Source organism: Aquarana catesbeiana, linkage group LG01, assembly GCF_042186555.1.
Source record: "Aquarana catesbeiana isolate 2022-GZ linkage group LG01, ASM4218655v1, whole genome shotgun sequence".
Lineage (NCBI taxonomy): Eukaryota > Metazoa > Chordata > Amphibia > Anura > Ranidae > Aquarana > Aquarana catesbeiana.
Window position 1 is genome coordinate 559,419,459 of NC_133324.1, and position 288,358 is coordinate 559,707,816.

Below are 288,358 nucleotides of genomic sequence, written 5' to 3' on the forward strand. Positions count from 1 at the left end.
ACCGTGCGACCTAATCGCTGGGGCTTTCCCCAGTGGCTTGTAGATTCCAGTCTTAGGCTGGGGGAGAGAGCCTGCTTCAAGTGTAATAACTTGCTCGCTATGAAGTGGAGGGATAATAAGAATGTTTTCGTTCTTACCTCTCTTCATGCAGACACGATGGTCCAAATTACTACGGCGACTGGTGTTGTGGAGAAACCCCTCTGTGTCCACAAATATAACCAAAATATGGGATGGGTGGACCTCAACGTCCAGTAGTTGGCGCCGTACCTAATTGCCCGTAAGGCCAGTCGCTGGTACAAGAAAGTGTCTATTTCAATTGGCTTTGCTGAACGCTCATGTGCTATACAGAGCTTCAGGACGGACTGGATCCTTCCTTAAATTCCAGGAAGAGATCGTCAGAGCCCTTCTGTTTCCAGACGGTGCTCCACCTCACCTTCCCCAACCAAATGCAGTAAGCCGGCTGCATGAGAGGCATTTTCCTTATGTCCTCCCGAGTACCCCTACCCAACGAGTCCCTCAAAGAAAATGTCGTGTCTGCAGAAAGCGTGTGACACCCGGTATTATTGTCCCTCCTGTCCTGACAATCCTGGTCTTTGCATTGGTGAATGTTTTGAACGCTGCCATACACTAGTTGAGTTTTAGCATAGGGTACAGCACTGCACAGACTAGGACACACTTTCACAGGGTCTCCCAAGATGCCATCGCATTTTGAGAGACCCGAACCTGGAAACAGTTACAGTTATAAAAGTTACAAAAAAAAGTGTAAAAAAACAAAACAAAAATAGTTGTCGTTTATTGTTCTCTCTATTCTGCTCTTTTTTACTGTATTCTATTCTGCAATGTGTTATTATGTTTTTATCATGTTTGCTTTATAGGTATGCAATTTTTTTTATACTTTACGGTTTACTGTGTTTTATTGTTAACCATTTTTTTGTTTTCAGGTATGCCATTCAGCTGCAGAGCGGATTTATTTATCTTGACGGCAACAGCGTTTGCTCCCACAATACATAAAGCCGTGACTCCAGCGCTGTCGGAGGTGATTTCACCACCACAGTTACATACTTCAGCATATTTGCCGAAGCGTGGTGGCAGCAGTGGGCAGAGGAGCGATTTGCTCCTACCTTTTGCGGGAGGATGCCCCCATGCTTCGGCATATATAAACGGTGCATGTATGCCCATCATTAGAAGTGGCTGTATGAAGGGAGGTATTCTAATGGTGGGCATATCCACCGATCAATCTCTTTTTTTCGTTCATCCCACAGGCTGCATGAAAAAAAAGTTTACAATATATGCCCAAGAAGACCAGCAACGTACTGGTATGTTGCTGGACTTTGAGTGGTTATACCAGAATGATGCCTGCAGGTTTAGGTATCATCTTGGTATCATTCTTTTCAGCCAGCGGTCGGCTTTCATGTAAAAGCAATCCTAGCCGCTAATTAGCCTCTAGACTGCTTTTACAAGCATTGGGAGGGAATGCCCCCCCCCCCCCCCCCCACCGTCTTCCATGTTTTTCTCAACAGGGAACCTGAGAATGCAGCCGGTGATTCAGCTGGCCATAGAGCTGATTAAAGACCAGAATGGCTCCAAACATCTCTATGGCCTAAGAAACCGGAAGCTACGAGCATTTCATGATTTCGCCGGATGTAAACAGCGCCATTGGGAAAGCATTTTATCACACCGATCTTGGTGTGGTCAGATGCTTTAAGGGCAGAGGGGAGATCTAGGGTCTAATAGACCCCATTTTTTTTTTTTTTTTGAAAAAATTAGAGTACCTGTCACTACCTATTGCTATCATAGGGGATATTTACATTCCCTGAGATAATAAAAATGATAAAAAAAAAAAAAAAAAAATGAAAGGAACAGTTTAAAAATAAGAAAAAAGCAAAAAAAAAAAAAAGCGCACCCCTGTCCCCCCCTGCTCTCGCGCAACGTCGAACGCAAGCGTCGGTCTGGCGTCAAATGTAAACAGCAATTGCACCATGCATGTGAGGTATCGCCGCGAAGGTCAGATCGAGGGCAGTAGTTTTAGCAGTAGACCTCCTCTGTAAATCTAAAGTGGTAGCCTGTAAAGGCTTTTAAAAATGTATTTAGTTTGTCGCCACGGCACGTTTGTGCACAATTTTAAAGCATGTCATGTTTGGTATCCATGTACTCTGCCTAAGATCATCATTTTTATTTCATCAAACATTTGGGCAATATAGTGTTTTTTAGTGCATTCAAATTTAAAAAAAAGTGTGTTTTTTCCCAAAAATATGCGTTTGAAAAATCGCTGCGCAAATACTGTGTGAAAAAAAAAAATGAAACACCCACCATTTTAATCTGTAGGGCATTTGCTTTAAAAAAAATATATAATGTTTGGGGGTTCAAAGTAATTTTCTTGCAAAAAAATGTTTTTTCATGTAAACAAAAAGTGTCAGAAAGGGCTTTGTCTTCAAGTGGTTAGAAGAGTGGGTGATGTGTGACATAAGCTTCTAAATGTTGTGCATAAAATGCCAGGACAGTTCAAACCCCCCCCCAAATGACCCCATTTTGGAAAGTAGACACCCCAAGCTATTTGCTGAGAGGCATGTCGGGTCCATGGAATATTTTATATTGTGACACAAGTTGCGGGAAAGAGACAAATTATTTTTTTTTTTTGCACAAAGTTGTCACTAAATGATATATTGCTCAAACATGCCATGGGAATATGTGAAATTACACCCCAAAATACATTCTGTTGCTTCTCCTGAGTACGGGGATACCACGTGTGAGACTTTTTGGGAGCCTAGCCGCGTACGGGACCCCGAAAACCAAGCACTGCCTTCAGGCTTTCTAAGGGCGTAAATTTATGATTTCACTCCTCATTGCCTATCAGAGTTTCGGAGGCCATGGAATGCTCAGGTGGCACAACCCCCCCCCCCCAAATGACCCTATTTTGGAAAGTAGACACCCCAACCTATTTGCTGAGAGGCATAGTGAGTATTTTGCAGACCTCACTTTTTGCCACAAAGTTTTGAAAATTGAAAAATGTCTTTCTTCATTTTCAAAAACAAATGAGAGCTGCAAAATACTCACCATGCCTCTCAGCAAATAGCTTGGGGTGTCTACTTTCCAAAATGGGGTCATTTGGGAGGGGGGGGTGCTATCTTGGCATTCGAAACTGTGATAGGTAGTGAGGAGTGAATCAAAAATTTACGCCCTTAGAAATCCTGAAGGTGGTGATTGGTTTTCGGGGCCCCGTATGCGGCTAGGCTCCCAAAAAGTCCCACATATGTGGTATCCCTGTACTCAGGAGAAGCAGCAGAATGTATTTTGGAGTGTAATTCCACATATGCCCATGGCATGTTTGAGCAATATATCATTTAGTGACAACTTTTTGTAAATTTTTTTTTTTTTTTTGTCATTATTCAATCACTTGGGACAAAAAAAATAATATTCAATGGGCTCAACATGCCTCTCAGCAATTTCTTTGGGGGTGTCTACTTTCCAAAATGGGGTCATTTGGGGGGGGGGGGGGGTTTACTGCCCTGCCATTTTAGCACCTCAAGAAATGAGATAGGCAGTCAAACTAAAAGCTGTGTAAATTCCAGAAAATGTACCCTAGTTTGTAGACGCTATAACTTTTGCGCAAACCAATAAATATACGCTTATTGACATTTTTTTTTAGCAAGGACATGTGGCCAAATCCATTTTGGCCTAAATGTATGACTAAAATTGAGTTTATTGGATTTTTTTTAAAACAAAAATAGAAAATATTTTTTTTCAAAATTTTCGGCCTTTTTCCGTTTATAGCGCAAAAAATAAAAACCGCAGAGGTGATCAAATACCATCAAAAGAAAGCTCTAATTGTGGGAAGAAAAGGACGCAAATTTAGTTTGGGTACAGCATTGCATGACTGCGCAATTAGCAGTCAAAGCGACGCAGTGCCAAATTGTAAAAAGTGCTCTGGTCAGGACGGGGGTAAATCCTTCCGGGGCTGAAGTGGTTAAGACACAAACATAAAATTGAAGCATGCTGGGTAAAGGAGCTGGTTTACAAATGTAGCCGTCAGTGTGCCCAACCCCTGTAAGCTGAGGTAGGTGGACTGTTTTTGAAATCCTGTGTCCCTCAATAGATGAAGTAAAAACTAATACCCAAGGACTGGGAAAGCTAATATATACAATTTATTTTTTTAAGTTGGGGGAAAGGGGTTTATGATTCGCTTCAGTAGAAACTAAACTTGGGATAAATATTTGATTAAATTCACAATTCGCCAAAGACTAGGTCTAGCTTTTAACAGAAAAAAAATTCACAGACATGGGTGCAAGGACTGTTTATTGATCATTTTATTAATGACAAACATGTTTAAAACAAATCAAAGGGAGAGGAAAACAAAACAAAAGAAAAAAAAAGACACTGTGCTAGCACAAGCATTCCTGGGTACTTAAAATCCTGAATAACTGCTACAGGAAAACAGAAATCTAGCTAGCTGATGCTGTTAAGTCAGTGAAAGAGTGAGATCATGTTAAACATTCACCAATATACTGGACTTCTATGCAGGAAATTTTTCTAGATAAACACCTATTTAAACTACTTAGAATGCAGTGCAGGGTAAGGGAAAAAAAAATAAAATTAAAAAGAGCCCTTCGGCAACATTTAGAAAATAAAAGAGTCCATATCTTGCAGGAAGGAAGGTGGCCAGAGTCATGTTTAGCGTGCACGAAGAATGCAACGACAACAGCCTGATTTGATCAGTGATTACAACGGTTCAGAATTGGCACACCAATGAAATATTACCTAACAGTGTATAAACTGAAAAGGTTTATATTGTATATCAGCCAAACTGAACCAAACAAATTCAGTAGAACCTATATGGTTTAAGACAAACTCCTAAAATGTTTAGGGGAAAAAAAATTGTAAACCGGGTTTGCTAGGAGGAAAAATAGTAATAGTGGGTTTGCAAAATAACTGCAAGTTTTTTGTTTTTACACAGGCTTTTAGTGCCAGTGAAAGCAAGGTCAAATAACTGTAGCCAACCTCATTTTATAAATCCTTAAACTAAATTCTATGTATGGAATTCTACAGCGCCAAACAAATTTGGATTGTTTTGCTCTCTTAAAACATCTTGTTGTGTGCACTGGAGCTGAATGGACAGAGGGCGAGCCTGGCCTGTGCTGACCCAAGGCCAAGTCCATTTACACACCATCTCACTTAAAGCACCAGATGTGCTTCCAGCCATACAGTGACTGTAGACCACCTTCCACACTGCCTGCATTCCTTTTTACTTTTCAACCAGTTTCAAAATCTATTGCAAAGAACTTGACTTTCAAACCTATATAATCCCCAGTTTCCACTACTAGATCCATTTCTGGGAGGGGAAGTTGTAGCAGGCTAGCTTGTCTTTCCTTGACAGGTGGGTGCCGAAGGGCAGAGGAAACCCGTCCCTTTTTCAAAGCATACATTTTGCCTAAACAATGATTTATTTTATTGTTTGGAGTAGAGTCCAGACAGTAGCCAATCAAAGCATACAGAAAACACTGAAAAAACCCCTCTCCTTATGGGAGTTTGTATACTCCTTTGCTCTACTACACTGCTTTAGGAAAGAGAGGCTAGTCATCAAGTCATTTACTGCATCTTAAATCTGAAAGTCCTTGTTTGTGGCAACATTTCTAACTAGCCACAACATTGACCACAATGTCGTGCAGTACTCAGGTCCACCGCAACCAGCAGTTAAAAAAAAAAAAATATCCAGCACTTATTTTCTCTAGAAGTTTTGTTAAAACCATCTAAGAGATCTAGAACCTTCAGGTAGAGGGGAATGGTGGAGTCCATCAGTTTCCCAGTCAAAGCCGGTTTGAAAATCAAACCTACATCTCAAAAGTTGACCTTGTTAGCTGGTAATACTGCATTATGTTCTGATTAATCTAGAAGAAATGCTGTTTACACTTAAAACAGACTTGCATGAGCATGTTAAAAAAAAAAAAACAACTCTGAGATAAGGAACTGTTTTCTGCCAGCTTTGATAAGTTGGTTCTCAAGGAACACATGAACGAGCTGGAAAAAGTAAAAGCTAATTTCTCCAGCCCGTGACCAAGTTATGGTGGGCTAGAGAGGTCTAGATTGCTGTTCCAATGTGAGTAGCGGCATCTTGATGGCAATGGTTCCTCCCATTAACTACCTATTTCGTTGAGTGTATGTGGCTCCTCTGATGTTCAGCCACTTCTCCTATCGTTCTCCTCGCCTCAGTGTGCTTGCAGTGGTCTCGCTTGCTTTCGCTCTCTCGATTTTTTTGTATTTAATCCCTCTCGTTCCTCTCTCTCCTGTTGCTCTCACAGTGGTGCTTCAGTTTTAGCAGTGGAAAACAGGTATCCGTTTTATTTTTTTATTACTCAGAATAAAATGTGGATGAACTAAGTTCCACACAGGCTTAGCTCTTCTTCAACCTGCATAGTGAGCAAAACAAAAAAATCCTCATTAAAAAACAAACAAAAAAAACCACACACACTAAAATATTGGTTATTAATTTTTGCATTGACAAAATAAAACCGTTGCTGATCCAATAAGGTGCTAACTGCATTTTTTGCTGACCCCTGTGACTATTATTTTGAGTATCTGAGGTGGAATAAGTACTAAGGTCAGCAGTTTTGATTTCCGGCATGCTTGTCTTGGGACAGCAATTGAGAAATCTGGAAGCCAGATGCATTTAGGCACCTAGTAGAGTTCTATCTCCACATAGCAGCCAACTTCTGTGGGAATCCCTGATTTAGAGCTTAAAGCCCAACTTCAACTTGGCCATCACTTTAAATAATTCACTTAGACCAAGCTAGCCCAAACAAACTTTTTCCTTTAGTGTTGTGTTCTGGCAGTGGTTCAGGGACTTTCCGTGGGGATGAGCGTTGCTCAGCCATCTGTAGGAAGCTTTGTATTTTATCAATGAATACAAAGTTTTCTCTGGATAGCAGAGGTTGGAATTGTGATGTCATCTACTTGCCGCTCCACCTCAGCCATTCAGAGGAAGACGAGTACTTAAAGTGGTTAAGCCACTTTCACATCTTCACACCATCCCCTGGGTGTGAGTGATTTATATAAAAAAAAAAGCCTGCTATACCTCATTTCAGAGCTTTTCTCAGCGATCACACGATCGTCTGGCTTTCTTCTCTCCCCGTCTGATAGATGCAGCAGGCTGGGCCGAAATTTCCCCACTGACATCACTCGGGAGAGGAGAAAGAGAGGAGAGAGAGAGCCAGCCGATCATGTGATCGCTGAGAAGAGCTGTGAAATGAGGTATAGCAGACTTTTTTTTTTTTTATATAAATCACTCACACGGGCACACAGGATTAGAACACAGAAGGGATGGTATGAAGATGTGTGTTATTTGAGCAGCAGGAATTGTGGAGGCAGGCACTGCCACAAGCTGACAGGCAGAGAGGTGGAGAGGGAGAGAGCACAGAGGAGATAGATAGCAGGCTGCAGATGTAGGAGGCACGTACGGATGACTCTGGTGTCAGGGCTCAGCAGCCCGATATATCGGAGTCAGTGTACAGGGGGGAGGGTATAGCCAGGCAGGATCAGCCAGGTGTTACAGGGTGCCAAATGACACCGCACAAGCACTGTGCTGTATAAAATGCTTTAAAGAAACAGGATTTTTGGGGTTAACGCTTTAATGATAAAATATTAGGCTTCCTATGAATGGCTGAGCAGTGTTCAGCCCAACATGCTTTTTTCCAGGAAAAAAAAAAAAAAATGGGAAGTCCATGTATCGCTGCCAGAACACATCACTGTGTACTGTATGTAGCGGATTCTACATAGAATTTACACAGTTCAGACAATGGGTGCTAGTTTGGACTAGCTTGGCCCAAATGAGCAACGTGATCGTAAAGCTGGAGTTAGGTTCCATTTTGGATAGAGTAAGAGGGGAAAAAAAAAAAAAAAAAAAACTAAAAACTATCAGTTACTTTTAGGCCACCCATTTCCCATTAGGGAGATTTAACTTCACTTCCTGTCCCATAGCCAAAACAGGAAGGGAGAATCCCTGGATCTCCCCCTCTATTTCAAAAAGGACAAGTGGAGAAGGTGTATCTCCCCAACAGGGACCTGACAGGAATACCCACTCACAACAGATACCATCATTGGGTAGATGCAACTATTGAGCAAATTAACGAATGTCATAACTTTTACAAATACTTACACATTAGTACTGTGACAGCCCAGTCACACCTCCATGTTGATATGCACGTTCACCCTGGTAAGTAGAATCCTGCGATAACGCAACATCAATTTGTGACTTAAATTCATCACCAAGGTAGCTATCCTAAAGCAGGAACAGAAAAACATGCATGTTACCATTAGCTTCTCACAACAGCACCTCTAATAGGCGAGCAGGATCTAAATACTTTTCTTGAAATACATATCTTTATTGTATGCAAGATTGGAAGGTTTTCTATGTTTTTACTTTTACAAAGAATAACATTAACTCCCGCCTGCCCCAGCATCCCTCTAAACGGTTCTGCGTGTCGAGGCATGTTGTTGGGGGGGGGGGGCTGGCGAATGAGCAAAAAGATCAGAATTTGTGAGCGAGGTTGCATCGATACAACTTTAAGACCGAGTACAAGTAACGATACTTTTTTTAATGTTGCCACAGCGGCACTAATATGCAGCACTGATGAGACGTGGACTGTGTCTGGTTTTTGTTACTTTACTATTTAACCTTTAAATATGTATTATAATTTTTTTATTTTATCGGGGGGGGGGGGGGGGGGTTGCGGCAGCCCTTCAGCTGTTGCTAAACTACAAGTCCCATGAGGCATTGCAAGGCTGACAGTTACAAACATGACTCCCACAAGCAGAGACATGATGGGACTTTTAGTTTCGCAACAGCTGGAGGGCCGCCGGTTTGAGACCCCTGGTCTAAACAGACCCGACACCTCCCTTTTGAGACAGGGAAAGGGACTGAGGACAGATTCCCCATTCCCTTTCTCTGCAGCCTCAGCTGCACTGAAGATTAACAGAGGCTCCTGTTCATTCATAAACTGAAGCACAATTTACGATGCTCAGTTATGAATGGACAGTCAGTGACCACTGATTCTGTTCATTCAGAAAAGGAAGAGGCCAGTAAATTATATATACCGGCTTCTTCCTCCGCTCTCCATCCTGACAGATCCAGGATGGGGGTGGGGGGGTACCGGAAGAAGATTGGGGGGGGGGGGGGGACACGACCGGAAGAGGACGGCGAGAGGGGACCGGAAGAGGACAGGGGATAGTCGGGGTGAATGGTGCAGCGGTGGGGGCAGTTACAAGCACCGATCTCCCTGTATAGCTTTCAATAAAGCAGCTGACAGCCACGGGAGGGAGAGGAGGAGAAGCGGCTGTCAGTTGCTTTATTGAAAGCTATACAGGGAAAAGAAAAAAAAATATTGGCGCTTGTACCTGCCCCCACCGCTGCACCGATCATCTGTGAGGCTGCCCAGCCCCCCCCCCCCCCCCCCCGATACGCTGAGCACGCCGGCCTGGTACAACAGGTTTTTGATTACGCATCAGAGCATTTGCATGAGTACAAGTATCAGCACTGATACCGATACTAGTACCGGTGCAGCCCCATTTGTGACCACTGTCACCGTTTAGTCCAAACCGAGAGCTGACTGTCTTTGTGCTGGCACCACTATCTTGAATATTCTTTGGAGCCCCAAAATCCAGTGGACTCTATAATGCCAACTCCAACCTAAGCTTTTCAGATTTTCCTTTGGGTCACTGAGGCCACCCACCACATTAAAGCAGAAATAAACCCTGATGGGTTTTACTTCCTTCCTTTGTCTCTGCAAAGTAAAAGCATAATGTGCTAGTATGCATCAAATACAAGCACATTATGTGACACTTACCTGCAAACGAAGCCCGCGTCATCCCGCATTCATGTTCGCCCCTTTTCCTTCCAGGGCCGCGGACTCCGGCTCTGTTACACTACTCTCTGTGGAAGTTGTACCTATAGGTAAGCCTAAAATAAGGCTTACCTATAGGTACAGCTTCCACAGAGAGGTTTACAACCTCTTTAAGCAGCCCACAGGGAGCAATGGTAGCCGATTAGCGCACCAAATAAGTTCAGGTCAGATAATGCATAATAGAATGGCCCAAGTTTTAAAGCTACTGGGGCACTTTGGCACATAAAAATGCTGCTATAGTGTCCAGAGACAGTTTGACAAATTTGCCACAAATAACCTGAGTTGCAGTGAAGATCATGAGGTGGATAAAAAGACATCAGCTGGACAAATTCTGAGGGGGATCTTGCTTAAAGAGATGGGTAAGTTGCTTGTCTTGCCGCAAGCAAACCCTCAAATTGGTGATGCATGGCTCTTGCATTATGGATTACAAACTTGGAGTAGTTTCCTATGTGTATGGTCTTATACAGCTATGCATCTGAATGTAACACTATGCATTTTAGCAAATGAGATACCTTCTCCTTTATTAATCTACAGGACTTTTTTTTATTTCACTAGATGCGAACGTGGTGGATGCTGTATATTATAAATCTATGTGTACTCTCAGTTCATGCAGTATGTTTTAGAACTGTCAACATTTGTTACATGGTAGTTTAGCAGCATAAGGAGGCTGCAGATTAAAGTCCAATAGCACAATGACAATCACATGAGAACAAGTTCCAGCCAAGGATGGAACCAAGCATAGGTGTTGGTAAAACATACCAGACAAAATATAAATATGGAAGCTGCACTGCTCACCTTTTCTTCTAAAAACATGTTGCCTGGTAGGCATGCCCATTACTTGTCTGATACTCTGAAGCACTGTCCAGGAACAATTACAGGAGATACAAAATTCTAACTTATCTCCAACATTTGCAGCACACTTGTTCCAGGTCTGTGGCTTGAGTATTGAAGCCAGAGGTAGTCAGGCAAATAGCCTGTTCAGAGTTAGCAATGGCAACTGTTTCAGTCCTTGATATGCTAGATATTACTACTTCTATACACACACACACAAAACCTACATGAACTAAAGAGTCAAAGCTTGCCTAACCAGGTTGCAACTAGGTTGTAGCTGTGATTTTATCCAAGTGTGTAAAAGCAATACATGGTGGGTTGATAATGGCAACATCTTTAAGTGAGGTTTAAAAATAGGATTTTTACGTTATACTTACCTGTAAATTCCTTTTCTTTGAGTACATCAAGGGACACAGAGTCAGGCTAATATTAATTACCTGCTGGGTTATACTCCATCTCCAGGTGAAGGGACACTGGTAGACCAAAGGTCTTCAGACAGGAAGTGATCCCCTATATAACCCCTCCCATACAGGAAATACTTTAGTTTTCTAGAAAGCACTAAATCCTCAAAAAAAAGGGGAGGGATCTCTGTGTCCCATGATGCACGCAAAGAAAAGGATTTTACAGGCAAGTATGACATTAAAATCCTATTTTCTTTTTCATACATCATGAGACACAGAGTCAGGCTAATACTCATTAACTGCTGGGACATCCCAGAGCAATAGCCTTGAGGGGAGTGAGATACCCTGCCAAACAATAGCCATCATAACTTATACGGCAGCCCGCAGTACACTGTGGCTGAAAGCCAAATCCTCGGCTGCTCGACATCCACTTGATAACATTTTGTAAACGTATGCACTGAAGGCCAGGTAGGAGCCTTACAAATCTGAGCCACAGATACCTGATGGCAAAAAGCCCAGGAGGTTCCTACACCCCTGGTAGAATGAGCTCTCACCCTAAAGGGAGGAGCTTTATGTTTCAGACCGTAGGCCTGAATGACCAATTGACGGACCCAATTGGCAATGGAAGCTGCCTGCACCCTTATTGGGTCCATTTGGTGAAATAAAAAGTCTGATCCTCGGATCGCCGCAGATCTAGACATATACTGCCCAAGCAACGTCAATGAAACCACCAAATCCTCCACCACTGGAGCACGGGGGAGCGCCATCGTGCTCCAGTGGTGAATTATCCTTTGGCATCATCACGTCCAATGCAGACCTATGGTCTTGAGGTCCTAGTGCGGAGGATTTGGTGGTTTCATGAGAATCTGACCCGACATTCAGCAGAAGCTCTTTTGCTTACCAATGGACAGGATGGCAGTTATCTGTTGGGGAAAAGTGACTCCAAGGCCAACGTGTACTCATTGTTAGTAAGGGCCAAGGAATTCTCATCTATAAAAGAATTTATTCAACATTTTGCAAACCAACCTCTGAACGGAAGTGAATCAGGATTCCTGTCTGCCCCTCTCTGTGAGGAAATCCAATGTGTTGTCCCCTATTGAGTGGATATTCTATACAAGCTGTTGTATAGCTTGCCTCTGGTAAGCGTTCATTCTTACAGGTGGTGGATTCCTCACTGGGTGTGTGTCGATGATATTTTGAATAATCACCGTGTGAACATTGATTTCGCTTCAGGGATCTTTGTCTTTTCAATCATCATTTTTTATTTTACACAGTTTTATGTCATTCATTGTTTTTTGTTATTTTTCACTTACCAACGATTTGGTTTTGGGCCTTTTTACTTTGACATTATCACATAATTTCTAAGCTTAATTTTTAATATTTTCATTTTCACTGTATTTTGTTTTGGTCTTACTTTTAGTAGTTTAACAATTCAATCTTGAGCGCAGTTCCTTTGATTATTTTTGGGTTTGTTTCTGTAACACAGATAGCACCAAGTTCAAGTCCCAAGGACACATAGGTGACCTAATGGGGGGGAAGCAAGTTGCCACTTGCATAAAGGTTCGGATCAGTGAATGGGAGGCTAAAGGCATTTGGAAGAATATGGACAGGGCCAAAACCGGACCTCTGATTCTACTCAAAGCCAATTTGATTTCCACAGCTGATTGTAGAAAAGAGAATTCTCCCAATCACATATTTCCGAGGATGCCATTTTCTGGCGTCACACCAAGCAATACAAGTCTTCCAGACCTTATGAAAAACCTTCCTAGTGACAGCTTTTCTAGCATTCACTAGAGTAGACACCACTGGTCCTGAGATGTCACGGTCCTTTAACACCCTGGCTTCAATAGCCATGCCGTCAAATTTGGAGACTGTAAATTGGGGTTGAATATTAGACCTTAAGACAGTAGATCAGGGCGACTTGGAAGCGTCCATAGCCTGTCTATTGTCAATCTCACAATCTCCGGCAACCAGGGCCTTCTGAGCCAGGCTGGTGCCACCAGAATGACTGGAGCACCCTCTCTCTGAATCCTGCACAACAAATGTGGAAGGAGAGGGATCGGAGGGAAAGCATAAACCAGGGAATACTGGCTCTATGGAACTATCAGAGCATCTGCTCCAATTGCCAGAGGATCTCTTGTTCGAGACACAAACTGCTGTAGCTTGTTGTTGAACCTGGATGCCAATAGGTGCGACCTCTGGCCATCCCCAACGTTGGCAAATTTCCTGGAACACCTCTGGGTGTAGGGACCATTCCCCCAGGCAGATCTGCTGGCAGCTGAGATAATCTGCCTTCCAGTTCTCTACACCTGGGATATGGACTGCCGATATCAGTGGCACATGTCCCTCTGCCCAGGCTAGTATGTAGTTCACCTCCTTCAGAGCTGAACAACTCCTGGTTCTGCCTTGGTGGTTTGTATAGGCCACTGCCATGGCATTGGTGGGACTGAACCCTGATGGGGCAGTCCTGAAGGTCCACTGTCCAGGACCACAGGGCCAGACTTACTGCCCGTAATTCTAGGACGTTGATTGGCAGGGTCTGCTCTGTCCCTGACCATTTCCCCTGAGCTGTGAGCCCGTCTAGGATCGCTCCCCAGCCTGAGAGACTGGCATCTGTAGTCAGTACTCTCCAAGTTACTGGGAGAAAGAATTTTCCCTTTGGTAGGTTCTGATCCTACAACCACCAGTTTATGCTTAAGCATGACTGAGGAGATAAGCACATTGGATAATCCAGGGCTTTTCTTCCTCCGTTACAAGCCGACAAGATGTCTTGCTGTAAAGGCCTAGAATGGAACTGGGCACATGGCACTGCCAAGGAGGATACCATCCTCCCTAGAAGACTCATACAGAGCTTAATGGAGGGTTGTCTGGTGCCCCTTATCTGACGCACCTGATCCTTCAGGGTACAGATCCTTACGGGTGGCAAGAATACTCTTGCTTGGACCGTGTTTAAAATCAGACCTAAATATCTTAGACTGAGCTGGTCTCAAGGCTGACTTTTCAGTATTTATGATCTAGCCTAAGCTTTTCAAATACCTCACTGTGTATGTTATGCTCTGTTCTAGAGCCTGTACCGAGTGATCTCTGAGCAGGTCGTCGTCCAGATACCCGAGTACCAGGATCCCTTGGGCCCTTAAAAGACCCAGTACTGGTGCTAGGACCTTTGCAAACACCTGGGGAGCTGTAGCAAGCCCGAAGGGTAGAGCCACAAACTGAAAGTGACGTTCCTCTACTGCAAAATGTAGGATCCTCTGATGAGGCTGAAAGATAGGTACGTGTAAGTACGCGTCCTTTATATTGATGGAGGTTAAAAAGTCTCCCCTCAGAGTCAAGTTACTACTGATCGGACAGACTCCATCCGAAAAGGACTGTATCAATAGATACTTGTTCAGTGACCTTAGGTCCAAAATAGGCTTTGTGTCCCCGTTTGGTTTCTGAACCGTAAGCAGGTTTGAGTAAAACCCTGTGCCCCTTTCGAATACAGGAACCTCTACAATCACTCCTTGATGCACTAGATGTAGTGCCTGAAGCAATAAGTTTCTTTTTGGAAGGATCCGAGGGAACACTGGATCTTAGAAACCTCTGAGAGGGAACCCCCCCTGTAACTCCAGCTTGTAACCGCGAGAATTGAGGTGACCCACTCGTTCTGAATTGTTGTTTTCCAAATGTCTGCAAAGTGCAGCAGCCTTCCCCCCCCACCCGATAGAGTGGGGGCGTCCCCTCAAAAAGAGGGCTTGGTGCTGGGTTTAGAAGAATTTTGGACCCAGGGCCTTTTCTTGCCCTGGCCTTGCGGCTTGCCCATGGCCCTAGCTCCCTGTTGGTGGTGGAACAGCCCTGACGCTGAGACATTTGAGGAAGCAGTCCCTGGGTTTTTAAACGAGGGATGTTTGGTGCTTTTCTTCACAGGAAGTAGAGAGCTCTTCCCTCCGAAAATCTTTTGGATATATTTGTTCAAGAATAAACGTTCCCCATGAAACGGGAAAGCTGCCAATAACTTTTTACAAGGAAGCTCAGCTGACCAGTTCTTAAGCCATAAAAGTCTGCGCATATGTACAGATAAGAGCCAGACGAGAAACCTGCTGTATTGAATCCTTTAAAGCGTCAACAGCTAAACACAGCGCTCAAGGAATATCTGTCTTACTTTCAGGCAGATCATCCTCCTGGTTAGGCCTATCCGGCCGTTTGACCTGATCCTTTACAGACTGGCAAATACCAATTGCTGCAACAGCTGGCTGAATAGCTGAACTGGCCAAAGAAAAGGAAGCCTTTAAAAAGAACTCCAATTTCTCGTCAATAGGGTCTTTCAAGCCCTGTGCGTTATCTACCGGACAAGTTAAGTTCTTGCTTAAAGTGGATGTAAACCCGATTTTTTTTTTTTTATGTCATAATGTAGAGTATAAGATTTCCTATCATTTGAGCCCAGTCTCCACACAGAGTTAATCCAGCTCTGAGCAATCCTCTTATTGTTCAGTGAGATAAATCTTGACAAACAGAGAGAAACTTTGTCAAATCCTCCCCCTTGCTGTGAGTGACAGGTGATTTACATTTCTCGTGCACTAGCCTAAGACATGCATTGTTTTTTAATTCCCACCCCACTCCTTTCTTCAGCAGCTCTGCAAGGATTGGCTGTTCCACACCTCAGCATGATTTGGCATGCTGAAGTCATGTGGTTAATTTCCTGTCTTTTCACTGGATGTTAGAGATCATAGCAGAAGTTCAGTGTAAGAAATATACACAGGAGAAAATGCATATTGACAAGGGGAGTGCAGAGGTGGGCGGGGAGTCTGACATCACGACTCCACCCACCGAGCTCCAGACAACAGACCCACCCACAGAATCTGCAGTTTTTCAGCTCTCATAACAGAGGGGAGACATTTGACAGGTAAAGATACATGCAAGAGGCATGTATATTCTTATAGATAACTCCTATCGCAGTAGTTTAGAAAGGATGACATTGGGTTCACATCCACTTTAAGGAAGAGGCTGCTGCATCTACAGCTGGCATGCTCCATTTTTTAACAAACTTTTCATCCATGGGATATAAAAGGCAAAACCTTTTAGGAGTCAGAAAAGTTCCAACAGGGGTGTAGCAGGAAAGTCTGTGCATCCCGAAAAGGTCTCAGAGATCCTAAAGTCACCTCTGCAAGAGGCAACCTAAAGGCAGAACAAACCATTTCGGTCAGTCAGGATCAAAAGCCAATGCAACTGAGAGGCAGACATCGACTGGATATCTTCTTGTCCAGATTTCTAGGAAACAGACTCATCTGCTGGGCACTCCACCGAATCCTGAGCTTTCAGCTCTTCCCCATCCTCAACCCATTTCTGCTCCAGACTAGGAGACTCCGGGGAGGGGGATCTGTCAAGCCCCCTGCCACCCTGTGGGATGGAGGCAATCATGCCGGCAATCCTGTGCTCTAACCAGCTAGGGCTGAGGACAGTTTATCCTTAGTGATAAAGGTTGAAGCAGCAGCGTTGACTGTAGGCTAGAGCTGCACAATTAATCGTTAAAAAAATTGTGATCTCGATTCACCTCCCCTGACATCTCTCCTGCAGAGGCTGTGGAGAGACTATCTGCTCACTCAGCTGTCAGGGCATTCTGCCAAGTCTTTTAACTTTAAACATTGTAACTAAGCTTCATTCTTAGATCAAAGGGAAAGAACTTCTGTGCAAATAAATAATCCTGGTAGTCTGCCAAGTTTTCAACAATGTGTAAATGCATGAAGTTTAACCACTTAAAGTCTAAATCTTTTTTCTTAAGTTAAAATCAATATTTTTTGCTAGAAAATTATTTGGAACCCCCAAACATTATATATATTTTAGCAGAGACCCTAGGGAATAAAATGGCAATTGCTGCAATATTTTATGTCACGTTGTATTTGCCCAGCGGTCTTTCAAATGCAATTATTTTTTGGGAAAAAATACACTTCAATGATTTAAAAAAAAAAAAAAAAAAAACAGTAAAGTTAGCCCAATTTTTTTTTGTTTTAATGTGAAAGATGATGTTACGCCGCGAGAATCGTGATCTATCTTCTAAGCAAAAAAATTAGAGTTACGTACCGGTAACGTCTTTTCCAGTAGTCTTTCAGGACAGCCACCATGAGAGATAGTCTCCTCCTCTTCCTCTTAGGAAACACTGCGCCAGCCCATAAATTCTCACTTCCCCCTGCCAGACCTCAGTATATTCCGAGATTACCTCCGGTCAGCTGGGGAGACACAAGAACACATTAATAACATACTATTCCATAACATTATCATGCTGCGTTCTGGTCTTTTGTAAGACCCCCCCAAAAATTTCGGGTGGGTAACTAGGGCTGTCCTGAAAGACTACTGGAAAAGACGTTACCGGTACGTAACTCTAATTTTCCCCTTTCGTCTTTCAGGACAGCCACCATGAGAGGATAAACGAGCACTTACCAGTTTAGGGTGGGACTACCGCTTGCAATACCTTTCGCCCAAAGGCTTGCTCACTAGCCGACACCAGGTCCACTCTGTAGTGCTTTACAAAAGTGGAGTAGCTGGACCATGTTGCAGCCCTGCATATTTGCTCTGGCGTTGCTCCAGCCCTTTCTGCCTGCGAAGCTGCCATAGCTCTAGTAGAGTGTGCTCTTATACCCATTGGGATTTCTTTCCCTGCCAATGTATAGGCCTGGCCAATGGCTACTCTGAGCCATCTGGCAATAGTGCGTCGAGACGCTTTGCATCCTTTTCTGGCCCCAGAAAACAAAACAAATAAGGAGTCTGACCTTCTAAACATCTTGGTCAGCTCTAGGTATCTAAGGATACATCTCCTTACATCCAAAGAATGAAATTTTAATTCCCTTTCCCCCGAGGGGTTGGGACAAAATGAGGGTAAAACTACCTCCTGACTTCTGTGGAAACCAGAAGCAACCTTAGGTAAAAATGCTGGATCGGTCTTAAAGATGATCCGATCTGGAAAAATAACGCAAAAAGGAGGTCTAACAGATAAGGCCTCAATCTCGCTGACTCTCCTGGCAGTTGTCACTGCTACCAAAAAAACTGTTTTTAACGTAAGATCCTTTAGTAGACATTCCTCTAAAGGTTCAAAGGGGATTCCCGTCAGGCCCTGCAAAACTAACGATAGGTCCCACTTGGGAAAGGGAGGACCTTGAACCGGTCTTTGTCTAGACAGAGCCTTAAAGAATCTGACCACCCAGGGGTTGGTGGCCAGATGTTTCTCTAAATAAGCACTAAGTGCTGACACCTGACCTTTAAGGGTACTTATGGATAAACCCCTGTCTGCCCCGCACTGAAGGAATTCCAACACAGCTGTGGGACTATGTACCGCAAGGGAGCCTTCTGCACACCATTTATTGAAACGTACCCAGATTTTTTTATATATCTGGCGTGTTTCCTTCTTCCTGCTATTGAGGAGGGTGGAGATTAATTTCTCAGAAAAACCCCTAGCTCTCAGCATACCCTCCTCAGTAGCCAGGCCGCTAACTGCCATTGGTGAACCTGTGGACAGAGGACTGGGCCCTGTGAGAGGAGATCCTCTCGAGGTGGCAGGAATAAGGGAGGTTCGACCGCTAGCTGCTTGAGTACTGAGAACCAAGCCCTCTTTGGCCAATGTGGTGCTACCAGAATCAGGGACGTGTTTTCCATCTGAAACTTCCTGAGAACTGCTGGTAATAACGCTGGGGGCGGGAAGGCATAGCAGATTCTGAAATGCCAGTCCTGGATCAACGCGTCGACCCCTCGTGCTCCCTCCCCTCTGTTTAGGGAGAAAAAACAAGGGGTTTTCGCGTTGCTTCTTGACGCGAACAGATCTACCTCTGGAGGACCCCACTTCTCTGAGATGAGATTGAAAACCTCCTGGTTGAGGATCCAGTCGCCCTCTCTCAGCCTGGTTCGGCTGAGAAAGTCTGCTATCACATTCTTTTCTCCTCTCAGGTAGACTGCTGAGAGTGAGAGAGTGTGAGTCTCGGCCCAGCTCAGAATGTCTGATGCCAATGCCAGCAGTACTCCGCTCCTTGTGCCTCCCTGCTTGTTCACATAAGCTACGGCGGACGAGTTGTCCGACTGCACCTGTACATGGTGGCCCTGTAGCTCCTTTTTGAAGAACCTGAGTGCTAGCCCGATTGCCTTCAGCTCCTTCCAATTGGACGACCTTCTGAGTTCGTTTCCCTCCCAGGTGTCCTGTGCTACAAGGGAACCCAGATGCGCCCCCCAACCTCTGCCGCTTGCGTCTGTGGTTACCACCTGAGAGACTGGGATGAACCACAGACGACCCTGCGACAAGTTTGAGACCCTCCTCCACCACCAGAGGGATCTCTTTACTTGGGATGGGACCTGAACCAAGGCATCCAGACTTCTCTGGCTGTGATCCCACACCCTTAGGACAAAGGACTGTAAGGGACGAAAGTGCAGACCTGCCCATTGCACTGCTGGGAGGGTCGCGGTCAAAAGACCCAGGGCCGACATCAGAACTCTTATGGAGACCCGACTGCTGCACTGGAGACCAGCCACTGCCCTGTCCAGCTTTAGTATTTTTTCTCTTGGAAGAAACACTTTCAGTAGTGTTGAGTCCAACTGGTAGCCCAAGTAGGTAATGCGCTGGGAGGGAATCAAACTGGATTTCTCCAAGTTCATTAGCCACCCTAGACCTGTAAGAACTCTTCTTGTAAGGTCTAGATCCCTGACTAACTGCAGTGGACACGCTGCAAACAGGAGCAGGTCGTCCAGGTATGCTATCACTGATATTCCCTGGAGCCGAAGAAAGGCCATCACCTCCGCCAAGACCTTGGTGAAGATGCGGGGCGAGGAGGATAGCCCGAAAGGCAGCGCCTGAAACTGTAGATGTACCGTTGTTCCACCTAGATCTACCGCTAGCCGGAGAAACCTCTGTGAGGCTTCTGCTATGGGAACGTGTAGATACGCGTCCTTTAGGTCCAGGGATACCATAAAGCAGTTGCGGGGCAACAGTGTTCTCACCGTGAAAATTGTTTCCATACGGAATCTCCTGTATGTCACTGACTTGTTCAGGGGCTTTAGATTCAGAATCAGTCTGAATTTCCCTGTGGGTTTCTTCACTACGAAGATGTGTGAATAAAACCCCTCTCCCTCCTCGGCTTTTGGAACTTTTAGAACCACATTCTGATCTACCAGATCTCTTAATGCTTCCAACAGAGCCTCGGCTTTTGCCGTACACCTGGGTAGGTGCGTGACCAAAAATCTCCGAGGAGGAAGATTTGTGAAATCGATATGGTACCCCCTTCTTATAATCCCTAGGATAAAGCGATTGGGGGATATTGCCTCCCACTGTGGGAGGAAGGCCCCCAATCTTCCCCCCACCATGGTTGGGGAGTCATTGACTTTTACGGGGCTGTTCAGGAGGGCGAAAAATCGCCCCTCCTCTGCCCTTGCCTTTCTGACCCCAGAACTTCCTTAGCCCTTCCGGCTTTGGAGTCTCTTTACGCTTTTGCGGACGAAACCCCTTCTTTGTAGGTGCAGGGGTTTTCCGCTTAACCGGGAAGGATTTCTTCCTGTCTGCTGTGCGGTCTAAGACAGTCTCTAAGCCTGGGCCGAAGAGAAGGTCTCCCGTTAACGGTATGCCGCACAATTTGACTTTAGAGGCGCTATCGCCCGGCCAGGTTTTTAGCCAGAGGGCTCTCCTGGCCGAATTGGCCAGAGCCGCTGATCTGGCCGTCATACGTACTGACTCTGCCGAGGCATCAGCTATGTAGGCGATACCCCGCAGAATCGTAGGGAAAGAAGACAGAATGGTTTCTTTTGCCGTTCCAGCCTCAATATGCTCTTGAATCTTAGAGAGCCAGTGCTCCAGATTGCGAGCCACTACTGTGACAGCCAACTCAGGTTTCAAGTTACCAATTGTTGAATCCCACGTCTTTTTAAGGAGAGAGTCTATTCTCTTATCCATGACATCCACCAGGGCCCCCATGTCCTCAAAAGCCAGGTCAGTGTGTCTGGAAACCTGGGAGAAAGCAGCATCTAACTTGGGATTTTTATTCCAGATAGATGTAGGATCATCCGAAAACGGAAATCTCCTCTTTAAGGATCTAGAAAAAAAGGATTTCCTTTCGGGATCCTGCCACTCCTTTTTGATAGTTTCAACCAGTACTTCATGAACTGGAAAAACCTTTCTCTTTTGTTCCCCCAAGCCTCTGTACATCTGGTCATGAAGGGTCAGGGGTTTCCTGTCCTCCTGAATACCGAGGGTTGTATAAATAGCCCCTAAGAGGTCCTCTACCTCCTCTAGGGATAATTTATATCTGGAGGATCTCCTGGACTCCCCGTCCTGGTCCTCCCCCTCTGAACCATCCTGGGAATCGGAGGAGGAACTATCTGGCTGTCTTAGTTCCACTCCGGAAGGCCCTGGAGCTTCCTCTGCCCTAACTGAAGTTGCAGGTTGGGCAGGAGCAGAGCCCTGCGCCTGAGGCGGGGTTGTATCCTGGGGAGCTGGACTAATGGGAGGTTGAAACCTTTCAAATAAGGCCTTAAATGAAGAAAAGGTGGACGAGAGCTCCTTAACTGAAGCTGCAAGTCCTGACTCCTGTTCAGAGTCCCTCTCCTTAACAAGGGAGTCTATGCACTCCCTACACAAGACCTTTGTCCATGCCTCCCCTAATGTGTCCCTGCAAGAGGCACACCTCCTCTTAGAGCTATGGGTAGACTTAGATTTTTCTGTAGCTTTCTGAAATACAAGAAAGGAAAAACAAACATTTTTGTCACTTTTTTTTTTTTTTTTTTTTTAAAAACAAGGATACAACCCTGGGAGTGCACTAGACCCTCCTTCATCTATGGGGATCTGAGCCTCCCTCCCCTGACCACCCAGGGTATCTGCCCCCCCATGACAGGAACCATACATGGAGGGACAATCCTAGGTAAAGAGTACTTTTCCCCAAGGCACTCTTACCTTAGGAAGGCTGGAGGTAGTGTCCGTTGGTTGAGCATCTGCTTCCGACATGACTTGCAGGTGGTTGCTACTACCGAGTCCAACGCTGCCTGTGCGCGTCCCAGACTCGTCTCCAGCCTGTGCCTGGCTTCCCTATCAGCCCTGCGACCCGGAACCGGAAGCCGCGGGTCAAAGGCAAGCCCCCGCCCTTCCGCCGGAAATGACGTCGCCCGTCGTCCGGCCCGCCTAGTTCCAAAAAGAGAGCGGCCTGTAAAGTATACAGGAAGGGCGGACGCCAGCCTGCTGCAGCCCTGTGACCGCGATAGGGAACCCCCACAGCCTGAAGCTGCGCTCAGCTAGGAAGTGGTGGCCACCGAATCGAGGGGTAAGTCCCCCCCATGCCCATAGGAAGCCCCTGCTCCCATTACAGGCTCAAAAAAAAAACAAACAACAGCCACAGTCCTCTGACTGAAAAGCCTGGTTCCTTGCACAGTGTCTCCCCACCGGAGGAAACACTAATACTGAGGTCTGGCAGGGGGAAGTGAGAATTTATGGGCTGGCGCAGTGTTTCCTAAGAGGAAGAGGAGGAGACTATCTCTCATGGTGGCTGTCCTGAAAGACGAAAGGGGAAAAACATGATTCTCATTTTAGCCAGAATCGTGCAGCTCTAGTGTAGGCACAATGGCTCAGATTGCCCAGAAACCTCTGGTCTTTCAAGGGATACAACACTAGGGATATGACTGGGTTCATCAGGAACTACTGATGACATAGGTGTGCCCTTCCCTATGGTGTTAGTCCCACTCCTCTTTTTGGAAGACGTTCAATGCCACAAAGAGTTCTTGGGTGTAGTTAAAACACCTCAGAAAGGAGACCCTTTAATAGGGCTCACCAAGCCCCTATGCAACAATCCTGCGAAGCACCTTTAGCCTGCCAAGCAACACCTGGTGACTCACGTGACCCGGGTAAGAAAAAAATTAACCACTGCGAGTGTCTGTTCAAAGCCCGTGTCCCACAGCTGCCTTCTGGAAGCACCACATGCCTGGCCTGCACAGCTTAAATAAGCTAGGTGTGCACCGGAACGTTCTATGCGTGTGTGCACACGCATGTGCGCGGTCCCGGAAAGCGGGCGTGACTAATCGCGTACGACGCAAATCTTCGTGCATGGCGCGAATCTTCGTGCATGGCGCGAATCTTCGTGCGCCCAGATAAAGGCTACAGCGCACGTGCGGCGAAGCCATGTGTGTCATGGCAGCCAAACTGCTCATCCCAGCGGCGCTCTTGCATACGCACGTTCGCCATGGCGAACCAAGGCGAAATGGTGCACCTTTGTGCGCCATCATACAGGTAAAAAACAGCCAGACAAGCAAAAAAGGTACACTTTTGAAGCACCCCCGTATGGTCACCGCACACAGGTGTCAAGCCTTTAGCTAGCTTGACTGATTGTTACAATCACTGGGACACCCCACAATATTAAAATAAAGGGGTTTCAGATACCCGTCCAGGTGTAGGGCCACTTAGAAGCTAAGGGCCCAATGTTCACCCTTCCCGGTGGGTTCCTGTCACTTGGAACTTCAAGGACTGGGTACCCTTTCATGTTTGGGGTCCACTCCCTTGTCTGTACAGCACCCTGCATGAAATGCGCTGTAATGTCCAGGATTTCCACTCCGCAGGGTCCAGCGCCCGGAGGCCACGTTACAGGCAAAACCTTGCATGATCTTGAGTCTTGTTTGCGAGGCTCGGGTACCATTTATCTAAGCAGAAAAGCCTGTGTGAAATGGATCCGATCGGTCAATCCCTTGAATCATTTTTGGAACCGTTTGTGGGACTAGAGACCTGGAGCTCAGAGAGCTCAAACAAACCATGCCATCCACCTTGCAGACACTAGTAAAAAACTAAAGTACTTTCTGTATGGGAGGGGTTATATAGGGGATAACTTCCTGTCTGAAGACCTTTGGTCTACCAGTGTCCATTCACAAGGAGATGGAGTATAACCCAGCAGGTAATGAATATTAGCCTGACTCTGTGTCCCATGATGTACTCAAAGAAAAGGATTTTACAGGTAAGTATTACGTAAAAATCCTATTTTTAAACCTCACTGAAAGATGTTGCCATTATCAACCCACCATGTATTGCTTTTACACATTTGGATAAAATCACAGCTACAACCTGGTTAGGCAAGCTTTGACTCTTTAGTTCATGTAGGTTTTGTTTGTGTGTGTGTGTGTGTATAGAAGTAGTAATATCTAGCATATCACCTAATGATGGAGTATAACCCAGCAGGTAATGAATATTAGCCTGACTCTGTATCCCATGATGTATGAAAAAGAAATATAAGTTCACCTTTTCCAGAAAGAAGCCTGTGCAGAGTCCCAGCAGATATTTAAAAAAAAAATGACCAGTTACCAGTAAGTGTAACTGGTCATTTTTTAAAAATATCTGCTGGGACTCCTTGAGTGCACAGGCCTCTTTCTAGAAAAGGTGAACTTATAGTTTAAACCTCACTGAAAGATGTTGCCATTATCAACACACCATGCATTTGCTTTTATACATTTGGATAAAATCACAGCTACAACCTGGTTGTTTTAGGCAAGCTTTGACTTTAGTTCATGTAGGGTGTGTGTGTGTGGGTGTATAGAAGTAGTATTATCTAGCATATCAAGGGAAGTCTTCCAGGACGGCACCCTGAGAGAGATGACTGGTCCCACCTGACAGAAAACACAAATCAAGTGTGGAATTGACCCACACCAGTGCAAGAGAGTGAAGACACCTCAAATGTTCATCTACCAACACAAAATGGGTGGGAAGTAGGCCTGCCGTCCTGGAAGACTTCCCAGAAACTCCATTACCAGTAAGTGTAACTGGTCATTTTCTCGAGTCGTCTTCCAGGATGGCACCCTGAGAGAAGAGCAAGTAGCTCAGGCCTATTAGGGCGGGACAACAGCCTGTAGGACTTTTCTACCAAAGGCCAGATCCTGAGGTGACAGCAGCTCCACCCTGTAATACCTCAGAAACGTGTTGACTTGCCCACGTTGCTGCTCTGCAGATCTGCTCTACTGACGCTCCGGCCCTTTCTGCCCAAAAGGTCGCCAGAGACCATGTAGAATGTGCCTTGAGACTAGCAGGGACTGTTCTACCTGCTTGTTCATAGGCTATGGCAATGCTTTGTCCAATCCATCTTGCTAAAGTTGTTCTTGATGCCTGTTTACCTCTCTTTGGGTCACAAAAACTAAGATTGGATTTTCTGAATTTCTTTACTCTGTCTAAATAAAGTAGCAGACACCGTCTGACACCTAAAAAATGAAAAGATCTTTCCTTCTCGTTCTGAGGATTAACACAAAAGGAAGGAAGAACAATCTCCCGTGACCTATGAAAACGTGAGGCCACTTTAGGAAGGTAAAGGGGATCCTGCCTGAGAACGACCCTGTCCTCAAATAGAAAAAACAGCTCTTTCATTGACAGAGCCTGTAGATCGCCTACGCTCCTGGCTGTAGTAATGACCAGAAGAAAGTCAGTCTTAAGAGAAAGCAACTTAAATGAAACCTGAGCCAACGTATCGAAATGTGCCCTGGTTAGGGCCTCCAAGACTTGGGACAGGTCCCATGGTGGAAATTTACTCATTTGAACCGGGGACATCCTCTCCCTAGCTGTCAAAAATCCTTTGATCAAGGGGTCCAGAGCCAGTTTTCTGTCTAAAAAGCTGGACAGGGCTGCCTCCTGGACCCCAAGACCCCTTTCAAACTGCCAGCGCTTTTCAGGCACTACAGCGCTAAAAATAGCACCTGTATAGCGCCTGAAAAAAGTGGCTCCTTTCACTCCAGTGTGAAAGCAGCGTTGCGCTGGCAGGGCGTCACAGAAAGTCCTGCCAGCAGCTTCTTTGGTGCGGTGAAATCACCGCTCCTCCACACTGAAATCAATGGGGCAGCGCTACGATACCGGCGGCATTTTGCGGGTGGATTTAACCCCTTTCCAGACCTTGGGGGGTGGGATAAAACCGCCCCGCTAGCGGCCGAATAGCATCGCTAAAAATAGCGCCGCTTTACCGCTGATGCCCCCCGCGGCTCGGTGTGAAAGGGCTCTAAGGGTCTTAGTTGCCAGGCCTTCATCCACTCCCTCCAGTAGGAAGTCCAGGATCGTAGGGATATCCTGTTGGGAGGTCCACTTCATTTGGCACCGAGAGAAGACCCCCCAGACCCTGGCATAAATGCATCTGGTAATCGGCTTCCTGCTTAATAAAAGGGTCTCTATCACTTTCTGGGAACACCCTTTCTGCTGCAGACTCTCCCGTTCAAGAGCCAAGCTGTCAGCTTGAAAAAGCCGGGGTTCGGGTCGTAAAGTGGACCCTGAAGGAGAAGGTCCTGGCGTTCCCGGGAGGCACTGTGGTGGTGCCACCGACCAATTTCCCAGGGTAGGGAATCGGGTCCTCTAGGGCCACCAGGGAGCGACCAAGATCGGACTGCCGTTGGATCAACTCAGCTTCTGCACTATTATCAGGATCAGGGCTAAGGGGGGAAAGGCATAGGCCAGTCTTGAGCCAATGCGTCCACCCCCTCCTCTCTGGACAGAACCTTCTGACCCTTCTGTTCCCTCTGGGGGCAAAGAGGTCCATCTCTGGCGTGCCGAAACATGAGAGTGAATACCTCGGGATTTAGCTCCCATTCCCCCTGGTGAATAGGCTGCCGACTGAGGTAGTCCGCTTCTATGTGGTAGACCCCCCTTATATGCACTGCCGAGCTTGAGGAAATTTTCTGCTCTGCCCACTCCAAGAGTTCCTGCATTAAGCCCATAAGCGTGCAAGACCTGGTACCTCCCTGGTGACTCAGGAAGGCAAAAGTCATTGACTTGTCGGATGCTCTTAGAGCTTCTCCGACTGCCAGGAGTTCCCTGAAGTTGGAGGAAGAGAACCTCTAAACCCGGTTCCAGATGCCCTGGGCCCGTAGTTTCTCTAGATGAGCACCCCAACCCCAGGCGCTCGCATCAGTCGTCAACCTGAGAGGCTGAAGCTAGGTCCAAAGGTGCCCTCCCCCAACCTCTGAGGGTTGAGCCACCAACAAAGAGACTTCTTAACCACTCCTGGAATGGAAACCCGTCTAATGTTTCTTAGAACTGCCAATGCTGGGGTGCCCTGGTCTGTGCAAATTGCAAAGCGTAGAAGGACCTGGTGCTCTGGAAAATAGGGGACGTGCAGGTAAGCATCTTTTAGGTCTATGGTGACCAGGGCTTTTTTTCTCAAACAATAGGTGCTGGAACTGAACCACGACCCCCCAAAACTTATCCACCCAAACACACCCTTCAAATCACATCAAATAGTGGGTGTGGTCAGGCAAATTTCACAAACAGTAGGAGGGTCCAAAAGGGGCATTAAGTACCAAGATTGAATTACATACAGAGGGCAGAGTTCAGGGTGGTTACAGAGTGCAGAGCTGTCACTTGTAAACACAGAAGTCCGGTTTCTGTGTTTACAAGTGATTGTGGCCAACAGCCCCCCCCATTACCCTTGCCAGATGGGTAGGACTCACCCCCTGTGGTCTTCTCAATTGCTGTGGCTGTTCCCGGCCCCTCCTCTCACTCCATGGCTGGGTGCTCTGGCACTGGCGAGAGCGGATGCCTGCTCCCTGCCAATCGGTCTCCCCTGGAGTGAGCACCAGCGCCGTTCTGAGTGGTCCGCCGCCATTTTCTTGAAGCCGTCGGAACCAGAAGTGCTCTGCCCTCAGAACGCTGGCAATATGGCACCAAAGCCACACAGGCGCCGCTCTCCTCACAGGCCACCCGCGCAAGTGGGGGCTCGCCGACACCAGTGTGCCCCCCAGGGAGATCACTCAGACCGGCAGCCACCCGTACCCTGACAACTCCGTCAGGTAAAGAAGGGGAAGCAGGAGGGTATGGTCCCTGAAGTTCTGGGAACCTCCACTGGGCCCAGGGTCCTTCAGTTCTCAGGGGAGCTCTTCCAGCTGCCGCCCCGCCCCCCGAGAAATGAGGAGAAAAAAAAACCCAGGAAGGTCAAACCCTACCAGACCCAGAGGCTTCCCAAGCCTGTGGTCTGGCTCCCAGGGGGAGACCTCCAGCTCTCAGCTTTGGGTCCAGAAAAAATAAACCGTTTCGCTGTGGGGAAACGCAAACAAAAACTGAGGAGCACAGGGAGGGACTTGGTTTTTAACCTCTATCTTGATTGTGTTTCCTGTCAGGTGGGACCAGTCATCTCTCAGAGTTTCGTCCTGGAAGATGACTCGAGAATTTTTTTTTTTTTTTTTTAAAGTTCATTCATTCATTTTGTCATACCTGTATGCCATTTTGGTTCCCCAAGCTTGGATGAAAAACTCCCACTTAGCAATCCACACATCCTGCCTTATTGTTATGACATGAAAACTGGATGCTTACTCACAGGCACTGTAGGACCGAAAACCAATGGTATGACAAAGCTGCACAGTTAAATATCTACATAAGCCATTTTCTGGAAAAGGTGAACTTAGCCTTAAACTATATTATTTAAATATATTAGACTGTAAAGGGGGAGGAAAATTTACCTGCGATAATTCTGGCTGGGAGAGTCCTGGCTGACTCATTTGTGAAGGCTGGCTCATGGATATATAACCCTGTGTTAGAGGGCCTTGAGAGAACGGCTGAGATACAACATCCTGACTGGCTTGGCTGTTGGGCATGTTTCCCTGGCTCATGCCCTGAAGCCCTATGCCTCTCTGTTTCTGGCGCCCACCACGGGTTGCCTTTCCTTTAGGCATACCCCGACCTGAAAGGAGAGGGGATAGGAAGGAATAAAGTGCTACAGATAAATATATAAAACATCAGGCACATGAAAACATTTAAAACTCAAGCGGCTATACACTATAGACATTCTTCTGATTTAACTGGAAGTGAAATACAGTGTATTAAAATATGACAGATCATTTTTGCACTTCCTGAAAAATCATTTTCTGAACAAAATACTGTAATTTGGAAATATAAACTGTCCAGATAATTTTTAACTCTGTTTAGATGTTCCTGCTTTGAAGCAGGTCTAGCCATTTTTAGTCACGTTTACATGTGTTAAGCCATGTCTAGTGTGTCTAATATCCTGGTCTCACAGAAGTCTCTTTTCTTTAAACACAGCTAAACTGAATGCACCTAAACGCAGACAAATGCACAGAAAGTCACCACCAATGAAAAAAAAAAAAAAAAATTACATGCATTTTTATAGTCAGAAATGTCCTTGAAACACATATAAAAAACACACATTTTGACTGTGCCAGTGTCAATAAGGACCAAGTGGAAAGAGGGACACATGATTCAGAAACGGTGGCGGTATACTACCATCTACAGGAGGTTGTTACACTGGTAAACAAAAAACATAAGGCAGCACAACTCCTATACCTAGCATGCCTTAGTTTTGTGAGAAAGCCATACCAAAAGGCAAGAACACAAAGGGGTGGGGATCTATGTTCCTCAATTAACTCATACATTCTAGGTTAAAGTACAAATACATTTTTTTTTATCCACTGCCAACCAGCCGCCGTCATTATACGGCGGCAGGTCGGCACGATCCTGTGAGCCGTCGTAGCTATACGTCGGCTCGCGGGATCGGGATAGCAGGCGCGCACCGCCAGAGGCACGCGTCCGCTGCACTGCGGGGGTGCGGATACTCGTGGCTGACGGTCATGATGACTGCCGGCCACGAGCGATCGCAGGCACGAGAGGCAGGACAGGGAAGTGTGTGTGTAAACACACAAATCCCTGTTCTGTGAGGAGTGACAGATCGTGAGTTCCTAATAGCTAGGAACCACGATCTGTCATTTTCTCTAGGTCAGTTCCCTCCCCCTACAGTTAGAAACACACTAGGGAACACAGTTAACCCCTTGATCGCCCCCTAGTGTTAACCCCTTGCCTGCCAGTGACATTTTTACAGTAATCAGTGCATTTTTATAGCACTGATCGCTGTATAAATGCCAATGGTCCCAAAAATGTGTCAAAAGCGTCCAATGTGTCCGCCATGTCGCAGTACCGATAAAAATAGCAGATCGCTGCCATTACTAGTAAAAAAAAAATTAATAAAAATGCTATAAATCTATCCCCTATTTTGTAGACGCTATAACTTTTGCGCAAACTAATCAATATACGCTTATTGGAATTTTTTTTAACAAAAATATGTAGAAGAATACATATTGGCCTAAAAACTGAGAACATTTTTTTTTTTTTAAGAATGGAGATATTTATTATAGCACAAAGTACAAAATATTGTGTTTTTTTCAAAATTGTCGCTTTTTTTTGTTCATAGCGCAAAAAATAAAAACCGCAGAAGCGATCAAATACCACCAAAAGAAAGCTCTATTTGTGGGAAGAAAAAGGATGTTAATTTTGTTTGGGTGCAGTGTCGCACGACCGCGCAATTGTCAGTTAAAGCGACACAGTGCTGAATCGCAAAAAATGGTCTGGTCATTCAGCAGCCAAATTTTCCGGGGCAGAGGTGGTTAAGTTCCGCATGTTGTGAGAGAAGGTGTTACATTATATACACTGTATGAGTCACCTGCAGTTAAGGATCTTGAAGGGACATTTCATAACATTTTCAATTAGTGGCTGAGCCTTTGATCATTGGAAGACTTGTCTTAGGACAAGAATGATTTTATATATATATATATATATATATACACATACACACACACACACATACACACACACGTACACATCTATATAAAAAAAAATAAGAGGAATTACAACTAAGCACAAAGTGAGGCAAGGCTTCAGGTACTGAACAAACCCAGGCAACTTGTGCTGATGAGGGTTTAGACAACCAGAAGTGGCTAAGTCACTGTAGATCGGTAGCGGAACAGACCAGAGATCCACACGATGCTTCAAAACCAGGAGCAGCAGAGATACCGTTTCCTCCAGGCTGAGGGGTGGGAAAAAGTATGTGCAGCACTCCACCCAATAGATGTCAGTGCTCAATCACTCAGCCTCAACTCTTACTGTGGTAAAGCAGTGCTAGGTGGGACTTTTTAAACTGTGCCCAACGGTGGAGCACTGAGGCAGCCTTTAGTACTTCAGCCCAAACAGCCAGTTTCACTAAAAGACAAGGTCACAACCTAGGGATGTGCCACAGCTCTGGACTCGGAAAGCACTTTGTGGCTAAAAGTACACGGTGGTCCGGAAAGCTAAAACAAATTCCAGTGCCCAAAAGGTCATGCTATAGGTTAGCTCATGTAAAATCCAGTAGAGTACAAACCACTAAGCTAGTGTTGAGGAGCTACTAATCTGAGTAGCTGCCGCGCAGAGGCCAGATCAAGCAGTGGTGTAGCAAGAAAACTTTATTAAATTTGCATGGGAAAAAATACTAACAACGTAGCAAGGATCTTGATTAAAGTCACCAAGAAAAAACAAAGTTAAAAGTCTAGCAGGAATTAGGCCTCTTTCACACGGATGATCCGTATGTCCGTTTTTCATCCATCCGTTTTCGGATGAAAAACGGACATACAGTCATCCCTATGGAGCGTCGGATGTCAGCGGTGACATGTCCGCTGACATCCGACCCCGCTCCGATCCGAAAAGTGTAACGGAGGAAAAACCTACTTTTCCCTCCGTTTTCGGATCGGATGACGACGGACACTACGGACCGTCATCATCCGATCCCCCCATAGGGGAGAGCGGCGCTCTGACAGGTCCGTCGCTGCACAGCGTGCAGCGATGCACCTGTCATCTTCCTGCTCAGCGGGGATCGGCGGAGCGATCCCCGCTGAGCCAGCGTGTGTTCACGGGGCGGATCATGACTGATCTGCCCCGTGTGAAAGAGGCCTTAAACTATTTCAGGAGAGCTGAAGAAAAGACATCCAACCTCCTTAGAAACTAGCAAGAAATTGAGACATGCTGGGCTCAGGAGGGGTTTGTACGTGGGCTGGCTTACATTTTGTTTGCCAGTGTCCCAAACTCCTGTAGAGTTAGTTAAGCCAGATTGTTTCTGTCCATAAAAATGGAAGATAAAACATTCATCGAGACAACCTATTATTGAACATAGTCTACAACCAAGACATACCTGCAGTTGGTCCATTGGCTTGACCAAAGTAGCCCGGTGGAGGCATTGGAGGCATGACCAGATTGAACGGTATAGGAATGTTCATGGCAGGTACATGGCTGGGTCCCGAACTGATCATGCCTATCTGATCATGTGTTTGAAAATACATGTTTGAGGGTCGAGCTTGAAGAAAAAAATAAAATAAAAGTCATTAGTCAGCTATATCATCATCTAGCTTAGTGGTTCTCAACTCCTGCCCTCAGGACCCACTAACAGGCCAGATTTAAGTATTCCCTTGGAGAGATGTAGACTAGAATACTGCAATCACTGAGCAGCAAATTATATCACCTGTGATTTATTTCAGTTACCTTGCAAACCTGGCCTGTTAGTGGGTCCTGAGGACAGGAGTTGAGAACCATTGATCTTGCTCTATTCATATGCTTGACACTGGATCTTTGTGCCATAGTATTGCAACAGAGAAAGAAACCCTAAAATGAACAAAGTAAAATGTGCACAAGGTACCTGGTCCAAAACAGAGTAAAGGCCCGTACACACGATCTGACTTTTTGACAACAAACATGCAAATTAGCTATTTTGGAGCAACATCCGACCGTGTGTACACTCCAATCGGACAAACTTTTTCTGTTTCCATCGGACCTTTGTTGGCTGTGCGAACGCACAAACTTTCCGGCAACAAAAGTCCGATGGAGCAAAGTCTGATCGTGTGTACACAAAACCATTGGACTTTTGCACAAACTACAGTACGCAGTCGCGAGAAGTTTCTCGGCGACAGGGTACTGTACATCTCGCATAAAAAACTAAAGTTGCGCTAAATTGCAAATAAGTGTGATTAATCTGGTGAGAAATCATAAATTGAAAAAATTCCCCCTCATAAAACCACAAATCAACCTAAGTTGCATATATAAGGTGTGAAAACAATAAATGATCTGAAAAGTCATAAACAAACATAAGGTCCATCAATCACCAAAAGTGCATCAATAAGCCAGAACGAATGTCCTTAGTGTAACGCAAATACAACGTGAGCAGATAGATGCAAATGGATGTATATTGACAGGAGAGGTTCAGCGTTCCCTATCTTCACCTCCCCGGATCATAGATAGTGGAGAGACGGATCACCCCTGGAGGCAGGACTCTGTGTATGAAAACCCTTACCAGAGGGTTACATCCATCTTTGCATCTATCTGCTCACGTTGTATTTGCGTTACACTAAGGACATTCGTTCTGGCTTATGTTTGTTTATTAATTTTCACATCATTTATTGTTTTGTCACTCCTTATATATGCAACTTAGGTTGATTTGTGGTTTTATGGGGGGGAATTTTTTCAATTTAGGATTTCTCACCGGATTAATCACACTTATTTGCAATTTAGCGCAACTTTCGTTTTTTATGTTTTTATATCATAGAGATATTAGACGGTTTTGTTGCTGCTTTCTATTTATTTTTTTTAGGGCGGTATTTTTTCCATTTACACTGTACATCTCGCGCTGGCTGCAATAGGAATAACACATTTTCCTATTGCGGTGAGCGTGAGAGGGAATTCCCCTCTAGGGGCATACCAGGCCCTTAGGTCTGGTATGGATCTTAAGAGGAACCCCCTAAGCCGAAAAAACTGCGTGGGGGGCCCCCCCCAGAATCCATGCCAGACCCTTATCCGAGCACGCAGCCAGGCCGGTCAGGAAAAGGGCTGGGAACGAGCGAGCGCCCCCTCCTGAACCGTACAAGGCCGCATGCCCTCAACATGGGGGGTGGGTGCTTTGGGGGAGGGGGGCGCCCTGCGGGCACCCCCACCCCAAAGCACCTTGCCCCCATGTTGATGAGGACAAGGGCCTCTTCCCGACAACCCTGGCCGTTGGTTGTCGGGGTCCGCGGGTGGGGGGGCTTATCGAAATCCGGGAGCCCCCTTTAATAAGGGGGCCCCCAGATCCCCCTACCCTATGTGAATGAGTATGGGGTACATCGTAAACCCTACCCATTCACCTAGGGAAAAAAAAGTGTCAAAAAAAAAAAAAAACAACACACACTACACAGGTTTTTAAAGTAATTTATTAGGCAGCTTCGGGGGTCTTCTTCCGACTTTGGGGCTCTCTCCGGCCTCTACTCCCGCTCTCCAGTTCTTCTGCCGGGCTCCTCCGCTATCTTCTGCAACACAGAAGACCGGGTCACCACTAGCAAAAGAGCAGAAGATAGCAGAGGAGCCCGGCAGAAGAACCGGAGAGCGGGAGAAGAGGAGATAAGATAAGGAGATAAGAGCGGAGAGACCACTGAAGTCGGAAGAAGACCCCCGGAGCTGCCTAATTACGTTAAAAACCTGTGTAGTGTGTTTTTTTTATGACACTTTTTTCCCCTAGGTGAATGGGTTGGGGTACGATGTACCCCATACTCATTCACATAGGGTGGGGGGCTGGGATCTAGGGGGCCCTTATTAAAGGGGGCTCCAAGATTCCGATAAGCCCCCCGCCCGCAGATCCCGACAACCAACGGCCAGGGTTGTCGGAAAGAGGCCCTTGTCCTCATCAACATGGGGACAAGGTGCTTTGGGGGGGGGCCCCGCAGGGAGCCCCCCTCCCCCAAAGCACCCACCCCCCATGTTGAGGGCACGCAGTGAGGTTCGGGGGGGCGCTCGCCCCCAACCCCTTTCCGGGCCGGCCGGGCTGCGTGCTCGGATAAGGGTCTGGTATGGATTTTGGGGGGGACCCCCACGCAGTTTTTCGGCATAGGGGGTTCCCCTTAAGATCCATACCAGGCCTAAGGGCTTGGTATGCCCCTGGAGGGGAACCCATGCCGTTTTTTTATTTAAAATTTGGCGTGGAGTTCCCCCTCATGATTCATACCAAACATAGTGCCTGGCATTGGCGGGGATCCAAGTCGGATCCCCGCACCAGTGTGAACCCGGCTCGCAAGGTGTCAATCTCGCCGATAAAAGTGGCAAGATTGACACAATATCAGACAATACAGAAGTTGACCAAAGGGTGGTGGTAAAGAGCTGAAAAACCACGTGATTTGGTGAAAGTTGGCTGAAAAAGTTCTGCCGTGTGTATATAATACAAACTTATGGCCAACGCCCTTTGTACAAAAATCCATGGGAAAGTTTGTACAAAGTCCTATCGTGTGTATGAGGCTTTAGAGGGCATGTGGCCTGGAATGGTTCAGTGGCCACTCGCTCCCCCCCTTTCTTGACCTGCCAGGCTGCATGCTCAGATAAGGATCTGGTATGGATTTTGGGCGTGCGGTTCCCCTTAAAATCCATACCAGACCTGATGGGTCTGGTATGCATTTTGCGGGAGTGGGGGGATACTCACGCCGTTTTCGTCATAATTTTTAATTGTCTTTTTTCCAGCTGTCAGTGGGGAACCGGCTGACAACTGATGAGTCATCCGTTCCCGGCCCGCACTTTAGAAACCAGTTCAATACGGTAATTACTGCTAAATCTGACTAGTACCGCATTCGGTATTTAACGCAAAATTCTTAATGAATTGAACACTGGCACAATTGTTACCGCATACGGTACTTTACAGCTTTTTAGCCGGTATTTAACCCTTAGTGAATTGACCCCTGTATCCTTTTCTTGGCGTACATCACAGAACACAAGCCACATCATATTTTCGGGTTATGCTGCCACCGCCAGGTGAACACTGGGCAAAAAAAAATAACACCTGGTGAAGTCACGTGGTTAGTGACGATACGCGTGAGAGGAGTGAGGTGATGTCACGGATGAGCTGCGAGGAGTAACCACAAGTCTTTGTTCAGTTTGTCCTGGATCCTATTTTGGAATACTTTTTTACAAGTGTTTTTATTGTGAGCATAATACATAGTTTTAATAAAATTTTTGGAGGTTTTACATAGTACACTATGGTAGTTTGAGATTATAAGCCCTGTCTAGAGATTACCACGGGGATATCCATAAAACTAACCGGGTAAGGAGAGAGGAGATACCGAACTGCGTCTGAGTGGTCTAAGGGACATCTGTTTTCCCCCGACATTGGAGAACAGGCGTTTCTAGACCAATAACATAGGTCTAGGTAACAGGTACGAGGCCACACTCATATTTTTACTGTAGCTGGTGGAGCACAGGAGAAGCTGCAGCAAGCACTTACAGCACTGGGATTTGGGTTTTAAACACCAGTAGAATATTTTATGTAGAATATCACAGGTGAAGGCTATCCCAAATGGTGGAATTCACACATAAAAAGGAGACACAGCGAGTGGAATATTTCACTGTTTGAACACTTATAATACACCATTACCAAATAGTGTTGTCTGGACTTTAAACACTGGACATTCATTAATTAAGGATCACTGAATAGGATTATAAGTACTCTAGAAAGTACATTTTTATTCACTTCTTTGATGCATTTAGAGTATTTTTCATTGTACACATTGGCACATCACAGCAGCGCAACACTTATCTATATACAAGCCCAATCTTCACCCCTCACAGTGGACATGCCCACAAGGCCTTCAGGGACCTGACTCTGCCAGACGGAATTATGATTCTGGGCCTGTATAGCCCCCTGCCAGCAAGTCACTGGATACCAAGTACCTCCCCCAGGGAATGCTGCCCGCACAATCCAGTGCCAAATGACACCCTTATAGATTGGTCATGCTCTTGCATGCAGGGTCCAGGTACCTCTTGGCTCCAGGGTCATAGGCAATCAAGCCAGATAAAAGTAGGACTAAAGGCAAAACTTTTTTTCCCCATTTTGGAGTAAGGCAGTCCATTTTATTCACTTCACTCCCTGTCCCATCACAAAAAGGAAGCGAGAAGAAATCTCTCTAAAGTGAGGGGAATACCTGGTTGTCACCAGAAATCATGTCTATACTGGAAGATTGCTGTTCTATTCCTTTTCTGGTGACAACACAAAATTTTAGCTTTTTTAGTTAAGGCATAATGGTAAGAGGGTGAACTGAACACAGGCAGCACTAAAACCTACAGGTGTTCTTAAATATGTAAACCGAACAGTTCAGATTCCTAATGTGTGTCTGCTGTACCATGTATTTGTATGAAAAAGTATCCCGTTTTCTTTGTATTTCTTCCTGTGTGTGAAATGCCTGGTGTTCCTGCTAGTCCCCCTGCTTTCTTAAAAAAAAAACTGACCACACGAAGCAGGAGAGCACATCATGGTCAGTTCTCTAGCTGTGCTGGGAACTCAGCCTGCTCTACAATGATCAGACTTCTGACAGCCACCCCCTCCCCCCACACAGCCTTTCACTAGGAAGATCAGTGTGCTGCTGTTTATCCACCCCTAGCTCTTATGCAGGTGAGAACATAGATTATGTGATGACTTATAAAAATGGGGGAAAATTATTTTCCCATATCTATACACAAATGTTTTCCCTTTCACTTTTATTTTAAACTGAATGGGTTGTTTTACAAGGTGAGGGTTTGCAATCACTCCACTCTTTTGTACAAATTAAAAGAGGTTTTAATTTTAGTTATACTTTAAAGCCGCTCTCTTCCCCAGCAGAAGAGACCTTGAAACCAGGAGCTAATGTCCACAGAGAAAATTTTCATAGACTTCACAGGCACATCTATTACCCAAGGTCACTAGAAATTACAGCTTAGCTGAGCTGGAAGATTTATGAATGTGCATTAAATACTGGCCATTTACCTGAAGGTGGCAGCATAACCCAAATAGTAGGGTTGCACAAATACCGATATTAAGCATTTGCAAGAGTATTGGTACTCGTGCAAATGCACCGATACCTGAAACCGATACCTTTAGGTTCGGCTCGTTCATCTGTCAGCGGGATTCCCCCGCTGACAGACGAAATGTAGACAAAAGAATGCAGGTAATCATAGGTTGTTAAGGAGCGGGGCCGCCGCGTCCTTAACAACCGATGACGTTTCAGCTGTCAGTGGGTTTTCCCTTCCCTGCAGTGGACCCGTCCCCTCAGCTCTGTATTGTGTCCTCCGGGCAATGTGCTTCTCCTTGGGCTCCTCTGCAGGCGGCTGCTGGGAGACAGATCTGCCTGGTGAGTAGTGTGTCCTACACTGAGCCAGGCTTTGCTTCCCACCACCTCTGATGATTTTCCCTAAGTGTCTAAGCTGCTGCAGAACTTCTTGGAAGGGGAGGGCAGGTCTGCTGGGTGTTGTAGTGCAGTGATTGGCAGTGTGTGGGTTCCCAAATGCTCCCCTTCCCCTCCCTTCATATACAAACAACCTCCCTGCCCACCTCTCCACCCTAAACAATAACCTCCCTGCCCATCTCTCCACCCTAAACAATAACCTCCCTGCCCACCTCTCCACCCTAAACAATAACCTCCCTGCCCACCTCTCCACCCTAAACAATAACCTCCCTGCCCTCCTCTCCACCCTAAATAACCTCCCTGCTCGCGTCTCCACCCTAAACAATAACCTCACGCTCCGCCTCACCACCCTAAACAATAATGCCCCTCCCCACCCTAAAAAATAACCCCCTCCCCACAAAAAAAAAAAAAAAAGTTAAAGCTATAATAAAAGGGGGAAAAAAATTAAAATAAATAAATCGGTATCAGCGAGTACTTGAGGAAAAGTATCAGTACCCGGTCTTAAAAACCTGGTATCGTTGCAACCCTACCAAATAGTCACAAGTATGATTTTTAGTAGTCACCATAAAATAATTTTCTCTGAGGTTCACTGAAGGACGCAGCTAGATCTTAGGATTTTGAACGATACATTATAGTACCACCTGCAGGAATATAGAGCATTCCAAGCTGCGTTTGACCTTTTTCTCTCAGTGCTCTAGATGTAGTGCATGGATGGCGCAGTGGCAAAGTCATTAATAATAGTGTATATTAACCTCACATCATCTGCTCCTTTTTTAAAGTGTTTTTTTGTAGTTTTAGATAAAATGGTGAGGAATTAGAACACCTGTCAGTTTTTATTGCCAACTGTGTCCCTGTTAGAGAGATTCACCCAATTTATTCTGTTTACCATTATTGAAAATTAAAGTAAAATAAAAATTAACAAATTTTGGGTTAACACTGGACAGTAAGATGGGAAATACTCCACTTGGAACACTAGTTTTGGTAACCCTGGTGACATCCAGAGATGCCCTCAACTTTGGAGGGATTTCCTCTTTACCGTTTGGGCTACGGGACAGGAAGTGAAATCTCCCCAAAGGGACACAGATGATTAAATAAAACTGACAGGGGTTATAGCCCTCCTTTACTCAATCCAATATAAAAAAATTAAAAATAAAAAAATAAAAGGTTTTGCCTTTAGTTCTACTTTAAGTATTTCCACTTTTGCGGTCAAATTTGAGAAAAACCTGACTGTTACGTGTTCCCATTCACAGAGCATACTTTAAAAATAAATTGGAATTTTGACAAACCTGTAAATGCCATATCTTGGAGTACAGTACAGGACAGGACACAGGAATAAATTCAGAGGCGATGGGTTTTATGGCACTAACTTCAAGTGATTGGACACTGACAAAAAAGCTTTACTGGGACCACTTCACAGGGTACCCATATAGCCTTAGCCCGCTCCGTGAGGCTCTAGTTTTTTCAGCAAATCAGAGAAAAAGAGCCCTGTACTGTACGCCAAGATGATTGGATTTTTTTTAACTCACCGTGAAATCCTTTTCTCTGAGTTCAATGAAAGACGCAGCCACAGATGGATTTGAAGTAATCATCTCCTCTGAAGGTGTCAGTCTACTTTTTGATGGTGTGTACCATAAAAAGGAATATATATATTGGACTTGTGGCATTCTATAGTCTCACTACATTGGTGTTTTTGCATGCATTAGACAGTTGTAACTTATGCAGTTGCGTAGCTGTCTGGTTGTTCTTCCAACATACTGTTGACGGCATGTGATATAGGAGAGAACATATACGATGCTTCTCGTTTGGCAATTCAGTAATTGTCTGATTTTGAAGGAATTGCCATTGGAACTAGACAATGGTTTGGAGATATCCCAAAAAGGGCACAGCTTGAGCAGCATGAGGCACTGCGCCTGTACTGCTCATCCGAGATGTCATCTAATTGTGGCTGCTTTCCCAGCCACAAATCTGGAACCCTTGGGCAACCCATTATCTGGATTTCACTGTAAACCAGGTATGTTTGTATGAACAATTTGCTTGACTTCATTGCTAATAGATTCAGTTCCACGCTAAATTTGTTTTTTGTTTTTTAACTCCCCCTACCCCCCTCACAAGAACAGATCCAGTTCAAATTCACTTATTTTAGAATACTGTTTTTTTTTGTCACTGAAAGAGCCAATACAGAGCTCTGAAATATCACTGTATCCTTGTGACCATCCAAAGCATATCACTACAGCACTCAGAGAAAAAAGGTCAAGTGCACCATATGGTCCTGCATCCACTACTTCAGATAGAATCTTTACCAACGCTTTATAGTACTTAGATCTAGCCATGTTCTTCAAGGAACACAGAAAAAGGATTTTGCTGCAAATACAAAAATCAGATTTTCTTTTCTGTTCATTTAACAGTAGTGTTAGATCTTAGGATCCTGACCGATGTGATGTCCCAAAGCAGTACAAAGGACAGGGCGGGCCCAAAAGGAAGGAAACAAAAGTCAAAGAAACACACATTAAAAACACCAACAGAAAAACCTAGGTTTTAACTTCTTGAGGCTATTCAAAAAAAAAAAAAAAAAAAAAAAAAAAGAAGAAGAGCTGTGTCACCTACTGTTGCAGGTGGCACTATAAGCCATTGGTCAGGGTCCAAAGATCTAGCTGTGTTGCCTTCAATGAACAATATTTTAAAACAGATGCATCAGTTAAAAGTACAAGAAGTTACCTTGACTGCTTCGATCATAAACAGACCCAGGAATTATAGCTTCTCGAGCATCATACATGGCAGTTGTCATAAAGCGTGCACCCTGCAAATAAGTTAAATAACTTAATGAAGCTACAAAAAGGTAACATTGAGATTTATGACTCCAGCTATCAGCAAAATATAAAAATAGGCCAAATAATTGGTTTTGATCTAAACAGGACTGAACTGATTTTTTTTTTCACATCTCACTGCTCCATGACTAAGGAGGGCAATACTGGCAAGTAGATTAAAAAACCAAACATACATACTAGCCTAGATGACTGCAGCTGTCCACCACCGGCTCTATAACCGAGAACTGAGCGATCAAAACAGCTGATCGCTCAGCTCCACTCTGAGTAAAGAGCAGTGACTGTTTGTCACCACTCTGTGCCCTGCCTTCCTGTGGAGGTGGCAGGAGCAGCTGACACATTCTCAGTGGTGTGCTATAATGCTTAGACACCTGCTGGTCAGGAGTCGGAGTTGATCCTGTCGGGATCCCTGCAGACCCTGGACTGGCTCCAGGACATTAGCCGACAGCTCACTGAAGCCCGCTCCTGGCTGAATCAGCGTCACACGAGTGCAGAAATAAGTGCACTTCCGTGATCCACAGAAGTAGTATGGCCAAAAAAGCTTTGGTCATACTTATCCTTAAATGACACATTTTGACCAGCAATAGTTTACAAAAAAAAAAAAAAAAAGATTTACCGTCAACTATCAAGACACAGTTACTTCATGTGAATCAGCCTACAAACAAGTGATGTGCAACCAGCAAGATACAAGACCCTGCCTCCTTTAAAAAAGTATTCCTTAAAGCGGACCTTCACCCCAAATTACATCTTGGGCTGCCCAGCATCCTACTCTTCTTTTTTTACAATACACTTTATGCTGCAAAGTAGAACTTCCACTTCTCACCTAGGCGAGACATTCTCTACGGCCCCGTGGGTGTGCAGATGTGCCTTAAGCTCAGATACAGAGAGACTCCTGCGGAACATATGCGACAGGTTCCCTGTCTGTGCATACACAGATGGACCCCAAAGGCCGGGCACAAACCTGTGGGCTCATCTGTGCATGCACAAGAATGGCCGCATGCCATATTTAAAATCTATGTAAACTCAAATGCTGTTAAAAAGCTCCTTTTTGCTTTGTAAATGTAGCTCTACAAGACTTTTATGCTGGCATGAGTAAATGCATTTTTATCCTGCAAGTTTCTGCTCTGTTTCTTTAACCGAGTGACCAACTCCCAATTGAGCAGTGTGGTGGTCTCCCTATGCTTTGATGCAATCTCCTGCAGTAAATACCTCCTGCTGGTTGACTGACTGCTGCTCCTACCATTTAGCAGCCAAGACAGGGGCTTCTCTAAACGTAACTGCCCATTTTGCTGAACAGCTTGGCCTAAAACAGCTAAAAAAAAATACAAAGGGATCTACTGGTACAATCAACAGGTAACACCACAAGGTTATTGGCACTGCTGTGTTGATACAAGAGACAAACTGCATCATATAAGATTTTTGTACTTTAACTTGGACTTAAATTAGGGAAAGAGAAATTAAACAGTTAGGTCATACTGCCAACTATAAGAGATTGGGACATTGGCAAAAAGAGGAAATATAAGCTTTCCACTGTAAAAACCCTCACAGCATGATATTCTGCCAGCCAAACTACCCGAGAAAAAATAACCTCAAGGGGACCCCTCCCTAATTACCATAATCAGAGAGAGACTAAAGCAGGAAAAGGGCACAGTCATCTGCACAAGTGTAGTCAAAGAAAAAATATACAGCAACTCGCACTGGTGTACGCGATACCAAAAGACCTTCGGATGAGCATGACGCATCCACCTAAACACCCATGTATGTCTGAGGAACGCTGCAACCCTGCCTAACCATGTAGCAGGAAAAAAAAAAAAAAAGTCTCTAAAAAGGGTCTGGCCCACACTAATCCAGCATAACATTCCTCAGCCGAGGAAGTAAAAACAGGAATCTTAGCTGCGCTAAGAAGGGCTACCTGATTAGGATGATTAGGTCCAGGAATGAGGAAAGAATCTTGGCAGCACATCAGCCATGAATGAAATTGTCCAGTTTGTTGTAAAACCTAGAAGCCAGGAGATCCAAGTCTGCACCCCCATAGTTCTGTGATGTCTGGACTGTCCACATCACATTGTCAAAATCTGACAACAGGGGATTGTTCAGGTATCATATATTCCTATAGGAATGTCCTGAGTGTGTAGTAACACCAGTACTGGAGCCAGTGCTTCGGTGAACTCTGGGGGGGGAGGGGGGCAGACCAAATGGAAGAGCTGCAAACTGGTACTGTTGTGTGCCCATATGAAAGTGCAGATAGCATTGGTACACTGGAAAGATGGGGACATCCTCTGAGGTTACAAAATCTTCCTGGTGGAGGAATGCTATGACAGACCTGGTGGATTCCATGCAAACTTTAAACGTAACTGAAGACAAAGGTTTTACGATTCAAGATGAAGCAAATGTTCTCTTGGTTTGGGAACTGTGAAAAGGTGAGTAAAATCCTTGAAACCTGCCCCCCTCTGAAACAGTGTGAATGACTCCCTGATTGAAGCCATCTTGTAGAGCATGGAGTTTTGCAAGCCTGGCTGAAGACACAGGTAATGTTAGATGAAGCAAGGAGGTGAAACTCTAGTTTGTAGCCCCTTTACACCAAGTCTTTTACACATGCATTCAGGACCTGACCAGGTGTTCTCAAAGGCTTTTGAACGGAGGGTAGTCCCCTCTTTTCAAATAGGACTTGTCTGCAAATTTGGGAAAATTTGGGAGCCCAGGGCTTGCAGTCAAACTGGCTTAGGTCTGGCTTTGGAATTGGAGACTTGGGAGAAGCTTAAGAATTCTTCCTGACTTCAGAAGTGAAAGGTGTTCCAAGTTTGGGGCCTACACTTCTTTTTATGAGGTAAACAAAATACTGTTACTACCAGTGATACCTTTAGCCTAGGTTTCCACTATTGCGACCTGAAAGATGCACGATTTTGCCGCGATTGTGATGCGAATTGAAGCAATCCCTTTGTATTCTTGAAGTCTATGGACCTCAAGTCCATGCGAGTGGATGGCGCTGATCGGCTCTCCTCGCCACACACTCTGTCTCCGTGTTTACATGGACACAGCCGATCACATGGTTAAAGAGCCCCGGCTCTTTACAGAGATCGGGGTCGCGCCGTGTACGAGAGCCGCACTGCCCCTCCATCATTTGATGGTGGGAGGGTGTGGCAAGCGGTTAAACAGCGAGCGGTCCACTTTAACATAAAAGTGGTCTCAGAGGCGGATTTTCTGCAAGATCCCTTTTATGGGCGGCGGGAGAGGTGCGACCCCCCCTCTTCCCGAAGCAGTTAGTAGTGGCGGAAACTATCCGATCTCCGGGATAGATGTCAGGAAGTCAAGTGAGGGCAAAATAACCCCCACTCCACTATGCAATGTCAAACGTCACTTCCACTCTGCGGCCTTAAAGGGCACTTTTTTTTCCTTCAATTAAAAATAAGACTTTTTTGCTGTTCAGTGTAAATGTGAGATCAGAGGTTTTTTTGACCCCAGATCTCACATTAAAGAGGCCCTGTCCTGCTTATTTCTATTACAAGGAATGTTTACATTCCTTGTAATAGGAATAAAAGTGATCAAGAAAAAAGGTTTCCTTTTTTTAAGGGACAGTGTAAAAAACAAAAGATAAAAGTGAAATAAATAATAAAATTCAAAGTGCCCCGTCCCTCCGAGCTCGCGCGAAGCGAACGCATACGCAAGTTGCGCCCACATAAGTAAACGGTGTTCAAACCACACGTGACGTACCGCCACGATTGGTAAGAGCAATAATTTTAGCCCAATATCTCCTCCAACTCAAAACTGGTAACCTGAAGACATTCTTAAATGCTGCCTATGGAGATTTTTAAACACCAAAGTTTGTCGTCATTCCAGGAGCAGGCGCAGTTTTGAAGCATGCCAACTTAGGTATCAATTTACTCAGGGTAACATTATCTTTCACATTATAGAAAAAAAATTAGGCTAACTTCACTGTTTTCTTCTTTAATTGGAAAAAGTGAAAATTTTTCCAAAAAAATTGTGTTTGTAAGAACTCTGCGCAAATACGGTGTGAAAAAACACTGCAACGATATCCATTTTATTCTCTAGGGTCTCTGCTAACCTGTTCAATTGCTTGGCAACACAAGTCAGCCAATCAAATTGCAGCAATTCAATGCATTCAGGTATCTAGACGTGGTGAAGACGACTTGAAGTTCAAACCGAGCATCAGAATGGGGAAGAAAGGGGATTTAAGTGACTTTGAACGTGGCATAGTTGTTGATGCCAGACGGGCTGGTCTGAGTAGTTAAAAAAACTGCTGATCTAGGGGGATTTTCACGTACAATCTCTAGGGCAGTGATGGCGAACCTTGGCACCCCAGATGTTTTGGAACTACATTTCGCATGATGCACACGCACTCTGCAGTTTAGTTGAGCATCATGGGAAATGTAGTTCCAAAACATCTGGGGTGCCAAGGTTAGCAATCACTGCTCTAGGGTTTACAGAGAATGGTACGAAAAAGAAAAAAAATATCCAGTGAGCCGCAGTTGTGTGGATGAAAATGCCTTGTCAGAGGTCAGGAGAAAGTGCAAACTGGTTTGAGGTGATAGAAAGGCAACATATTGAAGTGGGTGGACTACAGCAGCAGAAGACCACAACGTCCGCCACTACTGTCAGCCAAAAACAAGAAACTGAGGCTACAATTTGCACAGGCTCACCAAAATTGGAAATGGGAAAATTGGAAAAACGTTGCCTGGTCTGAGGAGTCGCGATTTCAGCTGCGACATTTAGATGTTAGGGTCAGAATTTGGCGTAAACATGAAAGCATGGATCCATCCTGTCTTGTATCAACAGTTCAGGCTGGTGGTGGTGTAATGGTGTGGGGAATATTTTCTTGGCACACTTTGGGCCCCCCAAGTACCAATTGAGCATCGTTTAAATGCCAGGCCTACCTGAGTATTGTTGCTTCATCCCTTTATGACTACAGTGTACCCATCTTCTGATGGTTACTTCCAACAGGATAATGCACCATGTCACAAGGCTCAAATTATCTCAAACTGGTTTCTTGAACAGGACAACGAGTACTCTGTACTCCAAGGGGTCAGCAACCTTTTTCCACTTAAGGGATGGATTTAATGTATGAAAATGCATGGAGGGCCACATTCACCTGCTAATAAATGAAGATAATAATCTGGACCCCTTTACATTACACAGCCTCCCCCCATGTTGTGCTTTAAAATTGTGCACATTCGTGGAATAGCGTTTTATAATTTTCTACAGGTTACCAGTTTATAAATACAGAGGAGGTCTTGTACTAGAATTATTGCTCTCGTTCTAACGATCGTGGCGATACCTCACATGTGTGGTTTGAAACGATTTACATTTGCAGGCACGACTTACGTATGCGTTCGCTTCTGCGCGCGAGCACGGAGAGATGGGGCACTTTAAAACGTTTTTTCTCTTTTTTATTTTTACACTGTCCTTCTAAAAAAATTCTAATCACTTTTGTTGCTGTCAGGAGTGTAAACATCTTTTGTGACAGTAATAGGCAGTAACAGGTTCTCCTTATGGAGGGATCGGGGTCTATAAGACTCCAAATCCCTCCTTTGCACTTAAAAGCATTCAAAACACCAAGTTTGTTTTATATACTGCCATTTTTTAAAATTTGGCGTCTTTAAGTCTCCAGTAAACAGGAAGTGATGTCATGACATTGCTTCCAGGTTACTAGATCCGAAACCCGATTCTGGCTTCATTTGGGTCTCCGGCCAGCCGACCAGGGGCCCAGTTATCTCATGAAAGCCAACCAGGGGGTTAAAATGTCTGCATGCTGGGTGCACATGAATTCATCATATGCACTGACGGGCCGGACATTTAGCAGCGGCGGGCCATAGGTTGCTGACCCCTGCTGTACTCCAATGGCCCCCAAAGTCACCAGATCTCAATCCAATAGAGCACCTTTGGGGATGTGGTGGAATAGAAGATTTGTATGGAGAAGTCTGGCCAAAAGTGGTCTTCATGGGAGAATTGCAGCCAAAAAGCCATATCTCCGACATGGAAACAAGGCTAAGTGACTCAGCTATGCAAAAAAGAAAGGAGTGATGGAAATCGTTCTGTGGGTGTCCAATTCCTCCAGTGGGCAGCAGTATAACCGAGCTGCCTCTGTTTTACTCCTGATCCTGTGTCCCTTTAACTACTTGGGACCAGAAGCTTTTAACCCCTTAATAACCAGGCCATTTTTTGCAATACAGCTCTATGCTACTTTAACTGAAAAAAAAATATGCACTGACTGTATAAATGACACGGGGGGGGGTGGACCACTGCATGGACACAGTAATCAGTGTTCCTGAATAGCAGGAACACAAGATCAGTGTCCACGCCTGACAGAATGGCGGTCTGCCTTGTTTACATTAGCAGACCGCGGCTCTCTGGGGAACGATCGGCGGGTGCCCCACTGATTAGCTCCCCCTGTGGCCAATGGAAACGCGCACACCACCCAGTGGCTATTGTACAGAATGAAGTACAGGTACGTCTTTTCGTGCAGCCGTGTCACCTTGCCGCAGTACAACATTGGCGGGTAGTTGGCAAGTGGTTAATGAATAATAAAGAAATAATGGGATTTTTGATTTACTTGTAAAATCCTTTTTTTTTGAGTATATCACAGGATACAAGGTACAGTTGTGCTCATAAGGTTACATACCCTGGCATAATTTATGATTTCTTGGCCATTTTTCAGAGAATATGAACAAAAACATTTTCCACTCATGGTTAGTGTTTGGCTGAAGCCATTATCAAATCAACTGTTTACTCCTTTTACATCATAATGGCAACCGAATCTACCCAAATGACCCTAATCAAAAGTTTACATACCCTGGTGATGCTGGCCTGATAACACGCACACAAGTTGACACAAAGTGTTTTGAATGGCTATTAAAAGGTAACCATCCTCACCTGTGATCCGTTTGCTTGTAATTAGTGTGAGTGTATAAAAGGTCAATGTGTTTCTGGACTGACAGACCCTTGCTTCTTTCATCCAGTGCTGCACTGACGTTTCTGGATTCTGAGTCATGGGGAAAGCAAAAGAATTGTCACAGGATCTGTGGGAAAAGGTGGTTGAACTGTATAAAACAGGAAAGGGATATAAAAAGGATATCCAAGTAATTGAGAATGACAATCAGCAGTGTTCAAACTCTAATCAAGAAGTGGAAAATGAGGGGGTTCTGTTGAAACCAAACCACGGTCAGGTAGACCAACTAAAATTTCAGCCACAACTGCCATGAATATGGTTCGGGATGCAAAGAAAAACCCACAAATAACTTCAGGTGAAAAATAGGACTCTCTGAAAACGTGGTGTGGCTGTTTCAAGATGCACAATAAGGAGGCACTTGAAAAAAAAAGATGGTCTGCATGGTAAAGTCGGCAGAAGAAAGCCATTACTACGCAAATGCCACAAAGTATCCCGCTTACAATATGCCAAAACAGCACAGACAAGCCTCAAACCTTCTGGCACAAAGTCATTTGGAGTGATGAGACCAAAATTTTGCTTTTTGGCCACAACCATAAACGCTACATTTGGAGAGGAGTCAACAAAGCCTATGATGAAAGGCACACACTTCCTACTGTGAATCACGGAGGTGGATCACTGATGTTTTGGAGATGTGGGAGCTATAAAAAGGCACAGGAAATTTGTTCAAAATTGACGGCAAGATGAATGCAGTATGTTAATAAAAAATACTGGAGGAACATTTGCATTCATCAGCCAGGAAGCTTTGCATGGGACGTTCTTGGACATTCCAATATGACAATGATCCAAAACACAAGGCCAATTCGACCTGTCATTGACTACAGCAGAATAAAGTGAAGGTTCTGGAGTGGCCATCTCAGTCTCCTGACCTCAATATCATTGAGTCACTCTGGGGAGATCTCAAAACGTGCAGTTCATGCAAGACCGCCCAAAAATTTACAACAACCGGAGGCTTTTTGCCAAGAGGAATGGGCAGCTTTACCATCTGAGAAGATAAAGAGCCTCATCCTCAAATACCTCAAAAGACTTCACAAGCTGTCACTGATGTTAAAGGGGGCAATACACTATTAAGAACTGGGGTATGTAAATTTTTGATCAGTGTCATTTGGGTAGTTTCTGTTGCCATTACGATTTAAATACAGTTGATTGACAATACACGGCTTCAGCCAAACAGTAACCATGAGTGAAAGAAAAGTGTGCGTCATCATTCATATTCTCTGAAAAATGGCTAAGAAATCAAATTCTGCCAGGGTATTTTAACCTTTGAGCACAACTGTATTTTCATATCCATTAAAATAGATTTACAGTGCCTTGAAAAAGTATTCATACTCCTTGAAATTTTTTACATTTTGTCATGTTACAACCAAAAATGTAAAATGTATTTTATTGGGATTTTATTTGATAGACCAACACAAAGTGGCACATAATTGTGAAGTGGAAGGAAAATGATAAAATTGGTTTCAACATTATTTACAAATAAATATCTGAAAAGTGTGGCGTGCATTTGTATTCATCCCCCAAGTCAATACTTTGTAGAACCACCTTTTGCTGCAATTACAGCTGCAAGTCTTTTTGGGTATGTCTCTACCAGCTTTGCACAACTAGAGTGACATTTTTGCCCATCATTCTTTGCAAAATAGCTCAAGCTCTGTGAGACTGGACGGAGAGCATCTGAACAGCAATTTTCAAGTCTTGCCACAGATTCTCAATTGGATTTGGGTCTGGACTTTGGGCCATTCTAAAACATGAATATGCTTTGATCAAACCATTCCATTTCTGGCTGTATGTTTAGGGTCTTTGTCCTGCTGGAAGGTGAACCTCCGCCCCAGTCTCAAGTCTTTTGCAGACTAACAGGCTTCCTTCTAAGATTGCCCTGTACAGTATTTGGATCCATCCATCTTGCCATCAACTCTGACCAGCTTCCCTGTTCCTTCTGAAGAAAAGCATCGCCACAGCATTATGCTGCCACCATGTTTCACGGTGGGGATGGTATGTTCAGGGTGATGTGCAGTGTTGGTTTTCCACCACACATAGCATTTTGCTTTTAGGTCAAAAAGTAAAATTCTGGTCTCATCTAACCAGAGTACCTGCTTCCACATTTGCTGTGTCCCCCACATGGCTTCTTGCAAACAGGACTTCTTATGGCTTTCTTTCAACAATGGCTTTCTTCTTGCCACTCTTTCATAAAGGCCAGATTTGTAGAGTGCACGATTAAATAGTTGTCCTGTGGACGGATTCTCCCACCTGAGCTGTGGATCTCTGCAGCTCCTCCAGAGTTGCCATGGGCCTCGTAGCTGCTTTTCCGATTAATGCTCTCCTGGCCTGTCGGTTTAGGTAGGCGGCCATGTCTTGGTAGGTTTGCCGTTGTGCCACTCTTTCCGTTTTCAGATGATTGATTGAACAGTGCTCTGTGAGATGTTCAAAGCTTGGGATTATATATATATATATATATATATATATATATATATATATATATATATATATATATATATATATATATATATATATATTTTTTTTTTATAACCTAACCATGCTTTAAAGCGGGAGTCCGGCGAAAATTTGTTTTTTTTTTTTTAGATGTCAGTAACTGCAAATACTGCAGTTGCTGACTTTTAAAATAAGGTCACTCACCTGTCCCGGGGTCCAGCAATGTCGGCACCCGAGATCGAACCGTCCCTCGATCCTCAGGTGCTGCCGCCGCCATTCTGAGTGAGGGAATCAGGAAGTGAAGCGTTGCGGCTTCACTTCCCGGTTCCTTACTGCGCATGCGCGAGTAGCGCTGCGCGTTCTCAATGGTCCCCGCTATCTCCTGGGACCTGTCTCTTTCCCAGGAGACAGCGGGGGAGTGCGGGAGGGGGCGTGACTCCCATGGGAGTCTATTCCCAGAAGTGGGTGCAGATACCTGTATTATACAGGTATCTGCACCCCCCTCCCCCCTGAAAGGTGCCAATTGTGACACCGGAGGGGGGGGGGGGGGGGGGGTTGGGGATCCGATGAGCGGAAGTTCCACTTTTGGGTGGAACTCCGCTTTAAACGTCTCCACAACTTTATACCTCACCTGTCTGGTGTGTTCCTTGGCCTTCATGATGCTATTTGTTCACTAAGGTTCTCTAAAAACCTGAGGGCTTCACAGAACAGCTGTATTTATACTGAAATAAAATTTCACACAGGTGAAAACAACAATTAGGTGACTTGTGAAGGAAATAGGTTCCACTAGATTTTAGTTAGCGGTATCAGATTAAAGGGGAGTGAATACAATTTCATGCCACACTTTTCAGATATTTTTAAAAAATGTTGAAAACCATTTAATCATCTTTCTTCCACTTCACAATTATGTGCCACTTTGCTTTGGTCTAGCACATAAAATCCCAATAAAATACATTTACGTTTTTCACTGCAACATGACAAAATGTGGAAAATTTTGAGAGGTATGAATACTGTTTCAAGGCACTGCATTGTGCCAGCTTTAGATTGGACACTGAAAAAAAAAGAAGCCATGAACAAAAGAAGAGGGGGTTAGGGGGTGGGATCCCTGTATCCAGTGAAGTACTTCAAGGAGGGGGAAAAAAAAAAAAAAAAAAAAAGAAAATTTTACTTCATTTGTATTCATTGTTTTGAGACCCCCCATGGTGTATAATGCCGGTGTCCTGTCCTGATAAAGATGAGAGGAATGGACTTGATTGTAAATCTCATATTTTTGAATACAATATAGGTCACAGACACATTATTCATACACCATAGGATTTAGGTTTGCACCTTCAGGTGTTTGGACACTGGCATGTTTTTGGGCACACCCCCACCGACACCGATGACGGGGCTTTATTCCATCTACGTTTATACTATACTATTATCATTCTACTACTATATATATACCAATTGGACTATACCAATCAACTATGATTACAATCATCTACCATGGAGACACACTTCAGTGAATTTGGCTATCTACATTATGTATGGCATGAACCAATTAGGTTGTTTTACTATAGGATTGTGAGCCAACACTTGCCCCCCTTTGTTTATAGTTGCATCAGTTTTTACCTTTATTCCTATTCTACATTTAATTGGATTTTACTTACCAACTAAGATTACAAAGGATTGTTATGGAGACCTGCTGTTTATGAAACTGTTTTCTACAATGTTTACAGTATAAACTAATTATGTTATTACACTGTATTTCTGTTACATTGTATGTATAATGTAAGACTTGGTTTTCATAGATCTGGGTTTCTATAGTACCAGTATGGATCATGTTACAATTTGTACTTTTGTTACAATTTTACACTATTAAACCATTTAATGCCAATCGATGTCATGTGATGCTTCTACTCAACGTTTTTGGTTCTGCTCTATTCTTGGGTACCTGCCATGTTCATGGTTGTGTTGTCTCCTGGAGTGCATGTTTCATTTAAAGTCCCACTTTTTTGCTCCTTTTCCTTGTCCAAATTATCGGGGATGGAGGCGCGTGGCTCTACACACCTCGCGCCTCATTTAAAGTCCCACCTTCCTGTTCAGTTTTTTAAGTTTAAAGTTGAATAAAGCCCTTGCTATAGGTGTAGACCATTTACATACCTTATAAACCTGACTGGAATACTCCCAGGACGTTGCTAGTCATCACTGCTCACCTCCATCATCACAGGAATGGGCTCTCAAATGCTGAGCTCAGAGCTACAGTGTCAGGGGAGAGAAAGTATGTGGTAGGGTTTGAATCAGAGAAGGAGCTCACTCCTGTGATGGTGGAAGTGAGCAGTAACGACTAGGCCTCACTTAGCAACGTCCTGGGGGTATTCCAAGGTATTCATAAGGTATGCAAATGGACTACACGTATAGCAAGGGTATTATTTAGCTTTAGGCAGAGCTGCAAAGTTTGTTTTAACCCTTTCATGACTAAGCCTATTTTTGAAATTTGGTGTTTACAAGTTAAAATCCGTATTTTTTGCTAGAAAATTACTTAGAACCCCCAAACATTATATATATTTTTTTAGAAGAGAGTCTAGAGAATAAAATGGCGATTGTTGCAATATTTTTTATCACACGGTATTTGTGCAGCGGTGTTTTAAACGCAAATTTTTGGAAAAGTGACACTTTCATGAATTTTAAAAAATCCAAACAGTAAAGTTACCCCAATTTTTTTGTATAATGTGAAAGATGATGTTACGCCGAGTAAATAGATACCAAACATGTCACCCTTTATAATTGCACGCACTCGTGGAATGGCAACGAACTACGGTACCTATGAATTTCCATAGGCAACGCTTTAAAAAATTTTTTACGGTTACCAGGTTTGAGCTACAGAGGAGGTCTAGGGCTAGAATTATTGCTCTCGCTCTGACGATCGCGGTGATACCTCACATGTGTGGTTTGAACACAGTTTACATATGCGGGCGCGACTTCCGTATGCGTTTTCTTCGCTGCGCGAGCTCGCGGGGACGGGGGCACTTTAAAAAATTTTTTTTTTTTTTTTTATTTTATTTATTTTTGTACTTTTATAAATTGTGTTTAAAAATTTTTTTTTTTTACTTTTATTGCTGTCACAAGCAATGTAAACATCCCTTGTGACAGTAATAGGTGGTGACAGGTACTCTTTATGGAGGGATGGGGGGTCTAAAAGACCCCCCATCCCTCCTTTACACTTCAAAGTATTCAGATCGCCGAAAACGGCGATTCTGAATACTGTATACTTTTTTAAATTCGGCGCCATTGGCAGGCGAGTAAACGGGAAGTGACGTCATGACGTCGCTTCCGCGTTTACAATTAGTAGGCTGGAACGAAGCCGCTCACAGCTTCGTTCCAGCCCGCCCCCAGCCGCCGAAGATTCCCGATTGGACACCGGGCCTCCCGATCGCATGGGAGGCCCGGTAACAGCGGCGGGAGGCGGCGGGAGGGGGGGGGGGGTGTCCCCTCCCGCTCCTCCGGTATAACAGCCGAGCGGCTTTTAGCCGCATCGGTTGTTATACTCGGGTAGCCGATCGCCCGCTGAAAACAACGGTACCGGGATGATGCCTGCAGCTGCGGGCATCATCCCGGTATAACCCCGGAAAGCCGAGTACGCATATGTGCGTACAGTCGGCGGGAAGGGGTTAATCTACAAACATCCCTTACCTGCATAGGCAGTTTTTTTGTAAAAGTGAACTATCCTTTTAAGGTCCCGAAGGAGCACGGGGTCCTGCAAAGGGGACCTGTGACAATAATACCTGGAATAAAGGTTTTTCATGAAGGAACGCAAAGCTAGAGACCTTTGTAAAAGGATGGGTAAGGTCACAATGTGCCCCTTTTAGGTTACTGAGCGCTAGATGCTGGTCAGAACCTGTTTGTAGGAAGGCCAAAATGCAAGATACAGCAATTTCTGGGAGTTGACTGTGCTCACTTCTGGCAGAGTAAGGTGCCATAATAAATCTTTCTGAATAGTGATTTGTCTTCATCAAGGTAGCAAGAAGTCTGAGTAGGTCTGTGTACCAGGTTCTTCTGGGCCAGTTTGGTGCCAGAAGAATCACTGTCTTCCCGTTTCGCTCTATTTTGTGGAACAGGCGAGGTAGCCGACTCAGTGGAGAAATAGCATGAATCAGGACCAGGGGATAACGCGGGTATCCAAGGCTAGAACAAGAGGATCCCTGAGTACAAACAGGTATTTTGTTCTAGTATCTGGAGGATAGGATGACCACATCTGGATGGAGAGACCATTCCCCTTGGTCCAAGAGGTAGCAGCTGAGATAATTCTGTAAATCAAACAAATCACTGGACAGTGAGCTTTCGTCCACGAGAGAATCTGGTTTGTTGCCTTCGAGGCAGCCAGGCTCCTCCTGCCCTATTGATGGTTGATCTATAGTGGGCAACTTATTTGATCCCCTGCAGATTTTGTAAGTTTGCCCACTTACAAAGAAATGAAGGGTCTATAACTTTTCATAGATGTATTTTAAATGATAGAGACAGAATATCAACAAAAAATTCAGACATGACTTAGTACTTGGTGGAGAAACCCTTCTTTGCAAACACAAAAGGTAAGAAGTTTCTTGTACAGTAGTTGGTTACCAGGTTTGTACACATCTCAGGAGGGGAGTTTGGTCCACTCTTCTTTACAGATCTTCTCTAAGTCCTTAAAGTTCCTTGGCTGTCGTTTGGCAACGTGAAGTTTCAGCTCCCTCCATAAATGTATTCTATGATTAAGGTCTGGAGACTGGCTAGGCCACTCCATGACCTTAATGTGCTTCTTCTTGAGCCACTCTTGTTGTCTTGGCGGTATGATTTGAGTCATTGTCATGCTGGAAGACCAGTCTTCAGTGTTCTGGCTCAGGGAAGAAGGAAGGTTCTCATCCAAGATTTTACAATACATGGACCTGTCCATTGGCCCCTCAATGTGGCAAAGTCGGCCTGTACCATTAGCAGAGAAACAGGCCCAAAGCTTGTGTCCACCTCCGTGCTTGACTGCAGATATGGTGTTCTTAGGGTCATAGTTAGCATTTTTCTTCCTCCAAACACGGAGAGTCGAGTTAATGCCGAAGAGCTTAATTTTGGTGTCTTCCGACAACAGCACCAACAGTTGTCGCCTTCTCACCACACTTCTTGATGATCTTGTAGCCCATTCCAGCTTTGTGCAAGTCTACAATCTTGTCCCTGACTTCCTTTGACAGCTCTTTGGTCTTGACCATGATGGGGAGGTTTGAATGGAAGAAAGATTCTGTGGACAGGTGTCTTTTATACACATGAGTTGTCACTAGGAGCACCTACTTAAATTGACAGGACTAATCTACGTACCACATGAGCACATACTGTGACCAGTCTGTGGGAGCTAGAATTGTTGGTTGGTAGAGGATCAAGTACTTATTTTACCCACTGAACTGATACTCAATTTATAACATTTGTATCATGTGTGTTTCTGGATTTTTGGTTGAGTTTTTGTCCCTATCATTTAAAATACACCTATATAGACCCTTCATTTCTTTGTAAGTGGGCAAACTTACAAAATCTGCAGGGGATCAAATAATTATTTGACACTGTATGGCATTGTCAGACTGCACCCAAATTGGGTGTTCCTTGAGAAGGGAGTTCCAGTGCTGGAGAGACAGCCCGACAGCTCCGAGCGCCAAGAAGCTGAGAGTTTTGCCTCCTCCCTTGACAATGTTCCTTGAACTGTCAGGGAGTGGAAGACCTTCTCCCCAGCCTGACACACTTATGTCTATTGTAAGAATTTACCACAGAGATGAAGTGGTAATCTACCAGGACAAGGATGTTCTTGTTTGGGAGAATAGAAGCATGGATAGATCCAGGGAAAGAGCCTGACATTTCCATCCTGGTACAATGCTTAGTTATCCAATCACTGGCTATATCCTGCCGCCTTAACCTCCGCAACATCTCCAGAATTCGACCCTTCCTGACTAATGACACCACAAAGCAACTTATTCACTCCTTGATTATTTCCCGCCTCGACTACTGCAACTCTCTCCTTAATGGCCTACCCTTAAGCAGGCTATCACCTCTTCAGTCTATTATGAATGCTGCTGCTAGACTAATACACCTCACTAATCGATCCGTGACTGCTGCTCCTCTCTGCCAATCCCTTCACTGGCTTCCCCTACCCCACCGTGTAAAATTCAAAATGCTAACCATAACATACAAGGCCATTCACAACATCGCCTGCATCCTCACCAACCTCATCTGCAGATATTGCCCAAATCGCCCCCTCCGCTACTCCCAGGACCTCCTGCTCTCTAGCTCGCTTGTTACCTCCTCCCATGCTCGCCTTCAGGACTTCTCCAGAGCCTCTCCCATCCTCTGGAATTCCCTGCCCCATTATGTCCGATCAGCCCCTACCCTGTCCACCTTTAGGGGATCCCTGAAAACTCATTTATTCAGGGAAGCTTATCCCACACCCACATAACTGTCCCTGAGCCACCACCATCAAATCATTCTTTGCAGCTATTACCTTTTGTACCACCACCCCCTCCCTTTAGAATGTAAGCTCTACGAGCAGGGCCCTCCTGTACCTTTTGTATTGAACTGTACTGTAATTGTGTTGTCCCCCTTACATTGTAAAGTGCTGCGTAAACTGTTGGCGCTATATAAATCTCGTATAATAATAATAATAATAATAGTTGGAGAGTTTTTACTTTCAAAAGTTTATTTCAATAGTTTTGGAGAGTTTTTGAATGGAATTGGGCAAGGGATATTGCCTCAAAAAATGCAACTATTAGACCCAGAACTCTCAGAGAATCTCACTGTGAAAGGTCACACTGTATGCATTTATTGAGCTGTAAATTAAATATATAGTTCCAAACAAATGCAGCCTATGTCAACACAAAAAAAAAAATAGCACATGGGAGTCATGTCCTAACATTTCAGGTAGATTTTAACTCTTAGCAAAAAAGTCAATTTAGACAAATACTTACAGGATTAATGGTGTTTACAAGTTTGCGTGGTTTACTGAACTGCATTAGACTCTCCCGGAGATTGTTCAGAGGTCCCTCCACTAGGACTTTCTGCTCTTTGTAATAATTTAATAGATGATTCCATAGAGGCTGCTTTGATAATGCTTTTGGGTTGCCCACAATAATTACACCATACCTGGAAAAATTAAACAAGTGTGTTTAAACGTCTTAAAAGTATTAGTTTTCCAGACACCAACAGTGTGTATAGCCAGTGGCACTGAATGTTCAGAATCCGACTGGGTGGTTAATAGACATGTGCACACTGAAATATTTTGTTTCGGAATTTCGTTTTCGTCCGAAAAATAAATTTATGTAGTAACTCCCGAAATTCGTTTTTATTTATTTAGTTTTAAGTTAAAAATTGCATTAGTCCAAAAATCCAAATTAGGGTCGAATCTGTCATTGAAGGCTTATGGTGTCTGTCGAATGTTCAAAGAAGATTCGACGGAGCAGCTAAACAGTATGACGCCGTATAGTTTACCTGCACCGTCAAATCTTCTTAGAACTTTCAACAGACACCATAAATCAAAGTAGGTGTGTACTTAGTTCTAACTATTTTACTGCTCCTCCTCTTTGGTTACAATCAGCCAATAACATTCATCATCATCATCATCATTTTTATTTATCTTTTCTCCCTACGTCGAATCTTTCTCCCCTACGTCAAATCTTTTCTCTCTATGTAGAATAATCTTAGACTAATAGAGTTAAGGTTAGGCACATTCAACAACAGGTTTGATGGACACAGATTGTTATTGTCATCATCATGTCGAATCTCCTATCTATATCGAACTGTTGTAGCAACGAAAACAAAAATAAAGCATTTGTTTATGTCGGATCTTTCGTTTTTCGTACTCTGCACTTTAGTTATCGTTTGTGAAAATGATAACGAAAATACCTGAAATTCGAACAAAAATGCATTCGGACAAAAACGAATGCACATGTCTAGTGGTTAATAGATCCACTTCTGTACAACCAGGGTTCTAATACAAGGACTGAAATTCAGGCGGTCCCTGTTGAACCGGACAAATTTCGATCCATGTATAGCCAGCTTTATGACGTACAGATAATGTCAAAACTAAACTCAAAATGGATAATGCCCAACCGCTACCTATGTATAATGAGTTAAATATATTGTGGTATTCTACTATTGGATCTATATAGTCAAGTGTGTCTCCACACAAAAAGGGATAAAACCGAGAGAGCTAGAGATATGAGCGTGAAAGTTCTCCCATTCACATACAAAATCGACCTTTATTGCAAAACATATTAAAATCACATATCACAAGACATTTTAAAAAACCACGTTCCAGCCAACCTGCTTCTTTTGATTGGGCCTTGGATGTCACACTATGACTCAAACTCTATAGGCGTGTTAGAACAACATTGGTAGCTAATATGTATTAATCACGTATCATTCTTACTGCAATGGCTTGCTGCCCATCTGACATATCTTGAACATATTGGCAGTCCATCAAACAGCTATAGGATTGTAATCCACCGCATTATGTAAAGAAAAACAAATTTGCTTTGAAAGTTCATATCTAATTATGCATATGATCCTTGCTGAACAAGTGTGTTCCTTTCAAACAGTTTGTTGTAAGAGTATATCTATAAAGAGAGGGATATAGTTTTGGGCAGTGTACTATCCCCCACTCGCATACAAATAGTTTTCTGTCATATGTGGGGAATATAAATGTGGTTGTAGTTACTAATGTGGGCAAATAGAACAAGTAGTCATGTATTTATTAGGGAATGTTTAAGCCCTGGTGACATCCAGTGGAGAATTATTTTGAAATTACAGCCCCCTGAATGGTTGATGCCCAGAGTTTACCTATATGATTCAAATACACAGGATGGCGGCTATGGCTTAGGCACTTCCTGAATATAAAACAGGAAGTGTCCACTTCTTTGAATGCAATAGCCTCTGAAGTAGCCAGGACACCCAGCGATGACTGACACAGGAGGTCATCTACTGCATGACTGATAAGTACTGTTCGAGAGACTTGCCTTTACAAAGCACCTGTATATATGGGAAATATCTATTAAGTGCCAACATAACGTATAGAGCATTGCCTTCTATTCAACTGGGCTGATGTTGTGCATGTTTAAGGAAGTTTATAGCTATGCTGAGTCCTTGAAGAGCTTCAATAATGTGGAAATTATGCGTTGATGGGCTACTCTGCATTTATCTTACATAAGTTCCTGTGAGGGAAGGACATCACTCTGATGTGAGAATCTATTACCAAATGAATGCAACCTCATCTGGACCAGAAACTGTTTTGTCTACACACTTGTGTGAGGGAGGCGAGGAGCTGCATTTGTCAAGCAGGTGCTATATATACTTGGGGTCACCCTTTTAGTATTCAAGTATCTGAGATGTATGCCCTTTCGGATCCGGAGAAACTTCCAGCGTTGTTTGATTCTTGAGCAGGATCATATTTTTATTCCAAACTGGCTTGAAGATTAGTCACAGCTTTACAACGTGGAAGTACTAGATCTTGACCTGGGTTGCAAGATGCTGATAATGGGTCCAGTTAATCAGAATTATTGGACACAGGAAGACTGTTTAAAAAGGGGCCATTTTTTTTTCAAAAGAAGGGAAGAAAGGAAATAGAGAAAAGAAAAGAAAAAAATCAAAATATACGCTGATAGTTGGTTTTCTCCTGAAATTTTTTTTTTTTGGTGATATATTATGGTTTATTTTGAGATCAATATGGGGTTATGATATTTATCTATCTTTGGGGGGAGGAGGAAATAAAAGAAAAAGGGAATTTCATTTCTTTTAAATGTGGTATGTACATCCCTCATTTCACCATACTTCTCCCCCCTCCACCCCCCCCCTTTTTTTTGGGGGGGGGGGAGCGCTTAACTAGGGAATAATTTGTTACACGTTCTTGGATTGGGGTCTAGTATTTTCTTTAATCTGCCCGGTCATAGGGCTGATGGTTTATATATTGCACGCTAGCTAGCTGTTGTAAACAATTTAAGAATTAACTGGGCATATTTTTGAATGACGTTGTTTTGTCTGCTATGCTGTGGGGAACACATCATGTTTTCTGTTGCCCATGGTTTCTGTTACATATGCAAAACCTTTCTCAAACAAAAACGAACAGCCCATCTATATATGGCACTAGAAGAAACCATTTCAATTAGTGCTGCACTAGTTTTGATAAGAAAATTAAACAAAAGAGCTCTAAGAGGTCACCCTTTGAAAACCTTACACCTTCTCAGGATATGAAGCTAGCATATTTTCCAGACAATATGGTAATGAAGTAGATGATGTTAATAGGGCATGTTACTAAATAGAACTCTTGAACGTATATCATGTATTCTGATTGCATGGAAAACCCAGTGTCTAGAGTGTTGAAGAGCATGTGCAGATGTCCCAACCGATACGATGTGGACACAAGGAAATAGAATTACAAACTCAAAGCAAAACTGCATGGTTTTTGCTCAGCATGGTTACGTCTGCCACATCTGGCTTGTACTTTACACTTTTCACAAGAATGGAAGTGACTTGGTGATTCTTGCCAATTACCAGCCAAGCATCAATACTTACACAAAAGATAAGATTTTAGTTACCTTGCTCTGGTCAAAGCCACATTCAGACGACGGGGATCATTTAAAAATCCAATGCCCTGGTGCTCGTTAGCTCTTACACAGGACAGAATGATAAAGTCCTTCTCTCGACCTTGAAATGCATCAACACTGGCAATTTCCACTTCCTGGGGGATAGAACAATTGCTTTTACACTGTGATATGCAAATCTAATTGTATACAGTATGCAGTGTAACAATGCACAGGATTAGTTTTGTACCTGATATAGTTTAGTATGCAAGGATCCACTGAACTGCATGTACTGCACTAAGTAGGACCTCTGGCCTTCATAAGGAGTAATTATCCCTATCTGATCCGGCTTGGCCCCCGCCTTCAGAAGTTTTGTGGTGATTTTCTCCACATTAGCAGCTTCAGTCCTGAAAGAGAAAATACAATGATGCATGTGAAACTCATCTCTTCAACTGAAAGGCGAGTTGTCTTCTACTGTGAAGCAGAATACGTTACTGATAATGTGTATGTATCTGTATTGTGACAGCCGCGTTGTAGCATAGCAGTCTCGTGTAACCTGACAGCTCTCTTGAATCACTACAGATTCTCCTGACATATCAATAGCAAAAGTATATTTCTGTAAAGGCTGCAAGTATAGTTTAAGCTGGTTAGGCTGTGGTATAACAAAGGCACAAACCCATGTGGGTCTCAAACATTCAGCTCTAATATCATCCAGAAGGAAACATTTCTTAAAATTAACCTCAGAAAATTGCACTTTATGGGCAATTGAAAAAAAAAAAATATATAGAAAACTTCACATCTAGAAAATGTAATTATAGAAAATTTTTTTAAAAAGTCTCATAATAATACAAAACATTGTAGAAAACAGCACTATTAACATTGCACATTGCATAAATGATGTTTGCAAACATTGCACATTTGGCTGTTTAGCCATAAAGTGGTAATCCCCATCTACTTGCTGTTCCCTTGAATCATGGCTTTGCACAAGGAATACTGCAGAGGGGGATTTCCAATGCGTTTCAAAAATATTGTTCTAAATGTTCTTCAGAGAATACTACCACTTCTGAAAAAACAGCTTAAATTAGTAAAACATTGATACAAATTCACATGTGAGTATGCATATAAATTATCACCGACATGCACTTACAAAGAATGTGTAAGTTTAGCAGAAGCACTCCTTCCCGGATGTTTGTTTCCAAGGGACCGGATGCAGCGTGGTGTTGGCGTAGGTCACGTCTTTTGACGTGTATTGCGTCGCTTCCACACACGCAGCACCCATTCTCGTTGCGCGGAAGTGATAGTGACGCGATTGCGTGATATGACGCGCATCGCGTTACTTCCTCCTGCACATGCGCACTATATCTCAGGGACGCCATCTGCGTCCCTCAGCACCATTCCTCCGTGGTTCGCCATTGTGGAGCCATGCTGTCTCCTTCTCCTTGACTGCCGACCTTGTGAACTTTGTTTTCCTGGTAACCTGACATCTCAATATGGGACTTTTGGACTACGCTGGTTTGATCTAAGGACATCGTAAGTAAGCAATTTATTTATTAGGTACTGGGACAGCCTTATGGGGAATAACACCACAGGCTGAGCTTTTATCCCCTGGAATTGAGACTTATGTTCTTCCTGGGGATTTATCGTGTTTTTTGCTTTTTTTTTCCCCAGCCCATAGTGCCCCTTTCATGCCATTCAGGGTAGTGATATCTGGCAGTTTTTGGACGTGGACAGCGGGCATCCACCCAGGCTAGGCCTTCAATGGGCGATATATGGCATCTATGTCTTTTGGAGGAGTGCTTCTGCTAAACATACACATTCTTTGTAAGTGCATGTCAGTGATAATTTAGATGCATACTCGCATGTGAATTGGTATCAATGTTTTACTAATTTAAGCTGTTTTTTCAGAAGTGGTAGTACTCTCTGAAGATGTATAACAATATTTTTGAAACACGTTGGATCTCCCCCCTTTGCGGTATTCCTTGTCCAAATCCATGATTCAAGGGAAAAGCAAGTAGCTGGGGATTACCACTTTATGGCTAAACAGCCAAATGTGCAATGTTGACAAATATTTATGCAATGTTGATCGTTGCAATGTCAATAGTGCTATTTTCTACAATGTTTTGTATTAATATGAGACTTTTTAAAACAATTTTTCTATAATAAATTACATTTTCTATATATGAAGTTTTCTATATATTTTTTTTCAATTGCCCATAAATCCCATTTTCTGAGGTTTATTTTATGTATCATCAAGGGATGGTGGCAATTTACATGTGTGGTCTGGTGAATCACTTAATTATTGAAGGAAACATTTCTTGCCTGATGAGCAAGTAGTATGGCTTGTAGTCAACAGTAATGAAAAAAGTATGTAAAGCTCTTTCTGGTTATGGGCCATGTTCAACCAGAATTGTCTGCAAAGAAAAGCAAAACAAGCCATTCAAATCTGAATGCAGCAAAACTCCCCTGAACATTTTCTAGAGTAATCACTGTAAAAATCTATCACAGGAAATCACAGCAATCATGTAATAGAGTCCTGTCCTCCCAGCTTTCGATCCTTCTTAGGAGTGTCAGGGCTGTTGGTGATGGCTTATGCTGCGTGCTGGCATTGTGCTATTAAGGGCACGTTTCCAGTGCAAACATATGCCTCAAATATGCAGTTCCACAGAAGGTGGCCCACCTCTGAAGCGGCATCAATGGTTTAATGAAAGCAAAGTGTGTTCTGGCTCGAAAAAGGTTTCACATTTTAGCAACTCAAATGCAAAGCCCTCGTTTATCCACGTTTACCTATTCAAATAGGAAGTGCCTGAACTTGCAATTTCTTCCTGTCCCTGAGTTACATAAAAAAACATGGGCTTGTCCGGCTGCGGCCATTGGAAGTCAAAACCTTTCTTCACACGGTCCGCTGCAAAGAAAAATTAAACAAAATCAATAAGAAGTCACATGAACATAAATTGTAGTAGTGAGCGTACAGTTGCATTACCTGCAGTGACGCCATTCTGGAGGGAGCCTTCATAGAAGATGTTTGATGGAAAAGCACTCAGTGCAGGGTGCATTCGATACTGAACCTGCAGGCGAATTGGTCTGATTCCCAGGACCACAAGTCTCTCAAACAAAGACTGGGACAGGCCAGCCTTAGCAGCTTTTTTACACATCACAACAGGTCCAAGCTGACAATGATCTCCCACCAAAATTAGCTGCAATGTAACAATAGATATTAAACAAGGTTCTAAAAACAATTCACATAATTATCACTTCTTTTAAATATGTGCCATTAAAGAGCCAGGCTGGGTGGTACCGGTCATAGCCAAGGCAACGACGCAACGCATCATTGCCCTACTTCTGAAAGGTGGTGAAACTAGCTCCAAGTCAATGCATGTACAGCACAAATTCCAGTCCCACACAAACTAATTTCTATTCTCCTCATGGCAGGGTTAACTTCTCAAAGGTCCGCTGTCCTACCCAATGAACTAAAAAATAAATGGTTGTCCATAGCCCTAAGTGTGACCCTTAGGCCACTTTCACATGGGTGCTCCGATCAGGTCCACCTGTCAGTTTTTCAGGCGGACCCGACTGGAGCCTCCATGCACTCCTATGGGGCAGAAGATGTCAGCTGTGACATGTCCGCTGACACCCGCTGCTATCCGATCCTGTCTGCCAAAACCAGATGGATGGTGATCCTATTTTCTATCCATCTGGAGGATCGGATATGAGCAGATGACAATGGACATGCAGTCCATTGTGATCCGATCTCCCCATAGAGGAGAGCGGGACACCGGCAGTCTCCGCACAGTGAGCAAGCGGATGACACAAAAATGGAGGCGCCATGTAAAAGGACCCCTAGGTTGACTAACATATCCTGGCAGGAAATATTTTAAAGTCTAAACACTCTAAGCTAAGCAACTAATACAGTTCCTTTACCTTTTCACTGCCAGTGCCATTTTTTTGCACATGTTACAATACTTAAAAACCCCAAAACACAATTTCTGAAAGCAGAGATCATCAAACCTAGATTTTCAGGAAAAAAAAAAAACTTTTAGTACACACACAATCCCTAACTTGTCTGAAGATTAGACGAGATAAACCACTTCAGCTCCAAAAAAGGTTTTATCCCATCATGATCAGACCATTTTTTGCCATTTAGCACTGCACTATAACTGTTAAGTAATGCAACGCTGTACCCAAGCAAAACTTGTATCACACAAAGCTTTTTTTTGTTGGCATTTGATGAACGCTGGGTTTTTTTACTTATTAAATAAAAGAAAAAATTTTGAAAAAAAAAAATTTTTTTTTTTTTAACTTTCTGCCATAAAACATATCCAATTAAAAAAAAAAAAAAAATAGGCTAAAGTGTATTCTGCTGAATGCCTTTGGTAAAAAAGAAAAAAAACCTAATAAGTGTATATTGATTGATTTGAGTGAAAGTTATAGAGTCTACAAACTGGCGTATATACTGGAATTTGTATTTTTTTTTTTTAAGTAGATATCAAATATGTCAAGATTCAAAACTTAAGGCATCTGTGACACAGCAACAAACTAGGATACCCAAAGGTGTCCACCAGCAGCTCTTTAAAGGATAAGTTCACCTATGGTAACATGTTACACCCATATTTAGGGTGTGACATGTTACTAAAGAGCATTTGGCTGCAACTTTCCATTTCCCCGCTGTGAGACAGTGGGTGGGGGATCTTCTCCCCACACCTGCTGTCACAAATTAAAAAAAAGCATGGCCCTGCTCACATGGCCGCGCCATTCATTCATAGAGTTCTGTGAATGAACGACAACTGTTGTCTGTCATTGCGGCAATTGGCTTGTAGTTCTCAAAGAACTGTGAGGGCGCTGGTGAGCACTCTCGCAGTTCACTGACATTGCACCCATGATCTGCTGGTTATGTTGCACAAGCAACCCGTACACGGTTCCCTTTAAGAGCTGCCAGAGGGAACGCGCACGTCCGCTGTAAAGCCAGGGACCCGATGCACGTGGCCGGCGGTCGCGAACGCGTGCACAAGGATTTGTGTGTGTAAACACACAAATCCCTGTGCTGTCAGAGGAGAGGAGACATGTTGTTTGTTCCTAGTAAGTAGGAACAATGATAGGTCTCCTCTCCTACTCAGTCCTATCCCCAGTTAGAAAACACTGAGGGAACACACATTTAACCCCTTGATCACCCCCTAGTGTTAACCCCTTCCCTACCAGTGACATTTACACAGTAATCAGTGCATTTTTATAGCACTGATCGCTGTATTATTGTCAATGGTCCCAAAAATGTGTCAAAGTGTCTGATCTGTCCGTCTCAATGTCGCAATACCGCTAAAAATCGCAGATCACCTCCATTACTAGAAAGAAAAATATGGCATAAATCCTTCTCATAGTTTGTAGTTGCTACAACTTTTGCGCAAACCAATCACTATATGCTTATTACGATTTTTTTTACCAAAAATATGTAGAATACGTATATCGGCCTAAACTGATGAAGAAATTTGTTTAAAAACATTTTCTCTTAACGTCTTCCAGGACAGCCTCTGAGACATAGGGCTCCTCCCTCCGGGACAGGAAACACATTCACCCAAATGGTTAAAAGGAGGTCCTCCAGGCCTTCCCCTTCAGTTTTTTGTGTTTCCTGCCGGACGGGAAGGAAGCATGAGGAACCTGGGGAGCTCTATGTCCCAGGACTGTCCTGGATGAGTTTCTGGTATACCTTCTCGTCTGCCCAAAGCGCCCCTCTGTCTACAAACAGTGAAGAGAGGGCTGCTAGCACAACGCTGCTTAAAGATTCGGAGAGAGTCGGACCCCTGAAGAGCGGCGGGTCCCTACCTCTGTTTCGCCGCACATATCCTGCCCTCTGTCCTCCTGTGATCTGGTGGGCGGACCCCTGCACTGTGGATGCAGCGTTCGTTACAGGCAGCGTCCATTGCAGGGGGGCATGTTACCCATCTCTTCTGGGTATATGAACGTGCTTGCGTGCGTCTGAGGAGGGGCGTCTGCGTTCCAATGAACGGAAGTGACATGGCTTCCGGCAGGGCCGCGTCATCAGGGGGCACCATGAGACGAAGGTTCCGGTCTCCAGACGCAGCGTGTGGCTTGTTGGGCGTCCGGAGCCTGTGTGGATCCTGCAGAGGCTGTGACAACACCGAAGAGCCATGGAGAGCACTGCAGCAGTTCAGGTGGTCGACTCCGGTTCTTCTGGCACCTCTCAGGTAAGCGTGGTGAGGGCAGACCATAGCTTACTCTGGGAGGGGGTTAGGCTTCCTTGTGGCTAGAGTCCTTCCCTGGGTGGGGAACCACAGGTGAAGGGCTGGGCACTTCTCTCCTTCCCCCTGTACACAGTGGTGGTGGGGTTTGGGACAGACTCTCATGGGATGTTTTCTGTCTTTTCTTTAGTTTTCAGGGTAAAACACAAGATAGGTCCCAGATGCAGCCTCCCAGGAGAAAGTGTGCCATTTGTGGGACAAAACTAGGCTCCAATTGGGAGAAACCTCTTTGTCCAGAATGTGTCAGCAGTTTAATTAAGGATGATTCTACGACGGAGTATCATAAAATGCTTACGTCTGTGAAAGACGAAATTGCATCCACTTTCAAATCATTTCCACTTCCATCTCTGCTATGCCTTCCCCCCCAGTAAGGCTAGTTGCGGCGGTCCTTCAAAAATTTCTGACCCAGGAAACGGATCTCATTTTGATAGCCCCATTTTGGCCAAGGAGGGCCTGGTTTGCAGTCCTAAAGAGATTGGCCATATATCCTCCGATTTCTCTTCCAATGAGGGAGGATCTGGTCACACAGGGTCCTATCTGGCATCCTCAGATAGAGACCCTCAAGCTTACAGCATGGTATCTGAGGAACAGCTGTTACGGGCTCAAGGGTTTTCAGAAAGAGTCATTAAGACCCTCTTGCAATGTCGTAAACCAGTAACCAGGGCCATCTACGCCAAGGTCTGGAAGAGGTTCAATTCCTGGTTAGCGGAACAGGGGCAGGAAGAAGGAATTCCAGCAGTGTTGGACTTTTTTTCCAGGCAGGAGTGGAATTAGGTCTCATCAGTACCCTGAAGGTACAGGCAGCCGCCTTGAGTGTATTTCTCCAGGTCTCCCTGCAGCAAGATCGTTTTGTTAAGAGTTTCTTTAAAGCCATCTCCAAGTCCAGGCCAGTGAAGGTCAGAGCCTGTCCCACCTGGGATTTATACTTAGTACTCAACGCCCTTAGAAAGTATCCCTCCAAACCTCTGGAAAAATCTGACGTTAAGTGGGTGGTTCTAAAGACAGCTTTTCTTATTGCAATCACCTCAGCCAGAAGAGTGAGTTTCAGGCGCTCTCGATCTGAGAGCCATTTTTGTTGATTTTGGAGGAGGATAGGGTTGTGCTTAAAACAGATCCTAGTTTCCTCCCCAAAGTGTCTTCTACTTTTCAAAGAACTCAGGACATTATCCTGCCAACATTTTACTCTTCCTCAGAAGTTTATGAGGAAGGAGAATTCAGTTTAGTTGACGTCAGGCGTAGCCTTTTAGTTTATATGGATATCAGCAAATACTTCAGGAAGACAGAATCTTTGTTTGTGAATTTTGCGGGATCACGCAAAGGATTTAAAGCATGAAAATCCACCATCGCTAGATAGATAAGGATGACAGTTTAAGAGGCATACAGGTTGGCAGGGAAACAAGGGCCTCTAGTTAAGGCACATTCAACTAGGGCGGTTTGAACTTTGTGGGCAGAGAAAGCCGGTGCCACTCTGGAGGAGATCTGCAGAGCAACGACGTGGTCAAGCTACTCCACGTTCGCAAAGCATTACCACTTGGACCTGGTTGCTGATAAAGAAAAGGCATTTGGACGAAAGGTCCTCCAGGCAGTGGTCCCGCCCTAACAGAGTAAGTTTCTTGCTTATCTCAGAGGCTGTCCTGGAAGACGATAAGAGAAAACCGGAGTTAGACTTACCAGTAACTCTTTTTCTAGGAGTCTTCCAGGACAGCCTGGCTTCCCAACCAGAGTTTATAGCTGGTGCAAAGGGGATATAATAATGTTATGCCAGTGTGTGGTGTCTTTCAGAGCCTTTCCGGCGGTTCTTGTGGAAACTGAAGGGGAAGGCCTGGAAGACCTCCTTTTAACCATTTGGGTGAATGTGTTTCCTGACCCAGAGGGAGGAGCCCTATGTCTCAGAGGCTGTCCTGGAAGACTCCTAGAAAGAGTTACCGGTAAGTCTAACTCCGGTTTTTGTGGATATTTATTAAAGCAAAAAGTAAAATATATATTTTTTTTTTAAATTGTCGCTCTTTTTTGTTTATAGCGCAAAAAATAAAAACCACAGAGGTGATCAAATAGCACCAAAAGAAGACTATTTGTGGGAAAAAAGGACTCAAATTTCGTTTGGGTACAGCATTGCATGACCGCGCAATTACCATTTAAAGTGACGCAGTGCCAAATTGTAAAAAGTGCTCTGGTCAGGAAGTGGGTAAAACCTTTTGGGGCTGAAGTGGTTTAACACGCATTTGTTATCACAAGATTTATCTGACCTTTATGGAGACATCAGGGTTTTTTTTAGACCCCCCATGCATCCACTGCACTCAGGAAACTAAGCAAACATCCCTGTTCAGTCATTTCAGCTAGCTGTCATATCTAGGAACAGAAGACTCTGAACCTGGAAGGGCTCAGAGCTGAGCACTTTGGCATTTACAGTGGGGCAAAAAAGTAGTCAGCCACCAACTGTGCAAGTCTTCCCACATGAGAGGCCTGTAATTGTCATCATAGGTCAGTGTTTCTCAACTCCAGTCCTCAAGGCGCCCCAACAGGTCACGTTTTAAGGCTTTCCATTATTTTGCACAGGTGATTTGATCAGTTTCACTGCCTTAGTAATTACCACGTCCATTTCATTTGAGGGAAATCCTGAAAACATGACCTGTTGAGGCGCCTTGAGGACTGGAGTTGAGAAACACTGTCATAGGTATACCTCAACTATGAGAGACAAAATGTGGAAACAAATCCAGACAATCACATTGTCTGATTTGGAAAGAATTTATTTGCAAATTATGGTGAAAATGAGTATTTTGTCAATATCAAAAGTTCATCTCAATACTTTGTTATATATCCATTGTTGGCAATGACAGAGGTCAAACGTTTTCTCTAAGTCTTCACAAGGTTGTCACACACTGTTGCTGGTATGTTGGCCCATTCCTCCATGCAGATCTCGTCTAGAGCAATGATGTTTTGGGGCTGTCGCTGGGCAACACGGATTTTCAACTCCCTTCAAAAGTTTTCTATGGGATTGAGATCTGGAGACTGGCTAGGCCACTCCAGGACCTTGAAATGCTTCTTACGAAGCCACTCCTTCGTTGCCCGGGCACTGTGTTTGGGATCATTGTCATGCTGAAAGACCCAGCCACGTTTCATCTTCAATGACCTTGTTGATGGAGGAGGTTTGCACTCAAAATCTCACGATACATGGCCCCATTCATTCTTTCATGTACACGGATCAGTCGTCCTGTTCCCTTTGAAGAGAAACAGCCCCAAAGCATGATGTTGCCACCCCCATGCTTCACAGTAGGTATGGTGTTCTTTGGTTGTAACTCAGCATTCTCTCTCCTCCAAACACGAGTTGTGTTACTACCAAACAGTTCTACTTTGGTTTCATCTGACCATATAACATACTCCCAATCTCTATTGGATCATCCAAATGCTCTCTAGCAAACCTCAGACGGGCCTGGATATGTACTGGCTTAAGCAGGGGGACACGTCTGGCACTGAAGGATCTGAGTCCCTGGCGGGGTAGTGTGTTACTAATGGTAGCCTTTGTTACGTTGATCCCAGCTCTCTGCAGGTCATTAACTAGGTCCCCCCGTGTGGTTCTGGGATTTTTGTTAACCGTTCCTGTGATCATTTTGACCCCGGGGGGGGGGGGGGGGGGGGATCTTGCGTGGAGCCCGAGATCGAGGAAGATTATCAGTGGTCTTGTATGTCTTCCATTTTCTAATTATTGCTCCCACAGTTGATTTCTTCACACCAAGCTGCTTGCCTATTGCAGATTCAGTCTTCCCATCCTGGTGCAGGTCTACAATTTTGTTTCTGGTGTCCTTCGACAGCTCTTTGGTCTCCACCATAGTGGAGTTTGGAGTGTGACTGTTTGAGGTTGTGGACAGGTGTCTTTTATACTGATAAGTTCAAACAGGTGCCATTAATACAGGTAATGAGTGGAGGACAGAGGAGCCTCTTAAAGAAGAAGATACAGGTCTGCGAGAGCCAGAAATCTTTGTAGGTGACCAAATACTTATTTTCCACCATAATTTGCAAATAAATTCTTTCAAAAATCAGACAATGTGATTGTCTGGATTTATTTCCACATTTTGTTTCTCATAGTTGAGGTATACCTATGATGACAATTACAGGCCTCTCATCTTTTTAAGTGGGAGAACTTGCACAATTGGTGGCTGACTAAATACTTTTTTGCCCCACTGTACACTTCACAGGGGAGATAGATGTACAACATTTCTCCATTACTCCCTGCTCACCATCCTGATGCGTCTTCCCGTAGCCTTTTAAAACCAGCACAAACAATGCACTGAGTATCCACTACACTGTCACTGCATTTTGAAAATCATATTGCTTCAAAAAAAAAAAAAAAAAAAATTAAAAAAAAGGGGGGCATTCTCAAGTGAACAATCCACTTGCTAGAAGTATTTAACCACTTGAGATCCGCGCTTTAAAGGAATGACGGCTACAGCGCAGACCTGCTTTGCCGGGACTATGTCTATTGACGTCACCCCGTGCCCGAGCGGCCTGCACACCTCCTGCAGGGCGCGCACAGCATGCTCTGTGATCAGCGAGTCTGAGAGACTCGCTGGATCACAGATCGGAGTAAGGGGTCGATCCCGACCCCTTACTACGTGATCAGCTGTCAGCCAATGACAGCTGATCATGTGAGGTCAACAGAGCCAGTAATCGGCTATTTTTTCTTGTCGCGCTGACAGCGTGGAGAAGGAAAAAAAAAAAAAAAAAAAAGACGATCACCGGCGGCCGTGAGAGGGACATCAGTCCTGATCACAGAGATCGGCCACCAGATCACCAGTGCCCACTGCCAGTGCCACCTAGCAATAGGCAACAGTGCTGCCTACCAGCGCCACCCATCAGTGCCCACAATCAGTGCTGGCCACCAGTGCCGCCTCATCTGTGGCCACCAGTGCCGCCTCATCTGTGGCCACCAGTGCCGCCTCATCTGTGGCCACCAGTGCCGCCTCATCTGTGGCCACCAGTGCCGCCTCATCTGTGGCCACCAGTGCCGCCTCATCTGTGGCCACCAGTGCCGCCTCATCTGTGGCCACCAGTGCCGCCTCATCTGTGGCCACCAGTGCCGCCTCATCTGTGGCCACCAGTGCCGCCTCATCAGTGCAGCCTCATCAGTGCCCACCAGTGCAGCCTCAACGCATATCAATGAAGGAGAAAAATTACCTGTTTGCAAAATTTTATAACAAACTATTAAACATGATTTTTTTTTAATTTTCCATCTTTTTTTGTATGTGTAGCAAAAAATAAAAATCCCAGCTGTGATTAAATGCCACCAAAAGAAAGCTCTATTTGTGGGGGAAAAATGATAAAAATTTCATTTGGGTACAGTGCTGTATGATCGGGCAATTGTCATCCAAAGTGTGACAGCGCTGAAAGCTGAAAATTGGTCTGGGCAGGAGGGGGGTTTAAGTGCCCAGTAAGCAAGCAGTTAAATACAGTGTTCACTTCTAAAATGTAGAACATAAAAAAAAAGTTAATTGAAATTATACCTGCTTTGCTCCAAGAACAACTGGCACCATGCATTCTGGCTCTGTGGCTTGAGTACTTTCATCAATTAGAATTGAACGGAACTGCATTTTTGCAAGCCTAGGATCACCGGCACCCACACAGGTACAGCAAATCACATCCGCATTCTGTAAAACAAAAGTAAATGGAGAATATTAGAACTTGAATCCTCCCATTAACAAAACCCAGTTATATGAAGATGAGCACCATTTGTTGAATTCTTTCAGACCATTTCTAAACATGGACTTATAAATACACAATCTTTTATACTTAGCCATCGTATACCTCTGCTGTAACAATTTTATTTTATTAGTAAAGAAAAAGGCAGCAAAAAGGTTTCCATGTAGAGCATTTAGTTCCAATAAAATGGAAATGGCGGAAACATTTAACCTTTGCTCCTACCATAAGCAGCTCTCTTTCAGCTGTTCTTTTAAGGGCTCGGTATCGTTTCTCATCAGCGGAAGAAAGTTCCCCAGTCTCATCTTTAAGCTGCTGCAACTTTTGTAGCTCTGGCATGCTGAAAGGAAAAAAAAAAAAAAGTCAAAAGAGATCTAAATTGCGATGGGATTAAAACCACTAAATGTAAGAAAAGCTTTGAACATACCTCTAAATGTATGCTTACTCTAATGATTTCTCATTTCTTTCCAGGGCTACAAAAACAGGATACACAGGAGCTGCTAAAAACATTTGTGGGTGAAATGTGTAGCATGATTTTGTAGTGGGAAACAAAATTGGACAGCTACTAGTTAACATGAAAGAAAACATCACCTTAGCCAGAAAGAGCCACCTTGTCTTTGTGGAGAACATGGGAAGTTTTGCCTTACATGTAAAATCCTTTTCTTGGAGTACAGTACAATACAGAAAGATTCAGAGATGACTGGGTTATAGGAAAATGTTCCTTCAGGTGATTGGAAACTGGCAAAAAAAAAAAAAAAAAAAACCTGTCCCTATAAACCTGTATTCCAATAAAAGGATATACAGGCAGGGACGTCCCCAAGCCACACCAACAAGAGGAAGGTAACGGCAACAATTTCACCAACATACCCCTCACAAAAAACAGGTTTAGAACCCAAACAGCAGTGTGATGCACTTTGATACCAAAGACAGTACTGACTGAAGATTCAATTGTAAAACTTAGTCAAGATGTGAACCAAACACCAGGTGACAGCCTTTAAAAATTGGAAAACAGAGAATTGAAGGTGAAAAAGATTAAACTACTTTAGGCAAAAAAATATAACCGAAGGACAACCTTACCTTTGTGAGCTCTACTAGGAAGGGTTCCTTACAGGATAAAAACACTCTCCTGGCAAAAATTATAACCACCAGAAAAACAACCTTGCTCAAAGGGCCTGCAATGCAGAAAGTACCAAACTCAGGCCCCACAAAGCCACAGGAGAATGTCTGGGAGGAACAATTTGAGCCACTACCTGTACGATGGCTTTCAGAGTATGCAATGCCAAAGGCTATGGAAATTTGTCCTTTGATGTTACTCAGAGCCAACTGTTGATCCACTGCCGATTGAGGAAACATCAAGATACCGCCCCACTGGGTACTGGCTAGTACTGACATTCCACTGTTCACACCAGGCAAAATAAGCCTTCCAGGTGCGTTAACAGATTTTTTTAGAAATCGATTTGCACTCAAAAGCATAGGGATGACCGATTTAGCCAGGCACCCCATCTCAGGTCATGTGATTCAACAACCAGACTGTCAAAGCAGAAGGGAACAACGAACCCTGAAGCAGCAGATCTGAATGGTATGGCAAACACCACAAAATGTCCACCAGAAGCCTGAGTACATTTGTATACCAAGTTCTTCTTGGCCAGTTTGGGGCAACGAGAATCCGGAATTCCTTCATACTCAATCTGATGAAGCAGGAGGGAGGACCTTTAGAGTAGGAAAGACTTATATCCCACTGGGTCACTAATGCGTCCACCAAAGGTCATCGGGTCCTAATCCGAGACATGAACCTTTCCACCTTGTGGCTGAATCTTAAAGCAAGAGAAGCCGCATTCACATCCAGCATTTCTAACCACTCGCCAGGGCCCAGCTGTTGGCAACCGAGAAGGTCAGTCTGCAAAATTTCTACACCTGGAATTTGTACAGCTGACAGGACCCGAACCTGGCGTTCTGCCTAAAGCAGAGTCAGGTCCACTTCCGTCTGAGCTGCTTGACTTCTCGTTCCATCCTGGTGACTAAAATAAGCAACAGCTATGGCATTGTCTGACTTGACCTACATAAGCAATCCACAAAAGCAACTTGTCCATCTCTGAAAGGTGAGATGAGTTTCAGAATGTTTTTAGGAAGGCGCAATTCTTAGATTGATCAAGTCCCTTGTACCACGACTGTACAGAGCACACCTTTCCAGCCCAACAGGCTGGCAGTCTTGCCACCAGAAGGGAGAAATGAAAGTGACACATACGAGACAAAGAAGAATTTGCAGTCTATTCCTTAGGCTTTTTCTGCTGAGGAAGGTGGGTGCTCGTCACCAGTAGTGTCTTTAAAATTGGTATCAAAAGAAGATTCGAAGAGATCTCATAGGCCACACAGTTTAGATGCTTCCTGGACAATGGTTCCATAGTCCAGCACTTTAACCAGTATCCCAAGTATCTGCACTGACAGCGGACTCATGGGCGAGATGAGTGAGAAAGCCTCCAGCAGGCAGCCTTTCGCACCATGCATTCAATGATCGAGAGATCAACCACAGGAGTGGTGAGATTTCTTAAGGGATACCAATTAATTAGTCATGGGCACAGTACAATAACAGCCAATAACAGCTTATACGTTGGGTCCTTAAAAATAAGTGCAGTCTCCACTGGTAAGTTGATCACTTAAAGGTTTAAACACTGCTGGATCAACAGTGGGGGTAGACCACTTTTGTACAAAATCCTAACCAATTGGACACAAAGGCTAAAAAAATGCTTGGGGGAGAAAACAGCTGGTCAAGGCCCAATTATGTGACGTCATCCCACACGGCCCAAGCTCGCAACAGGCTGAGTGGTGGAGCTAGGACAGTCAAAAAAAAAGTGCTGTACGTTAGTGTTGTAAGACCCCATACACGATTAGATTTTTGTCTTCAGATTTATCAAAACTATGTAAAGCAAGGGCCTGCCAGATTGCATACAAATTGAAACTCTAAAGCCTTGTACACACGGTCAGATTATTGGACGAATTTGTCAGTTTTTTGTTGGATGCCAGTCTCAAATCGAAAGTAAAGAGTACGCACCATCAGAAAATTTTCTAACGACAGAATTCAACGTCAGAAGTGACGTAATGTGTTGAATTGTTTTGTATGTGCTCTTTCATTTCTGAGCATGCCTAGTCTGGCTGTTCAGATACTTTTTTTTGTCAGAAAACCGTACTAACGAAAAGAGAAAAAAAAAAAAATCAGATGTGGTCACATCAGACAAAAATTTTCAAAGCCTGTACAACCAGTTTGTCTGCCGAAAATTTGTAATCAGCTGTCAAAAGCAGCATGCCAACGATCAGAAAATCGGCAGATCGTTCATCGAAATGTATTTCAGATTTTCTGACCGTGTGTACTGGCCTTTAAGGTTTGACCTCGTATTATATGGTTTTGGTAAATCTGAAGTCAAAAATCTGCAGAAAATCTAATAGTGTGTATAGGGTCTAAGACAGCATTGGGAAATGTGTTACTGGATTTACGTATTTTTAAAATAAAAGGGGATTTTATGCTATGGCGTTCTTTTGTTTTTCCCATGGCCTGCATATGTGCATGAGAGGAAGGAGATATTAAAGGGACCAGCCCCAAGCCATTGAAAGAGTGGTGGATATATAGTGGAAGAATGGTCAAAACCCCAGTTTTCTATAAGTGCAAGTTGACCCTGAGCTGAGTGGCTTAAACTATCTGAGTAGGGAGTGAAGGTGGAGTGCACATTATTTGTAATTACACTATACTCTCACCGGCCACTTTATTAGGTACACCTGTTCAATTGCTTGGTAACACAAATTGCTAATTAGCCAATCACATGGCAGCAACTATGCATTTAGGCATCTGGATATGGTGAAGATGACTTGCTAAAGTTCAAACCGAGCATCAGAATGGGGAAGAAAGGGTATTTAAAGCGGAGTTTCGCCGAAAAAAAATAAAATAAAAAAGTCAGCAGCTACAAAAGGACATTTATCTGTCCTGGGCGCCCACGATGTCATTACTCGAAGCCCACCCGTCCTTCGCCTCCTGGGTGCTGGTGCTGGCATCTTACGTAGGGAAAACAAGAAGTGAAGCCTTGCGGCTTCACATCCTGGCTCCCTACTGCGCATGCGCGAGTCGCGATGCGCGTCCTGACTGGTCCCTGCTGTCTTCTGGGACCTGTGTGTCACCCAGAAGACAGCGGGGCCGGACATGGCGTAGATCGCAGCGGATTCTGTGGCGATCTATCGCCAGAAATGGGAGCAAATACCTGTATTAGACAGGTATCTGCTCCCCCCCTGAAAAGTGCCAAATGTGACACCAATGGGGGGGAACAAATAAGTGGAAGTTCCATTAAGTTTATGGATGTTTTATTTGTGGTGTAGTTTTAATTTGTTTATTTGGTGTTAATGGCTGTTATTGGTAATTTTGTTGTGTTTTTGCATCTGGTTCAGTTTACTGTTGTGATCTTGTGTTGTCTTTGTTAAGTGTGTCTGTGTCGTAACAATTTCCCACGGGATTAAAGTATTCTGTAAGTGACTTTGAACGTGGCATGGTTGTTGGTGCCAGACGGGATGGTCTGAGTAACTGCTCATCTAGTGGGATTTTCCCACAACAGAGAATAAAAAAATCCAGTGAGCAGCAGTTGTGTGGATGAAAATGCCTCGTTAATGTCAGAGGAGAATGGGCAGACTGGTTCGAGATGATGGAAAGGCAACTAACTCAAATAACCACTCGTTACAACCAAAGTATGCAGAATACCATCTCTGAACGCACAAAACGTTGAACCTTAACAGATGGGCTACAGCAGCAGAAGACCACGCCAGGTGCCCCCCCTGTCAGCTAACAGGAAACTGGTCTGATGCGTCTCGATTTCAGCTGCGACATTCAGATGGTAAGGTCAGAATTTGGCGTAAACATGAAAGCATGGATCCATCCTGCCTTGTAGCAACGGTTCTGGCTAGTGGGGGTGTAATGGTGGGGGAAATTTCCTTGGCATGCTTTAGACCCCTTAGTACCAACTGAGCATTGTTGAAACAGCACTGCCTACCTGGGTATTGTTGCTGACCATGTCCATCCCTTTATGACTACAGTGTACCCATCTTCTGATGGCTACTGCCGGCAGAATAATGCACCATGTCACAAAGCTTAAATCATCTCACCACTGGTTCCTTGAACATGACGAGTTCACTGTACTTCAATGGCCTACAGATCGCAATCCAATAGAGCACCTTTGGGATGTGGTGGAACGGGAGATTTGCATCATGGATGTGCAGCGGACAAATCTGCAGCAACAGCATGGACCAACACCTTGTTGAATCTATGCCACTAAGAATTAAGGCAGTTCTGAAGGCAAAAGGGGGTCCAACCCAGCACTAGCAAGGTGTACCTAATAAAGTGGGCAGTGAGTGAGCAAGTTCATCAAAGACTGGAGTGATTCAGAATTCGAGTCTCAATAGCTGATGGCTCAGAAGCTGCCAAGGCTATTGCAAAATATGATAGGAAATCTGCAGAAGGCAAAAGGAGTGCACTTGGGGCCTCTCTGGTCACAGTCCAAAAATAATAGGATGATTTGTGCCCTAAAGTGGCATGACTATTATAAAACCTCAGTCAAAAGGGCAGAGGAACTGGCCACACTCTGAGCTAGAGGACTCCGATGACATGATAGACTCTAGGAGCAGAGTGCAACATTATACCAGATTTCAGATGTTGGCACCACTGCTAACTCTTACAAGATTCTGGAACGAGTTCTACATGGAACCTAGTGTCCATAGGTCAATTCCAGGCTATTCCCGCAACATCCAGTCTAGTAGGGTCCAGACATGGCACCCAAAAAGCCAGATAACTGTAATGGAATGGCCAAACTCTTGCAGCAATGTAGAAACAATTCCAAAAATCTCGGAGAGGAAGAACATGCTAGAAAAAAAAAAAAGTTAGTCCTCAGCATAGCAGAGCTGAAGAGAAGACATCCATCTATCCTCCTGGGATAGGATGTTTGCCAGTGTCAAATCACCTGAAAAGTAGCCATATATAACCCAGAGCCTAAGACTCGGTTCTGCACAATCACAATAGGTTTTGCCTAAAGTTTTACCCTTTTACTGCCAGAGCTGTTTTTGCATTTTTTTTGCACACGTTTAAGATTATACAAAATCCCCATGATATATTTTCTGAAAGCAGACACCCTAGAGCAGTGGTCATCAACCCTGTCCTCAGGGCCCACTAACAGGCCAGGTTTGCAAGATAACTGAAATAAATCACAGGTGATATAATTTGCTTCTCAGTGATTGCAGTATTCTAGTCTGCATCTCCCCAAGGTAATTAATACATAAAACCTGGCCTGTTAGTGGGCCCTGAGGACAGGGTTGACCACTGCCCTAGAGAATACAATAGTGGTAGTTCCAATTTATGTCACACGATTTTACCGCAAAGGTCAAGGAAATGCAAAATTTCAGTAAAACACACTAAAACGCTATAAACTACCCACATTTTTTGTAAAATATAAAAAAAAAGTTGCACGAGTAAATAGATGCCAAACCTTAAAATTTGTGTGCGCCCATGAAATGGCGACAAACTTCAGTAACCAATATTTTCTATAGGCGATGCCTCAAAAGCCCCCTATATCAGTTTAGTGTTACAGAGCAGGTCCCGTGCTAGAATTATTGCTCACTCCGGCATGCATGGCGATTTGTAACGTATATTGCAGTCCACGTATGTGCAACTTTTTGCCCCCTATGTGATGATTTTTCGGTGACCGGTTCTCTTTAATGAGACATGTATGGCGCATTGCAATCACATTCCTTCCTGGTTATGCTAGCCGGAGAATGTGACAGGTGACCCAGAAGTGAGGCCATACATGTCGCTTTCCAGGTCACAGCAAGAAGGGGAGGAGAGCAGACATGTGTCTGCTCTTCTCCCTCGCCAGCACCCGCCGTGACGTTCTCGGGCCTGCAGATGGGGATACCAGGGTTGTGTGGAAGCAATCGGTCGGCAGCGCAGCAGCCCGAATGCTTCCACCTAACAGGCAGGAAGGAGTCATCTAACAGTTTCATTCCATATTCCCATCGCACACAGTCCTGGATAAGGGCTCAAGGATTTGGGTGCTGCAGCAACCAGCTGGAGACTTGTTCTGAAAGTCACAATGGAGATATTTGCTAGCACACCAGGGATCAGCAAGGTAGCTTGCAAACTGATTTTTTTATTGCATGATCACATCACAGAGCAACGTTTCGGAGCCACGCAGGACCCCTTCGTCAGGCATGTGATGTGACATCGCATGCCTGACGAAGGGGTCCTGCGTGGCTCTGAAACGTTGCACTGCTCTGTGATCATGCAATTAACAAAATCCATTTGGAGGCTACCTTGTTGATCCATGGTGTGCTGGAAAATATCTCCATTGTTATCAGTTTTACACACAATCCCAGTGGCTGCAGCCAGATTGTGCGTGAAACCCCCCCGCTGTCGGGGGGGGGGGTTGTCATGACATCTATGGGCTCCCATGGCCTAGCCACTGTCAGTGCTCCTTCCTCTCAACTGCAGCAGACGTGCACTGACACAAGTGATCCAGAAATGCAGGAACATGTAACCAAGCATACATTTTTTTTTTTTTATACTTAGGCTTTGCTTCCACTTTTGAGGAGATGGTGCTAAATACCTTTCCATATTACGAATTTGATTATGCAATGCCAAGAAAGAAACTGGAGAATCAATTGCTTCACGACTTTTTGCACAAAGCCGAACAACTTTGAGACCAGTCTGATGAATCTTCTCTGTCAGCTGATCCACAGCAATGTTGCTTGGGGCACAGACCAAGACCGGGCTGAAATTGGAAAAAGAAACAGCTCTAATTAAAAGCATTATTCTATTATGCAGTATAAAATTAAAGCGGAAGTCCAATTAAATACTTATTTTACTTGAATCTACTCCCTCCCCCATTCTAAGCCTATTCTTACCTATTCCAAGGGTGCTCCAGTCCAATCACATGATCAACGGCCGGCTTTAGTGAAGAGAAGTTGCCATCAATGGCTGTGGAGCCTGGGCGATAATGTCGAACATAGGCATACTATGTGGCATCCATTGTTGGCTGTCCCTCTACACTTATTCAAAATGTATAATGCGCTAATATTAACCTCCCAATATAATACGGTGTGATCTCTTAATGATTAATCAGTGAATCATGTGCATAATAATATTGAGCCTATTATAAATAACATAACAAAATCCTATAACTAAATATCAATGTGATAATAAATTATTAAACACAATTAAAAAGAAATTAAAGATAAGATATTTTAATGTGATGAACCACAGTGCACAGTATCTGAACAGGACAGCATACTGCTGTGAAAAAATAGAGCGTCTTTGGTGATTTGATGAATATAGACAGGTTTCAATGAGTAATCCCCAGTGATAGCTGGCTTGCTCATATATTCAGCTGCTCATTAGCATGGGCTGGCTTCTGGCTTTCAAAAGAACTTCCGCAGTATGAAACAAAGAAATAAAGACCATTGCGCGGGCAGTGTGATATGTAATCCCTATATAAGGGTAAAAAATTTCACTCGCACTTTTCAGCAGAATAAATTGCATATGATAAGGTCAGTTGCATACAGCTAACAGCTGGGATCTCCTCACACGCCAACAGTGTACACACAGCACTGCTTGTCACTGGCTCCTCCTGATCGGTTTCATCACTAGACACGTGACTTTTTGAAAAATGACCTTATCATATGCGATTTATTCTGCTGAAAAGTGCGAGTGAAATTTTTTACCCTTATTATATAGGGATTACATATCACACTGCCTGCGCAATGGTCTTTCTTTCTTTGTTGTTTCATACTGCGGAAGTTCTTTGAAAGCCAGCCCATGCTAATGAGCAGCTGAATATATGAGCAAGCCAGCTATCACTGGGGATTACTCATTGAAATCTGTCTATATTCATCAAATCACCAAAGACGTTATATTTTGTCACAGCAGTATGCTGTCCTATTCAGATACTGTGCACTGTGGTTCATCACATTAATATATCTTATCTTTATTTTCTCTTTTTAATTGTGTTCAATAATTTATTATCACATTGATATTTAGTTATAGGATTTTGTTATGGTGAAGGACGTTATGTTATTTATAATAGGCTCTATTTGATTCACTGATTAATCATTAAGAGATCACACCGTGTTATATTGGGAGGTTAATATTGGCGCATTATACATTTTGAATATATACAACACTTTTTGTGTGATATCAGTTCACATACACAATAATTGCAGCTATATTATTTGGTCATCTTCTAGTATTTGTCACTTATTTACTAGTTCATATCAGCGCTTTAGTACACTTTTTACTTTGTCCCTCTACACTGAAGCCGACTACAAGTACAGAGATATAAGCTGGTGAAGTTTTCTGCAAAGCTTTTCCTGTAAAATGTCTACTTTGTTTTTTCCCCACTCCGACTTCCCCCTCCATCACGGAGGACATCCAGCCATATGGTGAGAGCAATATCAAGCTCAAATGCAACAGTAGTAAGCTTTGTATACAATTTGCATAGAATTTCACCTGCCTCTTTTGATGCCTCCCTGGTAGATTATATGAAAAATGTTTATGCATTTTTCCCCCATCATAACCTAACAGTACAAAAGACAGGTTTTATGTCAACCTTTATTAATTCAGAGTAGATCAGACATTAAGCTCAACACTGTTAGCCTTCAAAAACAGTTGGCTGAATATAACTGTCCACAATTGTCGGATAACTGTCCACAATCATCTTGCCTCAGTTTTTCAGCAAAGTATTACCAAGAGCAAGAAAAACTGAAGAGACCTTTGTCCCTCAATGGACTTACTGTAAGTACAAAAATCCTTTTCTCTCTCATCCATTAGGGGCAAAGGTTCCAGGCCCGAGAGAACTGCTTTAAAGACCCAGAGGCCTGCAGCTGCCATTAGGTGAGGCCCAAATAACCATGTTGTTTTGTGGAAGACAAAAAACAGAAGACCAGGAAGTAGGCGTGCAAACTGAGGAAAGTTGCATGACGAGGGAAAAAAAAAAAAAAAAAAAAAAAAAAAAAAAGAAAAGCAAGAAGCACTCACAATCTAGCAGAGTGAACCAACAATTTCTGAAACAAGATATAGCCAAACACTGGTCTAGACCCAGCTGCAGGAAAGAGGATTCGCCCCACAGAGAAACTCAGTGTGGAAGCCATGAGACTCACAAGTGAAGTTTGCCTTCCTTGTCAGATGGTAAACCTTACAGGATGCAACTTTCCTATCGGTTATGATTGTAGGAAGCAACTCAGAATGACCTGAAGCAAAAAAAAAAAAAAAAAAAGTGTTCAACGGCCATGTCTTTAGAGACAGCGACTGAAGTAGGGTGGAAAAAAAAAACCCAGGCAAAAGATCCTGATGACCTGACACAGCTCATAGAGCATACGCCAGGAGTCTACCAGGTCAGGATACCACATCTGCCTGGGGTAATTTGGATCAATGAGTGTCATGGGAATACCCGCTTTCGTGGATGTTTCAGGGGAGGAAAAAGCATAGATGAGGGTGTACCGATCCCAGAACATGCACTGTTTCCACCAGAGGATCCCTGCACCTAAAGACAAACCTGTCCAGTTTGTTGTCTAACCTGGAGGCCATAAAGTCCACACTGAGGCCTGCAACACAGGTCTTCCAGGGTTCATGCTCTACTTTCTGAGAAGTCGACTTACCCATGATAGGACAGGAAAAAAAAAAAAAAAAAAAAAAGGGAGAAGGGACCCGCAGTTCTGCCCAGGACAGGATCTGAACTGGCTATCTTGTTGCCACAAGGTTGACATATGCCACTTGCTAGATCAGATGACGATCCAGCAAGATTGCCCATGATTGTAGAGATTGTTAAATCACCCAGAGGAGATGGATATGAGGAAAGCACTTTGCCACAGTCTTTTGCAGCAAGAGGGTGCCAAGGACTCTTTCACAGCCTAACAGGTTGGTATCTGTTGTGAGGATCCTGCAGAGCATGGGAAGGAAGAATTCCCCAATTCCAGAGCCAGATTACTGAGCCACAAGGCCAGGACAACTTGGTCCTAAATGCCACATGAATAAATGTGCCGAGGGATCGGACTTGTCCCACAATGACTGAACACTATGTTGTAGAAGTATGTAGCGGTTTAAAGGAAGCTTCCATAAGGCTCTTAACACTCTCACAAAAGTGGCGAGTCGTGCATCAACTGGAGTGAGAATCTATAATCTGAAAATATGAAGCTTGTTCTGTGGAAAAAACCCACTTGAGTCTAAGTCATTTCCAGGACTACTCAGATACTCCAAATGTGAAGTCTGTACCAGTGATGGTTTGTGAAGATCAACCCAAACCACTACAACTTCTGGACATTCAACGGTGCATTGTGCAGAGCCCACGCCGACTGCTCCCTCAACAGGAAGCAGTAAAAGTACTGAGTATTGGTCAGATGCTTCCAGTGGTGTCTTAAATTGGGAGAAACAACCAGTATCAAAGTTTCCTAACTGGTCTAGTTTTCACCATTCCAAAAAATAGTAACTTAAACTGGCCAAACTCATTTTGCATTAGCAAGTCATATCATCAACTTTAGGATCACTTGCAACAATTGCATATGGAAAGCTGAAACCAAATCCTGCCTACATGCATCACCTGGAAATTGGTAACTTGGGTATGTTATACTGGATCTAAAATTTGGTTAGGCATATATAAAAAGGCATGCAAGTTTACCTTGTCTTATGAAGTTCAGAAAGCATTGCCATTTTTCACACTAGAATGTTGTGCGGGAAACCCACGTTTCATGCAGGTTTCCCACACCACATTCGTTTGCTCACATCGGATCGTCTTGTACAAAGATACCATGCAATCCGGTAGCACTGTATGTGAGTCGCTCAGGAACTTGCAGTGCGATCCTGTGCAATTTGCATGCAGTTCCTACAGTCAACGGGCCCTAAAATGTAATTACTAAAATTGCTAATGAGATATCTAGGACTAACAATGTTTACCAGACCCAACAAGATATATTTTGTAGGCGGTTAGGGAAACCTTTACACAAATGGCAGTGGAGCTTGTTTACTTACCCATTTCCTTGTCTAGCAAGGTGGTACACAATTGTAGCAGATGTTACAGTCTTTCCAGTACCAGGAGGACCTTGAATAAGACTGAGAGGGCGTTGCAGAACAGTCTTCACTGCATAAACCTGAAAGTAATGGCACACATTTCATAATCTCATGTTTGGCATATGACATTGGTCTACCCTGTTCATCGTAAGTGATTGTCCCATCTGAACTTGAAACCAAAGCATATAACACCAATGGAAGGAAGACTAAAATATTTACAAACACTGATATGAACAGCGCAGTGGCTTAGTGGTTAGCGTATTTTACCTTGTAGCACTGGGGTCCCTTTGAGTCTCAGCTAGGACACTATCTGCATGGAGTTTCCATGTTCTCCCTGTGCTTTAGTACCCTCTAGGTATGTTGGTCTCCTATCATACCAAAGACATGCTGGTAGTTTTGTTGGGCTCTGTCTAAATTGGTCTTCGTATGTTTGCGTGGATCTAAGAATTCACCTGCAGCCTCCTATGGCTGACTCTGGAAATACTGTTGAGTGTTAGTACAGCTCTAGTAATCATTTCAAATATGGTGTCACAGGAAAAGTAAGGTTCCAAGGTTTGGAGTGCATCAAAGTTCACAATGGGACCACAGTGATGGATGAATTTTAAATTCCAGGTATACAACCAAGAGCATGAGCTCTTTTAACCAAGCCAATTCAATGTTAATATTTAGTGGCAAATGTACCATCAGATAGGCCAACAGTTAAGTATTTCAACCTTTTTACAAAAACATTTCACTCATTCTACAAACGTTTGGAAAAGTTAGCATTCTAGCTTTAAAGTGGTATCTAAAAGCGAAGTTCCACCCAAAAGTGGAACCTCTGCTTGTCTACTTCCTCCCCCCTTCCAGTGCCACATTTGTCACCTTTCAGGGGGGGGGAGAACCAGGTACCCGTTTTTGACAGGTACCCTTCCCCACTTCTGGGAGACAGCGCAGCGGCGCCGTCTCTCGGAAGTTCGTCCCGCCTCCTCTTTCCTCCACCGCCGGGCCAGATAGAAAGCGCAGTGTGCACACGCAGTGGGGAACCAGCTGTGAAGCCGCAAGGCTTCATTGCCGGTTTCCCTTAAGAGGAATAGCGGCAGCAGCACCTGACCCGAAAATCAGTGGGGGTGCCGACTTCGCTGGATCCCTGGACAGGCAAGCGCCCATACATTAAACGTCCACAGCTACAGTATTTGTAGCTGCTGACGACTTTTATTTTTCTCCCCAGGTGGAACACCGCTTTAAGAGCACACCAAAACTATGTCTGCGCCAGCAACTTCTATATTTCTTTAACTATTTTCTTTAATACACATACCAATCCTTAAACCTAAACTTTACCAATTATTATAACACTTTACATCAATGTGTTAAACTATGACTGACCCTAAACCATCAGCTGCATTACCCTACAGTTGAAAACTGTAGCGAGAAGTCACCATCCCTGTCCCATTAAGTTAAGGTACTCCCAAGCTAATTAGCCACTCTGATAGAGAATTTCCAGCTGAAAATTTTAATACCGGGGTTATGTCTGACTGCTGCAGCCATAGTCCCGGTAAACCACATATACACATACATACACACACAGCGGTCTTGAAGGGGTTTTTAAAACAAAATGGACACTACTGCACATCACTGCTGACAGTCTTAACCACAAATGCAAAAACAATAGCAATTTAGTTTACCTGTGAGTGGTTCAGATCTGGGAGTCCTTGTGCTGTAAATCTCTTGGGAAGCTGGCATTTGATAATTACATCTTCCACCTCGTGGCCAAGCAGCTTATGATATATGTACCCCGAAACTGACGTTTCATCAACAGCAAAGGTCTTTAAAGCACTCTGCATTCTATTTAAGAGGATATGAAAATTATGAAATAAAAGGAATTTCAGTCTTACCAACAAGCATAACGAATTAAAAAAAGCAGTGTGTTCACATGCGCTACACCTGATTCATTAAAGGCCAACTCTGAGAAACTTGAAAACTATCTCTTGTAGTGGGGCGACATTCAGACTGCAAGGTTTTACTGCTTGTTTAGGTCTAGGAGACTTGTTAAAGTAGTCACTAACCCAATCCTTCAAACTGCTTAAAAAGGTCCCCACAGCGTTTTCTCCCCTACACTCCCACAGTTCAAGGTTCTGGTACCATCAAGGCCAATGCATGGTCCATTGTCCTGCACTGGACATGATGCATACAGACAGCCAACTGCTAGAGCATGGGTGAGCAGAGTATCAGGGATTTTACTCAGCTCCACTTCAAGCAATCATTTTCAAAATTATATACTTGACAAAATTGAAACATACTTTTTTTTGTTTTAAAGAAAATTTTGAAAGACCAAGCGTCAAAGATTTCTAAATTCTAACAGGGCAGAGATTAGAGTTTGTCCTGCACTAGAAAAATGCTGGTGTCTGCAAGGGCACACAGAAACATATGTTCCCTGTTAACATTACAGCGCAGGAAGCAGATGCAGAAGACTGCTGTGTGGGAATCTGCAGCACATCTGCATTTCTCCACACCTCTTTGCTGATGTGGCAGAGGCATCCGGTGGTGTAGTGTTAGTGTGTTTTTAGTCTGCCACTTAAAAGTTCATCACACCATCCTAATGTCCTCTACGAGAACCTAGGATTGGGCTCCCTGAGGCATGGAGAGCACTAGTTCCTGACTGAAGACAAGTATATTCGCCACATGAGAACTTGCCAGGTTGCGTTTACCATCACACTTGGTCATTTGCGACTTCCCAAATTAACATTTTATTGTGTAGAATACTGTTTACGACTCATCAACATTGTCAAATTTACTACACCAGAAGGGCTCTCCCACCTCTCCTTGTTTCTGGTGGATACCTCCAAGTTTTTTCTTCTCTACACATTTTCGAGGGCCACCAATCCAGATACTGAACAGAGATAATGTATACCTTTGCATCGTGGTGCATTTTTTAACCAGTTTTTTCATGTAAATCCACAGAAACACAGCAAAGCACATGTCAAGAGGGTTGTCGAGCGTTTAATACCCATTATAATAAACATTACATTGTGCCTTGATGTATGCATCGATTTCAGTGGAAACTACATCTGTAAAAAATTGCATTGGGCAAAAATACAAAGCTGTGAATCCAGCCTGACAGATGAGACCATCATACCAACAGGTTCTCCAAGCTAGCTGCCCAATACGCGATTTATAGTCTCTGCTGCAGTGCTAGCCTTGGGACCCAACTTCTCTACCGCAGTTAATACAACTAGATCTTCTCCCTAACCCCAGCCCGTGAGGAGAAAGGTTCTTACTTTTCACAAACCATTTTTTAATGCAGAAAAGTGGAGTTTTTAAAACCAATACAAAAAAAAGTACGCTCTGACTTTCACTAGTAATGTGACTCCTAATCAGCTCAGATGCCTACATTTCCTAAAGATTTCCAGGGAAGAAAAAAAAAAAAAAAGCCAAAAAACTTGAGCTCTAGAACCAAATGAAAAATACATAAAGACAGTGCGAACATTTACTTTAGGCACACATGTTCCAGGGAATAACAAACCTGTCAAAAGATGTTGACTTCCAAACAAAATCCACCTGAAAATTGTGAGTAACTTCCACTGGTGCTCCAACGCTGCTTCTCAATTCAATGGCAATTTCATCACCATAATCTACACAACTCTGTTAAGTAATATAAAAAACCTCTTGCATTACCATTAAAGTAGTTTTAAACCCTCAAAATTTTTAGCCACACATTAAGCACAATAAAATAAACATTACCCAGTACACTGTTAAAATTCTTACCCCAGCATTTGCACTTTAATTTCAAAGCTGCTGGCTCCTGCTCTATCAGTGCTGCTTGTCTTCACAGTGGACAGTGCAGTCTCCAGTCTGTTAGTATAGAGAAGGGAGGTGGGAAGAGCAGGGGAGTACCTTGCCATTTTAGGCAAAGGTGCTGTGTGTTTCTATTAATGCACACAGTGTAGGGAGACACAGCTCTAGTCCAAGGGACTCCACAGAATGCTGCAAGAGAAAGCAGCTAGCCTGGAACAGGAAACCCAGGGCAACTCTCATGACACCAGCTGAAACTGGAATATAGGGAATGATTAAAAGATAAAGCGCATGGCCAGTAAGTGATTAAATTAGCTGCTTAAAACACTAATTACACTGCCATTACTAACTGCAGCTCATCTTCCAAGCAGCAGAAAACACAAGGCTTCACTATTTAACTGCTGCAGCCAGACTTAAAGCGGTATTAAACCCAAAAATGTAATATATTGCAGCTTACTTATCCTTTAATGTGATGGCTGCATTTTTTTTTCACTTTCCCCCCCCAACTATCTATCTGGTGATCTGGCCACCTGTATTAGAGTGCCCCTACTCTGGATGAAGGAGCACAGGGGGAACCTTTGCACAGCAGCATTGTTAATCTGGGAGGAGGGGAGTTGTCAGATGAACTAGCAGGTTTAGATATACTGACAAATTGAAGCTCAACTCTAGCTAACACTTTAATAAGAAGTTACAGCAAACATTTTTTGGGATAATGATTTTACATTAAAAAAAAGCTGATCATTGTAATCACCCCTGTCAGTGGTAAATGGTCTGTCTTAACTTTTTAACTGCTACATCTGCAATTAAGCTTCTTTAAAAAAAAAAAGACTTACTGGCCAGATCAAAGGAAAAAATAAAGGAAAGAAAGCCTAAAAAGAAAATGAATGCAGCCATCACATCTGAAATATAGTAAGCTACAATATAAAAAAAAAATGCTTTAGGGTTTAGTACCACTTTAAAGAGAACCTATTCCCCTTTTCGCTAAAAAAATAATAATCACATCAGCATATGGCTCTGCATGCTGATATGAAATCTTTCACTAATTAAACATGTTTTGCTTTTATTTATAAAGTACTGCTTTTCCACTTGCTGGTTCAGTGATGCACTGGTGATATAACCAGCACCTCACAGCAGCATTTTGGGAGATTCCAGTCACATGTTCAGGAAGGCAGACCCAGAGTTCTAGGATTTAAAGGGAGTTGGATTTATCCGTCCTTAGTAAAAGTGGCCACCATGAAAAGAATGTAGAGGTAAATAAAAATAGGTTAGTAGGTAAATAGGAAGTTCCCGGTTCTCATAAAATTAAAGAGAGGTAAGGCCAAAGCTCTTTTGGCTCTACGTCTCCTGTGGGTCACAGGCGTGCATTTTATTCTGCACTCCTGTGACCCTTATTCAGCAGACAGTGGGCTAAAAGTCTGCTGACATCACTGAGCTGGTCAAGGCTCTGGAGAGAACCAGACTTTAATGTCAGGATCCACCCAGATGCCTGAGCGGAAGTTGGCTCAGCCTTTCAGCGCATCGCTGAGAGACTGAGCCAGCCGCTCCTGCCCCTGCACAGCCTGGCTCTCCAGTGAGTGCTGAAGGGGCATAGGAGAGAGACGGTGACTGAGTCACTGACTCTGTGCTCACTGAAATCCAAGAATCGAGCGATCGGTGGTCTTCGATTGCTCAGTTCCCAGTCTTAGAGGTGGCTTTGGATTGATGCTGCATACAGCTAGGTGAGAATGGATTGTTTTGTTTAAATTCCTGACCTTCTCTTTTACCAAGTCAGGCAAAAATAGCTACCTGCTGCCCCGTCAAATAAAAAATAAAGTATGCACATCATTTCTGGTACAGGCTTCAAATCCCTGTACATGAATACTAACTTATTGCTACATGTTACCAATTTCCAGGGCAAATGCAATTTTGGAGATTTGTCTGGAAATTACTTGTCTATACATGAAAGAAAAAATATTTCTGCCTTTTGTAGGGTTATATTCAACACTTGTTATTTGTGTTATCTAGCCTTAAAGTGTCCTTAAAAATGCACAATATTTTTTACAATCCTCATTCTCCAGCATCACCAAAATCACAGTCTAGGTATCTTTGGAATTCTGCACCATGCCACCAGCACACATTCATTGGACTCCATTAATTCCAATGGAAAGACTACCAAAAGTGACATGCTGCAGACAGGCTGTACCATTGAAGTGAATGGAGTCAAGCTAGGAGACTGAGCTTGCTTACAAAAGAGGCTGGCTTCCCATCTTTGGGTTATGGAAACAAGTGGTATCGCAATGGGCAGCACTTTTGCAGCATGCTGCAGTGATATTAAAGCGGAACTTCAGTCTTTTTCAATTTTCCATCTATTGAATCTTCTGCCCTTGTTGTTTTAACTTTGGATAGTAAAATATTTTTTTTTCTGCCAATTAACACCTTATACAGCCCACTTCCTGTTTGTCTGATAAAAAGCCTAAGCTTATGACATCATGCACAGCTCTCTCACACTCTAGTGAGAGTTTGCCAGGAAGGAAGGGGGGGGGGGGGGTCACAACAGGGCCAATGAGGGCTGCCGAGCTGGAGGTGTGCCTGCGTAAATCCAGGAAGTGAACAGCCAGCAGCTTCAGTTGCCCACCATGAAGATGGATGTGGCCAGACTTGGTGGAGGGAGATTTCTGCAGCATATTTGGCAAGTACAGAATCACAATGTGTATAAAATAATATGCAAAGTGGTTGGAGGGAAGCTTCAGAATGGCAAAGATGTTTATATTACAAATTCTGTGAGCAGACTGCAGTTCCTCTTTAATGAATGGCATTCCAATACACAAAGCAGAGAGAAAATTATATCCTCCATGCTTTGACACCAAAAAAAAAAAAAAAAAGGATACTGTCTGGGACCTTTATTACATGTCCAATCCCTTTCCACAAAGGAGCAAGGTCACCTTTGTACCGCAAACATATTTCATCCCCTTGCATTAAACGCATGTCTGAAAGAGGGAAAAAGAAAAAGTAAAGATATTATGACCACCACAAATACATGCAAAATCCAACTCAAATTAGGCCCCCCCCCCACCCCAAAAAAAAAAAAAAAATAATAATATTGAGGGCCTCTCTAAAAGAATATTTTTGCTTTTGCTTGCATGAAAGCAGCCTTGATTCCCATACAATTATGTAATACAAAAGGAGCTCAAAAATGCAAGTCAGAAGCATCGCAGAAACCAATCCTAATCATTATACTGCATGACTTTACTATCACCTGTATATTATAGCCCACCCAGGAAAATATTGCAACTTGAAAATTACCAGAATCCGTTTTTGGCAAAGTGAAGTAAGCAATTCTTTTCTTGTTAAGGCCAAGGTCCCATCGAACTGTAATGTTATCTTGAGTCTAGAGAATTAACACAAGTTTGATTAAAATTTTCTGACAGTAACACATTCATCAGACTAGGAAGGTAGCCTATCATTCGTGCATCAAAAATTAGCCAACCTTGTCACTACAGTGGGGACGGAAAGTATTCAGACCCCCTTAAATTTTTCACTTTTTGTTATATTGCAGCCATTTGCTAAAATCATTTAAGTTCATTTTTTTCCTCATTAATATACACACAGCACCCCATATTGATAACAAAACACAGAATTGTTGACATTTTTGCAGATTTGTTAAAAAAGAAAAACTGAAATATCACATGGTCCTAAGTATTCAGACCCTTTGCTGTGACACTCACATATTTAACTCAGGTGCTGTCCATTTCTTCTGATCATCCTTGAGATGGTTCTACACCTTCATTTGAGTCCAGCTGTGTTTGATTATACTGATTGGACTTGATTAGGAAAGCCACACACCTGTCTATATAAGACCTTACAGCTCACAGTGCATGTCAGAGCAAATGAGAATCATGAGGTCAAAGAAACTGCCTGAAGAGCTCAGAGACAGAATTGTGGCAAGGCACAGATCTGGCCAAGGTTACAAAAAAAATTTCTGCTGCACTTAAAGTTCCTAAGAGCACAGTGGCCTCCATAATCCTTAAATTGATGATGTTTGGGACGGCCAGAACCCTTCCTAGAGCTGGCCGTCTGGCCAAACTGAGCTATCGGGGGAGAAGAGCCTTGGTGAGAGAGGTAAAAGAAGAACCCAAAGATCACTGTGGCTGAGCTCCAGAGATGCAGTCGGGAGAAAGTTGCAGAAAGCCAACCATCACTGCAGCCCTCCACCAGGCATGGCGTTTGCTAAAAAAACACCTGAAGGACTCCAAGATGGTGAGAAATAAGATTCTCTGGTCTGATACCAAGATAGAACATTTTGGCCTTAATTCTAAGCGGTATGTGTGGAGAAAACCAGGCACTGTCCAATACAGTCCCAACAGTGAAGCATGGTGGTGGCAGCATCATGCTGTGGGGGTGTTTTTCAGCTGCAGGGACAGGACGACTGGTTGCAATCGAGGGAAAGATTAATGCGGCCAAGTACAGGGATATCCTTGATGAAAACATTCTTCAGAGTGCTCAGACCTCAGACTGGGCCGAAGGTTTACCTTCCAACAAGACAATGACCCTAAGCACACAGCTAAAATAACGAAGCAGTGGCTTCACAACAACTCCGTGACTGTTCTTGAATGGCCCAGCCAGAGCCCTGACTTTAACCCAATTGAGCATCTCTGGAGAGACCTAAAAATTGATGTCCACCAACGTTTACCATCTAACCTGACAGAACTGGAGAGGATCTGCAAGGAGGAATGGCAGAGGATCTCCAAATCCAGGTGTGAAAAACTTATTGCATATTTCCCAAAAAGACTCATGACTGTATTAGATCAAAAGGGTGCTTCTACTAAATACTGAGCAAAGGGTCTGAATACTTAGGACCATGTGATATTTCAGTTTTTCTTTTTTAATAAATCTGCAAAAATGTCAACAATTCTGTGTTTTTCTGTCAATATGGGGTGCTGTGTGTACATTAATGAGGAAAAAAAATGAACTTAAATGATTTTAGCAAATGGCTGCAAAATAACAGAGTGAAAAATGTAAGGGGGTCTGAATACTTTCCGTCCCCACTGTACATCCAATTTCTCCCAATTTTATCCAAAACTACTTTGAATGTTTTGTAAAACTTCAGACACGCAATCTGACACATCTATAGTGCTTGCCTAAACTGCCCACATAACTGGAATATAAGATTATACATTTTCTGGACCATCAAAACTTGAATTGAATAACCAAAAGAGCAAGCTTTCAGGAGAAACCTACTGTTGTACTTGGCTGAGGAAGAATTAGATAGCACTGCTGAAGTAGCCTGTTGGAAAGCCCAGTTGGGAAAAAATACTAGGGCAGATAGGAATAGAAGGAGCTAGAGCATAATAAATGAATGTATTTACTACACAAAATGTAATATCTCTATGCATATTATTTTACATGCAAACAGTTGAACAGTGACCTCTGAAACTGCTAATGCTCAGTAACGGTCAGCTAAAAATTTAAAACTACTTACCTGGGACTCCTTCAGCTTTTTGTCATAATCGGCCTCAAGTTTCACAAGCGGTCCAAATATATTTTGGTACTGATAGGCATCCTCATATCTAAGCAGAACGTGCTGAGGCTCTTCATCAACACCAGGTTTTTCCAGATCCTCTAGGGTTGCAGAAGGGTTTTCCTTTACAAGGGAAAAAAAAAAGTTTAGTTTACATTTAGAACAACAAAAAAAAAAAAAAAAAAAGCGTTTTACATCCAATTTACAAAGGAGATAGACATTAGAAAGAGGACCCTATCGCTCTATACCATGACCCACAAAAAAAGATCACAGTGTTTATAAATGCGATTGTTTTAGCCTAGTTTTAGATTAACCACTTCCCACCTGGACACTGCACATAAACGGCCGGGTGGGCTATCTCTCCTTCTGAGTGGAAGTTCAGGAACATCCCTCAGAAGGAGCGGGATCGCGCGCATGCCCGCGCAGCGGCATGATCTCGATGCACTCGTGTCACCCAGACACGGCGCATCTCCGATCGGCAGGAGGGCTCCGCGATTGGCCCTCCTGATCACATGACGGCCGTGTCGAATCACAGCCGTCATGTGATGTAAACACAGAGCCGGTTGCTAGGCAATCGGCTCTCCTCACACGGAAGTTGTCAGTGAGGAGAGGAGGGCGGAACGCTGCAGCCAGCTGGTGATCAGTGAGTATGAGCTGTTTTTTACAGCTTTTTACTCACTGATCACCAGTCTAGTGACCCCACACACATGTAAAAACACAAAACAAACACTAAGTAAACACACAATGTCCCCAAAACACATGTCCCCACACAGTAAAAACACATGTCCCCCACATGTCCCAGTAAAATCACATGTCCCAATGATTATCTGCACACATATGTTACCTGCGCACATCTGTACATGATCATTTGCGCACATGTATCCGTGATCACACGAACCAATTATTATACACTTAACGGGATTTTTTTTTACCAAAAACATGTAGCAGAATACATTTTGGCTTAAATTTATGACAAAATTTGATTTTATTGGATTTGTTTTAAAATAGAAAATAGTTTTTTTTTTCCAAATTTCCTCTCTTTTTTCGCTTATATCGCAAAAAATAAAAAACGGAGTCGTGAATAAATACCACCAAAAGAAAGCTCTATTTGTGTAAACAAAATGATAAAAATTTATTTTGGGTACAGCGTAGCATGACCGCGCAATTGTCATTGAAAGTGTGAGAGCGCTGAAAGCTGAAAATTGGTCTGGGAAGGAGGGGGGCGAAAGTGCCCAGTGTTGAGGTGGTTAAGGAAGGATTGAGAAACCAATCGGGTATTTTTTTTCGCTGTTTGCGTCCAGCTGGGGAGATTTCTCTTTAGTTCCTGTTGTGGAGACGCAATAAGGGAAAAAAAAGAGAAATTTATCCAAAAATGAACAGAATTCCTGTCTTTGAGAAAGTTTACAGCAACAGGTGTGCCCATTCCAGGAAAAAGCTCCACTGCCACCTCAATTTTTGGATTTCTTCTCAATTTCTCAGTTACAGTGTTTGCCAGGAAAAGTAGGAGTGAATCTCCCCAGCAGGAACAAAGACTGCAATAAACACTTAAGGCTGGGTTCACACCACAGCACAGAGCGGCTCACAGCAGGGGTCCAGTGCGTTCACGATCCGATCTCAGCCTAAATTTTGGGCTGAATTCGGACCTGAAATGGACCGGAAAATGTACAGGACTCCTGTGCAATTCGCTGCGGAGATGTGTGAACCAGCTTCATAGAGAGTCGGTCAGAATCTCCTGACTTGTGAATTGGATGCAGGGAGACCCGCACCCAATTCGCAATAGTGTGAACCCAGCCTAAGGGTCCACCATTCCCCACTTCACATATATCTCTTCTGTATATACCAAGAGGCATATGCTCCATTTGATTAGATCTGAACTTTCAGCATAATAAAGGGCATACAGCTATAGAGTTACTGGTACCAGGGAACAAGTGAAACAATTGCATTCAGAAAATATAGTGTGTTATTACCATCACTGGTCTATGAACCCTTTGTCACAGATGTATGCCATTCCAACCAAAGCGGGGGGGTGACACACAAGTCTGTAATCTGACAAGCCAAATGTCAGGTGGAAGAGAATGTACAGCCGCGCGATTGCTTCCACATCCCCCCCAGTAAATTCTGCAAACTTGGCAATGGCATAGCAGTTGTAGCTGGGTAGAGGGGAGGGAGACCAGTGAAATTCCATTCACCGATCGCTTACTTAGTAAGAACCCATAAGCAACGTGCATTTTCCAGGTTCTGTGGTTTCTGCGATCTGTGTTCCATTAGCTTCATAGCAAAGTATCATAGGGGACTTTTCGTATCTCATATGATCAAAAATTCAAGTTAGACTTACGGGTAACTTGTTTTCCTTGAGTCTTTCAGGACAGCACTTGAGAGGGTGACTCCTCCCCTTGCAAACAGGAAACACCTCTTCCACCAAACTTCAAAAGGAGGCTCCTTTCCACACATTGTCAGTAGTAGTAGAGAACCTCCGGCCCCAAACTGGAACACATAATCGAGATAGGATTAGTCACAGTATATTATATATAATATATATATATATATATATATATATATATATATATATATATATATATATATATAAAAAAACAATAGGGCGGGATACTGCTGTCCTGAAAGACTCAAGGAAAACAAGTTACCGGTAAGTCTAACTTGAATTTTCCCTTATCGTCTTTCAGGACAGCACTTGAGAGGATAATAGAGACTTACCCCCCTAGGGAGGGACCACAGCCTGCAGAACCTTTCTGCCAAAAGCCTGATCCCCTGCTGATAGGAGATCCAGTCTGTAATGACGGACAAACGTTAAGTAGCTTGACCACGTAGCCGCCTTACAAATCTGATCTGGAGTGGCACCAGCTCTTTCTGCCCATGTAGTGGCCTGGGCTCTCGTTGAATGAGCCCTAATTCCCAGCGGGGAAGATAAACCCATTTGAGAATAGGCTACAGAAATAGCTGCCTTAGGCCATCTAGCCAATGATGCTTTCGATGCTTGTTGGCCTTTTTTGTTTCCAGAAAAAAGAACAAATAATGAATCTGAAACTCTAAACCCTCCTGTTACTTCCAAATAATGTAATAGGATGCGTCTTACGTCTAAATTGTGAAACTGCTCTTCCTTTGCACCCGAAGGGTTAGCAAAAAAGGTTGGTAGAGTAATCTCCTGAGACCGGTTACTAAAGCTTGCCACTTTTGGCAAAAACCCCGGATCTACTTTAAGGACAACTCTATCAGGAAAAACTGACAAAAAAGGCTCTTTTACTGATAGGGCATGCAGTCCACTAATCCTTCTTGCTGAAGTAATTGCGACCAGAAAAATAGTCCTCAAAGTTAAATTCTTTAGGGATATGGCCTGTAAAGGCTCAAATGGTTCTTTTGCCAGAGCTTGCAGAACCACAAGAGATCCCAATTTGGGAAATGCCTCACCGGGACCGGTCTAGACCTGGAAAGTGCTTTGAAAAATCTCATGATCAAAGTTTCTGAAGATAAGGATCTCTCCAGATAAACTCCCAATGCGGCCACCTGCACCTTAAGAGTGCTGACCGCCAGATTCTTGTCTGAACCTTTTTGCAAAAATTCCAGCACTGAAACTAGATCTTTAACCTTCCTATGTTCAGAATGACAGAAAGAAACATAGACTTTCCATACTTTGGTGTAAATATCCCTGGTTACCTTTTTCCTACTGGAAAGCAACGTAGAAGTTAAACATTCTGAAAAGCCTTTGCTTCTCATTAACTGCTCCTCAGATACCAGGCAGTGAGATTTAATCTGCCTACATCTGGATGATGCACTGGCCCCTGAATCAACAAATCCTGACTGAGCAGAAGATGCCAACATGGTTTGATTGCCAACTGAAGAATTGTGGAAAACCAAGCTCTCTTTGGCCAATATGGAGTAATCAAAATTATTGATACTCTCTCTCTCAGAATTTTTCTCAACACTAGAGGGATTAACCTGAATGGAGGAAAGGCATACCCTAGGTGAAAATCCCATGGATGTGCCAGAGCATCTATCCCCTGAGAGCAATTGTCTCTCTGAAGGGAGAAAAATTTTTGGAGCTGCGAGTTTTGTTTTGAAGCAAACAGGTCTACCTGCGGAAGGCCCCAAACACTGGTGATTAATGCAAACACTTTCCTGTTCAGACTCCACTCTGATTCCTGAACTTTCTGTCTGCTCAGATAATCCGCTACTTCGTTTAATGTGCCTTTTAGATGGACTGCGGATAGAGATAGTAAGTTGTTCTCCGCCCACTCCAGAATCTCTACTGAGAGTAAGTGAAGAGCCCTGCTTCTTATGCCTCCCTGTTTGTTCAGGTAGGCTATGGTAGTGGCATTGTCCGACAAAATCTGGACATGGCAACCTATGAGGTTTTGAGAGAAGAAAGCTAATGCTAGAGCAACCGCTTTCAGCACTCTCCAATTTGAGGATTTTTGGGCCTCGAACTGGGACCATGTTCCCTGCGCTAAGGTCTGACCCATGTGGCCCCCCATCCCTGCAAACTGGCGTCTGTTGTGACCACTTTTCCGGTCGGAAAAGACCAAAGAAGACCTCTTTGCAGTACCACCTGACTTTTCCACCACCAAAGTGAACGTTTGACTCTGGTGGGGATCTTTATTTTTGCATCCAAACTCTCTGTCCTGTGGTTATAAGTCCTTAGAAGGAACCTCTGGAGAGTCCTGAAATGCAGCCTTGCCCATTGGATGGCTGGCATGGAAGAGGTTAATGTCCCCAGAGCCGACATAACCTTTCGGACTGAAATCAGTTGATTTGTTTGTAGTGCCGTTATTACCCTTTGGACCTTGATCTTTTTCTCTTCTGGGAGAAAAATCTTTTGCTCCACCGAATCTATCAACCCAGAAACAGTACTTGCTGAGCTGGGATAAAATTTGATTTTGAACATTCACTATCCACCCTAGTGACTCCAAATGACTGCGGGCTATGTTCAAATCCTCCTGCAACTTTTCCCTGGATGGGGCAAAAAAAGAGGAGGTCGTCCAGATATGGAATTACCGCAATCCCCTGGAGTCGAAGAGGGGCGAGAGCTTCAGCCATTATCTTCGTAAAAATACGAGGAGCTGACGACAGGCCGAAGGGAAGGGCCCTGAACTGAAGATGTATAATCACTTTGCCCATATTCACCGCAAACCTCAGGAACTTCTGGGACCCAGGTGCTACAGGAATATGAAGATAAGCATCTCTCAGATCGATTGATGCCATAAAACAATCTTTTGTCAGAATGTTCCCGACAGTGAAAATTGAGTCCATACAAAACTTTTTGTATAGGACTGACTTGTTCAGGGATTTTAGGTTGAGGATAAGACGGAAGTTTCCGGATGGTTTTCTTATCAGAAAGATGTGTGAATAGAAACCCTGACCCTGTTCTTCTGGGGATACTGGTATCACTACCCTCTGGTGCCTCAGATCCTTTAAAAGGTTCTTCATGGCCAGAGCCTTTGTTAGATCCCTTGGTAGGTTTGTTACAAAGAATCTTTCTGGCGGGTGATCCGAAAACTCTATCCTGTAACCTTGGGACAGCATGTCCAAAATATATAGATTTTTTGTCATGCTGGCCCAAAGGGGAAGGAAACTTTGAAGCCTTCACCCCACTGGTACGCACAAGTCATTGCGTTTTACCAGAGGCTGCAGGAGGATGGAAAAGGACATTTCCTTTGCCTTTACCCTTCTGCGATGCCCAATTTTTTCTTTTCTCCTGGGGTTTGGTTTGTTCCTGAGCCCTTTGGGAACGAAAAAAAACGTTTAACTGGCTGCTTTTTCTTTTTGATGGGAAAAGACTTTTTTATCAGCTCTTCTATCTAGAACCGCATCTAAGTCTGGTCCAAAAAGCAAGTCACCCAGGAACGGTATCCCACACAGCTTGTTTTTGGATGCCGCGCCCCCCGGCCAAGTTTTCAACCACAGAGCCCTTCTGGCTAAGTTGGCTAGGGGAGCAGATCTAGCTGTCATTTTAATTGATTCCGCTGATGCATCAGATATATATGCGACAGCGGCAGACAGAGTTGAGAATGAGTCCAAAATTTCTTGTTTTGGTGAGTCTGCTGAGATATGGGCCTTAAGTTGCTCAAACCAGAACTCCATATTCCTGGATACCACCGTAGTCGCCATAGCAGACTTAAGATTTCCCATGATGGATTGCCAAGCCCTTTTTAGTAGCTGGTCCATCCTTTTATCCATGGGATCTCTCAATACCCCCATATGTCCTCGAATGCCAAATCTGTTGACCTCAAGACTTGGGAAAACGCGGCATCTAGTTTGGGGTTTTTGTTCCAAACCGCCGCTGGATCTTCATCAAAAGGAAAACGCCTTTTTAAGGCTTTGGGAAAGAAAGGCTTTCTCTCTGGCTCTGTCCACTCTTTCTTAATAGCTTCAGAAATAACAGAGTGTACTGGGAAATTGTGATTTTTGTGTTCACTAAGCCCTGCATACATTTTATCATGCAGAGATAACTCCTTTCTTTCCTCCTCCAGACCCAGTGTGGTATAGATTGCTTTTAACAGGCCATCTACCTGTTCTAAAGACAATTTAAATTTTGAAGGTAAATTTTCTCCTTCCTCCCCCTCATCAGAATCCTCAGATTGAGAGGGGGAATGTCCCTCTGGGGTAGGAGATGCCTCAGTCTCCACCGCCGGGACTATAAGTGAGCCTTGAGAGGACTGTGAGGTAGTAGGCTGACTCAGGGATGGTTTGCTAGTGAAGAGCGAAATGATTGGATAGTCGCATCAAGTTCTTTTTTAACAGATGCAATCAAGTCGCTGCAAGCAGAAGAAGCTTCTTCTTTAACTAGCAAATCAATACAAGCTTGACATAACGTCTTCTTCCATACTTCTGGTAGCTTGGATTTACATGAAGGGCATTTCCTTTTTGCCACTGGATCAGGCTCTTGGCCTGCCATGAGACAAAAGAAGAAACCATCCCAGTGAGACAACCTGTCCTATTCCCAAGGATGCTCACCACAGGTGCACAGTAAGAACTAAACTGCCTTATGTGCCCAGACAGGCCCCTGCCACTTGGGGGGGGGAGAGATAGAGAGAGAGACCCCACAGTACGAGGAGGACAGTATACAACTGCCCCTTACCTGGGCCTTGCTGGTGCCTGTGCCTGTCCCACTCGCTGCCGCCATCGATTCCATCGAGGAGCGCTTGCTGTGTTGTGTGGCTAAAACGCTGGTTCCGGACTCCAATAGCGCCAGTGCGCCGGACCGGAACCGCTAAATAAGCACCAGCCCTATTCCTCCCCTCTACCTCTGCGATTTCCGGCGGAAAGGAAGCCGCACGCCTGTTCCGGGGGTGCCGCCCCCTTTCCGGACGCCTCACTTCCGGCGGATGGAGCCCCGCTGCCATCCCCAAGATGGCGGCGGTGCAATAAGCAATAGGCGGTGGACCTGAGAAAAAAAACACAGTAAACGGCCACCGCCTGTCTTGCCGCCACCTAGGAGCGATGCCCACGACAGTCAGACTCACCCTGAGCCCAGATGAAGAGGGAGAGGGAGCCCAGCCAGCAGCACCTAACATCAGCTGTGGAATGGGAGGAACAGCTCTCATGAGGTGAAAAAAAAAAAAAAAGCATTTGGTGAAAATACAGGAAACCTGAGCTCCCAGGACAGCACCTGAGAGCCCTGACTTCCCCACGAAGTGTTCCCTCCAGGGGAAACACAAAAACTGACAATGTGTGGAAAGGAGCCAAGTTTGGTGGAAGAGGTGTTTCCTGTTTGCAAGGGGAGGAGTCACTCTCTCAAGTGCTGTCCTGAAAGACGATAAGGGAAATCTATTTTTTAAGTCACGTACTATATATAGCACAGTCAATTTATGCAGCACTTTACATATATACAGTGCTCAGCATAAATGAGTTCACCCCAACAGATGTCAGAAAACCTTTACTTTCAGAATAAACATTTTCTTTGGGACACTATACTACAAAACACTCCCACAAATGCAGGCCATTAATTGCAACCAAGATTTGTTAATTTGCACACACAAAAAATTATTTTTTCCTAACAAATTCATTCAAGACCATGTTGCAAAAATATACAATCCCGATGAAAGTCTTAGGAGCAAAGCTAAATTTTAGACAAAATCATAATTAACAAGAATTCAACTATAGGTGAGACTAATTATTCATTAAAAAGGTGTCCAGCATACAGCTGATTATAAAAGGGTGTTACTTAAAGAAGAACCCTTCGCGTTTCATTTTGTCAGCAATGGCACCACATGGAAAAGAAATGTCACAAGGCCCGAGAAAGAAAATTTATTTACACAAGAAAGGTGAAGGCTACAAGATCAGCAAAGCTTTACTTATCAGTCAGAATACTGTAGCAAAAGTGATACAAAAATCTAACAAAGATGGAACTGCAACTATCTCACATAGACTTCCAGGCCATCCACGGAAATTAAAACCTTGACAGGAGCATCTTTTGATGAGAAGGGTTGCAAAAAAAAAATCACCATGCAAGTTCACTGCAGTTAGCTAAAGAAGAAGAAAGCCAAACTGGGATAATTATTTCCCGTGACACAATTTGGCATACACTTGTTTCGTCCACGAAGGAAGCCTCTCCTAAATGCACAAAATAAGTACACCTAGAATTCGCCAGGGCCCATGTGGAAAAAGAAGACTACTGGGACGCTGTACTCTGGAGTGACGAGACCAAGATAAATGTTTTTCGAACTGATGGCTTCAAAACTGTATGGCCTCGCAAAGGTGAGGAGTACAAAGAAAAATGAATGGTGCCTGCAGTGAAACATGGTGGTGTCAGTGTCCTTCTGTGGGGCTGCATGAGTGCTGGTGTTGGGGAGCTGCATGTTATTGATGGTATCATGAATTCACAGATGTACTGCTCCATATTGAAAGAGAAGATGCTACCGTCAACTCCGTTCCCTTTGATCGTCATGCACTTTCCCAACATGACAATGATCCAAAACACACATCTAAGGCCACTGTTGCATTTCTGAATGTGATTCAGTGGCCAAGTATGTCTCCTTATCTGAACTCAAATCGAACACCTATCGGGAATGTTGAAAAGACGAGTTGGCCAGCATTCAGGCTCTAAAAGAGGTAATTCTGGAAGAATGGAAAAGGAAAGATGTTGCAATATGTCACCAACTTGTTCATTCCATGCCTAGAAGAATTGGTGCTGTCCTTACAAATCATGGAGGTAATACAAAATACTAGATGTAGTCGTTTTTGTCGTGGGGGTGCATTCATTTTTGCATCAATTTCAGTAGAACTGAAGATTTTGTAATCCAAGTTTAATTATTAACCTTACTTTCATGTAATGAGCTAAACAAATGTTCTATTTGTGTTCAAAACTCAGTTTTGTCAAAATTTTGGAAATTGTTCTTGTCTTCATTGAGATATTGAATAAAATCATACTTTTCAAAAGCGGTGTACTCATTTATGCTGAGCACTGTATATATATTGAAAAATACAAAGTAATTAAAAAAAAGCGTAAAAAATGTAAACAAAAAGCGTTAAAGCCACCTGGGTCACTTTTATTGAACAGCCAAATTGCCAGCTGAAAAAACAAGACACCAAGCTCATGGCTGCAGCCTCAGTAATAAGCTTGTATGGACCACCTCAAGTCCAGGACCTTTTAAAAAACAGCCTAAGGATGTAAAGTGGTTATTGTAGAGGAAGGGCTCATATCCACCTGTTTTGCTATCCTACATCTATGGGTCTCAAACAATCCATTAAAAATAGATACACAAGCAGGATATCCAAGCTGTCTTGTCTACCTGTGCTTTAAATTTATAAGTGCTAATTAGCCTTAGGCAATGATAGCAACGATCTTATTCCCCAAGGTTATTCAGATCACATATTTGTTATGGGGCTCTCTTGAAAAGTACTGCATTATAAGGCTTACAGTTAGATAACTGTCAAATGCTACAATGCATTGATTGTTTAAAGCGGCTCTTTCGTGAATATAAAAAGAAAAATTAAAAAATTCTAAAAAAAAAAAAAACAAACACAAAAAGCACTGAGAACCTAGGCTCCCCATTGCTTCCACACAGGTGCTCCAGACACTCTGCTTCCTGGTAAAAATCTGGATGTTTAAAATCTCACTAGAAAGTGCTCCAATTGCAGGAGAGTATTTTCTTGAGATTTCAAGTACCCAGCTTTCCCAGGATACAGCAGTGGCATTGGCAGTGCCTCACGGAACATTGGAAGCTGGGGATGAGGTACATATCATATTTTTTGTCAAAGCTTTAAGTTTGATTTTTTTTTAAGGTAAAATCTGTTCAGGTGTAGGGGGACTGGCAGTAAAGCAGACTTTCCTTTTTTTATCTGCTTAAAATTTTGAAAAACGTAATACCTTCCAGAGCTCCTCTAGCTTGTTTATTTGCTGAGCTGTAATTTGGCGAGCTCTCAGCTGCTCTTGTTCAGATGGGATCTTCACCAGCCAGGAAAGGAAGCACCGATCTTGTATAAGCGGCTGCCACTGAGAGCTATCCCAGTTAATATCCTTCAAGCTGCTTTGACTAGCACAGGGCTGCCTGAAAAGGGAAAAAAAAATTTAAAAAAAAAACACATCTTTTTTTAATGCAGCACAGATGAATAAAAAAAATAAAAATAAAAAGTGACAAACACGGTGCTCTCCTGCAGGTATTAACTGGTAAAAAAAATGTGTGCCCCAATTGTTACATAATATAGAACATACCCACTCATCTAAAACACAATAAACAAATCTTTTATCCTCCCCTGTAATCGGATACCCTTTTTTTCAGGTGAAAGATATGGTCCACTACAGGGTTAAAGCTCGTCCATCTATAGAAATCACACTGCATTACACAGCTATATAAAAATGCAAGCTCTATTGAGAACAGCCTGTATTGTTACCCCAAAAGAAATGTTCAGCCCCACACATTTCCATAATAGATTAACAGTAGGACAAAACACTGTCAGTTAAGCTGGATACACACTATACAATTTTCTGTAGATTTTTTCCTTCAGATTTACCAAAACCATATAATATGAGGTCAAACCTTAAGAGTTTGAATTGGTATGCAATCCGACAGGCCTTTGCACTACATGGTTTTGGTAAATCTAAAGAAAATCAGACAAATGTTGTATAGTGTGTATAGGGGTCTTTCTCCTAGCACTGCGTGTCTCCTGAACAAAGACCAGTCTAAAGGAGTGTTGAAAATTAGAGCTCAAGGGTCAACCTGAACAGAAAGGAAGTGGATTTGTAGCTTTTGACTACTAACCACTCAATGAGCAAGGCATAGAGGCAGGATTCAAAGTGAAAACGACAGTGGGGTAAAATTCGATTTTGGCACTTGCCTTAAAATTCTTGGAGTTCATTCATTCAGTATTGTAGCAAAGCTGTACTGAGAGCAATGCGATAAACACAATGGGGAGGGACCAGGATGGTGTTCCTCAATGAACTCCAAGAAAGGGTCTTTCCCATTGAGAATTTAGAGACAACTGGGATATCCAGAAGCAATCCAACTGAGGGGTGAGCAGCAAGCCAAAAAAGTTAAAATAAAATGAGAGCTGTCTGGGGGCTCTGTCCGCATCACAGTGCTCTGTGAATAGAAAACGACAAGGTTCGGCAGCCTTTGCAGCTGTTGGCTTGTAGTTTTCAATGAACTACCACAGCGCCGGAGCACTGTGGTAGTTGATCCTCTCTTCCAGTCAGATTGTACCTGCTTGCCTGTACGGGATGTACGGGCACACAGATACACAGAGTTCTGCAAAAGAACTGCATGGCACCAGCAATTTGCTGATCACTCATGCAATGCAGTTCTGCAACAGCTGGAGGGCCACCAGTTTGACACCTGTGCTTTAGAGGCTCTAGAAATAAAAAAAAAAAAAAAAAAAAAAATTATATAATAAATGCACATTTTTTTACCTGCAAAAAAATGTGCATTTATTATTTTCTTGTTAAAAGGTGAACTTATCCTTTAACCGCTTCCCAACCGCTGCACGACGATATACGTTGGCAGAAAGGCACGGGTGGGCAAAAGGGCGTGCAGGTACATCCCCTTTAAGAAGTGGCACTGCGGGCGCACGCCCGCCGCATTCTCCGTGACCACGGGTCCCATTGACTCGATGTCCGCCGGGTGCCCTCAATCATGTCACGGAGAGGTAGAACGGGAGATTCCTTTGTAAACAAAGGAAATTCCCCGTTCTGCCTAGTGTCATGACAGATCACTGCTCTGTCATCGAGAACAGTGATCGCTGTCATGTGTGTTAAAGCCCATCCCCGCCCACAGTTATAATCACTCCCTAGGACACATTTAACCCCTTCATCGCCCCTAGTGGTTAACCCCTTCAATGCCAGTGTCATTTACACAGTAATTCGTGCATTTTTGTACCACTGATCGCTGAATAAATGACAAGGGCCCCAAAATAGTGTCAAAAGTGTCTGCCATAATGTCGCAGTCATGATTAAAAAAAAAAAAATGAAAAAAATAAATAAATCGCAGATCGCCCCCATTACTAATAAAAAAATAAATAAATAATAAAAATGCCATAAAACTATCCCCTATTTTGTAGGCAATATAAATTTTGCACAAACCAATCAATATACGCTTATTGCGATTTTTTTTTACCAAAAATATGTAAAAGAAGAATACATATCTGCCTAAACTGAGGAAAGAAAAGGTTTTCATGTATTTTTGGGGGATATTTATTATAGCAAAAAGTAAAAAAAATTGCTTTATCAAACTTGTCGCTCTTTTTTGGTTTATAGCACAAAAAATAAAAACTGCAGAGGCGTTCAAATACCACCAAAAGAAAGCTCTATTTGTGGGAAAAAAGGACGTCAATTTTGTTTGGGTACAATATCGCACGACCGTGCAATTGTCAGTTAAAGCGACGCAGTGCCGAATCACAAAAAGTGCTCTAGTGAGGAAGGGGCAAATTCTTCCGGGGCTGAAGTGGTTAACTTAATTCTAACGGTAAAAAACAAAAAAAAAAAAACAAAACAAAACAAAACCCCATCAGAATGTTATACTTACCTGCTCTGTGCAATAGTTTTGCACAGAGCAGCCCCCGATCCTCCTTTTTTTGGGTCCCCCGCCGGTGGTGCCGGCTCCACCCCCCTGCCAAGTGCCCCAATAGCAAGCCTCTTGCAATAGGCGCACTCGAACAGGCTCACTCCGGAGCCACGCTTCTGTGAATGGACACTGTCCATTCACACACAAAGTGTGACTTGGCTCCGCCCCCTGCTCTCTCCTTATTGGCTCACTGGCTGTGTTTGACAGCAGCAGGAGCCAATGGCTCCCGATGCTGTGTGAGGCAATGAGGAGAGAGACCTGGGAGAGCCGCTGTTCTCATGCATATCGCTGGTTCGAGATCGGGCCCTGGTAAGTATAAGAGGGGGTTTGTAGCTGCACCCAGGTGTTTTTTTTTTTTTAACCTTAATGCAATCTTTATTATTGAGAAATTGGCAGGAAAAAGACGTCTTAAAAAAAAAAAAAAAAAAAAAAAAAAAAAAGAAGAGAGAAGGGCTCCTCAAAATGGGTATAGAGCTGTGAAACGTCAGAGGATTAAACAGTTTATCAGAAGCCTCGCAGTCTCCATAAATATGTGTATTGGAAAGGTATTTGTAGTCTTGGAACCTTTAAAGAGACAGCAGCACAAATAAAAGTTACAGACTGCTCATCCATTTTTAAAGGTGGTGAGCACTGCCGTGGTATGAGGTGGAACAGTCTCTCAAAGTCTGGGAGCAATGGCAGCTGCCTGTGACTCCACAGGTGCAACACCGTGAAGTATTCCGAGATTCATCAGACAGTGCTTCTTCAGCTAGAGGCTCAGGGGCTCCTTATGCTAATCATATAAGGATTTTACAGAAGGAGACGAGAACATATGCTTAGTGTTTGCCATCAAGATCGCAATATGGCCCATGGAATCCTGGTGCCGTATTAACATGTTCAGGAGAAAAAAAAAACTTAAATGGAATAAAGCATAAAAAAAACATGTCAGCAAGGGTAAAATGAGTACATTTTACCAACCTCGCTTACCTGCACAGCAACACAACCACTGAATCAGCTTTTGCAGGAATAAATCCAAGAAGAAAAACATTTCTGCAACCACAGTTGTAGCATTCCAACACCGTTTCTCCCAGAGGTCCATCCTTGTGCAAAGTAACTTCTTTACACTTTGCTCTGACCAGATGGTTTACAATGTGGCTAAAAGGAAGCAGAAAAAAAAGTTAATCAAACACATCATCCTACAAATCATCAACTATAGAAAGCTACACAAGGACAACACAGTGAACTGTTTCACGGACAAGGAAGGAGTTGTTGGCATACAAAAGCAAATATCTCTGGTTTTAGATCAAAACTATAATCTAGAACAGTGGTTCTCAACCTGGGGGTCAAATGATGATTGGCCAGGGGTTACTGAATCCTGGGCTGTTCCTGAAGCCTGCACCTCTCTCCCAGCCTTTTTGCAGCCGCCCAGCAGGGTTGTCCCTGGAGCCTGTGGCCACCCACTCAGCCTCTTTGCAGCCGCCCATTCAGTTCACAGCATGGCTGGGGGGCAGAGACTAGTGGTCAGCTGACTGGTGAGGAATGTGAAGTGGGAGGGGCTGGAGGAGACCCTATCTCCTGATTTCAGCATAGGTGTCACTGCTACGAGACACCACTAAGTCGGAGACACAGTGAAGCCGAAGACAGTGAGTAACAATACCTGTGATTATAGTAGCCATTAAAAGTCCCCACTACAGTTCTCAGATCAGCAGATGACCTTGATCAAGAGCACCTAAGTTGGTTGATCAGCACTCCCCACCAGCACTGCCACTCATCCCAACTCCCCGCCAGCATTGCCACACATTCAACTCCCCCCCACCCCACCCCCCCAAGGAGTAAGAGAAGGCATAAAAATTAGAGAATACATGGAAGGGAGAGGAAAAGATGGGGAGGAACAAAGAAAAAGGGAGAGGAAAAATAAGAGAAAGAACAAGACAGACGGCTAGAGAGATGGATGGGGGGAGAAAAAAACCCAAGAATTTAGGATAAAGACAGATAAAAGGGAAAGAAAGTAGAACTAGGAGAGGGCGGTACATCTTAAAATGTACCAGTAGGGGTTACTTTTAATACTGTACGAGCAGAAGGGACTTAAGGAGCGCTAAACGTCCGTGGGTTAGGGACACAAATTACTTGTCTTGCCTTGGGTGCCGACAACCCACGCTACGAAAGTAATTTTACTGTTCGGGGTCCCTACAACTTGGGAAATTTTACCAAGGGGTCACGGCACTAGAAGGTCGAGAACCACTGATCTAGAACATCAGGTAGCACTATTTTTTGACTGCCATGTCCCTTTTTTATTGGCTTCAACTTCTGTTCAAAGACTGGGTCATGGTCTTCAAGGAAATCTATAAACTTGACTTGGTACATTCCTACAAAAAAGGGGTACATTGACAGACATGCCTGTCTACCCCACTTTCTCCTGCTGGGTTGTACCTCCCCTCATTCCATGCAGCTTTGTGCCACTAGGCCTTTTTTAAGTAGGGACAGCATTCCATTGGAACCCCTATCCATTGCCTGCAGCAAAGATTGTTCTGTAGGTAAGACACCTTAACCGCTCTAAAGCTTGGTACACCCGATGAACATGGGACGAACTTTTGCCCGTTATTTTATTTTTGTGCGCTAGTCTCATATCGAAAATTAAGAGGTTACTCAACTCATTAAAATTCTCATACGACAGAATAAAACTTCGGAAGTGATGTATTGTATTGAAATGGTACTTTCGAATAAGAATGCATGGTCTTGCTCTTCCGATTTTTTTTTTTCAGACAAAAACTGTACTAATTAAATGAAAATCATACAATCAGTTATTGTTCAAGAAAAATTTTTGTCCATTGCCCCACGGATAATCTCGGATGAGCTGTTGTGATCAGCTATTAAAAAGGTGTACTAATGATCAGATTATGGAAAAATTGCTTCGAAAGTTAGTGAGCGAGGAGGGGGCAGAGCAGAGAGCTGTTCAGGGAGCTGTGAGAACCGAGCGATCAGCGGTGTTTAATCGCTTGGTTCTCAGTGTAGAGGCACCGGGGGACCGATTCTGCATCCACCTAGAATAAACAATAAAAATTAGAAACCCATACTTCTCTTTTAACCAACTGCTTTCTCTATGGCACAATCCTCTAAGGATCAGAGTCATCACAGGATGATATCCAGCATGCTGCTCTGTCCTTCTGGATAAACACGAGTGGATTGTATCCTCACTCATCTGGACAGATACTTGTTCTTACGGCTAGAGGAGCAGGCAATACAAATGCAGGTTGCAACACCTTCACTCAGCAGATCTGGTTTGAGGAGCTCATCTACAAGGTCTTGGCAAACTTAAATAGTAGGACTGTTCTCCCCCAAAAACAAACTCTAAGCTATATTCCTTTGCCACTGGCTTAATCTAGAAAAAAAGCCAACCCAATGTTTATGAATATACCTCAGCTTCTTAGCAAGGCAGTGGAAGCTCTAAAAAGGGACTTCTGCCTGTTTCCCAGAATTATATGAGGCTGGACTCAAATTCCTTGTAGGTGCACTGTTTGGACTCATCTTGGTATCAGCCTCAGTTTTATTTATTGACTGGGACTCTTGATGGGACATCATTATCACAGACAGCGATTCCATCAGAGCTTGCACAGGTCAAACTCAGTTGGCCAAAAGCTTTTTGTATAATGCCAATGCTAGTATCCTGCATCAGCAGTCTACCCAAATGCTTAGGTCCCCTCTGCTTCCAGTTTCTACTTCCAGTTAGAAACTGCAGCATCCACATCAATGAAAGAATGTAGTGGATCAAGCATAATAAATATGCTGCCAAACCATCTTCATAAAGGTTTGCTCCCCCATAGGCATTAATGGTGGATAGGGTCGTAGGACTCCTGACACAGTTCTAAACACCCGAGTGTCAGCCTTCTGTAAAAGGGAGATTGTGCTCATCCCATACATGCTTCAGTCCCTCTCCCCTTCAACTCACCTCACTGCTACAAAGACTCCTGATGCCCCTCAGATACCTAGCTACCTTTGCAATGTACTAGTCTGAATGGCTTCACCAAGTTTAGGTTTCCTTTTGCATACGAATAGATTTCACCTCCCAACCAGATTCCCTTAAAGTGATTATTTTTAAACAAAAAAAAAAAGACCAACATGTTATACTTACCTGCTCTGTGCAGTGGTTTTGCACAGAGCAGCCCCAATCCCCTTCTTGGGTCCCTCAACGGCGCTCCTGGCCCCTCCCTCCTGCCAAGTGCCCCCAATGCAAGCAGCTTATTATGGGGGCACCTGAGCTGCTGCTCTGTGTCCATTCAGACACTGACTGACAGCAGTGAGAGCCAATGTCACCTGCTGCTGTGCCTCAGCCAATCAGAAGGGAGAGTCCCGGACAGCAGAGTCTCTCCAGCAACATCACTAGATTGAGATGGGGCTCAAGTAAGTATTAGGGGGCTACTGCACACAAAAGGTTTTTTATCTTAATGCATATAAAAATAAAAACCTTCTGCCTTTAAAACCACTTTAAACCATTTGCTCCTACCTTCTGTAAACATTAACAGCCCTCCCCATTCATCCTGCTAATCAAACTAAAGATTCACTCCCTGGTGGATTATCAACCAACTCAGCTTCATTCAGTATGCCATGGTCCTCCATCTCCTGTCTGGGGATTTACACATGAAGTGGGCCCTCTCCTAGACAGGGCCCTGGTCTCTCTGGGGACAAGCTCTATGGTGCCCTTATTATCCAACTGACTTTTTCAACTGAAAGCACCATAAGATGGGTATGGTGTTGAAATTCAGGCTTTGGACATTCTAGGCTTCCAAACAGTGGCTTCAATCTTAGAGGTTTCTGGTTGGAAGGCTTTAAAGCAGAACTTTACTCTCACAATAACCATGGACTGTTTTTAATCCTTCTGCTAGCATTAGTAAATAGATAGTAAATTATATCATTAACTTGTTTTAACCCTTATTTTACATTTTTTCAGTTACTCCCTAATTTCCAGGCCTAGGTAAATGAGGTCATACATTCCAGGAGTCTTCAGGAAGGGGTTTTCTCAGCTAAGCAACCCTCCTGTCTGCAATAGTTATTCCAAAGATTTTCAATGGGGTTTAAAAAAGGAGTTATAAAGTCTCAAGGTTTTTCGCCTTAAAAAGCGGAGTTCCACCCGTTTGTGTTTATTAAAAGTCAGCCACTACCAAAAAGTGTAGCGGCTGACTTAACCCTCATGGTCCAGCGATGCAGGCTCCCAAAGCCTCGCTTCTCTCCCACACCTGTCCACAGCGCTGGCTTTACTACTGTGGGGGCACCCAGCTGCGACAGCTTGCGGCTTCACAGCCGGTGGTGCGCTGCGCATCATGAATGGGCGTGCAATCATCTGGGACCTGTCACGTGTCCCAGAAGATTGCATGGGGGGGGGGGCGCCTGGGGGAGAGTAGGAGTCGCCTAGGCGGCCCGAGCGGAAGTGGGAGCTGGGTACCTGTCAAAACTAGTTCCCCCCCAAAAATGACCACTTTTGGGCGGAACTCCGCTTTAATGCATTCTATGCATTAAGGTGAAAAACCTTTTGTGGTGCAGCTCTCCCCCCCCCCCCCCCAGAGCCCCCCTTTTACTTACCTGAACCCGATCTTTCCAGCGACGAGAACGAGCCCAGCAGCTCCAGCCGCTGTCTCGGGTCCTCACTGGATAGATGGATAGCAGCAGGAACCATTGGCTCCCACTGCTGTCAATCAAATCCAGTGACATGGAGCCGGGCCTGAGTCCTGCGTCAATGGACGCAGCAGGGAGCGCACCCACACGAGTGCCCTCATGGAATGCAGCTCTGTGAATGGGGGCACTCAATGTGGAGGAGCAGCCAGGAGTGCAGCCGGGGGACCCCAGAAGAGGATCGGGGGATCTCTGTGCTAAACCCTTGCACAGAGGTGGTAAGTATGACAGGTTTGTTTGTTTTAAACAAACCTTTACAATTGCTTTAAGGTCTTGGCTCCGACTAGGCCATGCAAGGACATTCACTTTTTTCTCCTTTAACCACTGTGTGGTCATTTTGCTGTGTGCTTTGGGTCATTGTCATGCTAGAAGGTAAACCTTCCCATTGACAACTTTCTGGCAGAGGGCAGCAGATTTTCCTCAAGAATTTGATGGTATTTTGCCCCATCCATTTTTCCTTCCATCCTGACCAGTGCTCCAGTCCCTGCTGCAGAGAAAACCTCCCATAAGAGGATATTACTACCTTCATGCTTTACTGTAGGAATGGTATTTGGAGAGATTGCCGCCAGACATATCATTTGGCGTTGAGGCCAAATAATTCAATTTTAGTCTCATCTGACCATAACTTTTTCCATATGGATTTTTCAAAAAGGTGCGTTTTAGCAAAGCTCAGTCATGACTGCATGTGGCCTTGAGTGGCATTTTTCTTGCAACCCTCCTCTACAAGCAACATTTGTGGAGAATTTGTGATATTTGTCACATGCACACCATGATCACTGTCAAATTCCTGCAACTGCTTCAGAGTTGCTATAGGTCTCTTGGTAGCCTCTCTGACCAGTTTCCTCCTGGCTCTTTCATCCAGTTTGGAGCGACGTCCTGATCCAGGGAGAGTCTACGCTGTACCCAATACCTTCTATGTCTTCCTAATAGACTTCACTGTGCTTCTAGGCATTGATAAAGCCTTTGAAATGTTTTCGTATCCATCTCCTGACTTGAGCCTGTCCACAACTTTATCCTGGAGATCTTTTGACAGTGCCTTGCCACCCATAGTTGATTGTTTGCTTCAGCTACATTACCAGGGACTGAAATGATCCAGGAAAGCTCTTTTCATGCTCAGCTGATCACAATTGAAAGTCAGATGGCTGCGTGTGCCATTGAGAAGGTGATTAGCTACACCTGATTGAGTTTACAAGTCATTTTTAGGAGGGGGTGATCCTTTTTCCCAACTTTGGTTTTAAAATTTTGGTTTACATTTTCTGGCATGTTGGCGTTCTATCTTTCACTTGGATGTTATACGGTACACTAAGTAAACACAGCTGGGTACAACAAAAACCTGTGTGTCTTCATTTCAAGCTGCAAAGCAACAAGATGTGATTTTGAAGAGGAGGGGGGGGGGGGGGGGGGGATTCTTTTCTATTACCAACTGTATGTCTTGGAAGATTAAATACTTTTTGTGCACTAGTGAGAGATGAGGAAGCACAACCAGTGGTGACCTGTATGCTTTTTTTTCTAATAACTCAGCTCCGGTACCTTGGACTGAATGGGCTGAAGCTTTTCCTGGGTTAGAAAAACTCACACCAGGGCAGTGTTCAGGTTGTGGTGCAATGGCTTCAGAATGGACTTGAGATTGTGGGCCCATCCAAAGTCCTGCAGGACTTGCATCAACTCTTGCACATTCGCCCTGAGGCAATCTCTCAATTGCTCCCACAGAAGATCATTTAGATACCCCAAAATGGAAAACCTGATAGCTTGCAGAAAAGCCCACACTAGAGCCAGCGCCTTTGTGAATACTAGCAGTGCCACGGCCAGGCCAAAAGGCAGAACTACCAAATTAAAAAGTTGTCCCACTGCTAAGTGCAGATAGCACTTATGAAATCCCTCAGTTGGAGGGATGCAACCAATGTAAAAATTCTCTTCAAAACTTTGAACATTTAAGGACTTGCTCAACGCATCAGATCCAGAATAGGCTGCAGATCACCATTGGCTTGGGCAATGTGAACAAGGTATAATAACAATGAAACTTGTGGTTTTAAAACAGCGGCAACAGGGCTGTTTTTCTGTCCCGTACAGTATGCACGGTCAACGGCATGAAGCGCAGAGAAGGCAAGATACAAAACTGTGCAGTAGTACCTGCGTAGTATTGCAGCTGGCCAAGCCTGTGCACAGGATGCCAAAGGGAAAAATCAGCTCCCTTCTGCTCAACCAGCCAATCCGATTCCACTAGATCCCTCTAGTGGTTCCCACCGAACGAAGACGCTGCAGTTCACAGGAGCAGCAAAGAAACTGACAACTGTGCCAAAATCCTCCCCCCACCTCCCAGAAGTGGGAGACCGCACTAGGGACCCTCCCACAAAAGGGGCACTTGTACTGCTAGCAGAGCCAACGGCTCAACTTTCACCTCATCCTGGTAAGCTTACAGGTCTTCCCTGTTCTTCCCACTGGGGTTCAGGTACACTCCTGGAATTGAAATTTGAGAAAGGATCCATGGGCAGTTCTGAAAAGCCTTAGCCACGCCCAGCACTGATGTCACTCTGGGCCGCCGATGTTCGCTGTCTGATGGATGTCCGGACCCTGAGCATCCCCCCTACACATCCTCTGGCACAGTTACCTTGCAGCCACACGCTGGTTACGGTGTCACAGCTGTCCCGGCAGGTCTGACATGCGCTTTGAGGTTTACCTTCATGTAAGTTTCCATTTGTATAACAGATAACTTTTTAGCATACTGCACTTGTTCTTTGTTTTCTTGATCTGGAATAGAAATGCTTATGCTGGGTGTCAGCAAAACTTAACAGCCACCCCGTTTAAGCCAGCTACTGAATACAAACGGAAGACTGGACTTTGCGTCAGAAGGTTGTGTCAGAACACTAGAGAAGAAGCTGCAATGGTAGAAAGGCATAAATTAGGTAGAACTGGTCCCATGGTGTCAAACATTCACTCTTGAGGATCCCTGGTAATGGAGACTAACCTGTCCAGCTACGAGCTGAGCCTGGACACCAGAGGATCCACATCTGGAGTACCCCACTGTTGACAGAGTTCCCTGAACACCTCCAGGAGCAGTGTCTACTCCCCAACAGCAGGGCTACTACAAGGCACTCACCAGTCCAGCTGCTGGAACCTCCATTGGATCCAATCTTCACCTGTCACAGCAGGCTTTGCCCAAAAGAACTTTAGGGACTCGATTCACCAGCTGCAGATCACGCCCCTGAACCTGTATAGCCCCCCCACCAGTTTACCAGGCAATATAACACTGCGCCCCATCATGTAGGGAGCATTGCCACTGCCGACCAGCAACATTACAGGCCATACCTGTGCAAGATCCAGGTACCATTCCTCTAAGCAATGAGCAGCTGTAGGAAAATGGATCCTGATAAAGGCAGTTTACTAATCATGGGTAGAACCATTTAGAAACTAGCTTTTTTGTGCAGAGAACTGCACCGCCATGACCACCACCTTCAGACACTAGCAAAAAACGGAAGCCTTCCCTAACGGAGGGGTTATAGCTAGGAGACTTCCTGCCTTTTTTGCCAGTGTCATATCGCCTAAAAGGTGGCAGCAAAACCCCGTTGTGAGGATTCTAGAGACACTCTGCGTCTCGTGATGTACGATAAAGAAAATTACCAGTTACACTTACCGGTAACGGGTTTTCTAGGAAATCTTCCAGGACGGCACACTCGATGATGAGTCCCACCTGACAGGAAACACAATCAACAAGGTTTAAAAGGCCCCTCCCTTCCCTCTGTCCCTCAGTTATGACAAAGTATAAACCCACACCGGTGCCAGAGGGTACAATCTGTGAAACAAACACACCACCAACAATTAGGGTTCGGGAAGTAGGCCTGCCGTCCTGGAAGATTTCCTAGAAAACCTGTTACCGGTAAGTAACTGGTAATTTTCTCCAGTCATCTTCCAGGACGGCACACCTGAGACGATGAACAAGAAGTTCAGGCCTACCTTAGGGTGGGACCACTGCCTGTAGGACCTTCCTGCCAAACGCAAAGTCCTGAGAGGACAACAGCTCCACTCTGTAGTGCCTCAGGAATGTATTTTGGCTCAACCAGGGTCGCTGCTGTGCAGATTTGATCAATCGAAGCGCCTGCCCTCTCTGCCCAGGAGGTCGCCAGAGATCTAGTTGAGTGAGCTTTTAAATGAGTTGGAACATGTTTGCCCGAATGTTCATAGGCTACAGTGATAGTCTGCTTAATCCACCTGGCTATCGTCGGCTTGGAGGCCTGAAGAACCTTTTTCTGGCCCGAAAAATGAATTAGCAAATGATTTGATCTTCTGAACTCACTCACTCTTTCTAAACAGACCCAATAGACATCTTCTAACATCTAATAAATGAAATCGTTCTTCCTTATTTTTGGGATTCTGACAAAAAGGAGGGAAGTATAATCTCTTGTGACCTGTGAAAATCCGAGGTCACTTTTGGCAAATATAAAAGATCCTGTCTGAGGAGTACCCTATCCTCCAGGAGCAACAAAAAGGGCTCTTTAATCGTCAGAGCATGAAGGTCACTAACTCTTCTGGCTGTTGTGATCGCCAGAAGGAAAGCCATTTTAAAAGAAAGAAAATGAACTGAAACTTGCGGCACCGGCTCAAAAGGTCTCTTAGTAAGGGCACCTAATACTAAGGATAAGTCCCAAGGTGGAAACCTGTTTAACTCTTTCCCTAGCTGACAAAAATCTTTTTATGAGGGGGTTAAGGGCCAGCTTATTATCCAGAAAAACGGACAAGGTTGCCACCTGGACTCTGAGGGTATTGACAGCTAAAACCTGGTCAAAATTATCTGAAGAGAGCCTTCTCTAGACTGAGCCCAGCGAGAGAAGACCTTCCAGACCTTAGCATAAATCTTTCTAGTAACTGGTTTCTACTTGATAAAAGTGTAGCAATCACCTTTTCAGAACAACCCTTACGTTTGAGGATGTCCCTTTCAAACACCAGGCCGTCATGGAAAGAAACCAAGGATCTGGGTGAAAAACTGGTCCCTGGTGGAGGAGATCCTGACTGGAGGGGAGATGGAATGGAGGAGTCACCAACCATCTCTTCAGGGTGGGGAACCATGCCAGTCTCGGCCACCAGGGCGCAATTAGAATAAGCCACCCGTCTGATCGGGATAGTTTCTGTAAAACCCAGGGAATGAGCACCAGGGGAGGAAACGCATATTGCTAGGGCAAAATCCCAGCTTTGGGCTGGTGCATCTACTCCCCAGGAGCCCTGCCCCCTGGCCAGGGAGAAGAACTTGTGAACCTTCCTGTTCTTCCTGGAGGCAAATAGGTCTATCTCTGGCTTGCCAAAGAGCTGGCAAACCAGAGAAAACACTTTGTTGCTCAGCTCCCACCCCCCCCTGATGAATGGGTTGCCTGCTGAGAAAGTCTGCCCACACATTGAGGGACCCTTTCATGTGGCCTGCCGAGAGAACTGTTTTCTCCACTCCTCCCAGGATTTCCTGGGTCAGCCTCAACTTGCTGGACCTTGTTCCCCCCTGGTGATTTAAATAGGACACGGCCACTGCGTTGTCTGAGAAAGATTTGTACCTCTTGACCCCAGACATAATCTCTGAAAAAGCTTAATGCTTTTCCGACCGCTAGCAGCTCTCTGAAATTAGGAGGAAGCCAAGGTCTGGTCCTGGTCCCAAGGACCCTGGGCGAAAAGATCATCTAGATGAGCTCCCCAGCCACTTGCGTCCGTAGTTACATTCAGCGGGTCCTGCTGGTTCTAGGCCTGACCCCCGAAGTGGTTGAAAGGGTTGAGCCACCAGTCCAGGGAGTTTACCTCCCTCGAGAGGGATACCCTTATGTCCAGGGATTCCTTTCTCCCATCTCAAGAGGAGAGAAGGAATCCCTGGAGCCCCCGAGAGTGAAACTGGGCCCAGTGGACCGCATTGATGCAAGATGACATCAGCCCCAGAATACTTATGATGGTCCTCAAAGAGGCCTCTGCTCTCACTTGGAGTGGACACGGCCCTCTGCACTTTTGTAATCTTTTCTTGCGGAAGGAAGATTCTCTGGGATACCGAGTCTATCCGGTACCCCAGAAAAATCTTGGATTGTGCAGGGTCCAGGGATGACTTCTCCTTGCTGACCGACCAACCAAACCAGGGTTTTCAGAGTTGACAGCACCTTGTCTTGGTCGGACAGGAGCTGTTCTTGGGTTGGGCTGTAAATTAGCATGTCGTCCAGGTATGGGATCAAAGATATCCCTTGTAGGTGTAGGAAGGACACCACTTCGGGAGGAACTTTGTAAAGATGCTCGGGCTGGCTGCTAAGCCGAAGGGGAGTGTCCTCAACTGCCAGTGTTGGACATCCTGGTCTGTCTGAAAAGCGAAACGTAGGAATTTCTGATGTTTCAGGGTAATGGGAACATGCAAGTAAGCACCTTTTAAGTCTAGCGTGATCATGAATACGCCCTTCTTGGAGGTGTCGGACCATGAAAATGCTTTCCTTCCAGAACTTTTTGTACAAGTACCGGTTCAGCTTCCTTAAATTTATAATTGGTCGAAATTTGCCCGAGGGTTTCGACACCACAAATATGTGGGAATAAAACCCCTGGACAATCTGACCCACAGGAACAGGAGTAATGACTTCCTGTTCTGCCAGAACCCTGACACTCTCCACAAGGCCCTTTGCCTTTAGTGGGTCCCTGGGGAGGTGGGTGAGGATAAAATTTGGAGGAGGGGTAGACAGAAATTCCAGTCTGTAACCCTCCTTTACAAGACTTAGAATGTAAAGACTCTGCGTGATGTTTTCCCAATGGGGGAGGAACCATGAGAGCCTTCCACCAACCTTTATGTTGGCATCATTTGGGCTCCTGGTTAGAGGATACAGGCCCAGAAAAAAAGGATACCACCTTTTCCCTTGCCCTTTGCGAACCCCCACTTCTTCCTAGGCTTCTTCTTGCCCTTGAAGTGGTCTTTTTTTCCCCCCATACCTTTTGGATTTTGTTGGGAATTTTTTGCCTTTATCAGATGATCGGGATAGGACTTGTTCTAGGCCTGTACCGAAAAGCAAAGAGCCCTCAAAGGGTATCACGCAGAGATGCGATTTAGAAGTAAAATCTCCATCCCAGGTTTTTACCCAAAGGGCTCTTCTGGCAGAGTTTAGAAAAGCCGCCGATTTGACAGTTCTGTTTCTACCGCAGCGTCTGCCAGGTAGGCTACTGCCTTACCATTAACTTCCAATGAATCCGACACTTCCTTAGCTTTATTTTCGCGTGCCACATGGTCCAATAACCTACCAACCGATGCATCCGCGTTCCTGGCGACACAAGCAGAAGCCACTGCTGGACCCATAGCTGCAGCGTTGGCATCCCATGCTCTGCGTAACAGGATTTCTACCCTTTTATCCATCTGGTCCCGGATGTTTCCGGAATCTGCAAAGCAGAGATCTGACTGTTGGGATACTTGCGCTAAAGAAGCATCCAAACGTGTAATCTTAAAGAATTTTTCGGCCTCTTCTGCCTTAAAAGGACATCTACGCTTCCAGGCTATTAGTTTTAAAACTTTTCGCTCTGGTTCCTTCCATTCTCTTAGGATAATATCCTTAAGAGATTGGAGCACTGGTAAAGACTTGGCCTGAGGTTTTCCGAGTCCCCTATACAGTTTATCTTGTGCCGAAACCTGAGTAGCTGGCAGTTGAACACCCTCAGAGGTATAGATATCTTTGAGGAGACCCTCCATGACTTTGGCTGCGAAGAGATGGCCCCCTGTCTAGATTCAGACTGACTATCTAGCTCCGAGTCCTCTCCTTCTTCACGATAGTATTGGTCTGAGGCCTCCGCCTCTTCCTTGTCAGAATAGGGGGTCAATCCTTGGGACCCCTTGGTATGGCTTGCCGATGTCCCATCTTGAGAAGGGGAGGTCTCCCTAACAGAAGGGGCTTTGGAACTGGGCCCATCTTGCTTCTCAACAGAGGCTCTGAATGACTGGAGGGTCGCCAGCATCTCAGCCTGAAGCGCCCAGCATTCCTTCATAGCCTGCGCAGACTCCTTCCCTGCTAACCTATAAATGCATCTGAAGCAAAAGGGTTTAGCGTGGTCTGGCGGGAGTTTTTCTATTACAATTACCACAATGCTTAGATTTAGTTGTGGCTTTTCTAGACCTACTGGTCGACCCCTGAGCAGGGCAATCTGTCTCTGAAAGACATAAAATAAACAATGCCCTGTGTCAGCCATTTACCCTTTCAGGGTATCCTGTGGGGGGAGAGGAAAAACGGGGCCACCCCAAAGCTTCTCCACCCACCAGCCGAGTTACTCACCCTCTGTGGTGATCTCTGTTGCGGACAATTTTGGTTCATCCTCCTCTATCCTTCTAGCTGACCGACCACCCAGGTAAGATCGCTTCCGGAACGGTTTGGGGGGGGACACAGGACCGCGGACCCCTGCTCTGTTACCGCTTTTATGTGTCTGTCCCTCAGCTTCTACAGCGGAAGCGACGTCCCATGAGTGCGCCGTCCACTTTCAGACATGTGCACTCCAGCGCGAGTGACGCCGTGCTCACAGCGACATGCCCAAGCTCTCCTGGCGCCGCGCCACCCAGACCCAGAAGCTGAGTCTCCAGCGACCGCATGAGGAACTCCACCTACATTGGGATACTCCAGCGGCCCCTCCTAAACCATCTGCCATCGTCAGGTAGGAAGGGAGAGTGGGATGCAAGGTCCCTGGGGCTGTGGAGACCCTCACCTTATCCACAGCCACCAGTAACTCGGGGGGGGAGGTGTGAGGTTGCTAAAAACTTCCGCTGCCATGCCTCCCTGAGATATTTCTAACAGGGAATGATCCCCCTTGGAAAGAGCAGAGCTCTGCCAGACTCTGCAGCCACCACTGACTGCCTTAATCTGACTTCCTAGGGGGGACCTCGGTCCCAGACCTTGGTCTGTAAGAAAAGAAAAAATAAAGGGTTTCGCTGCCAACCTGTGGGGGAAACAATCAATAACTGAGGGACAGAGGGAAGGGAGGGGCCTTTTAAACCTTGTTGATTGTTTTTCCTGTCAGGTGGGACTCGTCATCAGGTGTGCCGTCTTGGGAGATGACTAGAGAAATATACATTTTTTTACACATTTTATTTTTGTAAGCAAGTTGGGATTCTTGGTTAAAAAATAAATAAAAAAAAGGGGGGGGGGGGGGGGGACAGTCCTCAAAGAGATAGATATATAGAGAGATTATCTCTCTCTATATATAGCTATATCTATATATAGCTATTTTTTTTTTTTTTTTAATTGTAGGTAGATTGACTTCTCACATGTTTTGGATACTCTGCTCATCATAAATTTGCAAATTCATTACCGTTTACAGAGGGTTTCAGGGGTTTCTGCTTCTCCTGTAGCACATGCCAGTTATATATTAGCAGCAGTATATTCCAGATCACTATATTCGTTTCAGGACAAACTCTGAAGGCATTGAAGCCAAAGCACGACGGCCAGGGAATTCACTTTCTCAAAAAATGGAAATTAATGACAGCCCACATAAGTTCTCATGACAATCACTTTAAGGTTAGATAGTATACCAACATGCAACATTCACACCTCAAAACACAACATACCTTCCAGAGGTGTTTCCACGTCCATTGCAGAACCACTTTTTACTTGTGTTACAGTAGACCACACAAGCAGGATCATGAATACCACAGTAGCTGTAAATAGAAATCCAGTATTAGATTTGCCATTGACATCAGCAAAATTAAATATATTTTATCTTCTGAGTGAAACATGTAGCGTAAGAAGTGGTTGTACATGTCAAAAGAAATGATACAAGATTCTTGTAAATGTTTACTGCGATTTTAAAGAATTGTTTAAATAAGATTTATATTTTTCTAAATTGATTATTCTACTCTCCAGTACCTTAAAAGTCCTGCCTGCCTCTTTTTCTTTGTTTAAATAGGATGTGGTACCAAATTCTGATTCCCTATCACCCAGCTCTTAAATATATTTTATCTAAATTTTACTTTGGATATATCAATATACAAAACCAAGTACCATTTGTAAATCATTTTAACCACTTCCCGCCCGGCCTATAGCAAAATGACGGCCGGGCGGTGGTTCAGTTATCCTGACTGGGTGTCATATGACGTCCAGCAGGATAACTGCCGGCGCACGCCCGTGGGGCACTGACTGTCAACATTATGGAACAGTACGGACAAGTGATGCCCAGCAATGCCAGCCATCAGTGCAGCCATACCAGTGCCCGTCACTGAAGAAGAAAATTTACTTATTTACAAAAAAATTTTAACAAAAACAAACTTTTTTTCTAAAATTTTCGGTCTTTTTTTTATTCTTTGCCAAAAAGAAAAAAAAAAAAAAAAAAACATAATAGGAGGTGATCAAATACCACCAAAAGAAATCCCTATTTGTGGGAACAAGATGATAAAAAATTTGTTTGGGTACAGTGTTGCATGACCGCGCAATTGTCATTCAAATTGCGACAACCCTGAAAATTGGCTTGGACAGGAAAGTGTATAAGTGCCTGGTATTGAAGTGGTTAAATTACAAAATAAAGTGTGCATTAGGCACAGATATTTGAATGAAACGATGCATAAGTAGTGGTTTACAACAGATTAAGTCAACAGATTTGTATTTACCACTTGCCTACCAGGCCAATTCTGACATTTCTCTCCTCTCATTTTTTTTGCTAGAAAATTACATAGAACCCCCAAACATTATATATAGATTTTTTTTTAGCAAAGACCCTAGAGAATACAATGGCGGTCATTGCAAATTTTTATCTTGCACGGTATTTGCGCAGCAATTTTTCGAATGCTTTTTTATTTTGGAAAAAAAGTTTTGTGCTTTAAAAAACAAAAAAAAAAAAAAAAAAAACAGTAAAGTTAGCCCAATGTTTTTGCATAATGTGAAAGATGAAGTTACGCTGAGTAGATCCCCAACATGTCACACTTCAAAATTGCACGCGCTCGTAGAATGCCGCCAAACTTCGCTACTTAAAAATCCCCTTAGCCCCGGTTCACACAGGGGCGGCACGACTTGCAGGTCGCCTCAGCGAGGCGACCTGCAAACTACTTCCGAGGCGACTTGCAAAACGACTTCTGCATAGAAGTCTATGCAAGTCGCCCCCAAAGTAGTACAGGAACCTTTTTCTAAGTCGGAGCGACATGCGTCGCTCCTATTAGAACGGTTCCGTAGCACAGAACGGGAGGCGACTTGTCAGGCGACTAGGTCGCCTAACAAGTCGCCCCTGTGTGAACCGGCACTTAGGCAACGCTTTAAAAATATTTACTGGTTACATGTTTTGAGTTAGAGGAGGTCTAGGACCAAAATTATTGCTCTCCCTCTAACGTTCGCGGGGATACCTCACATGTGTGGTTTGAACACCGTTTTCATATGTGGGCGGGACTTACGTATGGACAGGGGCTCACGGGGACAGGGACGCTTTAAAAAAAAAATTTTAATTGTTAATTTTACTTTATTTTAGCTTGACACTTTTTTCCCCCCAAAAATGTTTTGATCACTTTTATTTCTATTACAAGGAATGTAAACATCCCTTGTAATAGGAATATGGCATGACAGGTGCTTTTTACCGTGAGATATATGGTCAATAAGACCCCACATCTCACCTCTAGGCTGGGAAGCCTGAAATAAAAAAAAAATTAAAAAAAAGGAACACTGCCTCCCTGCCGAAGCGGCGCTGTTTTTATTCTAATACAGAGGACGGGTGTGACGTCATAACATCGCGCCCAGCCTCCGAACGATCATAGAGACTCCGGCGACCATATTATTTTGCATTATTAAATGTTTATTGAATTTGACATATCCATTAAAACCACCTTCATAACATTTATCACAAAGTCAAAACATCTTTATCCATTTCCCAATCCCCCCCCCCCAAAAAAAAGGGGGGGGGGACTTTCCCTTCTCCCCCCTCCCTCCTCCAGATACCTTATATTAAATGTGCTCCCAATTCATCCAAACTAAGAGAAAATTAAAAAAAAATTAAGAGGCTTCTATGAGCCATGTCCATATCACTCTTAACACCCAAAAAAGAAAAAAACAAAAAAAAAGAAAAAAAAAAATTTAATAATAATTACGAGGCTTCTATAAGCCATACTCCACCCCTTACCTATCTATAGTGAATATACACCTCATCTTCCTTTAACCATATCTAGTCTACCCCCCATCCTATATATCCACCCACCTCCCCCCCCCCCCCAGTCCCCCCCCCCCCGGGGCAACCGCATCCGAGCCCAGAGACCATGCAGCTTTATATATTAGTCTACACCAGGGATAAGCAATTAGCGGACCTCCAGCTGTTGCAGAACTACAGGTCCCATGAGGCATAGCAAGACTGACAGCCACAAGCATGACACCCAGAGGCAAAGGCATGATGGGACTTGTAGTTTTGCAACAGCTGGAGGTCCGCTAATTGCATATCCCTGCTCTACACGATCTCCATAGAGCATTGTTCCCAACCTGCCCATATTACCTTAAATTTTTCATTTCTATCTTTAATTGTATGTACCCATCTTTCAACCTCCGTTATTAAATTGACCTCTCTCTCTTCCAGTCCAACAGAGTTGGGCATCTAGTCTGTTTCCATAGCCTGGGTATTAACAATTTGGCTGCATTCAATAGATGTGGAGTAATACTTTTCTTATGATCTAATCGACATTGGTGTCCAATGAAATAGAAAATTTAAGGGCGTTAATGCCATAGGTCGAGAGGACAACCTCTCTACCCATGGAGCTATCTCTTCCCAAAATACCTTAATCCTGGGGCAGGACCACCATAGATGGAGATAAGTACCCTTTTGCCCACACCCCCTCCAACACCTAGCATTTGCGGTCGGGTACATCTGTGCAAGCCTTACTGGAGTCCGATACCACCTAGCTAGAAATGTATATGACATCTCCTGAATCCATGAACGTATAGATGTAGAGTGTGTTAGGTCAATAATCTTTTTAAATTTGTGCCCTAGAGAGCCCCTGCTTTAACTCCCCCTTCCCATTCTCTAATGAAAAAGGGAACAGCTTTATTTTGTGTCCCAAGGACCAGTCTATACATTTGCGACAGCAAATGTCTAGCGCTTGATATATGTACACAGATTCAAATACAGTAAGAGTTTAATGGCCTCATTAATGGTTTCAGCTTATTGAAAAAGCACAATTGATGGTATCTCCACTCCAGCATAGGTACCTTTCCCAGCCTTAATGCCAAATCCGGGAGGTGGGCTAGCATTCCATGTGGAGCAAATATGCCACATGTCGTGTCTCCATCCCTCCCCCATGATCCCAAAGATCCCACCTCTTCTCCCGGAGGGAACCATGGGTACCCCTTCAATGGGGTCAGGGGTGATATCCAGGGGGCATAATCTCCCAGTTGATTTAATTTTTCCCAGGTCGCTAATGTATTCTGAGTTAAAGGTAATGTCCACTCGGGATCCAAGGAATTCCCGCCAACTTCCTACCTGCCATTATCTGGGATCTGATGTAATATATATTCCCAAGTATACCAATGAATTTTTATTCCAGATAAACAGAAAGGAGCCCTGCAAAACAGTCTCCATTGCTGAAGGTACATGGCTGGGTAGAAGTATCGACTTTTCAAACTTGATTTTGAAATTGGATAGAGTTCCAAATTTAGATACCTCTGTCATCAGGGCCGGTAGTGATATCTGAGGGGAAGAGGGGTAAAATAATAAGTCATCGGCATACGCCAAAACTTTATGTTCGTCAGGTCCAATATGTGTCCCTAAGATTTCAGTATTTTTCCTCACTCTACAAAGAAAGGGCTCCAATGTCATAGCAAACAGCAACGAAGACAATGGACACCCTTGTCTTGTGCCGTTGCGTATTTGAAAATAGTTCGATAATGTGCCATACACCTTCACTCTCGCTCTCGGAGTCAAATATAATGCCAATATCCAACTCATTATGCGATCACCCAGACCCATCCCCCTCAACACTTTAATCATAAATGCCCAGTTCACCCTGTCAAAAGCCTTTGACATCCATTGACAGTGTCACTCTCGGGGCTTTATCAGGGTCGTGTTGCATCCAATGGAGGATGAGTAAGGCCCGGATGGTGTTATCCCTAGCCTCACGGCCCTTCATAAAGCCCGTTTGAACAGGGAGAACAAGCTTCACTATATGGTCCTGTAATCAAAGAGCCAAAATTTTGGCAAACAACTTCATGTCAGAATTTAACAGGGAGATGGGTCTGTAGTTAGCGCAGTGTTGACGGTCTTTCCCGGATTTAGGGAGTATCGTGATATATGCCAATAGAGCTTCTGGGGGTAATGGATTAGAAGCATTGATCAAATTGAAATAACTACATATTGGGACCCCTAATCTAGAAATAAATTTCTTATAATATAAGTTCGTAAAACCATCAGGCCCTGGACTTTTACCTATCGACAGGTTCAATATTGCCTCGTTTATTTCATTAATGGAAATTAGTCTATTTCCTCAGTCACCGTGGATGGCAACGAGGGCAGCGCTGAATCTTCTATGTATTCTCTAAACTCCAATTTTCTGTGTTCCTCTATGCCATTCACGGAGCCAGCCTGAATGTTGTATAGAGCCTCATAAAATGTATGGAACTCTGCCGCTATGGCCTGAGTTTCCATTATCTTTTTATTGTGGACTATTAGATTATGAACATGCCTAGAGTCTTGTTTTTTCAGCTGTCTGGCTAATAACCGACCACTTTTATTTCCTTGTTTGTAGGACCGATGAGCAAAAAATCTATACTTATTTTTCATTTTCTGATCCATACACTGCACCAACTTGCACCGCAAGGTCTCCAATTGCTGAACATCTGCTGGATCTAGGTGTCTTATGTTTACTCTCCAACTCATTAATCTCTTCCAGCAGATCTAATATCTCCTTTTGTTTTTCTTTTTTGATCCGCGACCCGTGCACCATCAGTTCGCCCCTAATCACTGATTTATGGGCTTCCCACACAGCCTGCTCAGATACTTCTCCCGGCACATTCATTTCAAAATATGTTTTAATCGTAAGAGACAATGCCTCCACTACTCTGTTATCATCCAGCAATGATTCATTTAGCAAAGTCTTTTCTAGGTGGCCTGCAGAAACTGGTAAAGGTCACAGTTATAGGGGCATTTTCTGAAATTGTTATTGATTCTATAGTGAATGAGCGAGTCCTTTCCAGGTAAAACTAGTCCACTAGGAAAAGGTCCAGACAAGAATAGATGGCATGTACTTTAGAATAATAGCTATAGTCCTTACTCCCATTATGTGTCACATGCCATCCATCCACCCGATGCAAGGAGCGCAAAAGTTGTTTTAGATGTTTTAACACTTTAAAAGATATGGGGGTTTTACCCGTTGACGTATCTTTATCTGGGTCTAAGGTAAGATTAAAATCCCCTCCCAGGATCAAAACTCAATCTTTGAACTTCTCCAAAAGCTTCAGAGTTCTTACAAGAAAATTGACCGTTCCTGTATTTGGCGCATACATTGAGGCAAATGTATAACAATAGCCATGCAGTCTTCCCTTTACAAAAACAAAACAGCCTTCTGGGTCCATTTGTGAGGCTATTAAAACCATCGGGCATGTCCTTCCAAAGGCCACTGTCACCCCCCTTGCCCTTGCAATGGTGGATGGTGCATGGTACCACTGATTAAACAGATGTAATGGCATATTTGGAACTGACCCCTTTACAAAATGCGAAAATGCGTCTCTTGCAGGAAAGCCACGTCCGCCCTATGATGGCGCAGCTCCTGCCATAAACGACCCTTTTCCTGGGGTGAACATAAACCTATTATACAATATCACTTTTATTGGGCCTGCCATTACTTATAGACCTACTCTATTCCTCTGATATCCGCTGTCTCTCTTTGCTCTCTGCCGACCCCCCTGGAAGGAAGGAAAGGGGGAAAAAAAAAAAAAGGAAACTAGTAAATCATGAAACCCCCCCCTCTCCTCAGTATTCCACCCCAAGGAATACATACTAAACTGGGAGATAAATCCGAGTGTGGGGGGCACCCTCACCCATCAGTCTCTCCGTCTTCCTGCTATACTGCAGGATCTTAAGTCCCTTATATCGGGCCTGACCTAATGGGGAAAAAAAAAAATATCCTGTGTCCGACTCACCGCTCGTAGCGGGAGTCGGTAGAAGCACCGGACAGTGGTGGGAGGGGGTGGGGACGTCCCCTCTCGCCACCCGTAAGAGCGTTCTTACGATGCACAGATTCACCGGCTCTAAAAGACGATATCTGAACGATGCCTGTAGCTACAGGCATCGTTCAGATATCCCCTCTCAAAGCCAAGGATGTAATTTGGCGTACGGCAGGCGGGAAGTGGTTAAAAATAGTAACAGAAAAATGCTCCAAGTACCTAAAAACTATCTACATAGAAGTACTGTGCAAACGTTTTTAGGCAGGTGTGAAGAAATGCTGTAAAGTAAGAATGCGCTCACAAAACATGTTTATTTTTACAAATTTCAAGGGAAAAAAAAAAAAAATGAATGCTGGCTATACACTATACGAAAAATCGGCCGAAATTCAGTCATTTGGCCAGTTCGTTTTTCGGCCAGTTAATGGGCACAAAATCGATAATCGTTGGAATGTTTTCGAGCCCAAAAAAACCTCCACTAAGGACAAGTTTGGAAATTTCCTGCTGAACGAACGATGAATTGAAAGGCGTTTCCCGTCCAAACGGTTTGCACTATGTAAAAAAAAAAAAAAAGCGAACAAAAAAACGATTCATGTCCACTGAACGATTTATCGGTCATTACATGACGGCACTATCGTTCGCCCACACTGCCGAATGTCCGCTTTTTGAAAATGGGTTTGGCCGATTTTCCGTCTAGTGTATGGCCAGTATAAGTAAGCGAACAGATGAAAAATCCAAAATAGGATTTTTGCCTTTAAAGACAGCATCAATTCTTTTAAGTACATCTGCACTCAGTTTTTGAAAATAAAGTAGAAACATTTATTGCATATTAATAGTCTGCTAGCCTTGCATGCATTATACAGTTGTGCTCATAAGTTTACATACCCTGGCAGAATTTATGATTTCATGGCCATTTTTCAGACAATATGAATAACACACAAACATCTTTCACTCATGGTTAGTGTTTGGCTGAAGCCATTATTTATCAATCAACTGTGTTTTCTCTTTTTAAATCATAAATGACAACAGAAACTACCCAAATGACCCTGATCAAACGTTTACATACCCTGGTGATTTCACAAGTTGACACAAAGGGGTTTGAATGGCTATTAAAAAGGTAACCATCCTCGTGTGTGTGTGTGTAAAACATCAATGAGTTTCTGGACTCCTGGCAGACCGCATCTTTCATCCAGTGCTGTACTGAACTTTCTAGATTCTGAGTCATGGAGAAAGCAAAAGTATTGTCAAAGGATCTGTGGGAAAAGGTAGTTGAACTGTATAAAAGCGGAAAGGGATATAAAAAAAGATATCCAAGGAATTGAGAATGCCAATCAGCAGTGTTCAAACTCTATTCAAGAAGTGGAAAATTAGGGGTTCTGTTGAAACCGAACCACGGTCAGGTAGACCAACTAAAATTTCAGCCACAACTGCCAGGAAAAATTGTTTGGGATGCAAAGAAAAACACACAAATAACTTCAGGTGAAGTATAGGACTCTCTGAAAACATTTAGTGTGGCTGTTTCAAGATGCACAATAAGGAAGCACTTATTGTGATGCATGGTCGAGTCGCCGGAAGAAAGCCATTACTACGCAAATGCCCCAAAGTATCCCACTTATAATATGCCAAACAGCACAGAGAAAAGCCTCAAACCTTCTGGCACAAGGTCTTTTGGAGTGATGAGACCAAAATTGAGCTTTTTGGGCACAACCATAAACGCTTCATTTGGAGAGGAGTCAACAAGGCCTATGATGAAAGTTTAACCATTCCTACTGTGAAACACGGAGGTGGATTGCTCAAGTTTTGTGGATGCGAGAGCTACAAAGGCACAGGAAATTTGGTCAAAATTGATGGCAAGATGAATGTAGTATGTTAATAGAAAATACTGGAGGAACCATTTGCATTCATCAGCCAGGAAGCTGCGCATGGGACGTACTTGGACATTCCAACTTGACAATGATCCAAAACACAAGGCCAAGTACACCTGTCATTGGCTACAACAGAATAAAGAGAAGGTTCTGGAGTGGCCATCTCAGTCTCCTGACCTCAATATCATTGAGCCACTCCGGGGAGATCTCAAAACGTGCAGTTCATGCAAGACAGCCTAAGAATTTACAGGAACTGGAGGCTTTTTGCCAAGAGGATTGGGCAGCTTTACCATCTTAGAAGATAAAGAGCCTCATCCTCAAATACCACAAAAGACTTCAAGCTGTCATTCATGGTAAAGTGGGGAATAAATGGCAAAAGTTGAATGGGGAATCCGCGCAACGGAATTAGGTAAAAGACAAAATGTTAAAATACAAAATGTTGGACTGCTGCCCTTACACACGCAATCTCCACCGAAGTGGAGTAAGCAAAAGGGTAAATGTGAAATGAGGGGTGAGTGTGGCGCCGTCCTAAGATACTATTACCAAAGGAAAAAACCTCCCTAGTAATTGACTGTAAACACGAAAAAGGTGTTAAAGTGACATGTGCTATGATTCGTAGAAAAGAAAAAATTATATAAATAAAATAAACAAGATAAAATATATAACATGTGACATGCAACTTGTGATGATAATGACATAAAACTTATAGTAATATTATGTGATCACACATAGGTCAGACGTCCTCTGACGAAACGCGCGTAGGGCATGGCCTATTCCGACGCCTTGCACAATCTCCTCGTATCTGACGCTTCTTGGATAACTTACTGCTTATTTGAAACCACTATAATGTGAGTGCCACTTGTCATCTGACCTAAATAAGTGTTAATGGTTTTACACTATGGAATTCTCCTCTCTCCTTCACGTTCAAATGACATCCTGATCCTGCCAAGAATTGCCGCACAGTGGCACACACTGACTGCACGCTACCCCTGTAGGGGCTAAAAAGCTGGCGAGTGTCTGCACGATCACAGCGCGAGACACAAGCACTCGTTCACCACAATATAGCAGCAGACACAAGTGGAATATGCCTGCCTTGGTTTAAAGGGAAACACCAGGAAATTTCATAGAGACTGTTGATTTTCACCTACTGTGCACTGAGCAAATATCATGGCTGGCTTAACCAGCATATTATTAAAAAGTGACCACAACACCATTTACATAGACTGTTTAAATATCACCTATTATATTACCTATGTGTGATCACATAATATTATTTTAAGTTTTATGGCATTATCATCACAAGTTGCAAGTCACGTTATATATTTTATCTTGTTTATTTTATTTATATAATTTTTTCTTTTCTACGAATCATAGCACATGTCACTTTAACACCTTTTTGGTGTTTACAGTCAATTACTAGGGAGGATTTTCCTTTGGTAATAGTATCTTAGGACGGCGCCACACTCACCCATCATTTCACATTTATTAAAGTGGGGAATACACGGTATTAAGAACTGGGGTATGTAAACTTTTGATCAGGGTCATTTGGGTAGTTTATGTTGCCATTATGATTTAAGAGTAAACACAGTTGATTAATAAATGGCTTCAGCCAAACACTAACCATGAGTGAAAAAAGTTTTTGTGTTATCATTCATATCTGAAAAGTGGCCAAGAAATCAAATTCTGCCAGGGTATGTAAACTTATGAGCACAACTGTATACCATAAAAACATCTGTGAATATGAAAGATTACATCTTGCAGCGGAGGGTTCTAGTTAAGTGAACGCATCACTTCTATTTTTATTGGCAAAGCGCAAGTTCACTTTAAGGTGGACCAGTACTTTGCCCATATCAGACGTTCACCTTACAATATGGAGCATGAGGATCAAGTACTTTCGGTTTTACTTTTTACTTGCGCCACTGCCTATGGCCCAGTCAGAATTCCAGTAAGACTTTAAAAGCAAAATACAAAATGTGCATACCTGCCATTCGCATTCCTTCATGACACTGAACCAGCTTGACAAGTGGTTGCCAGGCATTATGTGATGAATTGTGGGGAGACAATGGGAGGTGTTATGTGTTCTTTCATACCCGGGAGGTAAAAAAGATACATATACGTACATACATATCTTAAAGCGGTATTAAACCCAACAAAAATGTAATCTATTGCAGCTTACCAATCATTGGATGTGATGGCTGCATTAGTTCTCTCTTTTAGGCTTTCCCCTGTTTTCACCTGGTGATCTGGCTAGTAACACCTCCTGTATTAGGGGGCCTACACTGTGGATGAAGGAGCAACAAAGACCCCTTTGGACAGCAACATTGTCACCATTGTCAGTCTGGGGGAAGGGGAGAGTTGGATGCACTAGCAGACTTGGACACACTAACAAATTGAAGCCAAATTCCAGCTAACACTTTTTAAGCAGTTAAAGCAAGTTTTGTTCCTTTTGGGAACATAAGAGCCGATCATTGGAAGCACCATCACCAGTGTTAAAAGGTTTGTTGTTTCAAAACCACTAACATCTGCAGGCTTGTCCTGTTGAAAAATAACTTGCTAACAGGATCACCAGGTGATAAAAGAAAGCCTAAAAAAAAAAAAAAAACAACAAAAAAAAAACAAAACAAAAAACAAAAAAAAAAAACAAATGCAGCCACATCTAAGCTGCAATATAATGGTTTGATCTTTGGGTTTAATATCACTTTAAAGGGATAATAAACCCTTAGTTTTTAAGCACTTTTGGCAGCTAAATCAATCATTACCAAGTAAGCAGCTTATTCATCTTTTAATCCTTGCCTAGTTTTCAAGTGTAAGCTGATGCCATGACTGCTGTCCCATGTTCCCTGTATCAGGGTGACTTCTTCCTCTTGCAGTGTGCTATGGAGCCATCTTTGCATGTAGGGAGAAGAGCTATGTCCCCCTATACTGTCAGCATCACTAGAAACACAAACCCACATTGCCTAGGATGGCAAGGCACTTCACTCCACCTTCCCGTCCCTTCACCAAGCTAACAAGATGACCGGAGACTGCACTGTCCACTCAAAGCTCTCCTGTGAAAAAATGTTTGGGGAAGCAACACTAGGAGCAGGAGCCAGAAGATTTGAATATTGTAAACTGCAAGTGCTGGGATAAGAATTAATTTATTATTTTTGTCTACTGGGGAACATTTTATTGTTCGCAATGTGTTAAGCCAAAAGGTTAACTACTACTTTAATCCTTTTGCTGCCAGGTCTGTACGCCATACGGACCTGACAGCGGGGGGTTTCACACAATCTGGTGGCTGCAACAACTGGGATTGTGTGTTGAAATGACAGGCAGACCCCTGCCAGTCAGGTGAATGTATTTGGGCGGCTGTGCTGCTGCCAAATTGCCTTCACACACCCCTGGTACCAGCGTGCTCCTGCCATGTATTTCATGCTTCGCTTGCCCATCTGCAGGCCCAGGACCGACATGGCAGGTGGAGGGAGAAGAACGGACACACATCCGCTTTCCTCCTTGCTGTGACCCAGAAAGCAACGTGTATTATGTCACTTCCAGGTCAGCCTCTCCTAGTCCTCGGCTAGCATAGCTGGGAAGAGATGTATTGCATTGCAATACATTCAATGGAGCCCAGAGGAGACATGCATGTTTCCTCTGGGCTCCATTGAATGTATTGCAATGCAGAGCGCATTAGGTGACAGGTTAAAAAGAACCTGTCACCTAGAAATCATCACATAGGGGACTTTTTGTCCCCTATGTGATAAAAGTTAGGCCAAAAATTTTTTTTTTGGTGCAAAGAGTTAGGTACCTGGTAACTCTTTTTCTAAGAAGTCTTCCAGGGCAGCATCCGAGAGATAGGCTCCTCCTCCCTAAAACAGGAAACACATTAGTCCACTATTATAAATTTCACAGTCTTACCTGCGTGCCTCAGTTATGTTAAAGCACCGAAGGAATTCCCCGTAAGCTGAAAGCTCCCCCGCTGTACCTGGTATTTGTCATTTCAAGGGTGGGAACTAGTGCTGCCTTGGAAGACTTCGTAGAAAAAGAGTTACCAGGTACCTAACTCTGTTTTCTCGAATCGTCTTCCAGGGCAGCATCTGAGAGGATGTATCAAGCAATACTTACTAGGGTGGGGTTAGAGACTGGAGCACTTTGCGACTAAATGCTTGGTCTTGGTCAGACAGCTGGTCTATCCGGTAGTGCTTTGTGAAAGTACTGGAGCTCGACCATGTCGCTGCCCTGCAGATCTGCTCCGGAGTTGCCCCTGCTTTCTCTGCGACTGAGGTTGCCCAGGCTCTAGTCGTGTGCGCTCTGAATTCACTAGGTGGAGTGAGATTCTGTGCCTTATAGGTAATCTGTATGTCCATTCTTATCCATCTGCTGATGGTACTTTTTGAAGCTTGTTTCCCTCTGTTGATTCCTGCATAGAGGACGAAGAGGGAGGTCGTTCTACGCCATTCCTTTGTTCTTTAGAGATACGTTATGAGCGTGTTCCTTACATCTAGTTTACTGTAAATGTCCCTTTTCCTACTATCCATGGTTGTTGGGAGTGAGGGTATGACGATGTTTTGGGTTCTGTGGAATGTAGAAGAGACCTTGGGTAGAAAGGCCGGATCTGGAGAGAGCATTATCTTGTCCAGATGTATTAGACAGTATGGTTCTATTGTTGACAGAGCTTGGATTTCACTCACTCTTCTGGCGGATACTAGGGCCAGAAGGAGCGCAGTTTTTAGTGTGAGGTTTTTGTCTGAGCTATCCTCGATAGGTTCAAACGGAGGGGAAAGAAAGCCCTTAAGTACCGTGCCCATGTCCCAGGTGGGCTTTCTGTACATTTTGGCTGGTTTAGATCTTTTAAGTGCTATAAGGAAACGTCTTATCAGCGGGTCCTCCGCTAGTCTAGTATCCATGACCGAGGAAAGTGCTGCAACTTGTACCTTCAGGGTGCTAGGTGATATGTTTTTGTCTGCACCATCTTGTAGGAAGTCCAAAACTATTGGAATTATCCCACCGTTGGAGGTTGGTCTGTCTTTGTACCAAGAAACAAATTTTTTCCTTATTTTCTCATAGATAGCTCTCGTTACCGGCTTTCTGCTGTTTAAGATGGTGTTGATTACCCTGTCTGACAGGCCTTTGTTCTGGAGTTTTACCCTCTCAGTAACCAAGCCGAGAGCTTCAGGATTTTGTGGTTCGGGTGGTTGACTGGGCCTTGTGACAGTAGATCCGGGCGGTCCGTGAGTGTCAGCTGAGGTTGTATGCTGAGGTTTTTCAAGTGACTGAACCATGCTCTCTGGGGCCAGTGTGGTGCTATTAGTATCACCGTTGTTTTCTCTGCCTTGATTTTTTGGATTACCTTTGGGATTATGGCAGTTGGAGGGAATGCATAGCACAGATGCCATTTCCAGTTTTGGTTGAAAGCATCCACCCCGCTGTTGCCATCTGTAGGGTCCAGGGAGAAAAATATCGGAGATTTTGCATTCTCCCTGGAAGCGAATAGGTCTACTTCGGGTATTCCCCACTTTTGAGTGATTTGAATGAAGGTTGTTTGGTTTAGTGACCATTCTGTTTGTTTTATCGTTTTCCGGCTCAGGAAATCTGCCAATATATTGTCTGTTCCTTTCAGATGAATACCGGATATCGATCTTGTGTTCGCTTCTGCCCATAGTAGGATTGATTGTGTCAGCCTCATCAAGTTTTGGGACTTTGTACCACCTTGTCTGTTTAGGTATGCGACGGTCGTGGAGTTGTCTGATTGTACTTTTACATCTCTCCCCTGTAATGCTGGCTTGAAAGCTTTTAGCGCTTCCCCCACAGCTTTCAGCTCTCTCAAGTTTGAGGAGGCTTGTGACCATTTGGATGTCTATTTCCCTTGTGAGTACATCCCTTCCCAGGGCCCATCCCAGGGCGCTTGCATTGGTGGTGATCCTGACTGGATTGACTTGAGCCCATCTGCGCCCCTCGATGACCCGAAGTGGGTTGAGCCACCAGTGGAGTGTTTGTTTGACTGTGGCTGGGACGGGAATGGACTTGTCTAGGGATGCTTGCCTGCCATCCCACTGGGACAGAATGTAGTTCTGTAAGGGTCGCATGTGAATTTGTGCCCAGGTAATAGCTGGAATGGAAGACGTCATCAGTCCTAGTATGGACATTCCGTGCCTGATTGTTGTGGAATGATTCCTTAACAGGGAGGTAATCGCTTGTGTAATTTTTTCGTCCTTTTCCTTTGTTAGGAAAATTTTTGACAGTCTGGACTCCAGTCTGGATCGGAAACTCTGTCACTGCGGTGGCGGCGGGGGGGGGCGGCCATCTAATACATGCTGATGTATCTCCCCTGGCGGGCCCTAGATACAGCAGTGTAGAGAACCTGTTTTCCCGGAAAGCAAGTGAGGGGGATGCTCTGCTAAACAAACACAGAATGCAGGCCCTAGAGCAGCGGCATGGGGGGGATGACAGAGTCCGCCTACAGCCTGGGGGGATGATTGCAGACCCCTCAGTATGCGCGAAATCTCAGGCTTGAGCAAAGTTGCTCAGTGCTGCGCCTGCTCGCCCTCCCAAGGCCCATTGGGCTGTATGGGATGCTGGCAGGGGGTCTCCCGCAACAAGCACAGAGACAAGTGAAAAAATAACAAACGTTTTTGCAGCTCCTGTGGGTCCGGAGGAAACAGAAAACAACTGAGGCACACAGGTAAGACTGTGAAATTTATAATGGTGGACTAATGTGTTTCCTGTTTTAGGGAGGAGGAGCCTCTCTCTCGGATGCTGCCCTGGAAGACGATTCGAGAAAATAGTTACCCCAAAGCACATAAAATACCCCCCCCTCCCCACATATTCGCACGAACGTAAACACACGCGGTGGGGGCACCTACACATGAAGCCTCCTCTGTAACACTAAACTGATGATCTATAGGGGGCTTTTGAAGCATCACCTTTAGAAAATATAGGGTACTGACGTTTGTTGCCATTTTGTTGGCGCACACAAATTTAAGGTTTGAGATGTTGGGCATCTATACACATGGTGCAACCTCGTCTTTTATATTTCACCAAAAATTTGGGTAACTTATTGTGGTAGTTTGCCCTTAAAGTTACAGTGGTGTGTTTTATCACTGAAATTTTGCATTTCCTAGATTTTTGCAGTGATATCAAACGACACAAAAAAATTGGATCTACCACTATTTTATTATCTAGGGTGTCTGCTTTCAGAAAATATATAATGTTTGCAGGTTTTATGTAATCTTCAAACCTAAAATAATTTTTTAAATGTGTGCAAAAAAAGCTCTGGCAGCGAAAAGGTTAAACCCTTATAGAGGGTAGAGATACAGGTTAAAGTGGTTGTAAAGGCAGGTTTTTTAGCTTAATGTTTTTCTTGCCCCCCTCACATTTACCTGAGGTCCATCTCTGTCCACGGGGGTTTCAGCCGTCCGTGATTCCCCTTCCCGATTGGCTGAGACAGAGCAGCAGCACCATTGGCTCCCGCTGCTGTCAAAGTCAGCTAGCCAATCAGGGGAGAGAGGGGGGCGGGGCTTTTTGTCTGAATGGACACAGGGAGCGGTGACTCAGCTCGGGTGCCCCCATAGCAAGCTGCTTGCTGTGGGGGCAATGACCAGGAGGGAATGGCCAGGAGCACGGAAGAGGGACCCGAGAAGAGGAGAATATTGGCTGCTCTGTGCAAATTCACTGCAACAGAGGTGGTAATTACATGTGTTATTTTTAATAGAAAAAAAAAAAAGACTTTACAATCACTAACTTTTTTCCAGAACCTGGTAAAATTCCTGCTGAAAACTCTTACCACAAAGAATTTAGACCTTTTAATAACCTATGCATATAAAAAGACCCACCTGCAAGCATGTAAAGGGAGATCTTTTGTATAATATGTATCTTCTTCATCTTCTTCAAAATTTAGCTCACCCAGCAACTGGCTTGTTTTTCCCACCCCATCATCTACTGTGCCATTCTGTAGTATCCCCTCAGGACCATTGACCTACAATAAAATTAAAAGAAAAATCAAACTTCAATTAGTTTACACAAGTTATGATTAAAATGAAAAAAAAAACGTAGTTTTGAGTTTGTTACAGATTTTATGTACACGACTTAAGAAAATGTTCAGGTAAATATGGAAAATACAGCGTTCTGGAACATATGCAAAGGTTCACATCCTTCATTAGCATAGTTGGCTTGCAGGTTTCTTAGTTGTGCAGTACTAGCAATATCTATTAAAGGGAAATGCTCTTCTCTAAAGCAGGAGACCTCATGAACAGTCACAGAACAAGACCATTCATGGGGTCTTGAATGACTCGGCACGCTCCCGAGTCCAGCATTTGCTTCCATAGACACGAATGCCGGACTCGGCCCCGCCCCCCGGTGCCCACGTCACTGGATTTAATTGACAGCAGCAGGAGCCAATGGCTGTGCTGCTATCAATCTATCGAATCAAGGTGAGAACCCCAGGCAGAGGAAGAGCGTGTCTCCGGCGTGTGAAATTTCAGGGCTCAGGTAAATAAAAACAGGGGCTGGTCACTGCCAGGAATTTTTTCACCTAAATGCATAGGATGCATTAAGGTGAAAAAACACGAGGGTTTACAACCCCTTTAAAGTGTATAGACACTGAGGACGTGCCTCCTGGATGCCTACTCTATAAACCTATCCCATTCTGTTGAGTCCTCAGTTTTGTAAAAGCAATGGAAGGAAGGGTGTCTTGTACTGTACTACAAGACATGGCATTTACAGGCAAAATTCCTCTTATCTTTATTGTACAGGACAGACACAGAATAGTCATACACCAAGAAATGTCTCCAAGCAATGAATAAGGAAGGGTGGGCAACAATGAGGCAAACAGAACTGTGCCAAAAGGTCCAACAAGGGTCAGAAGACTCTAATTCAGAGCTGCTGCAAAGGTATTGAAGGTAAAACTTTACGAACAGAAGACCAGATGGCAGCCTTACACATCTGGGCTACAGAGGCTTGGTGCTGAAATGCTCATGAACCACCCACCGATCTGGGGGAATGGGCACAGACATGTAGGAGATTTCTTTGGGAACGTAAGCTCTTGCAATCAGATTTTGTATCCATCGTGCAATGATGGACTTTGAAGCAGGATGTCCTTTTTACAAGAGAGAACAAAGCCAGAGACCTTTGTAAAAAAATAAAAAACTGATACTTTTAAATGTACCTAGGGCCTATTTATGGTAAAGATCTAATTGTAGGAAGCCAAAAATGCAAGGTACAGAGTAACACACACACACACACAAAAAACAAAACAAAAAACAAAACAGATTTCCAGGTGCGATAATATATCTTGCTAAAAGAGGCTTTTCTTCCTTTTAGCAAGGCAGGAATCACAGACTCAAACTTTGGTATCTTAACACCTTCCATCCATGCCGTTCTAGTCAGACTGAGAAGCAGGATGGAATATAAGGCCTTGAGATAGCAGATCTGGTATGATGAGAAGGGGCCAAAGGGCGACTGTTAGATGTACAGTATCTCACAAGAGTACACCCCTCACATTTCTGTAAATACTTTATTACAGGGCTCAACAAACCCCGGGGGCCAGGTCGCATTTGCGACTAGAATTACCAACCTGGCACGGCCCAGCTGGGGTATCCTGTCTCTGTGCAACACACCCCCCCCTCCCGGTGCGACTGCGTTGGTCCGCGCCGGTAATTGAGGCCGCGACTTTGCAGCCTTCTGCAGTCCTATGGTTCCCTTCTGCAATCCGGCGCCCTCTTGTGGTGGCCGTTGGTATGACAAGACAACCATCAATGCTAATGGAGCTTCCCCTGCCTGTTTTCACTGCCCGCTCATCTCCTTCCCTTTACTTAGAACCCCCAAACATTATATATATTTTTTATTTTAACACCCTGAACAATAAAATGGGCATCGTTGCAATACTTTCTGTCACACCGTATTTGCGCAGCGGACTTAAAAGCGCACTATTTTGGGAAAAATACTTTTTTTAATTAAAAAAAATAAGACAACAGTAAAGTTAGCCCAATTTTTTTTTAAATTGTGAAAGATAATGTTACGCCGAGTAAATTGATTCCCAACATGTCATGCTTCAAAATTTCGTCTGCTCGTGGAATGGCGACAAACTTTTACCCTTTAAAATCTCAGCGACATTTAAAAAAAATTCTACAGGTTGCATGTTTTGAGTTACAGAGGAGATCTAGGGCTAGAATTATTGCTCTCGCTCTACCAATCGTGTCAATACCTCACATGTGTGGTTTGAACCCTGCTTATATATGCGGGCGCTACTCACATATGCGTTCGCTTCTGCACGCGAGCTCGGCGCGACGGGGCGCGTTTAAAATTATTCTTTTTTTTTTCTTATTTATTTTAACTTTTATTTTTTATTTTTTCACTATTCTTTTAAAAAAAAAAAAAGTCACTTTTATTCCTATTACCAGGAATGTAAAAATCCCTTGTAATAGAAAAAAAGCATGACAGGTCCTCTTTAATATGAGATCAAAAAGACCTCAGATCTCATATTTAAACTAAAATGCATTTAAAAAAAAAAATGTGTCATTTGAAAAAAATAAAAATGTCCCTTTAAGAGCTATGGGCGGAAGTGACGATTTGACATCGCTTTCGCCCCGCAATGACTTGGGGACGGGCGGGGGGCCCTCTTCCCCTCACTCGTCTCCATGTCAAGCCAGGGACAGGTTCGGATCGCCTCCGCCGTTACCGACTGCCACGGTAAGCAGTGAAGGGCACCAGAGCGTGGTGGTAGAGGGGGCCCTCTTCCGCCACCGATAAAAGTGATCTGGCGGCGAATCCGCTGCAGAGACCACTTACCTGAAAGAGAACCACCGGCTCTTGAAGAGGATACCAGGGTTATGGTAGCTAGCTGCTACCATAACAACAGTATTTCTCTTCAAAGACAGGGCGTATATAGTCATCCTGCGGGAAGGAAGCAGTTAATTAAAATGAATTTATTATTTGTCATCTCCCTGCTTGGCCCCTTTCACATGGGCTGTCTGATCAGGTTCGCCTGTCAGTTTTTCAGGCGGACCTGATCAGACCCTTAGCGGGGATAGGGCGGTCTTGTGTCCCTGCATGGCAGGAAATAAAAGCAGTCACGTTCGTTCTAGTCGTCTTTCTGTGTAAATTTAAGATTGGTTAATTTTTATATTGAAAATAAATCTTTGTCGGTTTAAAAAAAAAAAAAAAAAAAAAACTGGCTCCTAACTTTTTTAGCTGGCTCCTAGATTCCAAGCAAATTTGTCAAGCCCTGCTTTATTATATCTTTTCATGTGACAACACTGAAGAAATTACACTCTTCTACAAAGTAAAGTAGTGAGTGTACAGCTTGTACAATAGTGTAATTTTCATGTCCCCCTCAAAATAACTCACACAGCCATTAATGTCTAAACCGCTGGCAACAAAAGTGAGTACACCCCTAAGTGAAAATGTCCAAATTGGGCCCAAAGTGTCCATATTTTGTGTGGCCACCATTATTTCCCAGCACTGCCTTAACCCTCTTGGACATTGAGTTCACCAGAGCTTCACAGGTTGCCACTGGAGTCCTCTTCCACTCCTCCATGACCACATCACGGAGCTGGTGGATGTTAGAGACCTTGAGCTCCTCTACCTTCCATTTGAGAATCCCCACAGATGCTCAATAGGGTTTAGGTCTAGAGACATGCTTGGCCAGTCCATTACCTTTACCCTCAGCTTCTTTAGCAAGGCAATGGCCGTCCTGGAGGCGTGTTTGGGGTCATTATGTTGGAATACTGCCCTGCGGCCCAGTCTCCGAAGGGACGTGATCATGCTCTGCTTCAGTATGTCACTGTACAGGTTGGCATTCATGGTTCCCTTAATGAACTGTAGCTCCCCAGTGCCGGCAGCACTCATGCGGCCCCAGACCATGACACTCCCACCACAATGCTTGACTGTAGGCAAGACACACTTTGTACTCCTCACCTGGTTGCTGCCACACACGCTTGACACCATCTGAACCAAATAAGTTTATCTTCGACTCATCAGACTACAGGATATGGTTTCAGTAATCCATGTCCCTAGCCTGCTTGTCTTCAGCAACTGTTTGAGGGCTTACTTGTGCTTCTTTAGATGATGCTTCCTTCTGGGACAACAGCCATGCAGACCCGAATGATGCCGTGTTCGGTATATGGTCTGAGCATTGACAGGCTGACCCCCCACGCCTTCAACCTCTGCAGCAATGCTGGCAGCACTCATACATCTATTTCCCAAAGACAACCTCTGGATATGACAGTGAGCATGTGCACTCAACTTCTTTTGGTCGACCATGGCGAGGCCTGTTCTGAGTGGAACCTGTCCTGTTAAACCGATGTATGGTCTTGGCCACCATGCTGCAGCTCAGTTTCAGGGTCTTGGCAACCTTCTTATAGCCTAGGTCAGTGATGGCGAAGCTTGGCACCCCAGATGTTTTGGAACTACATTTTCCATGATGCTCATGCACTCTGCAGTGTAGTTAAGCATCATGGGAAATGTAGTTCCAAAACATCTGGAGTGCCAAGGTTCATCATCACTGGCCTAGGCCATCTTTATGTAGAGCAACAATTCCTTTTTTCGGATCCTCAGAGGGTTCTTTGCCATGAAGTGCCATGTTGAACTTCCAGTGACCAGTATGAGAGTGAGAGCGATAACATAAAATTTAACACACCTGCTCCCCCATTCACACCTGAGACCTTGTAACACTAATGAGTCAGATGACACCGGGGAGGGAAAATGGCTAATTGGGCCCAAAATGGACATTTTTTACTTAGGGGTGTACTCACTTTTGTTGCCAGCGGTTTGGACATTAACCTGTTCCCGACCAGCCACCGCATTTGTACTGCAGCAGAATGGCACAGGCAGGCGAATCGCTGTTATGCCACGCGTGCACGCCCCCCCGCCGGTCGCGACGATCGGATTCGATCAGGAACCGATCAATCCCCAGGCCAATGAGATCTGGCCTGGACCTGGTGATCGCTCCTGACGAATGATATCCTTCTCCTGTCTGTGTAACTGTAAACTCTGACAGGGGAAGTGATGTCATCTCCCTCGTGTCGGTCTTTTCTGTTCCAGACTGAGAGGAGAGAGCATCAGAAAAGTGAGTTGCACAACAATACACGGACACCAGGTCACGTAGGCACATAATTCACCCCCGATCACCACCTGTCACTCAGTACAGCAATCAGATTTTTTTTTTATCGCTGTACTAGTGTCATTAGTGACACTAATCAGGGTAATTAGTCTTAGGCCCAGGTATGTCTAGGGACCCCCCTAACCCCCCCAATAAGGTTTAACCCCTTGATTACCCCGTCACCTGTGATCACAGTATAAGTGTCAGGGGTGACGCAGTTTAGCTAGATTTTTATAGCATCAGGGCACCCGTCGTATTTTACCCAATAAAGGTTTAACCCTTTGATCACCCGGCGGGGTGTTAGGTTTTTGCGTCAGATAGGGTCTGCATCGCCCCAGGCAGCGTCAGATCAGTGCCAGTACCGCTAACACCCACGCACCATACGCCTCCCTTAGTAGTATAGTGTCTGAACAGATCAATATCTGATCAGAACTATATTAGTGTCCCCAACAGTTTAGGGTTCCCAAAAACGCAGTGTTAGTGGGATCAGCCCAGATACCTGCTAGCATCTGCATTTAGCACCTCCGCCCAGCCCACCCAACTTACAAAACACAACACACATAACTGCAGTGTTTGCAGAGTCAGGCCTGATCCCTGCGGACGTTAAGTTTTTTTGGTAGCATTTGAATCAGTCGCTAACAGTCAGGAGCTTTTTTTACCTGTGAGTCTCACTACTGTACCAGTAAATTTAGAGACCAAAATGTCAAATCGAAGGTACAGTAGTGAAGAGGCCTACACGTTTCTGAGCATGAGACAGACATTGAAGAGGAAGTCAATCATCTGTCAGATGCAGGCTCAGAATACGATCCTGTAGACGACAGCGGCACCCTGACAGATGGCAGGGACCAAAACTCCGTCGTCAGAGCTAAGGTCAGGCGTACCAGACCCCGATCTTCTGTTGTCGTTGAGGTGCAAGAACCGCAGGTCCCTCGTAGGGAGCAGAGAGCCAGTACTAGCGCCACTATTCCTTCTGGTGAACTGGCAAGCACCAGCGGCCTAGTACATCCTGGTCGTACATCCAGCACTGCAGTAACACTTGGTGATGTGGCGAGTCTCATAAGTGCAGTTCAAGCTGGCGAGGTGGCAAGCACAAGTAGTGTCACGCTGCCACCAAGAAGACAAAGACAGGCCTATCGAGCCCATAGTGCCCTTCCTGCTGCATTTGCCAATCCTAATTGGGAACCCACCACTTCAGCAGCACCTGTACTTCCCCCATTCACTGGCCAACCTGGCATTCAAGTGGAAACAGTTGATTTTACGTCACTTGATTTTTATTCGCTGTTTTTCACCGAAGATCTCTATAGATCTATTGTGGACCAAAGCAATTTGTATGCTGGTCAATTCATCGCCCTTAATCCCCAGCTGACCCTTGCCAGAGATTGGAGACCAATTACGGTCTCTGAATTTAAGACCTTCCTAGTCCTCCTCATGGGCGTAACTAAAAAGAGTGAGTTGCAGTCATATTGGTCCACTGACCCAATTCACCATACGCCCGTGTTCTCTGCCTCCATGACCAGGACACGATACAAGCAGATCTTGCGGTTCATGCACTTCAGTGACAATGAACTCTGTCGTCCTCGGGGTGACCCTGATTTTGATCGGCTCTACAAAATTCGGCCCCTCGTAAACCACTTCAACCATCGTTTTGCAGCCTTGTTTACTCCCCCATCAAGTTGTCTGCGTTGATGAGTCCCTGATTACGTTTTCTGGTCGCTTGTCATTCAAACAGTATCTCCCCAGCAAGGGTGCCAAATACGGAGTCAAGATGTATAAGCTCTGTGACAGGGCCACAGGCTTTACATGTAGTTTTATGTTTTACGAGGGAAGAGATAATTATGTAGAGCCGGAGAACTGTCCTGACTACATAGGGAGCGCTGGTAAGATTGTGTGGGACTTGGTGTCACCCCTATTCGGAAAGGGGTACCACCTGTATGTGGACAATTATTACACAAGCGTGCCACTTTTTAGTCACTTGTTTGATCATCAAATTGGCGCATGTGGCACCGTGCGATCTAATCGCCGGGGCTTTCCCCAGCGGCTTGTAGATTCCAGTCTTAGGCTGGGGGAGAGGGCCTGCTTGAGATGCAATAATTTGCTCGCTGTGAAGTGGAGGGATAACAAGAATGTTTTCATTCTTTCCTCCCTTCACGCAGACACGACGGTCCAAATTCATACGGTGACTGGTGTTGTAGAGAAACCCCTCTGTGTCCACAAATATAACCTCAATACGGGAGGGGTGGATCTCAACGACCAGTTGTTGGCACCATACCTAATTGCCCATAAGGCCAGACACTGGTATAAAAAAGTGTCTGTATACTTATTTCAACTGGCTTTGCTGAACGCTCATGTGCTATACAGAGCTTCAGGACGAACTGGATCCTTCCTTAAATTCCAGGAAGAGATCATCAGGGCCCTTCTGTTTCCAGATGGTGCTCTGGCCCAACTTCCCAACACAAATGCAGTAAGCCGGCTGCATGAGAGGCATTTTCCGCATGTCCTCTCTGGTACCCCTACCCAAAGAAACCCCCAAAGAAGATGTGTCTGTAGAAAGCGCAGATTTAGGCGTGACTCGCTTTTATAATCCCTCCTGTCCTGACCAACCTGGTCTTTGCATTGGTGACTGTTTGAAATGCTATCACACACTAGTTGAGTATTAGCATAGGGTACAGCACCACACAGTAATAGGCACACGTACACAGGGTCTCGAAAGATGTGATGGCCATCACATTTTGAGAGACCCTAATCTGCAACGTTCAGTTTATAGTTTTTTTACAGTTTTTATAAGAGTGAAAAAAGTGAAAAGTGGAAGAAAAAAAAACAAAAAAAAAAAAACACAAAAATAAAGCCAAAAATAGTTGGTTGTATTTTTCTTCTCTCTCTATTGTTCTCTCTATGTTCGCTCTCTACTCTCCACTCTACTGTTCGCTCACTATTGTTCTATATCTATCGTTCTCTCTCGGTTTTATTTTTACTATGTTTTATTGTATTTGCTTTGCAGGTATGGTATGTTATACTGTAATGTTTGTTTTATTGTTAACCATCATTTGCTTAACAGGTACGCCATTCAGCTGCAGCGTAGATTTATTTATCTTGACAGCCACAGCGTTTGCTCCCACGATAGACAAAGCCGTGACTGCAGCTCTGTAGGAGGTGATTTCACCACCACAGTTAAAAAAAAAAAAAAAAAAAAAAAGCATATATCCCGAAGCATGGGGGCAGCAGGGGTGGAGGAGCAATTTGCTCCTAACTTTTTGGGCGGATGCCCCCATGCTTCGGCATATATTTTAGGCCCAGATTGCATTAAAAAAAAATTTTTTTTTTTACTATTTTTTTTTTTGTATTTACTTTGCAGGTATGGTATGTCTTACTGTAATGTTACTTTGTTTTCTTGTTAACATCATTTGCTTAGCAGGTACGCTATTCAGTTGCAGCGCGGATTTATCTATCTTGACAGCAACAGCGCTTGCTCCCACGATACATAAAGCCGTGACTCCAGCGCTGTAAGAGGTGATTTCACCACCACAGTTCAAAACAAAATGGTGCATGCATGCCCATCATTAGAAGTGGGTGGATGAAGGGAGGTATTCTAATGGTGGGCACGCCCACTGATCAATCTTTTTTTTTTGTTCGCCCACAGGCTGCATGAAAAAAAAAAAAAGATTACAATATATGCCCAACAAGGACCAGCAACGTACTGGTATGTTGCTGGACTTTGAGTGGTTATACCAGAATTATGCCTGCGGGTTTAGGTATCATCTTGGTATAATTCTTTTCAGCCAGTGGTTAACTTTCATGTAAAAGCAATCATAGCTGCTAATTAGCCTCTAGACTGCTTTTACAAGCAAACCCAAGCGTCGGTCTGGCGTCATATGTAAACAGCAATTGCCCCATGCATGTGAGGTATCACCGCGAAGGTCAGATCGAGGGCAGTAAATTTTAGCAGTAGACCTCCTCTGTAAATCTAAAGTGGTAACCTGTAAAGGCTTTTAAAAATGTATGTAGTTTGTGCACAATTTTAAAGCATGTCGTGTTTGGTATCCATGTACTTGGCCTAAGATCATCTTTTTTATTCCATCAAACATTTGGGCAATAAAGCGTGTTTTAGTGCATTAAAAAATAAAAAAAAGTGTGTTTTAAAAAAAAAAAAAAATGCGTTTGAAAAATCGCTGCGCAAATACTGTGTGGAAAATAAATTAAACCCCCACCATTTTAATCTGTAGGGCCTTTGCTTTAAAAAAAATATATAATGTTTGGGGGTTTAAAGTAATTAAAATATTTTTTAATGTAAACAAAAAGTGTCAGAAAGGGCTTTGTCTTCAAGTGGTTAGAAGTGTGGGTGATGTGTGACAGCTTCTAGCTGTTGTGCATAAAATGCCAGGACAGTTGAAAACCCCCCCAAATTACCCCATTTTGGGAAGTAGACACCCCAAGCTATTTGCTGAGAGGCATGTCGAGTGCATGGAATATTTTATATTTTGACACAAGTTGCAGGAAAAATTTTTTTTTTTTTTTTTTTTTGCACAAAGTTGTCACTAAATGATATATTTGCTCAAACATGCCATGGGCATATGTGAAATTACACTCCAAAATACATTCTGTTGCTTCTCCTGAGTACAGGGACAGCACATGTGTGAGACTTTATGGGAGCCTAGCCGCGTACGGGACCCCGAAAACCAAGCACCGCCTTCAGGCTTTCTAAGGGTGTAAATTTTTGATTTCACTCTTCATTGCCTATCACAGTTTGAGGGCATGGAATGCCCAGATGGCATAACCCCCCCCCACCAAATGACCCCATTTTGGAAAGTAGACACCCCAAGCTATTTGCTGAGAGGTATAGTGAGTATTTTGCAGATCTCGCTTTTTGTCACAAACTATTGAAAAAATAAAAAAAATAAATAATACATTTTTCCTTTCTTTCTTCATTTTCAAAAACAAATGAGCTGCAAAATACTCACCATGCCTTTCAGCAAATAGCTTGGGTAGTTTACTTTCCAAAATGGGGGGTCATTTGGGGGGGGGGGGGGTTGAGTCATCTTGGCATTTTATGGCCTTAAAAACTGTGATAGGTAGTGAGGAGTGAAACCAAAAATTTACGCCCTTAGAAATCCTGAAGGCAGTGATTGGCTTTCGGGGCCCCGTACGCGGCTAGGCTCCCAAAAAGTCCCACACACGTGGTATCCCCGTACTCAGGAGAAGCAGCAGAATTTTGGGGTGTAATTCCACATATGCCCATGGCATGTGTGAGCAATATATCATTAAGAGACAACTTTTTCTAAAAAAAGAGTTTTCTTTTTGGTCATTATTCAATCACTTGGGACAAAAAAAATAAAATATTCAATGGGTTCAACATGCCTCTTAGCAATTTCCTTAAGGTGTCTACTTTCCAAAATGGGGTCATTTGAGGGGGGGGGGGGGGGGTGTACTGCCCTGCCATTTTAGCACCTCGAGAAATGATAGGCAGTCAAACTAAAAGCTGCGTAAATTTCAGAAAATGTACAGAGGTTCCAGAAGACGGCAGGGCCATCAAGAAAGCACAGCGCGACTTGTGCATGTGCAGTAGGAAATCGGCTGTGAAGTCTGATGGCTTCACTGCCGGTTTCCCTTACTTACAATGCCAGCCCTGCACCAGAAGTTGATTGACTAACTGGCTCAGGGTACCAACATCATGGGTTCCTTAGACAGGTAAGTGTCCTTATATTAAAAGTCAGCAGCTACAGCATTTAATTTATTTTCACCAGACTGGAGCTCCTCTAAGCCATAAGATTCTATGGATTCTAATGGAGATTAGAGCCATTCCGGAAATTTTTCTCATGACAAGTTCTAGGGCATCTATACAGAACAGCAAAGCAGAAGGCAGTTTGCTGGGTAACAGCACAATTCTGAAATACAGGGTCAGGTTTGTCAATTGTCCTAGTCCAGGTACCGGCAGTTTGACATACTGAAATTGCAGCAAGAGCTGGTTGCAGGGCTGGACCTACATGATTAAAATTATTTGTGAACCTTCGCCTTGTAAAACAACCCATTGTGTTTAGAATAGAAATGCTAGGCAAAACATTTGTGTATGTATACACACATAAGAGGTGGGGGTGGAGACTGCAGGGGGATATGTCAACAGGAGGCAGAGACCAAGCAATACACTGATCTCAGTGAAGAGCTGTGCAGAGGGGTATGTCACAAGTCTTGACCATTGGAGGACAGGCAGGCTGTGCTCCCAGCACAGCCAAATCACCATGGGATGGATTTGCTTCTATGCTGCTTGCTGTGGGGGCACTCATCAGGGAGTGAGGGGCCAGGAGCACCGAAGAGGGACCCAAGAAGAGGAGGATCTGGGCTGCTCTATGCAAAACCACAGCAACAGAGCAGGTAAGTATAATGGGTTTGTTGTTTTGAACTTAAAAAAAATGAGACTTTATTTTTTTTCTTCTGATTCTTAAAGTGATTGTAATCAAAAAGTAATAAACTAGTCGAGCTAGAGGGTGATTTTTTTCTATGAAGTACTAAAAGGCCATCACCCTCAAACACTAGCACAAAACTGAGGTAGAGTTACAGGAATAGCCCCCAGGGCATGTCCACTAAAGCTCTGCCAGTGTTTAATCACCTGAAGGTACATGGCTATAACCAATTTTTTTTTTAATGAATATTCTGCCAGTGTCCTGTATGATTAATGAACATGTAGCCAATATTCGTAAGGGCTATAAAAATCAGTGTTTCTAGACATTATGATCTAGTTCACAATAGAGACCCGACTGGAACGCTTTTTATGGGTATAGAGAGTTTAAACTCCCATTGGAGGGGCAGTTACAAAGTTAGAGAATTGTCCAAAATTGAAACTAAATGGATTTACCTTTTGAAGAGTTATGTTCCATATGAGTTAAATGAGGACTGGGACGTAAACAGTTTTTTGGACAATTTTTGAACCTGCTATTTTGAATATAATCAGAGAAAGATTTTAAAAGTATTTTATTAAATTTACTTTTCTGTTTAAATTATGTAAACTTATTGTTTTAATTAATGTCAATCGTTTACATTTGTTTTTATATCGTTTTATATTACTATGTGAAGTTTGGTACTGTGTAAGCCCACTCCAGCCTCCCATTAACACTTTATTTCCCTGACAATGGTTGAAACATTGGATGTGGGACACAACTTCCTCGTACCTGCCATGGGATATTACCAGCCAATGAGCACGCCTCATTTGGAATAGGAATGAGGCTTGGTTCTGACTAACATCGTGGTGTATCAAAGCAAGGTGTGGTTAGATTGGGAAGTTGCACTCTGTAGGAGATGAGAGTGAGGCTTGGACACCGGAACTATATATAGTGATGACAGGAAGAGATGCCTACGCCCTGGAAAAAGTCCTATTGCGACGGAACCGGTCGGGTAAAGGCATGGTTTCCGGTTTTCATGTTTGGATTGAGCCTGTTTTGGCTGATGAAGTTTTTTTCTTTCAGTGTAATGGCATGTCACTGCATTACTTGAATAAAATCTAATTTCAAGGATTTACACTATGTGGCGTTCATCTCTTTGCTGATACATTCCGCTGGATACTACGAGCCGAGACCAGAGGAGTATAGTTTTCCAAGTGACAGTTGGATGATCCCTCCTGCCCTTTGTATGCCAAGAACAACCGTGGATGGAGCATATAAGATTTATGAACCCCTTTTGACCACCCGTAATAGGTGGTCTACTCACGTGGTGGAGGAGCTGAGTGAATTGGAACTTCTGCACATATTCACACTGTGAAGGCATTTCATTAGTGCCGTTTTGAAGACACGTGGACTGATGATTTGCATTTTTTTTTTTCCAAGCGCAATACATGTTTTTTTTTGTCTGGTCTATGTGATTATCTCTCACGTTAGGAGGTGCTGCTATTTACACGGTTACTCACGAGCGCAGTTATATCTTGTTTTTCATTTCCTGTATGATTAAAATGAAGTTCTGCCTAAAAAAAAAAAAAAAAAAAGAAATTATGTAAAAAAAAGTCAGCAGCTACAAATACTGCAGCTGCTGACTTTTAAAAGGACACTTACCTGTCCAGGGTGCCCTCGATGTCCTCACCCGAAGCCGATCTGTCTCGTCGGCTCCGGGTGCCAGCATTGCTAGTAAGGGAACACGACACAAAAGGTCCCGAAGCTCCTAAAGTATATCTAAAGGGCAAAGCTTTTTGCCCCCATTTTGGATAGATTAGGGCAGAGTTAAAGCGGGGTTCCACTCAAATTTTTAACTTAAAGGGGTTGTAAAGGTAAAAGTTTTTTCACCTTAATGCATTCTATGCATTAAGGTGAAAAAACTTCTGACAGAACCGCCGCCCCCAGCCCCCCCGTTTTACTTACCTGACGCCTCGAAAGTCAGCTTCGCGTTCCCGACATCTGTTCCTCCGCTCACCCTGGCCGCTGATTGGCTGCAGTGGATGGATTGAAAGCAGCGCAGCCATTGGCTCGCGCTGCTGTCAATCACATCCGATGACGCGGCGCGCCGGGGGGCGGGGCCGAGTGATACAGCGAGCGGCTATAGCCGCCGGCTGTATCACGGGAGCGCGCCCGCAAGCACTCACCACCGTGCGAGAGAGCTCGCATGAAGGTGGTAAATGCTTGCGGGGAGGAGCTGAGACAGCCGCCGAGGGACCCCAGAAGACCAGGTTCGGGGCCACTCTGTGCAGAACGAGCTGCACAGTGAAGGTAAGTATGACATGTTTGTTATTTTTAAAAAAAAAAAAAAACACCTTTACAACCCCTTTAATCTTACCCACTTCAGTTAATTGCATAGATGTTCAAATGCCGCACAAAACTTTTTTTTTATCGCTGTAATTACCTTTATATTGTACTTTATTGTGGCACTTCCTGTCTCTCCACCCATGGGAGTAGGCGTGTTTATTGCCTTTCTCCTGGGAGCTTAGTGTCAGGCTTCCCAAGATTCAGTGCGGAAATAATGATCATGCGTGTGAACAAGCTGTGAAGGAACAGCATTCACCGCATCCAGGAAATCAATGCTCGTGGGCGTCACATGCCCACAAGCAAGATGGAAACAGCCAGCATCACATTTTTTAAGTTATTCTTCAGTACGAAAACAGACAGAGGCGGAAATATTACACCCAAACTATGAGTATTATTTTGGGGTTAGCAAAGTGTCTCAATGACCTGAAAAAAAAAAAAAAAACAAACAAAAACAAAAAAAAGAAGGATTGGTCGCCAGACTCCTGCTTTAAATTGCTGTCAGTTTTTTTTTTCCCTTTGCTTTCTGTCTTGTATGCTAGAAGATGTCTCTCCAATGTAGGGATATTCCCTCTTAGCCTAGGTTCACATTGATGCGATTTGGCATGTCAAATCAGTGGCAATTGCACCGTCAGAATCGGTGCGGCGCTGATCTGATTTCCAAAAGTAGTTTCTGTACTACTTTTGCGACTTCAGGGTGCGATTTGTATAGACATCTGTGCAGCAACCCACACAGAGGTCTCTGAAATCGCCCCCGAAGTCGGACTGACAGACAGATATGAAATTGTGCGAGTTCAGCTGAACTCGCACGATTTCAATCCCGCTGTTAGTGTGAACCTAGGCTTACACATTTATCACAGGAACCTTGGAGGAATACCCCACTACAGACATGACCCACTATTAAGTACACAATGGGACCAGAGCATGTATGGAAAATGTACTTAACCACTTAAGGACTAGCCTCGTTTTGGATTTTAGGTGTTTACATGTTTAAAACAGGTTTTTTTGCTAGAAAATTACTTAGAACCCCCAAACATTATATATGGTTTTTCTTCTAACACCCTAGAGAATAAAATGGCGGTCGTTGCAATACTTTTTTCTGCACCGTATTTGCGCAGCGGTCTTAAAAGCGCACTTTTTTTGGACAAAAATTCACTTTTTTGAATAAAAAAAATAAGACAACAGTAAAGTTAGCCCAATTTTTTTTTATATTGTGAAATATGTTACGCCAAGTAAATTGATACCCAACATGTCACCCTTCAAAATTGCGCTCGCTGGTGGAATGGCGTCAAACTTTTACCCTCAAAAATCTCCATAGGCGACGTTTAAAAAATTCTACAGGTTGCATATTTTGTGGTACAGAGGAGGTCTAGGGCTACAATTATTGCTCTCGCTCTACCGGTCGCGGCGATACCTCACATGTGTGGTTTGACCACCGTTTTCATATGCGGGCGCTACTCGCGTATGCATTCGCTTCTGCGCGCGCGTCGTGACGGGGGGGGGTTTAAAAAAAAATTTTTTTATTATTTATTTTACATTATTTTATTTATTTTTACACTGTTTTTAAAAAAAAAATAAATAAATTGTGTCACTTTTATTCCTATTACAAGGAATGTAAACATCCCTTGTAATAGAAAAAAGCATGACAGGACCTCTTAAATATGAGATCTGGGGTCAAAAAGACCTCAGATCTCATATTTACACTAAAATGCAATACAAAAAAAAAAAAAAAAAGTAATTAAAAAAAAAATGTGCCTTTAAGAGGCGTGGACGGAAGTGACGTTTTGACGTCGCTTCCGCCCAGCAGTGTCATGGAGATGAGTGGGCGCCATCTTAGCATCACTCGTCTCCAGGCACAGGACAGAGACTGATGTGATCGCCTCCGCCGCTACCGAAGGCACCCGTAAGCGGCACAGGGCACCGGATCGCGGCGGGAGGGGGGGGCCCTCCCACCACCGACAGTGATCTTGCGGTGAATCCGCCGCAGGGACCACTTTTATCTGAAAGCCGGCCGCCGCACGAAAACGGGGAAACCAGGGTTATGGCAGCTAGCTGCTGCCATAACAACGATATACCCCTTCAAAGTTTGGACGTACATCGATGTGCGGCGGTTGGCAAGTGGTTAAAGTGGATGTAAGTCCGATTCATGAAATTTGATCCAAGCACATATTTCTGTAGCGTTTCCTTATCTCTCGCCAAAGCCCTATGTCCTGTGTGTTTGTGCTGCTCAGTAGCTCTGTTATCAGCATGATAACTTCTGACAAGTTCTCCGAGACGGCAGCCTGGAATGTGTGGGTGGGGGAAGAGGTTTCTATAAATAGATAAGCAGAGAGCTGGCCTTGTAAAAGCACAGCTCTGAAAGCATTTTCCTTCTTCTGCCAATGTGGAGGGGGGGGGGGGGGCGTCTTTCCTCCAATCAGCTGTCACACAGAGTATGTCAGAAGGACACTCCTACTGCTGAATGAGGAAGTGTAAGAATTCTAATGAATATAGCAAGATAAAGACAGCAGCTATGCATGTAAAACTTATGAAGGGAGATTTGTTTCATCTGTGTATCACCTGTGGCTGTTCAATTCATGTGATGGTTTACATCCACTTTAAAGTGAACAATACCTTTTTTTTCACTTCTCAATGTATGTAAATACACTAGCTCTATGGGAAATCTTGGTCAGCTTGACATGGCACTGCTCCCGGTTTTTAACATTGGTGTCTATGGGAACTCTTGGTCAAATGGCACCGCTCTGAACCATAAGTGACAGGGACACCAAACTTGGGGAGCACGTTAAGGGGGACTACGACATGGTAGATTACCTAGGCAAGCTGGCCGACCCAAAAATCGGATATGTTGTAGTACTGAGTCCCCCCATCGGTGCTCCAAGTTTGGTGTCCCTGTCACATACACAATATATATATATATATATATACACACACACACACACACACACACACACACACACACACACGATTCTGCACAGCCAGGCCCACACCGTAGCAGTAAAACTACAGGGTGGAGTCGGTTAGTGGTTAAGGATACTGATCCTCCCCATTTGTCTGGTTTACAGTCATCACTGAAAGGAAGAATGGAAATCTAGACACTAGTTCTGCTGCCACTCAGGGATTACCTCACTTTGGAGGGATTTCCTTTCATTTCCTGTTTTGGTTTTGTGATAGGAAGCAAAGGGATATCTCCTTCAATAGGACACAGATTAAAAAAAAAATAAAAATTGACAAACAAGTTTTATAACCCTCCCTTACGCCATCCAAAATGAGAAAAAAAAGTTTTGCCTTTAGTTCTTTAACCACTTCCCGCCCAGCCTATAGCGGATTGACGTCTGGGAAGTGGTTCCGTTATCCCGACTGGGCATCATATGACATCCAGCAGGATAACCTGCCGCCACACACCCGCGGGGGCTCGCATCACGACGATCGGTGTGTCAGGCGGAGGCTCTTTACCACGTGATCAGCCGTGTCCAATCACGGCTGATCACGATGTCAACAGGAAGAGCCGTTGATCGGCTTTTCTTCACTTGCGTCTGACAGGCGCGAGTATAGGAAAGCCGATCGGCGGCTCTCCTGACAGGGGGGGGTCTGCGCTGATTGTTTATCAGCGCAGCCCCCCCTCAGATCACCACACTGGACCACTAGGGATCGCCACTAGGACCACCAGGGAAGGGGCAACATGGCAAGGTATGTACCCCATGGCCATCCACATGTGCCCAATCTGTGCCAATCAGTGCCCACAAATGGGCACTGATTGGCACCATTATGTTTCAGTTATGCCCAGCAATGCCACCAATAAGTTTTATCAGTGTCCGTCAGTGCCAATCAATGCCACCTACGAGTGCCCATCGGTGCCGCCATACCAGTGCCGCCATACCAGTGCCCGTCATTGAAGGAGAAAACGTACTTATTTACAAAAAATTTTAACAGAAACAAAGAAAAACTTGTTTTTGTTCAAAATTTTCGGTCTTTTTTTATTTGTTGCACAAAAAATAAAAACCGCAGAGGTGATCAAATACCACCAAAAGAAAGCTCTATTTGTGGAAACAAAATGATAAAAAATTTGTTTGGGTACAGTGTAGCATGACCGCGAAATTGTCATTCAAATTGCGACATCGCTGAAAGCTGAAAATTGGCCGGGGCGGGAAGGTGTAAAAGTGCCTGGTATTGAAGTGGTTAAAGGGTAAACTCCACTTTCATGGAAACCAACTGAATTAAAAATTACCTTTCGTTTTCAAAATGCAGCACAGTAAACTTTCTGCAATCTGGAGGCATTCTGTACAGTAATATGGTTGGCTGTGCTAGAATGACGTAATACCTCACCAGCCAAAAAGAGGTTGAAACCCCAGCACCCAAAATGTGAAGATGTGAAGATGACAGCAGCCGGGAGGGCATTGGTGGAAGGTGGAGGTGATTATAAGTTCAGTTACGCTTTTAAAGTACAATTATTACAAAAAAACTGTAATCTACTAAAGTGTTATCTACACCATAAAACAAGCTACATACAGTATACAGCACTGTGTTAAAGCAGGGGGACGAGAACTTCTTAACCCACTCCTGGATCAAAAATAAATAGAGTTGGGCTGAGCCCTACTCAGCCATTCAGAGGAAGCTTTGCATTTTGTGGATGAATACAAAGCTTCCTCTGATTGACTGAGGTGGCGTTCATGAGGTCTTCAGCAAACCTCTCCACCTAAGCCAATAAGAGGAAGTATTCATTAATAAAATACAAATCTTCCTCTGAATGGCTGGGTAGTACTCAGCCGAACTTTATTTTGTTTTGGGCACAGGATGGGAAGTTCTCATCCCACTGGCAAAATACAAGGCTGTATACTGTATGTAAAGAGAAAACAGGAAGCAGGCACCTCTTAAGACTGTAGTGTTTAATAGACAAAGCATATTAAAAAAACTCACATATAGTATCTTTAAACAGGCACAGTAGAGTCCACTTACACCGATCTCTGTCTCAGCTGTCAGCAGTGGTCACGTCCTGTTGATCCGTGTGTGACCGGTGTCCTGACCAGCAGGAGTCTCTCGGCGTTCAGGTGGGATCCAGAGCAAGGCCTGGAAAGCAGCTGGTGGATCACAGGAGAGGGCTGGAATGCAGCGTATGGCGGGATGGTGACATGGACGGATGTTTAAAGATACTACATGTGAGGTTTTTTTAATACGCTTTGTCTATTAACCACTTAAGGACTAGCCTCGTTTTGGATTTTAGGTGTTTACATGTTTAAAACAGGTTTTTTTGCTAGAAAATTACTTAGAATCTCCAAACATTATATATTGTTTTTTTTGCTAACACCTTAGAGAATAAAATGGCGGTCATTGAAATACTTTTTTTTTGCACCGTATTTGCGCAGCGGTCTTATAATCGCACTTTTTTTGGAAAAAATTCACTTTTTTTGGAAAAAAATTCACTTTTTTGAATAAAAAAAAAAAAAAAGACAACAGTAAAGTTAGCCCAATTTTTTTTATATTGTGAAATATAATGTTATGCCAAGTAAATTCATACCCAACATGTCACGCTTAAAAATTGCGCCCGCTCGTGGAATGTTGTCAAACTTTTACCCTCAAAAATCTCCATAGGTGATGTTTAAAAAATTTTACAGGTTGCATGTTTTGCGCTACAGAGGAGGTCTAGGGCTAGAATTATTGCTCTCGCTCTACCGGTCGCGGCGATACCTCACATGTGTGGTTTGACCGCCGTTTACATATGCGGGCGCTACTCACATGTGCGTTCGCTTCTGCGCCCGAGCTCGTCGGGACAGGGCGCTTTAAAAAATTTTTTTTTTTATTTTCTTATTCATTTTACTTTATTATATTTATTTTTGCACGGTTTTAAAAAAAAAAATTTGGATCACTTTTATGCCTATTACAAGGATTGTAAACATCCCTTGTAATAGAAAAAAGCATGACAGGTCCTCTTAAATATGAGATCTGGGGTCAAAAAGTCCTCAGATCTCATATTTGGACTAAAATGTAGAAAAAAAAAAATTACCTTTAAGACATATGGGCGGAGCTGACGTCATGACGTCGCTTCCGCCCTCCTATGGTATGGAGACGGGTGGGAGCCATCTTAGCCTCACTCGTCTCCATACCTCAGCAGTGAGAGGTCCTGATCTCCTCCGCCGCTACCAACGGCTCCGGTAAGCAGCGGAGGGCGCGGGAGAAAGGCGGGGGTGAGGCACCTCTCCCGCCGCCGATAACGGTGATCTCGCGGCAAACCCGCCGCAGAGACCACCATTATCGTACACAGAACCGGCTCCTGTAAAGATGGATACCTCGGTTGTGGCAGCAACTGCTGTCGTTACCGAGATATCCATCTTCAAAGTGCCGACGTATATGTACAGGAGCCGGTCGGTAAGGGGTTAATCACTAGTCTTAAGAGGCGCCTGCTTCCCGTTTTCTCTTTACATGTTTGGAGTGTGCTTCAATTCCCTCTGCAAGGCTTCCCTGCCATCACAGACAGTTTCCTCACACAGAGCTAGATAGCTCAAAGGACTCTTGTATGGACTCGTGATTCATTTTATATACTATAACCTGCGCCACTATCCACTGTATTTCTTTGTATACTGTATGTAGCTGGGGGTACAGTTTATACAGCACACATAGCCACTGTAAATGTTAGTGCAGTAAATAGTTTGCTTGGATCAACTTAGTCCAAACTATTTAAAGTTCACTGAAACATGGAGATCAGCTTTAAAACGCATTTACTTAAAAGGCTTTACTTCCAACTTAGCAGTGTTGCACAACGCAAGTGCTTGACCAATCCTTTAGACCCCTTTCACACTGGGGGCATTTTTCAGGCGCTTTTGGGCTAAAAATAGAGCCTGAAAAACGCCTCCACTGCAGCCCCAGTATGAGAGCCAGAGTGCTTTCACAATGGAGCGATGCGCTTGCAGGACATTACAAAAAGTCCTGCCAGCAGCATCTTTCGGGCGGTGTGGGGGAGCGGTGTATACACAGCTCCTCCATCGCACCTGCCATTGAAATCAATGGGCACCACTGCCGAAGCGCCTGCAAGGCACTTTGTGGGCACTTTTAACCCTTTATTCGGCTGCTAGTGGGGGTTAAAAGCGCACCACTAGCGATCGAAAAGCGTCACTATAAAAGCGGTAAAGCGCCGCTAAAATTAGCGGGGCTTTACTGCCAACGTCCTCCCGCCCCAGTGTGAAAGTAGCCTACCTGCACTGAAATTCTAACATACAAAGATATGTCTGATTAACAAAACCTTTCCACTGACTAATAGGGAATGCCCACAACATACCTAGCAGTCAAAAAACATTCATTCTTTTAATAAGATGAGCAGTCCTGGGATTGGAGCTTTTATCATGGTAGGAAAAGTACTACAGTACTTCAATGAGATTTAATAATTCTCATGTGTGTCCCACCGATTTATACGAGCAGCGTAAAATTGTAATGTGTATGCAAAAAACGTTGTTAATTTTGGATAGATTGGGGAAGGGATAGAATCCCTGTCAGGTTTTCACCGATGTTTATCTCTGCTGGGGTAACTCACCTTCACTATTTGCCCTAGTCAGCCAGTATTTTAAAGCCATCTACAGGGACAAAAGGGGAGGAGAAAATCTTTCAATGAGCACACCTGTTCTATTTATATGTGTTTAAAGAGGGGATTTCTCATTGCTTTAGAAAGATTTCTACTGCATCTGTGAAAAGAGGAAGAGAATGAAAAACAACCTGAGAGGTTTTAATCATACCATCCCCTTTAGGGCTCATGCACACTGCATCTCAAAAGAAGCTGCTCTCAGTTTTTTGAGCTCTCATTTTTTTCTGCCCAGAAACTCCCCCCCATGTTAGCCAAGGTGTCCATGCACACTATGGCTACGGTATGTCAGGCAGAAAAAAAAAAACCAAAAAAAAAACCTCGCGCTCGAGAGGAGCTTTCGAGCAGAAATGACACCCAAGTACCCAAAAACAAGCGAAAAAGCATGAAAAAGCTCAAAGAAGCTTGAAAACACAAATTAAACTGATGAAAAATTAGTTAACGGGAGCGTTTTTGAAAAAACGATTATGCGAAAAAGAAGCTCAATGAAAATGTGCAAAAGAGAACAAAAAAAGCACAAGCTTCTTTAAGGTGAAATAAAAGCAGCTTTTTTTTTTGAGCTGCAGTGTGCATGAGCCTTTACATACACTTTAAGCCCTCTGCACACTGGGCCATCTAGCTTAAGTGCATTCATGACGGACGGGTGCAGCTTCCATCCCTGCAGCTGGAAAGGGCTGAACACTTTACCAAGTGGTACCCACGTTTCACACATCCAATCCTGTTGACAATGAACGTCTAGACATTCCATGTTGATTGGATTTAGACCCTGGAGTCCAACACGTAGTCTGTCATCCTTCTCTGGGCAGCCCATAGGCTATTGGGCACCAGAGTGGCAGCTAGGTGCCAAATGTTGGAATGTACGCTGACCACCAATGCAGCTGTTAACTTTCACTGCCACGATCACCAATGCAGGGGTAAGGCAAAAGTGATGATTGTGGGAGCTGGTTATTTCACTGCCACTGACCATCAGAGGGTTTAAAGGGGGGGGGGGTAAACATTAATAGTACACCAATGGTGGGGCCAATTACTGCCAATGACACCAATGGTGGGGCCAATTACTGCCAATGACACCAATGGTGGGGCCAATTACTGCCAATGACACCAATGGTGGGGCCAATTACTGCCAATGACACCAATGGTGGGGCCAATTACTGCCAATGACACCAATGGTGGGGCCAATTACTGCCAATGACACCAATGGTGGGGCCAATTACTGCCAATGACACCAATGGTGGGGCCAATTACTGCCAATGACACCAATGGTGGGGCCAATTACTGCCAATGACACCAATGGTGGGGCCAATTACTGCCAATGACACCAATGGTGGGGCCAATTACTGCCAATGACACCAATGGTGGGGCCAATTACTGCCAATGACACCAATGGTGGGGCCAATTACTGCCAATGACACCAATGGTGGGGCTAATTAGTGTTACTGCTACTAATGGTGGGGCTAATTAGTGTTACTGCTACTAATGGTGGGGCTAATTAGTGTTACTGCTACTAATGGTGGGGCTAATTAGTGTTACTGCTACTAATGGTGGGGCTAATTAGTGTTACTGCTACTAATGGTGGGGCTAATTAGTGTTACTGCTACTAATGGTGGGGCTAATTAGTGTTACTGCTACTAATGGTGGGGCTAATTAGTGTTACTGCTACTAATGGTGGGGCTAATTAGTGTTACTGCTACTAATGGTGGGGCTAATTAGTGTTACTGCTACTAATGGTGGGGCTAATTAGTGTTACTGCTACTAATGGTGGGGCTAATTAGTGTTACTGCTACTAATGGTGGGGCTAATTAGTGTTACTGCTACTAATGGTGGGGCTAATTAGTGTTACTGCTACTAATGGTGGGGCTAATTAGTGTTACTGCTACTAATGGTGGGGCTAATTAGTGTTACTGCTACTAATGGTGGGGCTAATTAGTGTTACTGCTACTAATGGTGGGGCTAATTAGTGTTACTGCTACTAATGGTGGGGCTTAGTGTTACTGCTACTAATGGTGGAGCTTAGTGTTACTGCTACTAATGGTGGGGCTTATTATTACTGCTACTAATGGTGGGGCTTATTACTGCTACTAATGGTGGGGCTTATTATTACTGCTACTAATGGTGGGGCTTATTATTACTGCTACTAATGGTGGGGCTTTTTATTACTGCTACTAATGCTGGGGCTTTTTATTACTGCTACTAATGCTGGGGCTTTTTATTACTGCTACTAATGCTGGGGCTTTTTATTACTGCTACTAATGCTGGGGCTTTTTATTACTGCTACTAATGCTGGGGCTTTTTATTACTGCTACTAATGCTGGGGCTTTTTATTACTGCTACTAATGCTGGGGCTTTTTATTACTGCTACTAATGCTGGGGCTTTTTATTACTGCCACCAATGCTGGGGCTTTTTATTACTGCCACCAATGCTGGGGCTCAGAGCTGCATGATTCTGGCTAAAATGAGAATCACAATTTTTTTTGCTAGAATAAAGATCTTGATTCATTCACGATTCTGGCAGCGTAACATCTTTCACATTAAACAAAACAAAAAATTGGGCTAACTTTACGTTTTCGTTTTTTTTTTTTTTTTTTAATTTAATTCATTGAAGAGTATTTTTTACCAAAAAATTGCATTTGAAAGCCCGCTGCACAAATACAGTGTGGCATAAAATGTTGCGACAACCACCATTTTATTCTCTAGGGTCTCTGCTAAAAAAGTTCCAAGTAATTTTCTAGCAGAAAATACTGAACTGTCAGAAAAAGTCTGTCTTTAAAGCAGAGTTCCAGCCATTTGTGTTTCTTAAAAGTCAGCAGCTACAAAAAGTGTATCTTCCGATTAATATTAAACACATACTCACCTGTCCCACGGTCTAACGATGCAGCTGCCCGATGCCTCGGTTCTCTCCCTCAGTGGGCACCTGGCTGTGACAGCTTGCGGCTTCACAGCTGGGTGTGCACTGCTCACCCGCTTGATTGTTCTTATAGGCGGCAGGAAGGGACAATGGTCCCCTCCCTCCAGTGCTTATCCCGGTTCGCCCCTGCGATCGGCAAACCGAAGAAATAACCGACCGGCGCCATATGTTCTGACACACGGCCTCTGCATTTGAAAAAAATGCCCCTGCCTCGGCTGGGAAGCCGGGATCTTTTTTTTTTTTTTTTTTTTTTTTTTTATTTCAGGCTTCCCAGCCTACAGGTGAGATCTGGGGACTTATTGACCCCAGATCTCACTGTAAAGAGGACCTGTCACACACTATTCCTATTACAAGGGATGTTTTCATTCCTTGCAATAGAAATAAAAGTGATCAAAAATAAAATTAAAAAAAAAAAAATTAATTTTTTTAAAGCGCCCCTGTCCCCACGTGCTCGCTCGCAGAAGCGAACGCATACGTAAGTCGCGCCCACATATGTAAACGACGTTCAAACCACACATGTGAGGTATCCCCGCGAACGTTAGAGCGAAAGCAATAATTCTACCATTAAAACCCCTATGCAACTCAAAACATATAACCTGTAAAAAAAAAAATACAGTGCGAGATAAAAAGTTGCAATGACCACCATTTAATTCTCTAGGGTCTCTGCTAAAAAAAACATAAAATGTTTGGGGGTTCTGTGTAATTTTCTAGCAAAAAAAAATGATTTTTACATGTAGGAGAGAAATGTTATAATTGGCCTGGTAGGCAAGTGGTTAGAGCGGAAGTTCCACTTTGGGTGGAACTCCGCTTTAAGTGGTTAAACTGACCTCATTTACAGACCGTTCATTCCTTTGATCTAAAAGATACTTTGTTTAGTTATTTCCCCGCGCTGACAATGTTGATAAAAATTTGACTTTTTTTTTGTTTTTTGACAGCTCTGAGCGAGTAGAGTACGGCTCTGCATTTGTTACATGAATGAATGGTGTAAAAGCTGAATAGAGATCGTGAAGCGGGGTTGAATCGAGATCGCTTTTTTTTTTTTTTATGATCATGCAGCTCTACTGGGGCTCATCAGTGCCACCACTGACACCAATGCTGGGGCTCATCAGTGCCGCCACAAATGCTGGGACAACTTATTACTGGAACGGATACCAATGCTGGAGCTTATTACTGCCACCAGTGCAGTGAAGAGCTGCACAATTAATCGTTAAGAATCGAGATCACAATTCTTTTTTACCCTCATGATCTTAAAGAGATGGAGATGATAGAAGAGATGGAGATGATAGAAGAGATGGAGATGATAGAAGAGATGGAGATGATAGAAGAGATGGAGATGATAGAAGAGATGGAGATGATAGAAGAGATGGAGATGATAGAAGAGATGGAGATGATAGAAGAGATGGAGATGATAGAAGAGATGGAGATGATAGAAGAGATGGAGATGATAGAAGAGATGGAGATGATAGAAGAGATGGAGATGATAGAAGAGATGGAGATGATAGAAGAGATGGAGATGATAGAAGAGATGGAGATGATAGAAGAGATGGAGATGATAGAAGAGATGGAGATGATAGAAGAGATGGAGATGATAGAAGAGATGGAGATGATAGAAGAGATGGAGATGATAGAAGAGATGGAGATGAGAGATAGAGATGGAGATGAGAGATAGAGATGGAGATGAGAGATAGAGATGGAGATGAGAGATAGAGATGGAGATGGAGATGAGAGATAGAGATGGAGATGGAGATGAGAGATAGAGATATATATATATATATATATATATATATATATATATATATATATATATATATATACACACACACACACACCCTTTCATATCTGTCAAATGTGTATGGGTTTTCCCTTTCATGAACAAGAAAATAATGACATTATGATGTTGGGCTGGTATAATAATGCTATGGGGTTGGTATGTATATTTTTTTTCCCCAGTCCAGCCCTGTTCCAATCCCACTCCACTCTAAACAAAACTTTAAAAAAAGAGAAAAAGTTTTGCCCTTACGTAATTATAAAGATCATGTTATTACTTATTTATTATTTTATTTCAGGTACTTATATAGCGCCGTCAATTTACGCAGCGCTTTTACATATACATTGTACATTCACATCAGTCCCTACCCTCAAGGAGCTTACAATCTAAGGTCCCTAATGCCCCGTACACACGATCCGAAAATCGTACGAAAAATGCCGCATTCGAATCGATCGTACGATAATCGGATCGTTAGTACAGAGCTTTCGAGAGCCGATCAGGACAGTTCATCCGATATTATTCTATCGGACATGCACGGAAATTTTTTTCGTATGATGCCAGATCGTACGATTTTCGTTTCATCAGTACACCTATCATTCGAAAATGCAATACAAATGCATTACAACACATGACATCACTTCCGAATTTTTATGCTGTCGTACGGGAATTTGTGACTTTAGTAAACTCATCAGATTCGACGTGAGATCAGTATGCAAAAAAAAACGGCCGATCATTCGTCCGATAATCGGATCGTGTGTATGGGGCATAACTCACATTCATACATACTAGGGACAATTTAGACAGGATCCAATTAACCTACCAGCATGTCTTTGGATCTCCTAGTGCCAAAAGCAGCTCTGTTGCAAAGGAATTGCAAATTGCTGCTTGATGTTTTTCAACACATTTTCAGGAGTAAACAAAAAGGATGTTTGGGACTTTAAATGAGGCTGTTGACTATTAAGGTTGGATAATAAACATATTTAATAAGCATAAAGGTATAATGTAGTACATGACAATGGTACAAAACTTAAAAAAAAAAAAATTAGATAGAGATATATATATATAGATATATATATCTATATAGATATATATATCTATATATATATATATAGATATATATATCTATATAGATATATCTATATATATATATATATATCTATATATCTATATATATATATATATATCTATATATCTATATATATATATATATATATATATATATAGATATATATATATAGATATATATATATCTCTCTATCAGGGACTGCTGCACAAAAAAAGTGTTTAATGAAAAAATTAAAACATCCGAAATATACAGGCAGTCATAGTATTTTTCAGATGTTTTAATCTTCTCATTAAAACACTTTGTGCAGCAATCCCTCTTGATTTTTTTTTTTTCTATGATCTAAGCCAGGGGTCTCAAACTGGCGGCCCTCCAGCTGTTGCGAAACTACAAGTCCCATGAGGTATTGCAAGGCTGACAGTTACAAGCATGACCCCCTCAAGCAAAGGCATGATGGGACTTGTAGTTTCCCAACTCACTCTTTGAGAATATGAAAAAATAAATAAATATATATATATATATATATATATATATATATATATATATATATATACACACACACACACACATATATATATATATATATATACACACATAAATATTTTTTTTTTTACTTTTGTTCCATTGTCATATACTTCATTATACATTTATGCTTAATAAATATGTTTACTTATTATCCAACCTCAACAGCCTCATTTAAAGTGTCAAACCTCCTTTTTGTCTACCCGAACCAGGGATATACCATGTGCTCCATTTAAACTCCCGATCTCTCCCCTCCCCCGAACCCCCCCCCCATATTCTATACATTTCCAGGAGGAGTGTTGATTCTTGGTGTCCCTCTGCAGCAACCGATGACTGCAATCCTGCTGGCATCAAACCACTTCAAAGTTGTCACTGAAACAAGTGTCCTCACTGGAAGATCATACCTCTAATTCTGATATAGTAACAACCCAAAATCTTAAGATTTAACCTTTTGACAATGGCCACCAGCACTAATTGGTAAATCGACGTTCCCCTTTAGGAACAAACGCCAAAAAGGATCCTTCCATACTCAAAAGCTGGCTTTAGAAATGCAGGCCTTGCGCAAATATGCATTTAAAAAAATAACGCTGCTTTTATACAGCATGTTTTTTCTACGTTAGCCTATGTGGCCATGCACATCAGGTGTTTATGCTTCATTCACCACACCAGTAATTAACCATCTAATAACCGGCCATAGCCGAATGGCGGCTACAGCACAGCTCGATAACTCTGGGAGGGCGTACTATGACGTCCTCACAGAATTGAGCACGCACGCGGGGCTGTCTGTGCCCGTCGCTCATGGATCGCGGTAAAGGGCCAATGAGAGCGACCCTTTACCACGTGATCGCTCCATCCAATGACAGAGCGATCACTGTCAACAAACCGGTGTCATGTCCGGTTCTCTCCCCATACTGCAAGTGTCCAGCAGTGCCCATCTGTGCCTCAGAAGTGCCCCACCTGTGCCACTAAAGAGCCGAATAGTGCCCATCAGTAAGTGCTCATCAGTGCTGTCAGTGCCGTAAAAAATGCATAGTTAAAAAGACATTTATTTTCTTTCCACATGTTTCTAAAACGTGTGGAAAAAAAAATGACATGTTCAAAAGACTAATTATGCTTCATAGAATATATATTGGAGTGTTTGGTTTCCAAAAGGGGGTCATTTTGTGGGCATTTCCATTGTCCTGGTGCTCCAGGGCCTTCAAAAGTGTGATAGGTTGTCGGGAAATTAAATGTATAATGTCCCTAGAACACCTGATCGTGCTCCCTGCACGTTGGACCTCTCTATGTGACCAGGTTGTGTAAAAGTCTCACACATGTGGTATTGCCATACTCAGGAGTAGCAGCATGTGTTTTGGGGTGTCATTTGTGGTATGCATATGCTGTGGGTAAGAAATAACCTGCTAATATGACAATTTTTGAAAAAAATAAAATAAGTATATCTTTATTTTGCAAAGAATTGAGGGTGAAAAAAAATAAAGAAAACCAATGGTGATTAAACACCACCAAAAGAAAGCTCCATTTGTGTGAAAAAAAAAAGGACAAAAATTGTGTGGGTACAGTGTTGCATGTCTAAGTAATGGTCATTCAAAATGTGAGATTACTGAAAGCTGAAAATTGGTCTAGTTAGGAAGGGGGTTTAAAGTGCCCAGTGGGTAAGTGGTTAACCACTTCAATACCAGGCACTTAGACACCTTCCTGCCCAAGCCAATTTTCAGCTTTCAGCGCTGTCGCAATTTGAATGACAATTGTGCCGTCATGCTACACTGTACCTTAAATTTTTTATCATTTTGTTCCCACAAATAGAGCTTTCTTTTGGTGGTATTTGATCACCTCTGGGATTTTTATTTTTTGCGCAACAAATAAAAAAAGACCAAAAATTTGGAAAAAAAAAAAAAAACAAGTTTTTCTTCATTTCTGTTAAAAAATGTTGCAAATAAGTAAGTTTTCTTGTTCAATGATGGGCACTGATATGGCTGCACTGACAGGCACTGATGGGCACCGATGAGGTGGCACCAATGAGGCGGCACTGATGGGCACTCGTAGGCAGCACTGATGGGCGGCACGGATGGGCATGGGTGGGCACTGACAGGTGGCACTCATGGGTTGCACTGATGGGCATCACTGTTGCCTGTTAGTATACTGGTGCCAATCAGTGCCCATTTGTGGGCACTGATTGGCACAGATCGGGCATAATTTGCACATGCGGATGGCCACGGGGTACATACTTGGCCATCCACATGTTGCCCACTTCCCTGGTGGTCCAGTGTGGTCATCTGAGGGGGGCTGTGCTGATAATCAGTGCAGAACCCCCTGTCAGGAGAGCCGCCGATTGGCTCTCCTATACTCGCGTCTGTCAGACGTGAGTGAGGAAAAGCCGATCAACAGCTCTTCCTATTTACATCGAGAGCCGAAGGCTCTTTAGCGAGATCCGTGGAGCGGTGTGTCAAACTGACACACCGCTCCACCAATCGCCGCGATGCGTGCCCCCACGGGCTCGTGGCAGCTGTTATCCTGAAGGACGTCATATGACGCCCAGTCAGGATAACTGAACCAGAAAGATGTGCATTTATTATTTAATTTTTACAAAGGTGAACTTATCCTTTAACCACTTCCTGCCCGGCCTATAGCAAAATGATATATGCACATCTTTCTGCAGGTAATTTTTTTTTTTTTTTTTGTTAAACTAGTAGCCTGCAAAGCATTGCATTTGTGATCAACAGATCGTCAGTGCATTACAGGGCTCCTAAATACTTTCAGTGTAAGCTCTCTGCTCGTACATCATACAAGCAGGCAGTTACACACTGACAGGAAGCATCTACGAACTACCAGAAAGCTCAACAGGGCCGTGGTAATTCATTGAGAACTACAAGCTGACAGCTGCAAAATATGTCAGGACTTGTAGTGCTCATTCACAGAATACTGAATGAATGATGCGGCCAGAGGGGTGGCTGCAGGGAGATTGTCCCCAGCTCGCTGTCACAATGGGGGATTGGGTGGCCGCAGGGGCCAGGGCTACAGTAACATGTTACACTCTGAATATGGGTGTAACAGGTTACAAAAGGTGAACTTACCCTTTAAGGCTGGTGCGAATTGTAGCAACAGTTCCTTCTGCGGCGGTTGGCCTCGTTCACTATATCACAAGTCGCCGACGGTGCAGCTATTCTCATCTTTCTGCATAGCCAGTAATTACCTGTGGTGATCGCTGCTGGATGTACTTTGTTCGTGATCACGTGATCACCGCAGGTAATTGATGGCTGTACATATAGCTATATAGCTGTAGGCAACTTGTTATAGTGAATGGGGCAGGCAGATGCACCAAGCTGCTGAGAGCTAGAGCAAGAATCACCAATTCCAGCCACTATTCTCATTGGCTCTAATCGCCGGTCTGAATGTAAACTTAAGTACTTTAAGAGCAGCATTTAGAGGCATTTAAAAAAAAAAAATGGGACGCCTGCCTTTACACGCACATGAACTTTAATGAATAAAAACAAATATGGTTGCACTCTATTCTATACCCTTAACTTTAAACCATGATCAATGCATGACAACAAACTGAAGCTGGAAAAAAATCCCACAAATAAATAATGTATTATTTATATGAATGTTAAGGGCATCTCAGTCCATAGGGTTAAATATTGAGTTGGCCCACCCTTTGCAGCTATAACTTCCACTTTTCTGGGAAGGCTGTCGACAAGGTTTAGGAGTGTGTCTATGGGAATGTTTGACCATTCTTACAGAAATGCATTGGTGAGGTTAGGAATTAATGTGGATGAGAAAGCCTGGCTCGCAGTCTTCGCTCTAATTCACCCCAAAGGTGTTGTATCGGGTTGAGGTCAGGACTCTGTGCAGGCCAGTCAAGTTCCTCCACCCCAAACTCATTCATCCACATCTTTATGGACCTTGCTTTGTGCACTCGTGCCCAGTCATGTTGGAACAGGAAGGGGCCATCCCCAAACTGTTCCCACAAAGTTGGGAGCATGAAATTGTCCAAAATGTCTTGGTATGCCGACGTCTTAAGAGTTCCCTTCACTGGAACTAAGGGGCCAAGCCCAACCCCACACCTTAATCCCTCCTCCACCAAATGATTTGGACCAGTGCATAAAGATATGGATGAGAGAGTTTGGGGTGGGAGGAACTTGACTGGTCTGCACAGTCCTGACCTTAACCCAATAGAACACCTTTGGGATGAATTAGCGCACAGACTGTGAGCCAGGCCTTCTTGGCCACATCAGTGCCTGACCTCACAAATGCCCTTCTGGAAGAATAGTCAAACATTCCAATATACACTCCTAAACTGTGGCCAGCCTTCCCAGAAGAGTGGAAGTTGTTGCAAAGGGTGGGCCAACTCAATATTGAACCCTACAGGCTAAGACTGGGATGCCATTAACATGTGTGTGTAAAGGCAGAATCCCAATATGCACAGAAGCGCGCTTACATATGCAACATTAGAGTCATTTTGGCAGAAAGAAAATGCAGCATATTAGCCCATAAATTCATTCTGTGCACAAAGCCCCAAAGTACAACTATAGCCCCCCATCAAATCATTGTCTGCAGCTATTACCTTTTGTACCACCACCCCCTCCCTTGAGAATGTAAGCTCTACGAGCAGGGCCCTCCTGTACCTTTTGTATTGAACTGTACTGTAATTGTGTGTTCCCCCTTATACATTGTAAAGCGCTGCGTAAACTGTTGGCGCTATATAAATCGCGAATAATAATAATAATCAAAACTTTTTTTCATTTTGGATAGAGCAAGGGAGGGTTATAACCTGTCTATGCAAAACTTTAACAAAAGGTTCTGCCTTTAGTTAAACTTTAACTCCTTCCCAACCAGTTACCCGCGATTGCTCCAGAGACAGAACGGAGATTTGTCAATGTAAACAGACAGATCTCCGTGCTGTCAGGGGGGAGGAGAGCGATCTGTTCATACCCAGTCAGTTAGAATCACTCCCTAGGGAACACAGTTAACCTCTTGATCGCCCCCCTAGTGTTAACCCCTTCCCTGCCAGTGACATTCACACAGTAATCAGTGCATTTTTATAGCACTGATCGCTGTATAAATGCCAATGGTTCCAAAAATGTGTCAATAGTGTCCGATCTGTCCGCCATAATGTCGCAGCCCCGATAAAAATCACTGATCACCGCCATTACTAGTAAAAAAATAAATAAATAAAATAATAATAAAAATGCCATAAATCTTTCTCCCTATATTGAAGATGCTATAACTTTTGTGCAAACCAATCAATATACGCTTATTACCATTTTTATTACCAAAAATATGTAGAATACATATCGGCCTAAACTGAGGGAAAAAAAATTAGCTTTTTTTAAAAAAAATTGCCGTATCACAAAAAATGGCCTGGTCATTGAGCAGCCAAATCTTCTGGGCTGAAGTGGGTAAAGTGGAACTAAAGCCCCCTATCGTTGTCAGCCAAGGAAGCAGCCATCTTGGCCTCTATTTGATCTGCAACTGCACAATATGATCAGTTATGGACACCAGCCATTTCTATGGATTGACAGTTTGGTTGAGGGCATACAAGCAAATGTGACCATTAGCATTTCCAGCGTGCCGGGAATATAACTTTTTGAAACTGTTAAATCGATGGCTTTAGAGAAGGGCACGTTCACGCCATACGTGCATGAAAACTGATGGGAAAAACACGCAGATTTCACTTGCAGAGACATGAGTTTACATCAGTTTTAATGCACGTCGGTTATGTACCCTGTTCAGTCCACAGTGTTGATGTCACGTCAGTTTTTCTCATGCAGAAAACAGCATACATGTTGCAGATTCCTGCGCAGAAAAAAAATCTGCACGCGATACCAGTGTTGTGAACAGGGCACATAGAGAACAATTGTTTGAGCCCTTGCAGAAAAACTGAAGTCTTTGCAAATGGTGTGAACAAGGCTTAAGCCCAGGTACATTGAGGGCAGGTTTGAAGTGGTACAAGTTCAGCTGAACTCACAATTTCAAACCGACAATGCAGTCTAACTTCGGGGGCAATTTGACAGACACCTGTGCGGGTTCATGCACAGATGTCTATTCAAATTGCCCCAGAAGTTGCCAAAAATAGTACAGTACTCGGTGCAGCGTCACACCGATTCGGTTGGTGCCTTTGCTCTATTGCGAAATGCCCTCAGTCAAAAAAATGCCTCCGATGGGTATGTGCAGTACGCAATGTCACTGCAGCTGATGTGTTGATCAGCTGGCGTGACTTCAACATGGTGCAAGCACAGATGGTCGGGGGCAGTATCTGACGATCTGCTAAGCGCCGAGGGAGAACGTAATTGTCAGATTCTGCCTCGCTATTGCGGAGCGGGTTGTGGGTGTGTTGAAGGGCGGGTTGTGTGTGTTTTAAGCCACCCTTAGACACAGCCAAAACCTGCCGTTTAACACACAGAAATCACGCCGTTCAATACAGCCAAAACCTGCCCCACAACAGTGAGGCAGATTCTGAAATTGTAAATTCTCTCCCGGCGCTTAGCAGATCGTCAGATACTGTCTCCGACAAGCTATGCATGTGCCGTGTTGACGTCACGCCAGCTGATCAACGTAGCTGGCGTGACGTTGCGTACTGCACACGCGCAGACCCATCGCAGGCATTTTTGGACTGAGTGCACTTCCCGAAAGAACACCGGCAATAGCCGGCGATTGGACAAGTCAAAATGGCCCGATGTGAACATGGGCTAAAGCCCCTTTCACACTGACGGATCGATTGGGTCCGCCTGTCAGTTTTTCCAGGCAGACCCGATCGAACCATACATTGCCCTCTACAACTGCCGACATCCAATCCGGTCTGCTAAAAAGAGACGGATGGGGAACAGTTCCCCATCCGTCTGGCGGATCAGATGGAAACGGGCAGGCAGTCCACTATTATCCATAGAGAACAGCGGGCTATGTCTGTGTCCGCTCTCCATCAGCGGACAATGACCTGTCATCTGCCTGCTCAGCGGACAGATCCCGCGGTGAGCAGGCGGATCCACTGCCGTAGTGTGGAAGGGGACAAAAAGTTACAAAACACCATCTATAGCTAAAATACATTTAAAGTGAGCTCTGAACTATATACTGAGAAGCCAACCTAAGGCATAACAACTTCTAGCTACAGATCTCGTGCAGTCAGTAAACAAGCAGACGAGGCACATGGCAATGACAGGCACAAGTCAGGCCACCCATGCCCCTCCAGCATGAGCATTGCTGCTGTCAGAGGCGCGCAGGTGACACGCCAGGCCTTCCCTCCCTCCCCAAAGCCCAATACCGGAAGCGCGCTCGGGCCTACCTGTCCGTCCAGCTGGCTCTGAGTCTGCCCTTGGGTCTGAGTTTGGCTGGGCAGGGTGAAGTCGGTAAACTCGAACTCAGAGCCCTGAGTGTCGGCCCCGAGCAGCTCGGCCTCCTCCGTGTCAAGGAATGTGAGGGTCTGCGAGCTGGGCCCGTACGCCTCCACGCTCATGATGGAACCAGAGGATAAAACGCCTGGGGCTGATGGAAATCTCTCCCGGACGGGGCTTCACCACACCGACTCTCCGCAAACTCTAAAGGTCGCCCACACTTCACCAAACGCGGGCACAGGGAGACAGCCGCTTCAGGTCGTGCACCCACCACCACCGCAAATGACGTCACGCGCTGCCGCGCAGGGAAAGGCGCGCTTGCGCAGACCTTGACATCACCGCGTACGGCGCGTTGGTTGGTCGGCTGCAGTTTACCCGTCCCACCGTTGCTAGGGGCTACAGGGGGATTCCGACAGCTTAGAGGTGGATTTTACTCTGCCGTTTGCTGCTAACGCACGACGTTATCGTGAAGGCGAAGTAAGCTAGGCCGAACGGGAAAGTGAAAGTTTAGAAACTAGAGAGAGAGAGGGAGAAAACGCAACGGTGGGGGGTGCTGACGTCACGGACACGTCAGCAGTCGTGAGGCGACGGTGACGGCTACAGGGAGGGGCTTAGGCTGGGGAAGTTGCGTTGTAACTTAATCTAGGCAGTGTGTGTAGTATAGGTAGTGACGGGGTGGAGGGGCCTATTGTATTGTATTGGTCTCACAAACAGCTGTAATCTTTGGAAGGAAGACATTACTACTTTGGCTCATGAAGTAGAACTGACTTCATTTTTGTGTAAACACCCTGTTAGTTTTTTGGGGGCTTTTGTGTCCCCCCATTGAGGAGATCACTCTTCACTTCCTGGCCCATAAGTAAAACAGGAGGAAATCGCTCCAAAGTTAGGGAATCCGTGGTTATCACTAGAACTAGTGTCCCCATTGGAAGATTTCCCCCCTATTCCTGTTCTGATGAAAACCATAGCTCCCAACTGTCCCTGATTTCAAGCAATGTCCCTCTTTCCCCCTCATTTGTCCCTCATTTTGGTCTGATCTGTATAGTTGTATATAAAATGCACTTTTTATTTTTCAAAAAGTGTTTCCCAGTGCTAAACCTTTCATCCAATTTCTAAATTGCTGCATTTGTAAATTTTAAAAGCTAATATAAAGGGATAGTAGTGGTAAAAAAAATCCCTTGAGGATTTAATTAACCTTTTTTTTTGGTTAATTCTTCTTTAAGCGAGTGTGGCAGGGTGTGTGTCCTATTCCTACATATGTTTGCTAGTAGGTGTCCCTCATGTCCATCTCAAAATGTTGGGAGGTATGGACAACCCAAAGTTTGTGAATTTCTTCCACTCTCTGTGATCGGCTGATTTTAAACACTCACCTTAACGTGGGCTTGTGTTACTTTTAACCTATTTTTAATCTTCCTTGTCCACAATTTGCATCTCCCCAACAGGCACAGACAGAACTAAAAGCTGACATGGAGTTCTAATCCATCTCCACTCTATCCAAAACTAAAGAAAAAAAATACGTTTTTGAATTTAGTTCTACTTTAGCTTAGGTTCACGCTGGTGAGTGTGGAACACACAATGCCTGCACGGTGCGATTTGAACCATACGTTTTGTATGGCTCCAATCGCATCCACAACAAAATGGTGCAGGATCACTTTTTTCCCCCCGCACCTGAATTGCATCGCATGGGAGTTCACACCCAATGCAATACCGTTCTGGCAATCGCACTATGTTTTGGAATCTGTTTTGGGGTGTTGTTAAAGTGTTACTAAACCCAGAACCTGCATTCACTATATCTGGTCTCCCACAGAACATTGGAAATGCAATTATTTTAGTATATATGAACGGATATACCTTTTCTCATCAGCAGTATATAGCAGTCTTGTGACTTCTATCTGTTTCTAGTAAACCTTGTAGGAGGAGTTTTCATTCTCTCCTGATCCTCTGGACAGTGCTGATCACATGCGCTGTCTCTCAAAAAAACAAAAAACTCTTTAGCAATACACACCAAACTGAGCATGTGCAGCCCATCCCCTGGCTCTGTAAGTATCAGGTTATTTTTTGGAGACAGTGAAAGAAGAGGAGAATCAGATAGACAGGATCAAACAGCATTTATACACAATGCAGAGGTTTAACCCCTTAGGTTCCACAGTGAGTATAACAAGCATGCTTTACTGCATATACAGACTGGTTTTACTGTTGTGGGTTTAGTAACACTTTAATCTAACATTGACACCCGCAGCAGATCGCATGGATGCCATGCGATTGCTATGAAGTGCAATGCAGGGAAACGCAGCAAATCTTTTGCGTTTCCCGCATTGCATCAGTGTGAACCAGGGCTAAAAGTGGTTGTAAACCTCAGACATTAAATATGAAGAAAGCATATCCCTCTATAGTGTGTACTTGTCTCAATCCAGAGCACTAAGGCTCCATTCACACTAGCACGACCACACTGCAAATAGTGCACATTTGATCCGACTTTACACTCTCTGCATCAAAGTCGCATCAAAGTAGTGCAGGCACCTTTTCAAAGACGCTGTGTCTTTAAGTCGCACCAATTTGAACGGGTGCCATTGGAAAGAATGTCCAAAGTTGCATGTCAAGTTGCACAAGCGTGAATGGAGCCTTGTGCCTAGTACACATGATCAGAAAATCGGATGAAAAAAATTGCTTTCTGAGCAATCGTACAATAATCTGATCGTTAGTACACAGCTTTCAAGAACTAGCGATTGTACCGTCATGCAATGCTGTACCCAAACAAAATGTATATAATTTTTTCAAATAAACTGAGCTTTCTTTTGGTGGTAGTTGATTACCACTTGGTTTTTGTATTTTTTGTGAATGAAAAAACACAGACATTTTAAAAAAAAATATTTTTTACTATAAAACATATCCAATAAAAACATTTAAAAAATCAAATTTCCTAATAAATTTCACCCGAAATGTATTCTGCTACATGTTTTTGGTTGAAAAAAATCCCACTTTTCAAATCCCAAAAAAACACGCATTTCTGTTTGCAAGCTATACCTCAAATACTCAAATAAGAGACTAGAGGCAGCAATGGTGAATCTAACAGCTTTACTGAATTGAAAGCCTAAAGCCTCATACACACGATCAGACTGTTTGTCGAACAAAACCGTGGAATTTTGTCCGAAGGGCGTTGGCCCAAACTTGTCTTACATACACACGGCCGCACAATTGTTGGCCAACAATTATGAACGTAGTGACGTACTAGACGTACTACGAGCCAATAAAAAGGAAGTTCACTAGTCATGCGCCACCCTTTGGGCTTCCTCTGCTAATCTCATGTTAGTAGAAGTTTGATGAGTGTCGATTCGCGCTTTTCAGGTCATGCTTGTCAGTTTGTTTCTGTTTTTCAGGTCGTGCTTGTCAATTCGTTTCTGTTTTTCAGTGCGTTTCTGTTTTGCAGTGTGTGCTTGTCAGTTCGTTTCTGTTTTTCAGTGCATGTTGTCAGGTCATTTCTGTTTTTCAGTGCGTTCTTTTCAGTTCGCTTCTGATTTTCAGTGCGTGCTCGTCAGTTCGTTTCTGATTTTCAGGTCATGCTTGTCAGGTCCTTTCTGATTTTCAGTGCATGCTTGTCAGTTCGTTTCTGAACGGCTGTTCATCTACTAGCCATGTGGCATTCTCGTCGGAGAGATCGTGCTCTTATTGGACTTGGAGTTATTGCTTTGACCCAAGTCCAGTCCAGGAACAGGACGAGTTCATGGACCAAGAATTGTTTGCTTAATCGTGACCAATTCTGTCACATGCCTTTGCTGCGGGAGCTCCAGAAGAATAATCCTGATGATTTCAAGAATTATCTCCGGATGACAGACCCCTGCTTTCACCGTCTATTGGCATTGCTTACCCCCTATATTAGTAAGCAGGACACATGCATGCGGCAAGCCATTACTCCTGAGCAAAGGCTCATAGCCACCTTGCGGTACTTGGCAAAGGGGAGAAGTCTCCAGGACCTGAAGTTCACAACTGGGATCTCCCCTCAGGCTCTGGGAATCATTATTCTAGAGACCTGTACTGCCATTATCCAAGTCCTGCAGAAGGACTATATTCGGGTAACTTTTAGTCTTTAAAGAGGAGTTCCACCCAGGGGGGCCGTCAAAAAAAAAAAAAAAATTAAAAGTCAGCAGCTACAAATACTGCAGCTGCTGACTTTTAATTGGACACTTACCTGTCCCTGGGTCCAGCGATGCGGGGGATCGAGGCCCCGCTCGTCCCCCCCCTCCGCTCGTCGGCGCCGGAATTTCAACTGTGGGCGCCGGGCTGTGGCTTCACAGCCTGGCACCCACTGTGCATGCGCGAGCGGCGCCGCGCGCCGTGATTGGCCGCTCAATCACCTGGGACCTGTATTGGGTCCCAGATGATTGACAGGAGGGAGGGAGCAGAGCGGAGCCCTTCCTGTGCCTGGGGGGAAGTGATGTCACCAGCCCAGGCAAAGGAACAGGCAGACTACGAGGGACCACCTAGCAACAGGCATTTAGAGGTAAGTGAAAAAAAAAAAAATATCCAAATGTTTTTTTGTTTTTTTTTTTAGAATTTTTACAGGTATTTTTATTTTTTGGGTGGAACATTCTATGTATGTTTGCTAATGTATTGTATTAATTTATGCATTCTATAATTACCATTATTGTAATATGCTATGAATGTCCTCTTTGTCCTCATGCATGCTGTAAGCTTTTAATGCTCCTTTTTTGTCCTTCATGCATATTTGCCTTCATTAACCTCCCCAGCATGATATCCTGGGCCCATACACACCTAGCCTAGTAACTTAACAATGTATTTTGTCAGCTTAATTTTTGTGCTTACCCTAAACACCCACTAAAATGTGTCCAAATGTTATTGTTGTCCTCAAATTCAGGCAGAGTGCAAGAGGACATTTTTTGGGGGCACAAACTCATTTGGAAACCCCCCCAATTGCTAAGTCAACCGATACCAATACTCTATCTGCTGACTTTGCAAAACCCATATACACTATACCTCTGTTGTGGTCATATTTCTTGATGAATTCACCAAAGCATGTAATGCAAGGGCCTGCCTGAATCCCTTCAAATGGTACTGTTGAAAGTTTTTGTCTCCTATTATCTTGATAGGTAATTTATGAATGTAAAAATGTGGTTCAATTTGCACAGTGTATATCCATATTTTTGGATTATGACACTTCTTACCCGTCCAGTGGGCTGCCAATAGTGTAAGTAAGGAGGGGCTGGCCAAAGTATCACACATTATTTAGGCATTCTGCTCTCATGGAAGTGGAGAGGGTTACCTGTCCAAAACATCTACCCCCCCAACCATAACATTTTTAGAATGGGCCACCAGAGGGGGTGAGGAATCTGATAAGTTGACCTTATACTTTTGTCTTTAAATAATCATTTAACCTCTTGGCATCCGCGCTATAGCTGAATGACGGCCACAGCGCGGACCTGAATTTCCGGGAGGCCGTCACATGATGGCCTCCTCTGTGCACGCGCCCCGCGCTCCCCCTGCAGGGTTCGCGCTGTGATCACCGAGCCACTGAGACTTGGGTGATCACAGATCCGAGTAAGGGGCCGGTCCCGGCCCCTTACCATGTGATCAGCTGTCAGCCAATGACAGCTGATCACATGACGTAAACAAAAGCTCGGTAATAATTTTTTTTTAAAAACAGATCACCAGCTTATATGCAAGGGACATCGGTCCCGAAGAGGAAGAGGCAATTATGCCTCATCTGTGCCGACCAGTACCCCCTGCCAGTGCCACCTATCAATGCCCATGAGTGCCACCTATCAATCCCCACAAGTGCCACCTATTAGTGCCCACCAGTGGTGCCAATCAGTGCCACCTAGCAGTGCTCGCTATCAGTGTAACTGATCAGTGCCCATCACTGCCACCTATCGGTGCCCATGTGTGCCACCTCATCAGCGAACATCAATGAAGGAGAAAAATTACCTGTTTGCAAAATTTTATAACAAAATATTTAAAAAAATTTTTTTTTTTTTAATTCGGTCGTTTTAATTTTTTTTAACAAAGAATAAAAACTGCAGAGGTGATTGAATACCACCAAAAGAAAGCCCTATTTGTGGGGAAAAAAAATGATATAAATGTCATTTGGGTACAGTGTAGCATGACCGCGTCATTCAAAGTGCATCAGCGCTGGAAGCTGAAAATTGGTCTGGATAGGAGGGGGGTTTAAGTGCCCAGTAAGCAAGTGGTTAAATAAATGTCATACTTATGTTGGCCAAGAATGTTTGTGTCAAATCTGCTTGCAATGTTATGTGCAAAAGTAGTATTTTTTTTTTTTGTTTGACTCCACAGTTTCCTTCGAACCCACAGGAATGGCAGGCTGTTGCTGCCCAATTCCACCATCAGTGGGATTTTCCCAACTGTGGTGAGGCGATTGATGGGAAGCATGTGCGTATTGTCCCACCACCCAACTCGGGCTCTTATTATTATAATTATAAGGGCTTTTGCAGTATAGTGATGCTAGTGGTAGTGTCTGCAAATTATGAGTTCCTGTACCTGGATGTTGGGAAGAATGGCTGCAACTCAGACGGAGGAGTGATTGCACAGACCAAATTCTACCGTCGGCTACAGAATGGCAACTTAAATTTGCCACCTCCTGAGGAAAATGTCGAGGGCCTCAATTTTGTATTTGTGGCAGATGAGGCCTTTTCTCTGGGGGAACATCTTAGGCCATTTCCTATGAGGAACCTCACCCCAGAGCAGGGGATCTACAACTGCAGACTCTCTCGTGCCCGAAGGGTTGTTGAAATTGGAATTGCATTTGGAATACTATCAAGTCGGTTCAGGCTGTTTCTAACAGCAATTAACCTGGCTGAATAGAAGCTAAACCATGTTGTATTGTGCTGCTGCATCCTGCACAATTAGTTACGTAGGAATGCAAGAAGCTACCTTGCCTCGCTTCAAAGTGAGGTTGACTTTTCTGTGTCAGGCCCAGCTGATCCTGCTGTGATGACGGCTCTGGAAAGTGGCCATGGCGGGTTGCCCTCCCAAACTGCCCGAGATGTCCGGCAACAGTATATGGACTACTTTGTGGGTAGAGGGGCAGTGGCTTTGCAGCAAAATGTTGCTGATCTGGAATAAAACTTTTATTTGATACTAAACTCCTATTTCATTTGAATTACTGTTTGTGTTTCTAATCTGTATCCTAGGTACGCAAATGGCCTTCATTTTGGCCACTTTCTTCAATAGTGCAAATGTAACTTATTTTCTCCATGAGGTGACAATCTCTTCTTCAGCTAACTATTATGTTTTGCTGTGGGTCTGCTACACACACAGTGTTATTGTTGTTAATGTGTGTAATGCATCGATCTTCAAAATATTCAGCCTTTTCAACTCCTTTAATTAATTGTTTTGAGTCCCCAAAATTGCCTGAGTTTGCCACATTTTAGAGCACATTGTCACTACACCAACTTAACAAATACACTGGTATTGAGCATTGAAATAAGAAGCCACACATTGTTTAGTATAAAACATTTTACTCCAAGCACACGTGCATTTTAAAAGGTTTTGGAACAAACCAACATCTTGGTGTATGTTTGACATTATTTTGCCTTTTTTTAGGGCTAAACAGGCATGTTTAAAAACATAACATACACATCCCCAACGCAGGAACTTACAAAGTTCGACTTTGCTAAAGTGAAGGCCATATGAGACATTAGTATCCCAAAACTGTGTTTATGTTGCCTTCCTCAGATGGGGTGATCTCAACCCTCTAAAAGCCAAAATTTGAAGCCACGTACACATAGAGGCATAACTGTTAAATGTCCCTTATGATCCCCTGCCTAAAATGTGTGTAGGTACAAACAGGTTATTTCCTAAAGCCACAAAACACACAGTGTGTCAACATGTGCTATCTCCCACCACGGGATATCAGTGTACGCGTTTTGGGGGGTGCAACCCCTTCCTCAAAACTAAAGTAGGTGAGAGGAAGGGATTGCACCCCCGAAACATGTCCATTGATCCCCCATGATGGGAGCTAGCACATGTTGACACACTGGGGGTTATTTCCGAAAAGCCAATCCACTTTGCACTACAAGTGCACTTGAAAGTGCACTTGTAGTGCAAAGTGGATTTTCCTTTCAGAAATAACCCCCAGTGTGTCAACATGTGCTAGCTCCCATCATGGGGGCTCAAACGGCATTAAATGCGCTTTGATGCCAAATCAAAACGCTAATAAAATTGCATTTTTAACGCTGCTTTTTTTCCAGTTTACTAGCTTTACAGCCCGTTTTTTAAAACGTCCGTGTGTATGAGGCCTTATTCTCAATGAAACTGTCAATTAACTTTATCACAGATACACTCGCTATTAAAAGGATGGACTAAGGATTTTCCAGACAAGGCATTAGATCATAAACTTCTTGGAAGGATATAAAAAATATTAGCAGTTTATTGACTAGTGAAAATTGGATGGAAACACAATTTAAGTTACTACATAGAGCTTTCATGCCCTTCTTGATTGATAAATCGGATCCCTCCTTCTCAACCTGTTCTTGGTGTGGCAATATATGACCCACACTACTTCATAGAATGTGGAGCTGTGCCAAGATATCTTCCTTTTGGGACCAAATGCTAAACTACATACATACTATTTTGAGGATACAAATTGACAAGGATCCTGTGATCTGCCTTTTTGGATGTTTTGGCCCTTCCTCCTCATCAACGCCCTTATCACCAGTTACAATACCATCATGGTCTTCACTATGTTTGTTGACGGCTCACAGAACTACAGTATATTAAAATCCTGGACATTACCTATTGTTCCCAAATTACCTACATTGAAAAATTAACTGAAATCCTTGCAGTATATCAAAAAACTGGACAAAATAACACAAGCTCTTAAAGTAGAACTATAGGCAATTTTTTTCCCATTTTGGATAGAGCAAGAGAGGGTTATAACTCCCTGCAAGATTTTTTTTTTTTTCGACATCTGTGTCCCATTGTGGAGTTTTCCCTTCACTTCCTGTCCCATAGCCCAACAGGAATTGAGAGGAAATCTCTGTAAATTAGAGGAATTCCTTGGGGACCCCTAGGCCACCAGAACTAACCAATTTTAAGATTTCTCCTGTATCGCTTTTCTGGGGACAATCCAAAATTTGGGTAATTTCTTTTACTTTCCCTTTCAATGATAATGGTAAACAGGACAAATAGGAAGAATCTCCTTACCGGGAGCACAGATGGCAAAGATTTATGGAACACCCATTTTCAAACTCGGACATATCCCATCTGAACACACCATTTCTTTACACTGAATGGTACATTAAAGCAAATAAAGCAAATAATAATAATTCTTTAGGCAGACTAATGCCCTCTACACACGACCAGTTTTGCCATCGGAATAAACTCTGAAGGTTTTTCCGACGGAATTCCACTCAAGCTGTCTTGCATATACACTGTCACACCAAATTCCAACCGTCCAGAACAAGGTGATGTACAACACGTACGACGGGACTAGAAAAAGGAAGTCCAATAGCCAGTAGCCAATAGCTTCCGTCTTGTACTTGCTTCAGAGCATGCGTCGTTTTTGGTACGTCGGAACAGCATACAGACCAGCGGGTTTCCCGATAGTAATTAGTTCTGGAAAAAAGGAAATGCAGCTCACAAACACTCTTGCTCTGGAGTGACACCACCCTAGTAAGAACTGGTTCCAGGTGCTGGCTTTGCTGGTTTGCAGTGAGGTAGAAAGAAATCCTGGATAGCCGCACTCTGGGATAAGGACATCTTTATTTCAATAAAATCCAACAATACAGTCAATTGCAGAGACGTACAGGGTGGTAGACTGCTAACACGTTTCACATCATTTGGATGCTTATTCGTAGCTAGAGAGGGATAGTAGTAGTGTGGTATAAATAGAAAAGTGAAAAAATTAAAAGAGGGGGGCGGGGTATGCATGCCGGTAAAACAACCAATCACCGCTCTGCATAGCAAACCCACCCTCTTAGTGTGATTAAAACAATACTGATCCCATTATAAAAACCTACACCTGCAAAAAGAGGAGAGAAAACATCCATTGTTAACCTAACCAAAATGCATAAAGAAAAATATAAGTAGACAAAACTGTCATGCCAATAAAAGTCAGCACGAACTCATAAAAATAACTGAAAAAAAGAGAAAAGAAAAGGTAGGTATTGGATGCTAAAACCCTCCATAGCAGGTGAAGCTGCAACAACGGAACAAACTTGAGTAGTTGGGAGTGCTAAAAAAGTGTTAAACCATAAAGTCGTGTAACCACAATTTACTCTGCTCACACATTTGCAAAAACAAAAATACACAAAAAATATATATGTATGTACATAGACCTAAATAAGACATGCATAAATGTGTGACAGCGCAGTCCCGACATAGCATATATAAACACTCCAAAGCACTCTCGCAACCCTAAAACAGCAAATGTGCATAAGCAGTTTAGATGAAATATACACACATTTTCATGAGATCAAAGTACAAGCATATTAGACATGAGATCAGCGTGTATGTACATTAAACATGAAATTAGAGATTTATGCACATAACTCCTCCAATCATTCTTAACCACTTGTATTTTATAGACGAGAGAGTTGACAAAAATATATGCAGTGAAAAATATATACATAGATCTGAAAAAGGGGTCGGTCCAACTACCCAAAAGGGTGGTTACAAATGTGTCAAAAGTATCAAACATGTAGCATCGCATCCAAAGCACTGGTGTCAGATAAGTCTTTACTTTCTGAAAAGAAAAAACAGTAAAAAACAAACAAACAAACAGAAGCATGAAAATGGATTAGACACCAGATGAACCACAAAAAAGTATAAATAAATATCCATTGTTGTTGATATTAAACTCCCATGACAATATCATGTGAGCTATGTGGTCAATAATGAAAAGATATGTGATCAACCACATAGGAAACATAGAAAAACCCAACAAAGGAACCAAAACAAAGAACAGAATGAACTATTAAATGAATGCAGTTTCCACATAGATCAACGTGCTGGCAGACTATGCTACAACAGCAAATGTATAGAGACCATAAGTCTCACTCCATGTGCTGAAATAGGTTGAGTTGAATAATAACACAAAAGAGAGTAACCTCAAACGCACACAAATATAGTCGGGTAGCTATAGAATCTGCATCAAAGCCCAGACCTGCATCCAAAAGAAAAATTAAAGTGGTGTTCCACCCACTTTTACAACTCTTCAGCATCCCTCACTAAACTGTGCACTGTAAACGAATTGGATATTTACATTTTTTTTTCTCAGCACCTATTGTATATCTGCTGTATTCATTTTTCACTTCCTCCTCCCCGGCCGTGGCCCATCGCATCATTTCCTGTTTGCAATGCCTTCTGGGAAGGGGCGGCAACTTCCTCTGAAACTGCCATTGCTATGGAAACCTGACCTGAAACCTATTACACTGCTTGTGCTGCACTGAGCATGTGCGAGATTTGCAAGGATGAGATCCAGGAAGAAAAACAGTCTGACTTAAGATGGCCACGGCCTGCTGTAAGTTTATAAAATAACAAACTACTGCTATAAACTAACAAAACAGACCTTAGTTTACAGACTAACTTTACTAGAATACATTGAGCTTGTGTATTATAGGGGTATTTTTATTTAAAAAGTATCATTTCGGCCGGAACACCACTTTAAGAATTATTAAGGCGGCCTTGCTACATAGTACCATGCGATTAGAAATTCCCAAAGTCTCACTTCTCATGCTGCAAAACACCATGGCTCACTATAAGAATACCATAAATCTAGAGTGGAATTGGCAAAAATAATAAAACCAAAAGAACAAAATGGTCTATAACAAACCTAACAGCATTAAGCCATGTATTCGGAGACTCGAGAGAGTCTCACTTGAAGTGTTGCAGCATATCACAGTTTACTGTCAAAAAATTATGTCAATGGGACTATAGCTTAGTATATCTGACTAGATAAAACTAGTTTTTTTATATTATATATTATTAAGGCGGCCTTGCTACATAATACCATGCAATCAGAGATTCCCGAAGTCTCACTTCTCATGCTGCAGGACGCCACAGCTTGCTATAGAAACACTACAAATCTAGAGTGGGACTGACAAAAATAAAACCAAAAGGCAGAAAGGACAAAAAAGTCCATAACAAGCCTTGCTGTATTGTGCCATGCATTCGGAGACTCAAAAAGAGTCTCACTTAAAGAGTCTCACTCAAACTGCTGAAAAATATATACAGTGCTACTTGCTATGGCATAAGGCTGAAGCCTAAAAAACTTAGGCCTAGGGAATCGTGTTTCCCATCTACCAAGAGTGCAAAATGTATGAGTATTTGGAAACCTTGCTACATAGTGCCGTGCGATTAGAAATTCCCAAAGTCTCACTTCTCGTGCTGCAGAACACCATGGTCTGCTATAGGAATACCATAAATCTAGAGTGGAATTGACAAAAATAATAATAAAGCCGAGAGGCGAGAAAAACAAAATGGTCTATAACAAACCTAACTGCATTAACCCATGTATTCGGAGACTCGAAAGGGTCTCACTTGAAGTGCTGCAGCACCTTACAGTTGACTATCAAAAAAATTATGTCAAAGGGACTATAGTTTAGTATATCTGACTAGATAGACTAGTCTTTTTATATTATATATTGTTATGGCGGCCTTGCTGCATAATACCATGCAATTAGAAATTCCCAAAGTCTCACTTCTCGTGTTGCAGGACACCACGGCCCGCTATAGAGACACCACAAATCTAGAGTGGGACTGGCAAAAAGTAAATAAAGCCGAAAGGCGGAAAAGACAAAATAGTCTATACCGAGCCTTACTATATTATGCCGTGCATTTGGAGACTCAAAAGGATCTCTCTTGGGGAGTCTCACTCAAACTGCTGAAAAAATGCTACTACTTGTTATGGCATAAAGCTGAAGCCTAAAAAACTTAGGCCTGGGGAATTGTGTTTCCAATCTACCAGGAGTGCAGAATATATGAGTTTTTGAAAACCGGATATCTAATCTATCAACAGTGAAAAATGTATAATGTAAATATCAATGGAACATAGTAAATTGTAGACAATGCATAAGCAGGCTGATGCAACTTTCTAATGATAACAAATTTAGGGGAACTGATTAATGTTGGTAAAATCCCAGATGGAGGACTACTGAGGATATGGATAACAAAAACTACAGGTAAAGTCATTTATATGTATGCGAAGACGCAGGACGCATGTACGGTTATTCATAAAAATGTGACACATCCCACTCGAAATTGAGCCTGAGGGGTTGTCTAGTGTTGAGAGAGAAAATCCATTGGACTTCACGTCTGCATAAGATTCAAAATTTTTCACCCCCCTCGGTGGTGTCCTAATTTTGTCAATGCCTCGTATAACAATTAATTAGTTCTGTCGGAAAAATTTAGAACATGTTCTCTATCTAAGTCCGTCTGAATTTTCAACGGAAAAAGTCCAATGGGGCATACACACGGTCGGAATATACGATGAAAAGCTCCCATCGGACTTTTTCTGAGGGACATTCCACTCGTGTGTACGCGGCATAAGAATTCAACCAAGTGATTCCTAGTATCAACAATTTTTCTCCACCAAGTGTCTGTGGAAATTCTAAGAACCTTCAACACAGTGAACCACAATACTATCGACGAACAACTGTTATGCCCTGTACACACGATCGGACATTGATCGGACATTCCGACAACAAAATCCATCGGATTTTTTCCGATGGATGTTGACTCAAACTTGTCTTGCATACACACGGTCGCAAAAAGTTGTCGGAATTTCTGAACGTCAAGAACGAGGTGACGTACAACATGTACGACGGGACTATAAAAGGGCAGTTCAATACCAAGCGCGCCACCCTTTGGGCTGCTTTTGGTAATCTCGTGTTAGTAAAAGATTGGTGAGAGGCGATTTGTGCTTTTCAGACTCGTGATTTTCAGATCGTTTTTCTGCTGTTCAGTTTGTGCTTGTGGGTTTGTATCTGGTCTTCAGTGCGTGCAGTGAGTTCATATTTGATTATTCAGTGCGTTCTTGTCCGCTCGTTGCTGATTTTCAGGTCGCTCTTCACAGGCCTTGCTGTTCTTCAGTGCGTTCTGTTACTTCGTTCTTACCAGCTGGCTGTTTTGAAGCCATGTTGCGTGTATGTACGCATCGTAGATTTCGTGCTGTGCGGGGGCTTGGTGTTGGGGTTTTTACGTTGACACAAGCCCAGTCCATTAACAGGTCGTGGAGGAGTTCATGGACCAAGAACTGGTTGCTCCAGCGTGACCAATTCTGTCACATGCCTTTGTTCCGTGAGATCCGTGAGAATATTCCTGATGATTTTAGGAACTTTCTCAGGATGACGGACCCCGTTTTTCACCGTTTGTTGGCTTTGCTGACCCCTTATATCAGCAGGTAGGATACCTGCATGCAGCAAGCCATCACTCCGGATCAGAGGCTAGTCGCCACGTTGTGGTACTTGGCGACGGGGAGAAGCCTGCAGGACCTCAAGTTCTTGACAGGCATCTCTCCCCAGGCTCTGGGGATCATTATCCCAGAGACCTGTTCTGCCATCATCCAGGCCCTGCGGAAGGACTATATTAAGGTAAGATTTCTCCTTTAAAATCTCATTATATGTATTTAATGTTTACTAATGTATTGTATTTCTTTCCTCATTCCCCAATTACCATGATTGTAATATGCTGTGAATGTCCTCTTTATCCTCATGCATGCTGGAATTTTTTAAAGTTTGTTTTTTGTCTTTCATGCACATTTGCCTTCACTTACCTCCTCAACATGCTCTCCTGGGCCTATATCCACCTAATCTAGTCACTTAACAATGTATTTTGTCATCTCCATAGTAGTGCTTTACCCTAAACACCCCCAAAAATGTGTACAAATGTTATTTGTGTCCTTAAATTCAGGCAGAGTGCCAGAGGCTTTTTTTTGGGGGTCCCAAAAACATTTGTAACCCCCCCTGCCCCCAACCACTAACTCAGCTGATACCAATCCTCTGCTGACTTTGCCAAACCCATACGCGCTATACCTACCTCTTTTGTGGTCATATTTATGGATGAATTCCCCAAAGCATGTAGTGCAAGGGCCTGCCTGAATACTTTCAAATGGTACTGTTTAAAGTTATTGTATCCTATTATTATCTTGATAGGTAATTGCAGAATGTAAAAATGTGCTCCAATTTGTACAGTGTGTATTTATATATTTGTATTATGACACTTCTTACCTGTCCAGTGGGCTGCCAATAGTGTAAGTAAGGAGGGGCTGGCCAGAGTAACACACATTATGTATGCATTCATCTCTCAATGAAGTGGAGACGGTTACCTGTCCAAAACATCCCCCCCCCTCAAAGTTTTACAATGGGCCATCAGAGGGGATGAGGAATCTGATAGGTGGACCTTATACTTTTGTCTTTAAATACTCCCTAAAATAAATGTTATACTGATTTTGGCCAAGAATATTTGTGTCTAATCTGCTTTTAATGTTTATGTGCAAAATTACTCATTTTTTTTTCTTGTTTGACTCCACAGGAATGGCAGACTGTGGCCTCCCACTTTGCCACCCACCCGTTGGGACTTTCCCAACTGCGAAGGGGCAATTGATGGGAAACACGTCCACATCATCCCACCCCCCAACTCGAGGTCATACTATTACAACTACAAGGGGTTCAATAGTATTGTGATGTTGGCAGTGGTGTCAGCTACTTACGAGTTCCTGTATGTGGACATGGGGAAGAATGGCCGGATGTCGGATGGTGGAGTCATCACCCAGTTCTACAGGCGTCTCCAGAATGGCAGCTTGGGCTCGCCTCCTCCAGAAGACAATGCGGAAGGACTCCCATTCGTCTTCGTTGCGGATGAAGCGTTTGCGCTGGGGGACCATCTTATGCGGCCATTCCCTATGAGGACCCTCACCCTGGACCAGAGGGTTTTTAATTACCAGCTGGTCAGAGCCAGAAGAGTGGTGGAGAACACATTTGGAATAATGGCCAGCCGGTTCCGCCTCTTTCTTACACCTATACACATGGCGGAATATAAACTCAATCACATCATCTTGTCTTGCTGTGTTCTCCACAATTTTTTAAGGAGAAATTCTGTGAACTATGCTGCCTCAGTTGGGCCTGAGGCCGGAATTCTGAATGAACCAACCCTGACGACGCTTGAAACTGGCCGTCCTGGCTTGCCCCCCCAGAGTGCCCGCGAGGTCCGTTTAAGATACCTTGAATACTTTGCGGGTAGGGGGGGCATCGATGTGCCAGACAATGTCTGAGACATTTTTTACATAAAAATCTATTTGAAACTGAAGAAATATTTGCTTTGATTTACTGCTTGGCTTTCTTTTAGCTGTCTCCTTGGTTATCTTTTTTAATGGTATATTTTTATTTTTTTTTGGCCTTTTTCTTCAACAGTGCAAACCAAATTTCTTTGAGACATGAGGTAACAAGCTCTTCTATTATTATTATGTTGTGGGTCTGCTACAAACACCTTGTTTTTGTTGTTAATGTATGTAATGCATTACTGACAAAAATATTCATCATTTTCAACACCATGACAGAAATTTGGGAAGTCATGAAAATGGCGTGATTGTGTAAAATTATAAAGCACTGTTGGGTGTTATTTACTAAAGGAAAATCCACTTTGCACTACAAATGCACTTGAGACTGCACTGAAATTGCACTTGTAGTGCAAAGTGGATTTGCCTTTAGTAAATAACACCCATTGTCACAGAAAAAAGACAACTTTACTCCAAAAGCTGCTTTTGAGCATTGAAAGAAGAAGCCACTTATCAAAATTTTTACTTAAAGCACAATCACATGTGCGTTTATAAAAGGGTTTTTGAACAAACCAACATGTTTGTTTATAACATTTTAGTAGGTCACATTAAGTAGAAATCGCCTTTTATAGGTAAAACAGGCATGTTTAAAACCATAAAACAATACACAACTTTGGAACTTACAAAGTTCAACTATGATAAAGTGAAGGCAATATCAGACATGAGTATGTACAAACTGTGTTTGATATTGCCTTCATCAGATGGGGTGATGTCACCCCTGTAAAAGCCAAATTTTGAAGATGCACACACATTGGGTGTCAAGTCTCTCACTTACCAGACCGGTGAGTCCACTTGGGCAGAGGGTAGGCTCCCTTACGTATCCGACTCGCGGCCCCTGGTAGAGCAGACAGGAGGCCCACGAGTGCGGAGTGGTATGAGAGCCTGTGCAGGAGTCCGTGTTCCGGAGGTTAGCAGTCTTCAAACAGCAGATGATAGTCAGCGGCACAGACAACAGATGCTGAACAGGAGCTGGAGACAGGTTAGTGCACAAGCTGGGTTTTGGCAACAGGCGGGCAGCAGAGGTACAGAAGGAGCGGGCAGAAGCGAAGTCAAACAGGCCGGGGTCAAATGCAGGCGGAGGTCAGGAGAGTCCAAAAGGCAAGCCGGGTCGTCAACAGATCAGGAACACAGGAATCACAGGAACTAGGAACAGGAAACAGGAACTAGGCACGGAGCTGTTGATCAGGCAGCACTGATCAGAGGGAGAAGCAAGCCTAAATAGGCTGATTGGCGCCAAACGCCGCGTTCGTGCACGCACCGTTACACACAGGCACCCGCACGCGCCCGAGCGCGCCCCCGGACAGCGGCATGCACACCAGCGCCACCAGGCGAATGCATAGCAGCGCCCATAGGCATACGTGCCCGTCCACCACGGCCAGCCGGCATGCCAACACCAGTGCCCACAGAAGCAGGCGCCCGAGCACCCGCAGGAAAGCGCGCACCAACGCGCCCCGGCGCGCGACGACGCCCAATCAGGTAAGCTCTCTGACAGTGCCCCCTCCTCAAGGGCAGATACCGGATGCCCACTTGGGCCAACTTGGAGGCATGTGAGTCCTTGAAAGCTTGCAGGAGTTCCCCGGCATGCAAATTATCTTCTGGTTCCCATGAATTGTCTTCAGGGCCATATCCTTTCCACTTTATGAGGTATTGGGTTTGATTTCGTCTTTTTCTGCAGTCTAATATTGCCTCTACTTCAAATTCCTCCTCGTTGTCTACAAGGATGGGTTTGGGTGGACCGACAGTACGGCCAACAAAAGAATTGGGGATAACCGGCTTTAAGAGAGATACATGGAAGACCGGGTGCACCTTCAGGGAATTCGGCAGATCAAGCTCGTAGGAAACATCATTAATTTTCCTCCTTACCAGGAAGGGACCCAGGAACTTAGGGCCCAGTTTTTTGGATGGACATGCCAGTTTTAGATTGGCGGTAGATAACCATACTGGGTTACCAGGTTCCAACACGAGTTCTCCACGCCTCTTTTTGTCAAACACCTTCTTATAACCTTCTTGGGCCTTGGCCATGGTATCTTGTAACAGCTTATTGTTCACCGAGAAGAAATTCAAGGTCTCAGATACTGCAGGAACAGAACATTCAGGTATTGATCCAGGTAAAAAGGTCAGATGAAAGCCATAGTTGGCATAGAATGGAGTCTGGTTGGTGGCTGAATGCAAGGAATTATTATAAGAGAACTCCGCAATAGGGAGTAGGGGGGCCCAATCGTCCTGGGAGAATGCGGAGAAGCAGCGGAGATACTGCTCCAGCGTCTGATTCGTCCTCTCAGTTTGCCCATTGGACTGGGGATGGTAGGCCGAGGAGAATGCCAACTCAATTTCCAAGGAGCCACAGAGGGCCTTCCAGAATCTGGAGGTGAATTGGACACCACGGTCAGAAACTATATTCTTCGGAACTCCATGCAGCCTGACAATTTCTTTAATAAACATATCAGCCGTCTCCGTGGCCGATGGGGTACCCTTCATTGGGAGAAAATGAGCCATTTTAGACAATCTGTCTACCACGACAAAGATAGCGGAGAAGCCTTCTGATGGGGGGAGTTCAACGACAAAATCCATTGAGATCATGCTCCATGGTCTCTCTGGGACTGGGAGAGGTTTTAACAGTCCCCAAGCTCTGGCCCGGCTGGTTTTGCTTCTAGCGCAAGTATTGCAGGAATCAATGAACCTTCTACAATCCCTGATGAGATGAGGCCACCAGAAGGTACATAGTACCAGATCACTTGTTTTTTGTGAGCCGAAATGTCCAGCTAATTTGTGATCGTGACACAGTTCCAATACCTGTACCTTTAGTTCTTCGGGGACCACAATCTTGTCTTCATGCCAAAATAGGCCATCCTTGGTACAGGTCCCAGCGGGCGGCGTCGCCCCCATAGAAGCCCGTCTGATTTGAGAGATTAGATCTTCCTGAAGAAGCAAGAAATTCTCAGGGGGAAGGATGGTATCTGGAGGTGCGGTTTCTTCCGAATCATGGAACATTCGTGAGAGTACGTCAGATTTAATATTTTTGGATCCGGGTCTGAAGGTGACATGGAACTGGAATCGAGAAAAAAAAAGTGCCCATCTGGCCTGCCGGGGTCTTAACCTCTTAGCCGTTCTCAGGTATTCCAGGTTTTTATGGTCCGTGTAGACCAGTATGGGATAAGCAGCACCCTCCAGAAGGTAACGCCATTCCTCCAAGGCCGCCTTAATAGCTAGGAGTTCACGGTCACCCACATCGTAGTTTCTCTCGGAAGGTGAGAGTTTTCGTGAGAAAAACCCCACAGGGTACAGAAGAGCTTTGGTGCCTTGTCGTTGTGAGAGTACGGCCCCTACTGCAATTTCAGAAGCGTCAACTTCCAACACAAATGGTAGAGCTGGGTTGGGGTGTTTTAAAATAGTGGCTGAGGTAAATAGAGCCTTGAGTTCCTCGAAGGCCGACTGCACCTTAGGAGTCCAGCAAAACCGACTTCCTTGTTTGGTAAGTTCAGTAATAGGAGCGATTATCAAAGAGAACCCTTTTATGAATTTTCTATAGAAGTTGGCAAAGCCAATAAAACGTTGTACCCCTTTCTTATCAATAGGTGCAGGCCAGTCCAGGATAGCAGATACCTTTTGGGGATCCATCTTGATGCCCTCAGGGGAGATGATCAGGCCCAGAAACTGAATGCATTGAAGCTCAAACTCACATTTCTCAAGTTTTGCATAGAGCCCATGTTGCCTAAGTCGGGTGAGAACATTTCGCACATGCCTGCAGTGGTCGGTCAGAGAGGCGGAGAAAATCAAAATATCGTCCAGATAGACTATGACATAGAGGTCTAGGAAGTCACGGAATACATCATTGACAAAGTGCTGGAAGGTGGCTGGTGCGTTGCACAGGCCAAAAGGCATGACAAGGTACTCATAGTGCCCGAATCGAGCACGAAAAGCTGTTTTCCACTCATCCCCTTCTCTTATGCGAATTAAGTTGTATGCCCAGCGGAGATCCAGCTTGGTGAAAACTCTTGCGGTTCCCAGTCTCTGGAATAACTCGGGTACTAAGGGTAACGGGTATCTGTTCTTTACAGTAATTTTGTTTAATTCCCGGTAGTCGATACAGGGACGTAGGGTGTGGTCCTTCTTCTCCACAAAGAAAATGCCTGCACCGGCTGGAGACGTGGAAGGGCGGATAAACCCTTTCTTTAAGTTCTCGTCAATGTAGTTTTTTAAGGTGCCCAGCTCCTGCTCAGTTAGTGGAAAAATCCTTCCAAAGGGAACTTCGGTTCCAGGTAAAAGTTCTATTGGGCAGTCATAAGGCCTGTGAACTGGAAGAGTCTCTGCCCCCTTCTTACTGAAGACATCCTGGAAGTCCCGATAGGCCTCGGGAAGAGATGGGCAAAGTTTGGTATCCGAATCCAAACAAAGACATTGAGTCGGTGAGACGGGGGTCCCACGTAAGCAATGTTGCCTGCAGTAGTCAGATGAGAATTGGATTCTTCCTGTGGACCAGTCAATGCTGGGGTTATGTGCCTGTAGCCAGGGCATACCGAGAATGATTGGGAAGAGAGGGGAGGAGATGACATCCAAACGTAAGAGTTCCTGATGTTCCGGGCCTATGGTGGCCAGTAGCGGAACAGTCTCACAGGTGACTGGACCTGAACTAAGGGTAGAGCCATCAGCTAGGAATACTGCAAGACCCTGGGTCTTAGGTTGAAGAGGAATGCCATGATTGTTGACAAAGGTTTGATCGATGAAGCCACTGCATGCTCCAGAGTCAATAATGACCGACACCGGGATGTTCTTTCCGGGGAGCTGTAATACAACAGAGATAGTCAAATGGTTACCAGGTTTGGGCAAAACAGATGCACAAGCGGAAGAAGACGTCAGACACTTACGTATCTTGTTAGGGCAGGTCCTCACAAAATGTCCTTGTTCCCCGCAATACAGGCATAGGTTGTGCGTACGTCTGCGCATCTTCTCTTCCGGGGTAAGGGATGGCCGGAGCAGACCAAGCTGCATGGGTTCGGGTGCTTCCGTGGTTGAAGTAGAGGAGAGAGGCAATTGGTTGGGGGAACTGGGAACTCTAGGGAGCATCCAAATAGGACGAGGGTGACCAGAGGACCTCTCAGAGCGTCTTTCTCTCAGACGTCGGTCAATTTGAATAGATAGGTTAATAAGTTCATCCAGAGTCTGGGGTATTCCAACACGTGCCAGTTCATCCTTAAGGGGATCAGATAACCCCATCCGAAATTGATGACGCAAGGCAGCGTCGTTCCACTCTGTATCAGAGCTCCAACGACGAAACTCAACTGCGTAGTCTTCGGCCGCTCTGCGGCCTTGCTGCAGGGATTGCAGGGCTGCCTCAGCAGTAGTAGTAAGTTGAGGGTCCTCGTACAATTGGGACATTGCCAGAAAGAAAGCGTCCAGGGTATCTAAGGATCTGGACTTCTGCTCCAGTAAATGATGAGCCCAAGTCTGGGGCTCGCCGGACAGCAGTGCAATGACAAATCCCACCTTAGTGGCGTCCAGAGAGAACGTTGCAGGCTGTAGCGCAAAGTAAAGCTCGCAGGCGTTACGGAAGGCCCGGTATTTGCGACGATCTCCAGTAAATTTCTCAGGTGTGGGTACCCTGGGTTCCGGAGGAAGCATTACTACGGAGGGTGCTGAGGAGAGTCCGGCAGATGGTGCCCCTTGGGGGGGGGGGGAGCAGCTGAGAGGGCTTGGACTTGACCCTCTAATCTGGTGTAGCCTTCTTGTAGGCTCTTGACTGCTTGGGTAAGGCCCGCAAGGTGCCTACAAAGTTCATCCATGGGGGAGGCCCCCTGCCCGGACTCGGTCATGGCTGCCTGATACTGTCAAGTCTCTCACTTACCAGACCGGTGAGTCCACTTGGGCAGAGGGTAGGCTCCCTTACGTATCCGACTCGCGGCCCCTGGTAGAGCAGACAGGAGGCCCACGAGTGCGGAGTGGTATGAGAGCCTGTGCAGGAGTCCGTGTTCCGGAGGTTAGCAGTCTTCAAACAGCAGATGATAGTCAGCGGGACAGACAACAGATGCTGAACAGGAGATGGAGACAGGTTAGTGCACAAGCTGGGTTTTGGCAACAGGCGGGCAGCAGAGGTACAGAAGGAGCGGGCAGAAGCGAAGTCAAACAGGCCGGGGTCAAATGCAGGCGGAGGTCAGGAGAGTCCAAAAGGCAAGCCGGGTCATCAACAGATCAGGAACACAGGAATCACAGGAACTAGGAACAGGAAACAGGAACTAGGCACGGAGCTGTTGATCAGGCAGCACTGATCAGAGGGAGAAGCAAGCCTAAATAGGCTGATTGGCGCCAAACGCCGCGTTCGTGCACACACCGTTACACACAGGCACCCGCACACGCCCGAGCGGCATGCACACCAGCGCCACCAGGCGAACGCATAGCAGCGCCCATAGGCATACGTGCCCGTGCACCACCGCGTCCACCACGGCCAGCCGGCATGCCAACACCAGTGCCCACAGAAGCAGGCGCCCAAGCACCCGCAGGAAAGCGCGCACCAACGCGCCCCGGCGCGCGACGACGCCCAATCAGGTAAGCTCTCTGACATTGGGATTCTAAATATAGATTTCCCTCCTGATCCCATGCCTAATGTCAACATGTGCTATCTTCCATCATGGGGCATCAATGGACGTGTTTTGGGGGTGCAAACCCTTCCTCTCACCTACTTTACTATCGAGGAAGGGGTTGCACCCACAAAACGCATACATTGATCTCCCGTGATGGCAGATAGCACATGTTGACACACTGTGTGCATCTTCAAAATTTGGCTTTTAAAATATGTAAAAAATTAGTCATAAAAACAAAAATAAATAAGCAAAAAGTTAGGGATTTCTGGGTGTTTTAGATTCTCCCTAAAACATCAATGATGTTCTTCATTTTGTTTTGAACATCACTAATGTTTTGCTTTAGGTTTTCTAAATCCCTATTGCATCCCATTATCCCCCCGATGAGGATCTGGGCACTTTCACTAGTGAAATTACCTTCTTCCACAACATCCCCATCACCTAAAAGAAAAAAAACACACCATGTATTATAAATATGCAGGCATCCATCTATTACCTGAAGCTGTGGTCGCAGACACTCACCTGTTGTGACAATTTCGCCAATTTCAACAACGTCTCCCTCCTCCTCCTCTGGTTGGGTTTGGGGGATTTCCCCTTCTTCCTGGGGTGGGGAGTCCCTGGTTTCCTATGATGAGTGGTGTCCTGTGAGTCTTTTCTCCCCTATGTGAAAAAAAAAATAGGTATACTTAGCACACAGATATTTGAGGGCAGAGAGGAATATGAAACATTGCTTGGAAGTGTTGTACAATTGTCTGTTTTGGCAGAGTTCCAAGCTGAAGAATTTATTTTTTTACCTTTGTAAAGCTGGAATACTTACCTGTTTTGTGCAAGCTTCACAGATGAAGACACCCCTATAGTATCCACTGGAGCACCTGTGTGGGACACCCTAATAAAAAGTTTGTTCTTGTGTCCCACACTAGTGCTCCTGCGTCCAGATGTGTAAACAGCTGCTGAGTGTCCTCTCCTTACACATAACCTAGTTTGCATTTCATTCTAGTTACAAACCCATCTAGACAACAAATTTTTTTAATAGAAGTAGGCCAGAAAAAATGTATTGAACTGCATCTGGCCAAAACATTGTATTTTAGTGGGCGAACAATGTTTCCTACAAAAGATTAATGTGCCCGTGAACATGAAAGTTGCCATTTTAAACTGTACAACAGTAAAGAAAAGAATATGGAGCAGCACGAACATTATAAAAAGAAAGAATAGGAACACAGGACAACTACTTACTTTTTTGCAGCACTCTCCTGATCCTTCTATACTGATCGTGCTCCCTTAATTTGAGGTCCGACCATCGTTTCCTCAGTTGATCCTTGGATCGTCATACCCCAAAATTCAGGCACAGACTCTTCACAACTTTAGCCATAATCTTGGCCTTTGTCACATTTGGTTTGGGGTAAGGTCCATACTTCCCATCATAGTCGACCCTCTTCAATATGTCCACCATCTCTACAAAGGCCATATTTGAGGCCTTAAATCGCCTGCGGGATGGTGACGTTTCTGGGTCCGGGCTTTCCTCCTCCTCGTTGCTGGAATTATCATGCACCTGCTGTGTCTCCGCCATGTGCCCTCCTCCACTGCGCTGAAAGAGAAGGGGCGGGGAATAGACTAGAAAGAACAAAGTTTCACGCATGCGCAGTGTATATAAAGCATAACACGCGTACGTCGCACGTATGATCTGTGAGCAGAGGAAGGAGTATCGGAAGCGCCGATCGTGATAACGAAGGTACAATTTTAACTTGGGCCTATACTGCTTATAGATTGACGCCTATATTGGGACAAGATTAGGAGAGTTTAGCCTGACATTAGGGTTTGTCTTATGTTGTGTTTTGCAGAGAAAATGGATCTAGTGAATGATCATGACTTTATCCCCATATTCCTTGATATGTACAGGGAGCTGCCCTGTCTGTGGCAGGTAAACCACCCCTTTTATAAAAATCAAACAAAGAGGAAGGCAGCGCTGGATCAATTGCTGGAATTTGGAAGCCAGTGATCCCCAAGGCAGACATCCCCAATTTGAAGGCCCTAATTGGTGGCATGAGGAGCACTTATCTTAGGGAGCGCAAGAAGGTCCAGGATTCCCAGACATCAGGTACTGCAGATGACATTTATGTCCCCAGGCTGTGGTACTATGACAGACTGCATTTTCTGGCAGGCCAGACTGGACCCAGGCCAGCACTCTCCAATCTTCCTTCAAGGCTTCTTTCCCCCCCAGCTGAGGCTTCAGACGCCCAACCTGGGCCTTCCAGGCAGCAACATGTGGAGGAGCCCAGCTTGAGCCAGGTATAGCATTCTTCTAAATATTTCTGTTTGTCAAATTAATGATGTTAAATATATGTTAGTTTTGATAAATAATTTCTGATTTCACAAAGTGTTTTACATATCAATAGACAGTAGTGGCCACAAATGATTGGGACAAAAATGAAAAAGGCTGGGCTCAGAATGATAGTCTTTTCTATTTATTAACATTCAGTTTGCAACAGTCATGAGCTAAAAATTGTGTGTGATTGATGAACAAAAAACTAAAACGATGTCACTTTTTTATACACAGGAAACTCTCAGCCAGGAGGTAGCGGGGGTAAGTGGCAGCCAGGAGGAGGCCGGGCCCAGTAGCCTGCCCGATACCCAGGTCCCTCCCCTCCGCCTTCCACAAAAAAGTGACAGGAAGAGGAGTAATGTGAAGGAGGCAGCAATTGGCCTATTTATGAAGGCTACTGCGGCCCTCAGAACCCCCCACAGTGTTCAAGAGGACTCAGGCCACCAATTTTGACTGTAAAATTATTGGTGTGTGCCCTGGGGTACAAAGGCTTCCCAAATTTCACCAGTTTATCCAGTGTTGCCTTCCTCTTTATTTTGTTATGACCCAGAATAAATGGCTATTTATTTTTCACAAATACTTGCTTATGTGTTTTACTTCAAAAAGGACAGTTTGTTTGTGAGTAGGCAGGTACATTTCAAAAATACAATGTCAAATTAACAAGGGACACCAACACCAAGCAACCTCCTTGAGATTAAAAAATACAAGATAATAATGGTGTTGTGGTAACTTGGCACACAAAACACACCCAAATCATTTATGGAGATCACCAAAAAACGAAAAAAAAAAAAAAAAACAGGAGATCTGGATTAAAAAAAAAACACAAATAATACAAAATATAAAAACATAAAACCAAAAATTTTTTTCGGTAGATCTGACAAATAAAAATATTAAATTCATGAAATCACGAGAAATATTCAAAAAATACGTTTTTGAGAAGTCTGTGTGAATATGAGCAGCAAAGCAACTTCATTCTTCTAGCATTATAAAGAAGAAGAGAGTGTGCTGCATTAAACAATTTAAAACATTGCAGCGTGACGAAAGTGCTATATCCATTACGAACGCTAATTTTACCAGACCGAGCAGTTCCGTCCCGTAATTTATTCTGAGCATGCGTGGCACTTTGTGCGTCAAAATTGTCTACACACGGTTGGAATTTACGCGAACGGATTTTGTTGTCAGAAAATTTTATAGCCAGCTCTCAAACTTTGTGTGTTGGAAATTCCGATGGAAAAAGTCAGATGGAGCCCACACACGGTCAGAATTTCCGACAACAAGCTCTGATCACACATTTTCCGTCGGAAAGTCGACCGTGTGTACAGGGCGTTACTATTGCTTTATATTATTACTAATATAAAATATTTTTCTTTATTTTGTTTTATTTCTGTTTTCTTTCTTTGTTCTTTTCTTTTTCTATACTTCATAGTAGATCTTCTATACATATTATTTGGTTATATTATCAGTTAAATGCAAATTACTCATACATGCTGCCACTATAAATGAATAATTTGGTAATAGTTAACTATTTACATATATGTTAAAGTGGTTTTAAAGGCAGAAGGTTTTTTTTTATCTTAAAGTGATTGTAAAGTCTGTTTTTTTCCCTATGAAAATAACAAACATGTTATACTTACCTGCTCTGTTGCAGTGGATTTGCACAGAGCAGCCTGGATCCTCCTCTTCTCGGGTCCCTCCTTAGGGATGAGCTTCGCGTTCGAGTCGAACCCATGTTCGACTCGAACATCGTCTGTTCGATTGTTCCCCGAATTGCAAACGATATGGGCCGTTCGCGCCAAATTCGTGTGGCGCGTCACGGCCCATAATTCACTGCGGCATCGCAGTGCATTGCTGGCTGATGATTGGCCAAGCATGCACTATGACCCGCATGCTTGGCCAATCACAGCGCCGTCAGTAGAGAGAGCTGTGCCAAAGCCAGGGTGGCTTTGGCCAATTATGGCTCAGAGGGTTTAGAACACGCACCACACTATATAAGGCCGCCTGCACGGCGGCCCTGTGTAGTGTGTTCCGGCGTGCTTAGAGAGAGAGAGAGACAGTGTAATTTCATTTGAGTTAGATAGATTAGGCAGGACAATCAGTGAGTTAGCTGCACTTACAGTGTATTGTGTATATATATATGCATCCCAGGTGTTGTGTATATATATAAATATACATACACTGTATTCAGTTTAGCAAGATCGTTCCTGTTATCTTCCTACTGACAGGCAGGCTTGTCTTGTTACAGTATTTACAGCTACCTGAAGAAAATTGCTGGTGTTCTTTTGATCCAATTAGTACCACAGTCAGGCAGCTAGACTATTTACAGTTAGTGTAGTGCGTCCTCCTCACAGTGTTCAGTTAAAGCTACAAGTTAGTTTAGTGTGACCTCTGCACAGTGTTCAGCTAAAACTACAAGTTAGTGTAGTGCGTCCTCCTCACAGTGTTCAGCTAAAGCTACAAGTTAGTTTAGTGTGACTTCTGCACAGTGTTCAGCTAAAGCTACAAGTTAGGGTAGTGCGTCCTCCTCACAGTGTTCAGCTAAAGCTACAAGTTAGTGTAGTGTGACCTCTGCACAGTGTTCAGCTAAAGCTACAAGTTAGTGTAGTGCGTCCTCCTCACAGTGTTCAGCTAAAACTACAAGTTAGTGTAGTGCGACCTCTGCACAGTGTTCAGCTAAAGCTACAAGTTAGTGTAGTGCATCCTCCTCACAGTGTTCAGCTAAAACTACAAGTTAGTGTAGTGCGACCTCTGCACAGTGTTCAGCTAAAGCTACAAGTTAGTGTAGTGCGTCCTCCTCACAGTGTTCAGCTAAAGCTACAAGTTAGTTTAGTGTGACCTCTGCACAGTGTTCAGCTAAAGCTATAAGTTAGGGTAGTGCGTCCTCCTCACAATGTTCAGCTAAAGCTACAAGTTAGTGAAGTGCGTCCTCCTCACAGTGTTCAGCTAAAACTACAAGTTAGTGTAGTGCGACCTCTGCACAGTGTTCAGCTAAAGCTACAAGTTAGTGCAGTGCGTCCTCCTCACAGTGTTCAGCTAAAGCTACAAGTTAGTTTAGTGTGACCTCTGCACAGTGTTCAGCTAAAGCTACAAGTTAGGGTAGTACGTCCTCATCACAGTGTTTAGCTAAAGCTAGAAGTTAGTGTAGTGCGTCCTCCTCACAGTGTTCAGCTAAAACTACAAGTTAGTGTAGTGCGACCTCTGCACAGTGTTCAGCTAAAGCTACAAGTTAGTGTAGTGCGTCCTCTGAACAGTGTTCAGCTAAAGCTACAAGTTAGTGTAGTGCGTCCTCCTCACAGTGTTCAGCTAAAACGACAAGTTAGTTTTTTGTGAGCTCTGCACAGTGTTCAGCTAAAGTTACCTGTAGAAGGTTGGTGGTGTTTTCCTGATCCTATCACTACCGCAGGCAACTAAATAAGCTACAAGTTATTTTTTTGCGAGCTCTGCACAGTGTTCACCTAAAGCTACCTGTAGAAGGTTGGTGGTGTTTTCCTGATCCTATCACTACCGCAGGCAGCTAAATAAGCTACAAGTTAGTTTTTTGCGACCTCTGCACAGTGTTCAGCTAAAGCTACAAGTTAGTGTAATGCGTCCTCTGAACAGTGTTCAGCTAAAACTACAAGTTAGTTTTTTGCGAGCCCTGCACAGTGTTCAGCTAAAGCTACAAATTAGTGTAGTGCGTCCTCCTCACAGTGTTCAGCTAAAGATACAAGTTAGTGTAATGTGTCCTCCTCACAGTGTTCAGCTAAAACTACAAGTAAGTGTAGTGCGACCTCTGCACAGTGTTCAGCTAAAGCTACAAGTTAGTGTAGTGCATCCTCCTCACAGTGTTCAGCTAAAGCTACAAGTTAGTTTAGTGTGACCTCTGCACAGTGTTCAGCTAAAGCTACAAGTTAGGGTAGTGCATCCTCCTCACAGTGTTCAGCTAAAGCTACAAGTTAGTGTAGTGCGTCCTCCTCACAGTGTTCAGCTAAAACTACAAGTTAGTGTAGTGCGACCTCTGCACAGTGTTCAGCTAAAGCTACAAGTTAGTGTAATGCGTCCTCTGAACAGTGTTCAGCTAAAGCTACAAGTTTGTGTAGTGCGTCCTCTGAACAGTGTTCAGCTAAAACTACAAGTTAGTTTTTTGTGAGCTCTGCACAGTGTTCAGCTAAAGCTACCTGTACAAGGTTGGTGGTGTTTTCCTGATCCTATCACTTCCGCAGGCAGCTAAATAAGCTACAAGTTATTTTTTTGCGAGCTCTGCACAGTGTTCACCTAAAGCTACCTGTAGAAGGTTGGTGGTGTTTTCCTGATCCTATCACTACCGCAGGCAGCTAAATAAGCTAAAAGTTATTTTTTTGCGAGCTCTGCACAGTGTTCAGCTAAAGCTACCTGTAGAAGGTTGGTGGTGTTTTCCTGATCTTATCACTACCGCAGACAGCTAAATAAGCTACAAGTTAGTTTTTTGCAAGCTCTGCACAGTGTTCAGCTAAAGCTACAAGTTAGTGCAGTGCGTCCTCTGAACAGTGTTCAGCTAAAACTACAAGTTAGTGTAGTGCGACCTCTGCACAGTGTTCAGCTAAAGCTACAAGTTAGTGTAGTGTGTCCTCACAGTGTTCAGCTAAAGCTACAAGTTAGTTTAGTGTGACCTCTGCACAGTGTTCAGCTAAAGCTACAAGTTAGGGTAGTGCGTCCTCCTCACAGTGTTCAGCTAAAGCTACAAGTTAGTGTAATGCGTCCTCCTCACAGTGTTCAGCTAAAACTGCAAGTTAGTGTAGTGCGACCTCTGCACAATGTTCAGCTAAAGCTACAAGCTAGTGTAGTGCATCCTCCTCACAGTGTTCAGCTAAAGCTACAAGTTAGTTTAGTGTGACCTCTGCACAGTGTTCAGCTAAAGCTACAAGTTAGGGTAGTGCGTCCTCCTCACAGTGTTCAGCTAAAGCTACAAGTTAGTGTAATGCGTCCTCCTCACAGTGTTCAGCTAAAACTGCAAGTTAGTGTAGTGCGACCTCTGCACAATGTTCAGCTAAAGCTACAAGCTAGTGTAGTGCATCCTCCTCACAGTGTTCAGCTAAAGCTACAAGTTAGTTTAGTGTGACCTCTGCACAGTGTTCAGCTAAAGCTACAAGTTAGGGTAGTGCGTCCTCCTCACAGTGTTCAGCTAAAGCTACAAGTTAGTGTAGTGCGTCCCCCTCACAGTCAGTGTTCAGCTAAAACTACAAGTTAGTTTTTTGTGAGCTCTGCACAGTGTTCAGCTAAAGCTACCTGTAGAAGGTTGGTGGTGTTTTCCTGATCCTATCACTACCGCAGGCAGCTAAATAAGCTACAAGTTTTTTTTTTGCGAGTTCTGCACAGTGTTCACCTAAAGCTACCTGTAGAAGGTTGGTGGTGTTTTCCTGATCCTATCACTACCGCAGGCAGCTAAATAAGCTACAAGTTAGTTTTTTGCGACCTCTGCACAGTGTTCAGCTAAAGCTACCTGTAGAAGGTTGGTGGTGTTTTCCTGATCCTATCACTACTGCAGGCAGCTAAATAAGCTACTAGTTAGTTTTTTGCGAGCTCTGCACAGTGTTCAGCTAAAGCTACAAGTTAGTGTAGTGTGACCTCTGCACAGTGTTCAGCTAAAGCTACAAGTTAGTGTAGTGTGTCCTCTGAACAGTGTTCAGCTAAAACTACAAGTTAGTGTAGTGCGACCTCTGCACAGTGTTCAGCTAAAGCTACAAGTTAGTGTAGTGTGTGCTCCTCACAGTGTTCAGCTAAAACTACAAGTTAGTGTAGTGCGACCTCTGCACAGTGTTCAGCTAAAGCTACAAGTTAGTGTAGTGCGTCCTCTGAACAGTGTTCAGCTAAAACTACAAGTTAGTGTAGTGCGACCTCTGCACAGTGTTCAGCTAAAGCTACAAGTTAGTGTAATGCGTCCTCCTCACAGTGTTCAGCTAAAGCTACAAGTTAGTTTAGTGTGACCTCTGCACAGTGTTCAGCTAAAGCTACAAGTTAGGGTAGTGCGTCCTCCTCACAGTGTTCAGCTAAAGCTACAAGTTAGTGTAGTGCGTCCTCCTCACAGTGTTCAGCTAAAACTACAAGTTAGTGTAGTGCGACCTCTGCACAGTGTTCAGCTAAAGCTACAAGTTAGTGTAATGCGTCCTCCTCACAGTGTTCAGCTAAAGCTACAAGTTAGTTTAGTGTGACCTCTGCACAGTGTTCAGCTAAAGCTACAAGTTAGTGTAGTGCGTCCTCTGAACAGTGTTCAGCTAAAGCTACAAGTTAGTGTAGTGAGTCCTCTGAACAGTGTTCAGCTAAAACTACAAGTTAGTTTTTTGTGAGTTCTGCACAGTGTTCAGCTAAAGTTACCTGTAGAAGGTTGGTGGTGTTTTCCTGATCCTATCACTACTGCAGGCAGCTAAATGAGCTTCAAGTTATTTTTTTGCTAGCTCTGCACAGTGTTCAGCTAAAGCTACCTGTAGAAGGTTGGTGGTGTTTTCCTGATCCTATCACTACCGCAGGCAGCTAAATAAGCTACAAGTTGGTTTTTTTGCGAGCTCTGCACAGTGTTCAGCTAAAGCTACAAGTTAGTGTAGTGTGACCTCTGCACAGTGTTCAGCTAAAGCTACAAGTTAGTGTAGTGCGTCCTCTGAACAGTGTTCAGCTAAAACTACAAGTTAGTGTAGTGTGACCTCTGCACAGTGTTCAGCTAAAGCTACAAGTTAGTGTAGTGCGTCCTCCTCACAGTGTTCAGCTAAAACTACAAGTTAGTGTAGTGCGACCTCTGCACAGTGTTCAGCTAAAGCTACAAGTTAGTGTAGTGCGTTCTCCTCACAGTGTTCAGCTAAAACTACAAGTTAGTGTAGTGCGACCTCTGCACAGTGTTCAGCTAAAGCCACAAGTTAGTGTAGTGCGTCCTCCTCACAGTGTTCAGCTAAAGCTACAAGTTAGTTTAGTGTGACCTCTGCACAGTGTTCAGCTAAAGCTACAAGTTAGGGTAGTGCGTCCTCCTCACAGTGTTCAGCTAAAGCTACAAGTTAGTGTAGTGTGTCCACCTCACAGTGTTCAGCTAAAACTACAAGTTAGTGTAGTACGACCTCTGCACAGTGTTCAGCTAAAGCTACAAGTTAGTGTAATGCATCCTCCTCACAGTGTTCAGCTAAAGCTACAAGTTAGTTTAGTGTGACCTCTGCACAGTGTTCTGCTAAAGCTACAAGTTAGGGTAGTGCGCCCTCCTCACAGTGTTCAGCTAAAGCTACAAGTTAGTGTAGTGCGTCCTCCTCACAGTGTTCAGCTAAAACTACAAGTTAGTGTAGTACGACCTCTGCACAGTGTTCAGCTAAAGCTACAAGTTAGTGTAGTGCGTCCTCCTCACAGTGTTCAGCTAAAGCTACAAGTTAGTGTAGTGCGACCTCTGCACAGTGTTCTGCTAAAGCTACAAGTTAGGGTAGTGCGTCCTCCTCACAGTGTTCAGCTAAAGCTACAAGTTAGTGTAGTGCGTCCTTCTCACAGTGTTCAGCTAAAACTACAAGTTAGTGTAGTACGACCTCTGCACAGTGTTCAGCTAAAGCTACAAGTTAGTGTAATGCATCCTCCTCACAGTGTTCAGCTAAAGCTACAAGTTAGTTTAGTGTGACCTCTGCACAGTGTTCTGCTAAAGCTACAAGTTAGGGTAGTGCGTCCTCCTCACAGTGTTCAGCTAAAGCTACAAGTTAGTGTAGTGCGTCCTCCTCACAGTGTTCTGCTAAAACTACAAGTTAGTGTAGTGCGACCTCTGCACAGTGTTCAGCTAAAGCTACAAGTTAGTGTAGTGCGTCCTCCTCACAGTGTTCAGCTAAAGCTACAAGTTAGTGTAGTGCGACCTCTGCACAGTGTTCTGCTAAAGCTACAAGTTAGGGTAGTGCGTCCTCCTCACAGTGTTCAGCTAAAGCTACAAGTTAGTGTAGTGCGTCCTTCTCACAGTGTTCAGCTAAAACTACAAGTTAGTGTAGTGCGACCTCTGCACAGTGTTCAGCTAAAGCTACAAGTTAGTGTAGTGCGTCCTTCTCACAGTGTTCAGCTAAAACTACAAGTTAGTGTAGTGCGACCTTTGCACAGTGTTCAGCTAAAGCTACAAGTTAGTGTAATGCGTCCTCCTCACAGTGTTCAGCTAAAGCTACAAGTTAGTTTAGTGTGACCTCTGCACAGTGTTCTGCTAAAGCTACAAGTTAGGGTAGTGCGTCCTCCTCACAGTGTTCAGCTAAAGCTACAAGTTAGTGTAGTGCGTCCTCCTCACAATGTTCAGCTAAAACTACAAGTTAGTGTAGTGTGACCTCTGCACAGTGTTCAGCTAAAGCTACGAGTTAGTGTAGTGCATCCTCTGAACAGTGTTCAGCTAAAGCTACAAGTTAGTGTAGTGCGTCCTCCTCACAGTGTTCAGCTAAAACTGCAAGTTAGTGTAGTGCAACCTCTGCACAGTGTTCAGCTAAAGCTACAAGTTAGTGTAGTGCGTCCTCCTCACAGTGTTCAGCTAAAGCTACAAGTTAGTTTAGTGTGACCTCTGCACAGTGTTCAGCTAAAGCTACAAGTTAGTGTAGTGCGTCCTCCTCACAGTGTTCAGCTAAAAGTACAAGTTAGTGTAGTGCGACCTCTGCACAGTGTTCAGCTAAAGCTGCAAGTTAGTTTAGTGTGACCTCCGCACGGTGTTCAGCTAAAGCTACAAGTTAGGGTAGTGCGTCCTCCTCACAGTGTTCAGCTAAAGCTACAAGTTAGTGTAGTGCATCCTCCTCACAGTGTTCAGCTAAAACTGCAAGTTAGTTTTTTGTGAGCTCTGCACAGTGTTCAGCTAAAGCTACCTGTAGAAGGTTGGTGGTGTTTTCCTGATCCTATCACTACTGCAGGCAGCTAAATAAGCTACAAGTTAGTTTTTTGCGAGCTCTGCACAGTGTTCAGCTAAAGCTACAAGTTAGTGTAGTGTGACCTCTGCACAGTGTTCAGCTAAAGCTACAAGTTAGTGTAGTGTGTCCTCTGAACAGTGTTTAGCTAAAACTACAAGTTAGTGTAGTGCGACCTCTGCACAGTGTTCAGCTAAAGCTACAAGTTAGTGTAGTGTGTCCTCCTCACAGTGTTCAGCTAAAACTACAAGTTAGTGTAGTGAGACCTCTGCACAGTGTTCAGCTAAAGCTACAAGTTAGTGTATTGCGTCCTTCTCACAGTGTTCAGCTAAAACTACAAGTTAGTGTAGTGTGACCTCTGCACAGTGTTCAGCTAAAGCTACAAGTTAGTGTAATGTGTCCTCCTCACAGTGTTCAGCTAAAGCTACAAGTTAGTTTAGTGTGACCTCTGCACAGTGTTCATCTAAAGCTACAAGTTAGGGTAGTGCGTCCTCCTCACGGTGTTCAGCTAAAGCTACAAGTTAGTGTAGTGCGTCCTCCTCACAGTGTTCAGCTAAAACTACAAGTTAGTGTAGTGCGACCTCTGCACAGTGTTCAGCTAAAGCTACAAGTTAGTGTAGTGCGTCCTCTGAACAGTGTTCAGCTAAAGCTACAAGTTAGTGTAGTGAGTCCTCTGAACAGTGTTCAGCTAAAACTACAAGTTAGTTTTTTGTGAGTTCTGCACAGTGTTCAGCTAAAGTTACCTGTAGAAGGTTGGTGGTGTTTTCCTGATCCTATCACTACTGCAGGCAGCTAAATAAGCTACAAGTTATTTTTTTGCTAGCTCTGCACAGTGTTCAGCTAAAGCTACCTGTGGAAGGTTGGTGGAGTTTTCCTGATCCTATCACTACCGCAGGCAGCTAAATAAGCTACAAGTTAGTTTTTTGCGAGCTCTGCACAGTGTTCAGCTAAAGCTACAAGTTAATGTAGTGTGACCTCTGCACAGTGTTCAGCTAAAGCTACAAGTTAGTGTAGTGCGTCCTCTGAACAGTGTTCAGCTAAAACTACAAGTTAGTGTAGTGCGACCTCTGCACAGTGTTCAGCTAAAGCTACGAGTTAATGTAGTGCGTCCTCCTCACAGTGTTCAGCTAAAACTACAAGTTAGTGTAGTGTGACCTCTGCACAGTGTTCAGCTAAAGCTACAAGTTAGTGTAATGCGTCCTCCTCACAGTGTTCAGCTAAAGCTACAAGTTAGTTTAGTGTGACCTCTGCACAGTGTTCAGCTAAAGCTACAAGTTAGGGTAATGCGTCCTCCTCACAGTGTTCAGCTAAAGCTACAAGTTAGTGTAGTGCGTCCTCCTCACAGTGTTCAGCTAAAACTACAAGTTAGTGTAGAGCGACCTCTGCACAGTGTTCAGCTAAAGCTACAAGTTAGTGTAATGCGTCCTCCTCACAGTGTTCAGCTAAAGCTACAAGTTAGTTTAGTGTGACCTCTGCACAGTGTTCAGCTAAAGCTACAAGTTAGGGTAGTGCGTCCTCCTCAGAGTGTTCAGCAAAAGCTACAAGTTAGTGTAGTGTGTCCTCCTCACAGTGTTCAGCTAAAACTACAAGTTAGTGTAGTGCGACCTCTGCACAGTGTTCAGCTAAAGCTACAAGTTAGTGTAGTGCGTCCTCTGAACAGTGTTCAGCTAAAGCTACAAGTTAGTGTAGTGAGTCCTCTGAACAGTGTTCAGCTAAAACTACAAGTTAGTTTTTTGTGAGTTCTGCACAGTGTTCAGCTAAAGTTACCTGTAGAAGGTTGGTGGTGTTTTCCTGATCCTATCACTACTGCATGCAGCTAAATAAGCTACAAGTTATTTTTTTGCTAGCTCTGCACAGTGTTCAGCTAAAGCTACCTGTAGAAGGTTGGTGGTGTTTTCCTGATCCTATCACTACCGCAGGCATCTAAATAAGCTACAAGTTAGTTTTTTGCGAGCTCTGCACAGTGTTCAGCTAAAGCTACAAGTTAGTGTAGTGTGACCTCTGCACAGTGTTCAGCTAAAGCTACAAGTTAGTGTAGTACGTCCTCTGAACAGTGTTCAGCTAAAACTACAAGTTAGTGTAGTGGGACCTCTGCACAGTGTTCAGCTAAAGCTACAAGTTAGTGTAGTGCGTCCTCCTCACAGTGTTCAGCTAAAACTACAAGTTAGTGTAGTGCGACCTCTGCACAGTGTTCAGCTAAAGCTACAAGTTAGTGTAGTGCTTTCTCCTCACAGTGTTCAGCTAAAACTACAAGTTAGTGTAGTGCGACCTCTGCACAGTGTTCAGCTAAAGCCACAAGTTAGTGTAGTGCGTCCTCCTCACAGTGTTCAGCTAAAGCTACAAGTTAGTTTAGTGTGACCTCTGCACAGTGTTCAGCTAAAGCTACAAGTTAGGGTAGTGCGTCCTCCTCACAGTGTTCAGCTAAAGCTACAAGTTAGTGTAGTGTGTCCACCTCACAGTGTTCAGCTAAAACTACAAGTTAGTGTAGTACGACCTCTGCACAGTGTTCAGCTAAAGCTACAAGTTAGTGTAATGCATCCTCCTCAGTGTTCAGCTAAAGCTACAAGTTAGTTTAGTGTGACCTCTGCACAGTGTTCTGCTAAAGCAACAAGTTAGTGTAGTGCGACCTCTGCACAGTGTTCTGCTAAAGCTACAAGTTAGGGTAGTGCGTCCTCCTCACAGTGTTCAGCTAAAGCTACAAGTTAGTGTAGTGCGTCCTCCTCACAGTGTTCAGCTAAAACTACAAGTTAGTGTAGTGTGACCTCTGCACAGTGTTCAGCTAAAGCTACAAGTTAGTGTAGTGCATCCTCTGAACAGTGTTCAGCTAAAGCTACAAGTTAGTGTAGTGCGTCCTCCTCACAGTGTTCAGCTAAAGCTACAAGTTAGTGTAGTGCATCCTCCTCACAGTGTTCAGCTAAAACTGCAAGTTAGTTTTTTGTGAGCTCTGCACAGTGTTCAGCTAAAGCTACCTGTAGAAGGTTGGTGGTGTTTTCCTGATCCTATCACTACCGCAGGCAGCTAAATAAGCTACAAGTTAGTTTTTTGCGAGCTCTGCACAGTGTTCAGCTAAAAATAAAGGTTAGTGTAGTGTGAGCTCTGCACAGTGTTCAGCTAAAGCTAACTGTAGAAGGTTGGTGGTGTTTTCCTGATCCTATCACTACCGCAGGCAGCTAAATAAGCTACAAGTTCGTTTTTTGCAAGCTCTGCACAGTGTTCACCTAAAGCTACCTGTAGAAAGTTGGTGGTGTTTTCCTGATTCTATCACTACCACAGGCAGCTAAATAAGCTACAAGTTATTTTTTTGCGAGCTCTGCACAGTGTTCAGCTAAAGCTACCTGTAGAAGGTTGGTGGTGTTCTCTTACTACTGCTGGTCGTGGAGACGGTGCATCCTCATCAGCACATGGCTGTGGGACACGCTTGGCCTTTTTTTCGGCAGCTGGCCGTGTTGAGCCGCAACATGCGGAAGACTTGGTCGAGTGGATGACCAAGCTGTCCTCATCCTCCTCATCCTCTCTCACCCAAGGGTACTTTGTCTGGCAAAGCAGCTGCCAATGCGGCCTCTTCCCTCGGCTCAATGGCATCAGTGACTCCTTCCCTAGCCCCACCATGTCCTCCTGAGGAGTCCCTCGAACTGTTTGACCACAGTGTTGGGCACATGCTCCAGGAGGATGCCCAGCGTTTAGAAGGCTCTGATGATGATACTGAGCTAGATGAAGGCAGTAACGTGAGCACGGACAGAGGGGGTGCCCAAGAAGGACAGCAGTCATCTGGCAGTCATGCTCTCCCTGCTGCAGCATACTGCCAGGTTTGCTCCAGTGATGAGGAGGGAGGGGATGATGAGGTCACTGACTCAACGTGGGTGCCTGATAGGAGAGAGGAGGAGGAGGAGGCACATCACCAACGAGGCAGGATGCCCTCCAGGGGCCAGCCTAAGGGCAGCACACTGACTGCATCACACCCCAAAGCTCCGCATGTGCAGGGCGATGATGTCTCTGCACATTATTCCAAAAGTTCTTGGTGTGGGCCTTTTTTGAGAGGAGTGCATCAGATCGCACCACTGCTATTTGCAACATATGTCTCAAGCGTATCTGGCGTGGCCAAAACATCTCCCGCTTGGGCACCACATGCTTGACCAGACATATGTTGACCTGCCATGCAGTTCGTTGGCAAGCGTATCTAAAAGACCCACACCAAAGAACAAAGAGGACCTCTCCTTGCTCCTCATCAGCTGAGATCTCCAACCCCACTATACCTTCAGTCTTCTCTGAGACCTGCACTGAGAGGAATGAAGGTGTAGAATTAGGTATGTCACAGACAAGTACTTGTGGGCAATCTGCTTTCGGTACACCGACGTCAGATTGTACCAGGCAAATTTCCCTGCCCCAGCTGCTGCACCGCCGAAAGAAGTTCGCTCCCAGCCATCCACATGCCCAGCGGTTGAATGCTAGCTTGGCAAAATTGCTAGCACTTCAACTGCTGCCTTTTCAGTTGGTAGACTCTGCCCCCTTCCGTGATTTTGTGGAACGTGCGGTTCCTCAGTGGCAGGTACCCAAACGCCACTTTTTCTCACGGAAGGAGATTCCAGCTCTCTACCGGCATGTGGAAGGCAATGTCCATGCCTTGCTGGACAGGGCGGTCAGCGGTAAGCTGCATATTACCGCTGACTCATGGTCCAGCAGGCATGGACAGGGACGTTACCTAAGTTTCACCGCGCATTGGGTGACTCTGCTGGCAGCTGGGAAGGATGCAGGACAAGGTGCAGTAGTGTTGGAGGTTGTTCCGCCACCACGCCTCCAAAATGCCACTACAAATGATTGTGACACACCTCTCTCCTCCACCCCCTCCTCTTCTTCCTCCATGGCCTCTTCCTGTGCTTTGTCCTCGGAACCAGCGGTGCTCCGTAGCCGTTCAAGGGGCTACGCAAGTATGCAGGCCAAAAGATGCCATGCGGTGCTTGAGCTGGTGTGCTTGGGGGACAGGAGCCACACTGGGGCAGAGGTTCTGTCAGCTCTGCAGGGGCAGGTTCAGAGGTGGTTGACACCACGCCAAATTAAGGCAGGAATGGTGGTTTGCGACAATGGCACCAACCTCCTCTCTGCCCTCCGACAGGGACAAATGACCCATGTGCCCTGTTTGGCTCACGTCCTTAACTTGGTGGTGCAGCAGTTCTTGGGCAGGTACCCGGGCTTACAGGATGTCCTAAGGCAGGCCAGGAAAGTCTGTGTGCATTCATATAATGCCAGTGCTCGGCTGGCAGACCTCCAAAAGGAGTTTAACCTGCCCAAGAACTGCCTAATCTGTGACATGCCCACCGGGTGGAACTCAATGTTGGCCATGCTGTAGCGGCTGCACACGCAGCAGAGGGCCATCAATGAGTAGCTGTGTGACTATGGCACCAGGACAGGGTCAGGGGAGCTTGTTTTTTTCCCCACGCCAGTGGGCCATGATTAGGGATGCATGCACTGTCCTGTCACCATTTGAGGAGGCCACGAGGATGGTGAGCAGTGACAGTGCATGCATCAGTCCACCTGTTGGAGCACATGCTGCGTGGAATAATGGACAGGGCACTTGAGGCAGAACAGAGGAAGGAAGAGGAGGACTTCCTTAGCTCTCAAGGCCCCCTTTATCCAGACAGTGTTCCTGCGTGCCCGCCGATTACAGAGGAGGAGGAGGAGGATTGTGTCAGTATGTAGGTGGAGCCTGGCACTCAGCATCAGCAGCAGTCTTTAAGGGATCAGTCCCAAGAAACACATGGACTTGTACGTGGCTGGGAGGAGGTGGCTGCGGACCATGTCGTCCTTAGTGACCCAGAGCACTCCGGACCGAATGCCTCAGCAAACCAAAGCTGCATGGCCTCCTTGATCCTGCAAAGTCTGCGTAAGGATCCTCCTATTCGTGGTAACAAGGAGAAGGACCAATACTGGCTGGCAAACTTCCTTGATCCACGTTACAAGGGTAAGGTTGCGGACCTTATCTTGCCATCGCAGAGGGAGCAGAGGATGAAATATCTTCGGGAGGCCTTGCAGAAAGGTCTATGCAACGCGTTTCCAGAGACTGGGAGGTTACAAACTCCTGTTTCTGGACAACGTGTTGCTGAGGCTTTGGTCAGTCAAAGAAGGAGCGGTGGAGAAGGTGGCCGTCTGACCGATGCGTTCAGACAATTTTTTAGTCCGCAGCCCCAAGGTATGATCGGTTCCAGCAACTATCGCCAGCGTCTGTTTTACATGGTGCAGGAATACCTAGGGGCAAGATCTGACTTGGACACCTTTCCCACCGAAAATCCTCTGGGTTACTGGGTCTTGAGGATGGATCACTGGCCAGAGCTTGCACAGTATGCAATTGAGCTACTGGCCTGTCCTGCATCCAGCGTTCTTTCTGAACGCACATTCAGTGCTGCTGGAGGCTTAGTAACCGATCACAGGGTGCGTCTGTCCACCGACTCGGTTGAACGACTGACCTTCATAAAAATGAATCAGTCTTGGATCACCACCAGCTACCAAGCACCTGATGCTGATGTAACCGAATAATTTTTTTTGAAATCTCAGATCCCTTCAAAGACTGCCTATGCTGATGCTGAGTGACTATCCTGAGTAATTATCCTCTTCCTCCTCAATGATCACACTGATAGCTTGTAAGAACATTTTTGGTTCTGGGCGCCGCCACCAGTGACTAAGGCCCAATTTTTCAGCCTCTGTCTAATGCCCCGTACACACGGTCGGACATTGATCGGACATTCCGACAACAAAATCCTCTGATTTTTTCCTACGGATGTTGGCTCAAACTTGTTTTGCCTACACACGGTCGCACAAAGTTGTCGGAATTTCCGATCGCCAAGAACGCGGTGACGTCAAGCATGTACGACGAGACTAGAAAAGGCCGGTTCAGAACCAAGCGCAGCACCCTTTGGGCTCCTTTTGCTAATCTCGTGTTAGTAAAAGTTTGGTGAGAGACGATTCGCGCTTTTTCAGACTCGTGGCTTTCAGATCGTTTTCTGCCGTTCAGTTTGTGCTTGTGGGTTTGTATCTGCTCTTCAGTGCGTGCAAGCAAGTTCCGCGTGACTTTAGTCACTGTATTCTTGTTCGTTCGTTACTGGTTTTCAGGTCGCTCTTCACAGGCCTTGCTGTTCTTCAGTGCGTTCTGTTACTTCGTTCTGAGCAGCCGACCGTTTTCTAGCCATGTTTCGTATGCGTACTCCTCGTAGAGTTCGTGCTGTGCGGGGGCTTGGTGTTGGGGTCCTGACCTTGACACAAGTCCAGTCCATGAACAGGGTGGGGAGGAGTTCATGGACCAAGAATTGGTTGCTTCAGCGTGACCAGTTCTGTCATATGCCTTTGCTCCGTGAGATCCGTGAGAATAATCCTGATGATTTCAGGAACTTTCTCAGGATGACGGACCCCGTGTTTCACCGTTTGTTGGCTTCGCTGACCCCCTATATCAGCAGGCAGGATACCTGCATGAGGCAAGCCATCACTGCGGAGCAGAGGTTGGTCGCTACCTTGCGGTATTTGGCCACAGGGAGAAGTCTGCAGGACTTAAAGTTCTCGACAGGCATCTCCCCCCAGGCTCTGGGTATCATCATCCCAGAGACCTGTTCTGCCATCATCCAGGTTCTGCAGAAGGAGTATATGAAGGTAAGATTTTTATCCTTTTATATCACATTTTATTGTATTGAATGTTTGCTAATATATTGTATTTCTTTCCTCATTCCCTAATTATCATGATTGGAATATGCTGTGAATGTCCCCTTTGTCCTCATGCATGCTGGATTTTTATGTAATTATTATTTTATGTCCTTCATACATATTTGCCCTTCAATAACCTCTCCAGCATGGTGTCCCCTGCCCTATATTCACCTCATGTAGTCACTTAACAATGTATTTTATCAGCTCCATAGTAGTGCTTTACCCCAAACACCCCCTAAAATGTTTGGAAATGTTATTTTGGATTTAAATTCAGGCAGAGGGCCAGAGGCTTTTTTTTTGTGGTGTCCCCAAATTTTTGGTAACCCTCCCTCCCCCAACTGCTAAGTCAGCTGATCCCAATTCTCTATCCTCAATCATCTATCTGCTGACTTTGCCAAACCCATACACACTATACCCATCTCTTTTGTGGTCAGATTTATGGCTGAATTACCCAAAGCATGTAGTGCAAGGGCCTGCCTGTATACTTTCCAATAGTACTGTTTAAAGTTTTTGTATCCTATTATTATCTTGATAGGTAATAGCAGAATGTCCAAATGTGCTCAAATGTGTACAGTGTGTATTTATATCTTTGTATTATGACACTTCTTACCTGTCCAGTGGGCTGCCAATAGTGTAACTAAGGAGGGGCTGTTGCAAGTAATACCCTGTATTTAGGCATTCATCTCTCAATGAAGTGAAGAGGGTTACCTGTCCAAGAGTCCCCCCCCCTATAATGTTAGAAATGGCCCATGAGGGGGGGGGAGGGGGAATATGATAGGTGTACCTTATACTTTGTTGTTGTTAAATTCCCCTTAATAAATGCTATCTGGAGGTTGACCCATAATGTTTGTGTCTAATCTGCTTGCCAGGTTTATGTGAAAAAATAGTAATGTTTATTGTTTTTTCCTCAACAGTTTCCTTCCACGCCACAGGAATGGCAGACTGTGGCCTCCCACTTTGCCCAGCGGTGGGACTTTCCTAACTGCGGAGGGGCAATTGATGGGAAACACGTCCACATCGTCCCACCACCCAACTACTCGTACTATTATAATTACAAGGGGTTTAATAGTATAGTGATGTTGGCGGTGGTGTCGGCTAATTACGAGTTCTTGTATGTGGACGTGGGGAAGAATGGCCGGATGTCCGATGGTGGAGTCATCGCCCAGACGGAGTTCTACAGGCGTCTCCAGAATGGCAGTTTGGACTTGCCACCTCCAGAGGACAATGTTGAAGGTCTCCCATTTGTGTTTGTTGCTGATGAAGCATTTGCGCTGGGGGACCACCTGATGCGGCCATTCCCGATGAGGACCCTCACCCCGGAACAGAGGGTTTTTAATTACCGGCTGGCCAGAGCCCGAAGAGTGGTGGAGAACACATTTGGAATCCTGGCCAGCCGGATCCGACTATTTCTGACACCCATCCATATGGCGGAGTATAAACTGAACCATATTATACTGGCCTGCTGTGTTCTCCATAATTTTTTAAGAAAACATTCAGCCAACTATGCTGGCTCAGTTGGGCCTGAGGCCGAATACCAAATACATCAACAATGACGGCACTTGAAAGCGGCCGTCCTGGCTTGCCCTCCCTGAATGCCCGTGATGTCCGGTTACGATACCTGGAGTTCTTTGCGGGTAGGGGGGCTATCAATATGCCAGACAATCTGTGACACCTTTTTCAAATAAAAAACAACCAAAAGCTATTCTTGGTGGACATTTCCTGCTTGTGTTTGTTTAAGCTGACCCTGACAGAAATGTGTTGAGTGCAGAAAATGTCGTGATTGGGTAACCTTATAAAAAACAGTGTTGGCTGGTACTTCCTAAATGCAAAAACACTTTTCACTACAAGTGCACTTGCAACTGCACTGAACCTGCACTTGTAGTGCAAAGTGTATTTGCCCTTAGGAAATAACCCCCATTTGTGCATAAAACAGCAATTACATCACCCCAAAAGTGTTGTAGTGTTGAGACAATAATCCACACATTCTTGAGTAAGGCACTTTTTTATACCTGCACAATCACATGCGCATTTACCCAAGGTTTTTAAAACAAACCAACATGTTTGTTGTATAAAATGTTTGCATTAGCATTATGAAAAATCAAAATATCCATTTCTGATAAAACAGGCCTGTGTAAAACCAACAAGAAAGCCAAGGTAAAACCTGAAGGCTATATCAGACATCAGTATTTAGGAACTGGGTTTGATATAGCGTTCAGATGGGGGGAACTCACCCCCTGGAAAAGCCAAATTTGGAAGATGCACACCAATTTACGAATGTCCACATGTGCTATCTGCCATCAGGGGGGATCAAGGGACGTGTTTTGGGGGAGCAAGCCCTTCCTCAACGCTACTTTATAATTGAGGAAGGGGTTGCACCCCCAAAACGCGTCCATTGATCTCCCGTGATGGCAGATAGCACATGTTGGCACACTGTGTGCATCCTCCAAATTTGGCTTTTCGAAACATTGTAAAAATTTAAATTACATAAAACAGGTGATTTTGTGGGGTTTAAATTCGCCCCAAAACATCAATGATGTTATTATTTTTTTTAATAACATCAGTGATTTGTTGCTGGATGTTTTGCAATTGGAGATTACATCCCATGATCTCCCCTATCAGTATCTGGGCACTTTCTGATGTAAAACGTTCTCTCTCCCTCACATCACGATCACCTAAAAAGAGATAAAGAACAAAAAAAACAGGTCTCAAAAATCTGCCACCAGCCATCTCTTTTACCTGAGCCTGTGGTCGCAGACACTCACCTGTTGTGGTGCCAATCTCCACCACATCTTCTTCTTCCTCCTGCTCTTCTTCTTGGTTTTGCGGTATTTCCCCTTCTTCCAGAGGGGGGGGGGCTCTGGTCTCCTGGGATGAGGAGTGACCTCCCTCCGAGTCTTTTCTCCCCTATGTAAAACAAAAATGGTATACTTAGCACACAGATATTTGATGGCAGAACTATAGAAATAGGAAACATTGCTTGGAAGTGGGGTACAATTGTCTATTTTAGCCGAGTTCCAAGATGTATATTTTTTATTGCCCTTTGTCAAGCTGCAATACTTTACCTGTTTGGTACAAGCTTCACAGATGTAACCCCCCCTATAGTATACACTGGAGCACCTGTGTGCCCCCCCTAATAAAAATGGTGTTCTGGGGTCCCACACTAGTGCTCCAGTGTCCAGATGTGAAAACAGCTGCTCAGTGTCCTCTCCTTACACACAATCTAGTTTGCATTTCATTCTAGTAACAAACCCATCTACACAAACTAATATTTGGCATCCAAGTAGGCCCAAAAAAAAAGTGTGAAAATGCATATGGCCTAAACAATGGTGTTCTAGAGGCCGAAAGAAAAATGTTTGATACGAACGAATAATGGGCCCATGAACATTAAAGTTGCCCTTTTAAACGTTACAATTACTAAAAGCATATGGAGCAGAACGAACGGAATAAAGACAGAAATAATATGAACACAGCACAACTACTTACTTTTTTGCAGCACTCTCCGGATCTTTCGGTACTGCTCTGGCTCTCTCAACTTCAGGTCCGACCACCGCTTCCTGAGCTGATCTTTTGATCTTCGTACCCCGAAATTCCTCTCCAGACTCCGGACCACTTTACCAATGATTTTGGCCTTTCTGATGTTGGGGTTGGGGTAAGGCCCATATTTTCCATCATAGTCGGACTTCTTCATGATGTCGACCATCTCCAACATCTCCCCAAACGACATATTTGTGGCCTTAAAACGTCTCCTTCTGGATCGGGACGTGCCTGGATCCGGGCTTTCCTCCTCCTCCTCGTTGTTCGAATTATCACGCACCTGGTGTAACTCCGCCATCATGCTCTTCCCCCACTGCGCCGAACGAAAAGGGGCGGGGAATAGAATAGAAAGAACGTCAGGGGCGGGCGGAGTTACACACATGCGCAGTGTGTATAAAGCGTAACACGCGTGCGTATTACGTACGATCTGTGAGCGGAGGAAGGAGCATTGGACGCGCCGATCGTAAGAACGAAGGTAAGAGACAAACTTGGGCCTATACTGCTTCTAGATTGAGGCCTATATTGTAACAAGATTAGGAGAGTTTGGTCTGACATTAGGCTTTGTCTTGTGTTGTGTCTTGCAGTGAACATGGATATCTTAATGAGAGATACTGACTTCATGTCACTATTCATTGATATGCTAAGGGAGCTGCCCTGTCTGTGGGAGATTACCCACCCCCATTTCAAAAACCAAGCAAAGAGGAAGGCTGCACTGGAGCAATTGTGTGAAATTGTGAAGCAGGTGATCCCCACGGCAGACATCACTTATTTAAAGATTTTCATTGGTGGCCTGAGGAGCACATATCTAAGGGAGCGCAAGAAAGTCCTGGATTCACAGAGATCCGGAGCAGCAGATGACATCTATGTCCCCAGGATGTTGTACTACGACAGGCTGCACTTTCTGGCAGGCCAGACTGAACCCAGGCCATCCCTCTCAAGTCTTCCTTCCATGCTTCCTTCCCCCCCGGCTGAGGCTTCTGATGCCCAACCTGGGCCTTCCAGGCCATATGTGGAGGAGCCCAGATTGAGCCAGGTATAGCATTCCTCTAAATATTGCTGGTTGTCCAATCAATGATGTTAACTAGATGTTAGTTGGGAGTACTAATTTATGATTGTGATTGATGATGCCAAAACTAAAACCATGTCCCTTTTTCATACACAGGGAAGTCTCAGCCAGGAGGTGGCTGATCTGCAGGTCCCTCCACCCACCCTGAAAACAGAAAGTGGCAGCAGGAGGAGTAGCCTAGAGGAGGCGGCTATCAGATTCTTTTGGAGGGCTACAGAGGTCCTGGGAGCACCACACACCATGCAGGAGAACCTTGCGGCATTCATTGCCTATAAAATGCAGAGGATGGAGGAGGGCCAACAAGCCATGTGTCAGGCCCTCATATCAGAGGCTCTGGAGAAAGGTGTGAGGGGCCTACTTACACCTCACACACAGCTTTGGGATGGTCCTCCTCCTCCTCCTCCCTCTCCTCCAGGTCCTCCCAGTCCTCCTCCAGGTCCTCCCAGTCCTCCTCCAGGTCCTCCCAGTCCTCCTCCTCCTCCAGGTCCTACTCCTCCTCCTCCTCCAGGTCCTACTCCTCCTCCTGCCACATCTCCTACTGCACAGCCACAGCCCGGAAGGAAGTGTGAAAGGAAGACCAGAGAGTGATTGCCCTGGATCCAGTCTGGTCGGCCAAAAGATGCAGCCTCTTGTGGTACCACAGCCTGGGGACACTGATGTCATCTGCTGCTATCCGAGTCTCTGTGAATCCCGGACCAGACTGCCCTCCCTTATATATGGACTCCTCAGGCCACCAATTTTGAGGTTTAAGAATTGATGTCTGCCGTGGGGGTCCCAGGCTTCGCTAATTTCTCTTGTTGATCCAGTGTTGCCTTCCTCTTTGCTTGGTTCTGATACCTTAATAAAGGATTTTTGTTTTGAATTATACTCTCCTATGTGTTTTATTTCCAAAATGATGGTTTGTTTGTGAGGATTCAGGTACATTTCTAATATACAATGTGAAATGAACAAGGGACACCAACAACAAAAAATCTCCTGGAGATTAAATAATAAAAGATATCAATGGTGTTGGGGTAACTTGCCACACAAAACACACCCAAAAATATTCTGGAGTAAAAATAAAAATAACATTGAACAAAGATCAGCCTTGGAAAAAATACAAACATTAAAGAAAAAAAAAGGCTTAAAAACCAAAAAAAAAATCCAAAAAAAATATAAAACTGTCAGATGTGACAACTAATAACAATATATTGAGGGAATCCCACTAAAAAAACACAAATAAAAGTTTGTGAGAAGTGTGTGTGAATATGAGCAGCAAAACTACTTAATTCTTGTCACATTATAAAGAAGAAGAGAGTGCGCTGTATTAAACCATTTTTTACATTGCAGCGTGACGAAAGTGCTGTATCCATTGCGAACGCTAAGTTTACCAGAACGAGCTGTCCCGTGTCGGAATTTCTTCTGAGCATGCGTGGCACTTTGTGCGTCGGAACAGGCCACACACGGTCGGAATTGACGCGATCGGATTTTGTTGTCGGAAAATTTTATCTCCTGCTGTCCAACTTTGTGTGTCGGAAAATCCGATGGAAAATGTCCGATGGCGCCCACACACGGTCGGAATTTCCGACAACACGCTCCGATCGGACATTTTCCATCGGAAAATCCGACCGTGTGTACGGGGCATAACAGGGGCGTGTAATTACAATTTTTGATGCAATACTTTGCAGCAGGGCTCGTTCCTGTGTTCCAACTAGAGTATCTGTGAGGGGTTACAGTGTTGTGGCATCAGCACTAGTGCCTAAGACCCAATTTTTCAGCCCCTGTCTAACAGGGGCGTGTAATTACAATTTTTGATGCAATACTTTGCATCAGGGCTCATTCCTGCATTTCCAACTAGAGTATCTGTGAGGGGTTGCAGTGTTGTGGCACCAGCACCTGTTAGTTACCTGGTAGTAGAGCCTGACTTGTAGGAGAAGACCTCTCATACAACGCTGGTTCAGGAGCCACTGGAGCGGGGACAGTGGTCTCGTGAGCACAGTGGGGTAGGAGTGCCTGGTGAGGTAGAAATAAGCGCGAACTAAACGCCTGGCATGAACGTTGCTGTCTGGTTCCCATGAATTACTCTCTGGGCCATAGCCTTTCCATTTAATCAAAAATTGATTTTGTCCTTGTCTTCTTCTGCAGTCAAGAATAGCCTCAACCTCAAATTCCTCACTTCCATCTACTAAGATAGGTTCAGGAAGTCTGGTTCCTCTATCAGGGAAAGGGTCAGGTATAGCAGGTTTAAGCAGCGACGCATGGAATACCGGATGAATCCTGAGAGAATCAGGCAAAGGCAGTTCATAAGATACTTCGTTAATCTTCCTCTTAACCGGGAAGGGTCCCATAAACCTAGGTGCCAACTTCTTAGAAGGACATGCTAACTTGATATTACTGGTGGAAAGCCATACCTGATCACCAAGCTGTAAATTCAGTTCCCCTCTTCTCCTTCGATCGAAGGCTCTCTTGCTGTCTGCCTGGGCCTTGGACACTGCCTCCTGCAACATCCGATTGCTGTGACTGAGGAAGTCCACTGTATTCTGTACTGCTGGAACTGAAGATTCTGGAAGAAATTCAGGTAGAAAGGTTAAATGAAAGCCGTAATTGGCGAAAAAAGGGGATTGACCGGTGGCTGAATGGTTGGCATTATTGTATGCGAATTCTGATAAGGGCAGCAGGGACACCCAATCATCCTGTGTGAAGGATGTAAAGCATCTGATGTATTGTTCAAGGGTCTGATTGGTCCTTTTTGTCTGTCCGTTAATTTGAGGATGATAGGCCGAGGACAAGGCCAGTTCAATTTTTAGGATTTCACACAGAGCTCTCCAAAAACGTGAGGTGAACTGTACCCCTCTATCAGACACTATATTTTCAGGGACTCCATGTAGTCTGATGATTTCCTTGATAAATATGCGGGCAGTTTCAATGGCAGATGGAGTTCCCCTTAAAGGAAGGAAATGGGCCATTTTAGTTAGGCAGTCTACCACCACGAAAATGGCTGAACACCCCTCAGAACATGGAAGCTCTACTATAAAATCCATGGAAATCATTTTCCAGGGTCTATCAGGTACAGGCAAAGGTTTTAACAGACCCCAAGCTCGATTTCTAGACGTCTTGTTCTGGGTACAGATAGGGCAGGAGCTGACGTATTTTTCACAAAAGTCTTTCAGGTTGGGCCACCAGAATGTGCGTTGCACAAGTTCCAGGGTCTTGCGGACCCCAAAATGACCTGCCAGCGGATGATCATGAAGTAACGTCAAAACTTTAACTCGAACATCCTCAGGAATAAAAATTTGGCTCCCCTTCCAGAACAAACCATCTCTGCTCGTCAGAGTAATCCCTGGAGGTCTAGATGAATCAGCGGATGCTTCTTTAATCTGGGAGAGAAGGTCTGTCTGCAGAAGTAGGAAGTTGTTTGTGGGCAAGATGGTGTCAGGAATGGATAAGTCCTTCCAGTTGTCGTGCATGCGTGACAATGCATCTGGTTTGATATTTTTTGAGCCTAGCCGGTAAGTTATATGAAAGCAAAAAGCAAAAACGTGAGAAGAACAGGGCCCAGCGGGCTTGCCGAGGCTTCAGTCGTTTAGCAGATCTAAATACTCCAGGTTCTTGTGGTCAGTGTATATTAATACTGGATGCATAGCCCCCTCTAACAGGTACATTCCTCCAGAGCAGCCTTGATGGCGAGTAGCTCCCGGTCACCAACATCATAGTTCTTTTCTGCAGAAGAAAATTTGCGGGAAAAGAACCCCACAGGACGCATTAGATCTTTGCTGCCTTGACGTTGTGAGAGTACTGCTCCCACCGCTATCTCAGAAGCGTCAACTTCCAAAATGAACGGTAACGACGGTTCAGGATGGCTGAGGATTGGAGCCGAGGTAAACGGTCTCTTGAGATTCACAAAAGCATCTTGGGCAGACTGATTCCAGGAGAAACGGCATTCTGTTTAGTCAACAGCGTGATGGGTGCAATTATGGCCGAGAATCCCCTGATGAATTTCCTATAAGAGTTTGCAAAGCCGATAAACCGCTGAATCCCCTTCTTGTCTAGGGGTACCGGCCAGTCCAGGACAGCGGATACTTTTTGGGGATCCATTTTGATGCCAGTTGGAGAGATTATCAACCCCAGGAATTGGATGCTTTGTTGCTCAAACTCGCATTTCTCTGCCTTTGCATATAGTCTGTGCAAGCGAAGACGACCCAAAACCCTGCAGACATGTTCCCGATGCTGATCCAGAGAAGATTAGGATATCGTTCAGGTATGCAATCACAAACACATCTAAAAAGTCTCTGAGTACATCGTTAATGAAATGTTGGAAGGTTGCAGGGGCATTGCAGAGTCCGAAAGGCATGACCAGGTATTCATAATGCCCGAATCGGGTCTGAAACGCTGTCTTCCATTCATGCCCGGCCCGAATGCGGATCAGGTTGTAGGCCCCTCTTAGATCAAATTTAGTAAAGATGGCAGCAGATCTTAACTTCTGGAATAGTTCGGGTATCTAGGGTAAGGGATACCGATTTTTTTACCGTAATTTTATTAAATTCCCGATAATCTATACACGGGCAGAGAGTCTTGTCTTTTTTAGTGACGAAAAATATTCCGGCACCTGCTGGGGAGGTGGAGTGGCGGATGAACCCCTTGGCCAAGTTTTCATCAACATATGTCTTTATTGCCTCTTGTTCTTTCTCCGATAAGGGGAATATACGCCCAAATGGAATCTCGGATCCCGGAAGCAATTCAATTGGGCAGTCGTAGGGACGATGAGGCGGAAGGGAGTCGGCCCCCTTCTTGCTGAAAACATCGATGAACTTGTGGTATTGTTTGGGTATGGACTGGAGTAATTTCTGATCGGTGTCAAGACATAGCAGAGTAGCTGAGGAGTTGGGATTTTCCACCAGACAGTGTTCTTGGCAGTAGGGTGAAACAAACTTTACTGCTCCAGAGACCCAGTTGATATGCGGGTTGTGGGCTTGGAGCCAGGGAATGCCCAAGATAATTGGAAACAGTGGAGAGGTAATGGCATCAATGGTCAGCAGCTCTTTATGCTGGGAAGAAACAGTAGCAGGCAAAGGAAGAGTCTCTTGAGTTACTTGTCCGGACCTAATGCGGGAGCCATCAGCCAGGAAAACAGAGATTCCATGAGTCTTAGTCCGTAAGGGAATATTATGCTGGCTGGCAAAGGTCGAATCGATAAAACAGCTGCATGCTCCGGAGTCAATGATGGCGTTGACTGGAATTATCTTTTCCCGGAGCTGTAATGAGAGAGGAAATAGAGAGGAGCACTTACTTATCTTGACTGGACAGTTATGGACATAGTGTCCTGTTCCACCACAATAGAGGCACAGATTAAGTTGACGACGACGTGCCCGTTCTTCAGGAGATAAGGCAGGACGCATCAGTCCTAGCTGCATGGGTTCGGAAGTGTCAGGCATTGAGTTGACTGGATTCACACTGGGTGGAGGTAGGTAGCGAGCTGCAGGAACCGGAGCCCTTGCCGTCATCCAAGCCGGGCGGGTTTGCTGAGCGGAACGTTCAGATCGACGTTCCCGGAGGCGATGGTCAATCTGGATTGCCAAGGAGATCAAGGCCTTGAGAGTATCTGGTATGCCAACTCGAGCAAGTTCATCTTTCAGCCCTTCAGACAGGCCCATGCGGAACTGATGACGTAGGGCCGTATCGTTCCACTGGGTGTCCGCGCTCCAGTGTCTGAAGTCTGTGACATAGTCCTCGGCCAGTCTGCGGCCTTGCTGGAGCGCGAACAGGGCTGACTCGGCTGTGGCAGTCCGCTGGGGTCCTCGTAGAGCTGAGCCATGGCTTCAAAGAAGGAGGGTAAAGATTGGTTTAAGAACGAGTCCCCCTCAAGTAATCGGTGAGCCCAGGTCTGGGGTTCTCCTTGTAGGAGGGAAATCACAAACCCCACTTTAGTAACTTCCAGCGAGAAGGTTCGGAGTTGCAAGGCAAAAAAGAGCTGGCAGGCATTGCGAAAAGCCCGAAACTTGGTCTGGTCTCCGGAGAATCTCTCTGGGATGGGGACCCTTGGTTCAGGTGGGAGCATCACAATGGAAGGAGCAGGAGCAGGCTGTGCTGGAGCTGTGGCTGGAGAGGAAGCCATGGGACTAGGGCCAGCGAGATTCTGAACTTGTCCTTCAAGTCTGGTATAATTGTCCTGAAGGGATTGCACATTTGAGTGAGGGCCGCAAGATGCGTGCAGATCTCCTTCATCGAGGAGGTCTCTCCCGCAGGCTCAGTCATGGCTGTTTCGTACTGTTAGGTACCTGGTAGTAGAGCCTGACTTGTAGGAGAAGACCTCTCATACAACGCTGGTTCAAGAGCCACTGGAGTGGGGACAGTGGTCTCGTGAGCACAGTGGGGTAGGAGTGCCTGGTGAGGTAGAAGTCTCTGGTGCTGGAGCAGAGTAGAGATCCCTCCAAGGATAGCTGGACTGCAGGTAAGGTGGTCAGCAGAGAGCAGCAGGCTGCAGCACTGGAGATGCAGATGCAGAGAAAACAGCAGGCAGAAGCAGAGTCAGTAGGCAGGCAGAGGTCGGCAACGGTATTGGCAGAGACAGCAGCAGGGTCAGGCAAGCCGGGTAGGATTGGAGAGGGAGGAATGGTCAAACAAGCCGGGTCAGTATGGTAGACAGATCAATCAGGTGCAGGGTACAAGTTCACAGAAGCTGAAGACGAAACAGCAGCGCGCCCATGCAGCAGGAGGATTCTTATGCGTTCCTTGGCGCCAAACCACGTTAACATGCACATGTCGCACACCTGCATGCGCCCGAGAGACGCGCTGACGCACAGCAGCAGCTGGGGATTGCTGCACAGTCTGAAGAGGGGCATGCCGGCGCATGCGTGCATGCAAATGTCCCGGTCTGGTGCTGACAGATCCCTGACAGCACCAGTGCCTAAGGCCCAATTTTTCAGCCCCTGTTTAACAGGGGCGTGTAATTACAATTTTTGATGCAATACTTTGCAGCAGGGCTCGTTCCTGCGTTCCAAATAGAGTATCTGTGAGGGGTTGCAGTGTTGTGGCACCAGCACCAGTGCCTAAGGCCCAATTTTTCAGCCCCTGTCTAACAGGGGCGTGTAATTACAATTTTTGATGCAATACTTTGCAGCAGGGCTCATTCCTGCGTTCCAACTAGAGTATCTGTGAGGGATTGCAGTGTTGTGGCACCAGCACCAGTGCCTAAGGCCCAATTTTTCAGCCCCTGTTCAACAGGGACATGTAATTACAATTCTTGATCTAATATTTCACAGCAGGGCCCATTTCTGCGCCCACCAAGAGCGAGTGAGGACTTACAGTGTTGTGGCACCAGCACCACCACCACCACCAAAGGCCCAATTTTTCTGCCCCTGTCCAACAGGGGCATGTAATTACAATTCTTGATCTAATATTTCACAGCAGGGCCCTGTGAGGGCTTACAGTGTTGTGGCCACAACAACACCTAAGGCCCAAATTTCTGCTGAGTATATAGTACAGGCTGTGCTGGAGCTGTGGCTGGAGAGGAAGCCATGGGACTAGGGCCAGCGAGATTCTGAACTTGTCCTTCAAGTCTGGTATAATTGTCCTGAAGGGATTGCACATTTGAGTGAGGGCCGCAAGATGCGTGCAGATCTCCTTCATCGAGGAGGTCTCTCCCGCAGGCTCAGTCATGGCTGTTTCGTACTGTTAGGTACCTGGTAGTAGAGCCTGACTTGTAGGAGAAGACCTCTCATACAACGCTGGTTCAAGCTGGTCCCCTTCAAACATCCAACTTACAAACGACTCCTACTTGCAAACAGAAGGAGACAACAGGAAGTGAGATGAAATTTACCCCTAGGAAGGGAAATTCTCTCCTGTAAGAGTTAATATGGGAAAAACATTTCTCCTTTCCACTGATGCTTTATCACCAATCCTTGTTTCACAAAAAAACCCAAATTTTCAAAAAACATTTGTCATTGGGACAAAAAGTGAGGTGAAATCTTCTGAAGAGGAGCACAGGCAGCAAAACAAATGTCACAGGAGTGATAACCCTTCCCTATGTTTTCCAAAATGCTTAAAATAGATTTTTTTGGCTGGAGCTAAACACGTTCAAAATGTACCAGTTCAAAATTACAAACAGATTCTACTTAACAACAAACCTAAAGTCCCTGTCTTGTTTGCACTGCCTGTATACTGCTGTTCAGAGTACAGAGCCTGTATACTGCTGTTTCCTTTTTTAATTTGGGTGTGGGGTTCCCCTTAATATTCATACAAGACCCAAAGGGCCTGGTAATGGACTGGGGGGTACCCATGCCGTTTGTCTCACTGATTTTCATCCATATTGCCAGGACCCGACATTACATTAAACCCGCAAGCAGTTTTGAATGACTTTTTTTCCTTTAAAAATGACATTTTGTGCAGGGACTGTTCTAAGCACGGGAAACACGCGCCACTTTACAGGCATACTATAGCCACCCTCCAGGTACGATATTTAAAGGAATATTTCACTTTTTTTTTTTTTTTTTTACTTTAAGCATCATTAAAATCACTGCTCCTGAAAAAACGGCCGTTTTTAAAAGTTTTTTTTGCATTGATACATGTCCCCTGGGGCAGGACCCGGGTCACCAAACCCTTTTTAGGACAATAACATGCAAATTAGCCTTTAAACTGAGCACTTTTGATTTTGAACGTTCGAGTCCCATAGACGTCAATGGGGTTCTAACGTTCGTGCGAATTTTTGGTCCGTTTGCAGGTTCTGGTGCGAACCAAACCGGGGGGTGTTCGGCTCATCCCTATCCCTCTTCTGTGATCCTGGCCCCTCCCTCCTGTTCAGTGCCCCCACAGCAAGCAGCTTGCTATGGGGGCACCCGGCCAAGTCACAGCTCCGTGTCCATTCAGACATGGAGCCCTGACCTGGTCTGCCCCCTTTCTCTCCTGATTGGCTAGCTGACTTTGATTGACAGCAGTGGCAGCCAATGGCGCTGCTGCTGTGTCTTAGCCAATCAGGAGGGCGAATCTTGGAGAGCTGAGACACTCGTAGACATCGCTGGACAGAGAGGGACCTCAAGTAAGTGTTAGGGGGGCTGCTGCACACAGAAGGCTTTTTATCTTAAAGGAGAAGTCTAGCCTGAGCTTTTTAGGCTGGGCTTCTCCTCTGGGTCACAGGAGTGGAATTTGTTTTGCAGTCTTGTGACCCCGTTTTCAGCAGAGATCGGTCTGAAGTCCGCTCTCCGCTGATGTCACCAAATTCAGTAAAGGCAGCGCATCATCACGACTTCCGAAGTCTGTATCCGCCAGCTGCCTTGACTGATGCCAGTCTCAGCGGCTCAGCGAGCTGCTGAGATGATCAGATGGTGGCTTCCAACCCCTCCACAGCTCAGGCTGACAGGCAGCATCTCTCTGCTTGGGGAGGGGAGAGAACCGAGCCATCGGCAGTGTTCGGTGGCTCGGTTCTCAGTGAAGAAGCGGCGGGGGAAAGCTACAGCATCGTTCTGAAGCTCCATCCACATAGGTAAGTATGAATATATATTAAAAAAAAAAACATACTTCTCTTTTAATGTATAGAATGCATTAAGATAAAAAACCTTCTGCCTTTAAAACCACTTTAATGCAGTCTATGCATTAAGATGAAAAACCTTCTGTATGCAACAGCAGCTCTAATACTTACTTGAGCCTTATCTTGATCCAGCGATGTTGCACAAGAGATTCTCCCTCCTTATTGGCTAAGATAGCAGCGAAGCGCCAAAGTCAGTGAGCCAATAAGGAGAGAGGGGGCGGGACAGGGCCGGGCTGTGGCTCTGTGTCTGAATAGACCCTCGGAGCTGCGGCTCGGCTGGGTTGCCCCCATAGCAAGCTGCTTGCTGTTGGGGCACTCAACAGGAGGGAGGGACCAGGAGCGCTGAAGAGGGACCCGGGAAGAGGAGGATCTGGGATGCTCTGTTCAAAACCATTACACAGAGCAGGTATGTATAACATGTTAGTTATTTCTAACAAAAAAAAAAGAAACTTTAGTATCACTTTATTGTGATTAAAACTGCATGATATTAGGTACAAGACATAATATCAATGGAGGAAACATTGGTAGTGGGTTGGATACTAGCTTTCTAAATCTATCACTTTCTGTTTCTGTTTGAGGCTTGTATTCCATTAAGTGTATATTAATTGTGGAAAAGTTATAGCGCCTACAAACTGTGGTATGTAGCAGAGTGTCTCAGCGGGAGCAGGGAAAAATCTCCCAGGCTCCTCTCATACATGTAGCACCCTCTAGTTAGGTAGGTGCTAGAGTGAGGGTTTTTCTGGAGAGTGACCCTCTCTGCTGGAGGAGTGAAGTATAAGACGTCTTAAGCAAAAGTTTGTGCTGGAGAGAAGACTGGAGTGTATATACTGGAGTGTACATGGACATCGCAGCTGCCGGGCACGCGCATCAGGTGCCCAGTGACACGGCGGGTACTCGCGATTGCCGCCGGCGCTGCGCGCACGTGCCCCCTGATGGGTAGGGAAGGTGAGGGCGTCATATGACGCCCTCCCAAAACGAGAGCCGCGCCACCTCGCCTTCATTTGACAGCCGCCGGGCGGCAATCGGTTAAGGACACGTGACAACAGGACCTTAAAAGACCCCAAAAAAGACCCATTTCACGTCGCTTTCGAAGCGCTGCTCATTCATTTCAAAGGGCAGGGGCATTTTTGGAGTGCTATTTACAGTGCTCCAAACATGCCCCAAAGATGCTGCTTGCAGACTTTTTCTACCGCACCGCAAGCGCACCGCCCCAGTGTGAAAGCACACATTCAAATGAATGGGAGGCAGTTTTCAGGTGCTTTTACGGCGCTATTTTTAGCGCTAAAACACCTGAAAACTGCCTCATTGTTGTTAAATCAGGTTAGGGAGTCTTAAAACAAGACCTTTTTAGATGAGACAATGAGTCCAAATCGATAAAAATAGAAAAAGGTGCTGTTTATTCCATACACTGCAGTGGAGAAAATACACAAAACACAGTAACTCAGCTAATGAAGTGAGCGAAAGTGAATGTGCTTCTCTATTGTTAAAACTACAGACTATACAATTTATATTTATGACTGTGTACAAGATATGGGTGTGTGTTAAGCGTATTCTAGGCATAATCATAAACTTAGTCCATTCAGGGTCCATATCTTCTTAGTAGCAAGTTAACAGTTAAATGGGTAGCAACATCATGTGGCTGGCAAAAAAAGAGATTTAAAGTAGAGTTCCACCCACTTTTACAACTCTTCAGCATCCCTCACTAAACTGTGCACTATAAACGATTTGGATATTTTTAAATTTTTTTTCTCAGCACTTACTGTATATCTGCTGTATTCATTTTTCACTTCCTCCTCCCTGGCCGCGGCCCATCGCATCATTTCCTGTTTGCAATGCCTTCTGGGAAGGGGCGGTAACTTCCTCTGACACTGCCGTTGCTATGGAAACCTGACCTGAAACCTATTACACTGTTTGTGCTGCACTGAGCATGTGCGAGATCTGCAAGGATGAGATCCAGGAAGAAATACAGTCTGGCTTCAGATGCCCAGACTTAAGATGGCCACGGCCTGCTGTAAGTTTCTAAAATAACAAACTACTGCTATAAACTAACAAAACAGACCTTAGTTTACAGCCTAACTTTACTAGAATACATTAAGCTTGTGTATTATAGGGGTATTTTTATTTAAAAAGTATAATTTCGGCCGGAACACCACTTTAAGCAGTATTTGGTCAGTTCGGACTGGTTTGATATGAAAACCTATTTTTCAGCAGCCTTTTGAGCTCTTAGCAACAGTTCATGCCGTCACATATCCAACAGTTTAGTTTTCTCAGGAATAGAAACCAAAACGCCTAAGGAAAGTAAGAAATAAGCATATTCTAAAGTCTTAAAGTAACAGTATATATATATATTTCAACATTATCAGACCCCTATAATTCTACTCAGTGTGAAAGGGGTCTTAAGCCTCGTACACATGATCGGATTGTTGGCCAACAAAACCGTGGAATTTTGTACGAAGGGCGTTGGCCCAAACTTCTCTTGCATAAAAACGGCAAGGAATTGTCAGCCAACAAATACGAACGTAGTGACGTACTACATTGTTTTACAGCTCTTTAGCGCCACCCTTTGGGCTCCTTCTGCTAATTTCGTGTTAGTAGAAGTTTGTTGAGTGTTGATTTGTGCTTTTCATATCGCACTTTTCATTTCGCGCTTTTCAGTTTGTTTCTGAACGGCCGTTCGTCAACCAGCCATGTTGCGGAATCGGAGGAGATAACGTGTTATTAATTATTGGCCTTGGAGTTATTGCTTTGACCCAAGTCCAGTCCAGGAACAGGAGGGGGAGGAGTTCTTGGACCAAAAATTGGTTGCTTTATTAATCGTGACCAATTATGTCATATGCCTTTGCTGCAGGAGCTCCAGGAGAATAAGCCGGATGATTTTCAGAATTATCTCCGAATGATGGACCCCTGCTTTCACCAACTCTTGGCATTGTTGGCCACCTATATTAGGAAGCACACATGCATGAGGCTTTTATTTTATTTTTGGTTGAAAAATAATGAATTGATTTGGTATATTTTCTATATTTTTGGATGCATAGAATGCACTTTTTGGTTAAGTTCTATTGGCAGATAGCATGTCTAATTTTATTTGTTTTCTTTTTTTAATGCACAATAAAAAAATTGTGGAGAATAATACTTGGCTATGTGTTTTACTTCAAATGACAGTTTGGGAGTAGGGAGTAGTTACATTTAAAAAAATACAATGTAAAATTGACAAGGGACACCAACATAGTTGTTTGATCTTAAAAACTACGGGATAATGGTGCTGTGGTAACTTGCCCAAATAATAATAAAAAAAAAAGCATAATAATATTATTCTTGATATCACTAGAAAAAAAAAGCCTTTGAAAATTTGTTTGCAATAACTCCATCAGTATCACCAGCAGAAAAGATTCATTACTATCCCATTAAAGAAGAAGAGAATGTGTGCTGCATTTTGAGATTTCATAATTTGCCACGTCACGAATGTTAATTCTCCATTACGAATGCTAGTTTACAAGACCGACCGCCTCTGGCTCATCCTTACTTCCGAGCATGCATGTTTGTACCTTGGACTTTTGTCTGACGGACTTGTGTACACACGCTCGGAAAATCCGACATTAGACATTTGTCCGTGGAAAATTTTAAAACCTGCTATTCAACATTTGTCCGCGGAAAATCCTACAATTGTCCGATGGAGCATAAAAACGGTCGGATTTTCCGCCAACAGCCTGTCATCACACATTTCCTGTCGGAAAATCCGATCGTGTGTACGAGGCTTTAGACTCACCTGGAACCTGCAGTCAGTGCTCAGGTCCTGGGAACAGACAGGTTTGGGTCTGTTAGGCTTGATTCACATCTATGCATGTTACTTTTGAGCATTTCCTCCAGTGCTTTTTGCTGTGCTTTCTGCATTTTTTGCCACGATTTGCGTTTTGCGTGTTTTTTAGTTTCCTTACATTCACTGTATATAGCTGGTTGCTAAGGAGTGGGTCTGGAAGCCGGCCACCGCGTCCTTAACAACTGATGAGTCATCAGTGGTCAGTGGGCTTCCCCGCTGGCTGCCGAATGTAAAAAAAAAAAATTGCTGGCTAAAAAAATTCACGAAGAGAGGGCAGGAGGCGGAGCCTAGCAGAGCAGACATGCATTGTTAGAGCTCCACACCGCTGAGGAGAGAAGAGAAGGACAAAGCGGAGCCTGCAGGCTCAAAAGGTATCCATTTCAACCTTTTTGCCCCAGGGAACAAACTGTGAAAGTTTGGGCAGGAAATATGGTACTGGGAGGAAACCGTGGCAGAAATAAAAATCACCTCACAAAGAGCTCACAGGCACTCACTGCAGCTGAAGCAGCTCCAGTCACCTCACAAGATACAGCATCAGGGCGCTCTCACAGGCAGAAAATGTCACAGCAAGACTCTCCATTTGAGTCAGATAAAGAACAAATCCTCTCACAAACTTCTCCACAAGCCTCCTCAGTATCCCCAGTAATATTATTACAATTTGAAAAGATGCTTCATAAGGCTTTAAAACAAACCTCAGACCAAATAACAAAAAGCCTAACCAAAGAAATAAGAGAGCTGGGAAACCGCACCGCAGCCTTAGAAATAAAAATGGATGAAATTGAAATTACAACCCAAGAAAATATAACAGAATTGGAACAATTAAAAAAAGAGAATTTAATACTTCAAACTAAGCTCGAAGATTACGAAAATAGAGCCAGACGTTCAAACTTGCGCATAAGGGGAATACCTGAAACTGTGACAGACCTGCAATCTACTATTACTGCTCTATTACAAGAACTAAAGCCAGATATCCCTATTGAACGTTTAGAACTGGACAGAGTACACAGAGCCCTCACAGCCAAAAAGAAAGATGGACCCCCACGTGATATAATCACAAAATTTCATTATTACAGAACGAAAGAACAAATACTAATTGCTGCAAGAGAAAAAAAGGAACTTAATTTTCAAGGACACAATTATCAAATTTTTGCTGACCTATCCCAACTTACTATTACTAAAAGACGATCCATGAAACCCCAACTAATGGAACTGCAACGCCACAACATTATGTATCAATGGGGCTTCCCCTTTTCAGTCAGATTTAACTACCAAGGTACAATTTACAGAAGCAGATCAGCAGATGAACTACAACAAACCCTTTTAAAATTAAATCTGACAGAACCCACAAGCAGCAACACTCCCACACGCAGAAGAATAGCGTCATCTTCACCTTCAGGCAGCACCCAGAAAATTTCAGAACAAAATGGGAATCATCATTCTCACAAAAGAGGCCGTTATGCCACATCATCCATGGACCAAGAAGATTCAATGGACTGACATCCTAATTCCTGATATCTCTTCATATATTATACTAAGAGATTGTTCTCTATAAAAAACCTATATTTATAACTGAATGTAACTGCATTCTGATAGTCACACACTGTGTGGGATCATGTTACATTCCAGTTATATTTCTTATTACTTCTGATTCATATAGCCTTAGAATATATAAGTGAAATAAGGAAATTCTTGTTCAGTTATATATTATCAGGTAATAACAATAGATTTATTACTTTTTAGGACAAATATGTTCAATAATCCAGAAGTAATGGAAGCTTTTTCTTTCTTTTGTTAAAACAAATATATTATTACCTAACTAGTTCCTAGAATTATGTTTTTGTTTATTCTAATCTGAAGCAATACAACCTCAATTTTATGAATTAACATATCTAAACAGTTACATATGAATAAAATATGTAATTGTTTACTCTAAAAGGGTTAAAATCCCAAAATAATTCAAACTATCTTCATCAATACCAAAGTTATTAACAGTACCTTTCTAACTGAATTATTTAGCCTAGGGTAAGACTAACCATATACAACCACCCTGGAATAAATAATTTCAACAAAAACTATATTCTGCACTCCAATTAATGAAACATCATTTTGATGTCTTTTGACATAGCACTTCTCTCCTGTAAGCGGAAGATCCGTGTACCCCCATTAGCCCTCCTCATTCTCCCAACCATATTATGTGGGAGTGTGACGAAGGCACTTATTCCCCTGAGAGAGATATTTATTCTCTTTCACGGGTAAATTGTGATTACTTGCAAAAAATAATTTATACAATGTATCATCTAATCTCATATGTTTTTTGTTTACTCTTTACTCCAGAATTCACTGGTTTCTTTTCTATCTATTCATCTCTTCAGTCCACACAGGTTGATCTGCGCAGTCAGCTCTGCATAACAAAAAGTAAGTCAAAACTATTTGATCTATTGCCATGGCACCACTGAATATACTTTCCCTGAATGTTCAGGGAATAAATGTCCCTCAAAAAAGGACCAAAGCCTTCCGTACTTTCCATAACAAGAAGGCTCACATAGTATGCCTCCAAGAAACACACTTCACCAAAGATTCTACTCCAAAATATATTTCTCCTTTTTATCAACAAATTTACACGGCTTCTGCCTGTACCAAGCAAAGGGGAACTCTAATTGCATTTCACCGATCCACACCATTCACCTTATCATCAGAAATTAAAGACCCAGAAGGTAGATACCTGATACTCATGGGTTATATAATGGATACAGCAATCACGGTGATTTCCTACTACGCTCCTAACAAACAACCTACACCATTCCTCTCACATATATTACAAGTGATTAATACACACAAAATAGGAACAGTGATAATGTGTGGGGATTCGAACCAGGTCCTCCTCCCATTTCTAGATAAATCACCTTTTACACCATCCAAAATAACCTCTAGATTACCTTTTTCTCAACTTCTTTCCAAATACAATCTGGTAGATTCATGGAGAGAAAGTAACCCAATGAAAAAGAAATTCACTTATTTCTCGCACCCTCATCAAACCTTCACCAGAATAGATCATATTTTTCTAACAATAGGAATGATACCAGAAATTATTGCATCAGATATAATTCCGATTCCGTGGTCTGACCATAATGCAGTATATACTACTATAGCCTCAGCCATACCAAAAGCGCATGACCCAACGTGGTACTTACCGGACATAATGCTCAAACACCCACTACATCAGATGGCCATTGAACAAGCTTTAAAGGAATACATATCAATTAATAATACAACAGACATTTCCCCAATAACACTGTGGGAAGCTCATAAGCCTGTCTTGCGTGGTACAATACAAAGACAAATGGCACTATTTAAACGGGAACGCAAAAATCTAGCAAAAAAACTAGAGCTCAATTTTAATGCAGCCTACATATCATTTCAAGATAATCCATCTCAGAGTACAAAATCTCATCTGGAAAAATCTAGATTGGAATACGATCTATTTCTCACTGAGTCAGTTGATAAATCCCTCAAACGCTCCAAACACAATTTCTACATGAATACAAACAAACCAGGTACATATTTGGCTCGGGCATTAAATTCAACTAACAAATCTTTCAAACCAGTACGTTTGAAATTATCAAAAAATGTTTACACTTGTAATCCAGTTAAAATAGTCCATAAATTTCACTCACATCTCGCAACTTTATACAAGACAAACAATGAATTTAATCCTACAGAAGCTGAATCCTTCTTCTCAAAAATAACCTTACCTGAGTTATCTCAGAATCAAAAAAGCAGTTTGGATGAGCCTATAACTATAGATGAAGTTGCTAACGCCATAAAAGACCTAAAACTTAACAAAAGACCAGGCCCAGACGGCTACTCGGCTTTATACTATAAAACATTCTCAGAAATACTCTCTCCCATTCTCACTGAAACTTTTAACAAACTTCTAGATGGACATTCTTTTCGGCAAGAAACACTAATGGCAATTGTTTGTATGATCCCAAAACCCCTTTCTGATGATACTTCCTGTGTGAATTATCGGCCTATCTCTCTGTTAAACCTCGATATTAAATTATTAGCAAAAATAATAGCAAAACGCCTCAATAGCATTATAGGAAAATTAATACATAGAGATCAAGTAGGCTTCATGCCAAATAGACAGGCAGGCGATAATATACGCAGGGCAGTGTTATTGGCACATATTGCTAAAAAACGGAAAATCCCTTTATGTTTTCTATCTCTCGATATTAAGAGGGCATTTGACACAGTATCCTGGCAATATATGCAATATTCATTACAAAAATGGGGTTTTGGACCCCACTTTTTAACATGGATCAAAGCATTATATAATAAACCCAAAGCCTATATAAAATATGCTGGATACAAATCTGAAGCCTTTAATATCGAAAGAGGTACCCGACAGGGTTGCCCATTATCTCCCTTATTATTTGCCCTTATACTCGAACCCATGGCCCAATACATCAGAACAAACCAAACTATAACTGGCATTGAAGTAGGAGGTATTACACACAAATTATGTATATTTGCAGACGATATATTACTTTTTCTATCATCACCACAGGTCTCTGGTCCTAACTTAATACCAGCTCTTGATGGATTTGCAGCCCTGTCCGGCCTTATGATTAATCCTAAGAAATGCCTAGTGCTTAATATTTCACTCACAAACATGGAATTGATCCCGGCTAGGGCTGCACTCCCATTCACATGGGCAGAAAAATCAATCCCATATCTTGGAATTCATTTAACAGCATCTCATTCTGACTTATTCTCAACCAATTATCCTCCTGTATTAAGACAGATCACAAATCTAATAAAACAATGGTCGAAACTTCCTTTATCCTGGATAGGGAAGATTAATGCAATCAAAATGACTATTCTACCCAAATTGCTTTATCTATTCAGAGTCCTCCCTATTCCAATTCCTTCCTATTTTTTGAGAATAGTACAAAAAAGAGCAACTTCGTTTATATGGGGATCTTCTAAACCACGTATACCTATACACACACTACATCTTCCCAAAAATAAAGGAGGCCTGGGATACCCTAATTTTACTAACTACTACAGAGCAGCACATTTGGCCAGTCTGTCCAAATACCATGCAAAACAGGAAATCCCATTATGGGTATTTATAGAGGCTTCAGAAAATGACCCTCTATTAATATCAAATTTATTATGGCTTGATCCTAAAGACCGCTTTAAAATTCATAATCCCATAACTAAACACTTCTTATCTCTCTGGGATAAACTAAAAACCAAATATCAGTTACAATCTCCACACAATCCTCTCCTTTCTTTTATCAGAAATCCGGCATGGATCTACCCAAATTCTTTTAAAGCTTGGACAACATCAGGCATTCAGACACTAAATGACTTCATAGCATCTAAATCATTCCTTTCATTCCCATCGCTTAGAGAAAAATATGATCTACCAAACTCTGAGATATTTAGATATCTCCAAATCAAAAATTTCTATACACCATTCCTAAAGGGGGATACACCATTATCCCAATTATCCATTTTTGAATCAATCTGTATAAAAGATCCATTTGCTAAAGGTACAATTTCATCACTTTATAATCAATTATATGGAGTAGCAAATCTTAATAGACCCTCTTACGTTCAGAGGTGGGAGGAGGACCTGGGACGAACTTTAGAAGACACGGACTGGTCTAATATATGGCTCACATCTAAGTCATCTTCACCCAACATCTTGGCACTGGAGACAAATTATAAAGTCCTAACTCGCTGGTACCTTGTACCCGCTAGAGTGGCAAAATATTCACCTAATACCTCAGCTCTTTGTTTTCGAGGATGCCCAGAAATAGGCACATATTTACACATATGGTGGACGTGCCCAGTAATCCAAACCTTCTGGAAGGAAGTCTTCGTGATTGCATCTAAAATATTTAAAAAAATAATACAACCAGATCCATATTTAACTTTACTTAATCTAAAACCGGAATGGTTAACACTCTCTCAATTCAAACTTATGATCCAACTAATAACGGCTGCAAAACAAACAGTGGCCAAGGCATGGAAATCTCCTACATTGGTACTAGCAGAAACAATTCACAGAATGAATAATACAATGTCCCATGCTAAGATGGTAGCCATCGATCAAAATCAAATTCCAAAATTTGAAAAACTTTGGCATCCTTGGATAAAACAACAGTTCCAGTCAAATTTCAATGACTCTGTCCTGTTGCCATGGTAACAGATTAAATGACTTACAGAGACACCCATTCTAAGGCTTCAAAGAGAACTAAAAACAATAATAAACTGACGAGCGGGACAACCTTGTGGACCATACCTCTACCTTTCAACCCTTTTTCTTCTTTCTCTTTCCTTTTCTCCACCTTACGATTAAAGCTCATTATCAGAATTTATTTGACCTATATACACTCTACTTGTAAACAATATGTATAGTAGGTATAAATCATTTAAATACCTACAAAAGTAACTAAGGAAATGATATATATCTTTAATTTAGGTTTACGTGAACCCAATGTTTAATATTTGAAATCTCATGATATTTACCTATATAAACCCTACTGTAAAACAATGAGCTTACTTTGTATACTCAATAAACTTCTTTTGACAAGGAAAAAATTCACGAAAAAAACAGCGTGAGGTCCCCCCCAAAGACCATACCAAGGGTCTGGTATGGATTTGGAGGGGACACCCCAATTTAAAAAAAAAATGGCATGGGCCCCCCAAAATCCATACCAGACCCTTATCCAACATGCAGCCTGGTGGATCAGGAAAGGGAGGGGATGAACGAGCGCCCCACCTCCTGAACCATACCAGGCCGCATGCCCTCAACATGGGGGAGGCGGGTGTTGATGGGGACAAGGGCCTCTTCCTAACAACCCCAGCTGGTGATTGACAGGGTCTACGGGCGGGGGGCTTATTGGAATCTAGAAGCCCCCTTTAACAAGGAGACCCCCAGATCCCGGTCCCCCCATGTGAATAGGTATCGGGTACATCGTACCCCTACCTACCCACTAAAAAAGTCCTTTATTAAAAGCTGTCTTCTCCCCGAGCTGTCTTCTTCCGCCGCCGTCTCTCCCGGTGCCGTCTTCTCCCACTGCCGTCTCTCCCCGTGCTGTCTTCTCCCTGAGCCGTCTTCTCCCGCTGCTGTCTTCTCCCAGAGATGTCTTCTCCCGCACCGCTGTCTTCTTCCTCGCTGCCGGTTACCCGCTAAAAACAAAAAAGGCCCCTCTTGTCCTGAGGCTGTCTTCCTCCGTTGTGATGTCCTCGCTGTCCTCGCTGTAAGAGGAGACGGCACCAGGAGAGACGGTGGTGGAAGAACACGTCTGAGGTAAAGAGACAGCTCGGAGCTATTTTCTTTAATAAAGGGCCTTTCAAAAACCGGCTCTTGTTTTTTCATTGCTTTCACGGTAGGGGTACGATGTACCCAATACCCATTGACATAGGGAAGGGGACCGGATCTGAGGGTCCCCTTGTTAAAGGGGGCTTCCAGATTCTGATAAGCTCCCGCACCCGCAGACCCCGACAACCACCGGCCAGGGTTCTCGGAAAAAGGCCCATGTCCCCATCAACATGGGGGCAAGGTGCATGAGGGCATGTGGCCTGGTGTGGTTCAGGGGGGCGCTCGCTCGTCCCCTCCCTTTCTTGACCTACTGGGCTGCATGCTCCGATAAGGGTCTGGTATGGATTTTGGGGGGACCCCAAACCATTTTTTTTAAATCTTGGCATTAGGGTGTCCCCTCCTAATCCCTTCGGCCTGGTATGGTCTTTGGGGGGGACCTCCACGTAATTTTTTTGTGAATTTTTTTAGCCGGCAATTAACTTTTTTACATTCAGCGGGAAAACCTGCTGACAGCTGTGGACTCATCGGTTGTTAAGGACGCGGCGGCCAGCTTCCCGCCCACTCCTTAGCAACCAGCTATATACAGTGAATGTAAAAAAAAAGAAAACTCCGAATTGCAAAACGCAGTACTTGCATTTTGGCTGCGGGTCCATTGAAGTCTATTACATGCAAAGCGCTGCATTTTGAGGCAAAAAAGTCCCAGACCCTTTCCAAAAACGCAGAGGCACAAAAATGCATTCCATAGGAACCCATGTTAAAAAAATTCCCTGCATTTCTGCAAAAAGCATCAAAAAATGCATTAGTGTGAATCAAGCCTTAGAGCTGCAAGATTGTTGTAAAGCAAACAATTTGTGTATGTGAATGCTGACAAGCGTTAGGCTTGGATAGCCCAATAATCAGGGTTGTAATTTGTGTAGTTAGTGCTAGGACATGGCTAGGATTCTGTTTTGTACGTTTTTGAACTGTTTTTCTGTTTACCTCACCATACAGCACTTGTATATAGCACGAATAAACACACCACTGTTTGATTCTACTCCATTGAACTGGTATCTGTGCCTGATAGTGTGCTCACCAATGAGCTTTTGTACCTGCTACCTATTCCCAGCTCACATATGTTGGAGGCCTGTGTGCAGTTTTAGCAAGAAGCTACTACTTAAAAGGCCAGTACCTGGAGTGACTAAACATGGAGGAGATCCTAAAACAGTTGGTGTTATCTAACGCTGATGCAGACGCTTGCACAGAAGTCTCCTGCTAAAGCCGAAGGTGTTGGAGACAGCTCCTCAGCCATCCATGTGGGTCGCCTCTTATCCAAGATGACTGCTGATGATGACTCAGAGACCTTTCTGGTCACATTTGGAAGAACTGCTAAGAGGGAAGGCTGGCCAAAAACCCAGTGGGCAGGACTGGCCGCCCCCTTACTTACTGGGGAGTAGCAGAAGTCCTATTATGATTTGGAGTCTGCGGATGCATGAGATTATGAGAAAGTCAAGCTGTAAATTCTGGCACGACTAGCTGTTACCTTGGCGGTTCGAGCATAGTGGGTCAGCAGCTGGTCCTTCCAAGTTGAGAAGCCTCCATGATCGCAGATGTTCGACCTTATCCACCTGGTGTGAAAGTGGCTGCAACCAGAATCACTGTCTGGGCCACAAATAGTGGAGCGTGTGGTCATGGACCGTTACCTGATGCCTTTGCCTGTCCCCCTGCAGAAGTGGGCAAGCCAAGGTGACTAAAAGGCAGCTGATAAACTGCTGGAGCTCGTTGAGAGGTACTTTGCTGCAGAGACCCTGGTCACCAACCCTAAAACCTCATGGACTTTCCACCCAAAACCACAGTTTCCCCAGGAAACCAGTAGGACTGTTCCAGGGGAAGTGGGTGGTAAGCATGGCAAGGAGACTTGGGGGGGACTTATGCCAGGTCTGAAGATTGGCATCCCAAACAAGGGAAGCCAGTACCTGTCAGCAGACCTAACTGGGTCAATTTCAAGTGTTTTCATTGTCAGGCGATGGAACAGTGTACGGACGACACTAAGCTAAGCAGGGCAATAACTTCTCCCCAGGATGTGGAAACCTTGCAAGAAGATCTGAACAAATTAATGGGGTAGGCAACTACATGGCAAATGAGGTTTAATGTAGAAAAATGTAAAATAATGCATTTGGGTGGCAAAAATATAAATGCAATCTATACACTAGGGGGTGAACCTCTGGGGGGATCTAGGATGGAAAAGGACCTGGGGGTCCTAGTAGATGATAGGCTCAGCAATAGCATGCAATGCCAAGCTGCTGCTAACAAAGCAAACAAAATATTGGCATGCATTAAAAAGGGGATTAACTCCAGGGATAAAGCAATAATTCTCCTGCTCTACAAGACTCTGGTCCGGCCGCACCTGAAGTATGCTGTCCAGTTCTGGGCACCAGTCCTCAGGAAGGATGTACTGGAAATGGAGAGAGTACAAAAAAAGACAACAAAGCTAAAAAAGGGTCTGGATGATATTAGTTATGAAGAAAGGTTGCGAGCACTGAACTTATTTTCTATGGAGAAGAGACACTTGAGAGGGGATATGATGTCAATTTACAAATACCGTACCTGTGACCCCACAATAGGGATAAAACCTTTTCTGCGGAAGGGAGTTTAACAAGACTCGTGGCCACTCATTAAAATTAGAAGAAAAGAGTTTTAACCTTAAACTGCGTAGAGGGTTCTTTACTGTAAGAGCGGCAAGGATGTTGAATTCCTTTCCACAGGCGGTGGTCTCAGCGGGGGGCATCGATAGTTTCAAAAAAACTATTAGATAAGCACCTGAACAACCGCAACATACAGGGTTATACAATGTAATACTGACATATAATCACACACATAGGTTGGACTTGTGTCTTTTTTCAACCTCACCTACTATGTAACTATGTAACATGTTGAAGCAAACTGTCCATTGGCAGATGAACCTATGCAGTGTGACTTATCTTATGTAGACGGAAGTCTGTTTACTGCTGTTTCATGAGCTGCGGCACCTGATATGGGAAAGCACATGTGCTAAATGACTGTAAATAATATGCCTATTATGACCTTGTTTAGTTAAAGCTGATATAATTGAATCTGTTTATTTTCATGCTAGGAAAATTTGCTGCAATTTGTGTACATGGGAATACCCAAGAGTATCCTATAGCAACCAGTGGCGGCCTGTCCATAGAGGGCGCACGGGCGCTGCCTCCCCTATCCATGCGCCTGGCGCCCTAATCCACATATCAGTGGTGCTGGACCATGGATTCCAATGCGAGGTGGGTGTTTTTTTGAAGCACCTGATTAGAGCCAGAGGCTCTATCAGTAAAATTCCATTCTCTCACTGATCAGTCAACTCCGGTCATGTTGATTAGAAGACAGATTTATTACAAATATATTGATACATAGGGGTGAACTCTGTTCACAGCAAGGAGTTCCAGCAGAGTCACACAGGAACCCTTTTACACATGTCATTTTATAGCAGTATTTGGCAAGCTGCCATTGGCTAAGGCACACTGGTGACTCATGGTGCATCGTCAGCTTTATTCTCACAAAACAGCATGTCTTTACACAATATTTCCTATTGTGGTAAACTTTTGCTAGTTCTTTAAATATTGTTGTAGGTGTTGGTCGGAACTAAGCAGATTGCATAAACAATAAGTCAGCACCATTTTAGCTAGAAAAAAGCATATAAGGAACAAGGCAAATGTTGATATCACTTGTAATTCTTTACATATTTCTTATCATTCCCTCCTCTGATATCTATATTTGCTTTCTCAATTTATTACTTCAGTGCAGGTCCATTTCACAACTGGGTTTTCAGACCTTAACAAGTCCTTGACCTTGGCAAGTCCAGTCCATTTCCCAAACCAACCTTCAAGCCAATTTGTGAATGGATCATCAGTACCTGAGTTTTCCGCTAATTCATTAGATAAAGCTGTCAATCCTTGGAGGCTCTAGTCACGGTTCCTCCAGGAGCTGTAATGTTAGAAATAAAGGTGCAACACATACCACCAAACATTTTACAGACCCCTCCTCTTTCTGCTAGGACCATATCTAATGCCATCCTATTCTGCCATGCCGTCAGAGAGGTAGGGGCTAATTGCTCTGTCAATCCCTTAACTGCATCCCTGGTGTAGTTTACAAACCTTTGTTGGTTATAGTATATATAGTTAATCCAGTCAACATTTTTTGTTTACTGTCACCCACCAGAGAAGAGACTCAAATCCATCTGCCACTTGGTTCCTAGCCTTAAACTCGCTCGGCACTCCACGCGGAACCCCAATCTCATCTATATAGATCTGGGGGTCAAAAGACCCCGCAGGAGAGGTGTCCCTTCTGCTCCTCCGGTGACCCATCTTCCAAGGGGACTCTGACAGTAAGTGCAGAGGCATTGCCAGCTGTACCAGGGCACAATCCCCTCGGGAATTGGCTGGGATGCTCGCTCTGAGCCTCTTGTCTCCGCATAACCACCAGGCGTCCGCCCTCTGGGTGTCGTGCTCAACCCAGTTGTCACCCTCTCCCTTTACTATTTGGTTGATCCTCTCCATGCAGTAGTCATCCGGTAAAGACCCCAAATCTTTGCCACTCTCATTCCCCGGAAGTGCAAAACAAGTAAAGTTGTCAGGGTATGCCGTGACAGCAGGGGGTATCTGAGGTCTCTGAACCTGGGGAAACAACAAACTTAACGTGTGACAGGGAGTGTTGGTGTCAGGTTTGTATGTTTTTTGATACAGCTTTAGCATACACCCTAAACCATCTGGATCTATATTGTTATTTAAGGGAAAAGGCACTGTAGCCAGCTGGGGTCTGGCCCCTGCACAGACCAAGCAATTTTTTTTTTTAGGATGTTAGCAGTATAGATTAACCATTCAAGCCATTCATTCTTATCCTGGTATCATGTTTCTAATGTTATAGCTTCTTCCACTGTGAGATTGGTGAATCTCACTGTGGATCCTAATACCTCTACTTTAAATTGGTCCTCATTATCTAATTCTTTCTTCTTGTTTGTCTCATTCTTTGGTTTGACTTCAAGAAAGAATTTTCCCAAAGGGTCAGTTCCTGATATCCAAGCTCCTATACGATATAACCTCTGATCTTCTAGTTTTGGGTCCTTCAGGGAAATCAATAATATATTACAATTCCTTGGTTCTGTACAGGGAGAGTGGGCTGCTTTTAGTTATGGTTAATCTATTCTTTAAATCTCCTGCTGCTGGGATCTCATATCCCCAATCCTGGGCTGCAGTTGTCCACATGACTGAATCCCAAGTAGTACACCCGGTAGTTCCAGCCAGGTAGCACACGTATTTATCTGCCCAGGTCAGCTTACTTGCTTCTACCTTATCTCCACAATCTGTCATCTGGCAGAAATCCACCTGTATAGTACTGGTGGTTCCTTCAACAAAGGTGAGGTTCAATGCTCTTCCTGTCTCTTCCCAATTTATTGGTTCCACTATCCTCCCGTGTCTCCTACCTCCCCGTATAGAGGCCTCTCCTAGAGTCACCAATGCTCCCACGAGGAACAAAATCCCTACCATCCTATCTGAAGTGAGGGGGGCCTAGATAGGGCCTTTTCTTCACCAAGGTTGAGACAAGCAGACCTTTTATCTGCCTCCCTTTGTAGTTGGACTTTCCCCCTCCTTCAGTCTTTCTGTCCCTACTCTGCCTATGTTTACCTTTTTACAGTGGGATTGGTGAATCCAGATACTCCTTTCAGCAATTCTTACTGCAGTGGGAGTAGTAAGGAATACTTGATATGGCCCGTCCCACTTAGGGGAGCGCCAATGCTTCTTTTTGATCACCTTGATGAGCACCCGATTTGTACTTTGTCTTCTCCTATGGGCTCTCCTTCTGGAATGGAACACTCTTGGTTAATTTGTTTCTGTTTTAATAACCTTGACATGTATTCTGCTAAGGTTCTCTCCCCGTCCTCTGTGTGGGTTTCATTTGGTAATAAAGGTATTTTATAAGGTCTACCATACATCATTTCAAATGGACTCAGCCCCTCCTTAGTGGGCGTGATGTGCATGCTTAAAATAGCTAGTGGGAGACAGTACATCCAATTTTTTCCTGTCTCCTCCATAGCCTTTTTTAGCTTGCTCTTTAATATCCCATTATGTCTTTCTATGAGCCCTGCTGACTGAGGGTGATATGCACAGTGATTCTTTACTTCTATACCCATCACTTCTGTTAGGTGTTTTATGATCTGATTTCCAAAATGTGAACCATTATCACTATAAATCTTCTCTGGTATCCCAAATTGTGAAATGATATCTTTTAGTAAGGCTTTGGATACTGTTAAGGCGTCAGCACTTCCTGTGGGGAATATCTCTACTCATGTGGTCAATGCATCAATGATTTCCAAACAATATTTCTTCCTTTTCACATTTGTCTAATTCAATAAAATCCATGCAAATGTGTTGGAATGGATATTGCGGTGTGGGGAACTTCCCTTCCCGTGGTCTTATGCCTCCCTGAGCATTGTGTCTTGCACATATAATGCATTGAGAACAAAAAGTTTTTTTTTTTAGTAGTTTGTGAAGCCATAGGCTGTACATACCTTATTTAACATCTCAGTCATCCCCCTGTTTGACACATGAGTTACTCCATGTGTCAATACTGCTGCATACCTAAATAAGGATTTTGGCAATACCAGCTTTCCTTCAGGTGATGTGTAGATGTTATCTATTATTGTGCAACCTTTTGTTTTCCAATATTGTTTCTCCCCAGGGGATACATTCTGCTGTATATCAGTAAGGACTGTACGATCTATCTCTATGATTTCCTGTTCTGTCATGTGTCACTTCTGCATATCCAGTTACACTTGTGCCATCTGGATTTTTCGTCCTGGAGCCATCAACAAAAAGTGTCATGTCAGGGTTACATAATGGTACATCTTTCCAATCACTTCCTGGCTGTACCTTTTCAGCGATGGCAGCAGTACAGTCATGTTTATGACCATCAGTAGGAAGTGGTATTAGTGTGGATGGGTTTAATGTAGTACATCTCTGTATTGTTACGTGAGGTTGTGTCAAAAGTATTGTCATACAGTAAAGGTGTCGTGCTGGACTCAAATGTATGGACCAACAGGGCGCTGTCAGTATTGAATACCCAGAAATCCAAGCTCTACAAAAATTTGTCATGCCCAAAAAAGACATAATTGTTTCTGGCTTCGGCACCTGGTGGAGGGCTCAAATTCTCTCCTCATCCAGGTGTCGACCTTCTTTTGAGATATTATACCCTAAGTATTTGACCTGCTGTTGCCACAACTGGAGTTTAGTTTTATTTACCTTATGCCCTTGGTATAACTGCCTGGTTAACAGCTTGTAAATCCTGTACCATTCTCCAGCCTGTGGAAGGCGGAGCCTTCTTAACAGGAAAAAGAGGGGTATTGCAGGGGTTATACCCTCCTCTGCTTCCTTCTTAAGGGGGTATCTCCTTCATCACCTTGCACAAAAAACTTTACTTTCACTTTTTTTTTTTCTTCCATCACTTTCAAATACCTCTCAGAATGCTTAACATATTGCAAAACATCTAAAACTGATGCAGTTCGGTAAGTAACCATGTTTTTAACAATGTAATCCTTATGATCCTGTTTTAATCCATTAACAAAAGCTATCTTTAGCTGTTGTTGATATGTACTATTCACATCCTCAGCTTTGGGGAGCCCAGAGAACACTTTAAAAACTTCTCGTAGTTTATTTAGATAATCACTGACACTTTCCTTGTCTTCCTTTACAGTCATATTAATCTTTTGCCAGTCAGTTCGTTATACCCATCGGAGATTGCATCTCTGATAGAAGGCAGTCAATCTGTCTGTCAAATCTTGGCTATCAAGGGCCAGTGGTTCCCCTCTTTGTTGAGGGGGCACTGCGGCTACACAGGGGTCCCAATTTCCCTTTACTGATGCCCAATCTGATCCTAGAACCCTCCTTAAGGCCCTTTCCACTTCGACCCCGTTTAGCCTATAACTGTTCCTCAGACCTTCCATATTTTCAATGATTTCTGGGGCCCCAAACTTAGGATGTTTAATATGCTCGGTAGCCTTCTGCACGTCACTCTCAGTCCATGGTTTAAAAACAGTCATAGTTAGGGGCTGACCGTTTTGTCTGCCTCTTTGTCCACTAGGGGCAGTTGGGCTTGGCATTTCTCTTTTGTTCTCCTTCCTTCTACTCTAATTCTAGCATGCTCAAACCAGTATTCCGCCATTTCTAATCCATACTTCTTTTCCTTGAGTTTAGAATACACGACTGGTAATTCTACTCTCGAACTTTGCCAAAATCTATATAAAACAGCAAAGTCCAAACTCTCCAAACAGGAAATAAACATATATATATATATATATATATATATATATATATATATATACATACACATACATATATACATATATACATATACATATAAAACAACTTATACCTTTACCTTATTTACTACAAAGTACAGTTGGTCAAAACAAACAGTATTCTTAACATTCTGATCAGAATTTTTTTTTTTTACACACACTCACACAAAAGAGGAAGTGCACTTAGGTGTCCGTGAGGGGGGGGGGGGGGGGGGGGTGAGTGAGTCCAGTTTTTTTTTTTTTAACCACAAGTTTGCAGCCAGACAGATCATAAAGCAGGCCTTTTATCAACCTGTAAACCACCAGACTAGCAACCCTTGGATCACAGAAAAGCAAAAATATCAAGTTAGCAGTTATGTTAAACATGAGGAGGAAAGAGTGAGAGTCTCATGATTTAACAAATGCAGCAAAAGGAACAGTGCAGGAAATGTTGCTCTCGAGAGAAAAAGAGAAAAACAATCGATCTATGGGGGAAGTGTTTCTGATCAAGTTAGATTGATTCCTGCTCATACATTCACTTCCTGTTTGTCCCAACCACCACTCAGTTAGAAAAAAAACCTGAAATGGCCACTGTGACTCTCTGTATTCTATCCAGATTACATGTAATCACTATTCACAACAATTATCAATCATCTATCATCTTTTGGTACCTTAAATTTTTTTTAATCTGTCACGGACAGCGGTCTACGTCTATTTACCATAGGCAAACGTCCCCAAGTGCCTCTGTCTTCAGCCCCTGTGTCACCTAGATCTTTTATAATCAACACCAGTGCCGGCATATTCAATAAAAACCCAAATCACCTCGAGTAGAAGAGAAAAGAAGAGAAAAGAAAAGATCTGTCTTACCTTTCACAGACTCGGAGGACTGGATCAGAAGTCCAGGAGTAGAAGTCAGGTGTGGATCCCGGAACCGACCAGCCTATTTTTACCACTTAACTTGAGTGGGAGGACCTAGGTCTCGGCGAGAGGTAGTCTGATACTCACCGATATTTTGGACGGAACTGTTCAATCCACCACCTAATCCTTACTTCCGGCTCGAAAGGACCATGATGTCAGTAAAATTCCATTCTCTCACTGATCAGTCAACTCCGGTCATGTTGATTAGAAGACAGATTTATTACAAATGTATCGATACATAGGGGTGAGCTCTGTACACAGCAAGGAGTTCCAGCAGAGTCACACACGAACCCTTTTACCCATGTCATTTTATAGCAGTATTTGGCAAGCTGCCATTGGCTAAGGCACACTGGTGACTCATGGTGCATCGTCAGCTTTATTGTCACAAAACAGCATGTCTTTACACAATATTTCCTATTATGGTAAACTTTTGCTAGTTCTTTAAATATTGTTGTAGGTGTTGGTCGGAACTAAGCAGATTGCATAAACAATAAGTCAGCGCCATTTTAGCTAGAAAAAAGCATATAAGGAACAAGGCAAATGTTGATATCACTTGTAATTATTTACATATTTCTTATCAGGCTCTAATAGGCTTCAAAAAAAGGTGGCCTCGGAGCACAGAAAATTGCACTCCGAGACCACCCAGTTGTGTGACTATAGCAAATTAATTTTCATTATTATCACACTAAAGTTCCTCCCCGCCAATCAGGAGGCAGGTCTGTGAGACCTGTTTCCCAATTGGCCAAAGCGTCAGGCGATCCTATTGGACACCTAGTGCTTTGGCGGAAGAGGAGACACGGCAGAGGAAGCTGGAAGCTGGAGGAGCGGACACCAGAGCCGCCGCCACACGAGTGGGTAAGTGACGGACCACCTGCGAGCAGGGGGGGTTCTGTTTCAGTGCCATGCTGCCAAGGGGGTTGTTGTTTATTTGCAGCCCCCCCAAAAAAAAGAACCCACCAGCTGCCACTGATAGCAACAGTAAAGTTTGAATCCAACCTAAGTACTGTGACTTATCTGGTTGAGTTGTACCCCACTTGTTGCATAATGCCATAGTTGGTAGAGCTTTCCCTAAGGAAAACTGGTACTGAGCAGAGAAAAGACCCTACCCTTGCCAGGGCCTGGGGAAATGTGGTAATGATGTACCTGTTAAACCAGGGGATAGGCTCTGTTTTCCTTATTTCAGTAGCAATGAGGATTTACTATACTGAGTTCATAAAAAGAACGATGAACTTATTGAACAGTTGGTGGGTCCTAAGCCTCACAGAAGGGTGGTGCTTGAACTTGCCCATGGACACTTGTTGGGAGGTCATTTGGGTGTTGAGAAAACCACTAAAAGAGTGTTACACAGGTTTTATTGGCCTGGGGTAACAAAAGACATTGAGAATTATTGTCAGTCCTGTCCTGAATGTCAAATGTCAGCCCCACTTTTGGAGTCCTCTAGTGCCATTACCAATTATTAAACAGCTCTTTCAGGATTGCCATGGACATTGTGGGTCCACTGCCCAAGTCTGCCCAGGGCCATCAGCACATTCTTGTCATTATGGATTATGCTACCCATTACCCCAAGGCAGTTCCTTTATGTAACACATCTGCTAAGAACATTGCATAGGAGTTTTTCATGATATTCAGTCCCGTTGGGGTCCCTAAAGAGGTCCTTACAGACCAGGGCACCCAATTCAAGTAACTAAAGAGTTGTGCAAATTGTTTAGGGTGACACATTTGTGAACCTCTGTGAACCACCCTAAAACTGATGGCCTGGTGAAATGATTTAATAAAATGTTAGAGTATGTTCAAAAAAGTTGTTGGCAAGGATGGGAAAAAATGTGACTTTTTGCTTCCATACTTGATGTTTGCTGTCAGGTAGGTTCCCCAGTTCTCTACGGGGTAAACTCCATTCGAGTTGCTCTATGGGAGACACCCTCTGGGACTTCTAGACACAGCCAAGGAAACCAGGGAGGGTTAGCAGACACCCCGCAAAAGTGTCATTGAGCATATCGCTCAGATGCAGTACAGAAATGCAGTGGTCATGCCTATTGTAAAAGAACAGGCCCAAGAAGCCCAACAAAGAATATACAACAAAAGAACAGGAATTTATTGCCCGGATCAACCAATGAATATTAATAGTGGTGGCTAGTTCCAGCGGGTAAGTATAGACCTATCATACAGGAAAAAAACCCTGGATGCAGTTCAAGTTGGCCTTTTAAACATATTGCAAAAAAAGGGGAGATGAGAAACAGAGGGTTTCTCTAAAGAAGGTCAACATAGAACACTATTGTCAAATACAAAACCAGCTTTATTAATAACCAAAAAATATATAACCAATTAATATATCAAAAAGTGAAGATATAAGCAATATGGACAGACGGTTATCACAAACAAATTAAAATGGACAACGTTGTCACAGGGAATATTTAAAATCAAATGGGAGCCGCGGCAACACACCCACACATACACATCATACACACTAGATATGGGGTATATTAAATTAAGGATAGTTCTGCACAATAGATTGAAGATTAATGGAAAATGTTCCCAGTATAGAGTGTCCAGTAGGGCAGAAACAGTCCTATATCACTAGTTTGGTGATGTAAGTGGGTGGATGATCTGACAAATCAAAGAGTTGGACCATAGATGGAGCGATCTCTCAAACGATCATTGCACTCAATGGTTATTTAGATCACAGCTGATGAAATAGATTACAAACGCTTTCCCAATTGCAGTAAGACTGATTGTATAGACATCTACAGAGGCAGCAGGATAAATGTCCTTGGAGACAGCATTTAAGGAAACATAGAAAAACTGACATACGTTTTGTTGAAGTGCTGAGTGAGGTGGAAGAATCTCATTAACTGCACTGTGTCCGTCGTCAGACTATGTTAGTCCTGGATGTTGGAGTCTCTCTGAGGGCAGATGCCTCTGTGTGGCTCACTAGGAGTGCAGGCCGGTAAGGAGTCGTCACTCACAGCTCCTCACCATGGAGCCGCCGAAGCACCGCTGCCGCCGTATGATGCGTAGCTGCAGGGAAAAGAATCAACGTCAGCTGTTGGATCAGCTGTTAGGTCCGTGTAAGGATGAGTCAGGTCAAATTGCGCGCGGCTCCCAAGAACGTGCTGACGTCACACCGCTGACGCGTTTCACCAGCCAATGGACGCTGGTTTCCTCAGAGCTAGGAGGGGTCAAGTGTGGTGAGTTTAAATAAGCAATAAAGAGTGCAGATACTACTTGTATCCACTAGATGTCGACCATAGCCCCTCAGTGTAAGTCATTCAGCAAACAAAGCATACATACTAATTACATGATTAGGGTAGTAATAATAGATATTTTCGAGATAGAGACGGAAAAGAAAAAAGAGTACTTTAACAGTTTTTTAGAGAAAATCAGCCATGGAAGGAGTGAAGAAATAGAGGTAATGTTTATGATAGGGATTTTATTTCCACAAATAGGAAGCATTGTTTATGTTGCTAGGAAGGATTGTAAACTGCATTCAGTGTTTAACCCCTTCGGGGCTAAAGAATCTAAAAAGTACGTCCACATTTTCTCCTTTTGCAGGAGTATAGTGTCAAAATCGCCCCTTCTAGGGGGCAGATTAAGCACATAGATCCCTTTAACTGTAAGGCCTGCTGGGTTGCTGTCATGAAATTTAGCAAAGTGTACTGGAATAGGTCTGTCATCATCCTTATTCTTGGTTTTATTCCTAATACCACTGATGTGTTCGCTGATCCTAATTCGGAGCTGACGTTTGGTTTTTCCTATGTAATTTTTATTGCAAGGACACGTGAGCATATATATGACACGTGCCGTTGAGCAATTAATAAATTGTTTAATTCGATAGTCATTGCCACCCCTTGGATCAGCGAACACATCAGTGTGATGTACATATTTGCATATGTTACAATGTCCACATGCATGCATACCTGGGGGAGGTTTTCTCTCAGTAAGCCAGTTTTTATTAATTGTTCTGGCATATTCTGAATGAACCAGGGTATCTCCCAAATTACGTGCCCTTTTGGCCGTGAGTAATGGTCTAGGGCTAACTATGTTAGCAATGAGGGGTGCCGATTTAAGAATATGCCAGTGTCTGTTTAGGATCTCCTGGACTTGGGTCCATTGCGAGCCAAACCTGGTGATGATTCTGGGGAAATCACAGTGTGATTGGTCCGTTTCCTGGGGATTCTTCTTTGTGATTAGAAGGTCCTCACGTTTAGTTTTAAATGCATTATTTTTAGCTTTTTTGAGAGAATTATGTGAATACCCTCTTTTCCTAAATCTTTTATACATTTCTTGTGCTTCAGTTAGAAATTGATCCTCCTCCGAGCAGTTTCGTCTGATCCTTAAAAATTGTCCAGTGGGTATTCCCCTAATTAGCGACTTTGGATGATGACTCTGTGCTAAGAGGAGGGTATTAGCTGCTGTTTCCTTTCTAAAGGTACTTGTTGCTATTTTATTTCCACATCTAGTGATTTGTAAATCAAGAAAAGAGAGGGCATCAGTAGAATAGGAATAGGTTAAATGAATATTCCTTTCATTGTGGTTTAGTAGGGATAAAAATTCCAAAAGTTGTTCCACTGAGCCCTCCCATATCACGAGTACGTCGTCGATGTACCTTAACCACAGCGCGCAGTGGTCAAGGTACATCGAGGACTTGTACACGACCTCCTCCTCCCAAAGTCCTAAATGGAGACAGGCATAGGACGGGGCCCAAGGGGCACCCATACTAGTGCCTCTGATTTGTTGGTAGAACTTCCCAAGAAACTGAAAGAAATTATTGCCTAACATGAATTCCAATAGTTCTATAATGAGTTCATTGTGGGCTCCAAATAATGGATGATGAATGTCCAAGAACGTTTTGGTAGCTTGAATACCCCACTGGTGGGGAATCGATGTGTACAGACTTTCCACATCTATCCCCACCAGTAGGGCATTTGAAGATAGGGTGAAATTGGACAGCTTTAGAAGTATATCTCTGCTATCACGGACAAAAGAAGGCAATTTAGTTACCATGTCTTTGATCATCGAGTCAACAAATTTGCCAACTCTTTCGAGGGGACCCTTGATGGCCGAGACGATAGGTCTCCCTGGGGGGTTAGATAAAGACTTATGTAGTTTGGGAATGATATAAAATGTGGGGATTGTTATATTTTCTACTTTAAGGTATAAGTATTCCTTGTTAGTGAGTAGGCCTGTTTCCATAGCTAATTTTAGTTTAGTGTTCAAAGTGTCGACAAGGGCGGGAAAGGGGGTCCCAGTCAGTTTCTTATAGGTCGAGTGATCACTCAGCAATCTAAGTACTTCGTCCTCATAGATTTTTTCGCTGAGTAGGACCACATTACCGCCCTTGTCACTTCTTTTGATCACTAAATTGGGGGCTTCCTGTAGTTCCCGTAGTGCTTTTCGTTCAGGGCCATTTAAGTTATTAGATCCCAGCCATTCCCAGTTGATCTTTTCTAGATCATGTTTGACTTGGTCAAGGAATAATTGAAGCCATTTATGCTTGGATAGGGTTGGCATCTTTGTTGACTTGATTCTCAAACCAGATTTCCTTCTAATTGGGTGACTGGTTTCAGTTTCCGAATCGCTATTGGCGTTTTCTTCCAAGAGTGATATTAAATTATTGATGGCCATCAATAATTTAATATCACTCTTGGAAGAAAACGCCAATAGCGATTCGGAAACTGAAACCAGTCACCCAATTAGAAGGAAATCTGGTTTGAGAATCAAGTCAACAAAGATGCCAACCCTATCCAAGCATAAATGGCTTCAATTATTCCTTGACCAAGTCAAACATGATCTAGAAAAGATCAACTGGGAATGGCTGGGATCTAATAACTTAAATGGCCCTGAACGAAAAGCACTACGGGAACTACAGGAAGCCCCCAATTTAGTGATCAAAAGAAGTGACAAGGGCGGTAATGTGGTCCTACTCAGCGAAAAAATCTATGAGGACGAAGTACTTAGATTGCTGAGTGATCACTCGACCTATAAGAAACTGACTGGGACCCCCTTTCCCGCCCTTGTCGACACTTTGAACACTAAACTAAAATTAGCTATGGAAACAGGCCTACTCACTAACAAGGAATACTTATACCTTAAAGTAGAAAATATAACAATCCCCACATTTTATATCATTCCCAAACTACATAAGTCTTTATCTAACCCCCCAGGGAGACCTATCGTCTCGGCCATCAAGGGTCCCCTCGAAAGAGTTGGCAAATTTGTTGACTCGATGATCAAAGACATGGTAACTAAATTGCCTTCTTTTGTCCGTGATAGCAGAGATATACTTCTAAAGCTGTCCAATTTCACCCTATCTTCAAATGCCCTACTGGTGGGGATAGATGTGGAAAGTCTGTACACATCGATTCCCCACCAGTGGGGTATTCAAGCTACCAAAACGTTCTTGGACATTCATCATCCATTATTTGGAGCCCACAATGAACTCATTATAGAACTATTGGAATTCATGTTAGGCAATAATTTCTTTCAGTTTCTTGGGAAGTTCTACCAACAAATCAGAGGCACTAGTATGGGTGCCCCTTGGGCCCCGTCCTATGCCTGTCTCCATTTAGGACTTTGGGAGGAGGAGGTCGTGTACAAGTCCTCGATGTACCTTGACCACTGCGCGCTGTGGTTAAGGTACATCGACGACGTACTCGTGATATGGGAGGGCTCAGTGGAACAACTTTTGGAATTTTTATCCCTACTAAACCACAATGAAAGGAATATTCATTTAACCTATTCCTATTCTACTGATGCCCTCTCTTTTCTTGATTTACAAATCACTAGATGTGGAAATAAAATAGCAACAAGTACCTTTAGAAAGGAAACAGCAGCTAATACCCTCCTCTTAGCACAGAGTCATCATCCAAAGTCGCTAATTAGGGGAATACCCACTGGACAATTTTTAAGGATCAGACGAAACTGCTCGGAGGAGGATCAATTTCTAACTGAAGCACAAGAAATGTATAAAAGATTTAGGAAAAGAGGGTATTCACATAATTCTCTCAAAAAAGCTAAAAATAATGCATTTAAAACTAAACGTGAGGACCTTCTAATCACAAAGAAGAATCCCCAGGAAACGGACCAATCACACTGTGATTTCCCCAGAATCATCACCAGGTTTGGCTCGCAATGGACCCAAGTCCAGGAGATCCTAAACAGACACTGGCATATTCTTAAATCGGCACCCCTCATTGCTAACATAGTTAGCCCTAGACCATTACTCACGGCCAAAAGGGCACGTAATTTGGGAGATACCCTGGTTCATTCAGAATATGCCAGAACAATTAATAAAAACTGGCTTACTGAGAGAAAACCTCCCCCAGGTATGCATGCATGTGGACATTGTAACATATGCAAATATGTACATCACACTGATGTGTTCGCTGATCCAAGGGGTGGCAATGACTATCGAATTAAACAATTTATTAATTGCTCAACGGCACGTGTCATATATATGCTCACGTGTCCTTGCAATAAAAATTACATAGGAAAAACCAAACGTCAGCTCCGAATTAGGATCAGCGAACACATCAGTGGTATTAGGAATAAAACCAAGAATAAGGATGATGACAGACCTATTCCAGTACACTTTGCTAAATTTCATGACAGCAACCCAGCAGGCCTTACAGTTAAAGGGATCTATGTGCTTAATCTGCCCCCTAGAAGGGGCGATTTTGACACTATACTCCTGCAAAAGGAGAAAATGTGGACGTACTTTTTAGATTCTTTAGCCCCGAAGGGGTTAAACACTGAATGCAGTTTACAATCCTTCCTAGCAACATAAACAATGCTTCCTATTTGTGGAAATAAAATCCCTATCATAAACATTACCTCTATTTCTTCACTCCTTCCATGGCTGATTTTCTCTAAAAAACTGTTAAAGTACTCTTTTTTCTTTTCCGTCTCTATCTCGAAAATATCTATTATTACTACCCTAATCATGTAATTAGTATGTATGCTTTGTTTGCTGAATGACTTACACTGAGGGGCTATGGTCGACATCTAGTGGATACAAGTAGTATCTGCACTCTTTATTGCTTATTTAAACTCACCACACTTGACCCCTCCTAGCTCTGAGGAAACCAGCGTCCATTGGCTGGTGAAACGCGTCAGCGGTGTGACGTCAGCACGTTCTTGGGAGCCGCGCGCAATTTGACCTGACTCATCCTTACACGGACCTAACAGCTGATCCAACAGCTGACGTTGATTCTTTTCCCTGCAGCTACGCATCATACGGCGGCAGCGGTGCTTCGGCGGCTCCATGGTGAGGAGCTGTGAGTGACGACTCCTTACCGGCCTGCACTCCTAGTGAGCCACACAGAGGCATCTGCCCTCAGAGAGACTCCAACATCCAGGACTAACATAGTCTGACGACGGACACAGTGCAGTTAATGAGATTCTTCCACCTCACTCAGCACTTCAACAAAACGTATGTCAGTTTTTCTATGTTTCCTTAAATGCTGTCTCCAAGGACATTTATCCTGCTGCCTCTGTAGATGTCTATACAATCAGTCTTACTGCAATTGGGAAAGCGTTTGTAATCTATTTCATCAGCTGTGATCTAAATAACCATTGAGTGCAATGATCGTTTGAGAGATCGCTCCATCTATGGTCCAACTCTTTGATTTGTCAGATCATCCACCCACTTACATCACCAAACTAGTGATATAGGACTGTTTCTGCCCTACTGGACACTCTATACTGGGAACATTTTCCATTAATCTTCAATCTATTGTGCAGAACTATCCTTAATTTAATATACCCCATATCTAGTGTGTATGATGTGTATGTGTGGGTGTGTTGCCGCGGCTCCCATTTGATTTTAAATATTCCCTGTGACAACGTTGTCCATTTTAATTTGTTTGTGATAACCGTCTGTCCATATTGCTTATATCTTCACTTTTTGATATATTAATTGGTTATATATTTTTTGGTTATTAATAAAGCTGGTTTTGTATTTGACAATAGTGTTCTATGTTGACCTTCTTTAGAGAAACCCTCTGTTTCTCATCTCCCCTTTTTTTGCAAAGAATATACAACAGTTGGGGAGGTAGATTATAAAGTATACCAACCGGGTAAGAAGCGTGAACAGATATTCCATGTAAACCTCTTAAAGCCCTGGAAGGATAGGGTGGCGCTAACTGCAGTGTCTGTCCCTATAACTCCTGGGAGTACTCTCTGATCCCTGAAGTTACAATTCCAGACACAATGGGGTTGATTTACTAAAGGCAAATCCACTGTGCACTACAAGTGCACTTGGAAGTGCAGTTGCTGTGGATCTGAGGGGAAAATCTGAAATAAGGGGAGCCTCTGCTGATTTCTATCATCCATTTCTACAGCGACTGCACTTCCAAGTACACTTGCAGTGTACTTGCAGTGCACTTGTAGTGCACAGTGGATTTGCCTTTAGTAAATAAACCCCACTGTTTCATTCCCAAAAGCAGAAAGCTAGAGTGTTCCTGATAAGGAACAGAGAAACTTTTTCTCAGTTACCGAGCACAACTTTAGTGGTTCAGCATGATATTGTTACTGAGCCTACTGATGCATGGCACTGACTGGGAGTTTAATTTGCCCTGTGTCCAGGCTGTCTTGGAATCCCTCTTCAAGGAAGGTTTTACAGCAATGCCCAAAGTGTGTGCCATTGGTTTAGAAGAAGCCAGATATTTGGGCTATTGGACGAGGAGTCGTAAAACCTCAGCTGAACAAAATAGAAGCCATCCAATAATTGGCACGCCCTATAAACAAGAAGCAGGTCAGAGCCTTCCTTGGTATCGTAGGTTACTATAGAAGGTTTATCCCAAGTTTTGCAATGCCCGTGGAGGGTGTGGGATGGATGTTTGATTTCCAATGCCTGTTTTTACTTTGTTGCTGTAAGTAGATCCTTTTTTAAACTCCTAATTTTTAACTGGACGCTGCACAATGAGTTTTCTCTTTTCTCATTGCTATACCGCATGACTGGTTCCTGAGGATACCTTGAGGACATATATTTTTCATGATTTCCATCATCGGCTTCCATAAGGCGCCTGGATAAGCTGATGTAGCCTATACTAGACCTGTGCACAATGGAAAATTTCGGTTTGTTGTCATTCGTAAAATACATAATTTCATTCTGTTATATTCGTTATGTTACGTTAATACGTTTTCGGATAATTTGTTATTTCTGTAGAGTGTCGATATTTGTTATACTGAATCTCGAATCACGTCGAATTCATTCGTTATATGCGCTATAATTTCGTTCGTATTCGTTGAAATTCGATATTTATGTATGTATATATATTCGTCATAATGATTCGTAATTTGGAAAGTCGTTTGTTTATTGAATCTTTTAACACACACAATGACAATATCTCTTCTCCTCTGCTCAAATACAATACAACACCCTTCTCACTCAGTTCTCAGGAATGCACTTTGCCAGTAATCCAACCTCCAGCACAAAATTAATCAGCTGATTGGACTGTAAGATTTACTTTGAGTTGACCTTTTGTTTCATTAGATCTTTAACGAATCACCGAATCATGTTGAATTCATTCGTTATATCCGCTATAATTTCTTTCCTATTAGTTGAAATTCGTTATTTTTTTATTCGGACATTCGGATGTATCGAATGTCCGAAAGATGCAAAATTCAACCGAATTTCGATTCGTTATGAAACGAATTGCACAAGCCTAGCCTATACCTAGTGTGAGTGGTAAAGCTCACAGATGCGACCTTGATAGGTCCTGTTGATCTGATCTACAGATATTTTGCCCTAATTTCCTATAGGGAGCACTGGGTGTTGCACCGAATAAGGACTGGAGGACATTGCACTTTTTTTATATCACTCTATGGACTCTGCAGTGTTTTCTGAACACTATATAATCAATATAATTTTTTTTGGACTTTTGAATGATCCACTAAGTATGTCAGGTGTGATAACTGTTGCACCATTTATATGACAGCGCAACACATTTTTATTATGCTTTCATAATGTAAAAGAGAAGTTTGGTATTCATTAAAAAAAAATTATACTCACCTAGGTTTATGCAGCATCGTGTGGCAGCTGGCTGGTGATTCATAGACACAGTGAAATGCATGAGAGTGTGTCGAGCAGTTCGCGGCGTGACTGAGCCTAGCTTTTCCACCTGTTGATTTAACCCTTTGATTACATACGGAAACCAGTTCCCAATTCTGGTGTGGAATATATTTCTACAGCAGGTGCTAGATGAGCAGTGGCGCTGCTATGGGGGTGCGGTCCGCACACGGTTGACACCCGCCAGAGGGGTGCGGTCTGGGCCGGAGGGCAGGGTGGTGATGCCCCGTAAAAAAGCCACATTCGTCCGGCAGGGGCGAGCTGGCGTGGGCACTGGGGACACCTGCCTCGTATTAGTGTCCGGGGTTCTACATGCTCCTCTGTGGCAGCAGACATCTCTCCCGGCCGGTCTGGCTGCCTGTACACACTGCAGAGTGGACGCCTCCTCCTCCTCGGCTCAGGCAATGAAAACAGACAGGAGGAGGAGCCGGGGAGGAGGGACACCGCTGTGTGAGCCGCACTGATCTGAGGACAAAGTGAGTCATATATGAATGGAGAGCTACAGGGAAGGGGAACACAGTGACTGGGAAGGGGGGTGGAGGGGGGCAGGTAAAAATGGGTGTACATGTAGAGGAGTGATTTGGGGGGTCGGGGTAAGAGGTTATGTACTGGGGGTTACTTTGGGGGAGAGAGAGAACTTGTGCTAGAAGGGGGAGTGGATTTAAATTCCCCCCACTGCACTTTCTAGCACAAGTCCTCTCTACTCCCAGAACACCCCCAGCATATATCTGACCCCCTCTCCACCCCACCTTCTAGCACAAGTCCTCTGCCCTCCCAGAACACCCACCAGCACATACTCGACCCTCTCTCCCCCCAACCCACCTTTTAGCGCAAGTCCTCTTCCCTTCCAGAGCACCCCCCAGCACATATTCAACCCCTCCAACCCACTTTCTAGCACAATATTCTCTACCCCCCAAGAGGACCCCCCCAGCACATATTCGATCACCCCCCCCCAATCCACCCTCTTGCACAAGTCCTCTTCTGTTCCTAAGTATCCTCAAGCATATGTCCAAAACCTTGATTTTGCTTAACCATGTCCCTTAAGCCCCTCTCAATATAAAGTTTGACCACACCCACTTTTTGCCACAGGTCTCGGCCCCCTGTAATGCCTTGTACACACGGTCGGACATTGATCGGACATTCCAACAACAAAATCCTTGATTTTTTTCCGATGGATGTTGGCTCAAACTTGTCTTACATACACACGGTCACACAAAGTTGTCGGAAAATCCGATCGTTCTGAACGAGGTGACGTAAAACACGTACGTCGGGACTATAAAAGGGGCAATAGCCAATAGCTTTCGTCTCTTCATTTATTCTGAGCATGCGTGGCACTTTGCACGTCAGATTTGTGTACACACGATCGGAATTTCCAACAACGGATTTTATTGTCGGAAAATTTTATAGCAAGCTCTCAAACTTTGTGTGTCGGAAATTCCTATGTAAAATGTGTGATGGAGCCTACACACGGTCGGAATTTCCGACAACAAGGTCCTATCACACATTTTCCATCGGAAAATCCTATCGTTTGTACAGGGCATAAGTGTTATATGAGAAAAACATTTTTTTTTGGGGGGTGACACCATGTTTTACCGGACCAGGTGACACCAACCCTAGTGACACCACTGTCGAAGTGGAGCCTTACTACCTAACTATTCGTTTAAAGGCATGCATAATCTGACCTTCATGATGTGGGTCAGATACTTAAAGTAAGAGTTCACCCAAAAGGGGAGGTAAGGATTTGCATGGAGAGCACTTCACGACTATAATTTGCACAAGGGTATTATTACTATTATATATTATATATTATTACTACTTATTACGATATTAATATTGTGCACTTATGCCGTGTACACACGACCGGACTTTTTGACAGCAAAGGTCAGACGGAACGAATCCATCGGACAATTAGATCGTGTGTGGGCTTCATCGGACCTTTTCTGTCGAAAAATCGGATAGACTTTAGAAATAGAACATGTTTCAAATCTTTCTGACACACTCGAGTCCTATCAAAAAATCTATTCATTTGTACTGTATGCTAGTCCGACGGACCAAAAACGACGCAAGGGTAGCTATTGGCTCCTGGCTATGAACTTCCTTATTCTAGTCCGGTCGTACGTCATCACGTTCAAATCAGTCGGACTTTGGTGTGATCGTGTGTAGGCAAGTCCGTTTCGTTGGAACTCCGTCGGAACTCCGTTGAAAAGTCCTCTGGATCAAGCGAACCTCAGTGGGGAGTTCTGCACCACCCGGGACCACCTTACGGAAAAGGGAGGGGCTACTCTGGTATGAGGATCTTTGTGCCGGAGGATCTGCGAACGGCCACTTTGGGTATGTGCCATGATCACGTGCTTGCAGGGCACTTTGGCGTCAGCAAGACCTCCGAACTTCTGCAGCGAACATTTTGGTGGCTGGGGGTGGCGAAGGACTGCAGGAAATACGTAGAATCTTGTACTACTTGTATCCATAACAAGCACAGCAAGTCCAGGACCTGGGGTCTGTTGAAACCACTACCCGTCCCGAATAGACCTTGGAGAATGATCTCAATTGATTTCATTGTGGAACTGCCCCTATCCGAGGGCTACAGTACTATTTTCGTGATCGTCGATCGATTATCCAAGATGGCCCACCTTATTCCCATGAAGGGTACTCCTTCTGCACAAGAGACTGTACGGATTTTCATCAGAGAAGTTATAAGACTCCATGGGGTTCCGGCAAGTATCATCTCTGACAGAGGGGTCCAGTTTACCTCCAGATTCTGGAGATCTTTGTGTAAATCACTGGGGATTGAACTTTCATTTTCTTCAGCCTATCACCCGCAATCTAATGGACAGACAGAAAGAACCAACCAAACACTGGAACAATATCTACGCTGCTTCTCTTCCTTTTCACAAGATGACTGGGTGTCCCTACTTCCCTTGGCCGAGTTTGCCTACAATAATTCAACTCAGCCACGAAACAATCTCCTTTCTTCGCGAACTATGGTTTTCATCCCTCTTTTCTGTTCAATAACATTCCGGAATGCCCTGTACCCGCTGTACTCGAAACGTTGGACTTCTTTAACTCCAACAACAAACTGTTACAGGAGACGATGGCCAAGACTCAAGCTTACAATAAAGAGATCTTCGACAAGAAGAGAAGAGGGGAGTTGACCCTAAACCCAGGGGACCAAGTCTGGTTGGCTACAATGAACCTGAAATTAGCCTGTCCCTCGAGGAAATTAGGTCCCAGATTTGTAGGACCTTTCCCTGTAAAGAGACGGATTAACAATGTCACTTATGAACTACCAGAGATCTTCAGGATCCATCCTGTGTTTTATATATCCTTACTGAAGCCCGCTGTCCCTAACCCTTTTCCGGACCGGAATACAGGGCCACCCGAACCCGTGGTGGTAGATGGCGAAGAAGAATTTAAAGTAGAGGCAATCTTAGCTAGCAGGAGAAGGAGAAATCAAGTTCAATACCTGATTAAGTGGAGGGGATACGGTCCTGAGGACAACTCGTGGGAACCAGAAGCCAACATTCATGCCCAAGAACTTATCCGAACCTTCAAGGTGACTTATCCTGACAAGGTGGCCAGATTGGACATCCAGAGGCTGCCCGTTAGGGGGGGGCAATGTCAGGAAAGGCTAGCCAGAACCCAAGATGGCGGCCGAAGAAGATGACCTGTGACCTCAGCCCCTGTCAGAACATCTCCGTCGCATCTGCGTGCACCCGTGCGCGTATATGCGCGCGCACGTGTGCATGGCCAAGAAGGGCATGCCAGTACTCAAGATGGGAATCCAGGACAGTCTGTTTGCTCAGTTAGAATGCCAGTGCGTCGGCGCGTGCTAACGCGCGTACGTACACATGCGCATGCGCACCTGTGACAGCTTTTGGCGTCCAACAGGCTATTTAAACTCAATCTGTACTTAGACCCAGTGCTGTCCATTCTACAGCATTCCTGTGTGTTCCTGTTTGCCTGCACCTGATACCTGTACCTGTTATCCGACCCGGCTTGCCTCAGACTCTGCTGTTTGCTGCCTGCATCTGACCCGGCTTGTTCTGACCATCTGCCTGCTCCTTCTACTACCTCGCTGCCTGCCCATTACTGACCCGGCCTGTGTCCTGACTACACTTTTGCCTCCGCACCTGCTCCTGATGTACCCGCCAGTGTATGATCCGGCCTGCCTAACCTGCCTCCTCTGCTAGCTGGAGAATCCTGCTGAACTACTGTGCCACCTGCCGCTGCTTCCAGTTCCACGGTCTGCAACCCATCAGGCACTCATGCGACTCTGCACTCCTGCGCCTCCTGTCTGCTCTATCAGGGGGCCCTGAGTCAGAGGAGTAAGAGAGGCCGTCCCCTGCATATCAGGCTCTACCGTCAGGTGCGTGACAACCCGTTTCTGATAAGAATATGCATATCATTTTTTTTCTACATGGGGATTATGGGTGGAATATTGTAGTTAAACATACATAGGAATATATTAAACCTATTTCTGATATGAATATGCATGTAATTATTTTTCTACATGGGGATTATGGGTGGAATATTACAGTTAAGGATACATAGGAACATATGTAAATCAACCAATAGGAATGGTGCTGCACTAATCCTAATGTGCACACCAGTGCATAAATGCAAATCAGTTAAAACAATCAATGACTAGGAGGTAGATACCTACCCACAGTGTGCTAACTGATATTCAACTCAAACGGTGACTATACAAACCTAATGTGCTAGGTAGAAATAAACATAAGTGGACGTGAGTCTGAGTGGTAAGGTATTGACTAATAGTATTACATCAACCTATAAACATCAGCATATATATTGTGCAAACTAAACACTATATTGGTAGTAGAAATACATAAGCAAATAAATTGTTAGAGCCAAAAACACAAACAATAATACTAAAAGTGCAATGTTACAGTGAATGTCCGTGGAGATCAATTATAGATGCAATAAAGTGTCCAATGCCAACAGTAAGTGCTTGCAATTAAATAAAGCAATATTAGAGTTCATAAAAAAAAAAAAAAAAAAAAAAGGTGACTTGTGCAGCAGCAAAACTTTTTGAAATTCAAAAAATAAGGTGACTTGTGCGATAGCAAGCAGCTCCAGTACTTCTTCAGACGTGCCAAAGAGTGGAAAAATATAGGCAATAGTTAGGTCTCTTCTAGCATTTGCTAGCATAGATAGAGATGTGAAGTGTATAAAAAGGTGCTCTTCATGCAAACAATCCTACACTGGAAGGTAATGGCCCCTTACCTCATTACACTGAGGTTACAGCATAGGACAATCAGCGCTAATGGTGTCTCCTGTGGGGACAGGTCTTGTACTCTGGGCTGTCTTTCAATATACCTCAGATCCCCTTAACGGTGTCTCCTGTGGGGATGGGTCCTGTACTCTGGGCTGTCTTTCAATATACCTCAGATCCGCCAGGGGTATAGCGACCAAAGGGAGACAAGAATGCCATATTGTGTAGTAGTTTTAAAATTCTCAGAGCTTTATTAGTAACATAAACAAGGGTACTCACACGCTATTGTAACAGAGGGTGCAATGTATCCAGACGAGTGGCGAGCTCGTACACTGCTGACAGTGGAAGGTGTGCCTATCCCTACGTGTGGCATCACGGGTCACGTGGCTTCATCCCGCCACGTGACCCGTGACGCCACGCGTAAGGATAGGCACACCTTCCACTGTCAGCAGTGTACGAGCTCACCGCTCGTCTGGATACATTGCACCCTCTGTTACAATAGTGTGTGACATTGTCACTAATTCCTTTAATCTACTTGATGTCACTGAAACCTGGCTCCGCGAATTTGACACTCCTTCTCCTGCTTCCCTCTCCCAGGGTGGCCTTCACTGGACTCACTCCCCTAGGCCTAATGGACACAAGGGAGTTGGAGTGGGATTCCTCCTACCCCCCAGAGCACCTTCCAGGTTATTCACTCTCCTCCCTCTTTCCCTCTCATCATTTGAAGCTCACTGTATACGTCTATTCTCTCCAACTTCCCTAAGAATTGCTGTGATCTACCGGCCACCTGGACCATTATCGACTTTCCTTGATGAGTTTTCTGCCTGGCTACCCTACTTTCTCTCTTTGGAAATTCCCACAATCCTTCTCTGTGATTTCAACATCCCTGCTAATACAAACACTACTGCTACTTCTAAACCTCTTCATTTGACCTGAAGCAATGGGTACAGGCTTCTATTCACTCTGATGGCAACACCCTTGACCTTGTATTCTCCTACCTATGCACTCCATGCAACTTCTCAAACAATCCTTTTCCTCTCTCCGACCACCACCTTATTAGTTTCTCTCCCCCTCTGTCTTCCACCACCTTTCCCTCCAATCACCTAACCATCACCCGCAGAAATTTTCACAACTGCAACTCTTCTCTCCTCTATTCTACTACTGACCACTTCTATGACAAAATCTCTCCCCTGTCCTGCCCCAACCAAGCCACTTCCATCTACAATAAATCCCTGTCCTCCACCCTGGACAAGCTCGCTCACTACACGCAGAATCAGGCCTCAACCCCTACAACCCTGGCAAACAGATGACACTAAAATTCTCAAAAAACGTAGTCGCGCTCTTGAGCGTCTGTGGCACAAGACTAATGCCGCGTACACATGAGCGGACTTTTCAGCATCAAAGGTCCGACAGTCTTTCCGACGGACTTTTGACGGAGTTAGGACGGACTTTCAAACGACCGGACTTGCCCACACACGAACGGACTAATGTCTGTTCAAAAGTCCGTTGGTTTGAACGTGATGACATACGAAGGGACTAGAATAAGGAAGTTCATAGCCAGTAGCCAATAACTGCCCTAGCGTCCTTTTTTGTCCATCGGACTAGCATACAGATGAACTGATTTTTCGACCGGACTCAAGTCCATCGGAAAGATTTGAAACATGTTCCAAATCTAAAGTCCGTCTGATTTTCGACAGAAAAAGTCAGCTGAAGGTCCGATGAAGCCCACACACAGTTGGATTGTCCGACGTATTCGTTCCATCGGACCAGTCCAGTCGAAAAGTCATGTCATGTATACACGGCTTAAGTCTCTCAAAGGCTTTAACCAATACAAATCTGCCCTCCAAAAATACTATTCTCTCCTCCACACTGCCAAGCAGATCTATTTTACAACTCTTATTAACACCTTCTCATCCAGTCCCCGTAAACTCTTCTCTACCTTCAACTCTCTACTTCGTCCTCCACCGCCTCCACCCACTGACTCACTCACTGCCCAGGAGATTGCTAATCACTTCAAAAACAAGATTGATACAATCCGAAACTGCTCTTTTAAAACTCACAAATGACCTACTAACTGCAAAAACCAACGGACACTATCCTGTACTCCTACTTCTGGACCTTTCAGCTGCCTTTGACACGGTTGACCACCCCTCCTCCTCAAAAAACTTTACTCCCTCGGTCTCCGTGACTGTCCTCTTCAGTGGCTCTCATCCTACCTATCCCAACGAGCCTTCAGTGTCACTTACAATTCTAATTCCTCCACTCCTCTTCCCTTTTCCATTGGGGTTCCCCAAGGTTCTGTTCTTTTATTTTCAATCTACACCTCTTTCATTTTCAATCTACACCTCTTCCATGGGTCAGCTGATAGCCTCTCACGGCTATCAATATAATTTCTACGCTGATGACACACAAATCTATTTTTCCACCCCTCAACTTACTCCATCAGTCTCCTCATGCATCACTAATTTACTAACAGACATATCTGTATGGATGTCACACCACTTCCTCAAACTCAACTTGTCCAAAACCTGGACTCTGAATTCTCCTTTCGGCCCCACATCCAATCGCTTTCCAAAGCTTGCCGCCTCAACCTCTGCAACATCTCTAAACTACATCCCTTTCTAACCAATGAAACCACAAAGCTCCTGATTCACTCCCTGGTTATCTCTCGCCTTGACTACTGCAACTCCCTCCTCATTGGCTTGCCTTTAAATAGACTATCCCCCCTTCAGTCCATTATGAATGCTGCTGCCAGACTCATCCACCTTACAAACCGCTCAGTGTCTGCTACCCCTCTCTGCCAATCCCTCCATTGGCTGCCACTCACCCAACGAATTAAATTCAATACTAACAATAAGTTACAAAGTCATCCACAACTCTGCCCCAACTACGTCACTAGCCATGTCTCAAAATACCAACCTAATCACCCTCTTCGTTCCTCCCAAAACCTCCTGCTCTCTAGCTCCCTCATCACCTCCTCACATATCCGCCTCCAGGACTTCTCCCAAGCCTCGCCCATCCTCTAGAATTCACTACCCCAATCTGTCAGAAGGTCTCCAAATTTATCCACTTTTAGGCAATCCCTGAAAACCTTCCTCTTCAGAGAAGCCTATCCTGCCTCCATCTAACAACTGCACTATTTTCTCCATTAGCTCATCCCCCACAGCTATTAGCCTTTTGTATAACTTGACCCTCCCTCCTAGATTGTAAGCTCTAACGAGCAGGGCTCTCTGATTCTTCCTGTATTGAATTGTATTGTAATTGTACTGTCTGCCCTAATGTTGTAAAGCGCTGTGTAAACTGTCGGCACTATATAAATCCTATATAATAATAATAATAATAATAATAATAATAATAATAATAATATGTGTATAAAGTACACTGACATCTAGTGAGGGTTCTCAGTATTGCAGCCAATAATCCAATCATCCCATCATCCCAATATGCAGTTCAGTATGTCCCTAAAAATTGTAAAGATTTTCTGCACAGAATATCATCCTTGTAAAGAAGTTCAGGTTTCCTGTCACTTTAAATCGTTTTTTTAGACCAAGCTGTCACATAGCATTTCTATTACTGTAGCACCCCCTAGCGTTGCTACAGTGCTAGAGACAGGTTTTTGTTTTTTTTGATTGAAAATGTATACTTTATTTTGCAAGAAAATATACAAAAAAACAAGTACTTAAACAGGGTACATTCCAATCTGTACTGCGACGCAGCGCATAAATACACTACATAACAATACATTGCCAAGCATACCAATAAATTACATTCATCCTGCGGTATGATGCCTAATGTGTTGTGCAGAGTAATAATACCCCGAAACATCACATCATGCATGACACCGCATTACCAGAGACAGGTTTTTGTTAGTATAGGTACATTTATGCAGGCTTAGCAGCCAAGCCTGTGTGTTTTCTCTCCTGGGTTGGGCAGAGATCCAGGGAGGGCTTGGTGACTCACAGGCAGCATTACTGAAACCTCCCCCCTAATTCTAGAACTTACTGTAAACTTCTAGAAGAATGGGAGGGAGTTGTTTGTAAGTTGGATGTTTGAAAATAGGGGACCGCCTGTATATACTATACGGCCTGCCCTATACACTCTGTGTAAAATTGGGCCTTAGGTGTTGGTGGTACCAGAACACTGTAAGCCCTCACAGTTACTCTTGGTGGGCACTGGAACGGGCCCTGCTGTGAAATATTGGATCAAGAATTGTAATTACATGCCCCTGTTAAACAGGGGCAGAAAAATTGGGCCTTAGGCGGTGGTGGTGGTGGCACAACACTGTAAAGCCTCACAGATACTTTTGTTGAGCGCAGGAACAGGCCCTGCTGTGAAATATTCAATCAAAAATTGTAATTTCGCGCCCCTGTTAAACAGGGGCAGAAAAATTGGGCCTTAGGCAGTGATGGTGGTGCCACAACACTGCAACCCCTCACAGATATTCTTGTTGAGCGCAGGAACGAGCCCTGCTGTTAAATATTTGATCAAAAATTGTAATTACGCACCCCTGTTAAACAGGGGCAGAAAAATTGGGCCTTAGGTAGTGGTGGTGCCCTGAACCAAAAATATTCTTAGAAGCTATCATCATGAAAATTGAGGAGGAATAGGTTAGTCACTCAGCATAATAGGATAGTCACTCAGCATATGCAGTCTTCAAGGGATCCCACATCCATAGAAAAATCAATCGGTTACATCAGCATCAGGTGCTTGGTAGCTGGTGATCCAAGACTGATGGGGCGTATACACGGTCGGACTTTTCGACCGGACTGGTCTGACGGACGCCGATGGACCAAATCTGGCGGACAATCCGATCGTGTGTGGGCTTCACCGGACCTTCAGCGGACTTTTCCAGTCGCAAATCTGATGGACTTTAGATTTGGAACAGGCTTCAAATCTTTACATCATAACTCCGCCGGACCCAGAAATCCGCTCATCTGTATGCTACTCCGACGGACAAAAACCAACGCTAGGGCAGCTATTGGCTACTGGCTATCAACTTCCTTATTTTAGTCCGGTGTACATGATCACGTATGAATCCGTCAGACTTTGGTGTGATCGTGTGTAGGCAAGTCAGTTCGTTAGAAAGTCCGTCGGAAGTCCGTCAAAAGTCTGTCGAAAGTCCACTGGAAAGTCTGTCGGTCCAGTCCGGTCGAAAAGTCCACCCGTGTGTACGTGGCATGATTCATTTTTATGAATGTGAGCCAATCAACAGAATCTGTGGACAGGCGCACTCTGTGATCAATTACAAAGCCTCCAGCAGCACTGAATGTGCATTCAGAAAGAACGCTGGATGCAGGACAGGCCAGTAGCTCAATTGCATATTGAGCAAGCTCTGGCCAGGGGTCCATCCTTGAGACCCAGTAACCCAGTGGATGTTCTGGTGGAAAGGTCTCCAAGTCTGGTCTTGCCCCTAGATATTCCTGCACCATGTAATTCAGACGCTGGTGAAGGTTGCTGGAACCGATCAGACCCGGGCGCTGAGGAATGAAGAATTGCTTGAAGGCATCGGTTAGCCGGCCACCTTCTCCACCGCTCTTTCTGTGACTGAACAAAGCCTCAGCAACACGTTGTCCAGCACCAGGAAATTGTAACCTCCCAGGCTCTGGAAACGCATTGCACAAACCTTTCTGCAAGGCCTCCCAAAGATGTTTCATCCTCTGCTCCCTCTGCAAAGGCTGGATAAGTTCTGCAACCTTACCCTTGTAACGTGGATCAAGAAAGGTTGCCAGCCAGCAATGATCCCTCTCCTTGATACCACAAATCCTAGGGTCCTTTCGCAGACTTTGCAGGATCAGGGAGGCCGTGCAGCGTAGGTTTGCAGAGGCATTTGAACCTGAGTCCTCTGGGTCACTAAGGATCACATGATCACATGATCCTCAACCACCTCCTCCCAGCCACGTACAACTCCAAATTCACGAAAGGGGGCAGAGTCTACCAGCTGAAAAGGCAACAGTTGCAGTGCTAGCAATTTGGCCAAGCTAACATTCAGACGCTGAGCATGTGGATGGCTGGGACCGAATTTCTTTAGACGGTTTAGCAACTGGGTTAGGGAAATTTGCCTGCTAAAATCACATGGAGGTGTACTGATAGCAGATTGGCTCCAAGTACTTGGGACACCTATTGCTATACCTTCATTCCTCTCAGTGCAGGTTTCTGAGAGGACTGGAGGTATAGTGGGGTTGGAGAACCCAGCTGATGAGGAGCAAGGAGAGGTCCGCCTTGTTCTTTGATGTGGGTCTTTTAAGTGCTGTTACCAACGGACTGCATGGGAGGTCGTCATATGTCTGGTCAAGCATGTGGTTCCCAAGCGGCTGCTGTTTTGGCCACGCTTGATACGCTTCAGACATATGTTGCAAACAGCAATGGTGCGATCTGCTGCATCCTGCCTCGTTGGAGATGTGCCTCCTCCTCTTCTCTTCTATCAGGCACCCAAGTAGAATCAGTGACCTCATCATCCCCTCCCTCCTCATCACTGGAGCAAACTTGGCAGTATGCTGCAGTTGGGGGAACATGGCTGCCAGTTACTTGACCTTCTTGGGCACCCCCTCTCTCTAGGCTGACGTTACTCCCTTCCTCAACATGGGTACCATTATTGGAGCCTTCAAATCTCTGCGCATCCACCTGCAGCATGTACCCAACACTGTGGTCGAATAGTTCGGGGGACTCCTCCGTGCATAATGGTGGGACAAGGGAAGGAGTGACTGTTGACATGGAGCCGATGGAATAGGCCGCTTTGGCAGCTGCATTGGCAGGCAAACTACTCTGAGCCTGGGTGACACAGGATGAGGAGGATGAGGACAGCTTTGTTATCTATTCCACCAACTCTTCTGCATGTTGTGGCTCAATAATACGGCCAGCTGCAGGAAAAAGGACAAGTGTGCCCCACGGCCACGTGCTGAGGATGCACTGTGTCCATGACCAGCACTGTTGACTGAGAGCTTGCTTGCCCTCTTTTAGTGGCCTGTGAGTGTCTGCCTCTCCTTGGTGGCCTTCCTTGGTGGCCTGTAAATTTTGTTTAGCAAAAAAACACTACACTGTATTGTGTACTGTGTACACCACCAGGAAAGTAGTAGCAACTGCACTAGGGGTGCACGGTATTGTGTACACCAACAGAAGTTTAATAACAACTATGGGTGCACTGTATGTATTGTGTACACCACCAGAAAAGTAGTAGCAACTGCACTATGGGTGCAAAGTACTGTGTACACCAACAGAAGTATAATAACAGCTATGGGTACACTGTATGTATTGTGTACACCACCAGGAAAATAGTAGCAACTGCACTAGGTGTGCACGGTACAGTGTACACCAACAGAAGTTTAATAACAACTATGGGTGCACTGTATGTATTGTGTACACCACCAGGACAGTAGTAGCAACTGCACTATGGGTGCATGGTACTGTGTACACCAACAGAAATGTAATAACAACTATCGGTGCATTGTATGTATTGTGTACACCACCAGGAAAGTAGTAACAACTGCACTAGGGGTGCACAGTACTGTGTACACCAACAGAAGTGTAATAACAACTATGGGTGTACTGTATTGACCACCAGAAAAGTATGAGCCCCTGCTCTATGGGTACACAGCACTGTATACTGTGTACACAGCCTGAAATATATTAGCAACAGTACACCAGTAACGGCCTGCAGTCAGATATAGCTAAACTGGATACAGTGGATATATATATATATATATATATATACGATAGCTGTATATATGTATATTAAATACACTGCAGCTAACTGAATAACCTCAGCATACAATAGAAAAGGTCAACCCCTATATTGCTACAGGGGTCAAATAGTGGCTACTTAAAGCAACAATAAATCAACACCAGGATATGTATATATATAAAAAACAATTATATTTATTAGTTTAAAACTACTTCAACATGCATCAAATGCATCCATATGCAGGGCTTGTGGCTCATGCATAAGATGTGCATCACCAGGTGCAGCGAAGGAACACTGTCCTGGTGGGCACTGTGGTCAGTGAATTATCCTCAAACAACAGGAAAAAAACACATAAACCAGAACACATAACAAGACAACAAACAAGTGACACATATATGACACAACCACCACACAGATAGTCCGGACGCCGGCTTAATGCCTTTCACAGTGAGGCTGGATGACCATACCACAATGTTGCTACCATTATACCCCAAAAGGGTAGAAGACATGGGGATGCATATCGTATGTTGCATCAACCTAGGGTATTTCCAGTATCACTGTGAAGACTCCCCCAGGAAAACCAAATGGCTGTTGATAGTGCTAGTGAACAAGGGCTAGTTGAGCATGTATTGCTGGGTGGGGGGTCAAGGTAGGGGCCCAAGTATGACTGGTATCAGTGGACTATATCCTATCACAAACTCCAGAGGCTCTCCCCAAAGGCCCTCACAAGATATAGCATGCAGCAGCTAATAGCTGTAGTTGCCTTTTAGTTCACCAGCTGATTAATTCAAGCACACAAGGCAGTCCAATCTCCCCGCTGGAACATCAATCAGTCCATAATTTATTCATACAATGATGTAAACGTGTGTCATTGGGCATAATATGCCCTTAGCGCTGATATGGGCTGATGCTGCACCCGCAGGTACAGTTGGACGAGTGTCTATAAGCAAAGGTAACAAGTGGAGACTGAGGGGGGTTAGAAGGAAGCAGAGTCTACATTACCACCCAATCGGTCAGCATGCACGGATCATTTGTTGATGTCCTGATCCCCTTCACCACACTTTAGGAGTTATCCTTGATGCTTGTGTATGGTGGTGCTGTCTTGGCTTATAGCTGTACGTTCGTTGGCAGCGCGGGGTTGGTGGAATTTACCCACCGTGGCTCCAATAGGCCGTAAAGCAGAAGGACCGGTAAGGGTGCTCATCCACTCTGCTTCCGGCGCTCGTCTCCTGCTCCGTGACGGTATCCAATGGGGGAGTGGTAGGCGTGTCGTCCGGCCGGCGTCACATGAGGGTATAATGGTAGCAACATTGGGGTATGGTCATTCAGCCTCACTGTGAAAGGCATTAAGCCGGCGTCCGGACTGTCTGTGTGGTGGTTGAGTCATATATGTGTCACTTGTTTGTTGTCTTGTTATGTGTTCTGGTTTATGTGGTTTTTTCCTGTTGTTTGAGGATAATTCACTGACCACAGTGCCCACCAGGACAGTGTTCCTTCGCTGCACCTGGTGATGCACATCTTATGCATGAGCCACAAGCCCTGCATATTGATGCATTTGATGCATGTTGAAGCAGTTTTAAACTAATAAATATAATTGTTTTTTATATATATACATATCCTGGTGTTGATTTATTGTTGCTTTAAGTAGCCACTATTTGACCCCTGTAGCAATATAGGGGTTGACCTTTTCTATTGTATGCTGCGGTTTGTTTGGCTATAGCAACATCACTAGACTTCAGTGAATGGATATAGGGTACAATATTATTTAAAGTCCCTATCACCGGATTGTATATAAAGTGGGACCTGGTTATATTTTCTCCTTTTTGGTTATAACTGAATAACCTGCCTGCCAGAAGTATATTAGAAACAGTACGCCAGGAACGGCCTGCAGTGAGATATAGCTAAACTGTATGCAGTGGATATATATATATATATATATATATGTATATATATATATATATATATATATATATATATATATACAAGACTATCTGTATATATATATATATATATATATATATATATATACATATATATATATATTAAATACCCTGCAGCTAACTGAATCACCTGCCTGCCAGAAGTATATTAGAAACAGTACACCAGGAACGGCCTGCAGTGAGATATAGCTAAACTGTATGCAGTATGCAGTGGCTATATATATACGTATCTGTATATATATATATATATACAGTGAGATATAGCTAAACTGTATACAGTGGAGATATATATATATATATATATATATATATACAAGACTATCTGTATATATATATATATATATATATATATATATATATATATATATATAAAATACACTGCAGCTAACTGAATCACCTGCCTGCCTGAAGTATATTAGAAACAGTACACCAGGAATGGACTGCAGTCAGATCTAGCTAAACTGGATACAGTGGAGATATATATATATATATATATATATATATATATATATATATATATATACGAGACTGTCTGTATATATATTTTAAATACACTGCAGCTAACTGAATAATCTGCCTGCCTGCTCAATCTAAATGACAATCTCTCTCCATCCATGCCAACGACACACTACACGAGTCTGACGTGCAGGCAGCCTTATATAGTGTGGGGCGTGGACCCCTGAGTCCCCCTGAGCCATGATTGGCCAAAGGCACCCGGCCTTTGGACAATTATGGCTCTCTTAGCTGAGGGCGCTGTGATTGGCCAAAGCATGCAGGTCATGGTGCATGCCCTGGCCAATCATCATACAGCAATGCACTGCGCTCCCGCAGTGCATTATGGGCTGTTACACGCCGCTCTAATTCGGCGCGAATGGCCCATAATGTTCAGTTTTCGACGAACGAGCGAACAGCCAATGTTCGAGTCGAACTCATGTTCGACCCGAACAGAAAGCTTATCCCTACTGGTGAACCCACAATAGGCATAAAACTTTTTTGCGGAAGGGAGTTTAACAAGACTCGTGGCCACTCATTAAAATTAGAAGAAAAGAGGTTTAACCTTAAACTACGTTGAGGGTGCTTTACTGTAAGAGCGGCAAGGATGTGGAATTCCCTTCCACAGGCGGTGGTCTCAGCGGGGGAAAGAAACTATTAGATAAGCACCTGAACGACCGCAACATACAGGGATATACAATGTAATACTGACATATAATCACACACATTGGTTGCACTTGATGGACTTGTGTCTTTTTTCTACCTCACCTAATATGTAACTATGTAACTATGTAACTATGTAACCCATCAGTCAGGAGGACTGAGAGGCAGCCTGAGAGGACTGGGAGAGAGCAGTCTGGGATGAATGCAGTGTCAGTCAGGAGGACTGTGGTGGAACAGGCAGGAGAAAAGGGCAGCTGCAGCCAGGTGGGCTGGCAGTGCCTAAAGAGGTGGAACTGGGAGCCGTAGCCACAGATAGGACAGCTGTGCACTAGAACTTTTCTACACCAAAGGAGTCCGCGGTCCCTGCCTGTAAAGGGCATTTGCTGCTAGTCTAACTGAGCTTTGTGTTAGACTATACAAACAGTGCCAGCTGGTCCTGGGCATTGTAGTTCCACGAGCAAGAGTTGTGCTGGAGGAGGAGTAAATCTGCAAGAAGGATTGTGCAGGAGGCAGAGGAGTGTATATACTGGATGTTTATAGTTGTCCCTGAAAACCTTACTACATTAATCAAGTGGGCATCCCATATTCCCCATCCCCATCCAAGTTTAAATCCCCTAATAAAACAAAAAAACAAAGCTGATCAGACTTTTTCCTGACTCTGTGCATACCTCCCAACTTTTGAACTTCAGAATGAGGGACACTTGAGAGAAGAAGTGTCCCTACGCACCCTGTGGCAAAAATTGGTGTGGCCAAATTATTAAGTGACGGGCTTATGGAGTGTAATTAAACAAAACTGGGGCTTGCTGCTTTGATTGCTGTGCCACAAGCAAGAGTCTCACAGACAAAAACCGGCGTGCCGGGTGCCGCTCTGTGGTGGGCAGAGTCAGGAGGAGAGACAGGGTGTCGCTCTCTAGTGGCTGGATTTAGGAGGAGGGGCCGGATGCCGCTCTGTGGTGGGTGGAGTCATGAGGATGGGCAGGGTGTCACTCTCTGGTGGCCCGAGGTCAGGTGGAGGAGCAGGGAGGAGCAGTGTTGTGCTTTGTGGTGGGCGGAGTCAGGAGGAGAGACAAGTTGCTACTCTCTATTGGCCGGAGTCAGGAGGAGGAGCTGGGTGCTGCTCTATGGTGGGTGGAGTTAGGAGGAGGGGCAGGGTGCCGCACTCTGGTGGCCAGAGTCATGTGGAGGGGCAGGGTTGTGCTTTGTGGTGGGTGGGGTCAGGGAGGGGCAGGGTAGCGCTCTGTTTGAGGGGTGGAGCCAGGAGGCTGAAAGCGAATATCGGCCCACCCATCCCCGACATCAGAGGCTGAATTTGACAGCTGCACTTTCCCTCATTGCAGCCTTACCTCTGCCGGCTCGCCCACCAATCCCTGGTTTGCCCACCAATCCCTGGTTTGCCCACCAATCCCTGGCTGGCCCACCAATCCCTGGCTGTGCTAGATGTTACAGCATACTGCTGCAGGTCCTGCTCTGCATGGAGTAATGTGGGACAAAGCCCGTGTACTCCGGGACCGTGGGACAAAGGTGCAGATGTGGAACAGTCCTGCCCAATCCGGGACTGTTGGGAGGTATGCTCTGTGTGCTGTGGAAAAGGTGTGCCTGGCTGTGCAGGGTGGGGGATCCCATTCACCAGCAGCTTCTATGGAGGGTAGTGCTGTTGGCTTTGTTACTCTGTGATCTGCTTCTGTTCCTGTGTGAATTTATTGTACAAGGAATGATGTGACCAGAACTTTAGACCAGAGATATGAAAGGAAGGAGCGAAACTAAGTATTTTTTGACCAGCTTTAGTTTAACAGGTCACATCAGTCTTGTAAGTTTGTTTATGTTGGGGAGACCTCTGTTGGTGGACAAAATTTGCCATCTGAAAAAGTATTCACACCCTTTGAAATTTTCCACATTTTGTCATGTTACAACTAGGTGACTTGACGGGACGTCACGGGGAATGCCACAGGGAAGTCCCGTCATGTCCCGTGCGTCAGAGGGGGGCGGGGTCACCGGGGGGCCCCGCCCCCCGTTATTTAAGAACTGTCAGACGAGGAGCGCCGTCACACAGCGGGAGCCTCCCTTCATGCCAGCATGGATGCGGAGCGGCCCGGAGAAGAAAATGAAGAAGAGAAGAAGAGAAGAAGAGAAGAAGATGAAGAAGAAGAGAAGAGCGGGAGCCTCCCCCCATGCCATGGGTGCGGAGCGGCCCGAGGAGAAGAAGATAGAAGACGCCGCGGAGGAGATGCTGGACGAGAACGCCGGAGGAAGAACCAGAAGAGCCAGAAGAACCAGAAGAACCAGAAGATGAAGGAAGACAGAAGAAAGAAGAAGTATTTAAATAAAGGAATTGTCAAAAACTGTCTCTTGTCATTTTTAACATTTTTGACAGTTTTTTAGTGAAATGGTAGGGGTACTTTTGTACCCCCTTACCATTTCACACAGGGGGGGGCGGGATCTGGGGGTCCCCTTGTTAAAGGGGGCTTCCAGATTCCGATAAGCCCCCCGCCCGCAGACCCCCACAACCACCGGCCAGGGTTGTGGGGATGAGGCCCTTGTCCTCATCAACATGGGGACAAGGTGTTTTGGGGGGCTACCCCAAAGCACCCTCCCAATGTTGAGGGCATGTGGCCTGGTACGGTTCAGGAGGGGGGGGGCGCACTCTCGTCCCCCCCTCTTTTCCTGCGGCCTGCCAGGTTGCGTGCTCGGATAAGGGTCTGGTATGAATTTTTGGGGGGACCCCACGCCGTTTTTTTTTTTTTTTTTGGCACGGGGTTCCCCTTAAAATCCATACCAGACCTGAAGGGTCTGGTATGGAATTTAGGGGGAACCCCACGTCATTTTTTTTTTTAAATTTTGGCCGGGGTTCCCCTTAATATCCATACCAGACCTGAAGGGCCTGCTATGGAATTTAGGGGGACTCCCACGTCATTTTTTTTTTTTAATTTTGGTTCGGGGTTCCCCTTTGGGGAATTCCCATGCCGTTTTTATCAATGAACTTCTATGTGTATTGTCGGCAATGCAATAGCCGCGGGTAGTTTTAAATGAGTTTTTTCCTTCAAAATGTCATTTTGCTGTCAGACTGTTCTAAACACAGGAAACATGCGCCCCTTTACAGGCATACTATAGACACCCCCCAGGTACGAAATTTAAAGGGATATTACACTTTTATTGTTTGACTTTAAGCATTATTAAAATCACTGCTCCTGAAAAAACGGCCGTTTTTAAAACTTTTTTTTGCATTGATCCATGTCCCCTGGGGAAGGACCCAGGTCCCCAAACACTTTTTATGACAATAACTTGCATATTAGCCTTTAAAATTAGCACTTTTGATTATTCATGTTCGTGTCCCATAGACTTTAACGGTGTTCGCGTGTTCGAACGAACTTTTTTCCTGTTCGCATGTTTTGGTGCGAACCGAACAGGGGGGTGTTCGGCTCATCCCTAGTTACAACCAAAAAGGTAAATATATTTTATTGGGATTTTATGTGATAGACCAACACAAAGTGGTACATTATTGTGAAGGAGAAGGAAAATGATAAATGGTTTTGACATTTTTTTACAAACAAATATTTGAAAAACATGGCGTGCATTTGTATTCAGTACTTTGTAGAACCACCTTTCCCTGCAATTACAGCTGCAAGTCTTTTTGGGTATGACTCCACCGGCTTTGTACATCTAGTGAGTGAACTTTTTGCCCATTCTTCTTTGCAAAATAGCTCAAGCTCTGTCAGATTGGATGGAGAGCATCTGTGAACAGCAATTTTCAAGTCTTGCCACAAATTCTAAATTGGATTTAAATCTGGACTTTGACTGGGCCATTCTAACACATGAATATGCTTTGATCTAAGCCATTCCATTGTAGCTCTGGCTGTATGTTTGGGGTCTTTGTCCTGCTGGAAGGTGAATCTCCGCCCCAGTCTCAAGTCTTTTTGCAGACTCTAATGCCCTGTACACACGGTCGGATTTTCCGATGGAAAATGTCCGATCGGAGCGTGTTGTCGGAAATTTCGACCGTGTGTGGGCTCCATCGGACATTTTCCATCGGATTTTCCGACACACAAAGTTGGAGAGCAGGAGATAAAATTTTCCGACAACAAAATCCGTAGTCGGAAATTCCGATCGTGTGTACACAAATCCGACGGACAAAGTGCCACGCATGCTCAGAATAAATAAAGAGATGAAAGCTATTGGCCACTGCCCCGTTTATAGTCCCGACGTACGTGTTTTACATCACCGCATTTAGAACGATCGGATTTTCCGACAACTTTGTGTGACCGTGTGTATGCAAGACAAGTTTGAGCCAACATCCGTCGGAAAAAATCCTAGGATTTTGTTGTCGGAATGTCCGAACAAAGTCCGACCGTGTGTACGGGGCATAACAGGTTTTCCTCTAAGATTGCCCTGTATTTGGCTCTATCCGTCTTCCCATAAACTCTGACCAGCTTCCCTGTCCTTGCTGCCACCACCATGTTTCACAGTGGGGATGGTGTGTTCAGGGTGATGTGCAGTGTTAGTTTTCTGCCACACATAACGTTTTGCTTTTAGGCCAAAAAGTTCAATTTTGGCCTTATCTGACCAGAGCACCTTCTTCCCCATGTTTGCTGTATCCCCCACATGGCTTCTCGCAAGCTGCAAACGGGACTTCTTATGGCTTTCTTTCAACAATGGCTTTCTTCTTGCCACTCTTCCATAAAGACCAGATTTGTGGAGTGCACGACTAATAGTTGTCCTCTGAACAAATTCTCCCACCTGAGCTATGGATCTCTGCAGCTCCTCCAGAGTTACCATGGGACTCTTGGCTGCTTCTCTGATAAATGCTCTCCTTGCCCGGCCTGTCAGTTTAGGTGGATGGCTATGTCCTGGTATCCTGGTAGGTTTTCAGTTGTGCCATACTCTTTCCATTTTGGGTTGATGGATTGAACAGTGCTCTATAAGACGTTCAAAGCTTATGTTCAAAGATATTTTTTATAACCTAACCCTGCTTCAGGGCTGGGCTCATCCCTTCCTTCTCAAAAGCTGGTCGCTCAGCTGTCGGCTAATTGCCAGCTCCTTTCTCTCCACAGTGACTCACCTGTTGATGATATCCTGCTCGTCAGGCCTGCCTACTTAAGCCGTCCAGCCAAGATGATCTCTGCCTTCGCCTTGGTCACATCTCTAGAAACGCTCTCCTGTGTTCCTGTTAAAGACTTGCTTGGCTGACATTCCTTCTGGCTCCAGATCCTGCTTGCTGTTCTACTATGCTCATCTCTGGCTCCCTGACATTTTGGCTTGTCTGACTATCCGTTCCGGTTCCTGAACTCTGGCTATGTTTTGACTACGTTGCTCTGTTTATCTTTTACTATTATTAATAAACAAGTGTGATTTTAACTGCACTTCTGTCTCGGTCTGATTCATGGTTTCTGACAGTAGGCGAAGGCCATGAATTCAGAAGATGCAGTTAATCCACTTGTTGGTAATATCTTTTCCAGATTGGATGAGTAGGATCACTGCATAGATCAGTTTGCCATAGTGTTACAGACGCTCTTGAGTCACGCGACTCACCTGGAATCTCCCACTGTGGCTGCTCTGGTACAACCTGTGTTGCAGGCTGTCCCTGCTGCTGCTCGAGTCTCTGTGCAGGCACCCACCTCGAGTATTACCTCTATAAGAGCTATGTTCGGTTCCGCTTCGCTTCCCCAGGGATTTGGGGACGATCCAGTTCAATGCAGACTGTTTCTTAACCAGATTGAGATATAGTTTGAGATGCTACCCCAGGCGTTTCCAATGGAGAGAAGCAAAGTAGGTTTCGTGATATCTTTGCTTTTACATTCCTGCACGCTCCAGTTCTGCTGCCAAGAGCGTCATGTCCATCAAACAGTGTATGAGAACTGTTGCCGATTATGCCATTGAATCCCGTACTCTGGCAGAAGAGGTTACTTGGAACAATGAGGCCCTCCTGGCTGCCTTTTCTAATGGTCTCTCGGATACCATCAAAGATGAGATAGCAGCCCGAGATATACCTACTGAGCTGGAGAAGTTGATCACGTTTGCTATCCTCATTGATTCCAGACTCAAAGAAAGACTCTCTTTTAAGGAGCGCTTGTGGAAGCCTCCTGTACATTTGTCTCCGAGCTTCGCAGTCCCACCTTTGCCTCCTTCACCTCCCATGCCTCCTGGTACCGAGTTGGTCAGTGAAGTCGAACGCATGCAGTTGGGCTTCACACGTCTCTCTGTGGATGAGAGACCCCTTAGGAGGAGGGAAAGATTGTACCTTTATTGTGGCCAGGCAGGTCACTTTTTGAAGTCTTGTCCTACCTGTCCATGGAATGCCCGAACCTTGAGGTCCTGTAGGGGACAGACCTTAGGTGGCATTGTTTCATCTCCAGCTATCCAGAAGGATAAGCCCCTGGTTCCCATTACCCTTTCTTGGTCTGAGTCGTATGTCAAGATACAGGCACTAAACGACTCTGGGCTGCAGGCCTGTTCATTGATGCTGCCTTTGTATCTAATCACTCGATTAAGCTGCAGCTTCGGGCCACTCCACTTACCATTGAGGCTCTTGATGGGAGACCTTGACAGCCTGCCCATGTGACTCATGAGACTGCTCTGTTGTCCATGGCTGTAGGGGCTCTTCACCATGAAATAATCCAATTCCAAGTCATTTCCTCACCTAAGTTTCCGGTGGTTATTGGTTGTCCTTGGTTACAGAGGCACAACCCCTCTTTTGATTGGCTACGTGCTTAGGTTCTCTCCTTGTCATCACAATGTAGCAAGACGTGTTTCCAGAATGTGGCTAAGGTCCTATGCACCTCTTCACTTTCCTCCCTGCCAGAGGAGTACCGCGAGTTTAGCGATGCCTTTGAAGGTCAAGCTGGTAGGTTGCCTCCACACCGGTCATATAATTGCGCAATTAACCTTCAACCTGGTGCCATACCCCCTCGTGGCCGGGTTTACCCTTTGTCGGCCTCGGAGGACAAGGCCATGGAGGAGTACGTTGCAGATGCACTTTCTCGAGGATTCATCCTCCTCTCCTGCTGGTGCTGGTTTCTTCTTTGTGAAGAAGAAGAGTGGTGAATTGAGGCCTTGTATTGATTATAGGGGTCTCAATCGTTTCACGATTAAAAATGATTATCCAATTCTGTTGATTACGGAGTTATTTGACCGCCTCAAGGGAGCAACGGTTTTCACGAAGCTTGATTTGAGAGGGGCATACAATCTTGTGAGGATCAAGGAGGGCGATGAATGGAAAACTGCGTTTAATACCAGAACAGACCATTATGAGTACCTCGTAATGCCATTTGGCCTTTGCAATGCTCTGGCAGTTTTCCAGGAATTTATCAACGATGTCCTCCGAGATTTGTTGCAGCTATGTGTGGTGGTTTATCTCGACGATATCCTCATTTTATCCAAGTCCCTAGAGAGCCACCACACAGATGTCTGTTGTGTGCTTCAGAAGCTGAGATAGAACAATCTCTATTGTAAATTGGAGAAGGTTAAATTCCTGGGTTATGTCATTTCTACTGCCGGTTTTCAGATGGACCCAGAGAAACTTTCAGCAGTCCTACAGTGGCCCCAACCCGTGGGTATATGGCCTCTGCAAAGTTTTCTTGGCTTTGCCAATTATTATCAAAAGTTTATTCATAACTTCTCATCTCTGGTCAAGCCCCTGACTGATATGACCAGAAAGGAAGGTAACCCACAGAGTTAGTCTCCGAAGTCCATTAAGGCCTTTCAGAGTCTCAAGGCTGCCTTTGTTTCTGCTCTTGTGTTGGCACATCCTGATCCTACCTTACCCTTTATCCTTGAGGTTGATGCTTGAGGTTGATGCTTCTGAGACTGGAGTTGGCACCCTTCTGTCTCAACGTCCTACCTCTGAGATCGCTATGCATCCGTGTGGCTACTTTTCCAGGAAATCGTCACCTGCGCAATGCAATTACAAGATTGGGGACAGAGAGTTGTTAACGATCATTTTAGCCCTTAAAGAATGGAGACCTCTCCTCGAAGGTACCACTGTGCCGGTTCTCATTATTACTGACCATAGGAATCTCACAATCTTGTCTGAGGCTAAATGCCTCTCTCCCAGTAGGGCATGATGGGTTCATTTCTTGTCAAGTTTCAGTTACAGTATCTCATTCTTACTCAGTACTAAGAATGTAAGGGCTGACGCTTTGTCGCGACAATTTTCCTCCACTTCCAAGATGGAATCGGTTCCTGTGATTCCTCCTGATCGTATTCTGGCTACGGTTCGCACCAGTCTCACTTCTCCTTTGGGTGACAAAATTTGTGTCGCTCAGATCCATGCTCCCCCTGAGAAACCTTGTGACCGCTGCTTTGTCCCTGAGAGTCTCCGTACTGCCGTGCTCCAGACTTACCATTCTCCCAAGGCTGCTGGCCACCCAAGGAAGACTCAACTCTTTTGGGCCATTTCCCAAGAATTCCGGTGGCCTAGTCTAGGTGCTGATGTAGCCGCCTTCGTAGCTGCTTGTTTCGTGTGTGCTCAGAGTAAGACACCACGACACCTTACAGTGGGCCTCCTACAACCCATACCCAATGGAGAGAGGCCTTGGACCCACCTGTCTATGGATTTCATTTTGGAGTTACCCCACTTTTAGGGCAACACAGTTATCCTTATGGTGGTTGACCGGTTTTGTAAAATGTCTCATTGTATTCCACTTAAGAAGTTGCTCACATCTAATGAACAGTTTTCCATTTTTGCGCAGGAGATCTTTCCCTTACATGGGCTACCCAAGGTGATCATCTCGGATGGGGGTAGTCAGTTTGTGTCCCGGTTCTAGCGAGTCTTTTGTGCACAGTTGGGAATTCAGCTTTCTTTCTCCTCTGTGTATCACCTGCAGTCTAATGGGGCCGCAGAATGAGCAAACCAGTCCTTGGAGCGGTTTCTACGTTGCTATATTTCTGCCCATCATAACAACTGGTCAGACCTCTTACCTTGAGCGGAGTTTGCTCACAATAGTGCCATAAATTCTGCTTCCTGATTGTCCCAGTTTATGGCAAACTATGATTTCCAACAATCCATGTCGTCTGACTGATTTGCTCCTCAGAGCATTCCTGCGTTAGAAGAGCATCTATGTGGTCTTCGTTCCACTTGGGAACAAGTCCAGGAGTCCTTGCAACATGCCAATGATAGGTACAGACTCCATTCTGACCGTAGATGCCTGCCTGCGCCTTCCTACCAGGTTGGGGACAGGGTCTGGCTGTCATCTCGCAACCCATGACTCCGTGTTCCCTCACTGAAGTTGGCACCTCGGTTTATTGGGCCTTTCTATAGTATTCTCCACAGGATTAACCCAGTGGCTTACGCTTTAGATCTTCCTTTGAATATGCGTATCTCAAATGTATTTCATTTCCCCTTATTAAAACCTTTGGTCTGCAACTGCTTCACCACCTTGGTGCCATGTCCTCACCCAGTGCAGGTTGAGAACCATGACGAGTATGAAGTGCAGTCCACTGTTGACTCCCATAGGTTTCGTGGGCGCATACAGTACCTGGTTCCTTGAAAATGGTACGGTCCGGAGGAACGCTTTGGATCTCATCCTCGGACTACATGCCCCTGTCCTCCTCCATGCTTTCCATAGACGTTTTCCCCTCAAACCTGGTGGTCCTCCGAGGGGGAGGGGACATTGAGGAGGGGGTACTGTCAGGGCTTCTCAGAGCAGTCCACTCAGCTGTTAATTGCCAGCTCTAATCTTCCCACAGTGACTCACCTGGTGATGATATCCTGCTCGTCAGTCCTGCTGGCTACTTAAGCTGCTCAGTTCAGATCCTCTCTGCCTTCGCCAGGTCAACATATCCAGAGACTTTCTCCTGTGTACCTGTTGAAGACTCGCTTGGCTGATGTCCCTTCTGGTTCCTGAAACTGCTTACTGTTCCACCACACTGATTCTCCAGTTTCCTGATTTCCTGGCCTGTTCTGAAGTATGCTGATCCTTGGCTCCCTGACGTCCTGGCTTGTCTGACTATCCATTCCGATTACCGAACTCTGGCTATGATTTGACTACGTTGCTCTGTTTACCTTTTATTATTATTTTTATTATTTTTAAACAAGTGTGATTTTAACTGCACTTCTGTCACTCTGATTCATGCTTTCTGACACAGGCGACGTGGCAAGTGACACGCTCAGGGCTCCCACTGATCCTGCATTATGGTGAGTTGAACTATTTCATTTTATATTACAATGTAATAATAGAAATAATGTGCTTCAATCATCCTGACACCATAACAACCATGGTGCCAGGATGATTGAAGCACTAACACCAGGTGTTTGGAGTATCTTTATCTGCTGATTGTTAAACTTTATGGAATACACATATTTCTATTGTGGTGTAGGATCTGGGCCTGCTGTCCCTCCATCCCTCTTTCTTTCCTTCCTTCACTCTTCTTCCCTCCCTATCTCTTTCTTTCTCCCTGCATCCCTCGTTCATTTCAGGTCAGACTTGGGCCACACCCCCTTTGAGCCACGCCCCTTTAAGCCACACCAACTATTTAGTTTAAACCACACCCATTTTTTACTGAAGTGCACTTTGCACGCTGCATTTTGCTTTCCCCTCTACACCACGCCTTAAAATGAATGCCCCGCCCCCTAGTTATAATAAGACTCCGCCTACAGACAAAAAAGTGTCCCTATAAATTTTTTTACAATGCTGGCAACTATGCAACTGCATAGTTTTTACCTTTAGTAAATCAACCTCTAAGTGTTAAAAACATTGCTTTTAGGGGGCGCCTGGTGTTTTTTTTCTGCCCCATTCATGTTAGCCTATGTGTCCATGCATTTAGAGGCAGAGACATTTAGAGACAGAAAAAAAACTCCACTACCAATGCATCCAGGAGCAGCAACGTTTTAGCAGAACAAATGGTTTATGTATGTAAACACGTCTAAATACACTTTAGCGCTAGAAGTGTCAAGCGCTTAATTCATTTAATAACGTTAATTCATTTCAGTAGCCAGAATAAATTGATATTCTGGCCAATGAAATGAATTAACACATCTAAATGCCTCTAGAAGGATGTACATGTGTTGAGCATTTTTTCTGCAGATATGCTGCTGCCAGGAGGAAAGGCGGTTATGAGAGATGGGCAAACGCCCTGTGTGCATCAGTGGAGGCTGGTGCTCAACATTTTTTGGGGGACGCAAACAAACTGAAACCCCCCCCATCAATTGCAGCCTCACTGTGGCCATCAAATGCAGCCATTGTGCCCATCAAATGCAGCCATTGTGCCCATCAAAGGCAGCCACTTGTGCCCATCATATGCAGCCACTTGTGCCCATCATATGCAGCCACCTGTGCCCATCATATGCAGCCACTTGTACCCATCATATGCAGCCACTTGTACCCATCAAATGCAGCCACTTGTGCCCATTAAATGCAGCCACTTGTGCCCATCAAATGCAGCCAATTGTACACATCAAATGCAGCCACTGTTGTGCCCATCATATGCAGCCACTGTGCCCACCGACACCCCCCCACTCGTGGGGCTCACGGATC

General features: G+C 44.2%; 1 protein-coding gene across 1 annotated transcript; it reads right to left on the bottom strand.

Annotated features, from left to right (window-relative positions):
• Window positions 1–4,276: 4,276 nt before the first annotated feature.
• UPF1 (UPF1 RNA helicase and ATPase) lies at window positions 4,277–173,982 on the bottom strand. The gene is made up of 24 exons (XM_073596301.1): window positions 173,569–173,982; window positions 138,496–138,638; window positions 122,276–122,365; window positions 108,064–108,231; window positions 104,409–104,589; window positions 94,049–94,210; window positions 91,873–91,957; window positions 91,458–91,556; window positions 88,322–88,430; window positions 86,484–86,643; window positions 84,784–84,902; window positions 80,372–80,536; window positions 72,972–73,086; window positions 72,554–72,697; window positions 63,788–64,001; window positions 63,592–63,709; window positions 61,058–61,214; window positions 60,823–60,965; window positions 57,202–57,376; window positions 40,751–40,832; window positions 32,008–32,169; window positions 28,517–28,737; window positions 8,147–8,269; window positions 4,277–6,401 (listed from the first exon to the last, which is right to left on the bottom strand). The coding sequence occupies exons 1-23, from the start codon at window positions 173,737–173,739 to the stop codon at window positions 8,150–8,152; spliced, it is 3,303 nt and encodes a 1,100-aa protein (XP_073452402.1). The 5' UTR covers window positions 173,740–173,982; the 3' UTR covers window positions 4,277–6,401; window positions 8,147–8,149.
• Window positions 173,983–288,358: the final 114,376 nt, after the last annotated feature.

Excerpts from the sequence above, each read along its gene's own strand:
- UPF1 (XM_073596301.1), bottom strand. The coding sequence starts at position 173,739 with ATGAGCGTGGAGGCGTACGGGCCCAGCTCGCAGACCCTCACATTCCTT. Across the intron at positions 138,639-173,568 it reads AGAGCCAGCTGGACGGACAG|GTCAATGGTCCTGAGGGGAT; the intron begins GTAGGCCCGAGC and ends ATTTTATTGTAG. Across the intron at positions 94,211-104,408 it reads AGCTAGAGGAGCTCTGGAAG|GAAAACCCTTCTGCAACCCT; the intron begins GTATTACGTTTT and ends TCCCTTGTAAAG.